The sequence below is a fragment of the Sinohyriopsis cumingii genome, chromosome 12, assembly GCF_028554795.1.
Source record: "Sinohyriopsis cumingii isolate HCF-2022 chromosome 12, ASM2855479v2, whole genome shotgun sequence".
Classification (NCBI taxonomy): domain Eukaryota; kingdom Metazoa; phylum Mollusca; class Bivalvia; order Unionida; family Unionidae; genus Sinohyriopsis; species Sinohyriopsis cumingii.
The window spans coordinates 114,250,785-114,504,546 of NC_142972.1; the positions used below are offsets into that span (position 1 = coordinate 114,250,785).

The following is a 253,762-nucleotide window of genomic DNA, read 5'->3' on the forward strand; positions in this document are numbered from 1 at the left end:
AATGGCATTAAACGCTCAAAACCAAATGTGAGCAAGACCTTTGGAAATAACGACCAACAACCTTAAAAAAACAACCTATCAGTCTCTAAGTCCATTATGTACACCAACAGGCAGGTTGTTATAAATACGGAAATGATAAGGTCAAAGAGTTAATGCAAGTGTCTGTGTGGTCTTCTTTTCCCCCAGTTTATAAAAATATTAAAACAAAAAAGAAAAACAAACCTATAGCAAAACTATAAAAATACCAACACATGTCAGCATCGATATTAGGATCACCGTACGAGCGACACCTGTTGGCCAGATAAAGGGAGATAACTTGTAACTAAACAGTATCTCACAAGAGGCATATTATAGCAAGGTAGTCGCACATAGTTTCATTGTTTTCTCATCGTGTCACGTTCTTGTCTTTTCCGCACACAACTATATAAAAATACTGTTAATAGATGTTAATAGGTCTTAATTTATTAATTCATTTTGTGAAACTGAGGTTCATAGTTTCTGACGTACTCATTTTTACTGTACGGTCTATATTGCAAGGTGTTGTTTGGCAATTTATGTGGGTTTTATTTAATCTCTTTTATTCTCTTGAATGACACACAATTGTCATTCATAAACTTGTCCTTTCGAGTAATGATTTATTTAGCAACCTTAAAATTAAATATTGACAGGCAGAGTAGAGGAAATGTTAGTCCTAAACCCATTGCCCTCTAATACATGACAATCATAAAATCATTGCCCTCTAATACATGACAGTCCTAAAACCATTGCTCTCTAATACATGACAGTCCTAAAACCATTGCCCTCTAATACATGACAGTCCTAGAACCATTGCTCTCTAATACATGACAGTCCTAAAATCATTGCTCTCTGATACATGCCAGCCCTAAATCCATTGCCCTCTAATACATGACAGTCCTAAAACCATTGTCCTCTAATACATGACAGGCGTAAAACCATTGCACTCTAATAATATGACAGGCCTGAAACAATTAGCCTCTTATACATGACAGACCTAAAACCATTGCCCTCTAATACATGACAGTCCTAAAACCATTGCCCTCTAATACATTACAGGCCTGAAACCACTACACTCTAATACATGACAGTTCTAAAACCATTGCCCTCTAATACATGACAGTCCTAAAACCATTGCTCTCTAATACATAACATTCCTAAATCCATTGCCCTCTAATACATGACAGTCCTAAAACCATTGCCCTCTAATACATCACAGTCCTAAAACAATTGCCCTCTAATACATGACAGTCCTAAAACCATTGCCCTCTAAAATACATGACAGTCCTAAAACTATTGCCCTCTAATACATGATAGGCCTGAAACCACTATCCTCTAATACATGGCAGTTCTAAAACCATTGCCCTCTAATACATGACAGTCCTAAATCCATTGCCCTCTAATACATGACATTCCTAAATCCATTGCCCTCTAATACATGACAGTCCTAAAACCATTGCCCTCTAATACATGATAGTCCTAAAACCATTGCCCTCTAATACATCACAGTCCTAAAACCATTGCCCTCTAATACATGACAGTCCTAAAACCATTGCCCTCTAATACATGACAGTCCTAAATCCATTGCCCTGTAATACATGACAGTCCTAAAGCTATTGCCCTCTAATACATGACAGTCCTAAACCCATTGCCCTCTAATACATTACAGTCCTAAAACCATTGCCCTCTAAAACATGACAGGCCTGAAACCACTACTCTAATACATGGCAGTCCTAAAACCACTACCCTCTAATACATGGCAGTCCTTAAACAATTGCCATCTAATACATGACAGTCCTAAATCCATTGCCATCTAATACATGGCAATCCTAAAACCATTGCCCTTTAACACAGGGCAGTTCATTAATTTAACTTTCTGATACTTCCGACAACAACTAATGAAAAAGGACACTCTTTTTATGTAAATAATCATAAATAAGTAGATCGGTACGAAACGTCTGGGGAAACATTTCAATAATTTAGTCCTCATTGATATAGAGATGAGCACGCTGCAATTTATTTTCAAATAAAAAGAAACGTTTACATGTCAGAATCTCAAATAATTTGAAGATAATAAACAATGTCTCGAAGCCTCCCTGTATCTTCCTTCCATTTTATTTATCTCCATCCCACTACAAAAGGATCGATAGTTTACCTCTTCATAAATAAAAACGTTTATCTTCATATCATCTTTTTTCACTCTGCTATTTATCTCTACTCCGATAAAGTCTTAGCTCGTAAATAAAACGTATCTAATTTATCCTGGTAAATAACCACCTATATATACACATATACATAAAGCATGTCTTAATTATCCCTAAAAAATAACGTTATCAAGGTATAGTGAAAATAAATTACGCCGACGAATTGCTGATCTTTATTCCTAAATGACAGAGCTCTCTCTCTCTCTCTCTCTCTCTCTCTCTCTCTCTCTCTCTCTCTCTCTCTCTCTATATATATATATATATATATATATATATATATATATATATATATATATATATATATATATATGTATATGTATATATATATACCTGTATATATATGTATGTGTGTATGTATGCATGTATGTATGTATGTATTTTTGTATGTGTGTGTGTGTTTGTGTGTATGTATGTGTGTGTGTATGTATGTGTATGTGTATGTGTGTGTATGTATATGTGTATGTATGTATGTATATATGTATATGAATATATGTATATATGTACATGTATATATATATATATATATATATATATATATATATATATATATATATATATATATATATATATATATATATATATATATATATATATATATATATATATATATATATATTGATAGATAGATATTGTAATAAATTTAGAGTATGTGCATTTGGTTATAGCGCCCCGTTTTAAGGAATTCTTAGATTTGTATGATTACTCGTGTGATTATTGGAATTCGGCGCAATGAAAATATCCCTAGCCCGAAATAATTAGTCAATTACTAGGAGCAATCGTCACGGAGTGAAGTGTTAGTGAGTTTCCTTGATACCAGTTCACTAGTAGTGAACTCAAGCCAAAACCGAATGAATGTCCCTGTCGTAAGATAGTCCATTTTAAAATCTAGTAGTGTACATTGGTGATGTGACTGCAGTGGCAGTATTTACAGTATATGACATCTATAAAACACTGATTCAGGAGCTCTTCCTAAATTTGGCACCGGAATTACATTCATAACATTAAAAATGATTTAGTTTATGTACCGTGTTACTCCACAGTATGTCATCAAAAGCTACTCTTTTTGCATTTTTTGTCCATACTGCAAAATCACAGTTCTGTGAAAGTAAATGCTGTTACTAACAGCTGTGAGACACAATAAATCACACATATAAGTCGGTATTGAAGCTTAGCTTCTCTATCCATCATCGTTTTACATTCCGAATTAAATTGTATTGTATCTTCGTACATGAATATGATAGTAACTCGTGTTGTGCGTGGTCGGGGAATGTTTGGTCTCATCTATATCGCTGTTCTCTTCCAGTGAAAGTAAATGCAGTGTATGTTGAATGGGGATGCAGTGTATGTTGAATGGGGATGCTGAAGGCGGTAGGATTAGCCACATGTTTAAAATGTTTAATACACAAGAAAGAACTGTGTACTATACCTCATGAAATTAATTATGTTCTTGTCAATACAAATCATAGCATTTTATGCCAGAGTTCGCAAATGAGACCAGGAACCAAATGTGTAATGAATAGGAAGCCTTTGAAAAAAAAGCATTGGAAAATGCAAGCTGATTATCTTTTCGCCAAACAAATGTAACTTGATACAGATTGTCATGAAGACCCCCTTCCCCCCCCCCCCCCTGGGATGCAAGATTCCATCATGCTACAAGGCACCAAGTGCGAAACCATTATTTACACTTTTTTTTCTGTCTAATACATTAGCCTACGGTATGTGCCCATATATATGTATTTATTTTTTCATGCATCTCTGGTGTGCAATTAAATTATAACGTTTTCGTATGATACATGGAACAAGTGTTATTTTGATAGTTTTTAATGTGCTTGCTTATTGTAATTATTAATAGCAGATTCTAATATACTTCTTAATGATTCAATTGTTAATTGTGCGTTCTTGTTTTTCATGTTCTTGGGTAAACCCTCGCACATGATAAAGGTATTTATTATATATAACACGCAGAACATGCTGCTCTACAGGCGTTGGACATAATGAAACAATCGTTTCCAGGCAATTGCCTCCATTCATAATGTATGATTTATCAAAACGACCACAAGCCTTCCTTTCCTTTTTGTATTGTTTTGATGTTCGCCTGAAATTAGCGTTTTGTCACTGTAATTGTTTCTGCACGTGGGTAAACATATCCACTGTATGGCGAAAGGGTATTTCTTTTTCTCTAAGATTACCGTCTTTTGCTAAGACACTCGCACAATGCATTGCCCCACCTACATGCCAAAATTAAAATAATTTCTAGATGGTTTACTGGTTAAACATGTTTCGTGACACATCTTTGAACTTTGGGGATGCGTCGTTTGCAAATTGCATGTAAACGAATCTACTTTTCTCTCTGCATCTAACTGAATACGTATCTATCTGTAAAATGGATAAGCTAAAATTATTAACAGATCAGCGTAGACTTGTGAACAGCGTGATAATAGGTCAATAACTTTGTAAATAACACAAATGTTCGTACTTTACGAGGTCAATAACTCCGTAAAAACATGTTCGTGCGTTACAAGCGATTCTCTTGCTGCAACATAAAAGATCCCCGTTTAATACAGAAAAGTCGACCACAATCACAGACCAAATTATTGGACACTAGTTTATGTTTTTTTTTTTTTTTAAATCTTACCTAAAATTACCTTAATGTGAATGGTGAAAATGGAAAATAATACATATTCAATTTTATTTTTGAATTCAAGTTTGCTTACGTGTGGATAATTGATATAAGTTTAGCATCAATCAATAGTGTTTTAAAGTATCGCTATACTAATTCATTTTTCCACATTTTAAAAATAAATTCCAATGCATTTGTTATTCGTTAAAAACAAGTGGAATATAATCTGGCGGTGAAACAAAATATAGTTGTGTTTGGATGGCGCCAGAGATTTCCTAAACTGGATCGAGCGAAAGGTTTTATTGGTCACGACCAGACACAAGGTAGCTTGACTGCATTTTCAGCTATAAAGAAAAAACAAAAACAAAACGAGATCAACCGCCAGAGAAAGAACCTGCAGAACCTTCCGATAAACCCTCAGAGAATTCGGACGGTGATCCAGATCACCCCGCATCGATTGACATTTAGGAGTACACCGAGTATTTAAAGGACGATGTTTGTGATGATTCCACAGCAATGTCTAATAAAACCCAAAACTTATTTATATCTAGTCGCTCTAAGAAAGATAGAAAAATAGCAAATGCGCATCTTTAAATGTTTGCGCCCTAAAACATAAACTTTTGTACCCTGATTTTCTTGAACTCATTCAAAAATATGATATTTTTGTGTTTGTGAAACAAAACTAGACAATTTTGATACAACTGAATTGCGTGAATATAATTATTGGTTTAGAAATCGAAAGCAAAGATGTCTCCGCAAGAGCGGCGGGTTGGGCGTTTTATGTAAAGTACCGTATCATTCAACCTAACTCCGATTACATACCTTGGTTTAAAGTCGAGAAAACTAGTTTTCAAACTGAGTACGTTTATTTTGGAGTCTTGTATGTTTCTCCATCACATTCAAGGCTTTTTACTAAAGACAATACTTATATGTTCGCATCCGAAATTATTAACAGGAGTACTTAGAACAAATATGTTTTTAATGGGAGACTTTAATGTCATAACACATAACATAAATGAAGTTTTGTAAAAAGAATACCTTCAAAGATATTTGCCGATTATACAAAAGTTTGCAATAGTATCAAGAAAATTTGTGATGATTTCTAATTGCTTAAGTAACCCTGGACCGGGAGATTAATAATACTGGGGAAAATTCTGATATGTATTGAGGAACCTGATTTGATTTTTGAAATTAATAACCGTTCGTTGGAATTGCAGTTTAAAGTATTTGTTTTAACAGACAATGCTGTATATTGGATTTTATTATGAAATTATTTTCTTTAAAAATGAAATTATTTTTACAAATGGATATAATATTGTTTTTGGTTTTACTGTGAAATTTCAAGGACATTTATGAGCCTTAATGTACCTTTAATTAAAGTGAAGGCTTTTGGATTTTAAAACAGTAATTTTTCTGTGGCGTTAGCATTTAAGCACATTACATTTTTGATTCAGAACACCTTTGGAACGTTTCCGGGTTAGCAGGAGTTGACAGAAAATTTTAGAAATTTTAGGAATTAATATCATACTGTGAGTTAATTTTAATTCATTCAATTTATATTTTAGGGAAATAAATATACATTTTAAATTTTAAAATACATGTTGCTTTTGCCTTTTCTTGTTACGTTGTTTAAATCCCCTAGGACCTAATACTAACTAATAGAGAAACTCAAGCTCACCTGATAATTAAAGACCTATCACGATTTTGAGCTGCTTAAATTAAAACCAAGCGGGATTCATGCCAGGCTATTAAACTACAAATCATATATTTTGTCTTCAGGCTGTTAACTGAAATGTCATTAACTTGAAATATAACCTTATTTTATGCTTTCTAATGATTTTAGTAGTGCTTTCGACAATCTTTGAAGGATAGGGCTGTTGATGAAACAACATTGTCAATGTGTAAATATTTTGAGTAATATAAATAATATATCTTTTCTTAAACATTTCATATTAAACGGTAATCAAAAAAAACCCATAGCATTGTTTAATGATTAGTTACCAGGTTTATCTAAGTAGGGAATTTTTGGTACGGGTACGGGTACGGGTTCGGGTTACACTTTGTAATCCATACCATCTGACAGCTGATATACAAACACTAGTACAAGAAGATTAATATCTCTCCCTAGCGGCTTCTTGGTATCTCTAATTGAACTATGACATAAACTAGACCTCTTTATAAGCCATTCCTACACCCTGTTGTGGACCATAAATCACTAACTTAACTAAATGTCGTCCGGCAGGCGTTCTTAATGCTAATACTATTGATTATCGGTTAACAAAATTCACATATTGATTATACAAATGATATAACAAAATTCACTTCATTTCTTAGCTACAATATTTGCTAACTAACAATCCACTGGCATAACATTTCCAGACACAGTAATATCAATTCATAGCCTACATGATTCGTTTAAGACATATAAATTCAGACAATACTCACAAATTAGAATAAACGAGTCATATAACATTCAAGATGAATGAATGCAAATAATTATCTTCCGAACTCATCAAGGGAAATTTGATATACGAATTTAAAATAAATAAATTCATAATAATATTTAAAAACTCATATCATGAACATTGCATGAGACTGAGACAATCACCTAGTGCGTTCCGATACGTTTCCACGTAGCAAAATCTATGTACTTTTAAGTTCTTTTAACTTCCAGACACCCGTACCTTGGACAATTTATAACGAGAAAATACATATTACTTCCACAGAGTCATGAACTTTCCATTCTGCCAAAAAAAAAAAACAACAAAAAAAACGAAACATTGAACTGGCTAATTTTGCGAGGGAAAATACTTAAAACTTTGATTTTCTTCTGGGAAACACACCCTCCCCCTTATCTAGCTTAGCCAGTAAGGATTAAATTTATCTAACCTCCGAAAATTAAAACACGCCCATCGAGGCTGGAACAATTTTTATTCCGCCCCTATTAAATAATCCGATTTCTGGAAAATTTCACTTAATGAAATTTAATGAAACTTATTTCAAATTGTCTCTTGATTGTCTCCACTTGTCGTTTTTCCGATACTTAAACCCAAATTAACCTCGCCTCTCTATTTGTCTAACTGTTATCCCAATCAAAAGTCATTCAGGACCCAAACCAGGGATGCTAAAACCAAAGCAGTTTAGCGATCAATTACGGTACGTTGCCTATTCATCAATTTAGTTTGTGACGTGTCACGCTGACCGCGGCAAGATTGACTCAGTTATGTGTTTCAATAACATCTTACAAAATTCACACTACTACAGTCATGCTTATAGTTGGTTTGTTTATGCGCTTCGGTTTGTTTGTACTCTGGAAGAAGTAGTACTATATATCATTGATTATTTGTTATCATCTATTTTCTGTGTTGTTCGGGCTGTTCTCCTAGCTTAAGGTTTCTTGGTTTGACCGCAGAATAACCGTATGATTCGACTTGGATTGTCGCGAGTGTTCGAGTCACTCTTTTAGAAACACCTTTGGTAGCGACATCATGACTGTTGATCGTGTGGATGCTGATGGAGGCTTTTGAGCTGTCACACCAACATGAGTTTATACATGTGAATAGCAGTGAAACCAGCCATGGTCTCCATCCGACGGGGTGTTCTGGGTACTGTCTTGTTTCGTTGTCGTCATGTTGGAGCGACTTGTGGCTGGTATAGAGGAAAGTAAGAAGTTTATTTTGTGCAACGGTTAAGTTGGAAAACTATTGGGCTGCCAGTAAGAATCGACATATCTTTACGTGCAGCATCGTTGTCGTGGTAGCAGGAGGTGCCTGCATGTTTGACCAGTGGCCTGCTGGTTGTGCGCAAGATATTCGAGGTATAGCTGTTCCACCAGCAGGGAGAAAAGGCGATCTTCTTTTTCTTTTTCCTTTTTGTTCTTGTTAAATGAGGTAGCTTGAAAAGAGCATGATTTATTTGTGTTCAATCGCGGACAAGTGATTTTCGGAGATGGGGTGTTTTTGTATTACTTGGGACAATTTTAAGATATATGGTTATAGCAATTTTATTCGGTTTAGATTCTTTCGTTTATTTTTGTGTGTGTTTGATAAATGACAGTGATTTATTTCTAAGCCGACGTTTGGAATGGTAAAATAGAAGAGCTCCTTTGTTGCAGTTGTTGTTCCTCTTGATCCCCACGCTTTCGTAGGGGAGGTGTGGTATTGTAATACCTATTGTCTGTTCTTCCGTCTGTCTTTGAGCCCATCTCCCCACTACCGGCAGTGTGTGATGGCATAAATCATGTGCACATAGGTTGACCACGTGATGCAAATGTGTGAGAAAAGCATGGGACCCCAAGCTGGGCGGTCAAATGTCGATTAGCTAGCTATACGGTACTTTTTGGACAAAGCTTTGTGCATGATGACGCATGAGATAGATACATAATATATGTAACGGATATGTAATTGTGACTCCTGGGGTGGAGTGTGGGGTGTGGACAGTTGGTACAGGGTTAGGGGTATTGTTACGATCCATGGTCTTAAAACACGTGACAGAAGTAAAGCGAAACCAAATAATCGTAAATATTTTAAATCAATATAGAATGTTCCGAATGAATTCCACTAGTCTGGAATGTCCTAATGTAACACAATGATGCAATCAAAAATGTTTTTGAATGATTCAGAATAATTCCAAACAGTTTTTTTTTAATTTCAAAATCAATAAGCTCTTGGAATTTCAACGAATAATTATATTTTTAAAAAACATCCTCTCGAATTATATTTGAACGCAGCTGTTATGGATTCACAAAGACTGTTCTTAAAACAGGGGGTAATTATGTGTTAACCAACTTCCCATAGGTCCAGATTTTTATCTGACCCCAATAGAATGGGAAGACTTTTCAAATGGAAAATATTTTTAAAAGGACTGACCTTGAACTCTTGTCACGTAAACATGTTGTTTACAATTTACACTGATGGACTAAACTTAGCTATGTTAGCACGTTATTTACAAATGACCATGGTCTTAAAGTACAATCTACATTCAGGATAAAAGTTAAACACTAACATAACATTAAATGCAATAAAAATAAGTTTAGACTTACCATGGATGGCAAGATCCTGAAGTAGTTCTAGTGTTTTACTTTGACTTCTTTTTACAGGTGGGATAGTTGCATTAATTGATTGCTTGTAACGCTGTGCTTCAGCTTTATCATCGTCGTATTATGGTTAAAGAACAAGTCTTTATTTGCTGCATTTCAGACAGGATATGCCTTTCGCGTTTTCAAAGCGCATGTGAGTCACTCGATGGCTGATTGATTCCGAGGTGGAAAAATCGCACTCTGTGAGAGGTTGTTAGATGTTTTGTTAGATGCTTTTGGATTATTTAAAAACAAACATCGAGGCAAATGCTTGATTTTTTTAATGAAGGAAATACATTTTAAAAGTCGGCAAACGAAACTCTATTATGCTTAACATGTTTTTTTTTTCATCAGCCGTACACACACACACACACACACACACACACACACACACACACAAACATGACTGGGTATATCATGTATTGACATGAGTGGGTCTATAATGTATTACCATGACTGAGTCTAAACTGTATTGACATGACATGGTCTACAATGTATTGACATGGCTTGGTCTATAATGTATTGACATGACTGGGTCTATAATGCATTTCAGATCTCGCTGCCCAACTGAAGCTGAGTCTGTCATTCAAGGCGTAGAGAGGTGCATTTCCGACGTGAAGTCATGGAGTCATGGATGACATGTAACAAGCAATATTATAAAAAGCTTAGAGCTTCTAAAGATTAGGCTATATACTAAGTCCACATTATTATTGTTATTATTATTATTATTAGTAGTAGTAGTAGTAGTAGTAGTTGTTGTTGTTGTTGTTGTTATAGTAGTAGTGGTAGTAGTAGTAGCATTATTGTCATGACTGGGCCTGTAATGTATTGACAAGTCTGGGTTTGTAATAACGAGGAGATCACTATTATTTTGGAGGTTTTTTTATATTTCCAAGGACGTCACTGGGACTGTAATAATGTGGAAATCAGCATTATTATGGAGGTTTTTTTAATATTTCCAAGGACGTCACTGGAACTGTAATAATGTGGAAATCAGCATCATTATGGAGGTTGTGATGTATTTCCATTGACGTCATTGGGACTGTAATAATATGGAAATCAGCATTATTATGGAGGTTGTGATGTATTTCCACTGACGTCGTTGGGACTGTAATAATGTGGAAATCAGCATTATTATGGAGGTTGTGATGTATTTCCATTGACGTCATTGGGACTGTAATAATGTGGAAATCAGCATTATTATGGAGGTTGTGATGTATTTCCGTTGACGTCACTGGGACTGTAATAATGTGGAAATCAGCATTATCATGGAGGTTGTGATGTATTTCCATTGACGTCATTGGGACTTTAATAATGTAGAGATCAGTGTAATTTATTGATATTTCTGGGATTGTAATAACGTGGACATCACTGTAATTTATTGATATCTCAGGGATTGTAAAAATGTGGACATCAGCATTAATGTGTAGGTTATCTTGTATTTCCTTTCCTATTTTCAGCTTCATGCAATGACTAAGCAACTGATAGACTTTCAACATAAATTCTCCTATTTCCCTTGACATCTTATATTTTATGATTATGTTATGTCTGATGTACAACTTAGCTTATCAATAAAATATTATCAAGGCAAAACTAACATCAACCAAGGATAGCACAAAGAAAATAAATTATCGTTTTCAGATTAAGTATTAATCGTTTCTATAAATAGAAATGGAAACATACTTATCAGGCTACAAAGTGGGAAAGGATTTTTCTTAACGGTTTTGAAGAGTTTTGGAATTCAAAAGAGAAAATGCAAGTTCCATACGGATTTCGCATCGAGCAGGTGACTTTGAAAATGAGTAAAGTAATTACAGAACTTTCAAGGTTTTTGATTGACACGACAACCACCAGACTCTATTTAGATCTCAGAATGCAGATTGAAAAGAAAATTGGAGGATACACATTTATAAATAATAAGTTTGAGCGAAATTTATGCACATCATATTCTGTTGAACTCTTTTGAGATATTTGTTTATTGATACTGTACAATTTGGCAACACGTGCAAAGCTTGATATTCCACAGATTTTCTTTACATTACAAACATAGATGTAGCCATTATGCTGAGGTGGTCGATTTGTTTTACAAAACTAAAAGAAGATATGTAACCGTTGGTTGATATTTAATGCCTCATAAAATTAAGTCATTCACATGTCTATACATACACAGATACCGACAATCTATGCGTGTATGTGTGTGTATATATATATATATATATATATATATATATATATATATATATATATATATCTGTCAGTTTGTCTATTTGTCCGTCTGCCTATTTAAGAAACGATATAAGCCTTAGAATTTCAGTACAGTTTTACTTACTTATGGAAATAAAGTGTTTATAATGTTAGGTTTATTTAATCTGAGTTGTGTGATTGAGTTTGTTCATAACTGAGGGTAAGAGCTAACCTTTTAAAAACGTATTACATAGCTAATTTTTGACTATCACTGTAGATTAAAAACAAATATATTAATGTTGTTTATATTAGAATTCCTCATTCCATTCATGTCAACTGACTAGTGGAATCAGTCTTTAGTTATATCATTTTTTCTTTATATAACGATTTATTGTTTTAAAAATATTCCTTGAAATTACAATGTGCTAATTAATACTTTCAGACTAAATCACTATTTTGGGATTATTGTGAATTCATTTAGAGAACTTGTGGTTTATATCATTGTGATACATCAAGATTGTTAGCACATCAACACCATTCTAGGCTATTGATACATTATCACATTCAATATTTGAATTCATTCTGATCATTACAGGAATTCATTTGGAATACTCCACACTTTTGGACTTATAATAAAACTTTTAGGATTAATTTGGATTTTATTCACAATACTGTCATTTCATTTCAAATTTTCACTTTGTTTCCTATGGAAATAATATATTTGTTGCAGTTACCAAACCCTTGTTAGTATTCTCCGTTTTCTGCTACAAAGTTCAAGACCACAGAGTCTTAATCGATTATCGGTTGGGGTGTTTGAAGAAATTACACGTCGTATAATACCCAAACAAAGATAACTGATTAGCCGATACTCTGTTGTCTTTGGTATGCACCATCATTTACCTTAATAGTTTGATTAATACAGGATTTAAAGCAAAACCTTCCTTCAATCGAAGCGAAAATCCATCATGGTGTCTTAAAATTCCTGGAATGCATCACTTCCGTTTAACTTAGGTTGTAGGCGGTGCATGGAATGCCAGCCAGTGTTGTAGAATTCATCAAGAATGTATTGTGTTTCGGCTTTTGTATAATGTTGTCAATTTAATTAATTATTGAATTCATTCAGAATTAAGATAAATTGATGACCGTTTGAAATAGTAGTTATATCCTTACCAAGTAGTCATATCCTTACTAAGTAGTCATATCCTTACTAAGTAGTCTTATCCTTACCAAGTAGTCATATCCTTGCTAAGTAGTCATATCCTTACTAAGTAGTCATATCCTTACTAAGTAGTCATATCCTTACTAAGTAGTCATATCCTTACCAAGTAGTCATATCCTTACTAAGTAGTCATGTCCTTACCAAGTTGTCATATCCTTACCAAGTAGTCATATCCTTACTAAGCAGTCATATCCTTACTAAGCAGTCATATCCTTACTAAGTAGTCTTATCCTTACTAAGTAGTCTTATCCTTACCAAGTAGTCATATCTTTACCAAGTAGTCATATCCTTACTAAGCAGTCATATCCTTACTAAGCAGTCATATCCTTACTAAGTAGTCTTATCCTTACTAAGTAGTCTTATCCTTACCAAGTAGTCATATCTTTACCAAGTAGTCATATCCTTACTAAGTAGTCAGATCCTTACTAAGCAGTCGTATCCTTACTAAGTAGTCTTATCCTTACCAAGTAGTCATATCCTTACCAAGTAGTCATATTCTTACTAAGCAGTCATATCCTTACTAAGAAGTCTTATCCTTACAAAGTAGTCATGTCCTTACCAAGTAGTCATATCTTTACCAAGTTGTCATATCCTTACCAAGTAGTCATATCCTTACTAAGCAGTCATATCCTTACTAAGCAGTCATATCCTTACTAAGTAGTCTTATCCTTACTAAGTAGTCTTATCCTTACCAAGTAGTCATATCTTTACCAAGTTGTCATATCCTTACCAAGTAGTCATATCCTTACTAAGCAGACATATCCTTACTAAGTAGTCTTATCCTTACCAAGTAGTCATATCCTTACCAAGTAGTCATATCTTTACTGAGAAGTCATATCCTTACTAAACCAACAGACAAAAAAAAACAAGGAAGACAAATGTACATGATACTTCTGATGTACACATTATGTGTAAATAGGTGTCATAACAATGTCTTTCCTTACGAATCAAAGCAGCTTAATCTCTAATTAGCAATATGGTATTAATTAAAAAATGGAGATTAACTACGTCACCTTTTTGAGAGTCAAGTATCAGTTTGGCCTAGAGCCAGGAGCCTCATTTCGTGCCTTTTTAAGAAATCGGAAAACATTTATTATAAAATGAATCCAATTGACGCTCTAGTATTCCAGACTCTATATGCGTTCTCGCGTATGGCTCCGGGAGAGAACAACTAGAGTGTGAATGTTAAACAAATTTTAAGCTTCTGCCAAAGAAATCTTGGCAGATGTATCATTCTTGAATTCTTAGTTTAAACATATTTTCTTGTCAAAGTAATGGAGGAACTGTGGATGAGCAATAAGTAGACAAACACACAGACAGTGAGTACCATGAGTAAAATACTCGAATGTATGAAACATATAGCATTGTAAGTAATCTTTTACAAACATATGACGAAAATCATGAAGATAGTTCAGATGAAGAAAATCATGAAGATATCTGAGATGAAGAAAAGCCGGTGATTTAGATTCAGAATTAAGATCCGTCGTTGACCTATATAATGGTTCCACTCTAAAATACATGGTTAGTTAATACGTCATTATTTAGAGCTCTACATTTACATAATGATTACTAGTAGTAATTATAAAGGGGATTTCTGAACCACTGTTTTAAAGTTCGTGGAGAGGGCTGACGCAGAGAAAAAATAGGTGTTTTGATACAGAAATAGGGGCTCTGGACCAGGGGTGGAGACTCCAACGTAGAAAATGGGTGTTTCTGGACTATCGAGTACAAAGTGGGGGTTCTAGGCCAGTGGGTAGTCACTTCAGCGCTGGCTCTAGACGACTATAGGTCACATCGGTATTTACTCTGCATTATATAGTGGCTCGGCAGTGTGGCATTCATATATTCGCACACGGACACTACCGAACCACTATATAAACGTTTATCGGTCGTCGTGGTATCCCGCTTGTCCTTGTTCGAGGAACTGTTTTCCGGTGATCCACTGAAAATCTCATACAGGAAGCGATTGTGATATCGTCCATTCATAGAGATTGTTCACGTCAGGGTATAGGATGTACACGGGCAGCTTTGTCGGATTGTTGTTTTTCATGTATTTGTTGCTGGTGTCTGTGTTTTTTTTTTTGCTGCTAACAGATATACCACTTCGTACCATCTGTTCAGTGAATATAAGCATGTCTGGATCTGCCAAGAGTCGCTCCTGAATATTTGTGGTGGGCATCCCAAGAGCGTCCTGGCGAGGGAAAATACCATAGTGGATCGAGTTGGTAATGGTCTATGCACGTGTGTCTGAAATCATCAAGCACCTTTGCAAGTAGGAGCACATGTCTGGATCTGCCAAGAGTCGCTCCTGAATGTTTGTGGTGGGCATCCCAAGAGAGTCCTGGCGAGGGAAAATACCATAGTGGATCGAGTTAGTAATGGTCTATGCACGTGTGTCTGAAATCATCAAGCACCTTTGCAAGTAGGAGCACATCCGTTTTGACAAAGATGTCGTGATAATTTCTGAGCCGTTTTGCAGTCAAATTCGTTCCATATCTTATTCGCGCATTAGTATTCGTCGTATGTGATCCCTGAGGGGCGCAGATGGGAATAAAAGGCGTCTTGTGATGTAGTTTTTGTGGTTGAGGAAAGCATAGTAAGCAACGATAACAGAAATATCCATGATTGTTATATTGCGTGTACTGAGATCGGCATAACAAAATGAAGTCTTTGATGTAACGAAATGGTTTTGGTAATAAAGTACACTGATACTGTGTTGTGAGGCTGTTTTGGAGATCAGCATGGGATAGACCACGAACTGTTTATCGCCCGCTTTCTTTGGATCGAGTCCATAAACGTTGACGGAGAGTCCATCGTTGAACGATTCCAGTTTAGGGACGTCTTTGACCGCCTCCGGAAAGGTGATCCCTGTGGTGCGTACGGTGTTAAAATACGGCTTGTAGTTGGAGACTCGATCAACATGATCTTCAGCGGAATGTTTCGCGGAAACGAATGCCCACACGACTAGTCGTTATTTACATTCACGCATGATTTGGTAGCGATGATTTGCTTTAGAAATGGTGCGTGCTTACCTCCGCGCATCGGTGTAAATTTGGAAGTTTGAACGAGACAGAATTGACTCCGGAAAGGATCCATACTGATCCTGACTCTTGATAATCTTCGATGCGACGTTGGATAAATTTTGATGGCTGTGTGTGCGCGTAGTTATGCATCCACAATAATTTTTCGAATGCATTGTAGGAGTTCTTTATCGTCTCCTTGCTGAAGCACGTGAGAATGATCGTAAATAAACCCTTTGTCGGTGCCTCCGTATGCTTTTTCAGTGCGTCTGGGTGCTGCCGTGCAGACGTTATGGACAACTCTGTTGCCGACCTCGTGATTTTAGTGCGTTTTTGTTGATGAGCTTGTGGATTGATTATGGGTTGTCAGCTCATCGTGATCGACTCATGATCTCATGTTGAAGTCGAAGGCGTTTGAAAGGTCTAGCAGTTTTTTCCTGTGAGTGCTTTGTACTTGTTCAGTAGTTGCTTCATATATTGCTGCGTGGTAATGATTTCAGGTCAACCAGCACTGGTTTCCCGCCATGTCCACGACGAGTTCGTCGACAGTTCTCATTTCGCGAATCAGTAGCGCCATATCAAAGGGAGCCCAATTCAAATACGAGCGTATTTTATCGAGCATTTTTGATACGACAACATGGCTGCTTTGAGCTATTCCTTTTTTGGGCCTCCAGTCGTGGCTGTACGCGTTTCATAGGGATGACTCCGGTGGCCGTCACAGCGAGCGGTGTCAGCGAGATGAATCTCAATACGTGTTTGTATCTTCTGTACGCGCGGTTGTACACGTAGAATTTTCGATGGTAATAGCGATAATATGATTCTAGCTCGTGACGCTCTTCCGCATACAAATTCTTATCGATATGATTGAAGTCGATGATGGGCTTCATCCTATGCTTATACAGCTGTTGGCAGTGTCAACTAAATTTTTCAGCAGCAGTTCAAGCTGTAATAAATGCTCACTTAAAAACTTCACATGTACTTTAATTTTGTCCTTGCTGACCATAATTTCCCTCACCGTTTCTGTAAAAAGACTAAGTGGAAATCTATTTAACTCTTTTGTGATTTTCGTCAGCTGATTTAGTTTTACAAGATCCGACAGCGTATCGAGAGTAGATGCTAGTTCAAGATGGCCCAGATATCACTGTGCTACATGTAACAACCGGAAATCATCAGTATAATAAGCTAATTTTCGATCTTTTTTGTAAACGTAATAATAAGACAGGGCGATTTTGTCCACATTGAGAATTAGTGCCCAGCCTTGGCAATTTCAGAGGTTTATTTTCTAAGGATCAACTTCCTGAACAAATTACACCCGACTAGAGCTGCGTAATTAACCTGCAAAATTATTATAATAGAAATGGCACTCGTTGGGTCGGCTTGGTCAACAATCCACGTTACAGAGACGTCGAGTATTTCGATTCGTTTGGTTTTCCTCCATCAGGTTGTCCGTTACATCCAACAAACGCATAAAGGAGCAGTGTACAACTCGTTACAGCTTCAGGACGTCAATGATTGGACGTGTGGATGGTACTGCATCTATTACATCCAGCGCAGGTACGAAAGAAAATCACCCATCAAATCAATTTTACAACTTTCAAAACAACGTGGTTGCCAAAATTGTGTAAACTATAACATAACACGGCAAACATTAACTCGTGGTACCTTAAGTACAAAACCAGAACGGAGAGTATCGACCCATCCAAGGTGGTCACGAGGAATCATCGCCTCATGAACAAATCGATGCGTGCCGTATGTCGTTTTAAAAAATCCCACATCATCACATGTAAGATCACGCAGTCAGCAGCGGTGGAGACAACTAAATGTGGAAAACAAAACTGTGTGCAATTATGTTGCCGGTGACGTTGATAAGAGAGTTGTGTGCGATAGTGACTTAGTGTCATGGCTCTTTCTAAAAAAATGTATCATTGTAGGCAATATGAACTCGACACGAGTTGCGAAGACCGCGTAGAAAGAAATTTGTGCGTGGGAGACTGTAAATGCTGTGGACAGCGACTAATTCTTGGTGGAGCCGTGGACGTCCATGCGCTGATCGGAAAATTTTCTAGACCTCGTGGAGGATGGACCTTGCCTGGACATAAATTCATCGTACCATCGAATCCTTTAGAACAGCAACTGAACTACAATTATCAGCCGTTACCCAGTCATGAGCCCTACAAAAGTGTATATGCCATCGCGGTGCAACACGATATCTGTTACAGAGATCATCCTGCTGACATAACGAAATGCGATCGAGCCATGCACAGAGACTTAAAAGAACTCAAGCCTAAAAAATTCAGAGACCGCGTTGACTGAGGTCTTGTGCATGGCATCATAGTAACCAAGTATAGGCGTGAAAACATTCAGAGGTAAAATAAAAAGTCAGCAGAAGATCTTTCGAAACCGAACGTTCTGGCAGAAGAATTGCATAAACCAGCACGCAAGCATTTTCCACGAAGCAGAGTCATCGCGTTCGAGGCAGACGATATATAGTCGGCAGATCTCTTCGACATGAGAGATTATAGAGCGTACAACGATTATTTCAAATATCTCATGACGGTTATTGATGTGTTCTGCAACTATGCATGGGTAGTTCATCTGAAAAACAAACAGAGAAATTATATCCCTGGAGTGTTGGATAGCAATGTAGGTACACGAAAGCCCAATAAATTATGGGCAGATCATGGTAGTGAATTTTATAACAAAACCGTCTCAGACTGGCTTGAAAAATAATATTATCTTGTACAGCACACACAATCAAATAAAAGTGGCCGTCTTAGAGCGTTTTAACAGAACTATCAAAACTCGCATGTGGAAGAGATTTACCTGCGATAACACCAATCGATATTTAGATTTTTTGCCAGAAATTGTTGACCGATACAATCACACATGGCACATCAGCATTAAAATGACATCCACGGAAGAATCTTCGGCTGACAAAAAAACAACAGGTCACATTCGTCTTATTTTTTTATCCAAATTCAAAGTAGATGACCACGTCAGAATTAACAGACAAAAAATACATTCGAAAGGGATACATCCCAAACAGTACTGAAGAAGTCTTCGTCGTCGATACCGTTCAAAAAACAATTCCAGTCACCTACACACTTAAAGATTCCTCAGGAGAGCCCATCCAAGTTTCTTTTTACGAGCAGGAATTACAAAATAAAACAGACAGGATGTCTTCAGGGAAGAAAAAGTTATCTCTACCCGAGGCAAAATAAATCTCTCGTCAAGTGGTTTGGTTATCCTGAACAATTCAACTCAGGGATTCCCTCAGCAATAATCATATCATACTCCTCGCTTATGCTCTTCCCGGAGACAGTCTTACATTTTGCTGTATGCTCGTGAAGATCCATCTCCTCCAATATACGCTTGAACACATACTAAAATTTTATAAATTTCACACGACCCAACATATGAACTCGGGTCACCCTATTCAACCAATAATAAAACTGATCTCGCTGCAGCACTGACACATTAAAACGCTTCAATTTATTTTTTATGTGGTGATGCTGATTATACCGATGCACCGGACGCTGATGACTATAGCTACGCCTCACCCACTCCTCGTTCTCACAGTCGTCTTCACTCTCGTCACAATATAGCATCGCAGGAACATAATTCAATATGCTCTTTCACACGCCTCACTATCTCCTCAGACTCAGAATAATCAAACTCAAGTATCGGACTACTGCTGCAAACCTCCTCACTAGAACCCAATCGATCCACACTCTAGGGATAACATGGAAGAGACATCTTCGCTATAATACAATCACATCTCTAATATAACCAAAGGTGAGACAAAACACACTGGTCCTGAACCCCCATTTTGTACCCTTAAGAAGTCCAAAAATGCCCATTTTGTTACGTTGGAGTGACCACCCCTCGTCCGGAAGCCCCCCATTTCTGTATCCAAAATACCCATTTTGCTCAGCATGAGCCATTTCCATGAAACTATGAACAAAAGTAGTCCAGAATCCACATTTTTATATACTACTATTACTGCATTACATATTAGGAAGTACGTCATTATTTAGAGCGCTACAACTATTTGTAATTGTTGCAAGGTGGAGAGAATGTTTTATCTAACCATATGCACATTATAAGTGCAGTTTACTTTGTTTCAGACGTCTCCAAAATTCACTGACGGAAGTGATAAATCTTCCATTATCAGCAAGTTTGCTCATAAAGATAAGGTGGTTTTTTATTATAACTTATTATATTTGCAGTGAGAGGTGATAGAAGCACATAAGATAAAATTAACATTGAATAGATTTAATTTTGGAATAAAGTAGATCATTTAATGACTTTTCGTCGGTCAAATAATTATGACGCACAAGTTTCCCGATGCATGTTTTTAATTCTGGTACTTCCGTTAAGTCCATTAACAATTTGTTCAGCGTCTATTCGTAGTAATTTTATTCTATCTGAATTTCCCTCAGAACATATGCCCCACACACCATCTCAATACTCTAAACGTGGTCGTGTTAATGGCTAGTGTATATTTTCTAAGACTTCTTGGTTAATTGAATTTGTGGTGCCCAAGGTATTCCCAGCATTTTATAGTCAGAATTATATAGATCGTGTATATGTGATGACCATTTTCCATTGCTAATAAGAAGAATTACACCTGTATATGTATGACGTAATGTAAAGCTAAGTATTTTGTTATTAAAGACTAGATCAAGTATGAAATCTGTCGAGTATTTTGCTATCAAAGACTGGATTTGGGAGGGAATCAGACTAGTATTTTGTTATCAGTCTTGGGAAGAAATTTGACAATTCAGTAGAAAACAACATGTGTTTTGTTAGCATTACATTTTATTAAGCATTGATAAAGCCTGCTTTCTGTACGTAACAGTAGACGGTACTACCTGTGACTGTTGACAGGAAGTTGAAATATGCACATAGCTTCCTCTGGAAAGTCTACTCTTGTGGACCAGGCGTATGCTCATCCTCATGGATGTGAATAAAGATGGCAAGATCTGTATGGAGAGTACAGAATATCAGCTCAGGTGCAGTAGAACATGATGGCCATCCACTGCATCTGGATTCGTATTCATACAGGGCTGGATTCGTATTCAGACAGGTCTGGATTCGTATTCAGACAGGTCTGGAAAAGAGAGTGAGGTTGACTCCGTGTAACTTTCCCTCACTTAAATCCAGCTTACGCTCAAGGCATGACAACATTCACCTCCCCCAGCGGATACCTTTATTTCCGTTGCAACAGAACTGCACAATGGCAGTTAAGAGCAAAGGGTCACTTTTCACCCGACCGAATTGGCTGTGGAACTCAACAGCCCCCTGTGCGGCTGAGCATCCCTTTATAGGATCACACTTCTTACTTCAGGAGCACAAGTGAGTAGAAAGAAAAGGTGCCCAATACATTGCCTGCCTCACATTAAACATGGTCAAATTCTCAGGCTGAGAGAGATCCCAAAAGAGCAGACGGAAAAATCTAAAAAGAAGACAAAGGTGAAGCAAATCATTATTGGTGCCTGGAAAGTGCGCATCGTAATGGTTAGTATATTAGCAGTCAGATCGGAGACAAGAAAAGCTCTAGCTGGTAGAGAACTCGTCAGTTTCACCATACAGATAGCAGACCTGAGTACAATTCTCCTAACCGAGGAAGGACAACTCACCAGAATGTATACCTTATTACAGAGTGAACGACGTAAAGATTAGCGACGTCAAGTTGGTGTAAGTTTTGCTATCAAATCACAGCCAGTCAGAAAACTCACAAATGTCCCTCAGTGCGGAATGACAGATTAATCGAGGCAATACTGTCACTGTCTGGAGAAAGACCTCTGCGCTGTGCACCCACCATGACCAACCCAGATGAGATCAAGGACAAAGTTTATGAAGACCTGGATTATCATATCTCAGAAGTCCTCTGCCATGCTTTCCGGTGTCTTCCATGACTATGACACCGGGGTTGCCATGAGAAAACGGATTTATTGTACACCAAAATAAAACGAATTTGCAAGAAGTGACGTTTCGGGATCTCCTGTTTGCTGACGAATCTTCCCTGTATGTCATATCTGAGTCCAACATATAACAGAGTAGGGACCATTTTTCTTCAGCTCGTGACGACTTGATCTCACAATCAGTGTCGGGAATAAAGAGGTGATGCACCGACCTGCCTTACGTTGAGCCTACTGTCTCGAGGTGGTTGAATGATGTGAGAGTTCTCGACTTCTTATGGGTTTCGTTATCGTTATCAAGGAGCAGATCGACAACGGTGTCCTGATCGAGTAATTAATAATATAAAAAATGAATTTAATGGACGGAATAACAAAGATCTGAGCAAAGATATAGAATAGAACAACACGAGCCCCTGTATTAAAAATATAACAATTTAATCAATTACATAAAAAATGAAATTGAACATGACATTTGAATGATACATTTTCTCTTACAAATATAGCTATTAAATTTATGCGAAATTCAAATTAAAATTTCTGTTAGACTAATATAAAAAATTTCTTCACATAACTGAGTGACTGATCCAACTCAACTTGCCAGCATATTATCATCGCCTTGTTGCTTTAGTCTTTTCCCAATTACTTTTGGTGATAGGTCGGCTTAACGTGTAACAAACTCACAATACTCAATTGGATTAAATGCAAATGTAATGAATCCTGTCGTTTCTGTGAAAGTCTGGGAAAGAGTTATATTGCCGTCTGCTTTGTATGTCTCAGAACTCTGGTTTAAGACGTCATATCAGGGCATGGAATCAATGGGGAAAATACAACGATATTTCGCCCGGAGATTACGAGGTTTCCCTCAAAGATCGCCTATTGGATCTATGACGGCATGCTTGGGGATGATTTCAATGGAAGCTCACACAGATAAACAAAAAATCGTATTCCCGGGTCGCATATGTAGAACATCGGCAAACTTAACTGACAAAAAGTTTTATTTCTGGGCTGTTAGAAATTTTATTTTTGACTCCCAACATAGCCTCAATTCTTTTATATATGATATAAATACTGTACTCAAAAATATGATTTAGAAGACTATCTCAACCACTTTATTTTCACTGGAAAATTTCCAAACAAAGTAACATGGAAAACTTAAATGGGACAAGCATACAGGTATTTGAGGAGAGAAAACATGAAATGAGTATCAGAAATCCATCGCAGGGATACGGTGGATTTTTAATAACTAATCCAGGACTAAAACTGCACCGTCTATGGAAAGTCGCTTACACAGACTCAAGCAGATACATGGAATATGGGACATTAATTCGTATTGGAGGAATGCAAGCAAGATCTGGACTGTGTCCTCTATGTGGCAAAATAAGTGATGACCGTATTTTGCACATTTCGATGAATTGTCCCTTAACCTTAGACGATAGAAACCACTTGATGGAAAGTCTATTTTCGTATATGCCTCCAGTGATTTACCGTGATTTCTGTAATCAGATCGATGATGATATAATGATTATGCTACTTGGTGCTTTAAATGACATGATGTCAGAACGTTTGGAACTTGAGGCATGGATTAAAGTGATCAGAATCTCTACCAAGAATTTTATTAAGATAATGGATATTATATATTCGATTCAACAGAGAACTTACACAGAATATAACGAAAGAAATACTTGTACTTGACTGCAAGATGATTAAGATACTATTTTTGTTGTGTAGTACTATTTTCAATGTTGAAACATTTTTTCAGAATTTATATTTTCAAAAGCAGAAACATATTGTAATCTACCTAGTTTAGTACTGGCATTAATTTATTTATTAGTTTGCTATTAGAAGTAGTTCAAAGGACTTCAGTAGTTAAGTGGGATACCCTAGGGACAATGGGACTTAGCATTAAAAAGACCCCTGGGACACTCTAGGGACAATGGAAATTTAACATGGAGAAAAATCGTGGGTCACTCTAGGGACAATGGGAATTTAACATAGAGTTTGGGTCTGTCTAGGGACAAGGGAAATTAACATGGGAATAGAGTTTGGGTTTGTCTAGGGACAAGGGGAATTGAATATGGGATTTTTTTTTATTTTTTTTTAAAAAAAAGTTTTTTTTTAAATTTAAATTTAAATTTAAATTTAGAAAAGGGGTAGGCAATGGAAAGGCTATCTCTTTTCGAGAAATATGGCTGGCCCTGAAAAGGGCCTTTGGGTTTATGTTAATATTAATATTAACATAGATGGCATCTGTCACATCTTCTTCTTCTTCTTCTTAAACTCCTTCTAACTACCGGTCCATACACAAGTACCCTCTTGAGACATCCTTGTCTTTCTATGTAAACTCTCCTCATCCATTGACTAGTATCTGTCCTATCAACAACAGTCCACTTGGACCTGACATACATGAGCATGTCCGTCCTAAACATCATGGAAGACACAAGGGTGGATGACTCAATGAGCGGGTACAAACACAAACACACAAACACAAACACACAAACACAAATACACAAACACATACGCTAAGAAACAATAAACAAATCCATAATCTACTATCCACACAATCGTACGTGAGCGGGTACAAACACAAACACACAAACACAAACACACAAACACATACGCTAAGAAACAATAAACAAATCCATAATCTACTATCCACACAATCTTACGTGAGCGGGTACAAACACAAACACACAAACACAAACACACAAACACAAACACACAAACACATACGCTAAGAAACGATAAACAAATCCATAATCTACTATCCACACAATCGTACGTGAGCGGGTACAAACACAAACACACAAACACAAACACAAACACACAAACACAAATACACAAACACATACGCTAAGAAACAATAAACAAATCCATAATCTACTATCCACACAATCTTACGTGAGCGGGTACAAACACAAACACACAAACACAAACACACAAACACATACGCTAAGAAACGATAAACAAATCCATAATCTACTATCCACACAATCGTACGTGAGCGGGTACAAACACAAACACACAAACACAAACACACAAACACATACGCTAAGAAACAATAAACAAATCCATAATCTACTATCCACACAATCGTACGTGAGCGGTTACAAAACCCAAACTATACTCTCCACATACGCTAAGAAACAATAAACAAAATCCATAATCTACTATCCACACAATCGTACGTGAGCGGTTACAAAACCCAAACTATACTCTCCACATACGCTAAGAAACAATAAAGAAACCCATAATCTACTATTCACACAAACATACCTTAGCTCTTACAAGCACCAACACACAAACACATACCCTCACACTATCTTAGAAAAGAGTTAGTGTTTATATTCACACTACTCTACTTACACATTGGCAAATTGATGGTTATTTCTTTTCTAGAGTATTGGGTAGCCCTGAAAAGGGCTGTTTTTTTGGAACTTCATGGACACCTGGTTAATGGTGGCACCTTCCAGGCCTGGCGCCACATACACATCTTATCCCCCAGTTACTTTTTACTTTTTTGGGGGAGAGAGCAGAGGCAGGATATGTCGCTTCAGAATCCCAATTTTCGCTCTCTGGGATTCTGAAATTTATTCTTCTTCTCTTCTTTTCCTTCTCCTCCTCCTCTTCTTTGTTTCTTCTCTCCTCCTCTTTGTATCTTCTTTCCTCTTCTTCTTCTTCTTTATATCTTCTCTCCTCCTCTTCTTTTTTTCTTCTTTCCTCCTCCTCTCTTATCCTTCACTCCTCCACAATGGCTTCCGCGGCCAGTTCATTCAACAGGCGCCTGGCATATTCCAGATGCACATGAAGTTCCAACAGTTTAGACAGTCTCGTATTCATTTTTGGTGTTGATCAATCAACAAGGGTAGCTAGACTGCCCAGCGAGTTTCAATTTATAGTGAATGCGCGGACGTGAAGGAAAACATCCCCTAAAAAACATAAAATTGATGTTACCTACATCATGACCAAAAACAACAACGCGCGGACCTAAAAGAAACACTCACTCACTTTTTTATGCTACCCATCACTATTTTAAAATTTTTTATAAATCACTTCATTAGACTATCCACATACGCAAAGCAATCCAATCTAACTCCAAATATACACCTCAAACACCAAAAAACATGATTTTAATCTACTATTCATACCAACTTACTTAAGCACTTACTAACACACAAACACATACCCTCACATTTTTTAAAAAAGAGTTAGTGTTTATTTTCACACTACTCTACCTACACACATTGGCAAATCGATCGTTATTTCTTTTCTAGAGTATTGGGGTAGCCCTGAAAAGGGCTGTTTTTTTGTTTGCTATGGCATTCTTTTTTTAGTTTCTAAGAATGCGATGTCCTCTGAGGATAGACTTTCTGGCGATAGGTCTGCTTCTTCGGAAAGAAAAGAAGAACTCTTTGGTGTCGATACGACAATCGACAAAGCCTCTGTCAGCTTCAGGTTGCTGCTGCTGTTGTTGTTGTTGTTGTTGTTGCTGCTGTTGCTGCTGTCTCTGAAGTCTGTACTTCTCTGTCCATTCTTCTTTTTCCCTGTTCATTTCTTCTCTGAAGAGCTCTTCTATCAGGTCTTCAGTGATTTTTAACATTCTCACATTCTCTATTTCTTCTGGCTTCGGTATCAGACTGTGTCTGACCCTATGCAAATTCACGTAGGCTTCGTTGAGTTTAGCTAGTTTGGAGCACATCTTCTTAGGAGGATGAGTCGACAATGGATGGTTAGACTGGAAACAACCCGGTTCTTAAAGTCAAAGCGCGGACGTGAAGGAAAACATCCCCCACACGGTTTTTGAGTCGCAACGTTTAGTGAGTGTCATGAGAGGGATAGTAAGAAATGAAAGAGCATCAATCCAACATTCTTATAGCTAAACAAAAGACAAAGGCATTTTTTTCAAAGCACAACATTTTTTATTCAAAAATCACTTAACACTAAACAACAACTCTAACATTTTTAACAATAATCCAACAATATAGCATCAAACAATTTTTTCAAAACACAACATTTTTTATTCAAAAATCACTTAACACTAAACAACAACAACTCTAACATTTTTTAACAACAATGCAACACTAAAAGTTTCTCCACTAGGTAAAGAGGGATAACAGTCTTCCATGGTTTCTAGTAATCTAGGATGACTTCTCTCAAACTGTTGATTTCTATGGTATTATCGAATTCTGCATACAGGATGACGTTCACCGTTTCATCAGGGTCTCGGTCTTTAAACTGAATTTCCACACGAATCTGGCCGGATTTTATAGGGTGGAAATGTCCCTCGTCGCTCCCTTGGTCTGGAGTGAAATCGAAAGCCCACAAAGCGTAGCCTCCTGCATAATCCTCGTACGTAATACCGTGACTGGTATTGGTTCCTAACTGTCCGGTGGCTTCGTACAGGGACAAGTACGATCTCAAGTAATTCTTCTTGGTGAAGTCAGGTTCGAAAGGTCGGGTACACAAGGTCTTGCCATCGCGACTGACTTCGATTTTGGACACGCCAAAGTGTTGAAAGTAGAAAGGATTTTTTTCGGCAGCTCCGTTGAAGGCTGTATTCTCGACGATACCAACGATCAAACGTTTGGGTAACTGTCCTTGGAACAGATGATCTTCGATCATGGATCGTTGTCCCTTGGGAATGGTGAAGGTTTTCACTTCCACGCATCGTATGGGATACTTGGCGGTCGTTCTGCTCAACGTCTGACTGATGTCGTTTCCCACTTTAGGTAACACTTCCACACGGCGTACGTAGAGTCTGGCTTCTAGGATTTTGGTTTTGTAACCGTCACTATCAGCCATCAAATGGAAAGCGGCACTGCTACGATTCAGTCTCAGACGGACATCCACCCCGTTCAGCAAATACTTTTCTTGCAACCACATGTCCAAATGCAAACGATCCATCAGTTCTAAACTTGTGTCGGCTCCCGTGATTCTCTTTCTTCGTTCTACAAATCCATCATTGTTGTCTTTCTTTTCATCAGTTTCCAATATTTCAAACTTGGTAGGTTCGTCAGCTTCCCATACCACACAGGCATTGAGATGAGTGTTCTTGGCATCTATTCCGTACGTCAAGAGATTTTCCAGGTAGGCACGATAAGGGTAAGTATCCATGCTGCTACTGACCAGTTTGTTATTCAAGTACAAGTCCACTCCACTGAACAAGGAATGCATGAAATTGTTGACGGGAGCTACTGCTTCATCGTCTATAGCACCTCCAGTCTTATCTAGAATTTTGACTTTCAGGTACAAGTAACTGCTATTCAGATCGATGTAATCTTCGGGCTGTCCTTTGATTTCAAACTCGATGGGAGCGGAATCGGTCAGTGAGGAGACGGGGTGAAATTCCACCCACTGGGATTCTTGCATCGTCATCATCGTGGGGGGCATGGCAAACAGGTCCAGTTCCGTCTTGGAACAAGCGCAAGATTCTCGGTGCATCATTTTTTTGTCTCTTTTCTCAATAATCGAAAACGTCTAAGTCTCGAACGGTTCTTCTTTTCTTGGCCTTTCTCGCTTGAAGTCTGGTGAAAGGGTGTTTTCTTCGTCGTCTCTTTCTGCCTTGTCCTTGCTGAATGCCTGACTCGGTAGCGTGCAGGGCATTTATAGGTGTTTCTCGTTGGCCTAAAATGTCTTTGCCCGTTTGCAGCAAGACATTTTTGCCTGCCCTCATGAAGGCTTCTTTAGGGTTTTGTTTGTCGATGATGACATTTTGGAGAAATTCTTTGCCTTGCGTCAGTGCCGCATCTTTCAAGGCGTGCAATCCGCGTGTCACCATCGGTTTCAACACCGGGGCCACCGAACGAAAGGCCGATTTTAACATATCTCCTAAGCCGTGTCCTCGCTGTCGAGCAACCCCTCGGTACACTGGATACATGACTTACTTACGAGTCGTGAGAGAACCGTTTTCGAAAATGGAGTTTCACCGTGACTTTTCCTTTGGTGAATGGAATATTTTGTCCCAGATCTCCTTTTATAGCAATGTTGACCGTGTCCAAATACGACTTACTGACAGGCAAATAGTGAGGATGTACAAATTCGCGATGGACGTGGTAGGTGTTTCCACCTTCCTTGTCAGCGCCCGTGGCAGAATCTACTTTGAAAGGAATGACACGCAGTAACGGTACGGAGGTGTGTCCCACCACGTTATACTCCACCACATCGGAGTACACAAACATCAAATTCAGTCCTTGGTTCAGTTCTACCGGGGCACGAAATAACTTGCTAAAAGACTCGTTGTCGTAAACGATGGGTAATTCGTTTTTCTTGATCATGGTCTTTCTCATGTCCATGTCTCTGCCCAACATGTCAAACAATTCAGGACAAAATAAAATGGACATGATTTTACTCCGTTCAAATTTCATCAAGAAGCGACGAGCTGTTTTGTGGTACTCCAGGGTGACACTTTTATTGACATGCTCCAAAGCTTTCAGAAACACGACATTAAACCTGGAGGTTATGGTGCTGACCAAATGTTGACCACTAAAATAATAGCCTGGGGGAATGAACAAGTGATAGGTGGTGTACTTTTGATTTTGTGTACGGGTTTTCTTGTCATATTTGACATTGCTATCCATCCACTGTTGCATTTGCTCGTCATGAACTTCCACATCAAAAAAATTTTGATTGGGAAGGACATTGAGGACTTGGGTCGGGTGAATCATTTCTACTAAAGCCACTTCCCAATGGGCTTCGTGATCTAACTGGATGGCTTGAGGTAATTTGGCCGTGTAACAGCACAACGTGTTCTTGGGAAACACCTCCATGGAACTGTCACTGGGTAAGGTTAAGTAAAATTGGTTTTGGTGACTCATAATTCCAGAGTTCTGTGGCTGTCCGAGGGGATATTACTGGACGTCAGAGGCGTGTCTCCGTCTAAAATGGGGTTCTGGTTGTGGTTGAAATGGTGACTGGCACTGGCACTGGACACAAGGTTCCCGGGGTTCCCGTTCGAGGTGAATTTTAGGGAGGGATTGGGAAGTAGGTAACCGATGCAACTGCTCAATAAAATGGTCCACAATTGTTTGTCTCCTTGTTGCAAACTCAAATTGGCGATGGCTGCCCCGATGACACAATACACCACGAAGATTTGGCAGAAAAAGACGATTTGCGTTTTAGGCACACGTTCTCCACACCACACCCACAAGGGTTGTTTTTGTAAATCTTGCACAGAAGAACTAGGTGAAGGAGGAGTGGTCGACGTAGCTGCGTCTGCTGTGTGAAAGGGCATGATGGTCACTTCTTTTTATAGTCGATGACTTGCGAAGCGTCGATCCAAGAATCGAAACTGGGTGGATATCCTTTCCAACGTACTTTGACTTCTTTGACACGTCGTTTGCCCACTTTACGGGTTCTGCGTTCGAGAATGCTTTCGATGTCGTACACGTCGTCTTCTTTTTTGGTGACACGTTGTAACTCGGGCAAATAAAACGTTCCTTTGAGCACTTCTCCGTTCATGTCTTCCAATTTATAGACGGCAGGATGACGGCCATGCACTCGTCCAGTGACGCGAAACAATTCGGTCGTCCAGTTAGGTAAGTAACCTTTGTCGAAAGTGCGTTTGGTTTTGCCAATGCGCACCCAATCTCCTACGGCCAACATTCCACTTTTCTCGGGGACATCCCTCGTCGGGGACGTACCAAACAGACGCTCAAACACCAACACTTCGTTGTCGGGAGTCACGTCTTGCGGGGCACTTCCGATGCTTCGATGGTAAGATTGGTTGTACGCTTGCACCAGGTGCGGTAAGATGTCGATGTACTTCAGAGTGTGGTGATGCGTAAAATATTTCCACATGCGTTCTTTCAAAGTGCGTTGAAAACGCTCCACGATGCTGGCTTTGGTTTCGGGATTCTCGGTGGTAAAAAAATGAATGTCACGTTTCTTTAATTCTTTTTGGAAAGCTTGGTTCAGAAATTCGGTGCCTTTGTCCGTTTGCCATCGAAGAGGGTGACGACCGCTTTGTTTCAACACCCGTTGCAGGGCTCGCACTAACTCGCTGCTCGATTTGGAAGTCAAGGGCACGACCCAGGCAAATTTGGAAAAGACGTCGATGACACAAAACAAATATTTGTAGCCACGATTGTAGCTGGCCAAATGAGAGACATCGGCTAAATCGGCTTGCCATTGATGATCGATGCCTTCCACTCGGGTGCGACTTCTGGCAAACTTGCGTCGAATGGGTTTGTGTAAAGTGTAGGTAGCTTGTTCTTGTAACCATCGTTGCACTTGAGGTAAACGGAGACTTTTCAGTCGCGTTTTGGCAGCACGATACAATTTTTGAACCCCTGCGTAACCTGCAGGATGCGAGGGATCGTAGTAAATGCTGGCTAAGACTTTTTCCATTTTTGGTGTGTTGGTTGGTGTGTTAATAAGACACCCACTCTTGGAGGAGGCTACTCTTTTTCTCTTGGGGTATTTTCTTGGATTGCAATGCTTTGCGTGTGCGGCCAGCAATAGGTGTCGAAGAGGAGAAGGATGTCTGAGCGGGGGATATCGGTTCTTGTTTCACTTCTGTCTTCACTTCTGTCTTCACTTTCTTTTTCTCTTGTGAGGAAGAAGGGGTGGCCATCATCTTTTTAATCCATCCAATTCTGGAGGTAGGTGGTGTTGTTAACTTGCGTACTTTTTCTGGTGGAGTTTGAAACCCTTCCTCTTCTTCTCCTTTTTCTGTCTTGGTCACGGGTACTGGTGGTACTGGTACTGGTACTGGTGATGGTGCTGGACTTTTCATCAAGGTCTTAAAATCTTTCAGAGTGGGTAGAGCTGTTTCGTCTAAAGCTTTCTGGTGAAAGAGTTGCAGTCGTTGCAAGAGTTGACCGTACTTTTGCGATTTTTCTGTTTCGGACAAATCTTGGCGATCCATCAAGGACTGCAATTCGTGTTGTAACTGGGACATCTCGCTCAAATGGGGATTGGGAGGTAAATGCGGGGTGTGTTGTTCTTGCCACCGATGGTATTCCATCCATCGTTTGTAAGGTACTAAAGCTAGTTTTCGTCCTTCCATGGGGTTGTCAGGGGTCGATTCTGAGATCTTGGAACTTCCGAGGCCTTTTTATCTTGCTCCCACCAGTCCTCCCAACATGGTTCCCAAGACTCCTTTCAGTATGGGGCCTAACAAGAGAGGTAAAATACCTCCACGTTGCACTAACATCTTCTTTTTTTGACGAATGGGAATTTTCTTTTGAACCATTTGGCGAAGAACGTGACGATGTTTGCCTAAGCATTGTTTCTGGTGTTTGGACAAAGGGATCGTGCCTTTCAAAACGTTCAAACAACATTCGCACACGGTATCGATGACCTCTTTGGAGGCTGTTTGAATGAGTTTTTTTCGTAGGGGTGGAGAAGCTTTGGACAGGACAGATAACATGTCCCCATGTTTGGCTAAACGTGGTGGCAGTCCTTTCCTTTTCTTTCCTTGGGGTTTTCTGGAGGGTGACATCTTTGAGTCTTCAGGAGCACCAAAAAAAAACACTGATACCCGACTTGGTCACAGGCCTTTTTTATACTGGAACGCGCCGCCACTGATTGTCTTGACGTCGTATTAGTTTGAGGACAGGCATGACACGTCGTGCAGGGGTACGTAACGGACTAAATCGAGCCAGTTCTTGCTTGGACAAATCCAGCAAACTTTGTAACATGCCCGATCTTTCTTGAACTTTGATTTTGGGAGAAGGTACTTTGTGAGCAGCAGCCACTGCCACTAAATTGGAAGGTCCTGCCACTGGGGAAGTTCTTTTGGGGGTCATCAACGGAGAAGTTCTTGGTGTGATCAACGTCTCCAAGTACTCTTCAGTTCTGGGTGTCATTAACGGAGAAGTGGACAAACGTGAAGCTGCCGGAGACGCAGTCACCGCCGTGGCAGGTCGTGGTTTGCGAGTGTAAGGTTGCGTCCTGGCCGAAGTGCCTCTCTTGCGACTAGTTTTCTGTGGACTTTTCTTTTTCTGGGGGCTTCTTTTCTTTTTCCGGGGTGGTGTCTGGTCAGAGGAGGGTCCTGCCACTGGAGAAGTTCTCTTTGGGGACCTGGTCTTTTTCTTCTTGGGGCTTCGTTGGACTTTTGTCTTGGGGATAACTTTGGGGGCATTAGGATCCCATCTTAAGAGTGAGCGAATGATGACCCCTCCTAGAGTACCGCTCCCTCCAGGTTTCAAAATGATTTGTTTTTTGGTTTGAGTGTCGATGCGGGGATCGGCCAGTTGGACCAAAGCGACTTTGTTTCGATCGAAAAAGCGTTTGGTTTGATGAGGAATCTGAATGATTCCTTGGAGTAATTGACGTGCTGTCACCGTGAACCATCGTAAGACTTCTTTGAGACTAGCTTCTAAGACACGAGCTCGTGTTTGTGGATCTTTTTCTCGACTGATGCCATACAAGGCACGAATCAATTTGACGGGAAGATGCGACTGAAGGGACGTCATGTTCGCACTGAGAGTGAGACAGACGAAAAAAGGGTCTGAGGTTTTTATAGATTTTTTTATGGGGAGTGAAATGAAGTCGAGGACGGAGACGTGTACAGGACAGGCCCTCCGTCTTGGCACCAGTGGTGAAACAAGTGGGTACGAAATCGCAAATCCTCGGGAGTCGTAGGTTTCAAATCGACGAGTAAATAGGCGTGTGGAGTTTGAGTGGCATCGTCGTACGCCTGAGTCAGCCAAGGCGTTCCTAACTGTTTGGCTAAGACTTGCACTTGCGATTTATCTCGAGGGCTTTTAAACAAGACCGCGTAATGCGCATTGAGACTAATGGTGCGATGGGCTTTACTTTGTTGAAACAAATTTTGGGTGATGTAAACGACACTGGCATTACGGTGATGCCCTTTGCGCGTGAACCACAGTTTAATTTCTTCTTCGTCTTCTCCTAACATGTCGTCGAAAATGACCAAATGGGTTTGACGGGAGTCAGAGACGATGCCGTCGTCTTCTTTAGGAATGCCTTCCACAAACACGATGGAATCGCCTTGACTTTCTCGCAAGAGGCTGTACGCCGATTGCCACTCTTTGTAACACCACACGATCCGTTGAGGTGGCCGATCGATCAAATGATGTTTATGTTCGATCAAACGTTTGACGAATTCGGTTTTGCCTGAACCGCTAGGTCCAGCAATGAGCATGTTAAAGGGATGGCGAAGATACAAAGCCTCCCAACTGGCACGATCTAAGTGTTCGTCGATGACTTTGACAGTAGAGGAATAGGGAGCAGAGACAGCAGAGGTAGCCATTGTGTGAGAAATGTCACTTGTGACACGAAAAACAAACAAGACAAGAGTTTATATACTTTTTCAGAACACGTTTATTGAATGTTTCAAACATGAATACGAAAGACAAAAATGCATAAAAGCCAAAGGCTTAAGTACAAGAATAAAAGGCACATGATAACCATGAACGTGGAATAAACACAAGTGTCTGTACAACATGTTTTGGGTAAAGTTCTAACCAGTTCTATAGTAGGGGTAAGGTCACACAAGTGTCCTCCCGAAAGGGTCTTTCAGGCCTGTCCACGACAGTCCTATCCTGGGTGACGGGTTCTTCTGGCACCGTCACTAACACAGGTTGAAAAGTAACTTTTTTCCTTGAATAACTCTCGTGCATACTGGGCCACCTCTTGTGTCCAAGCCTCAAAACCCTGGTCTCGGTGATGTCCAACATTTGACTCCTAACCAATCTGGTTTCTTCTTCGTCAACGACATGGTAAGTTACTTCAATGAACAATGAACTATCGATCTTGCCTAGGGTTCCTTTTCATATACAGACCAATACCGACGTGACCGTACGGTAAGGTGAAGTGATTGGGAAGTCGCACTCGCTTCTGGTATACAATTTGATAGACTTTTTCCAAGGGTCGACTGACGATGTGGTGAGTGGGTAAACGTACAATCTTGTTCGGTTGATATGTGGTCACTTTAAAGTTTCCATCCTCTCTCGATTGCAAGGCTTCTTTCAATACCCCAAAGTTGACCACTCGACTGGTACGATGATTCAGAGTCAGTCCTTTCACTTTGCACGTCGTGTGCACTTCACCTTGTTTGTCACGGTATTCGTAGCCGTAATTTTTTGGACCACCACTGACGAAACTTAGAATCTTGTCGTCGGGATGCTCGTCTGTCCAGGCTCCTAAACGGTCTCCTTCGATGTCAGGGTGCTGTTGAATCGGGTGATGGATGTAAATGCAACTGTCCGTGTCAAAGTACAGGACGCGTTCTTCTAACAGTTCTAAAGCTTCGTACAATTTTAAGCGAGCATGAGCTGTCACGTAAGCCGCAATGATGACATTTCCAAAAGGGTCGTCTTGTACAAAGTCCAGATCTTCTTCGTAATTGACCAAGATCAAATCCTCTCGAACGACGTCCACGTGTTTCATGTATTTGGTTTTGTCGTGAATCATCTGGAAGTAGCGGGAAGGTTCTGTCAAATATTCCGTCTTGGGTAAACACGGTCGTTGTGCCATTTTACCCCACAAGCAATTTAACATCACTTTGGCAAACGATCGCCTGCCTTCGTTTTTTTCGATGTGGTCTAAAGAGATGCCTTCTTGTGCGTAGTATTTCTCTTTGAATTGTATTTGGTCTTCGGGAGTGTGACACCAGGAAGGATAGCCGCTGGCTTCTTGTTTCAGTTTCAAAAAGGCATCCACGTAGTCGGCGAAAATGCCTTTCTGAGTAGGGTCACCCTTGTGGTACTGTTGTGTCTTGGGAAAGTGGCAAATTTCGTACACTTCTAACAGTTGGTATCCCATGTCCAGAGCTTTGAACAATTCCACGCTGACCCAGGTTCCCGTCAAGGCACGTTCTTCCTGGCTGTGATGGCAAGGTTGGTCCTGGTTGCACGTTTCGGCACAAGTACGGCACAATGGAAACATCAGTTTGCCTTGACAATGGTGAGGTAAGACGGGATGGTATAGGTTCGTGGGAGGCAAAACTTTACACTTGATCAAGCCTTCGTATTGTCGAATGTTTTTCAGGTCGATGTGTTCCGTGAACAATTGCGGGTGCCCTACAGGAAAGCGACAATATTTGCACACGTAGGGATACAGCGAACACACGTCCAAGTATTTGATTTCTTCTCCTTTCTCTTCGTCGGCTTGGTACAGCAAACAGGTGGCATTGGTCCTTCCTCCGTACAAACCATCCCTCGGGTTCAGCGGGTCCATGAACTGGTAACTTTCCACGAGGCGTTTAAACTCGGGATCGGTTTTCAAACGGTGATCGTACTCGTGTTCCCACATTTCCACCACTTGGTATCCTTGCTGTTCTAACTTTAGGCGTCGCTGACAAGTGTCCTGGTACAAGTCTTCCATGGTTCGTTGTAAAAACTGATTTTTAGTGCCACGGTCAGGGTAACAGACGGGACATCCGTGAAATAAGCAACCGTTAAACTCGTACACGATCTTGGGGTTTTCTAAGTCCCAGCCATCGACCGAATACGTGCCGATGGTCTTTTCGCCTCCTCCGTTGCGGGCATGCTGAATCCATTTGTCTTCCTTGTCGCACAAGTAATGTAACCAACGTAGGGCTTTGACCGAGTATTGACGCTTGACATAGTGGGTCGTTTGAGGACTGATGACAGCCACGGTGTTTTCAGGCATGAATCGTTGGCGGTACACTAAGGAACACGCTTTGGCAATGGTGCAAGCTTCTTTCAAAGGATCGACCCCTCCGTGTTCCATGAACAGTTCTCGAAATTTTCCACAGCAACGCCGTAAAATGTCCACGTCGGAACGACAATACTTTAACATTTCTTCCTGAAAGTCGAAAGGGTCCGAGGCGTGAGCTTGGTACCAAGCGTAGAAAGCTTCTCGTTGTTCGGTACGCATGTTGTCGGGGTCGTAATAGTGAGCCTCAGGCAAATGGGGTAGAACAGCATGTTGATTGGCTTCCGTATTGAAAAAGTGTGGAAAGTACCCTTTAGCCATTTCTGTCATTCCAAACGTTTTAGGCATTCGGCTCAAAGGCATGGCCAAGTAACTCATCGAATCTTTAAACTGTACTTGTCCCACTTGCATGAAAATGATTTTGGCTCCGTTCAAAATCACTTTAGGACGTTCGGTGCCATGTTCCGTATAGTACCTCAAAAGAAACTGTCCATCGTATCCGGAGAAATTGTGAGCCATCACCGTGGCATGACGATGACAATCTCCGTAACGTTCGATGTCCTCTTGGCTCCACGTCTTGTCGATGGGGTCTAAGACCCATTGGGCAAAATCGGCTAACGTGTTTGGTCCCCGAAAGATTTTTTCACGCCCTCCAGGAATCTTGCTGCAGTGAGGGCAATGACTGAAGATAGGTTCTTGAATGCACTTCTCGCACGCTCGATGAGCCACGCAGAAATTAGGGATGTGAATGCCAGTCTCTTGCATGCATTCGAAATCGAAAAAGATGAAATTGCCTTTCTTCTTGTGACCGTCCTCTTTCTCTGGTGGGGGTTGGTATTTTTGCACGTAGCATTCGTGTTCCAAGTCCACGATGTGGTGACAAATGTGACATTTTTTCTTTCCTCGACATACGTGTGCCTTGGCATTGTTGGTAAGTATGCCTTGTCCACAGGTTGGGCACAATCTCAAGAGTTGACAAGCACATTTCTGCTGTGAACCTTGCGTCTTCAGATGTTGCTGGTAACAGGCAGGGCTGACAAACGTACGCAGACAAGTTGAACAAGGCACTGGTTCTTCGCTCAGACAGGGTGGAGAGGCCAAACATCCTGGGCATTTCAATCCACAATGCTTGTGTTGCTCTCGATTGTTATAACCATAATCACATTTCTCACAACAATAACCGTATCCCAGGAATCCAGTGATACTGGTAATGGTATCGAAATGGTCATCGTGATGATAGACATGAATGTATTTTCCGTCCTTAAAGTCTTGGCCTCGAAACAACAGAGACCCGCGCATTTCTTGAGGGTGCACTTTCAAGGTGTAGCGTGGAGCTAGGGCATCTTGCAATTTTTGCATCTCAGGAATGCCACAGGGTGTGTCTTTGGACAGGCCAGCTTGTTGCAACAGAAGTTCTGCTTCGTTTCGTTGTTTGGTTCGGTTCGATTTTCGAATGTTCTCCCAGTTTCTTTTCCATTCTACCGTGTCGTTCTTGTTGGCATAGGTTCGTCCCACCACGATGGCACGGGCTAAGCACATCTGGTCTTGAGGGTTGTTAATTCGGACGAGACTTGTTTTAGTGTTGCGAAGGTCGTCCACCAATAACATCTTTTTGCGTCCTGTCCCTTGAGGAAGAGAGACGTGAGCCATTTTCAGTGTGGCTTTACCATCGGTGATGTCAAACTGGTCATTAGATTGTTGTACGTGTTGAATCTTGTCCATGACTTTGGAAGGGGTTAGTTCTGCGGGTCTGCTAAACTCGATCTAAACAGGGGATTTCAAACCGTCGTGATCTATGGATAGTGTCAAGCGATCGTCTTCTTTGGGCTGACATTGTTGCTTTAGTGTGGTGAGCAAAGAATCCCACATCTCGGTGATAAACCCTTCTGCTTTCTCCAAGGGTACGTCGGCCTTGAAATCTTTAAACTTCACCGTGTAGGTGTAAGCCGTGGTTCTAAATTTTCTAGAGGAGCGCTTTTCCGTCTCTCGAATGGAATAGTACTTTTCAGGGTTGACTAAGGGTGGTGAACTTGGTTTAGAGGGTTCGGATTCTGGTTCACTCATGTCCTCTTCAAAATCACTGGCATGAATTTGTGCCAAGATTTCAGCCCTGGTACGAGGCGACAGATCACGTTTCTGCCTCTTACTTTCTTCTTCTTCTTTCTTCTCGAATGAATGGGATCGTTTCATCTTGAGTGCAAAACGTCAAATGACTCAAGTTTAAACACCACAGACTAATTTATAGTCTTGGCAAACCAGCGTATATAAAAAGGGTGTGTGTCTTGTCCTTTCACTATTCATTTCACTCTCAAGCCGAGCACAACGATGGAAGAGACTACCCAGATGGAACGTTTCGTCAGAGCTTTGCGAGGGGTCATTAGAAAATTCTCTTCAGACCAGCCGAGGGACTACTCTCCTTCCTTTCGAGATAAAAGTCAAGATACTTGCTATATCTGTCAGAAGAAAGGGCATTGGTCTTCAGAGTGTCCAGACCGTCAAAAAAGAACAAAAACAGGGACTAAAAGAGACAAAAGTCAAGATACCTGTTATTATTGTAAAGAAAAAGGACATTGGTCTCCAGATTGCCCAAAAAAGAAACAAGAGGAGTCAGAAGAAAAGAAGGATTCTTCAGAAGAAGAGAGGGATTCTTCGGAAGAAGAGAGGGATTCTTCAGAGGAAGAAGAGGAAGAAAGAAGACAGGTGAAGAAAAAGAAACAGGAGAAGAAAAGAAGAAGGGAAGAAAATGAGGTAAAAACGGTGAAGAAATTCAAAAAACAGAGAGACTAAACAAGGAGAAAGAAGAAGTCAATGAACTTTTAATTAAAGTGTTCTGTGGTGAATTGTGAATTGGATTGTAAAAAAATGGATAAAAGAATACATGAATGATATAAGGTAAGTGTCTTTGAGTTTTGATTTTAAAATAAGAAGCTACACTCACGCACTCATACACAGACACATAATATAAGGGTAAAATGGGTGGGGTTTATTTTTGAGTTATTGGCAAATTGAAATTGTATTTCTTTTCGAGAAATGTGGGTGGCCCTGAAAAGGGCCTTTTTATTTTGGTGTAGGGGTGAGTTTAACCAATCAACTTTAACTGCCTTAAGCCTTTGCCACGGCCAAGGCCTACTTCTGATGATTGGGTTGAAATCACTAAGGGTGGTACGACAGGCTTAGTCACAGGGTTGGCGTGTTTAGCTCGGGAAGGTCGTATTCTCTTCGGTCGTGATAAAGAAGTCTGATACATTTGTTTCAGACTTCTTAACTCCGCTAAAATGTCCAACAGTACCGTAGCCGTTTGATTTTCACCCTCTTGTTTCTTTGCTGCTACTTCTTCTTGCTGTTGTTGCTGTTGTTTTTTTCTTACCTCTTCTTGTTGCTGTTGCTGTTGCTGTAGGAGAAAAGCTTGTTCCGCTTCCTTTTGTCGTTGCATAAATTTCTCCAATTCTTCTTTCTGTCTCTGTCTAAAATTCTCCACTTGCGGTAATGAAGAAGGTAACGAAGGTTCTGGAACAAATTCTTGCGAGGTAAGAAAATCCACAAAATCCCAGTGTACCTCTTCTGAAAGTAAGTCCGGGTTCCCTTGGGCAGTCTCCCCTGCTGGTGCACCCCAATGGATCGTTTTCTGAGTTTCCTTCATGTTGAATCACTGTCGCATAGATTGACTGCACACAAGCGCTAACGAATCTATATAGACCACGTGACGTCACAGACTGCTCTCTTCGGATTGGATGCGAGCTGACTGAATTTTGTAACGCGTGTTCGGATTGGTGAATGAATTCAATCCGTTTCAATCCTTCCTGTACCTATAAATAAGCACAGTTCACTGCATTGATTCACCTATTCTCGTCGCTTCAAGATGTGGACCACAGTTGAGTCATCCACCCTTGTGTCTTCCATGATGTTTAGGACGGACATGCTCATGTATGTCAGGTCCAAGTGGACTGTTGTTGATAGGACAGATACTAGTCAATGGATGAGGAGAGTTTACATAGAAAGACAAGGATGTCTCAAGAGGGTACTTGTGTATGGACCGGTAGTTAGAAGGAGTTTAAGAAGAAGAAGAAGAAGATGTGACAGATGCCATCTATGTTAATATTAATATTAACATAAACCCAAAGGCCCTTTTCAGGGCCAGCCATATTTCTCGAAAAGAGATAGCCTTTCCATTGCCTAACCCTTTTCTAAATTTAAATTTAAATTTAAATTTAAAAAAAACTTTTTTTTAAAAAAAATTTTAAAAAAATCCCATATTCAATTCCCCTTGTCCCTAGACAAACCCAAACTCTATTCCCATGTTAATTTCCCTTGTCCCTAGACAGACCCAAACTCTATGTTAAATTCCCATTGTCCCTAGAGTGACCCACGATTTTTCTCCATGTTAAATTTCCATTGTCCCTAGAGTGTCCCAGGGGTCTTTTTAATGCTAAGTCCCATTGTCCCTAGGGTATCCCACTTAACTACTGACTTCATAAGTAATGAATACACTATTTTTTTTTATTCTATGTATTCCAGCGCATTTCTTTAATTTGTCTTAAAATTTTCAGAAAATGGAGGAATAAAAGAATATCAATTAATTAATCTCTTCTATTCGGGATACCAACCAACATGGTTGTAGACTGTGATCTTGTCGCTGTGCATTACAGTATGGATCTTATATATATATATATATATATATATATATATATATATATATATATATATATATATATATATATATATATATATATACCTACCGTAATACTTGTCAACTTGTCAAGATTTTTCCTCTCCTGAGATCAAACAATATTTTCACTCTTATTTACGTCGAATATCGCCTATTGTAATGAAACAGAACTAATCTATGGTTGGTTTGCAACCTAATACACACTCACAGCCCTGTTAACGTGAGTGTTCTAGCGGCTTTTCCCATTCTTACCTGGAACTAATTAGACCATTCAGGTAAGTATCACGCTGACCGCGATAGACTGTACTGAGAAATCATCTCTTTGCACCATTACACCTGCCATCACAACAAATGGCAAACCTCTTACGGTAGTGGTCAAGTTCACTGATCTCAGCAGTACACTGTAATGTGCAGTGACGAAACAAACGCCAGTATTTTTAAAGCAAGTGTGGCCTTTGGCAGACTATGAGCAAATGTGTGGGAGAGTAGAGGCATCAGTATGCAAACAAAAGGTAAGGTCTCCAAAGCCATTGTATTGCCGACCCTGCTATATCATGCGAAACCTGAGTGGTGTAAAGTTGCCATGCCAAGACGCTGAACCATTTTTCGTGGGATGTCTGTCGAAACTCACGAGGACAAGATGGCAGGACAGGGTCCCAGGCGCCGAGGTTCTCACATGGGCTGAATACCACGGATACATCTTCTGCTGCTGAAATCACAGTTGTAATGGGCAGGTCACATCAACAGGGTGTCAGAAGAGTGACTACCAAAGAAAATCTTCTATGGTGAACTGAAGGAAGGAAAGCGATCTCAGAGTTGACAGAAGAAACGCTTCAAGATTCCTTCAGATTACTGTTAAACATTTAAATATTTGCCCTCAGTACAATTTATAGATTCAGCTTGCAGAAGACGTACTCCTTAAAAGTAGTTCAAAGATCAGATAACATGTTTATCAGCATCGCTAAGCCTGGATCACTTTACCGCCTCTGTTCTCCAAGCTACTTATGTTTAGTTTGCTTAAATATCATCTATAGATGGTTCACTTATAACCAACCCAATTACGGCTACATGCTGATCCCATCTTCAAACTCTGTAATGCGATTATGTACAGAATCCTTGCAATGTACGCAAACACTCCGAATACTACAAATCCAACTCTAACATCTCCAGGGATAAAAGGTAACGCTATGTTCAGGAAAATAGGCGTGGAACCAAAATTTGATGACAATGTTCTGTTGTTATTTTATTCTGTGCCGATACAGTTATGAAAGACAGAATTTTAAGGTCTGAATGAATAAATGCCTACGTTTATTTTTTATCATTGAGGAACTATTGATGACAGTTATAAAATATTTACACAGTTTTAAAAGATAATTTAACGCAATTGTTTGAAGCGTAAAATTTATCAAGCAAAATAAACAATTTAGTTTCAAAATTATATTGAAGTCATATGAAATTTTAAAGAAATTTTTTTATATTTAAATGTCAATTTTATGCTTAATCATATTTATCAGATCTGAATTTAATCAGATTGTCCTTTGGAGAAGACAGTGGCGTCGCTAGGGGTGTGCGGGGGGGGGGGGGGTGCGGACCGCACCGGGTGACACCATCTCAGAGGGGTGACACCAAAATGAAAAATTGCAAATTTTACAGAGCACACACTGCTCGGTCTAGTCGGATTTCATAAGCGGATAACCGATCATAGTTAAATACATGACTAGCAGGCACAGCAGTGGCGTCGCTAGGGGGATGCGGGGAGTGCGGACTGCACCGAGTGACACCATCAGAGGGGGTGACACCATAATGACATTACTAAGGATTCTGTATGGTCTGTTACGGAAGGAGGACCATGGGGGTGACACCATGAGCTACCGCACTGGGTGACACCAACCCGAGTGACGCCACTGGGAGAAGATGTCCCATTCGTGATACAAACAGATGACGTAAGAGTTAATTCTATAAACTGCTGTCATCAGATAACATGACATAAAAAATCTTTAGTGAAATATGAATAAAATATTTTCATGACAGCTATTGTCTTGGACTCAAAAGAAACAAAGCAGAAGTCGCGATGTCACTAAACTAATATAAATGAAGTCGGTATGTGTTCAAAGTAGAATAGTTAAATATATGAAACATATTTATATTTTACCTTTTAATTTCTATTATATCATTCTTTTATGCATGGTCCAGTAAATTCATGTGTACGTGAATCTGCATGTCTTAGTGTGCTGTAGTAAACTCATGTGTACGTGTAAAAGTGTCTACAACTGACTTAGTGTGCTGTAGTAAACTCACGTGTACGGGTATATGTATATCCAAGATGTATTCCCAAGTGTCGTAGTGTGATGTAGCAAACTAATGTGTACATATCTATGTATCTCCAAGTGGCTTAGTGTGCTGTAATAAATTCGTGTGTAAATATATTTTTATCCGCATGTGTCTTAGCGTGTTGTAGTAAACTAATGTGTACGTGTATATGTCTCTCCAAGTGTCTTAGAGTGCTGTAGTAAACTCATGTGTAGGTGTATATGTATCTCAAAGTGTCTTAGTGTGCTGTAGAAAACTCTTGTGTACGAGTATATTTATCTGCATGTGTCTTAGTGTGTTGAAGTAAACTCATGTGTACGTGTATATGTATATCCAAGTGTCTTAGTATGATGGAGTAAACTCTTGTGTACGTTTATAAATATACGCATGTGTCTAAGTGTGCTGGAGTAAACTCATGTATACGTGTATGTTTATCTCCAAGTGTCTAAGTGTGCTGTAGTAAACTCATCTGTACATGTATATTTATCTGCATGTGTCTTAGTGTGCTGGAGTAACCTCATGTGTACGTATAAATGTATCTCCAAGTCTCTTAGTGTGCTGTACTAAACTCAGGTGTACGTGTATATTTATATGCATGTGTCTTAGTATCCTGGAGCAGCATGTGTACGTGTATATGTATCTCCAAGCGTCTTGGTGTACTTTAGTGAACTCACGTGTACGTGTATAATTATCTGCATCTGTCACAGTGTACTGGAGTACACTCATGTGTACGTGTATATTTATTTGCATGTGTCTTACTGTGCTATAGTAGACTCATGTATACGTGTATAGTTATACGCATGTGTCTTAGTGTGCTGGAGTAAACATTAGTGTACGTATATAAATATACGCATGTGTCTTAGTGTGCTGGGGTAAACTCATGTATACGTATATAAATGTACGCATGTGTCTTAGTGTGCTGTAGTAAACTCATGTATACGTGTATATTTATCTGCATGTGTCTTACTGTGTAGGAGTAAACTCATATATACGTGTATATTTACCTGCATGTGTGGGGCCCCCAGTAGCCGAGTGGTCTAAAGCGCTCTCCGTTACGGATCACTGCCATCCCACCTCTGTCTGCGTGGGTTCGAGTCTAGGATTCGGCCAATGTGGGTATGTGAGAAAAACTTGCCAGTAGCTTCTCGTGGGTCGGTTGTTCTTTCCGGGTTTTTTCCGGGTTCTTCCTCCACCATTAATACTGGCCGCCATGCATAGCCTATCGTGTGCTGAAAAACGGCGTTAAACCCCACAACAACAACAACAATCTGCTTGTGTTTTAGTGTGCCGGAGTAAACGTATGTGTAAGTGTATATATATGTGCATGTGTACTCGAGAAGATTCACGTGTGCGTGTAGATATGTGTACATGTGTCTTAGTATGCTGGAGTAAGCACATGTTGAAGTGTATATTTAAGTACATATCTTAGTGTGCTTGAATAAGCGTATTTATACGTGTTGATGTATGTCCAAGTGTCTTATTGGAGTCCAGCAAACTCATGAGTACGTGTATATGCATGCCCAAGTGTCTTAGTGTGCTCCAAGTGTCTTAGTGTGCTCCAGCAAAGTCATGTGTCTGTGTGAATGCTTGTCCAAGTGTCTTAGTGTGCTCTAGCAAACTCGACTTTACGTGTATATGCATGTCCAGGTGTCTTAGTGTGCTCCAGCAAACTCATGTACACGTGTATAGAAGATAACAAGAGTCATAAGCTGACATTATTACATACCTTTATCCTTTTCAAGTGTTTTAGTGTGCTCCAGCGAACTCTTGTGTACGTGTAGATGTATATCCAAGTGTACTAATGTACTCTAGTAAACTCGCGTGTACGTGTATATTTATCTGCATGTGTCGTAGTGTGCTGCAGTAAACTCATGTATACGTGTATATTTGTTTACATGTATCTTACTGTGCTGGAGCAAGCCTTAGTGTACGTATATAAATATGCGCATGTGGCTTAGTGTGCTGGAGTAAACTCATGTGTACGTGTATATTTATCTGCATGTATCTTAGTGTGCTATATATAGTAAACTCATGTATAATTGTATAGTTATCTGCATGTGTCTTAGTGTGCTGGAGTCAACTGATCTATATGTGTATAAATATACGCATGCGTCTTAGTGTGCTGGGGGTAAACTCGTGTATACGTGGATGTTTATCTGCATGTGTCTTAGTGTGCTGTAGTAAACTCATGTATGATATATATTTATCTGCATGTGTCTTAGATTATTGGAGTAAACTCATGTATACGTGTATATTTACCTGCATGTGTCTTAGTGTGCTGGAGTAAGCTCATATGTAGAAATATGTGCATGTCCAAGTGTCTTATTGGGCTCCAGCATAATCATTTATACGTTTATATGCATGTCCAAGTGTCTAAGTGTCCTGGAGTAAACTCATGATTACGTGTATATGTATGACCATGTGTCTTAGTGTGCTGTAGTAAACTCATGTGTACGTGTATATTTATCTGCAAGTGTCTTAGTGTGCTTGAGTAAACATCATGTATACTTGTATAAATATCTGCATGTGTCTTAGTGTGCTAGAGTAAACTCATGTGTACGTGTATATTTATCTGTATGTGTCTTAGTATGCTGGAGTAAACCTTAATATTCGTATATAAATATAGGCATGTGTCTTAGTGTGCGGGAGTAAACTCATGTATACGTGTATGTTTATATGCATGTGTCTTAGTGTGCTGTAGTAAACTCATGTATACGTGTATATGTATCTCCAAGTGTCTTAATGTGCTGTAGTAAACTCATGTGTACGTGTATATTTATCTGCATGTCTCTTAGTGTGCTGTGGTAAACTCATGTGTACGTGTATATTTATCTGCAAGTGTCTTAGTGTGCTTGAGTAAACTCATGTGTACGTGTATATTTATCTGTATGTGTCTTAGTATGCTGGAGTAAACCTTAATATTCGTATATAAATATAGGCATGTGCCTTAGTGTGCGGGAATAAACTCATGTATACGTGTATGTTTATATGCATGTGTCTTAGTGTGTTGTAGTAAACTCATGTATACGTGTATATGTATCTCCAAGTGTCTTAATGTGCTGTAGTAAACTCATGTGTACGTGTATATTTATCTGCATGTGTCTTAGTGTGTTGGAGTAAACTCATGTATACTTGTATAAATATACGCATGTGTCTTAGTGTGCTTGGGTAAACTGATGTATACGTGTATGTTTATCTGCATATGTATTAGTGTGTTGGAGTAAACTAATGTATACGTGAATATTTATCTGCATGTGTCTTAGGGTGGTTTAGTAAACTCATGTGTACGTGTATTAATATGTGCATGTGTACTAGTGCGCTCAAGGAAACTCATCTGTACGTGTAGATATGTGTACATATGTCTTAGTATGCTGGAGTAAGCACATGTGGACGTGTATATTTACGTGCATGTCTTAGTGTACTTGAATAAGCGTATTTATACGTGTATATGCATTTCCGATTGTCTTAGTGTGCTTTAGCAAACTCATGTATACGTGTATATGCATGTCCAGGTGTCTTAGTGTGCTGGAGTAAACTGATGTTTACGTGTATATGTATGTCCAAGTGTCTTAGTGTGTTCCAGCACGCTCATGTTTAATTGAATATATATGTCCAAGTGTTTTAGTTTGCTCAAGCAAAATCAAGTTCACGTGTATATGTATGTCCAAGTGTCTTAGTATGCAGGAGTTAACTCATGTGCACTTTAATTAATATATGCATGTGTCTTTGTGCGCTCTATTAAGCTCATGTGTACGTGTAAATTTACGTATATGTTTCTTAGTGCGCTCTATTAAGCTCATGTGTACGTGTAAATTTACGTATATGTGTCTTAGTGCGCTCTATTAAGCTCATGTGTACGTGTAAATTTACGTATATGTTTCTTAGTGCGCTCTATTAAGCTCATGTGTACGTGTAAATTTACGTATATGTTTCTTAGTGCGCTCACGTAGACTCATGTCTACACATGGCCGACAAGAGGGAGACAACCAGTGATATATTCCCGGGGCCCCGGCCCGTAACGGGACCCGGGCCGAACAACACTTTTTAATTTTATAAAAGAAAAACTGTTTTAAAAGAAGAACTAGGAGAGGCCCATGTGTTTCTTACCCCAGGGCCCGTGATCGCTCTCTATGGCCCTGTGTCTAAATGTAGCTTTATGTATATGTATCTTAGTGTACTCGAGTAAACTATACATGGCAGAATATTTAAATCCCAAATGTTATTTTGTCCTTGTACTAAATTTTGAATGTGTTTATTAACTGAACCTACCACAGCCCCACCCACCTGTCCACCACAGTCGGGAACTGACCAATAGTACCATTAGACATTTAGACCGTGCTTGAGTTGAATTGTATTGTAACTGTAAACATTATTATCTGAAGAAATGTGGGGCGAAATTTTATTAAATTTATAGGTTGAAGTATAATAAATGAATCCTTCATTAATATATGTCATAAAATAAAATACTAATGTGCTAATGAAGTAGAAGATAGAGATCCTCTGCGGTAAAATCAGTTGATAGTTTCTTCTTCCCAAAAAGTTTCGGAAATTCGCCGCTTCTTTGTTTTTCTGCTGTATTAGTGCTTGACTAGAACCTATACCACATGAAAAAGGTATCCATCATGCAAAACAAGGATTACAGACCGTTCGACTGACATCAGAAATAATGAAGCGATCATTCCCGGGTAATTTGCTTCAATGAATAATGTCTGCTAGACTTGTTCGGACCACAACAGCTTCCTTTTACTCCTTTTGTTTTATTATGACCTGCAATTAACGTTCCATCGCATTGCATCGCGCTGTAATTGTTTCAGCACATGCTTAAACATATCTACTTGCGTGGTAAAACGGAATTCTTTTTCGTGCCCTGCTTCTTTTTCTAATGAAGACGTAAAATGTATTGACTTCGCTCCATGCTGAAATTACCATGGTTTTCTGATAGTTTGTCTCACAGATTTTATACAAGTCAACATACTAGCCGCATTGGTATCAAACTGCAAGGAACAATTCGGATTTGTCTGCCATACAAACCGTCTGGACACTTTGTTTCAGAGAACATAACTTTATTTCCTGACATGGGTAATCTAAAATAAAATAGCAAAAAGGAAAACAAAACAACCCCCAACTCCAACCCCCAAAACAAAACAACAACAAAACAAGCAAACCCCACAAAAACCAAGTTGACAAGAACATGTATATTTCCTATAAAATACATGAGAAAGTTGGCCAACATCTATAATAGCGCTATACGAGTGACATTCCTGCTGCAAACAGACACGTTATTGAGACCTAAAGATCCTGATCTATTGGACACAATATTTCATGCCAAAATGTGTCTTTTTGTCTATTATAAAATTCCCTGACTATTGGACACAATATTTCACGCCAAAATGTGTCTTTTTGTCTATTATAAAATTCCCTGACTATTGGGCACAATATTTCACGCATGGTGTGTCCGTTTTTGTCTATCATAAAATTTCCTGACTATTGGACACAATATTTCACGCCAAATGTGTCCTTTTCGTCATTATAAAATTCCCTGACTATTGGACACAATATTTCACGCCAAATGTGTCCTTTTTTTATTATAAAATTCCTTGACTATTAGACACAATATTTCACGCATGGTATGTCCGTTTTTGTCTATCATAAAATTCCCTGACTAATGGACACAATATTTCACGCCAAATGTGCCTTTTTGTTCTATTATAAAATTCCCTGACTATTGGACACAATATTTCACGCATTGTGTGTCCTTTTTCCTTTTTCTTCTTCTGGTCTATCATAAAATTCCCTAACTATTGGACACAATATTTCATACCAAATGTGTCCTTTTTGTCATTATGAAATTCCCTGACTTTTCGACACAGTTTTTCACGCTTGATATGTCTTTATTTGTCTATCATAAAATTTCCTGACTATTGAACACAATATTTCACGCCTGATGTGTCCTTTTTGTTTATCACAAAATTGCCTGACTATTGGACACAATATTTCACGCCAAATGTGTCCTTTTTGTCATTATAAAATTCCCTGACTTTTGGACACAATTTTTCACGCCTGATGTGTCCTTTTTTATCTATCATAAAATTCCCTGACTATTGGACACAATATTTCACGCCAAATGTGTCCTTTTTGTTTATCACAAAATTCCCTGACTACTGGACACAATTTTTTCACGCCTGGTGTGTCTTTATTTTTCTATCATAAAATTCCCTGACTATTCAACACAATATTTCATGCCTGGTATGTCCTTTTTTGTCTATCATAAAATTCCCTGACTATTAGACAAAATATTTCACGCCTGATGTGTTCCTTTTTAGTCTATCATAAAATTTCCTGACTATAGAACAAAATTTTTTAAGCCTGATGTGTCCTTTTTGTCTATCATAACATTTCCTGGGGAAGGAAACGGACGGGTGAAAGTGTACATGTATGATGTATATTATTATATTAAAATTTAGATGTGGGAAATTGTTGAAAAGAAATTGTGGCATTCAAGGTGTTTCCAACGGGCACAACTTGTAATTATAGTTGTACTGAACATTTCTAGTGTAAGCTGATATATTGCATGCCATTCCAAACAGACATATGAAGTGATGCGTTGACAGCGCTACTCGTTGCTTCGATGATTTTATTCTAAACAACAGCAGTTCTTTTCTGCGGTATATTCTTGCTTTCGAAATACAAAGACACTTTTTTTCAGGCCTCCCTGGATGTTTAAGTTTCAACAATTAAATATTACATGTCTGCACTTCGTGACCATGCCTATCGAAGAAAAGAATTAAGAAAGCTCGATGTAATTCAGCATAATTGCACCCAAATTCTACAGGGATTTCCTCAAGCAATACGATCAGGAATGAAAGTAAATTTACAGGGGATAAAAATAATTGTTTCGGAAATTGGTAAAAGGAAACTAAACAAACTTTTAAACATCTAAAAGAATATTTTACTTAGATTATACCTATATATTTTCTAGAAAAGATGTTACAGTTCAGAAAGGTTTTATTCCCGATATATGCAACATTGTGCACAAATATAATATTAATGAAATTATTTAAAGTTTTGTTAGAGACAACATTTTCAGAAAAAATAAACAATCGAAACAAATTATAAAGCAACCTACTCATATGTATGAACACGAGTGTTTTTCAAATTTGTGCCACGCTGACAACGCCTACAAAGGATTAAAAAGTATTCATACTTCTTTAAACCTTCAATTTTATGGCAAACTCCGAAAAACAAGAGAATTACAGTTTATTACATCCTTTGCAAACGTTTTTATCACTGTTCCAACTAATATCATAAAAGTTTGTAAGCGCTACAGCCATTCTTACACAGATGGAATAATCCATGCACGTGTTTGCTGTCAAAGCACTGTGCAACACAGGGAAATATTTGGATACATATTATAAATAATTTTGACATTGTCTTCGTGTGTTCCTTCACAACATATCAGGCGAAGAATTTATTTAACATCTCTTGGGTCGGGCCTATACGATCACACAATACTAAGAAATTTTTATAATGTCTGCTTCAGCATTCTCTGAATCTGTAATCGTTTCTTAATAATAATATCGATTTTCAAATTATCAAGGTTTGGAAGGCTTGTGATCGTGGAAAAATGACAGTCGTATCTTCTTGTTCGCTATTTATGACATAACATATTAAATATTAATTATTGTACAAAATTAATGATGATATGTACATTATTTAAGTATTAGGCTTAGCACGATTACTCCTTATTTTGTAGTAAATGTAATGAGAATGGAAATACTCCTATTCATCTATGGTAATTATATATAACTACGGAATTTGTTAATATTGCTTTTTCCTATGTTTGTATCATTATCTCTGAAAAGAGGAAATAAAGAATGATGACGAAACTTACGTGAAGTGATCTCGATACAGGCATTCAGTTTTCCTTTAAATCAGTGTATAATCCATGAAAAAGAAAGCTTCATAGATTTATGTGAAGTGATCTCGATACTCAGCTTTCCTTTAAATCAGCGTATAATCCATGAAAAAGAAAGCTTCATAGATTTATGTGAAGTGATCTCAATACAGGCACTCAGTTTTCCTTTAAATCAGCGTATAATCCATGAAAAAGAAAGCTTCATAGATTTATGTGCTCCACATTTTAGAAAACTGATAAAGGTAAGTAGTAGAAACAGACGCGCAATTCTTTATGAGGCACCGAAAATTTATAATGGAACGTTGCACTATAAAATGCAATTCTGATATTTAAATTATAGAAGGAAACGAACTCACGCTTTTGTCTGTGTGTATGAGAAATCGTTGAATCCAAATCTGAGAGATCGATCGAGATCGTACATACATACATACATGTGTATATATATATATATATATATATATATATATATATATATATATATATATATATATATATATATATATATATATATATACACGCTTGCTTTCTATTACTTTTTGGTGTGGATTCTTTGTGTATCTTGAGTCGAGTTAGACTCCGCTTTATCTGGAAATGTTAAGAGTCTAACGTGCGAATTAGATTAAAGTATAACAGAATAAAAGTCAAACAAGCTTGTGTGGACTGTAAGAATCGTGTATGTTTAAACTGGCCTGGATCATACTATGGATTCCGACTCAAAACCAGAGAATCTGATAATACGCTCAGAGTCAAGGAAATCATGCTATGTTGTAAATGACACGAAAACCACGTTTAGAGGCTATGTCACGGAAACCATGATCAGAGAATGTCGGTGTCACGGAAACCATGATCAGAGACTGTCCGTATCACGAAAACCGTGGTCAGAGACTGTCCATGTCATAAAAACGTATAGGTTGCTAAAATGTTTATAATATTCCTATTTCTTATGCTTCTTGTGGATTTCTAAGTAACTTAGACGAACTATCGATTATTATGGATAGGAGGTTAACAGTTCTGACTTTTGCTGAAGGTTCGAAAAAATTAGACATTTTCAAATTTTAAAAAGTTTGGAACTTTCTCAGAGTTCTTCAAATTTATGTAGGGATATTAATATCCAGTCATTAAGGTAGCACCAAACTGCTTGGACATGAAGTCAAAAGTTTCAATGGAGTGCAAGTGTAAGGACAGTTTAGTCGGATTATGTGGTGGTCGCACATTTTGTAATGATGTCCCTTTTCCTACAGGAGCATGATAAGGGATGAGAAAGGTATGTTGCTTTGGCACTGAATGATTTTTGAAACATCTCAACTTATCGTAATAGTATTAGCAAGCAGCCAAACAGTTATCTATTTGAGATTTAAACTTATACAGTGTTTGGCATTTTGTCTAAGTGCTTAATTACAGACGGAATCACGTCGCCTTGTTAATGTAATCATCATGGCTCAGTTGCACTTAACCAGAAGCGTTCCTCAGTCATCAGTTTGTTATCAGTCATCTTACATAACATTATCCTCCTCAAGTAATTCATAAAATGCACTTCACTCGAAAAAACTATATAAACGGTATTGAGTCCAACATATGCCCCACCTTCTCTGTATCGACGTTTTGCAATTAGACTAATAATTTGTGATAGGGTGGATGAATGATAAGAGATGTGTGATATGATCCACCTCTTGTTATCGTGTTTTAGTTATCGTTATCTACGAGATGATCGGCCACGGTGTTATCGCCCGGATCGAACAAACAATAAAATACAATGTGAAATTAACGGATGAAATAACAGAGTTCTGAGCAAAGATATAGAATAGAACAAACACGAACCCCATATGTAAAATATAACAATTTAATTAATTACACAACGAAATGAAATTGAACACGACATTTGAACGATGTACTTTGTTTTAGAAATAGAAATGCGAAATGCAATTAACCGTTCTGTTATAGCGATAAAACAAATTTCATCATAGAGTCGAGTGAATGATTGATCTCAAGTTGTCGGCATGTCAGCGTAATTTGATGCTTCCGGTTCTTTCCAAATCACTGTTGGTGAGAGGTCATCGTTGCCGTATTTCTTTTCTTTCTCTCTCTTTCAAACCTCGTTGGGTCGTCAACCGTAACTTGGCTGTCTATTTTCTTTTTTCATTATGTAGTACAGTTATGGAACTAGTTTTCATTCAAATAAATAAAAAGCAGCCTAAATATTTGTCAGGTTTTCCTTTTCTGGCTTCGAACAAAAACCACATTCTTGTTATATCAGATTCGTCTTGTCTTAATTCAACAGACTAAGACTATGGTCAGTTCGAACCCTGATACACACACCATCGTATTAACATGAAATTCGTGTCTTTTTCCTAGCTTCTAGCGGCATTCCTAACTGGAACCATGACATAACTATACCGCTTTGATAACTTACATTTCACTACGGGCTGTAAATTACTACCTAAACGATTCAACAAATAATTACAAATTTACATCAATGAACATACCGTATGAGATTTGAGACAATAAACTGTGCTTTTCCGAGACTCGCTCACTTAGAAGCCGATTCTCTCTTTCCCTGTCCCTCAACACTGAAGACCTCGTTCTTTGGACAATTTGAACAAGAGCAGTACTTTTTGCTTATTTTGTAAGGGAAATTACTTAATACGTTCAATTTTATTTGGGGAAACACGCCCGCTCGTTTAGCTTAATCAGGATTAGCTTCTCGAACCGCCAAAATGTTAACACTCCCATCGACGTCAGAATGATTCTCTCTAGACTGAATTTATCAATAACTATTTTGGAAAATATCATTGTATGACACCTATTTCAAATGACCCAAGATTTCCCAAAATTTGTCTCTTGCTTGTCTCTATTTTGTTATTTCCTCTACTTTATCCTACGCTAGCTTATCTGTCTCACCAACATTTTATTAGGTCCTAATTAAAATCCAGTCATGCCTCCAAACAAGAGAGGTTAACCATCGCAAGGTATTACATTATTGCAAGCCTAGCCCATATGTCAATCTTAATATTTACGTGTTACGCTGACCACAACAAAAAGTGCTACGACAAAACATCTACAACAATTTGGACAATTACAATTTGATTGTACAGATTTTTACATTTTGTATCGCAACTCTAGATAGAAACAATTTTGTGTTCTAAATGACAAGAGAGATAACCTCATTTTTGCACTCTGCCACCACTCAACAAAAACAAAATCCTTGGCAAATGAAAAATGGACCCCGACAAATTTACTACAGGTTCTAGGTTAGATAAGTCTATAAAGTACAGTTCGTATACAAATAATTTCAAGCACTAATACTAAACTATTGGTTTATCATTTAGACGGAAATATTAGATTGCTACGAAAGTCATTAGCAGTACTAATTTAGTATTATTTCTAGACTAGAATTTATTTATTTGGTTAGTGTAAAGGCAAGCAATATTATTTTCCAAGGAACATCGTTTAAAATTAGTGGCTAATTGATGAAGTACTGAAATAAACATTTTAAAACACAATATTATTGCAAAAAATATTTGAGAAAAACCCTTGTAATAAGTACATATAATATTCTGCATTGTTGTTGCTATTGTTACTAATCAAAAGCTATTTAAAAATTATTTTCCAGTTGTTGTGCTGAACGTTAGATTTAAAATTAAGTAAAATTTTATCAATTATAACTATTTCCCTCTCTGAAATGAATGTGCATACTGTGTTTTATATCTTTCGAATAAAGTAATAGTTCTTTCAACCTTTCAACAAAAGCAGTTGATCACTTCCTCCGCCAAATTTTAATACAAGGCTACTAAAACCTAATGGGAATAAATCAACAGTATCATCACTTTATTATTTTGGACAATACTACAAGTCAGTCAATATCATTTATTTGCAACAATTCCTTATGAAGTAAGGTCTAAATATGCATGTATGAATTTCTGAAACACAGACATACTGCAAAGCAGAAATGTCGTACTTTTGGTAAGGCGTTGAATAGCACTTATAACGTTCTGTCTGTTGGGAATGTTATGTGATATATTCGTTACATTACTCTTGGATTCCGATTCCAACCCTTCCTGTGATCATTTTTCGCCCAACACTCAGCACATGACAGCATGAAATATTTTGTCAAAAGTACATTAATCAGCTTCGTGTAATCCAAATCTATAACACACAGAACGTTCCGAGCGCTTGTGCTAAATCTTGTCGTGTTCTACGATTATTGTTTGAATCATGTTTAGGATGCATAAAGAGGATGTCATGGCAGGCTCCTTATGTGTCCGATAGTCAGGGTCCATGAATCTGAACAACTTATTTCTTAGATCCGGAATTTTGTCAGTTCGCAGAAGCGAAATCAATCATCGAGCACGGGACATGGATGGTATTCGCATGTCCAACATGGTCGTTAAACTATTTCACATTGTGATGCTCGTATATTTTAAATTATCTATTTTACAACTATTGGCACATTTGTTCTCCTTGGACTCTTAGGTTACGGCTATTGTTATCGGTTTGGACGTTTTCATGACCAGCATTTTTAGACTGTTAGTGTAGTCGAGGCGATATGAATATTTTAATGACTTGTGTTTCATTCATGTTTAGATTTATTTGCTCTGACTCACGTTTCTGGACCTGCCATATATTTATCATCATTAGGACGGTATTAATCTCTATTATATAATCTCAAGACATAATGCACTACAGTTCACTAAAGGTCAGTGTAATATATTAGCGCCATGACAATGCCATGTGTGTTTTATATATAGCATCTCAAGATTACTGACAGGCCTATACTGTGGCATGAGCAGCAGAGGGGGCGAATCGGACATTTTGTCCAATCGTTATTTTGCTTAATTATTACTTTCTGCACTCAACGATCTAGTGTCGTCAGCGCCTGGTAAAAAAAAAACGACGACGACGCTGGGGGATCGTCCAATCGTCATTTGGTTTAATTAACACCTTCTGCGCGTTGATCCCCAGCGTCGTCAGCGTCCGGTAAGCACATCGACGACCGCGTCGATGTCATCGCCCCCTCTGCTGCTATGATCTCACAAACAGAGTGATCACTAACTCCTCCTCTTGCAGATCAATTAGGTTATTTGACTGATCGGTAATTCTAAAATTAATTCTCGTTAAAAACCGATTATGGCATCGCATATAGACCGGATTAATCGGACTCTCAACGATTAAAAATCCCGGAGGGGTTGTTGGTGAAAACGAATAAAGGATATACCCCTGTTGAGCTTGATTTGATTGCTTGGTATTTACCTGGTAACTCCCTTCGATAACATCACACACTAGATTAATCGCTATCACCGATGCGACATTTACGTTGTACGGGGCGATATGCCTACCACCATCTCCGTTATCGTGTTTGAGGATATTAGTTGATGGACCGAGAAAATCATCAAGAGATTTTCTTAGTTCTGGTGTGTTGTATCCTGAAAACTTTAAATCGGGTAAATCGGCTTCTGTGATATTATACTCGGTTAGGAGTTTTTGTTTATTACCATCGCTGTTATCGGATATTGTTTTAACGATTCGTTCATTGATATATTCCATGTCTGATATGAGTTGATTTAACACCTCAACGTGTTTTCGTGCTTTTGTTTGCCGTAGCTGTTCTAGTTGTGAATGGTAAATATAATTAATCTCGGCAAACGCATTAGTGATATCATCTAAATTAACTGTTAATACGACGATCGATTCAGGGGTTTTGTCATACTGAAAATACCACTGCATGGTGTTCATGTCTTGAAATATAAACCTGCTGGGTAATGACGTGTTTTTCATAATAGACAAATTATCTCGATACCCGGGATTAATCTCATGATACGATTTCTCATTCGTGTGCAAGTCCGCGGGTGGATTCTCAGGCCAACCTAGTATGGTTCTTATTGAACTGTTATAAATATCAACCATATACCCCGGTGTGTTTATTTCAATCGTTGACGATAACGTCGGTTCATGAACCGTAATAGCGATTTTTGATTCTTTTCCTGTGATCGATTTTATCCTGCGTTGAAATTCTTTATTGATTTGTTCTATTTGGTATGACCCAGTTGGTATTGTAACCTCATTCCAGTCTGGGGTCCCATCGGGCTTATTTGTCCATGCAAAAACCAGCGAGTTATTAGGTTGTTGTCCGTTAAATGCGTCTGCTCGAATATTAGGCCAACTGTGATATACTCGCAATTTTGCCAGCGCTATTTCCTTTACTGGAACCGGCGATGGGAAGTTCACACTGAATTCGGGTTTCGTTGATGTTATCGATATCATATTTGTTTGTACCGGAGTGGTGTTCTCCGCGATCCGCTGAAGTAATTGAGACCCTTCGGGGTTCAGCGACATTATTATTATTCGTTTTCTTTAGTGTCTAATTTCAACAACCAGGTGGTTTCGGCTTCCAGTTGAAAATCCTCGATTTTTGACATCGCGGAGCTATACAACTGGACCATCGTGGAGAATTCAACATCGGATACGAACAAATTATCAATCGATAACGAGATCAACCCGGATAATTTCGAGTACGCGTCGGATACTATTTGATGTTTTACTGTATACTCGTTGAGTTTTTTCTGAAAACACGATGATATCTTCCTAGTGATTGCGTTGGCGACTCCAGCAATTGTTGTCATTGCGGAGACAGCGATTGGAACAGCGATCGGGGCTATCGTGGTCACCGTGGATAAAATAACACCGGCGCCAGCTACTATACCCGACACCGAGTACACGACCGCGTCGATGGCGGTTATTTTACGACGGTATTTTTTTATTTTTGCACGGTATTGTTCGGAAAGCGTTTTCAAGTTCGCGGAAAATTCTTTTGCGGTATCGAATCGATATTGATGTGACGTCGGTGATACCTCTGATTCAACTTCCTTGGTGGTCATTTTTATTTTAAAAGAGCTAGTGTTTTTAATTACTTAGATTCGCTACAAATTCCACATACCATGTGATGTTTGTCCTAAATAGACTGCTATCAACGGCCTTAATCACAAACCGTTCAATTGTGTCCTTGTCAATGATTGTTGACACTGTATTGTTAAACCCGGATGAACTCGACGATGATATACTAAACTGCATCGCCGAAATCAATGTCAATCGATAAATGCCCTTAACAGTTGCGGTGATATCTACTGTATTCTGTGTAGGAGTCCAATCGAATGATCCATGCTGAATTGTGTATACTGTGTTGATGATGTTCTTATGAGGGGTTTTTATTTTTTCGAGTTGCTCTGTTTTCAATAGTGATTGTCTAAACGCTTCAACAATAATTTTGATTTTTTCTATTTCCTGTCTATACGCAGTGATATCATTTATAGTTATTGTGATTTCATCCGGTTTGATATTTTTTTTACCAAAGAATTTATCAACGGCGCTATCAATCCTGTTAACATTTTTTCGTAACGAGGGTAAATTGGCCGACAGTATCGTAAACTCCAAAATAGCATTTTTTATTGTTTCAAGATTCGGTTCGGTTACCGTCGGGGTCCCGAAAAAACTAGCGGTAGTGAGCTGTATATCGGTGATAGATTTTTTCACCTGCGCGTCAAGTTCGATCACGGATTCATTCAACCTTATAGTACCGTCTCGGATTAATTCTATCATTCTCTCTATCTCCACTATATGTCGACCCGGTCTGAGTCGTCCGTCGCTGGTATACAGCGCGATAGTGTTCTCGGTGGCATCACGCTGTCGTATTAAAACGTCATCCAGCGACACATTACTGGATTTCAATTTACCCTGGCGGTCTTGAAATACAACTATTTCGCCTGGGTCAACACTTGTTAAATTCAACGTATCAGCGATTTCATCCTCGATTAGTTTTTTTATGTCGGCGGCGGCCGTTTCCGTGGATTCTTTCAGCGCCGAAACCGGTCGTCCCCAAATATCAATCATTATTATTGTAAATGTTATTCTCTAAAATCCGTTGAGCTTCTACGACCCCACTAGTGTATTCGTTTACAACCACATGAGGTGGTTTTCGCGATGATGAAATCTCCGCGAGTACGTTCAATACCTCGCGGCCACATATCGGTGGGTCACTTAATTGCTGTGTTGGCAGCGTGGAATAAAACGCCCGGGATGAACACGCCCGGATATACCGCATGAACTCTTTCGGCGGAGCTAACCCGTATGAATCAAAATAGACGATCGCACGCGGATCAATTGCGTATGCAACCCAATGAGTTCCCGCTCCAGAGGACCCATCGAGGTTAATTATACCGGTTTCAATATTCCTTGGTTTTGTCGGTAATTGATCCCTCATAAAAACACCTCTGAAGTTTTTTATCGCTAGCGCGTTTGCGGCGTCTATTAAATCAAAATTAGACATTGGAGTCATAGACTCAGGAGTCATAGACTCCCGAGTCAATAAACGGTTCCCGGTAGTCTTAGACCCTTTCCCGAGTACCATGAATACGGGGTTCCCGGTAGTCTTAGACCCTTTCCGGCCACGGGTCGTTTTTTTTTGTAGCCTTTCCCGGTTGCCTTCTTTAATGCCATTCCCGCCGCGGTACCAACGGCTCCTAACGCCGCCGCCTTAGCCACTGCTGGGGCCGCCGCGGCAATCAATGCCGGAATCGCAGCTAACAGCGGAAATATCCCACCGGTCTTTTCCATGTTTTTAATTGCTGCGGCTGAAAAATCTATTTGAACTCCCTTTTTATTCTTCATCGCATCATTGAAATGTTTTATTTGACGCGCCGTCAACGATATCTTATGATTACCACCTGCCATCTGTGACGGCTTCAGCGTTATTGTGGTCCCGCATTGTTTAGCCGACTTTGATCGTAATTTCTTGACTTGACCATCAGTCAACTCTACACTGACGACACTATACGACATTTTATTGTAAACGCGTTTATGCTTTCAATTACATGTTTTCCACTGGCGCATCAACGATTCTCATTCGTCCACCAACGCCTTCCAACAGCATTGATTTATCGCTGAGAATGACAGCAATAGCTCTATAATTAGCAATAACGCCGCGAGTTACATTAGCTCGGAAGTGTATATCAACGACGGATTGTCTTGTTAAATCAAGATGTTCCAGCGAAAAGTAATAGATCGGATATAGTTCTTTGAAATCATGTTGTGATATTTGCAAACCAGTGTCGACGTTTTGATCACGACTCATATATGACAGCAACCGATGGTACACACGTGCGATATGGTTTTGACCGTAATTAAGTTGTATATCCTCGGATGGTTCCTGCTGGCCGTTTATTCTCAGCGAGACGTCAGTAACGCCTAATCGATCAAATATCATATGGCTGGATAGTTGATTATCAACTCTCGTCATATCCTGCAACGCAACAAATATATGACGCGGAGCCGAAATGCCTTGTTGTGATGCCAGGTTCCATGTGAATATACCATTGATATTTGATTGCTTAGTATCTGTTGTTGTTGTTAACCAACTTAGTAATGATTTTCCTCCCTGCTCCATAAAGGATAGCAATCGTGCCTCTGTGGTAATGGATGGAGTCATTACTGGCATCCACAATAATATTTTGGTTAAAACGACTTTACCAGGGTCATTATTTGGATTCGCAAGATCCGCTGGAATCCTCCAAATTGCATTTCTATCATCACCTTTTCGCACAAGCACCACGGTATGCTTTGCTCCGTAGATAACTTTTCGCACGTTCCTACAAAATCCAAATATATGATGCAGTGGAATCGCGCATGAGAAGGATCTACGCGGTCCTGTTAACATTGATATGCGTGTTGCAGCTCCGATGTTAAAATTAGGATCGCTGTTTATAATCATATTCTCAACATCAGCATCATTGTTATTAGCATTATTTCTTGGTCGTCTTACCACAAATTGCGAGTTTCCAGCAGTGTTTCTAGTATCCTTTGCAAACATCATAGATGGACCCGCTGATCTTGTATAATCGTCGGAATATCTTGCTAGCCCGATTATTGTTGTAGCAACATCAACATCGCGTTCTATAGACTCGATCTCTCGCCCGTCAATGAGATATTTTGCGCTCTCAAATAGCGCCATTACGCCGTTATTGACTAAGCCAACTTTGGTACCATCTGGATACGGTGCTGGTACAGCAGGAGTATCGGCCTCTGTTACAAGTTCTCCTTCGATTTCAATAAACGCTTCACACGGTAAAAAATATTTACTGGTATCATGGACTTGAAGTTCAATTCGCGATCGTATGTCGGGTTGTACTGCATGATAGGAATAAAATTGATAATTACGGACAGAATCATCCTTGTGCACTGGTGCGTCCATATCAAACGCCGGGTCAGCTGTTCGTTTAAACATTTTATTTAATAATACGCTGATGCATCTAAATCATCGTCGTGGTTTTAAACCACTTCCCGCTATTATGTTTGCGATGTCATCTTGATTATTGTTTACCAACGACGCTAGTTTTTCTTCCACGGCGTTATTTATTACTTTACTGACATTTGCAGGCATCACTGTCGTTGATGGCATCACCGGTGGTTTTTGTTTTTTTCTTGAAAATCTTTTGGATTTCACCAACGACATTAGTTTGTCCCGCGCGGCTGAAAGCGCCTTTCCGGCAACATCTCCAATAGCACTAATACCCTTATCACGAATAACATCAATAGCCTTCATTCCTAATTGTTTGGCTAACGGCGCTACTTTTGGAGCCATTCTTGTAAATAACCCCGCAATGGTGCTACCGAGACCATCTCCATAGTACGCGCGGTAAATAGGCAATCGCGAGTTTACCACGTAGACGAGTACTGGTTTATCATGGTTGTAGTGTATGATCATCCTTATTAAAAACACCAGTTTTCCAATTAATCATCCACGAGTTCGTCTATGAGCGTTCGATATGCATTAATGTCCATAATACCGCCTGCAAATAACCGCTTGCAAATATCAGCGGCTTCATTGATTATTTCCGGAGAGTTATTTCCGGCTCGTTTTCCTCCAATTAGTACTTCCAGCCGTGATATATCACTGAGAACACTATTAGGGCAGGTAACGCCGTAGGATTCTTTACCAACAGAGTATCCTTTTCCTTTTTTTGGTGTTATACTCTTAACTTCCTTGTGGAATGCGTCGTAATCGGATTTACTACGATGTGGTAATGCATCTTTATGTTTACTTGCTAAATACACTATTCTTGCCCAGTCCTTTAACGACTTTATATTTTTCTCGTAACCGCTATTGATATGCTTCTTATCTCGTATGCTCTTAGCAAAATTGTTGGCAGTAAAATTAATTAATTCTTCCCTGCTGCTGAAGCCTCTAATTTCATCTATTGTGCTCTTCTTGAGTACAATACGGGGTATATTCCCCTCTTTTTCTTCCGGTATTTCTTCTTCTGGTGTTTCTTCGGGTATTTCTTCTTCTGGTTCTTTCGCAGTAGCGCCTAGTTCTTCCTCGTCGGCCATTGTAACATAAGGTTCTTGTGGTTCGGTTATAGCGAGTGGTGGTGGCCTCCGTGTTGTAGCAGCCGCTATTTTTGCAGGAAGTGTTTCTAAAGACCTTTTTGTTTGTTCGGTCTGAGCCGCTATCTTTTCAAGCGCACCAAGAACGGGTACAGTTGCCGCCGTAACATCTTTGGTCGCTTTAGTTACCGGGGCAAAGAGTTGCTCGCTTCCAACAGTAAAATCGGTTTGTAGTTGCTGCCGCGTTTGAAGTTGTTCTCGGACCCTATCTCGTAACGGTATAAACTTTTTAAGCGCTGCTAGCCGCTCTCTGGCTAGCCGAGTAGTAAGTGATTCGCCTACCATTATTGCAATTGCGAAGCAATTTCTAATTTCTCGCCGGAGTTTTCGTCTATAATCCTTCTAATGTTTTTGATCTTGCTAGAAATCTCCCGGCGTCGTTCATAAACACGTCCGAGTTTTTTTCGTATTATTTCAACGGCAGTAAATAGTCCAATGAATGCATTTGCGTCATTGTGGTACAAGTTTTCATTAATCGTATGTTGTAATCGTTTTATAAAAAAATACTCGCGGGCCAGGGTAAAACGCCCCCGTTTCGACTGTTCGTTAATAATCTCATAATCGGATAATATTTTTTCACTGTCGAGACCATCAGATAATTCAATTCCTTGATTTTTTAATTTTGAAATCTCGGCTAATATATTATTGATGTCTTCGATATTCATTATTCTTATAAAACATCTTGTTTTTAAATAAAAAGAAAAATGAAACCCCGTGTATCAATTCCGAAGGTGTTTAATAATTCGTTAGACGTGACCTCGTCAGCGCCATAGGCGCCGGTGACTTCATCACTCGCTGATTTCTGTTATATATGAAAATCGAATTCTATGCCCGGTCTTTTTTGAGATCGCTGAATTCTGTATTCCTTCTGCAACAAATCGTATTGAGGCGATATAAATGTCAAAATATTTTCCTGCCTCATTCATCGACTGAAATATTTTTTCCTCGTGAGTTGTTGTATCAAATGACTTTACGGGTTTTGCTTTCTTTGGGTATTTACCGGTTTGGCCTTTTTTGGTATTCTGACTTTGCGAGATAGCTTGCAAGTTTGTAAGAGAATTATCAGTCTTATTATTATTAATATGATCAATCACAAGTCCATTCTCGATTAATCCGTTGAATGCTTCAAATACAATCCTGTGAACATAATACTTCTTTTTTCCGGCACCAAACATCAAATACCCCTGATTACTTACGGTACCAACCGGCTTCTTCAGTTTGCGGTTTCTAACAATGCCGTCGCGAGATGCCTCGTAATTGACGACCAGGGGATGCGGCTGAAATTCTTGGTCCATTTGTATAATAATACTATTTGTCTAATTTATTATTTGGTTTAATTATGAATCTTTCAACGTAGTCTTGGGGGGTTTTAATGACGAAATCGGCGGTGGGGTCAATGACGGCGTTTTTAATTCGCTTGTCATAATAGCGTTTTAGTTCCCTGTATCGCTTTCCGCCACAATTAATACACAACTGCGATTTTCCTCTTACACCGACGTGACAAACCAAGCACGGGAGGGGGCCAAGAGAACCATTACGAACGCTTTGTAAATGATACCCGCAGAATTCACCTCTACATGATTTATTGCACGGGGTTGTCGACCCAATCATCAACCATTTGCAGTGATTCATTATACTATATTCTTTCATTTAAATACTTGTTTTAATTATATGGATGAGTTCGAGAGATTAGCAGCAATTAAGCCCTGGAAAAATATTAAGTTCAATCTTGATAGAGTCCTCAAGGACACACCAAAAGCGTTAATAAACGATAAAACCCTGTTGAATAAAATACGCGATTGTATCAATGAATTCAAGCGTGATGGCGCATCTCACAGTTGGTCAACATTTCGAATTGATGGCATTGTTGATGCTACCATGAACGACAACCGCGCAGCAACGATAATATCACAACTTGACGGTAAAAGATATTTCTTCAGAGTAAAATTCATTGTCCGGGTGAAATCAGGCGATTGGATCATACGTGATAAATTTGAACCGGTTCTCAGCGACAAGAAAACAGTCATTGTCAGCCGCGACTCCAAGCCGGGGTTGTTAACCGGAATTGACAGACCATACTATGAACGAGCGTATCCTGAAACAGCAGTTGTTTATGGAATATACCCGTTAAATAAGAAACCTGATATCGGAAAACTGAAACCGATGAAACAGTCAACCGGGATAAATTGTGTAGCAGAACGAATAATAGAGCATTTTACAAATGCGTGTCGAGGAAACAAATTGACTGATTTACGACGTGGCAAAATCAACCAGTGGGAACTAACCGTAAAAGAGCGTGGAGCAGCCATCAGCGACATAGCGAGATTAGAAACATCGCTGAGATTTCCAATAACCGTTACAACGATAACCGGTGAAGTATTATACGAATCGAAGTATAAATCGAAGGGAGCCCCAATCAAAATTATTGATCATAACGAACACGCATGGACGCCCGTGATCACAATATTTCCACGGGATAGAACAGTAAAGTATATACCCGAAGAATTCCTGGGAGAACAATTCTCCAAGGACGGTTTTCTCGCGGAGAGGAAACTATTTGATGCTATTGCCTACTTGTGTAAAAACGACCCTGTATCAATGTGGTTACTTCGCAGCGCTGAAAACGATGCGGATACCTTTGATCAGTTTGTAAGACCAAACGGTGAATTATATCGCACTGAAGCATTTCACAACAGGATGAAAAAAACCGCCATAGAATTTGAGGAGCATGATGAACAACTGCTAACAAATTGTTTTACGATTCCATCGGTTGTAGCTCATGTTGCAGCAAGGAAAAATGCGTGGAGACCAACGCGCAGGGAATTTCTACCGGATGTACAATCCAGTTGTTTGGAATACTATCACGGTGGACTATGGAACACTGAATACAACCGCGACGCTATGATTTCCGTTGATATGGTTGCCTGTTATCCAGCGAGTTTTCTCGGGTATGGATCCGCCGCTGAGTATTTCAAACGATTTGGACACCCCAGACATGAAATGACTCGTGTTGCTATTAATGGACCACTGCCTGATTTTGATTTAACCGGATTCGCTCGCATAGTATCATTTGAGTTCGCGGCAGGACTTCATCGCTGTTGCTATATTTGGATCGGTAGACACATGGCTGAAAAGAAGTGGTTGCCAATAGCGCTGCTACGGTATATGATTGATTGTAGCATGCTAGTTTCGTTGATTGTCAGTGACGCGATTATATCATACCGGGCGCAGACTGAAGTCTGGTTACCAGAACCAGAGCGTCTAGATAGCATAATTGATGAATCCAGAAAACACATTGATGCCGACGAGGAATATATCATCGAATGGTCCAGGAGGATATTCAACCAACGAAACCACGAGGCAAAAGATCTCGGTAGAAGAATAATTGGTAAGTTTACACAAGGTGGAAAAAACTGCGATTACAAACGATATTGCTCACGGCTGATTATAGATGACGCAGAATATGATTTCGTAATCAAGGACGCAGTGGAAAAAAATAGATACGTGAACTGCAAAACAGCTTTCTTGTCCAATGGAACGAGGTTGGGTACAGTTGTTACCTACAGCGATGGAGACAGCCCGGCGTATCCACATTTGAGGGCGTCTATGCTGGGTTATGCCGCTATCAATTTATTCTCGATGATAAATAGATTCCCCGACACCGCGGTTAGAGTAGCCGTTGATTCGTTTTATGTTAACGTAGCGTATAAGGAAAACGTAGCCGGGTTTACTAGTCCGGACGAGAGTTGGGGTACATGGAGAATTAAAAATGAAATACGACGCGATTATTCCCCGTCAGCAGATGTCACCGTTGAAAACAATTACTTACGCGGTGATAAATTATCAGAATGGTCTAATGCACCACCGTGTTCTGATCCAATTTGTAGACACAAGACGGTTTATTTAAGCGGCTGTGGCGGGTCAGGAAAGACGACTCGGGCAATTGAATTATTTCGAACGCGGGCAAGTATAATCGTGCTTACACCGACCCATAGACTAGCGCGAGAGATAAAACAACGAAATGTTGACGCCGTTACTTATCACAGCTTCTTTCGATACAGCGGCGGTGAGTGGACTCCTGATCGAATGGGTGAAAAATTTATTCCTGGGGTTATCATCTGGGATGAGATATGTACTGTTTCGTTAGATGTTTTACAAATGTTTCTTGATTGGTTGCTGCTCGCGAATACAGCGGTGATCATGTGTGGCGACCATGGTCAACCGCCACCATTTGTCGGCGAGGGTCCACATGATTGGTTAAGGGGTTTTGTGGACTATTATGAAGAAACCGATACTGATTACCGAGCACTTGATGAACAACTGCGCGGGGTTAAAAAATTAATCAGATTACAGCCGGATAGAGTTCAATGTGAAATAATCCGCGAGGTGATTCCGGAAACGCCGTTAAATGAATTCTGGGAAACATGGAGACCAAACGATTTGATTGTAGCGAGTAGAAAGATAGTCAGAGACACACTTCAGCGGAAGTTGTTTACGTTGCATAAGGAAAAGTTTCCAACGCGTCCAGTGCCGTTATGTTATAGACCCGCGGACACACGGCGGCAGAACATTGAAGTTGAAATTCCAGGCCGGACAGAAAAACAAATTCTTGTGCTGAATGATATTGTGCTCGTTGATATCAGCGTCGTCGAGGACGCGCTACGTGCTGATAAATCCCCGTGGACGCTAGGATACGCAACAACAATACATTCCTCGCAGGGACTAACCATCACGGACACAATTGTTTGGATAGTTGATAATCGCATCGAATGGTCGAATCTAGTCTATCTTGCAGTGTCCAGAGTACGAAGGATAAATCAGCTTCGAAGAATTGTTATTGACGAAGCCACCGACGAAGCCGGCGACAAAGTCACCATCGATGCAAGCGTCATTGATAGAAAACTCTCGGGTTACCGCCAACAGGATAAAAAAAAACAGCGGCGTTTTGATATTGATGCCGAATTAATAATCTCGCTACGACAACAACAGAATAATCACTGCGCGAGTTGCAATTGTATAATGAGTTGGCGTTATTCGGATAAAGACACTCGCCAATTTACCGTGGATAGGATCGATAACAGTCTCGGTCATGTCAAAAACAATGTGAGGTTGACCTGTCTTGAGTGCAATAGACGCAACGGCGCTAGTTAAGACCACGTGGGGGCAATTGAGTATCGTTAGGTATCACTTGTAGTTGCTCGCGTGTAAATCCGCGCTGAGGAGCAGTTGAATCCAGTCTATAGATCGGTGGTCTACCAGTTGATCGTGTTATCGTTGATATGTTATGTGTGGTAACACTCCAAATAGGATCAGTAGCTCTTTTTTTACCGCCTTCAAGCTCTCCTGGTTCATACAGATATCTAACAGTGACATCGCCGAGAATCGGCTTGGAAACGCTATCTATTTTTGATCTGCCGGGTATATACTTTTCTTTAATCGCGTCGCTGGGCTTCATGTTGATTGCTCGGGTAATCTCGTTATTTAACGCTGCAATTACGCCTGGCAACCTTTTGACCCATTCACGAGATCGTTTTTCTTGGATGAATTCCTTCGCGTATTGATATCCAAATAACCGTTCAGCAAGAGTCCGATTGAATCGTTCAACAATTGCCTGATCACGATGTAGCGCAGTATGACCTCGTCGTATCGCGACGCTATGATGTTTCAGCGTTGATAAAACAGCGCCGCGAAATTCACTACCGGGATCAACTTGTAATAGATTTGGCCAGCGCAGAGGGCCTCTTCGATAAATCCGCTCAAACGCAGCGGCTACTTCAGTTGCTGACTTTGTTTTTAACGGCTCCGCTTGTTTGTATCGACTCGCAACATCAACTACGGTTAGCGCGTATTTGTAACCATTGTCATGAGGCAAAAATAGTATATCAGCCTGATGAACTTCATTAGGTACGCTGACATCAAAGCGCGAGAAGTTGATTTGTTTAGGCGGTGGTAGATAGATTTGCCATATAGCCTGTTTGGATAACCAATTAGCCGCAGTGGTCTTTGTTACCTTTGCAGCGCTTGCAAGCTTACCAATTGCGGCCTTCCCCTTCCAGTATCCTCTCGGGGAATAATAGATGGAATCCATGTTGTTATTATAAACGCTAGCGTTTTCAATTACCAGCGCCAGAAGCTCCGCTTCCAATCATTAATTTACCTTTCATAGCCGATTTTACCAACCATGAAGCCAATTTTTCTTTGACGGATTTATCAGGAATAGCATTTAACGCGTGAATTAATTTTACGTCCGCGATATGACGCTGTTGCAGATCGCTACTTTTGTAAGCAACATCATGAGCATGACACGCCTTATCGATAGCGTTTATTGGATACTCACCGGGTTTGGGCTGATTTTGATCATCGAGTCTAATATCTAATCGTGTTCCGGGGCCACAGTAGTTATATCCTGGGAGGTGTTTTTCTCCTGGATACTTTGCCCACGGGGTTCCGGGGAGTTTTGATAACTTGGCTGCGATGTCACCACCTCGCTTTTTTTTAAAACATCTCCGGGTCTAATAGAAATAAATCTAAATTTCTTTGTACCGCATTGTACACACTTGCCAGTAAGGGCCGATCTGTTATTTCTTGTTGTAGCGGTTGTCATATCATTTGTGCCAGTACGTACTCTACACTTCACACAATATAGATCCATAATTTATGTATAGAGATATGAATATAATTGATTTTTCGGCGACTAAAACAAGAGAACCAGTTAAGCATGTTGCAGCGTTACCAAACTCGATCCGGATGATTATCATCGGACCATCTGGATCCGGCAAGACGCAATTGTTACTCAATTTAATAATGAGATGGATGAAGTGGGATAAGTTGTATTTGGTTGCTCCTAGCGTAGATGATCAACGATGCTACGAGGTGTTGAAAGATTTCAACGAGAATGCATCAGCGATCGCTAAAAAAAATGTTATTGAGTTTATTACGGATATCAATGATGCACCGGGTATTGATGATATTGATGGCGACGTTAACAATCTAGTCGTGTACGATGATGTTATGTTAGACAATCAAAAAAACCCAGCTAGGATATTTTCCAGAGGCAGGCATAAAAACACTGACGTGATATATGTCACTCAACGATACACTCAGATTCCAAAAGTAATCAGAGATAACTGCAATATTCTTGCTGTGTTCAACGGCGTTGATACACACACGCTACGAAATATTTGGCAGACATGGTGCGGCGGTGACATGGACTTTAATGGTTTTCGAAACTTTTTTAGTCATGCTCAGTCGACCCCACATGGATTCGTAACGATAAATTTACATGATCCTCGGACACGATATCGTATCGGACTTGACCAAATATTCGGTTAGTTGTAAATAATTTTCATTGTAAGCAGCAGAGGGGGCAATGACATCGACGCGGTCGTCGATGTGCTTACCGGACGCTGACGACGCTGGGGATCGACGCGCAGAAGGTGTTAATTAAACCAAATGACGTCACCATCGTGTAGGATGGACCGACGTCGTTTTTTTTTTACCAGGCGCTGACGACACTAGATCGTTGAGTGCAGAAAGTAATAATTAAGCAAAATAACGATTGGACAAAATGTCCGATTCGCCCCCTCTGCTGCTGCATGAAACACATGGCTAAGTGGAAAAGATGGGATAGGACTACTTTTGGTGTCAGGAAGGCAACGCAAAGGTATACAAATTATACCCTGATTCATTCCAAGTGAGGCAAAAAGAAAAGGTTACACGGCGTAGGAAAATTCCTAAGAATCATAAGTCCTGTATATCTGATCAATTAGTTTTGGAGACCTTATTACTCATAATTAGCGGTAACATTATCAAGCATTATAAAATAGCATTCACATACAAAAAGAAAGGATCGTTATGAAGCAAGCAAAGTTGAAAAAGACACTGAAAATTTATTTATTCAATTATATTCAAGAAGAGTCCTATATGGAGGTAAGAAATGGATTTTAAAGTCAAATGTATCTCTTTTATTTTCTTTCTGCTCATCTTTCCATTTTGACCCATCAAGTGTGACCACACCGAAGTTTGAATGATAATCTTGAGTTCATTATTGGCATTTTTCATCTCATCTTTGCGCTTTGCTATAAACCTTTTCTTCAATAGATTTTTAAAAATTCGCATAATACACATATTTTAGAATAAGAAAGACAAAATCGACTACAAGAGCTCTGAATTCTGTTTCATGTATTTTTGTTGATCAATGTAACCTAAACCAACCACTATGTGTACGCATAAATTAAAATTGTTAAGTTTTGCTACTGATTGTTATCTAGTGTTCACCTTAGTGTTACTGAATGGGTAATATCTATTCCTAAAATATTTTTATTCAGGACGCTAAATTGTTTTGAATATAGGGGTGTGACCTGTGTGGGACTATTCCTGTCTTTTGAAATGATGCTACTCCAAGCCTAAAAACATATAGCATTATCTGGCCCGATCTTGAACATCAGATACAATTTTAAATGCATACTTCGCATTCAACTCCTAACTGCGTACAGATTTTAGTTATTACTGTTCATGGTAGCTTGCGCTTGAAATACGAACAACTATGGTATTCGAGACTACTACGAATGTTTTTAGAATCAAAGAAGTGTGCGAAAGGGAAAGACTTAGTGAGATAACTTAGCAAGTCTCCCAAGAAAGATCGCCTATGATAGAGTTCTTCTCACATGTTTTTTGCGCCACCCAAATATTTTATACACAAATAAATTTCACGTACACATTTTATTCACAAGTAATTTCTAAAAAATCTTCCAAAATTACCCCTTACATGTGGCGAAAAGCTGTACTTACTAAATATAAGGTGGAATGATATCCTAGAACTCAATTGTTATTGCAATCTTATCCACTTTATGCAAAGTGTTAAGGAATCTCGGTCGCAAAATAAGCAAAGACAAAAATGTTTTTTTAATAGCCCAGAACAAATTGAGAAAAAGAACGTATTCAAAATGAAGGGGATAGATTGCAGCGTAATAAATACAGATAATTGCATGCCAACATTTTGGAGGAGACAGAAATTGCATGCATCATTATATTATATACATCAAGCTGACAATGCTGACATGATTTATTACAGTTATATACTTTACTTATCGATCTCAAATGCTGATCGGGAGCAGTCCAACACAAAAAGGTTTTCTTTTTTTCGTGGAACAAGGCTATCAAGAAAGCCAGTTTCTAAAACAGGTCTCGGAGTATCTGTACGAAATGTGCCATTTAACAGGAATGTAAAATGGAATGTTAAAATGATGACTCGGGGACTATCAAAATGAACCAATGATCATTTCAAACAATTCATACAGTCGTTCTAAACCTGAAAACATGAATGCCAGGAAAACATACATGTTGCTATGCTTATGCAAATTAATAACAGGAACACATAAATGTCACTATACTTATATACATGAATGCCAGAAACAGATACATGTCACTATACTTATCAAATGAATGCCAGGAACACATAAAAGTCACTATACTTATTTACATGAATGCCAGGAACACATACTTGTCACTATACTTATCAAATGAATGCCAGGAACACATACACGTCACAATATTTATATACACGAATGCCAGGAACGCATACATGTCACTATACTTATATACATGAATGCCAGGAACGCATACATGTCACTATACTAACATAAATGAATGCCAAGAACACATACATGTCACTATACTTATCAAATGAATGCCAGGAACACATAAAAGTCACTATACTTATTTACATGAATGCCAGGAACACATACTTGTCACTATACTAACATAAATGAATGTCAAGAACACATACATGTCACTATACTAACATAAATGAATGTCAAGAACACATACATGTCACTATACTAACATAAATGAATGCCAGGAACACATACGTGTCACTATACTTATCAAATGAATGCCAGGAACACATACATGTCACAATACTTATATACACGAATGCCAGGAACGCATACATGTCACTATACTTATATACATGAATGCCAGGAACGCATACATGTCACTATACTAACTTAAATGAATGCCAAGAACACATACATGTCACTATACTTATCAAATGAATGCCAGGAACACATACATGTCACTATACTAATATAAATGAACGCCAGGAACACATACATGTCACTATACTTATCAAATGAATGCCAGGAACACATACATGTCACTATACATATATACATGAATGCCAAGAACACATACATGTCACTATACTTATCAAATGAATGCCATGAACACATACATGTCACAATACTTATACAAACGAATGCCAGGAAGACATACATGCAACTATACGTATATAAGTGAATGACAGGAACATAAACAGGTCACCATACGTATACAAACGAATGTCAGGAACACATACATGTCACTATACTTATCAAATGAGTGCCAGAAACACATACATGTCACTATACTTATATAAATGAATGCCAGGAACACATACATGTCACAATACTTATACAAACGAATGCCAGGAAGACATACATGTAACTATACTTATGTAAGTAAATGATAAGAACATAAACAGGTCACCACACTTATACAAACGAATGCTACGAACACATACATGTCACAGTACATATATACATGAATGCCAGGAACACATACATGTCATCATGCTTATATAAATGAATGACAGGAACACATACATGTCACTATACTTATATAAATGAATGTCAGGAACACATACATGTCACTATACTTATACAAACGAATGCCAGGAAGACATACATATAACCATACGTGAATGACACGAACATAAATAGGTCACCTTACTTACACAAACAGGCTACAATTACTAATACGACCAAGCCTTCACCGCTACTTACGCGCTAGATCATGCATTTTATTAAATACATGCATCTGGAGTTAAGTCCGTGGAAATTGTTAATGTTAATTCAGAGTAACCAAGACCGTAATTATGATTCTACATTTACATCTTTTCAATACAGAGAATGCCCAGTAATGGTTGTCCAATACCATGCATACTGGACTATGTCTGTCTGTCTCTCGTTAAAATGATACAAACAAATCGCATACAATTGGTAAAATTATATCTGTACCAAATTAAACAGATATTTCATACTGACCATATGGACATGACATCGATAGATTGAAATTAAGGGATGAATATATTACAGAATCCTTTCTTCTTTTATTACGTATACTTAAGGGAAAATGTTCTCAAAACGTCTCTCGTTTTTGTTCCTTAAAAAAGCATTGGTAAAATCGTAACTGTAATAAGATTCGAAGATATTTCCCCTTTCTTTCTCTTTTAATAATAATAGCAGGCATAATACTTCAAAATAAGGACTATAATCTTGCCATATGTCTTACAACATCAAAATAGGGACTATAATCTTGTCATATGTCTTACAACATCAAAATAGGGACTATAATCTTGTCATATGTCTTACAACATCAAAATAGGGACTATAATCTTGCCATATGCCTTACATCAAAATAGGGACTATAATCTTGCCATATGCCTTACAACATCAAAATAGGGACTATAATCTTGCCATATGCCTTACAACATCAAAACAGGGACTGAATCATGCCGTATGTCGTTGTACAACATCAAAATAGGGACTGTTTCATGGCATAAGTCGTTGCAGAAAATTTATTCCGCATATTACAGAACAATCGCTTTATCAGACAATTCTTTAAATATCAGGGTCAAGTTTTCGCATCATTTGTAAGTTACTCTAAGATAGCATGGAGGTTGTTTACATTGTACTGATTTTTGACATCATAACAGGTCAGTTTTGAGGTTCAGCAAAGTGGGATCAGCACGTGCTACCAATATGGTCTTATAGGAACCATCTGGAGTGTATATAAACAACACACTTTTATGTAACGTAAACATAAGTAAAGTAATTGCTCGCTATTTGCAAATAAGACAACATAATTTTCGACAGGTTGATAAACATTTGATTATGATCTTGACATTTACTGAAAGGATTAGGCAATCATTGTCCAATTAGAACATGTGTTATAGATTTAAAACGACGATGAAGCATTACGTAATCATTGTCTAATTGGCCCATGTGTTATAGATTTATGTCGACACTGAAGGGTGACCTTATCATTGTAAAATTAGAATATATGTTGTAGATTTAAATCGACAATGAAATAGAAGAAAAAAATTAATGGATTGAAGTTCATCCAAGGCTTAAAAAACAGAAATGAACCGAGGCTATAGCACTGTAGATATAGTGAAATGGCCGACCTACGGCTTTACCCTATTATCATTTGTTATTGAACGGAAAAACTTTCTGGTTTAAATGAGGTACGGAAAAGGTAAATTATGGAAAAGGTGAATTGGTGATAATTTTGTCAATGTTCAGAGAGAAGTATGTTCATAAAGTAACGACCTGGTAGATTTATACTTAACGACATTTTAAAAAAAAAACAAAATAATTCTTGATATTAAAATTTGCCGACAGAAAACATTTACGTACAGAAACAAACTCATAAAGCTGATTATTTACCTCCATTACGCTAACGTTATTTTAGGTTATCAAAGTATCATAAATCTACTTTGAGACTAACAAGTCATTTTGGAAGAAAATGATGTCTCTACGCTATCAGATTCAGGCAAGATCAAAATCTATTTATTAAACTGGTATTTTAACAAACGATGCATTGGTCCGTGTTTACCGAGTGAAGATAAAGAAGAAAAAAAACCAAGATCGCCATAATGCCTTTTAAAAAGACACAGCTATGTCACAGTTAAATGCTGTCCGAGTTCATCCACTTGTACAGTGCCTATTATAAAATTGTCCGAGTTCATCCACTTGTACAGTGCCTATTATAAAACTTTCCGAGTTCATCTACATGTACAGTGTTTATTATAAAATTGTCCGAATTCATCCACATGCAGAGTGCCTATTATAAAATTGTCTGAGTTCATCCACTTGTACAGTGCCTTTCATACAATTGTCCGAGTTCATCCACTTGTACAGTGCCTATCATACAATTGTCCGCGTTCATCCACTTGTACAGTGCCTATTATAAAGTAACCCGCCATTTTACAATGGATTATCACGTTTTTGTGGTGACTTTATGTACTGTTTTTGAAAGAATGTTTTCTGGTAAATTATTACATCTTAATTTTGATTGAGCAGTAACCAACACAAATTGAAATTTATAATAATTATAGGTTCTTAAATTCATGAAACACACACGAGTAGAGCCGATAAATAACTTCAGACTTTGAAATAAAAGGATTACAGTTGTTTGTGACACTTTGCTTGAAATGTTTTGCTCTAGAAGCTTTATCGTTAAAATAATAAAATAATTGTGTAAGCAAAGCTAAAATGAATCTATGTATTTATTGCAATTGCATTCGAATTAAAGTCTTGGTCTTTCTTCTACAAGTTTTATTAATTCAAGCCATAGATCAAAGTCCACTCTACCCAATGAATAGGTTGAGCCAAGATCAGACGTTAGAGCTGGGTACGATGAAAATTTTCTGAACATCCCGCGATACGTGCCACGGTACTCCGCAATTATATTACGGACCAATAATTGACATTTCTTTCTAAAAAAAAATATACAGCTCGCACATTGCTGAGAAATACATTCACGTGATATATAGCAAGTTAACACCATATTATATTCATTGCATTATTTAAAGAAAATATTTATCTAGAGATAAAATAAAATATACCTGCTCGAAAGAAAATCTTATCGCTCACGCCCAACCCCGACCCATTTGCCATGTGCATTTTAATTGTGTATAGGTTGTCTTCAAAAAACAATTACTAAAGTGAGATGATGACAATATAGCGGACACATTGTAAAAACTGTTAGTAAAGTGAGATGATGGTACTATAGCAGACATATTGTAGAAACTGTTATTAAGCTGAGATGATGACAATATAGCGGACACATTGTAAAAGCTGTTACTAGAGTGAGATGATGACACTATAGCGGACACATTGTAAAAACTGTTATTAAAGTGAGATGATGGCACTATAGCGGACACATTGTAAAAACTGCTCCTAAAGTTATATGATGACATCATAGCGGACACACTGCAAAAACTAAGCTGAGATGATGACACTGTAGCGGACACATTGCAAAACCTGTTATTAAAGTGAGATGATGGCACTATAGCGGACACATTGTGAAAACTGTTACTAAAGTGAGAAAAAACTATAGCGGACACATTGTAAAACTGTTACTAAAGTGAGATGACGACACTATAGCAGACACATTGTAAAAACTGTTACTAAAGTGAGATGATGACACTATAGCGGACACATTGTAAAAACTGCTACTAAAGTGAGATGATGACTGTATAGCGGTCACATTGTGTAAACTGTTGTTAAAGTGAGATGATGACACTATAGCCGACACATTGTAAAAACTGTTACTAAAGTGAGATGATGACACTATAGCGGACGCATTGTAAAAACTGTTACTAAAGTGAGATGTTGACACTATATCAGTCACATTGTGAAAACTGTTACTAAAGTGAGATGATGACACTATAGCGGACGCATTGTAGAAACTGTTACTAAAGTGAGATGATGACACTATAGCGGACGCATTGTAAAAACCGTTACTAAAGTGAGATGTTGACACTATATCGGTCACATTGTGAAAACAGTTACTAAAGTGAGATGATGACACTATAGCGGACACATTGTAGAAACTGTTACTAAAGTGAGATGATGACACTATAGCGGACGCATTGTAAAAACTGTTACTAAAGTGAGATGATGACACTATAGCGGACGCATTGTAAAAACTGTTACTAAAGTGAGATGTTGACACTATATCGGTCACATTGTGAAAACTGTTACTAAAGTGAGATGATGACACTATAGCGGACGCATTGTAAAAACTGTTTTTAAAGTGAGATGATGGCACTATAGTAGACACATTGTAAAAACTGTTACTAAAGTGAGATGATGACACTATAGAGGACGCATTGTAGAAACTGTTACTAAAGTGAGATGATGACACTATAGCGGACGCATTGTAAAAACTGTTACTAAAGTGAGATGTTGACACTATATCGGTCACATTGTGAAAACTGTTACTAAAGTGAGATGATGACACTATAGCGGACACATTGTAGAAACTGTTACTAAAGTGAGATGATGACACTATAGCGGACGCATTGTAAAAACTGTTACTAAAGTGAGATGATGACACTATAGCGGACTCATTGTAGAAACTGTTACTAAAGTGAGATGATGACACTATAGCGGACGCATTGTAAAAACTGTTACTAAAGTGAGATGATGACACTATAGCGGACTCATTGTAGAAACTGTTACTAAAGTGAGATGATGACACCATAGCGGACGCATTGTAAAAACTGTTACTAAAGTGAGATGATGACACTATAGCGGACACATTGTAAAAACTGTTTTTAAAGTGAGATGATGACACTATAGCGGACTCATTGTAAAAACTGTTACTAAAGTAAGACGATCACACTATAGTGGACACATTGTAGAAACTGTTACTAAAGTGAGATGATGACACTATAGCGGACACATTGTAAAAACTGTTACTAAAGTGAGATGATGACACTATAGCTGACACTTTGTAAAAACTGTTACTAAAGTGGGATGATGACACTATAGCGGACGCATTGTAAAAACTGTTACTAAAGTGAGATGATGACACTATAGCGGACGCATTGTAAAAACTGTTACTAAAGTGAGATGTTGACACTATATCGGTCACATTGTGAAAACTGTTACTAAAGTGAGATGATGACACTATAGCGGACACATTGTAAACACTGTTTTTAAAGTGAGATGATGGCACTATAGTAGACACATTGTAAAAACTGTTACTAAAGTGAGATGATGACACTATAGAGGACGCATTGTAGAAACTGTTACTAAAGTGAGATGATGAAACTATAGCGGACGCATTGTAAAAACTGTTACTAAAGTGAGATGTTGACACTATATCGGTCACATTGTGAAAACTGTTACTAAAGTGAGATGATGACACTATAGCGGACGCATTGTAGAAACTGTTACTAAAGTGAGATGATGACACTATAGCGGACGCATTGTAAAAACTGTTGCTAAAGTGAGATGATGACACTATAGCGGACTCATTGTAGAAACTGTTACTAAAGTGAGATGATGACACTATAGCGGACGCATTGTAAAAACTGTTACTAAAGTGAGATGATGACACTATAGCGGACGCATTGTAAAAACTGTTTTTAAAGTGAGATGATGACACTATAGCGGACGCATTGTAAAAACTGTTACTAAAGTGAGACGATCACACTATAGCGGACGCATTGTAAAAACTGTTACTAAAGTGAGATGATGACATTATAGCGGACACATTGTAAAAACTGTTACTAAAGTGAGATGATGACACTATAGCTGACACTTTGTAAAAACTGTTACTAAAGTGAGATGATGACACTATAGCGGACACTTTGTAAAAACTGTTACTAAAGTGAGATGATGACACTATAGTGGACACATTGTAGAAACTGTTACTAAAGTGAGATGATGACACTATAGCGAACACATTGTAAAAATTTACTAAAGTGAGATGATGACACTATAGCGGACGCATTGTAAAAACTGTTACTAAAGTGAGATGATGACACTATAGCGGACACATTGTAAAAACTGTTACTAAAGTGAGATGATGATACTATAGCGTACGACCAGTAAAACATTGACATTATAGGGCATGTTGATAAAAATAGAAAGTTTTGACACTGATGCCTATAATTTATGAGCTATACAAATGATATAATAGAAATGGAAACTTCGAGTTGGATGTCAACACTGGGTTAAGACATTTATCAGAGAGAGCCAGTAACACATTGACTCACAAAACGAGGACTAATTAGTGGACTCGATAAATGACATACTATTTAAACATATTTAAAAAAAAACGGTCTCCTGAGAATCGTATGATGAGTCTCGCTTTTACAAAGGGATTACATGTGTTCAACACGTTAAGATGTACTAGCAAATAACGTTAAAAATTATATTTTTCTCTTTGTGCAATCCATACTTTTTCACAAGTTGGATTTGGTCTCAAAATCTTTCACAACATCCATTTCCGGTACACGTGTCATACATGTGATTCAAGGTTTCTAAATATAATTGTACCTGTTAAAGTCCATATTAATTTGTGACAAATACAACTATTTGTAAAAAATAAATAATATTTAGAATTATTTTTCCATGAAAAAAGCATACTTAATATGTCATTAAATTCGTCACAAGAATGATTGGGAAATTCTGTACATTCGTTACTGACATAAAATACCCAAGTACCGGTACAGTGAAAAAGTACTGTCGTATATAACACTGGAAATAAAATGCCGTGGTCAGCCGGTATACCTGTAATATCGCGCAATTCTGCCACATAGAGACATCAAACCCCACTCTTCCCAGTGAATAGGCTGAGCCAATGCCAAATGTAGACATCAAGCCCAACCCTTATAAGTGAATATGTTGCGTCAAGGCCTGATGTAGACATCAAACCCCATTCTTCCCAGTGAATAAGCTGAGCCAAGTCGTAGACAACAAACCCCTGTCTTCCCAGTGAATATGTTAATCAAAGTCCAGATATAGACATCGAAATCTTTCATACTGGTGACCTGTTTGAGATGAGGACAGATGAAAACACCCAAAATTTCGCACTATCCCGGGTTCTAGTACGACTCCGTTATATACAAATTTCAAGGCAAGAAAGGCTGGACAGTAGATAAAATTCGGTGGAACAACCAACCGTCGGCCCGGTCTGAAAGGTGTACATTATCAGTTCACAAATAACTGTTTCTGAAACCCAAATGGTGACAATATATGATATAGCGAATGGATCTGAATAAAACTAATAACTAAGAACTTATATGAACAGAAAGCCTCGTATATTGGTGCCGTGTCACGTAGACAGGCCGAACAAGGGGAAGAAATGACCCCACACTACACATGAGAAAATGGGTACAAAAAGTGCGTATGGAACAAATACCCTCATCCAGAGACAGCAAACCGTTAGCGTTTTCTCCAGTTTGGAGGTAAACGATACCAGGGAGCTGACCCCCAACAACAACAGCAACACAAAGATGCTAAAATGTAGCAATTCGACCACCAGGCACACTGCAATGTCCAAATTTGGTGTCCATGCTTCCCAGAAACTTCTCCATAATGACTCAAAAGAACAGTGCCGGATTACCAAATAGGCAGAGTAGGCACCGGCCTAGAGGCCTCGAGACAACGGATCAAAATAATATTGATAAAACGTATTAGGAGATAATTTGCGAGGGGTGTTTAATCGGCACTGCAAACGAGAGACCAAACTATGCCCACAAAGATCAGCATTATGTGGACGACGGTAGCTAAACACAGTTGCTTTAAAAAACGTAGCTTGTAGTCTTTTTTGAAGTCTGTGCTGAGACTAGAACAACAAATAAAAAGTTGGAGACGCATATCACCTTATTTCCTTTCTCATTCTTCTCTTCCCCCAAAACAGTTTTTTCTTTTCTGGGGGGGGGTAGTCATAAAATAAGCAAACTTTGGAGTGGCCCGTGCGCCCTAGAGACGGAGACATCCTCTATCCCCATAAACTAAAACACATCATGCGGACATATAGTACAAAACAAAAGTAAGAAAACATTAACTTTCCTTTAAGTTTCCGTTAAATTTTTTTGTTTTTTGCCCTCTTCTCTATAACAATATGCATCTCATTAAAAAAATCTAATTCCCTGTCTAGCAGGAAAACAAAAAAATTACGAAAAGGGCGAGATGTATCATTTATTTACTCTTATTTGCAAGCCTTTATCTGTTTGATTTTTTCTTAACAGGTTTATTCATTACATACATACATACATACATACATACGGTTGCAAATTCAATGTTAAGATACTTTATAAAAAGGAATCATGCCAGGAACAGCACAGAACCTGAGTTCAAAAACATCACTTGACTGATCAGGTGTTTCTAATCTTCAAAACTCTGGCAACTCCTGAGATTTCAAATGATCTTATGTCTGCCAAAACGCAGTAGAAACATAAGAATTCTTGAATTAAAGGATATGAAATTGATATTATCAGATTTCAGCGTGAATTACGATTGAAGTTATTCATTTTCATGTGTTGAGCCACTGATCACATTTATACTTTAGACGTGTATTGTTACGACTCTATGGCCACAAACTAAGTCCCAATAAGAAGCAATAAGTTTGTAAAAAAAGTAATAAAGAATTTGATTCACAAAGTCATAACTGAAAACATGAGAGGAACTGACAGTATTACGATTAGAATGCTGAAGATAACTGATACAATTTTATAAAAGAAAAGTTTTGTGTAATTTTCAAAACCAGAAGTGTACTAGCTCATAAAGAATCGTGATATAGTCAAGATGGCGTCGTCCAGAACTCCTTCGAATAATTTACAAGAGTACCAAAATAGTATTATATTCAAATAATGAGCACGTTCTATTTCCACTGAATAGTCGAAGCAAATGTTTTACCTCTCGAATAATATCTAAGTACAACATAAATCACGTCTTCAGACTTACAACAGAAACACAAGAAATGAGAAAGACACAAAAATCGGTATATTGCGCAGTTCTCTCCTTAGATACAGTTAACATTACGACTCTTATTTCACAATATACTCAACGTGACAAATCACACTACTCATTCTGCATAGAACTTTCCTATTCATGTGACCTAGTCCAACTAATGGGAAGTTACTAAATTCTTCTTGAAACGCCAAAACCCCATCGGCCAATGAGAAATGAATCCAAATGTTCCATTATGCCTTATTATTAAGATTGCTATTAATAATTGCCAACACATACGTAAGCATCTATTTATAGACCTTATGTAATATTATGTTCTAACAGATTCATGTCCTGTAGGCAAAACTAGCTAAATATATTCTGTATAGGGCTGCTTACTCGAGAGCACTGATTGATGTATATGGTATTAGGGCTGAGAACTCGCAGCTGTGCTGATTGCTGTATATAGTACAAATGGCTGCAGTAGACAGTACAAGGACTGAGGGCTTGCAATCACTCTAATTGCTGTATATGGTTACAAAGACTGTTGTATTTAGTACAAGTGTTGCGTACTCATGACTAATCTGATTGTTGTATATAGTTCACAAGGACTGCTGTATAAAGTGCAAGGATGTATAGAGTGCAAGGACTGCTGTATATAGTACATGGACTACGTACTCACGATTACTCTGACTGCTGTATATAGTCCAAGGAGTGCTGTATATAGTGCAATGACTACTATATATAGTACATGGACTACATACTCACGATTAGTCTGACTGCTGTACATAGTCCAATGAGTGCTGTATATAGTGCCAGGACTGCTGTATATAGTCCAAGGAGCGCAACATATAGTACAATGGCTGCGTTCTCGAGACCCCTTTGAGAGTTCTATATATTACAAGGACTGCTGAATGTAATACAAGGACTGCGTTCTCGTGACCACTCTGATTATTGTATATAGCACCAGGGCTGAGTGTTCGTGATTACTCTGATTCCTCTATATAAGGGTGCTGTATGTAGAACAAGGACTGCTGTATATAGTACTAGGGCTGATTTATGTAGTACAAGGGGTGATGTGTGTAGTACAGGGGCTGCTGTATATAGACAAAGGACTGCTGTATATTGTTAATAGACTGCTTTATATAGTACATGGGCTTCTGTATATAGTACAAGGGCTTCTGTATGTAGTACAAGGGCTGCTGTATGTAGTACAAGGGCTTCTGTATGTAGTACAAGGGCTGTTGTTTATAGTACAAGGGCTGCTGTATGTAGTACAAGGGCTGTTGTTTGTAGTATAAGGGCTGCTGTATGTAGTATAAGGGCTGCTGTATGTAGTACAAGGGCTGCACTATGTAGCACAAGGGTTGATGTATGTAGCACAAGGTGTGCGTATTCGAGACCACTCTGCTTGTTGTACACTGTACAAGGATGCATGTACATAGTACAAGGACTGTTGTGTGTTGCACAGCTCTGCTAGCTGGCTTTACAAATCTTAAGGTGTTCGATAGTAATGTGTACATGTGTATAGATTAAACAAAGATAAACATAAGATGATTGGTGTTACTGTGGAAATTCCCTTGTATGCTGAGAAATATTTGAACTCGACAAATTTTAGAAATTAAAACAATTGTTATTCTCTAATAGATATATCCTGACCCTATATTTGTTTTCCTCATCACGTCAAACCATAAAAACACACGCTGTTAAGTACATTTTGTTTTCCGAGACGTGCAACGTAACTAGAATCGGAGATTACATACTGCATCATACCAGTGCATGATAAATGTCGCGTACAGTAGATGAATCGATGGTGTACACTGCAAATCTCACACGTTTCCTTAAATTTATCCAGTCCACAACACGAATAGTGAAGGCCAAATATACATTCAGAATAAACATAATAACGAGTACAGAGACATATATAAACAATAATAATAGATTATAACGAGACCATTAAAAATTCAGATGTTTTATTGCAATTCTTAGAAATGCACACAGACAAATACACACATCTGAAACGTAAATAGACGAATATATGGTGATTTGGATTCTTTATTGATTCTTCATAAAGGTTTTCTTAACTAAAGGTTTGTTTAAAATATATCATATCATTTGTTCGAGAGATTAATAGGCCAAATTATGTATACATGTAAACTAGACCTTGGCCACCTGAGAGTATTTCTTGCTCATTTATTATGCTTGTGTATAACTGATGTCTTTGTTCCTATTTTGCGTCCTAATGGCAAAAGTAAACATTCAAAGTCAAGTGCATGAGCAACTAATACCGATTATATTTTACTCATGGAGAAATTATTTTTCTTTTGATTGGACACAGAAGCCATCTGATTAAAATCAAGATCTAGTTAAAATAATTAGAGTTGGCAGATGCTGATTAAGATGTATGTTCTGGTGAACTTTGGAACTCCAGGTCCATTTATCTGAGTAACTTTTCAAATAAAGCGTTGCGTTTCTCTTTAGGGAGAGTTATCGTTACAAAATTACACGTTCCAAATGACGTTTATCCAAGTTCACACATATGAAAGCTGTAATCCGGTTGATGAATCGAAAGACAAGAAAATATGACCTACTCACAGATTTTCGTTATGCTAGAAATTTCTCTTTTAATAAATTTGAATATAAAGGTTATGAAAAGGTGAAGCCGTGAGTAAAATGATCAACCTTTGGTTGGAGACTGCAGAATATCAATGTTCGGTGCTGACTATGAGTTTTGGTACCGATCTTATAAAGTCGGACAGCATTGTCGGGATTTCTTTTCATTACAGAATATACAAAGTTCATTCTTATAATAATCGATACTACCCTGTTGTGTCCCTGGGCAAGGCGCTTGCATTGGCACGATATAAGATTCGTGTTTCAGAGCCTTAAAGCGCAAAACTAAATAAAACCAACCCAAATGTTATAATGGTTGGTGAAAATGAATACAACTGCAAAAACAAAACTGCACGACCACTAATCAAGAGAGGTTTTATTCTTGTTTTAAGTGTTAGGGGAAACGCTTGAATTTAATTGTGGTCCATTCAGTTTATATTAATTCTTGTACAAACATATTGGTTTTCTTCTATTAGGACATAATTTTTTTAGTAAAAGTATTAAGACTGAAATTTTCTCTAAATTTTATTGAAAGTAGTTTTTATTAAATTATTTTGTTTATTTGTGTAATACAACTGTATGCTATTTTATAAAGATCGCGCTTTACGAGCAGGTGCAGAAATCCATAAAATACATTTCTCTTGTATCTAAAGGTCAGCAATTTAGATTTGGAGGGAAGGTGCTGAACAGGCAAATTATTAAATCAATAATGGATGGGTTAGGCGAGATGATTCACACGGTTTCCGTGGGAAAGGTCGAGAGCCGTGTTCTGATCCGGAATGTGCGTTAAAAAAACTGCGTATAAATAGAGAAGCAGACTTGCACAAAATTAGTTCGTTCCTCGAGTCAGAACAGCTTTGTCTTTTCCTTACAAGTAAGAATCGTCTGTGTTCGCAAACGTCTTTAAAGAATGGACACTTTTTAATATTTGAGATTTTAACGGCAAAGTTAATATTTTCCCAACATTTTTGTATGTTCTTTCTATTTTATATTATAATTTAATGGAATGTTTAATTGTATTTGTGGTATGTATTATTGGAAAAGATGAATTCGCTACCAACTTCATGTTTGCATTTAATTTGGAGATTAAAGATTATATAGGTAATAAGGAGTAATGTTTAGTAACCTATTCCAAATTAGTATTCTATTTTAAATTTAGTAAAATCCATTTCCTCAAAATGAATGTTGTATTAATCGCAACTATTGAATTTTATGCTCATTGGTTATCATGAAGTTAATCGAGATTTAAGTATCTGTATTACATTCTAAAAGGCAGAAATTATACAAATGTATGAAGTTGGTAAGCTCGAAGGAAAAGTGTAATCTTATATGTAATCTTATATGCATTTAGTGTATTTTAAATATAAAGGTTTTATAGATGTATCTCTAGAATATATATATATATATATATATATATATATATATATATATATATATATATATATATATATATATATATATATATAATTTAAATAAAAAGTTCGTTCCTCGAGTCAGAACAGCTCTGTCTTTTCATTACAGCGATTTCGTACCTCATTCCCCAAGATGTAGCAGTGTCTATATCGTTATGGGTGACAACTTCGTTAAGAGAGCCTGCACTTCTTCTTCTTGCTCTTCTTCTTCTTCCCTCTCTCTGTCTCTCTCTCTTTGTCTGTCTGTCTGTATCTCTCTGTCTCTGTCTGTCTGTCTGTCTCTCTCTCTCTCTCTCTCTTTCTCTAACCATGGGCAAAGACATTTCTTAACTTATGAGCAATCCCTTCTCATAGCAAGAAATGAGACGAAGGTTATGATACACCTTTATCATAACACTTATTTTAACCTCTATACATAGTTTTTCCTGTTTGCAATTAGGCTGAAGGGTTTCTTTCGAGGTTGTTAAGATTTTATCGTAGTTATAGTATTTCAGATATTCATTCCTAGCAAACATTTAGTTGTGATCACTTGGAGAGGATATATTTATTTATTTATTTAGTTCATTAATTCGATTATTAATTGAAATTATTGTGTTCAGATATTCGGATTTAATATATGTTTCTGAACTACTCTGAATTAGTTTAAAGACGTTTTGGATTATATCATTTTGATACATGAATACAATTGGTACATAAACACAACATAGTGAACTTCATTTGGAGTGCCATTGTAACCCGTTTGGTTCTACTTAGTTTAAGACCATTGAAGCGTAGCGTAAGTTAACAAATTTAGCGGGAATAAACAGCCTTACATTCTAATTATTACAAAATGGTAAGTATTAATCTAAGTACCCGATTATGCTAATTGCATCTTTAGCCATTTTTAATGGAATTGTCACACTTCGTTAACCGCTTAATTGGTTGCTTGCCTGCTACTTCCGCTTAAAATAATTCCATCCTCCCAAAAATCAGACAACAAACGGAATGGCTAAGATTAACATAATTAAGAATGGCATGCTTAAACTTACTCATCCTTTCCCTGGAAACCATGTTCTATAAATCCTGTGCCATGAACTGATTGTCTATTAGTGCTTGGTTGAAATAAAAAATCTCTAAAGACAAAGTCTTAATCTCGTCATACGGACTTAAGAGACATTTAAATTAAACAGTATGCACACAAGCTCTCAGGGATTGTTATAAAAGACAAACAGCATCCAATATCAATAAAGGCTGCATATCAACAGGTAGCGTTTGGACAAAGTCGAAAGCAAATTCAAGCAATTTGCAACCTCTGACAATGAAAAAAAAAACACAGTGTTCATTGAACTTCCTAAAGCTTAGTTTTAGGAACTGTAAAAAGATTATATACTTTTGGGCACCCCGTCTCAAAATACTAAGTTGAGTAAACACCTTTTTAATTGTCATAGTTGTGGAAAGAGTTTTAATATACATCGCGGTTCTTATTTCCATTTGTTTTACTGTCATGTTTAACCAGTCAACGAGTTCATTTAGTTTTGGTAAAATCAAATACTATAACGTGAGTTAATAAAACATTTTATTCACTTTATATAGGGATGCAATATGAGTTTTGTTTTGTTTTTCTTTTACATTAATGATGATGATTGTTTTCTATTATTACAGTGTCTTACCATTATTACTATTATTATTATTATTATTATTATTATTATTGACGATAAGGAAATCCGTTAATATACTGTTTTCTCGTACAAATATTTCAATCCTTAATATGTGCAAAAGTATATAAGTTACAAAAAATAATTTGACAGCATACCCTATATGCTAAAGTAAACAAACACTATACATTTTCTGCTGCTTTGTTCTTCTCATTTGTCAATTCCTCAACAAAAGTTCTTTCATCCTTCAGAACACTCCTTTTCACTTATTTAATCTTCAGCCTATAGTCCTTCTGTGCTTCTTAAATCAACCTTGATTATTTAGCACTCAGCAGTTTGTCTTTGGCCTTGGCCTTTTTCTTTTCATCTATTTTTTTCCAAATCCCTGATGTTAACCATCTTCTTTTCCTTTTTCTTTTGATAACCAATGATTTTTTGCTGCTTCAGAGTATGTAATTTGATGTTAGTCCATGTACTTTCAACTGTTATAGTTTTCCCCATCTTCACTGGCTAATGCATTCAGACGATTTCTAAGCAAGATGGTTCAATTTCTCTTTATCTCTTGTGAGCAAAACTTGCTGATGTCAAACACGTTTCACTGTTACTGTGTGGTATGTGTTGGCCATAGTTTCAGCTTATCTAGGTTATCACAAGGTAATGATCCCTGTTGACAAGGACCGTGACATCTAGGAGAGATATGCGTCACTTGTTTTGATGACAACATGGTCAGTCTGGTTAACAGTGTGCCCATCGGGGAATTTCGAACCTAGTTTGCTGATGTCTTTTTAGCGGGAAAACAGTGCTGCCTTTTACACAGTGGTTGTTGAGGCAGAAGTCCACAAGTCTTTCACCATTGTCATTGGTGGATCCACAGCCATGTTTCCTCATCACGTCCTCATTGTTTGTATTGTCTGTTCCTATCTTGGCAGTCATCTCTTGCAAAATCAAGAGCATGTCATGTTGTAGGACATTGTGACTCCTGGCGAGGGATAATACTCCTTTACATTTTGTGACTCCTGGCGAGGGAAAATACTCCTTTACATTCCAAGCAAAGTTTTCTGCAGAATTCTTCTCCAAAGGATGTACACAGCCATAGATGACAAACTCAGACAGAAACAAGCAAGGTTCTGCAAAGAAGAGGATGCATAAATCAGATATTTACTCTACGCAACATCACTGAACCGTGACGAGAGTGGAATGTCCCCCTTTACATCAAATTCATTGACTTCAAGAACGCATTTGATAGTGTTCATCGCGAGAGTCTATGGAATACCATCCAAGACAGTCAAACTATTTGGGAAGTTTTAGGAACCCTTCAAATGCAGCGCTGCCCTTAAAAGCATTCTAATTAAAATCAGATATTTACTGTCCTGGGTGAAGATCTGGCAGCGACCGCTTAGGCGTCATGTTTTCGTGACTGATTGGTTAGCCAATGTAAATGCAGCTTTCAAAAATGTTAAAGTGAATGAAATCGATGGGCACAAACTGGTGCTCTTCAGATCTACTGCTCAGTCTCCGAAACGCAAAGATATAAGACTTCATCTGATTGGCTGATACAATTAGCGATTATGGTAACAACATAGGTCACCAGATCATGACCCCTAAATGGTCGATGTCAGATCTTCATGTAGGACAGTGGAAATCTGATTTTAATCAGAATGTCCTTAAGAACACTTTTACCGAATAGTTCAAAGTTAAATCTGGTGTTAGGCAAGGTTGCATCCTCTCTCCCATTCTGTTCCTCATCACCATTGACTGGATAATGCTTCATACAACATTTGACCATACCAGATGGATCCAGTGGACACTCTTCTCATACCTTAAAGATCTGGACTTTGCTGATGACCTGGCTGTGACTTGATGAAGGAACTCTCATCTTCAAGCGAAATCTGACAGAGTCATCAAGTACGCTAAACAGACTGGCCTGCATGCCAGTACAAAGAAAATCTAAAAATTCCTCAGCTACTCCTCTTATTACCATTGATGGATAGGCGCTTGAGTCTGTAGAGGACTTTACCTACCTGGCTAGCCTAATTAGCAATGACAATGGTGCCAAAAGGGACATCAATGCTAGGTTAAATAAAGCCAGACATGCTTTCAGCAGACTCCTCCCTATATGGAAATCAAAACAAATGTAGTCTCAAAACAAAGATCAGAGTTTACAACAGCAGCATTAAGTCGTTACTGATGTATGGCTAAGAGTCTTGGAGAGTAGTGAAGACAGATATAAGCTAAGTAAATTCATTTCACAATTGTTGCCTCTGTAAAATCTGCAACATCTGTTGGCCAAACGAGATCTCCAATTTGAACCCATATGAAAAGACGGTATGTAACAACATTTCACTGGAGATCAAGATGCGTAGGATCAAAAGGCTATGGCACGTAATGAGGATGACCCAGGTATGGATATCCACGGTATCCTTCTTGATAGAAACCAGCTGGTAAGCGTAAATTTAGACAGCCAAAGATAATCTGGCAAATGACAGTGACGACCAAACCGGAAGAGGCTAGACTTTCTTGGGGCAATGCTCAAGCCAATGCTCAAGAAGGACCTAGATTGCAGAAGTTAGTTGCAGCATTATATCCCAGATTGGATGAGGAGGACTAACAAAATACAGAATATGCAAAAGTAGATAGATCGTATATCTTGTATGCCAAAGTAAATAGACAGTATACTCTGTATTGCAAAAGTAAATAGTATACCCTATATGCAAAAGTATCTATGGTTATATTCTACCCGTACACAAATTCGGAATGCAAAACAGTGTGTCCTTCATGGGATTATACAGTAAGATGGAAGTGCCAATTTACGAGGTGAATGTGAAAGTACAGTTATGAAGAGAGAATCTGCCATCTTTGAAATCATTATTTTCTGAAGTGTGAAGTGAGAAGACAATACCCAAGCATGACCAGAAACAATAAGTGGAACTGTTTTCCATTTTTGCCTATAATGGAGATTAACTTGGCTCTTGTCCGACCGTTTGCCCAATCAAGGCAATTTTGTCATATAAGTTGACTTGAGTCCAAGTCTAACTCACATTCTGGTCATCATAGTGTATCTTAGGTTTGTATATAAGGTTTAGATCAGCAAGATTGTTAATTCCTATCCTAAGATCATTCTGTTGTGGAATCAGTTTTAGTTATGTTCAGTTATAATTTGAGAGGAATTAGTTGTTTAAATTATTCATTAGAAGTACAAAGTGCTCGTTGACATTTTGGACTAAAATACTAGTTTGTGATTATTTTGAATTCATTCAAAGATATTTTGTATTATAACATGGAGATACATCAGGACTATTAGTATATCGGCACATTCAAGACAACTGGTTCATCAGCACATTCAAGATTGGAATTCATCTGGTACACATGATACTTTTGAACTTTTCATAGAACTTTTAGGATTAATTGGTATTTAATTCATAAAACTGTAAGGCCCTCTTAAATTTTCATTTTGAAACTTAAAGAATTAAATGATTTGTTGAATTTTACTAAACTTGCTAAATATGATTTTTGTTTCTGTTACTTAAAGACCATAGAGTTGTAACAGGATGCATCTGTAAATTTGAATTCAAGCTTCCAAGCCTGGAATAACTAGAACTTTTAACTAAAAAGATCATATATGGTTGAACACAGTAACCATGTATGATTGCAAAAAGTGAGAAGAAAGAAAATAAGACAGCATTTGAGTCAGGCACATATATTTAGAAAGATAATGAATATGAATTAACAAAGCTGCTTGAACCAGTTACAGATGTATACCTTTTGAGCATATTGCAACGCGAACCAGGGATATATGTACATTCTTTAAGCATATTGCATTTAGAACCAGCTACATATGTATATGCTTTAAGCATATTGCAACTCGAACCAGGGGCATATGTACACTTTTTAAGCATATTGCAATTTGAACCATGTACATCCTTTAAGCTATTGTAATTCAAACCAGTTACATATTTAGCTCCTTTAAGCATATAGTAATTTGAACCAGGGACATATGTGCATCCATGAAGCATATTGCAACCCAAACCAGGGACATATGTGCATCCTTGAAGCATATTGTAACCCATACCAGGGACATATGTGCATCCTTGAAGCATACTGCAACCCATACCAGGGACATATGTGCATCCTTGAAGCATACTGCAACCCAAACCAGGGACATATGTGCATCCTTGAAGCATATTGCAACCCAAACCAGGGACATATTTGCATCCTTTAAGCTATTGTAATTCAAACCAGCTACATATGTGGATCCTTTAAGCATATAGTAATTTGAACCAGGGACATATGTGCATCCTTTAAGCATATTGCAACTCAAACCCAGTTAGTTACACATGCACATCCTTTAACCTATTGTAATTCGAACCAAGGGACCATTCTGGTGGCTTAGTGGTCATCGTCCACCTCATTGCAGGAGATCATGGGATGGAACCCTGTACGAGTCATACTAAATACATCTTACTTCTAAAAAATGGTACTGACAGCTGCCCCGCTAGGACTGGTTGGCCTGGTGTCAGGATAATGTGACTGTGGAACATGATGATACATGTCTGCTTCATGATGCTTCAATGCTAGTGTTATGTATATTTAATTGTTTGTCTGTTAGTTTTAAATTTTTTGAAATTTCATTACATGTTATTTTAATGTAACATTGTTTGCTGGACTTGACCTTGCCCAAAAGTTAATTTCTGTTTGACTTGATTTACATTTTTTATTTTTTTTATTTTTATTTCTATTTCATTTATGTAAACTGCTAATAATAGCTTCATTATTCTCTATGTGTATGGGCTTATTATCAGGATTATTATTCAGGTAAACATAGAAGGAGTAAATATGTTGATCAGGGTCAAAATTTTGGAGATTCCTAAGTGAATTTTGTAGGCTATTGTGTCATAAATAAACAAGGCTCATTAGATCATTGTAGAAGGTTATTTTCCATTAGGTAATGGTTACTTTTAGAAAATGCTAATTGTGACCTGAGGTCAAGCAGAGAAATATATTATCTTGTGACTGTGAGGATTTCACCAGTCATGCTTTAACAACTAGCACTTTAAGTTGTTTTATGTTGTGACCAGTTTGGGCTGAATTTTATTTTCTTCAAATTATTGAATTCAATTGATTATTTTCTCTGGAAATACAAAAGTGCTCTGAACAAATTCTTAGATAAAGACATTCATTGGAATTTCTACTGAATGAAAACCTGAAATAATATTTCTGTGATTCAACGAGACTTTTGACACATCACAATTTTGCACGCCATAACAGACACATCATCGCCTTCAATTTTGGATCTCTTCAGGACTTCAACTGAGTTTCATTCAGGACTTTTTATTACTAGGACATGTGTCTTTAATTCTTGGATTATTTTTGGATTTAATTTGCAAGTCTGTAAGTTCTTTTTCATTTTACACTTTGTATTCTAGAAAAATAAATTATTTGTTAAATTTTACAAAGCTTGTTGTCTTCACTTTTTTCTGTTACTTATTTTAAGAGCATAAGCTCATAACACTAGATATCACTATAAACTGCAGACATTGTAGTGATATGACTGAATTTTTTAAAGCAATGTTAAAAATCCAAATTACACACTTACCCACACTCGAACCAGGTACACATGTACAGCCTTTAAGCATATTGTAACTCGAATGAGGGACATATGAATATGTATATTGCAAGATGTTTCAGGTTCATCTGGATATAATTTTTCATTTGACAGTAAATATTGTATAGATTATAAAGTAAAACTATATATATATTGTTGATCAATTTATCAAAGAGGGGGTTCATTGCCAAGGGATGCTAAATATTCTTGACAGGGCCTTCAACTCAATAATGGAATGGAAAATCAGGAGCCACACTTTTTTTAAATGATAATGTGGACGTTAGAAATTAAATCCATTCAAGGTCTCAGCAGTGTAAAGTTACACACCAAATTTGGATGAAATCCAAGAATTCTTGGTGAAACAATACAGCAGATGCTAAAGTCATGGGTATGGGAAATCAGGGGTCATAACTCCTGTAAATTATGTCGTGGGACACAGGACATTAATTTCAATCAAGGTCTTATCAATATGAGGATCCTCAATGTATTCAGTTGAAATCAAACTATGCTGCATGAACCAGCTTGAGGAGGACAGATAAATAAGGAGAATAACTCCTGTAAACTGCCTTGGAATACTGGACATCAGCATCATTCAAGTATTCATCAATATACAGCCACAAACCTTAGCAAAGAGATGCTGCAGAAACCAGTCAGGAGAATAGACAATCAAGATGTGATAACTCCTGCATATAATACTATGGATTGTTAGATGCTCAACATAGTGAATGTCTTGTTGTTATAAAGCTACATAGCTAATCTGGTTGAAATGTAAATGGACAGAGTTTTATTGCATCCTGTTATCACAAGATTTAGTTCAATCACACAGAATTTATTTGCAAATGGATAGAGTTTTAATATGTCCTGTTATCACAAGATTTAGTGCATCACACAGAATTTAACTGCAAATGGATAGAGTTTTATTGTATCCAGTTATCACAAGATTTAGTGCATCGTATAGAAATACAAATGGACAGAGTTTTATTGTATCCTGTTATCACAAGATTTAGTGCACCATACAGAAATGCAAATGGACAGACTTTTATTGTATCCTGTTATCACAAGATTTAGTGCATCATACAGAAATGCAAATGGACAGACTTTTATTGTATCCTGTTATCAAAAGATTTAGTGCATCACACAGAAATGCAAATGGATAGAGGTTTATGGTATCCTGTTATCACAAGATTTAGTGCATCATACAGAAATGCAAATGGACAGACTTTTATTGTATCCAGTTATCACAAGATTTAGTGCATCATATAGAAATGCAAATGGACAGACTTTTATTGTATCCTGTTATCACAAGATTTAGTGCATCATACAGAAATGCAAATGGACAGACTTTTATTGTATCCTGTTATCAAAAGATTTAGTGCATCATACAGAAATGCAAATTGACAGACTTTTATTGTATCCTGTAATCACAAGATTTAGTGCATCACACAGAAATGCAAATGGACAGACTTTTATTGTATCCAGTTATCACAAGATTTAGTGCATCACACAGAAATGCAAATGGATAGAGTTTTATTGTATCCTGTAATCACAAGATTTAGTGCACCATACAGAAATGCAAATGGATAGAGTTTTATTGTATCCTGTAATCACAAGATTTAGTGCACCATACAGAAATGCAAATGGATAGAGGTTTATTGTATCCTGTTATCACAAGATTTAGTGCATCACACAGAAATGCAAATGGATAGAGTTTTATTGTATCCTGTTATCACAAGACTTAGTGCGTCATACAGAAATGCAAATGGATAGACTTTTATTGTATCCAGTTATCACAAGATTTAGTGCATCACACAGAAATGCAAATGGATAGAGTTTTATTGTATCCTGTTATCACAAGACTTAGTGCGTCATACAGAAATGCAAATAGATAGAGTTTTATTGTATCCAGTTATCACAAGATTTAGTGCATCACACAGAAATGCAAATGGATAGAGTTTTATTGTATCCTGTAATCACAAGATTTAATGCATCATACAGAAATGCAAATGGATAGAGGTTTATTGTATCCTGTTATCACAAGATTTGGTGCATCATATAGAAATGCAAATTATTTTCATTGATAAGATAATTTGCATGCAGTAAAACTTACACACCCTTTGCTGATAGTAAAGTAAATCTGAGGCATTGCTGAAAATCTGTGATGATAGTCAAGTAAATCTAATGCATCATAGAAAATCTGTGATGATAGTTAAGTAAATCTAACGTATTGTTGAACATCTCTGCTGACAGTCAAGTAAATCTAATGCATCATGGAAAATCTGTGATGATAGTTACATACATCTAAGGCATCATAGAAAATATGTGATGATAGTTAAGTAAATCTAATGCATCGTAGAAAATCTGTGCTGATAGTCAAGTAAATCTAATGTATCATAGAAAATCTGTGATGATAATTAACTAAATCTAAGGCACTGTTGAACATCTCTGCTGACAGTCAAGTAAATCTAATGCATCATAGAAAATCTGTGATGATAGTTATGTAAATCTAAGGCATCATAGAAAATATGTGATGATAGTTAAGTAAATCCAATGCATCATAGAAAATCTGTGCTAATAGCAAATAAATCTAAGGCATCATAGAAAATGTGAAGATAGTTAAGTAAATCTAAGGCATTGATGAAAATCTGTGCTGACAGTCAAGTAAATCTAATGCATCATAGAAAATCTGTGCTAATAGCAAGTAAATCTAAGGCATCATAGACAATCTGTGATGATAGTAAATAAAATCTAAGGCATTGTTGAAAATCTGTGCTGACTGTGATGATAGTTCAGTAAATTTAAGGCATTGTAGAAAATCTGTGCAGGGACAATATCATTATAAACCAAGCAGTCCAAATCTGTGCAAGAACAACATCATTATTCACCAAGCAGTCCAAATCTGAGCAAGTACAATATTGTTATTCACCAAGCAGTACAAATATGTGCATCAACAACATCATTATTCACCAAGCAGTCCAAATATGTGCAAGGACAACATCCTTATTTATCAGGCAGTCCAAATCTGTGCAAGGACAACATCATTATTCACCAAGCAGTCCAAATCTGTGCACAGACAACATCATTATTCACCAAGCAGTCCAAATCTGTGCAAGGACAAGATCCTTATTTATCAGGCAGTCCAAATCTGTGCAAGGACAACATCATTATTCACCAAGCAGTCCAAATCTGTGCAAGGACAACATCCTTATTCACCAAGCAGTCCAAATCTGTGCAAGGACAACATCCTTATTTATCAGGCAGTCCAAATCTGTGCAAGGACAACATCATTATTCACCAAGCAGTCATAAACTCTCCATCTCTTACCATACATGGATGGTTGTCTGAGTGATATATGTTCAGTGCATTACAAAATAATGAGGGAATTTATTTTTTCTGGGTCAAAATGAACAAAGAAAGTCAGTAAGGTAGTAAAGTATTTATTTGCTACAGCTCTCACAGTTCTAGATTTTAACACTTGAACTATATGACCACCAGGTAGTGACAAACCAACCCTAGATACATTTACATATACCTTGTTATGTGTATTATAATATGCAGTATAATATGATTTGTTATGGATTTCAAGCAAAGGTATGCAATATGAAAATAATCAATATGGACATCAATATAAAAAGATTCTACCGGTACATATATGGATTTCAAGCAGGACAGTTATTGTAACTATTCACACCGTTACTGTTTATAATAAACATTGGTTAATAGCTTTAATGTTCATATTTCCAAACCAAAGTGAGATGCTATACATACAACAATGTAATGAAGTCTCCATTGGAACTAGCCACTCCAAAACACGAGGATCTGGGTCAAAAAAATAATCTTTTTGCAATGGGTAATTTAATATACCTTATTGCAATGGGTAATTTAATATACCTTATTGCACTGGGTAATTTAATATACCTTATTGCAATGGGTAATTTAATATACCTTATTGCAATGATACCTTATTGCAATGGGTAATTTAATGTACCTTATCAAACATGCTACATAGTAAAAATGCACTTTTTCTACATAATTCATTCATTAATTCATGTCAAATTACATAAATCATCTTAATTACAAGCATCTCAATTAATACTTACATTTATGAAATACAAATAAACCATTTCCTCTAGTTACAGTTTGATGACTTGGAATTAACACAGAACTTATATATGAACTTTCTCTAAATGTCTCAACATAGCAGGAAAAGGAGGATAACACATTTGTCCTGGACACATGTTGTTAATGTAAAACTTTCAAAACTCCCATATTACAGTCAACATGCATTTTGCATACTGATGAGAGCATTTTGTACCAGATTACAGTCATCATGTATTTTGAATAATGATGAGAGCATTTTGACCCAGATTACAGTCAACATGCCTTTTGCATACTGATGACAGCATTTTGACCCAGATTACAATTATTATGTATTTTGCATGCTGATGACAGCATTTTGACCCAGATTACAGTCGTGGTGCCTTTTGCATACTGATGACACCATTTTGACCTAGATTACAGTCATCATGTATTTTGCATGCTGAGACAGCATTCTGACCCATATTACAGTCATGGTGCCTTTTGCATACTGATGACACCATTTTGACCCATATTACAGTCATCGTGTATTTTGCATACTGATGACACCATTTTGACCCAGATTACAGTCATGGTGCCTTTTGCATACTGATGACACCATTTTGACCAAGATTACAGTCATCATGTATTTTGCATGCTGAGACAGCATTCTGACCCATATTGCAGTCAACATGTATTTTCCACACTGATAGCAGCATTTTGACCCAGATTACAATCAACATGCCTTTTGCATACTGATGACACCATTTTGACCCAGATTACAGTCATCATGTATTTTGCATACTGATAGCAGCATTTTGACCCAGATTATCATGCAGTAAAATCAATGTAATGTGTCTTTTATTATTTGCTGTTGCTTTTGCCTAGTTACATAGAAGCTCTGGCTATACAATATATTATGGGAGATAACTCTAAGAGTCTTCTTGTGTATAGTACAAAAATCCCTCACTATAAGGCCCTTCTTTCTGGAAGGCAAGTATAGTCATGCATACCATTTAATTAAATGGCAATGAAATTATATGCATCATGTATTTCATTATAAGGTAGAGCTCACTGTAAGGTGGTAGACTCTGTGGCTTCCATGGACAACATTATAATGAGATAGTATGGTTCTTGTAAATAATACATATATAGATAAATACATACCTGGCTTTAATTGTAAATAGTACATATATAGATAAATATATATCTACCCAATCATAGCACCACAAGAAAAGCACAAACTTTTCATCCCAAACCTCCCGACAGCGTTGTGTTTGTAAATGCACAAATTCCAATACTTATAAAAAATGAAATGAGAGAAAGAGAGAGAGAGACCTTTTATGAGGCAGTGAAAACTGCCATGATTCCCATGGCTTCTCACTTAATGCTTATGGAATACTTTAACACCTGGGCAATTTATTAGTTAAGTGTCAAAAAGGCAGTTAAAATGTAAAGGTAGTCAGAGAGAAATAACCACCAATCCACAGATTACTTAACAAATGACAATTGCTAAGGAGATTTAGTGTTTGCTATTCCTTTGAGCACTTCTTTGGAAGATCCCATTAAGCTGATTTGCATAGGTAAAGCACACAAAGGGGAATAACCCAATTCATTTGGAAGATCCCATTAAGTTGATTTGCATTGGTAGAACACACAAAGGAGAATAACCTAATTCATTTGGAGTTTGATAAACTGGACATACTTTTTAAGAAATAAATCTCAAAGACAAGTTTCTACTGACATTCCAATGTCCGAAAGATATTAAATATAAGTTTCTACTGTATTCAATATCCAAAGGATATTAAAGACATGTTTCTACTGTATTCCATTGTCCAAAGGATATTAAGACAGAAACTTTGTGTTTTGTTTGTTTAATGTCAGTGTGGTTGTGATTATTTGAGTGTGTGCACATGTTTGTTTTAATGATATATGACAATGCTTTGTCAACCAGCTAATTTTGGTTTGGAAATATATTATTTATTTTCTTTAGTCAAATGTGAATTTCCAGTCATTTTCTATATACTCATACAAGTAGATAATGCATTCCCAATTGTATGATGTCACTTATTTGCATCATGCACATAGACCCACACTTCGGGACCATAACACACACTTTTTGAGTGTAAAAAAAAAAACAACAGTGTCTGGAAGGTTGGCAGGTATGTAGATGCATGAATTACTTTGATACATAGAGTGAATAACTAAGTGCAATAACTGATTGTCTGCAGCGCTCCTGGATGGTTGCTCCTCTAATTTATGTCAAGAATGAAATGGCCCGTGATGGCACTCACTTGCTTACAATTGAAGTAGACTGTAAACTTGGCTGACTTTCTGGCCTTGGATGGTTTCAGGGAAAATTCAGCAACTACTGTCTGCTTCTGTGTATAATTGCTGTAATTAAAGTTAAAAAATAAGTCAATCACAAAATTCATCTAATTTTATCAATTTAATTCTCTTCTGAATAATAAAGAAATGTAAACCAGAATTATTGGCCTTGTATTTGCTCAGGTGTACAGTGAACTAACTTCTATTAGTGTACATATAAACCCAAATCTGCAAGTGCACTTCAAACAGTGTATACCCAAATTTGCAATCTCACTTCAAACTGTGTATATGCAAAGATGCAACTGCACTTCAAACTGTCTACCCAAATCTGCAATTGCACTTCAAACAGTTTATACCCAAATTTGCAACTGCATTTTGAACAGTTTATAATCAATTGCACTTTGAACTGTGTATACCTAAAGTTGCAACTGCACTTGAAACAGTGTATACCCAAATCAAAACTATGTATACCCAAAGTTGCAATTATACTTCAACCAGTGTATACCGAAATCTGCATTTGCACTTCAAACAGTGTATACCCAAAGATGCAACTGCACTTCAAACAGTGTATACCCAAATCTGCATTTGCACTTCAAACAGTGTATACCCAAAGTTGCAACTGCACTTCAAACAGTGTATAACCAAATCTGCATGTGTACTTCAAACAGTGTATACCCAAGTTGCAACTGCACTATTTAAGCATAGTAGACAATGTCCTGAATCTCTGAGACATTTTGAGCTGTGTGTCAGGCTGAAGGTCACCCCCCAAAAAAAACAAGATATGGTAACTGGAGTACATGTATGTCTCTGAAATCAACTAAGTCAATAAGAGTGACCGAAGTTAAGAAAATCACACAAGTTTGGTAATTCTAACTTACAAATGGTAAAAACTTACAAATGGCAAAACTTCAGACATAGAGCTTAAGATTGGATTTCTTGATCATAAGTTTTGAAAATACACATAGTAGTTCAGTGTAGGACAGAAAGTCATACTTTGATATTTGTAATGTTGCAGTGTTGACGTGAATGACACAACTCAAGTAGTTGCACCTTCTTTGTTGAGATATAAAGATAATAAAATAGTACCAGTAACACGACATATTTAATACTAAAAAAAGTACCAGCCACATGACATTTTTAATATTAAAATAGTACCAGCCACATGACATTTTTAATAATAAAATAGTACCAGCCACATGACATTTTTAATATTAAAATAGTACCAGCCACATGACATTTTTAATATTAAAATAGTACCAACCACATGACATTTTTAATATTAAAATAGTACCAGCCACACGATATTTTTAATATTAAAATAGTACCAGCCACATGACATTTTTAATAATAAAATAGTACCAACCACATGACATTTTTAATATTAAAATAGTACCAGCCACATGACATTTTTAATATTAAAATAGTACCAACCACATGACATTTTTAATAATAAAATAGTACCAGCCACATGACATTTTTAATAATAAAATAGTACCAGCCACATGACATTTTTAATATTAAAATAGTACCAGCCACATGACATTTTTAATATTAAAATAGTACCAGCCACATGACATTTTTAATATTAAAATAGTACCAGCCACATGACATTTTTAATATTAAAATAGTACCAACCACATGACATTTTTAATAATAAAATAGTACCAGCCACATGACATTTTTAATAATAAAATAGTACCAGCCACATGACATTTTTAATATTAAAATAGTACCAGACACATGAAATATTTAACATTTTATAGCAGTTTGTAACCAAATAAGAGTATACATAATACCAATCACATTGTTGTAACAGTCACTGCTAATGCAGTATGAAAGATTTAATTCAAATGGTTAATACAGTCTATGTCTGATATTTTGGATGTACTACTGTATAGCTTATCAGCCAAAAGTAAAACAATTTGGCACAAAAAATATTTCATTTTATTCACATAGATTGAAACCCAAATTTTACCTGTAAACCTTATTAAAGCTACCTTTTACCTGTATATCCTTATCAAAGCTACCTTTTATCTGTATATCCTTATCAAAGCTACCTTGTACCTGCATATCCTTATCAAAGCTACCTTGTACCTGTATATCCTTATCAAAGCTACCTTTTATCTGTATATCCTTATCAAAACTACCTTGTACCTGTATATCCTTATCAGAGCTACCTTTTACAGGTATATCCTTATCAAAGCTACCTTTCACCTGTATATCCTTATCAAAGCTACCTTTTATCTGTATATCCTTATCAAAGCTACCTTGTACCTGTATATCCTTATCAGAGCTACCTTTTACAGATATATCCTTATCAAAGCTACCTTTCACCTGTATATCCTTATAAAAGCTACCTTTTGTTTGCATATCCTTATCAAAGCTACCTTTTACCTGTATATCCATATCAAGGCTACCTTTTGCTTGTATATCCTTATCAAAGCTACCTTTTACCTGTATATCCTTATCAAAGCTACCTTTTGCTTGCATATCCTTATCAAAGCTACCTTTTGCTTGTATATCCTTATCAAAGCTACCTTTTACCTGTATATCCTTATCAAAGTGATCTTTCACCTGTATATCCTTATCAAAGCTACCTTTTGCTTGTATATCCTTATCAAAGTGATCTTTCACCTATATATCCTTATCAAAGCTACATTTTACCTGTATATCCTTATCAAAGCTACCTTTTGCTTGTATATCCCTATCAAAGCTACCTTTTGCTTGCATATCCTTATCAAAGCTACATTGTACCTGTATATCCTTATCAAAGCTACCTTTCACCTGTATATCCTCATCAAAGCTACCTTTTGCTTGTATATCCTTATCAAAGTGATCTTTCACCTGTATATCCTTATCAAAGCTACCTTTTGCTTGTATATCCTTATCAAAGTGATCTTTCACCTATATATCCTTATCAAAGCTACATTTTACCTGTATATCCTTATCAAAGCTACCTTTTGCTTGTATATCCTTATCAAAGCTACCTTTTGCTTGCATATCCTTATCAAAGCTACATTGTACCTGTATATCCTTATCAAAGCTACCTTTCACCTGTATATCCTCATCAAAGCTACCTTTTGCTTGTATATCCTTATCAAAGTGATCTTTCACCTGTATATCCTTATCAAAGCTACCTTTTGCTTGTATATCCTTATCAAAGCTACCTTTTACCTGTATATCCTTATCAAAACTACCTTTTACCTGTATATCCTCATCAAAGCTACCTTTCACCTGTATATCATTATCAAAGCTACCTTTTCTTGTATATCCTTATCAACGCTACCTTTACCTGTATATCCTTATCAAAGCCACCTTTCACCTGTATATCCTTATTAAATCTACCTTTACCTGTACATCCTTATCAAAGTAACCTTTCACCTGTATATCATTATCAAAGCTACCTTTTACCTGTATATCCTTATCAAAGCTACCTTGTACCTGCATATCCTTATCAAAGCTACCTTTTACCTGTATATCCTTATCAAAGTGACCTTTCACCTGTATATCCTTACCAAAGCTACCTTTACCTGTACATCCTTATCAAAGTGACCTTTCACCTATATATCATTATCAAAGCTACCTTTTACCTGTATATCCTTATCAAAGCTACCTTTTACCTTTATATCCTTATCAAAGCTACCTTTTACCTGGATATCCTTATCAAAGTGACCTTTCACCTGTATATCCTTATCAAAGTGACCTTTCACCTGTATATCCTTATCAAAGTGACCATTTACCTGTATATCTTTATCAAAGCTACCTTTCACCTGTATATCCTTATCAAAGCTACCTTTTATCTGTATATCCTTGTCAAGGTGACCTTTTACCTTTATATCCTTATTAAAGCTACCTTTCCTATCTAAGAGTAAGTCTTAATAAATCTCAGTGATCTCAGTATTATATGCCATTAAGTCTTCATTTGCTAATCAGTTACCCCTTTCCTGTGAAGCCATCAATTTACTATAGTCAATAATAATAATAATTACAAATAATAGATGTTAATGATTTTAATACATTTCTTTAAAATTCAAATTCTGACTTTTTGTCCTGCACAGTTCAAGTGTCAAGTAGGTTTCGAAAATGAAATCATTTAGTAATTATAAAGCAATCTTTATTTTTTAAAACTGTAATTACATGAATTATAACTACTTGTTATTTAACCAAGAACCTGCCCATGTTAAGCCTGCACTTGCTTTACATTCCAAATCCAAGAAGAATAGGTTAAATGATACTGATATAAAAGAAAAGTAAAAGACTTTAACAATGAGGTTAATCTTGCTTGTGGAGGTACATTTGGACCAACATTGAGGTTAATCTTGCTTGTGGATGTACATTTGGACCAACATTCAGGTTAATCTTGCTTGTGGATGTACATTTGGACCAACCTTCAGGTTAATCTTGCTTGTGGATGTACATTTGGACCAACCTTCAGGTTAATCTTGCTTGTGGATGTACATTTGGACCAACATTCAGGTTATCTTGCTTGTGGATGTACATTTGGACCAACAATGAGGTTAATCTTGCTTGTGGATGTACATTTGGACCAACATTCAGGTTAATCTTGCTTGTGGATGTACATTTGGACCAACATTCAGGTTAATCTTGCTTGTGGATGTACATTTGGACCAACAATGAGGTTAATCTTGCTTGTGGATGCACATTTGGACCAACATTGAGGTTAATCTATCTTGTGGATGTACATTTGGACCAACATTGAGGTTAATCTTGCTTGTGGAGGTACATTTGGACCAACATTCAGGTGGTTAATCTTGCTTGTGGAGGTACATTTGGACCAACATACAGGTGGTTAATCTTGCTTGTGGAGGTACATTTGGGCCAACATGCAGGTTGTTAATCTTGCTTGTGGATGTACATTTGGAACAACATTCAGGTTAATCTTGCTTGTGGATGGACATTTGGACCAACATTCAGGTGGTTAATCTTGCTTGTGGATGTACATTTGGACCAACATTCAGGTGGTTAATCTTGCTTGTGGATGTACATTTAGACCAACATTCAGGTGGTTAATCTTGCTTGTGGATGTACATTTGGACCAACATTCAGGTTGTTAATCTTGCTTGTGGATGTACATAGGGAGCGCTCACCAGATAATATGTACTTTTGAGAGAGTGACGTATGTAAGGTGAAGTAGTTCGCATTTAAAACATGCACAATGGAGAGAATGTTGGCATACCTCTATGCTACATTAATGTAATGTGGATGATATTTCTTTTGGATATTGTACTTTTGGAAATTTTACATGATTTAAGCACACTGCTAACTAAAATGACTGCTCCCTTGTGTTAAAAAATCAGCATGAATTAGTCTAAAGTACACTATACATAGCAGCTATTAAAATAGGGAAAATGAATTTTGCCAGACTAGACAATACCAGCTTCTGAAAGTGCAATGAATGAAATACCAAATATATAAAATGTAAAAAAAGTTATCGGCTCTTTTTTATACAATTTACCTCTGAAGTTCAGGAAGTGAAAATGACCAAGTAGAGCTAGCACTTTTTTGAAAGGTGCACATCTGAAGTAAGGCCAAGCTGTATACTCTATAACCCATATTACACCTATTAATCATACACCAAAATAAAGGGAATTAAAGGTTCTTTGCATTATACCTAAGATATACAAGGTCTTTTTTAAATAGCCAGTATAACCAGTGAGGAAAGCCGGGGAAATTCTTTTTCTTTAAAATCCTAACCCTACGCAAAATGCGAAACTGTATAGCGCCACCTTAAAGAAAATATAAAAATGTTTGCAATTATTTTTTTTATTTTCATATAATTATGTATGATGTTCTGAATAAAATGGTACATTCATATTGATGTTAAGCATGAAAATATGCTAATTATGATCATTTTTCTCTTGCTTACATAATTTGCCATGCGGTATGTTTGTGTGAGTAGTGACCTTAATTATGGGGAAATTAGAAGTCTTAGAATATAGGAATAGAGTCAATTTAAATTTAAAACTGTTGCAATAAGTGACAGAAATATATGGTGAAAATGTTTCTTTTCATTTATTTGCAATGAAATAAAAAAATAAATGAAGAGAAAGTGAATTTGCTTCTCCCATATTAAACAATAGGCAAATATTTTACACTTTGACCTTTGACCTTTATGAACCTGATGAGTTACCTCCCTTTTCAAATTGTAAAAATTCATTGTTGATATCTCAGAAATAATTCTGGCTAGTTTCATGTTCCTGTCACTCAGCATAACATTGGTTGCTATGTTTACAAAATGTAATGTGCATTCTTAAAATAGCTCACTTTTTATCATGGGGGGGGGAGGCTGGACTTGTTAGAGACTCTGACACTCATAAATACTGTCCTGTGGGGGGAAAGGCAGGAGAATTATTCAAAAGGATTGTTTTGATGCTTGCGACTTAAATGTTTCAGCCATATAAACATAATTAAATCATACAAAAATAATACCTATATCTTCTTTATGGGGGCGCTCACCAGATAATATGTACTTTTGAGAGAGTGACGTATGTAAGGTGAAGTAGTTCGCATTTAAAACATGCACAGTGGAGAGAATGTTGGCATACCTCTATGCTACATTAATGTAATGTGGATGATATTTCTTTTGGATATTGTACTTTTGGAAATTTTACATGATTTAAGCACACTGCTAACTAAAATGACTGCTCCCTTGTGTTAAAAAATCAGCATGAATTAGTCTAAAGTACACTATACATAGCAGCTATTAAAATAGGGAAAATGAATTTTGCCAGACTAGACAATACCAGCTTCTGAAAGTGCAATGAATGAAATACCAAATATATAAAATGTAAAAAAGTTATCGGCTCTTTTTTATACAATTTACCTCTGAAGTTCAGGAAGTGAAAATGACCAAGTAGAGCTAGCACTTTTTGAAAGGTGCACATCTGAAGTAAGGCCAAGCTGTATACTCTATAACCCATATTACACCCATCAATCATACACCAAAATAAAGGGAATTAAAGGTTCTTTGCATTATACCTAAGATATACAAGGTCTTTTTTAAATAGCCAGTATAACCAGTGAGGAAACCCGGGGAAATTCTTTTTCTTTAAAATCCTAAAACGCTATGCAAAATGCGAAACTCTATAGCGCCACCATATGGACCAGCATTCAGGTTAATCTTGCTTGTGGAGGTACATTTGGACCAACATTCAGGTGGTTAATCTTGCTTGTGGAGGTACATTTGGACCAACATGCAGGTTAATCTTGCTTGTGGATGTACATTTGGACCAACATTCAGGTTAATCTTGCTTGTGGAGGTACATTTGGACCAACATTCAGGTGGTTAATCTTGCTTGTGGAGGTACATTTGGACCAACATGCAGGTTAATCTTGCTTGTGGATGTACATTTGGACCAACATTGGGGTTAATCTTGCTTGTGGATGTACATTTGGAATAACATGCAGGTTAATCTTGCTTGTGGATGTACATTTGGACCAACATTGAGGCTAATCTTGCTTGTGGATATACATTTGGACCAACATTGAGGTTAATCTTGCTTGTGGATGTACATTTGGACCAACATTCAGGTTAATCTTGCTTGTGGATGTACATTTGGACCAACATTCAGGTTAATCTTCCTTGTGGATGTACATTTGGACCAACATTCAGGTTAATCTTGCTTGTGGATGTACATTTGGACCAACATACAGGTGGTTAATCTTGCTTGTGGATGTACATTTGGACCAACATACAGGTGGTTAATCTTGCTTGTGGATGTACATTTGGACCAATATACAGGTGGTTAATCTTGCTTGTGGATGTACATTTGGACCAACATTCAGGTGGTTAATCTTGCTTGTGGATGTACATTTGGACCAACATTCAGGTGGATAATCTTGCTTGTGGATGTACATTTGGACCAACATTCAGGTGGTTAATCTTGCTTGTGGATGTACATTTGGACCAACATTCAGGTGGATAATCTTGCTTGTGAATGTACATTTGGACCAATATTGAGGTTAATCTTGCTTGTGGATGTACATTTGGACCAACATTGAGGTTAATCTTGCTTGTGGATGTACATTTGGACCAACATTCAGGTTAATCTTCCTTGTGGATGTACATTTGGACCGACATTGAGGTTAATCTTGCTTGTGGACGTACATTTGGACCAACATACAGGTGGTTAATCTTGCTTGTGGATGTATATTTGGACCAACATGCAGGTGGTTAATCTTGCTTGTGGATGTACATTTGGACCAACATGCAGGTGGTTAATCTTGTTTGTGGATGTACATTTGGACCAACATTCAGGTGGTTAATCTTGCTTGTGGATGTACATTTGGACCAACATTCAGGTTGTTAATCTTGTTTGTGGATGTACATTTGGACCAACATTCAGGTGGTTAATCTTGCTTGTGGATGTACATTTGGACCAACATTCAGATGGATAATCTTGCTTGTGGATGTACATTTGGACCAACATTCACATGGCATCCTTACTGATTGTCATGTTGAATTTTACCAAGGCACAATAATGTCTGATCAACAAATGAGTTGTTATTATTTAAAAGTCAGCAATTACATGATTACAATTACTGACTTTGATTATGCAATATTTGGATGGCAGATAAGTCCTTGCTGTGTGTTTTACTATAGCCCAGGTCTGGATGGCAGATAGGTCCTTGCTGTGTGTTTTACTATAGCCTAGGTCTGGATGGCAGATAGGTCCTTGCTGTGTGTTTTACTATAGCCCAGGTCTGGATGGCAGATAGGTCCTTGCTGTGTGTTTTACTATAGCCCAGGTCTGGATGGCAGATAGGTCCTTGCTGTGTGTTTTACTATAGCCTAGGTCTGGATGGCAGATAGGTCCCTACTGTGTGTTTACTATAGCCCAGGTCTGGATGGCAGATAGGTCCTTGCTGTGTGTTATACTTAATTCCAGGCCTGGATGGCAGATAAGATCTATTATTTGTGTTATATTTCAGCCCATATCTGGATCACAGATAAGTCTTTGCTGTGTGTTATAATTTACCCCAGGTCTGAATGGCAGATAAGTCCTTGCTGTATGATATACTTAATTCCAGGCCTGGATGGCAGATAAGATTTATTCTTTGTGTTATATTTCAGCCCATGTCTGGATGGCAGATAAGTCCTTGCTGTGTGTTTTACTTTAGCCCATATCTAAATCACAGATAAGTCTGTGATGTGTGTTATACTTAATTCCAGGCCTGGATGGCAGATAAGATTCATTCTTTGTGTTATAATTCAGCCCATATCTGGATCGCAGATAAGTCCTTGCTGTGTGTTATACTTTAGCCCATATCTGGATCACAGATAAGTCCTTGCTGTATGATATACTTAATTCCAGGCCTGGATGGCAAATAAGATCTATTCTTTGTGTTATATTTCAGCCCATGTCTGGATGGCAGATAAGTCCTTGCTGTGTATTTTACTTTAGCCCATAGCTGGATGGCAGATAAGTTCTTGCTGTGTGTTTTATTTTAGCCCATATCTGGATCACAGATAAGTCCTTGCTGTGTGTTATACTTTAGCCCAGGTATGGATGGCAAATAATTCCTTGCTGTTTGTTATACCTTAGTCCAGGTCTGGATGGCAGATGCATCTTTGCTGTGTGTTATATTTTAGCCCAGGTCTGGAAGACAGATAAGTTCCTGTTGTTTGTTATACTTTAGCCCAGGTCTGGATGGCAGATACATTCTTGCTGTGTGTTTTATTTTAGCCCAGGTCTGTATGGCATATAAGTCCCTGCTGTGTGTCATACTTACCTCAGATATGGCTGACAGATAAGTCATTGCTGTCTGCTAAACTTAGATTTAAAAGTAAATTTAGATATATGCTGATTTACCAGTGCATATGTGATGGCAAATCTGGATCTATGATGTTCACAGTTGGGTACCCATTACCAGTGTGTATGTCATGGCAAATATGGGTCTACTATGTTCTCAATTGGGTACCCATTACCAGTGTAATTTAGGTAATCTCCCAAAAAGAGAAGGACTCTGGACAGTTTATAATATTCAGTTATTTTATTCATTTAGCAGAATGATGGGAACAATTTATTGGTAGTCATCCAAGGTTTCACTTATTTATATAAAGTTACATAAATCCAATGACACTGTCATCAAAAGTTTCACTAATTTATGTCAGTTTACATAAACCCCATGACACCATCATGGAAGGTCTTATATATTTGTCATGTTGCCTAAATCTGATGACACTATCATCAAAGGTCTTGTGAGATTCCATGGGACCCTCAGCTTCTAATTCTTGGCTCTCATTTCAGCCTTGTTTTTTACATCCTTTACTGCCATGTTTTGCAAAAGTGTGGCCCTGTTGTTTTTCATTATTCAAATGTGGCCCTGTTGTTTTTGAATATTCAAATGTGGCCCAGTTATTTTTCATTCTCCAAATGTGGCCCTGTTATTTTTCATTATTCAAATGTGGCCCTGTTATTTTTCATTCTCCAAATGTGGTCTTGTTTTTTTGTCATTCTTCAAATGTGTCCCTGTTATTTTTCATTCTTCAAACATGTCCCTCTTGTTTTTAATTATTCAACAGCAGTGTTTAATAATCTCACATAACATGCATTAAAAAGTACTTGTGTGCCTAAACATTCCAGGCTATCGTAACAATATTGATTAATGTTTCACTCATATATGTTTTAACAACAACAAAAAAGCAGATCGACAGATTTACACACAAGACAACCAAAGACTAACCTGAGATCTTCTCTCTTTGATGATGCCAGGCAACTGCCCTCAACCATGAGATGACAGCAAGTCAGTGAGACAGGAAGTGGATTTTCAAATGACACCTCCACCTTGAAAGTATCTTCAACTTTGGCTTCCTTGGGAGCCTGAAAACAAGGATATTATGAAAATAAGTCCAATAAATAAATGTAAAGTTTTGTACTTTGCAAAAATATTGTTGTTTTTTAAAAAGAAACAATACATGCCAACCACTGTGTGATACAATTCCTGGGTATAATAGAATTAGAATTCAAACCCCCACATATTGTAATCATTTGAATACGCTGCATATGTATTTTCATTTCACAGGCAATTGTAGCAATTTTTAATAATGTTGATAAATATACACATGAAGGCAATAATTGGCTGCATGCAAGGTCAGCAGAATCATCCCCTGAGATCCCCTGGAACCGTTTTGGTCCATTAATTACAGTACCAATTCAAAATTTGGGTAGTGGGACCATGACACAAAAGTATGGGGTCATGTTCTGCTAGCCATCCTAACTGCTGGAATGATTTCTTTTCCATAAATCAAACAAGAATCTGTCTTTGTCATGTCCTCAAAGCTTTTTGCAGACAAGTCTCCTTGTTTTCCTGATACTCCAATGCCTTTCCACAATCTTATCATGGAATGTGCCACAAAATCATGGCAACCCACTTCAGCCAGTAAGCAATGGCTTTTTGATCAACACTTTATGCATGAGATTATCATATTTTGCAAACATTTATTGATAAGCCTCCTCAATGTCATCTTCCCAGGACACTGTAAGCTGGCATTCAGTCAGTGTTCATCTGGAACTTGAGCAAATTAGGAAGTATGGTTGGAGCTGTGGAAGCATAATCTTTGGAGGGAGCTGCAGCATCCCAGCTAGATTAAACATGGTATTTCCTGCTTAAAAGATTTCATTATGCTTCTGGGTTTGGTTATCTGGCTGTGTACCACCTGGTACAAACTTGGTTAAGTGGCTGTGTACCATTAGGTAAAAAAATCGGTTGACTGGCTGCATACCATCTGGCACAAAGTTGGTTGACTGGCTGTGTACCATCTGGCACAAAAACTTGATGAAGTTTGCACATGCTTTCCTAGACTTGGCTGTGTACCATCTGCTACAAACATGATGAAGTTGTCACATGGTTTTCTGGACTTGGCTGCTTACCATCTCACATAAAACTTCATGACGTTAGCACAAGGTTTCCTGAACTTGGCTATGTTCCATCTAGTACACACTTTAACAAGTTGGAACATGGTTATCTGGATTGATTTTTGGCCCTCAGTCTGCAATTGTTTGAGTACAGTTTATGCCTCCAAGCTTATGTGGCTTGGGAAAGGCATTAACTATTAGAGGTATAGTGATTCATTGATAGATATCAGAACAATGTTATTTTCTGTGATGATATACACTGTACTGCATTGATACCTATACTACTGTTAGAATATCACAATACAAATTGCATTTGGAATGTGACAATGCATAAGTATAGTGTGATGTGTGATATGGATGACAATACATCAATGTAGTACACAATGCATATTGCAATGGGAGTGTGACAATACATCAATGTAGTACACAATAATATTGTAATAGGAGTGTGACAATACATCAATGTAGTACACAATACATATTGCAATGGGAGTGTGTCAATACATCAATGTAGTACACAATAATATTGCAATAAGAGTGTGACAATACATTAATGTAGTAAACAATATTTATTGCAATGGGAGTGTGACAATGCATCAATGTAGTACACAACACATATTGTATTGGGAGTGTGACAATACATCAATGTAGTACACAATACATATTGCAATGGTTGTGTGACAATACATCAATGTAGTACACAATAATATTGTAATAGGAGTGTGACAATACATCAATGTAGTACACAATGCATATTGCAATGGGAGTGTGACAATACATCAATGTAGTACACAATGCATATTGCAATGGGAGTGTGACAATACATCAATGTAGTACACAATAATATTGTAATAGGAGTGTGACAATACATCAATGTAGTACACAATGCATATTGCAATGGGAGTGTGACAATACATCAATGTAGTACACAATGCATATTGCAATGGGAGTGTGACAATACATCAATGTAGTACACAATAATATTGTAATAGGAGTGTGACAATACATCAATGTAGTACACAATGCATATTGCAATGGGAGTGTGACAATACATCAATGTAGTACACAATGCATATTGCAATGGGAGTGTGACAATACATCAATGTAGTACACAATACATATTGCAATGGGAGTGTGACAATACATCAATGTAGTACACAATAATATTGTAATAGGAGTGTGTCAATACATCAATGTAGTACACAATAATATTGCAATAAGAGTGTGACAATACATTAATGTAGTAAACAATATTTATTGCAATGGGAGTGTGACAATGCATCAATGTAGTACACAACACATATTGTATTGGGAGTGTGACAATACATCAATGTAGTACACAATACATATTGCAATGGTTGTGTGACAATACATCAATGTAGTACACAATAATATTGCAATGGTTGTGTGACAATACATCAATGTAGTACACAATACATATTGCATTGGGAGTGTGACAATATATCAATGTGGTACACAATAATATTGCATTGGGAGTGTGACAATACATCAATGTAGTACACCATACATATTGTATTGGAAGTGTGACAATATATCAATGTAGTACACAATAATATTGCATTGGGAGTGTGACAATACATCAATGTAGTACACCATACATATTGTACTGGAAGTGTGACAATATATAAATGTAGTACACAATAATATTGCATTGGGAGTGTGACAATACATCAATGTAGTACACCATAATATTGCATTGGGAGGGTGACAATACATCAATGTAGTACACCATACATATTGTATTGGAAGTCTGACAATACATCAATGTAAAACACAATAATAATGCATTGAGAGTGTGAGAAATACATAAATTTAGTACACAATACAAATTGTATTGGGAATGTGACAATACATCAGTGTAGTACACAGTGCATATTGCAATGGTTGTGTAACAAGACATCAATGTAGTGCACAATACATATTGTATTGGGAGTGAGACAATACATCAATGTAGTACACAATAATGTTGCATTGGGAGTGTGACAATACATCATTGTAGTACACAATAATATTGCATTGGGAGTGTGACAATACATCATTGTAGTACACAAAACACAATGCATTGGGAATGTGACAAATATATCAATTTAGTACACAATAAATATTGTATTGGGAATGTGACAATACATCAGTGTAGCACACAAAACATATTGCAATGGTTGTGTGACAATACATCAATGTAGTAAACAATACATATTGTATTGAGAGTGTGACAATACATTAATCTAGTACACAATAATATTGCATTGGGAGTGTGACAATGCATCAATGTACACAATACATATTGCATTTGGAGTATGACAATACATTAATATAGTACACAATAATATTGCAATATGAGTGTGACAATACATCAGTGTAGTACACACTACATATTGTAATGGGAATGTGACAATACATCAATGTAGTACACAATAATTCCAATAGGAATGTGACAATACATCAATGTAGTTACACAATACATATTGCAATAAGAGTGTGACAATAGATATATGTAGTACACAATACATATTACAATAAGAGTGTGACAATACATCAATATAGTACACAATACATATTGCAATGGGAATGTGACAATACATCAATGTAGTTACACAATAATATTGCAATAGGAGTGTGACAATACATCATTGTAGTACACAATACATATTGCAATAAGAGTGTGACAATAGATATATGTAGTGCACAATACATATTGCAATAAGAGTGTGATAATACATCAATATAGTACACAATAATATTGCAATAAGAGTGTGACAATACATCAATGTAGTTACACAATAATATTGCAATAGGAGTGTGACAATACATCATTGTAGTACACAATAATATTGCATTGGGAGTGTGACAATACATCAATGTAGTACACCATACATATTGTATTGGAAGTGTGACAATACATCAACGTAGTACACAACAATATTGCAATGGGAATGTGACCATACATCAGTATAGTACACAATAATATTGCAATAAGAGTGTGACAATACATCAATGTAGTACACAATACATATTGCAATAGGAGTGAGACAATACATCAATGTAGTACACAATACATATTGCATTGGGAGTGCGACAATACATCAATATAGTACACAATAATATTGCAATAAGAGTGTGACAATACATTAATGTAGTACACAATAATATTGCAATGGGAGTGTGACAATACATCCATGTGGTACACAATAATATTGTAATAGGAGTGTGACAATACATCAATGTAGTACACAATAATATTGCAATAGAAGTGTGAAGTACATCAATTTATTACACAATAATATTGCAATAAGAGTGTGACAATACATTAATGTAGTAAACAATATTTACTGCAATGGGAGTGCAACAATACATCAATGTAGTATACAGTAATATTGCAATAGGAGCGTGTCAATACATCAATCTAGTACTCAATACATATTGCAATGTGAGTGTGACAATACATCAATCTAGTACACAATAACATTGAATTGGGAGTGTGACAATACATCAATATAGTACACAATACATATTGCAATGGGAGAGTGACAATGCATCAATGTAGTACACAATAACATTGAATTGGGAGTGTGACAATACATCAATATAGTACACAATACATATTGCAATGGGAGTGTGACAATACATCAATCTAGTACACAATAACATTGAATTGGGAGTGTGACAATACATCAATATAGTACACAGTAATATTGCAATAGGAGTGTGTCAATACATCAATGTAGTACTCAATACATATTGCAATGTGAGTGTGACAATACATCAATCTAGTACACAATAACATTGAATTGGGAGTGTGACAATACATCAATATAGTACACAATACATATTGCAATGGGAGAGTGACAATGCATCAATTTAGTACACAATAACATTGCAGTAGGAGTGTGACAATACTGCATTGTCTGGAAATAATCTGGTTTTGTGAGTCAGATAATTACAAAAGTGATGCATAGTTAATAACAAGATCATATGCAGAATCTGCAAATCAGTCATGATTTATTTGGGTAATACTAATAAAATTGGTAATACTAGTAACTTTGTAATATTAGTAACTTATAATATAAGTATCACTGTAATACTAGTATTTTTTTAATACTAGTAACTTTGTAATACTAGTAATTTGTAATACTAGTAATTTGTAATACTAGTAACTTTGTAATAGTAGTAATTTGTAATACTAGTAATTTGTAATACTAGTAACTTTGTAATACTAGTAATTTGTAATACTAGTAACTTTGTAATACTAGTAATTTGTAATACTAGTAAATTTGCATTGTAATATTAGTAACTTTGTAATACTAGTAACTTTGTAATACTAGTAAAATTTGTAATACTAGTAATTTTATAATATTATTAAAATTGGTAATACTAGTAACTTTGTAATATTAGTAACTTATAATATAAGTATCACTGTAATACTAGTATTTTTTTAATACTAGTAACTTTGTAATACTACTACCTTTGTAATGCTAGTAATTTGTAATACTAGTAACTTTGTAATAGTAGTAACTTTGTAATACTAGTAAATTTTTATTGTAATATTAGTAACTTTGTAATACTAGTAACTTTGTAATACTAGTAAAATTTGTAATACTAGTAACTTTATAATATTAGTAACTTTGTAATACTAGTAAATTTGTAATACTAGTAAATTTGTAATACTAGTAACTTTGTAATATTAGTATCTTTATAATATTAGTAACTTTGTAATACTAGTAACTTTGTAATACTAGTAAATTTGTAATACTGGTAACTTTATAATATTAGTAACTTCGTAATACTAGTAACTTTGCTGCATTTTTACCATCTCAACATGGCAACAAAGGCATTACATGCAAAGACAAACGGTCTGCATCATAATAATATGTATTGTATCACCAAACCTGTATTACAATATATATATTGTATTGTCTACCAATTGTGTGATACATATCATGAAATGTATTGTATTGTCTGTCAACTGTATGATACATATCATGAAATGTATTGTATTGTCTGTCAACTGTATGATACATATCATGAAATGTATTGTCTGTCAACCGTATGATACATATCATGAAATGTATTGTATTGTCTGTCAACTGTATGATACATATCATGGAATGTATTGTATTGTCTGTCAACTGTATGATACATATCATGGAATGTATTGTATTGTCTGCCAACTGTATGATACATATCATGAAATGTATTGTCTGTCAATTGTATGATACATATCATGAAATGTATTGTATTGTCTGTCAACTGTATGATACATATCATGAAATGTATTGTATTGTCTGTCAACCATATGATACATATCATGAAATGTATTGTATTGTCTGTCAACTGTATGATACATATCATGGAATGTATTTTATTGTCTGCCAACTGTATGATACATATCATGGAATGTATTGCATTGCCACCCAGTTATCATGATACACATTGCATCATGAGCAAAGACCTGATGCACGGTTTTTACACTAAGCATATCCTGCAGTGTTTTAGCATTTATCAACTTTTGCAATGTTGGCTTCAGTTGGAAACCTGTCATACACTAGCCAATGCATGGAGCTGTTCCTTACAGACTCTTCTATCAAACTGTACTGTTCCATGATTAGCTATGAATGAATGATTGGAGTAGGATCACACATGCATGTAATGGTGTAGGTGTTTAAAAACTGCTTCTGGTGATTCTCTGATATGTTTAGCAGAGTAGGATCATTCATTCATGAATGATTGGAGTAAGTTCATTTATGAATACATGTATTGGAATGGGAGCATTCATGCATGTATTGAAGCAGGACTGTCCCTGCATGCATTGGTTTAGGATCATCCATGAATGCATATATTGGAGTAGGATCATCCATGCATGTATTGGAGTGGATCATCCATGAATGTAGGTATTGGAGTGGACCATCCATGAATGTATGTATTTGTGTAATATCATCCATGAATGCATGTATTGGAGTAAATCATCCATGAATTTATGTATTGGTGTAGGATCATCCATGAATGTATTTACTGGTGTAGGAGCATCCATGAATGTATTGGAGTGGATCATCCATGAATGCATGTATTGGAGTAAGATCATCTGTGCATGTATTGGAGTAGGACCAAGCATGAATGCATGTAAGGGGTGGATCATACATGAATGAATGACTGTAGTAGGATTATCCATGATTGAATAATTGGTGTAGAATCATTAATGAATCCATGTAATGGAGTAGGATCATCCATGAATGTATGTAAGGGGTGGACCATCCATGAATGCATGCACTGGACGGACCAGCCACGAATACATGCACTGGAGTGGACCAGCCATGAATTAATGATTGGCACAGGATTATCCTTGAATACATGTATTGGAGTAAGATCATCCATGAATCCATGTATTGGAGTGGATCATCCATGAATGCATGTATTGGAGTAAGATCATCCATGCATGTATTGGAGTAGGACCAAGCATGAATGCATTTAAGGGGTGGATCATACATGAATAAATGATTGTAGTAGGATTATCCATGATTGAATAATTGGTGTAGAATCATTAATGAATCCATGTAATGGAGTAGGATCATCCATGAATGCATGTAAGGGGTGGACCATTCACAAATGCATGCACTGGAGTGGACCAGCCATGAATGCATGTACTGGAGTGGACCAGCCATGAATGAATGATTGGCATAGGATTATCCTTGAATGCATGTATTGGTGTAGGGTCATCCATGGATACAGTACTGGTACAAGCTCCTGACCCTCTGGAGTAGCTATGCTCGTATCTTTGTAGCTACAGTGACTTCCAAGACAAACACTGTGCAATACAGCAGCCCATTTAAATCCCACATTCCAAGTTTTGCCAGTCTCTTGTAAGGACTTTGTTGTGAACTGTATCTTGAAGCCCTCATTGTAAGGACTATGTTGTGTGCTGTATCTTGAAGTCCTCATTGTAAGGACTATGTTGTGTACTGTATCTTGAAACCCTCATTGTAAGGACTATGTTGTGTACTGTATCTTGAAACCCTCATTGTAAGGACTATGTTGTTTGCCATATCTTGAAGCCCTCATTGTAAAGACTATGTTGTGTGCTGTATCTTGAAACCCTCATTGTAAGGACTATGTTGTGTACTGTATCTTGAAACCCTCATTGTAAGGACTATGTTGTTTGCCATATCTTGAAGCCCTCATTGTAAAGACTATGTTGTGTGCTGTATCTTGAAACCCTCATTGTAAAGACTATGTTTTGTCCTGTATCTTGAACATCTCATTGTAAGGACTATGTTGTGTACTGTATCTTGAAGTCCTTATTGTAATGACTTTGTTGTGAACTGTGTCTTGAAGCCCTAATTGTAAGGACTATGGTGTGTACTGTATCTTGAAGCCACCATAGTAAGCAAAGACAATTATCTGGATCTTCACTGGGATGAAGAGGAACTTCATCATATACCAAATGAATCCATGCAGAACTGAGACATACAATCTAGTCACGCCACAATAATGGTAATAAACCTTCACCTCTGCTTCCTAGATCATGTTTCAAATCACTCTGTAATGATGTAGCCAATCCTGGTATGCCTGCCGTATGGACAAATGTGTCGACAAGGTCATTCTCCAGCAGAAACTTTGTCAGCCTGCTGGCAAGGACCCTCAAAATTGATCTCTTCCACAATGAGGACAGAAGTGGAATTGGAGTAACTTGTGGTCTCAGTAATTTGTTTTAGAAGGAAATAACATATGTTGATTACAGTATGTTATTTGTGTCTTTTTCCATGTTAAGCAACTATAAAAGGGCCACATTCTGATGCAGAAAGTTTGAAGGAACAACGTTTCTGGATAACAATTAATAAGAAAACATATTTTAAAACTACAAAATCAATCCAAAGACAAATAGTCAACACTATGTAGTTTTGAAGTTGGACAAACAATTTCAGCAACCCTCTCTGTGCTCCCTTCAGTCTGTGTTAATAAGAGTTTGTATTATGTGTTGTTACAAATTTTATGCAATTAATGTAAAATATAGTTTGCAGAAAAAAATGAATGCAAATATGAAATACCTTAATGACAAGATGAGGTTTACGAAGTCTGAATTCATCTTCATCTATACCAACTTGGTGAGTTTCCTTCACCCGGAGGCCATAAGAAATTCTCATCAGACAATGGTCTTCAAGTTTCTCTAGATAGTCAGTTGGGGTCACCACCATTGTAAGCTTCTCGCCTGAAAACATTAAAGTAGTGAAGTCATAACAAACAAAGAAAAAACAAACTCATAGATTTTGCTTAAAAGAAATTGATTGCTAATTACTTATGCATTAGATACAGAAGGGTTCCCCTCTGTATAACACTTCACAGGGCCATGTTATAAGTAAGGGAGCCTTACATTGGTCATTGTTGCAATGAGTCAGTGTCCTAACAGTGCATTACAACACAAACTCATATTTAATCATTTGACATTGCATTGTATTTGGTTGCAATGGTCAGGAACCAAGCACATTCTAACTGGCTCTCAAAAGTCAATAAAAAATCAAATTATAATTGGTTCTCATAAGCCAAAAACAATCATATTATATTAACTGCATAAAGTACTTCAGTGCAATAATTATGTCAGTGTGATAAATGAGTATTTCAATGTGATAATTATTTCAGTGTGACAAGTAAGAATTTCAGTGTGGTAATTATTTCATTGTGATAAGTAAGTATTTTAGTATGTTAATTATTTCAATGTGATAAGTGAGTATTTCAGTGTGGTCATTATTTCAGTGTGATAAGTAAGTATGGTAATTATTTCAGTGTGATAAATGAGCATTTCAACATGATAATTATTTAAGTGTGATAAGTATTTCAGTGTGGTAATTATTTCATTGTCATAAGTGAGTATTTCAGTGTGGCAATTATTTCAGTGTGGTAAGTGAGTATTTCAATGTGGTAATTATTTCAGTGTGAAAAGTGAGTATTTCAGTGTGGTAATTATTTCAGTGTGATGAGTGAGTATTCAGTGCAATAATTATTTCAGTGTGATAAATGAATATTTCAATGTGATAATTATTTCAGTGTGGTGATTATTTCAGTGTGATAAATAAGTATTTTAATGTTATAATTATTTCAGTGTGATAGTATTTCAGTGTGGTAATTTATAATTTCAGTGTTATAAGTGAGTATTAAAGTGTGGTAATTATTTCAGTGTGATAAGTTTTTCAGTGTGTTAATTATTTCATTGTGATGAGTATTTCAGTGTATTAATTATTTCAGTGTGATAAGTGAGCATTTCAGTGTGATAAGTGATTATTTCATTCACATTTTAGAAATTCTGGCCAGCTGTTTCCAGTTTATACTTTTTACCATGTGACCAAATGTCACTTTAAGAAACAATAGGGCAGATTTGTCTTAGAATAAGATCACTTCTTCTCCCTTTATTCACCAACATTTTTAGGTAGAAATCCAGCCTTTTATATGACAAATCCTGTAACTTACTCTGTCCTGGACTTAGAATAACCTCAACTGGTTGTTTCTTGACCTCTTTACTGGCAACCCCAGTGTAGTACATAGAGCAGCACTGCAGGAATCCGTTCACAGTCCTATTGTCCTTGGAATTGTTGGAGACCTGGACAGTGACATTAAAGTCATGTCCTATTTCCATGTCGTCTATATCCACCAGTTCCATTACCACATCCTACAAAATTTTGGAATTGCATTTTAAAAAATGTTGATCTTGTGGGGACATCTTTAAGCCAGAAAGAAAAACATTTTTACAGTAAATGTTACATGTTCAAAATGTAAAAAAGATAAATCATCAGTAAAATAAAGAATGAATTCTATGAATGGGACAAATAATTTGACCAAGCTTTTAAAGCTGCAAATGACAGACTCCATTCCATAGATAATTTTGTATGTGTGATTGAGACAGTATAAACAATTCTACTATCAATCATAAAATTTTTCAAGTAAAAGATCTCACTTCACACTTGGAAATCTAAATCAACATCAACAGATGCAGCCTTTTGATTCGTCAAAATATTTTGGAGTAGTTTTGGATTTGAGCAATGGAGGGAGCTGTTGTAGCACCTTTTGATGTAACTGCGCCATGGGGAATTAGTCACAAGCAAGAGGGTTTCTTCTTTTCTACATTTAATGGAACTCTGATACCTCTAGTTCTTCATGCTGACTCCCTGCACTTACTTACTTGGATTTAAGTTTCATTGAGCACATCTCTCTGCACTATGTTTGACATGGAATTTTTAAACAATCCTAGCGGACTTCAGAGAGAACATTCCCTGAAGACCTATTCTAAAAGTAAACTTCTGGTCCGATTGTGTTAGGTGCAGACCCTTTATCTAACTCTAATCTACGTATCAAAATGCACAGAATCTAAATTATGTAATCCAAAATAAAGCCATATATCTACTCTCCATACACACTCTTTCTCTTTTCCCACTGATACTGTATGTTAGAATTTCCAAAAATATTATTTTGAGTAGGAAATTACTTGCAACTTAATCCTTTTCGAGCAAATTAATTCAAAATTAAACTATAACTACCCAACTCTATTTTAAGCACTTTATACCTACTAAAAGATATTCAAATTTCCCTTCAAATGGTCACTAATTTTAATGTTTAAGAATTAAGGCAGACTTGCTATAATTGATTTTAATTAGCATTACAAACACATAATCCAACTGTCCAATGTTTCAGTTTCTCAAGACTGTAACTTGACACCGTAGCATTTGAAATGCTGCTGATAAATACTGTATTCCCCCAAATCTCAGACCTCTACATTAACAGTGACTGTAGAGTTACTCCTCTATCCTAGACATACTGTTATTAAATTTATGGAGAGAATTTAGAAAATTTATACACAAATATATCTTCTCTTCTAAAACTTAAATAAATACCATACCACCTGAAATAGCTAAATTTAGCCCTATGATAGAGCACTTGTGTAAGACATTTTGTCCTTGAACTTCAAATGATGTTGGTAAGGTCTCAATATAAAAATATGGTGTAACTTTACTCAGCTGACATTTCATTGCAAAGAACACCTGTCTTACCCAATACCTCTTGTAAAGAACATCTGTTTTAGCTGATACCACCTTGTAAGGAGCATGTCTCAGCTAATACCTCTTGTAAAGAACACCTGTCTTAGCTAATACCTCTTGTAAAGAACATCTGTCTTACCTAATTCCTCTTGTAAAGAACACCTGTCTTAGCTAATACCTTTTGTAAAGAACATCTGTTTTAGCTGATACCACCTTGTAAGGAGCATGTCTCAGCTAATATCTGTCTTAGCAGACACCTCCATGCAAAGAACCTGTCTTAGCTGACATCTCCATGCAAAGAACCTGTCTAACTGACAGCTCCTTTTAAATACCACATGTTTAAGATGTATCTCTTTATCAATATTACATCTCTAAGTACACACTTACTGAAGAACATATTTTTGGGAGAACCTCCTTATAAAGTGGAAACATTACTAGTATAAATATGACAAGCATAGAAGTGGAAATGTTACTAGTAGAAAAACAAGCATAGAAGTGGAAACATACTAGTATAAATACAACATGCATAGAAGTAGAAACATTACTAGTATAAATATAACAAGCATAGAAGTAGAAACATTACTAGTATAAATATAACAAGCATAGAAGTGGAAACATTACTAGTATAAATATAACAAGCATAGAAGTGGAAACATTAAGTAATAGTATAAATAAAACAACTTATTTTTTATTTCTGTCAGTAATGAAGCTTGAAAGTTTATATGTTTCCTAAAAATTCGAAAACTTCTAAATAAAAGAAATCCTACAAAATCTGATTTATCCTTTCTTTGTCTAATTAATAGGTATGCAGCAGGAAGACAAAGGATGGACACCAACAAGTATTTGGCACAAAGGTCCTTGACCAGCTAGGTTGTTTAGTAATTGGCAAAAAGTACCTGGACCAGCTAGGCTGTAAATGCTAAGAGGTAAAAAGGACCTGGACCAGTTAGGCTGTTCAGTAATTGGCATAAAGGACCTTGACCAGCTAGGTTGTAAATAGTAGTTGGCATAAAGGACTTTGACCAACTAGGCTGTAAATAGTAATAGGTAAAAAGGACCTGGACCAGCCAGGTTGTTTAGTAATTGGCATAAAGGATACAGACCAGCTAGATTGTAAATAGTAATTGGCATAAAGGATCTGGACCAGCTAGGCTGTTTAATAAGTGACATCATTACACTTTAAACAAAACTATATTTGACAAAATGTCTATTTGTTTTAAGTGGGACATAAAAAGCTGCTAGTGTAAATACCCAGTAGGTCCTTGTGAAAAAACTATTGTACAAATACTCAGTAGGTTCTCATGGAGAAAAAAATTGTTATAAAAATACCCAGTAGATCAAATGGAAAAAAAACTTATAAAAATACCCAGTAGGTTCTCACCTTTTCTTTGGATTCATGTCCTTGAATATTGACATTCAGATGTTTAAAACTAAGCTTAGCTCTTCTGACTGCACCTCTTTCCTCCACAGACCCTGCATAGAAGACAAGGTCAAAATGTTACAATTACTGTACAGAAGCTGCATGGAAGACAAGTCAAAATGTTACAATTACTGTACAGAACATGCATGGAAGACAAGTCAAAATGTTACAATTACTGTACAGAAGCTGCATGGAAGACAAGTCAAAATGTTACAATTACTGTACAGAAGCTGCATGGAAGACAAGTCAAAATGTTACAATTACTGTACAGAACATGCATGGAAGACAAGTCAAAATGTTACAATTACTGTACAGAAGCTGCATGGAAGACAAGTCAAAATGTTACAATTACTGTACAGAAGCTGCATGGAAGACAAGTCAAAATGTCATAATTACTGTACAGAAGCTGCATGGAAGACAAGTTCAAAATGTTACAATTACTGTACAGAACATGCATGGAAGACAAGGTCAAAATGTTACAATTACTGTGCAGAACATGTATGGAAACAATGTCAAAATGTTACAATTACTGTACAGAGCATGCATGGAAAACAATGTCAAAATGTTACAATTACTGTACAGTAGCTGCATGGAATACAAAGTCATAATACTTTAATTACTGTATACACCCTAGCTAGAAGACAAGGTCAGAATGCTTCAATTACTGTATAGACCTGCAAAGACATGCCATTCTCAATGCACATACATGTGATTACTTTTACAGAAAATTGAAATACTAAACTATGTATCTGTCTTTCTAGCAGATCTTGTGTTCCCATTTTGTGGTAATTCTGATTTTTGAAGGAAGTACAACATTAAACCACTGAATGAATAATAAACAGATTATCGGTTACATCATTACTTGCTATTTCTGTTTGCATGTAGTTTTTCTTGTGTTTTTGTTTCAAATAACGTATCAGTGATTAAATTTCCATTATGGCCTTTGCATTTGAATTAATTTCTGTTCTACATTCAGAATCTAATGTATCCAATCTTATCGTTAGTTAGAAGGCAGTTTGCCAGGGGAAGTAAGTTTGCCAGGGGAAATAAGCCACATTATTCAGTGCTTTGTGTGACATACTTACAGAAAAGAGGAACCCTGACAAAGATATGAACAGTCTCATAATGGACAAGTAACCCTGAAAAAGGCATGAAGATAATGGACAAGTATCCCTGTAAAGGTATGAAGATAATGGACAAGTATTCCTGACAGTGGTATGAAGATAATGGACAAGTATCCCTGACAGAGGTATGAAGATAATGGACAAGTATCTCTGACAAAGGTATGAAGATAATGGACAAGTAACCCTGCAAAGGTATGAGCAATCTCAATATGGAAAAGAAAAGAAAAGCAAATAACAGATCTAACAAGTGAGATGTGGCAATATCTATTCTCATCAAGAGTGTTCCAGACATACTGATGAATTTTTCTACAGGCATGGTTCCAACCTGAGAAAGTCACAGTCAGCATTAATCTTGATTACTATAGAAAAACCTGATTTGAGAGATATCTGTTATGCTAGACCAACTGTTTTAAGAGGCTGGGTCTCCATGTACAGATTTATTGATAATATTGTGTTATAGCTGTCAAGATAGACAAGCTGTCTCCAAGCCAAGTTTTGGCTGTAGGGGTGGTCTTTCAATACAGGTCATACTGTATAAGCAGATATATTGAATTTGTGGACACTTCTTGAATGCTGAAAGATGTAAGCATTATGTACATTTCCTCTGAAAAAATATATTTCATATACTTTGACAAATTCAAACAGACTGAATTGTTTTTCATATGATAAAAATTAATATATTCAGGCATTTTATCCATTCTTTTGAAAAGAATATAATACCATTAAAATGTTAAGTTTAAAAGATATCCTCTTACAAGACTATTTACATGCTGTCATATTAAATAAATCAATATTTTCTTACAAGATGTTTCAAATGCTGCCATTTTGCTAACTGAATCAACACTACCATAATGCTAATTGAATCAACACTACCATAATGCTAATTGAATCAACACTACCATATTGCTAATTGAATCAACACTACCATATTGCTAACTGAATCAACACTACCATATTGCTAATTGAATCAACACTGCCATATTGCTAATTGAATCAACACTACCATAATGCTAACTGAATCAACACTACCATATTGCTAATTGAATCAACACTGCCATATTGCTAATTGAATCAACACTGCCATATTGCTAACTGAATCAACACTACCATTTTGCTAACTGAATCAACACTACCATATTGCTAATTGAATCAACACTACCATAATGCTAATTGAATCAACACTACCATATTGCTAATTGAATCAACACTGCCATATTGCTAACTGAATCAACACTACCATATTGCTAATTGAATCAACACTGCCATATTGCTAATTGAATCAACACTACCATAATGCTAATTGAATCAACACTACCATAATGCTAATTGAATCAACACTACCATAATGCTAACTGAATCAACACTACCATATTGCTAATTGAATCAACACTGCCATATTGCTAATTGAATCAACACTGCCATACTGCTAACTGAATAAACATTTTTCACCGAGAACGTAGTCAATCTGGTTGTTATCTTTTCCATCTGGACTGTGCCAGGTCTATCTTAAAGATGCTTTGTGGGGGCCAAATGTATTGCCTAACACAAGGTCATTATAGGTGGCTCACTTCTGTATTGCAGAAGGGTCCCCAAGTGCTGTGCCAGACTGTCTGTGAGTAAGCTCCCACCTTTACACTTGAGTATCTTTTTTATAAACAGAATGTCCTTCTTAGGTGAGTTGTCCATGACATCTTGCGGTTGATCAAAGAAGTTCTTCAGTTCATTGTCATCATAGACAGATGTGGGTGCACAGGCCTGTGTAATTCTGATGCTGAAGGGAGTTGCCCTGAGGAAGATGGTAGTAAGTCTTACAAGTTTATGCTCTTCAAATAAAAAACAGAAAAGAGTGAAAAGCATCATCATCATCATCATTAATGGCTCAGTCTCAGGAGACCATGCAAGTAGCACCCTTGGAGTGTTGTCTGTCTTGGGGATTTTGGCATTGTCTGCTGTGGCTGTGCAGGCCTATATGCAAGTGACAGTCCCTATTGTAGTTGGTGCAGACATACTGGGGAGTCTGCTGAGTTGCGGCGGTTGCTGCCGCACTCTTCTTTATCTCATGTTTCTCTGCTGCCCGCTGGCCTCTCCTCACATCAGCTACTGCTATGCCCTTGTGAACCATCAGTCTCCAGGTGCCTCAGTCCTCAGCCTGTACTTCCCAGGTGTTGGGTGAAATGTTGCATGCTTTCATGTCCCTCTTGCATACATCCTTGAAATGGAGTAAGGGGTGGCCAAGTCTTCTGGTGCCAGTAGCCAACTATCCATATAGAATGTCCTTTGGCAGCCTCCCATCCTCCATGTGTTGGATGTGTCCCAGGCATTGAAGGCGGCATTTGCTCATCAGAGAGTATGCACTGGGGATACTTGCATGCTGCAGGATCTTGCTGTGTGGGTTGATGTCTTACCAGCTGATTTTCAAGATATGTTTTAGGTATCGTATATGGAAGAAGTTGAGCCAGCACTCTTGCCTCATGTAGGTACTCCAGGTTTCACTTCTAAATAGGAGGGTGCTGTGAATGCAGGCCTGGTAGACTTGGATCTTGGTGTGCCCTGTCAGCGCGTTGTTTTCCCACACCCTCTTCGTTAGTCGGGCCATGATGGTGTTCACCTTTCCAAGCCTTCTGTCCAGCTCCACATCGAGCAAGAGAGTATTGTTGATGGTTGATCCCAGGTAAGTAAAGTTGTTGACTGCTTCCAGGGTGGCACCATTGATTTTGATGATGGGGGCAGTGGTGACATCTTGCTCACTGACATTTGTCTTTTTTAGGCTGATGGTGAGTCCGAACTGCTTGCAGGCATCAGCAAAATGGTCTCCCAGTCTCTGGAGGGAATCCTAGGTGTGGGTCACCAGAGCTGCATAATCAGCAAAAAGCATCTCCCTAATGAGCACCAACCTCACTTTGGTTTTTGAGTGCAGTTGTGCCAGGTTGAACAGCCTCCCATTGAACCTGGTGTGCAGATATATGCCATCAGTGGACAAGTCGAAGGCATAGGACAAGAAGCAGGAAGAAGAAGATCCAGAAAAGGGTCAGCACCAGCACACAGTTCTGCTTCATGCCGCTGTTGATGGGGAAGTAGTCTGAGGAGGATCCATCATACAGGACTGTTCCCATCATGTCAGCATGGAAAGAGATCATCATGCTGTGGAGTTCTGTGGAGCAGCCGATCTTCCTGAGAAGTTCCAATAGGCCCTTCCTACTGACTAGGTCGAAGGCCTTGGTGAGGTCAATGATTATGATGTAGAGTGGCTGACCTTGCTCTCTGCTCTTTTCTTGGAGTTGCCGGAGGGAGAAGATAATGTCTATTGTCCACCTGCCTGCTCTGAAGCTGCACTGGGATTCCAGGTACACAAGGTCCACCAGCAGCTGTAGTCTGTTCAGGAGGATGCAGGCATACACTTTGCAAACGATGCACAGGAGCCAGATCCCTATGTAATTGTCACTGTGGTTGCCCCTGTTTTTGTAAAGGGTCACAATGGTGGCATCGTGCATGTCTTGAGGGACTGCTCCTTCCTCCTAGCAGAGGCAGAGTAGTTCATTCAGTGGCTGAAGCAATGTTGGTTTCCCATGTTTGATAGCTTCAGGCAGGATGCCATCGCTACCTGGTACTTTGTCAATTGGAAGGGAATCAATGGCTTTGCTGAGCTCTTCAAAGGTGTGCACTTTGTCAAGCTCCTCCATGGTGGGCAGTTTCCATATGCTGCTAAGGGCCACATTGGTGACTGACATTTCTCAGGAGTACAGCTCTGAGTAGTGCTCCACCCATCTGGTCATCTGTTGCTCATGATCTGTGATCTTCTCTCCCATCAGAGATTTCAGTGGGAGTGTGAACCCTTTCACTGTAGGGTCTAGGGTCTTCTTTATGTGACTTTACATGCCTTTGATGTTTCCAGACTCAACACTGCACTGAATTCCTTCACACAGTTGCTGTCAGTACTTGTTTGTACACTGTCTGGCAATGCATTGGGTGGTACTTTGGGGACTTCTGAGGGCAGCAAGTATCCATTCATTGGGGCATTTTTTGTAAGCTGTGAAGGCTTTTTGTTTGTCCTTGATTATTGGTTCCATCCTTGAAAGGTGTGCATTGAACCAATCCTGACTGGGCTGTTCCTTCTTGCCAAATGTGGACATGGATGTGCTGTAGATGACACCCTTCATGACATTCCACTTGGCCATGGCATCATGCTCTGGCAGGTCCTGGAGAGCCTGGTCCAGGACAGACACATACTCCTCCACCTTGGAGGAGACTGACATCTGTGCAGAGTTGATGCAAGGGTGACCTTTGGGATTGAAGTGGTGTAGTGTGTGTAACTGTAGGCACACCCTGCTGCTCACAAGGGAGTGGTCGGAGTCACAATCTGCACTATGGTAGCTTCCGGTGGAGAGGACGCTGTTTAGGGCAGAGAGCCAGGTGATGACCAAGTCGAGCTGGTGCCAGTGATGAGACCTGGTGTGTTTCCATGACACTTTGTGTTTTGGCTTACACTTGAAGAAAGTGTTTGTAGTGCACAGGTCATGGTAGGTGCACAGCTCCAGCAGTCTCTGGCCATTTTTGTTGGTCTTTCCAGTGCCATGATGTCTGAGGCAGTTAGGCCATGACTCGTGGTCTGCACCTACTCAGGCATTAAAGTAACAGAGGAGGAATAGTGGCTTGTCTTTATGGCATCCTTTGATCTGTTCATCCAGCTGCCCATAGAACTGATCCTTTTGGTCTTCTGAAGACGTGAGGGTGGGGGCATAGACACTGAGGATGGTGACAGGACCTGCAGCAGTGGCAAGGCGGATGAACAAGAGATGCTTAGTGGCCCCTGAAGGAGACAGCTGAAGCCAGGAAGGTGTTTTGAATGGCTAAGACAACTCCATGCTGGTGGGGCTCCTCAGGTTCTCAATCCTTCCAGAAGAATGTGTAGTTTTCATTTCTGAGGGAGCCGCTGAAGGTGAGCCTGGTTTCCTGGAGGGTAGCTATGCTTACATTTAGTCTGGTGAGCTCTCTGTTGATGATGGTCATCTTCCTGGTGCCATCCACCTCCCAGAGGTCATCAGAGATGCCTGTGCACATGGTGCACATGTACCAGCTTGTAAATCCAAGAAATGGGGTCTTTTTTGTTGGTTTCTTGTTCTTTCTTATTCTTTTTGTCTGGTGCAGAGTTTGCATCTGCTTGTCATGCTGAGCAACATACTGAGCTCTAGACACCCACTAGAACAGGCAGACTTTGGCAGGCCAACACCTTACTGACCAGAAACTGCCTGGCTTGAGACAGGTGGTAGCTGGCCAGTGGAACGCGATGATCCCTTTCACTGTCAAAGCTGACCCATGGCACCCCTTCCCTATGCCAATTGGGTGGGACATAGACTGCCAGCTTCTGTGTTGTTTCCTCACTCAGGAGCAAGACTGGAGTGGCCTCTCCAGGGCTCAAGCCTGGACATAGAGTATGGAGATCCTGGGCTGCCTAGATGTCAGGATTCCCCTCTCATCCTTGCTGGTTGGGTCCAAAGGAATGCTGAGCATGACATTTGGCACCAGTTCGGATGCAGGATCTGTTGGAAGGAAGTCATAGTTGACACCCATCTGCTTTAAGGGCTCCACTCCGGATTTTCTGTCAAGGTTTACTCCCATGGTCTTTTCTTCTCCCGAAGATATCCACAAGGCAGAGAGCCATCATCCTTGGCACTTTGTGGGTTTGAATTCAGAGTTTCCTTCTCCTAGACAAACTGCCTGACAAGGCTAATGAGCTTCATCTGCCCGGATTTGGAGTCAGAGTTTTCCTTCTCTTAGACTGGCTGCCTGCCAAGGCTAATGAGCCCAGTCTGCCCACCCAGTTATACCATTAGGCACTTGGTAACACTCCACAGCAAGCTCTGTTAAAACAGGGGGCCCCACATGAAGGTGCTGCTTTGGACACAATAGTGTAAGAGAGGTCATATGCAAGTAACCTCCTGCCCAGCAGAGCCAGACAGTGGTCCCACGGTAATCACTACTATACCTGGAAAGGAGAGGCTGTGAGAGATGCTTCACTTTCTTTTGACATAGACCACGAATGTTCCAGTTATACCTCCCCAACTTATGTGTGAGTTCTTTCTACTTTCCCATAGCCCTAAGTTTTCTAAAATTCCATGTACCAATGAAGATGTTGTATCTTCCATGGATCTTGATAGTGGGGGCAACAGTAACATATTTGTCACCTCCATCCTGGTGTGCATTGTTGACCTGGGCTGCAACCAATCTGTTATGGAAAGATTGCTAAATGTCTTCATGTGGTGTGTCAAGGGCAAAATACAGCCTGGCAGAACCCATCCCTCTCCAGAATGGATGACCACAGCCAAAGTCCACCAAAGTAATGTGGAACACCATGGTCTGGACCATGTGGTGATTGAGCTCATCTTCAAGCCCTTCCACCATGGCCATGGCAGTTGACATCACAAAGGAAGATGTTCATCCAGTGATGCTGTGCTAACATTACACTATTTTAAGCTGGGAGAGAAGCATCTTATTCCATCCTGTACCATCCAATGGTTGCAACATTGTGCACATTCTGTGTTTTGCAACATTGTGCACATTCTGTGTTTTGCAACATTGTGCACATTCTGTGTTTTGCAACATTGTGCACATTCTGTGCCAAGAGGATTAACTAACAGATCCAGTGGTTCTGGCATTATGTACTACTCCATGCCTGAGGATTTCCAAACTAACAGATCCAGTGGACCTGTACCACTGCCCAGGCCAGTCCATGCTGGATACCTCAATGTGTCATAAAAATAGCTCCTTTCATTTGAGTCTAAAACTAAAAAAAGGGCACTAATGTGTTTTTGGAAGATCAATCTGGACTCTTAGTAAATAAGAAAGACATAGAGAACATTCTGATCAGGTTTTATAAAGCAGCCGTGATCAGAAAAACTTATTGCCTGGTTAGCTTGGGGATGTGAAAGATTTAATCCAATTGTTAATGCACCTTAAGAGCTAATTTCTCCATCACTGAAGTTAGCTACTGATGTTCTTTCACTCTAACTTACCTGTATTTTATTTTTATTGATGTGGTGACATCTCTTACTTGCCTGTATTTTATTTTTATTGATGTGGTAACATCTCTTACTTGCCTCTATTTTATTTTTATTGATGTGGTGACATCTCTTACTTGCCTGTATTTTATTTTTATTGATGTGGTAACATCTCTAACTTACCTGTATTTTATTTTTATTGATGTGGTAACATCTCTAACTTACCTGTATTTTATTTTTATTGATGTGGTGACATCTTTTACTTACCTGTATTTTATTTTTATTGATGTGGTGACATCTTTTACTTGCCTGTATTTTATTTTTATTGATGTGGTAACATCTCTAACTTACCTGTATTTTATTTTTATTGATGTGGTGACATCTCTTACTTGCCTGTATTTTATTTTTATTGATGTGGTGACATCTCTTACTTGCCTGTATTTTATTTTTATTGATGTGGTGACATCTTTTACTTGCCCGTATTTTAATATTATTAATGTTGCTTATTCTCTGATTTACCTGTATTTCATTCTTATTGATGTGGCTTCATTTCTAACTTACCTGTAATTTAGTTTTATTGATGTGGTATCATCTCTAACTTATCTGTATATTATTATTGATGTGAAACAGAATCAAACACAATGGAAGCTGTGAATGTCAAATTTTAACTGTATAAATTGGAATACATGATGTGTTTGCACAACTGCAGTCCTGTATCTACGACACTTTGGTTAGTGATATGTAGGTCAAAGGACATTATGTCTATGGATGCTAAATCTATAAGTACCACTGCTCACCTTCTTTGTATTTGTATTGACTGGTGATGTCCTCGCAATCAGGATCTGGATTTCTTAGATTTGATCTATCCCGCATGTGGTTGGGCACTTTGGTCAGAATCTTTTTGCCTACACTGAAAATCAGGTAAAAGGAGATACACAGTTTTCTGTAACTGAATACAAGTTGAAAAATTATATGATTATTTTCAGAGAAATATATTTTTAAATTAAATAAAATCATATACATGTATCTACATACAGGACCTTACATAAATACTCATTTGATATGAAAATCTTGAAATAAATCAAACCAATTTATTAGGTAGTGCATTTGATAAATTTGAAACAGAGCTGACATTTTAAAAGGCAGACAAGGAAATAACACTGAGTATAAACTTCACCATGATGAAATCACCCTAACTATAGTGAGCATAAACACTGAATGTAAACTTGGCCATGAAGAATGATCCAAACTATAGTGAGCATGAATACTGAGTATGAACTTGGCCATGAAGAATGATCCAAACTGTAGTGAGCATGAATGCTGAGTATGAACTTGGCCATGAAGAATGATCAAAACTATAGTGAGCATGAACACTGAGTATGAACTTGGCCATGAAGAATGATCAAAACTATAGTGAGCATGAGCACTGAGTATGAACTTGGCCATGAAGAATGATCGAAACTATAGTGAGCATGAGCACTGAGTATGAACTTGGCCATGAAGAATGATCGAAACTATAGTGAGCATGAATGCTGAGTATGAACTTGGCCATGAAGAATGATCCAAACTATAGTGAGCATGAATACTGAATACAAACTTGGCCATGATGACCCTACATATAGTGAGCAAGAACACTGAGCATGAAAATGGACATGAAGAATGGCTCTAACTATAGTGAGCATGAACACTGAGTATGAAAATGACTATGAAGAATGATCCAAACTATAGTGAGCATGAGCACTGAGTATGAACTTGGCCATGAAGAATGATCCAAACTATAGTGAGCATGAATACTGAATACAAACTTGGCCATGATGACCCTACATATAGTGAGCAAGAACACTGAGCATGAAAATGGACATGAAGAATGGCTCTAACTATAGTGAGCATGAACACTGAGTATGAAAATGACTATGAAGAATGATCCAAACTATAGTGAGCATGAACACTGAGTATGAACTTGGCCATGAAGAATGATCCAAACTATAGTGAGCATGAACACTGAATATGAACTTGGTCATGAAGAATGATCCTAACTATAGTGAGCATGAACAGTGATCTGTGACCTTGTTTATAGATAAAACAGTGACCTTGTTTAAAGATAAAACTCTTGCCTTGATAAGCAACATGTACTATGCGTGTAGTTGTCTTTTATGGTACATCAGTACAGATGCCACTATATGATGCATACTAAAGGTTAAGTTTTAAATTAGTGAACATAAAGAAAATAGTAACTTTAGCAAGATAAATTCTTCCAAATAAATGAAGTACAAGATAAAATATAAAAGCAGAAATGTCAAGATTGTGTGAAAGGTATATAAAATAAAAGATAAAGGAAACACATGTCAAATATTTAAAACATATGCTTGGGAATGTTGCATCAGTAATGAAAGTTTCAGGGAAGAGTTTTGCTCAAATGCTATGCTGGTGCCATCTATCATAACCCAATGAGCAAAGATGTGTGAAAAGTTTCTCTGATCTTGGATTAATTGCTTGTAAGCTGAATGAATAAGCCAACTGTTCCAGGTTGAAAGAGCCTTAATGAAAGCATCCCTTTGAACAATAAGAACAAGTGTGGTTTGTGGGTGGTTTATTTTTATTTTCAACATAGCTTTTTCAGTTTGAGCCACATTGCTATCATGTGTGCAGTGTGGCAGTTTATAGTGATGTCTAGCACCAGAGCATCATGCCACAGACATGTAGCATTATGTCCCACCCAGTCACATTACCTTGACACCATGTTGATTTTGTCCTAACACTAACCTCTTAATGATGAGTGCCATGTGAGGCAGAATACCATTTTTATAAGTCTTTGGTATGAATTGGCTGGGGCTTGAACCTGAAACCTCCATCATCCAATGCAGATGCTCTAACCACTATGGCCATCAGGGATCAGTAAGAGCAAGGGATCTCATTATACTGTACAACTTCAATGCAGTTAACAGAGTCCTGAAAGTGATTTTGGAAGAAAGGTCCAAGGAAGACAATGGGGTAAAGATAGAATACTGATTTGCAAAGAGTAAAGACTGTGGTGTTAAGATAAAAGACTGATTTGCCAGGATGAGAGAACATGATGATCAAGCATGAGTTGTAGTAATAATTAATAAAGGGAAACCACTCTTATCTGACTTCTACTTAAGGTGGCGCTATACAGTTTCACATTTTGCATAGGGTTGGGAATTTAAAGAAAAAGAATGTCCCCGGCTTTCCTCACTGGTTATACTGGCTATTTAAAAAAGACCTTGTATATCTTAGGTATAATGCAAAGAACCTTTAATTCCCTTTATTTTGGTGTATGATTGATGGGTGTACTATGGGTTATAGAGTATACAGCTTGGCCTTACTTCAAATGTGCACCTTTCAAAAAAGTGCCTATTGTTTAATATGGGAGAAGCAAATTCACTTTCTCTTCATTTATTTTTTTATTTCATTGCAAATAAATGAAAAGAAACATTTTCACCATATATTTCTGTCACTTATTGCAACAGTTTTAAATTTAAGTTGACTCTATTCCTATATTCTAAGACTTCTAATTTCCCCATAATTAAGGTCACTACTCACACAAACATACCGCATGGCAAATTATGTAAGCAAGAGAAAAATGATCATAATTAGCTTATTTTCATGCTTAACATCAATATGAATGTACCATTTTATTCAGAACATCATACATAATTATATGAAAATAAAAAAAATAATTGCAAACATTTTTATATTTTCTTTAAGGTGGCGCTATACAGTTTCGCATTTTGCGTAGGGTTAGGATTTTAAAGAAAAAGAATTTCCCCGGCTTTCCTCACTGGTTATACTGGCTATTTAAAAAAGACCTTGTATATCTTAGGTATAATGCAAAGAACCTTTAATTCCCTTTATTTTGGTGTATGATTAATAGGTGTAATATGGGTTATAGAGTATACAGCTTGGCCTTACTTCAGATGTGCACCTTTCAAAAAAGTGCTAGCTCTACTTGGTCATTTTCACTTCCTGAACTTCAGAGGTCAATTGTATAGAAAAGAGCCAATAACATTTTTTACATTTTATATATTTGGTAATTCATTCATTGCACTTTCAGAAGCTGGTATTGTCTAGTCTGGCAAAATTCATTTTCCCTATTTTAATAGCTGCTATGTATAGTGTACTTTAGACTAATTCAGACTGATTTTTCAACACAAGGGAGCAGTCATTTTAGTTAGCAATGTGCTTAAATCATGTAAAATTTCCAAAAGTACAATATCCAAAAGAAATATCATCCACATTACATTAATGTAGCATAGAGGTATGCAAACATTCTCTCCACTGTGCATGTTTTAAATGCGAACTACTTCACCTTACATACGTCACTCTCTCAAAAGTACATATTATCTGGTGAGCGCCACCTATGCAAACAAAAGATGTTTTAGTACTTTTCGTGCTAAAACAAGACAAAAGACCAGGTTGCCATTTCCTTTTTGCTTGGGTGCGCAAGGCAGTGTAAGATTTTCTAATGTATTATGATCCAATAATGTTTTTGAGAAAGAAACATAAGTACACCAAGTTTCAGCCTCTACTGGTATTTCCAAGGGCTTTGGAGTTAACGAGCTAAAATGAAAAATGTTTACACTGCATTAATCTCTGACCTTGGTTTTGTCTAATACTCATAGGTGTCAATTTGTAGGGTTTACCCATAATTTGTATGTTTTTTCCATTTTCATCAGTGTACAGCCGTACAACTGTTTTGTACTGTTTTATCATACACAATTTTTGTTCTTCATTTTGTGTGCATATGGAACTCTGGACATAATTTTTTTAGACCGAGAATTCAATGATATCAGGGTGGCCCAAAACAACCACTCAAATCATACTCAAAACCATGCTTTTCCTTTGATAATGAAACCAGTTTCATTTCATGGTTCAACTCCTGTGTGTGAAGATTTTATCATTTATCGCTCTGATATTTGACGCTCATTTGGATTTCTAATATTGACTAAATACCTGTGTAATAAGTATGTTTGTTTTATTGTATACATTATTATTTTATTATTTCTACTTATTACTATCAAATGCATAAAGTTTACATCAATTTTCATACTTGACATAGTGTGGCAGTCATGTTCATGATGTTGTTGTAACCGTAATTTGTCTGACTTTTCTGTGTGGAGATAAAGTTAATTATTTAAAAATTTTAACAATATACTAATTAAAAATAAACAGTCTGCTGAATTTATCACCAGCATTTTATTGTGCTGTCATAGTTTTGAGTTAAGTTTGTCAGATAAATAATGCAAACAGGAAGATGCATTGCCATAATGACGGATATTGTACATATACTGAGTGATTTCATTCTCATGGCTCGAAAATATGTAACACTGCCAATTTATATCAAGTTTTTGACCAAAATCAGCACACCATATAGCAAATTCATAAGTTTTCAAACACCAGATATGCAATTTTAATAGAAATGATCAACAGCTTACATGGTATAAACTTCTGGACTGCTACTTTGTCAATTTTTTTATTTTTAGATTTCAATTTGTGGATAGCTCCTGGCGTAATATCTTGGGGTTTATGGGGAAAAATATAAATTCATAACACATTTGTAATCGGGAGATCTTCCTCTATCACATGTCAAATCTAAATTTGTTACAAAATTTTTTTTTATTTCTCTCATCTAGTTGAAATATTCCATTCATCAAATGGCTGAGCCTAACTCAAAGAAATGCAAGCCTGAAGACACTGACCGAGGTCATGGCATGTTTCAGGCTGACTGGATTCAAGTCTTCTCTGGCATTGTAGATGCATCAAAGTTAGGATCTTCCCATAATTTTTGTAAAATATGCTGTAAAGACATTAAAGTGATGGCATCGGGCATATGTGATCTGGAGGAACACTTCAGGACAAAACTGCATGAAAGAAAGTTTGAAATGAAGAAGGGAGCATCCATCAAAATCTTCTTTGCTCAGCCAAAGCAGGAAGATGATAGTGTTATAAGTAAAAAGAATGAAATAAAGTTTCAGAAATGGAAATAATTATGTAAATAGGTGTAAAAATACTTTGTGTATAGCATTTGTTGTTTTAAAACTGTTGATCTTATATAATGTATGAATACAATTTTTCATGTAAGGTTTTTTTGGTCTTTATAAGGTTTCTATTGGTCTGACATACAGGTTTTCATCTCAAGGGGTTGACTCCTATGAATACTCAAAATGTGAAACAGGTTTATACTGAAAAATGTGAAACAGGTTTATGTTGAAAATGTGAAACAGGTTTATGTTGAAAATGTGAAAGGGTTTTTATGCTGAAAACATGATACAGTTTTGTGAAATACTGAAAACACTGATATAAAAATTCTTGTATGATATGTAAAATCTGTAAACTCTACATTACAAATGTTAAAATCCATATTTACACATTTTCCCTGACTGCATAGATCTCCAGACTACCATCTTCCTTGACCATCCAAATAACTTTGTCGGCATTGACCTCTCCGAAGCAGAATGGTCCATCATAGGGAAGATACAGCTCACCATTTTTAATTGCCTTGACTGATACGGGACCCATGCAAAACACTCCTGTAAAATACAAATACTGTATCCATGCAAAACACTCCTGTAAAATACAAATACTGTATCCATGCAAAACACTCCTGTAATCTCATCCACTATAACAATTATCAATCTTGTATCAAGAAAATTCTAAACAATATCTTGAAACACAAAATATTTTTCTTTTGTATATAGCTACTTGTTTAGGCTCTTATAAAACATAACAAGAAAAAAGTAAAGTCATCAAGCATTGTAAAATTTAACAAATAATTTATTTCCCTTGAAAAACAAGGTAAAAATGAGAAAAAGAACTTATGGTTCTATGAATCAAATCCCAGAATAATCCAAGAATTAAAAAATAGAAGTCCTAGTAATAAAAAGTCCTAATGAAACTGAGTTCAAATCCCAATGAAATCCAAAATGGAAGGTGATGACACATGCTGTGGTCAGCATTGTACTGATGTGTCAACAGTTCTTTGTTGAATCACAGAATATAATATTCCAGTGTTTGAATTCTGTGTAAATTTTGATAACTGTCCTTGTCCAAGAATTAATTTAGAGCACTAGTATTTCCAGGGAAAACAAACTTGTAATCCAAATAAATTAAATTAAGCAAAATTATTAGCCTGAAAACTGGTCACAACATAAAAACACTTTAACTTCTCAAGTGTTAAGGCACTAATGACTATTATTTCTCAAAACATCAATAATAAATCTAGCTACGATGCAAAACAGATGCCCGGATGTGGGTCAATCCTCTGGAAAAAAAACAGAGTTTGTAACAATTGCTACATGTTATTTGTCGTGTACTCCAAGTATGGCCTAAATTCCAATTTATGAATCTTACTCTGAGAAAGAATAAAAAAAATAAAACAAAGTTGTTTACTTCAGCTCTTACTGGTTCTGAATCAAGGTCAAGAACTAGGTCAGCATTAGATACAAAGTTTCTGTTATTAGTTGTTTACATCAAAAACAGTCAGAACTGAACAATATCAAATCCAGTAAATAAAGTTACATTACAATAACATCTAATGGAATTTTAAAAAATCAAACTTACAAACAAACAATTAAGTAAAATCAAATATAAATTAAATCAAATATACATAACAATATTATATTAATATAATTTTCTGTAAGTTTATGCCAATCTTATATTATTCATCTATATACTTTACTCACACAGGAACCCAATTTCATCTCATATTAAAATGTTATTTGCTCATTAAGTCATTTGTATTGATAACCATTTTATATATCTACTGTTAAGTTCAAATAATGTATTACTTCATACATTACTTAGATACATGACTGACTTCTATATCTATCTTCAAGTTCAATTAATGTATTACTTCATATATGACTGACTTCTATATCTATCTTTAAGTTCAAAAAATGTATTACTTCATACATGACTGACTTCTATATCTATCTTTAAGTTCAAATAATGTATTGCTTCATACTTGACTGACTTCTATATCTACTGTTAAGTTCAAATAATGTATTACTTCATAATTGACTGACTTCTATATATATATCTTTGAGTTCAAATAATGTATTACTTCATACATGACTGACTTCTATATTTATCTTTAAGTTCAAAAAATGTATTACTTCATACATGACTGACTTCTATATATATCTTTAAGTTCAAATAATGTATTACTTCATACATGACTGACTTCTATATATCTATCTTTAAGTTCAAATAATGTATTACTTCATACATGACTGACTTCTATATCTATCTTTAAGTTCAAATAATGCATTACTTCATACATGACTGACTTCTATATCTATCTTTAAGTTCAAATAATGTATTACTTCATACATGACTGACTTCTATATATATCTTTAAGTTCAAATAATGTATTACTTCATACATGACTGACTTCTATATATATCTTTAAGTTCAAATAATGTATTACTTCATACATGACTGACTTCTATATATATATCTTTGAGTTCAAATAATGTATTACTTCATACATGACTGACTTCTATATCTACTGTTAAGTTCAAATAATGTATTACTTCATACATGACTGACTTCTATATATATCTTTAAGTTCAAATAATGTATTACTTCATACATGACTGACTTCTATATATATCTTTAAGTTCAAATAATGTATTACTTCATACATGACTGACTTCTATATATCTATCTTTAAGTTCAAATAATGTATTACTTCATACATGACTGACTTCTATATCTATCTTTAAGTTCAAATAATGTATTACTTCATACATGACTGACTTCTATATCTATCTTTAAGTTCAAATAATGTATTACTTCATACATGACTGACTTCTATATCTATCTTTAAGTTCAAATAATGCATTACTTTGTACATGACTAACTTGAAATGACCAACATTAAAAATAGTGTCTAAATTTTATTAACAATTTTGCTTTACCTTCACTGGTCTCTTGGGGAGTTGCATCAATAGCTTGCCAGCCTCCATAGCCATCTGGCAGATCTGGTCTAGCCATCCACACATCATTCCACACATGGAAATTCCTGACATACATAAATTCTTTAATCACACAAATGTATCGAACTGGCTTTCCACCTAGCATATGAATGCAAAAATCTTTCTGATTGGTTACAAATTTATATTTAAGGCAGTAAAATGTATAACAAACTAATGAAAACACAGATGACAACATGATTTCCTAATGACAAAGAAAGAATGACATTAAAATTGTAAAGAATTTTGTACACAATACAAAAAATGTGTCAGGATGGAATTCAGCATATGTATAGGCATTGCATATGCATGGGATGGCATCATAAAGTACAAAAAAATGAGAACAAAAACAAAAATTAAAATTATTAATGTACATAAAATATTCATACTTTTCATTTTAATTTAATCTTATTTTCAAGATTATCAAACAGTTACATTTATAGAAATAAAGATATCCTTCAGAAACTTGAAATGTTGTTTGATTTTTTGATTCCGTATGTCTGTATCTGATTGGACAAAATGGCTGATCATTAAAAAGAAATGCGATGCCTCATATTCATAAATACCCCAGTCTGTGTTTATTCCTGATCAAGTTCTTAGATACTAACTCAGAAATAATCATTTTGTCCATCATATTCCTTCCAACAAGTATACAAGTGAGAGTCACATGTGTACTCAAACTGGGCAAGATCTGGCTAGGATTTCAATAAGGAAAAATTACACTACTGTATGAGATCTGACTAGGATATCAATAATGGAAAAATGATGCTATTGTGTGAGATCTGGCTAGGATTTCAATAATGAAAATGATGATATTGTGGTGAGATCTGGCTGGGATTTCAATAATGGAAAATTATACTACTGTGTGGGATCTGGCTAGGATTTCAATAATGGAACATGACACTACTGTATGAGATCTGACTAGGATATCAGTAATGGAAAAATGATGCTATTGTGTGAGATCTGGCTCAGATTTCAATTATGGGAAATGACATCACTGTATGAGATCTCACCGAGACTTCAATCATGGAAAATGATACTGCTGTATGAGATCTGGCTGGGATGTCAATCATGGAAAATTGTGTACTCAAACTGGGCAAGATCTGGCTAGGATTTTAATGAGGAAAAATTACACTACTGTATGAGATCTGGATGGATAGATGAAAGTTTGTGTGACAGAATGAGAGACAAATGGATGGATAGATGAAAGGTTGTGTGACAGACTGAAATACAAATGGGTGGATAGATGAAAGGTTGTCTGATAGACTGAGAGACAAATGGATGGATAGAGGAAAAGGTGTGTGACCAACTGAAGGACAAATTGAGTAATGAATAAAAAGACATAAAAATACTGGACATGAGATATTTTATATAATGGAGTTGAGGGATTATCATGAAGTATTATCAGGGTCATGATAATTAGACAAATTTTATATTTATCATTTATGTCATACTACAATGTCCATTCCATGCAGTGCAAATAGACTATTGTGATAAATTGTGTCCTCTGTCCATAGTAAATCTGTGTCCTTAATTTTAAAAAAAGTACATGAATTTATCATCTTGCCTGTGATGATGTTGCTGTTTCCTTTGTAACTCTGAACATTTTAGTTACCCATTTCCTCTGCTGACATGTGATAAACCTGATAACACCGCATGTATGGAAACAGAAGATAAAGCCACTTCATGCTAGTTTTAACCATATACCTCAAAATACACTGTGACCTTGAACTTTAACAAACAGATCTATCATCATCAATAATGCATTATGTTCACTGGTGAATCTGGTTGGATGTCCATTGTCTATCCACAGACACATGATACACGTTTTTTTCTAACATAAATTCATATAATCCAACCACAATGTCCTTGACCTTTTGACTTTCATACCAGTAGCTTATATTCAATCGTAAACATCTGTACATTGTCTGATAAAAATTCATCCTAATTAATTGTTGCAATAATAGACATAAAAATGCTAGATCCAAAATCTTAACCATTTACCACCCACCAAAACTTAAACAATTGCTTCTTGTCACCTTGATCTTCAATCTCCTTGGCCATCAGTTTCTAAGGATACTCCTTTCTTCCTGATACATTTGTGAGCAAAGTATGGTACTCATCCACTGATGAAAACAGGAGATATTAAAAAACAAATTAAAACCAAAAGTTGACGCCAGCTACATTGTCACAAGTGATACAAAAAGAGACTGATATAATACTTTCATGGAGGTTTTTAATCGTAACTTTTTGAACATGCATCCTATATTTGTCATCAGATCTATATATACCTGTAGTAAAAGGCAACATTTAACAGTCCCTTTTTAAAGAAATATTTTTAAAATTATTTTCAAACCTCTTTATGAACACCACCTGCCAATAAAGGGCATTTTTGTGGTCCGATGAATGAGTGTCCTTTACAGACAAGTTAATTATTTTTGTACCAGATAGAATCACTGCTCATGTGATCCAAGGTTTCCATGTCCTTGTTTATGTAGACATCTATAGAAACGCTACCATCTGAGTCATGAGCTGATGAAAAGTTGGTCACGCTTCTGGCAGGTATTCCCAGAGTCCGACACACTGGAATGCAAAAGAAGGTGCTTGGTTTGACCTTTATACAGAACTACGAAGATATTTCTCTCTTTTCTATACACTTTCTGTGACCATGCAAGGCAAAGTTTCTATTGTTAGCTTTTCTAGACATAATTTCTGTGACCATTAACCACAACGTTTCAATTGTTAGCTTATCTAGACATACTTTCTGTGACATTCAAGACAACAAATCTATTGTAGGATTATTTAGACATACTTTCTGTGACCATTCAAGACAACATTTCTATTGTATTATTATTTAGACATACTTTCTGTGACCTTTCAAGACAAAGATTCTATTGTTAGCTTAACTAGACATACTTTCTGTGACCATGCAAGACAACATTTTTGTTATATGTTTATCATGACAGACTTTATGTGACCATTCAAGACAACATTTCAATTGTTAGCTTATCTAGACATACTTTCTGTGACCATTCAAGACAACATTTCTATTGTAGGATTATCTACACATACCTTCTGTAACCATTTAAGACAACATTTCTATTGTAGGATTATCTGCACGTACTTTCTGTACCCATTTAAGACAACATTTCTATTGTAGGCTTAAAATAATATCATTAAGCATTCTTTTTTAAAAGGATGCTGATGAAGGAGACAGGAGATGTGTCTCAGTATCTCAATCAACCAATGAAACTGTCAATGTTTTTGCAAAACATAACATCATCTCATCGTCACAATGACATACTACACCACCCCATCCCATCAACCAATCAAATCACTTTCCAAATATTGAGAGAGCCTCATTCTGGTGTTACAAGAAAAGATTTTTTACCAGACCATCATATCGCAAAGATTTCAAGGAGTCATGCTTATAGTCTAGCTGATCAAGGCTTTTTTATAATTTAGAACAAAACTGAATGACCTTGGGTCATCAGTTGGTGCTTAATGGCAGATCAGGATGACCATTGATCTTCATTTGGTGTTTAATGCAATGGCAGATCTAGATGACCATTGATCTTCATTTGGTGTTTAATGCAATGGCAGATCTAGATGACCATTGGTCTTCATTTGGTGTTTTATGCAATGGCAGATGTAGGTCTAGACTTTTTTAAGTTGGATAAATGTGGTATTTTATCCAGGCAAAGAGAATTGAAAGCATTTATGTATCTGAGATGCAAATAAGCACCCTCTACTAATTTCATGCATGTATCCCTTACATGAAAGATAAATACATGTATCCTTTACATGTAGTATAAATACATGTATCATTTACATGGAGTGCAAACAAAGGTATCCTTTACATGAAATATAAATACAGGTATCCTTTATATGAAGTATAAATAGATGTATCCTTTATATGAAGTATAAAAATATGTATCCTTTACATGAAATATAAATACATGTATCATATACATGAAGTATAAATACATGTATCCTTTACATGAAGAATAAATACATGTATCCTTTATATGAAGTATAAAAACATGTATCCTATATGAAGTATAAATACATGTATCATTTATATGCAATATAAATACATGTATCCTTTACATGAAGAATAAATACATGTATCCTTTATATGAAGTATAAAAACATGTATCCTTTATATGAAGTATAAATACATGTATCATTTATATGCAGTATAAATACATGTATCATTTACATGGAGTACAAACAAAGGTATCCTTTACATGAAATATAAATACATGTATCCTTTATATGAAGTATAAATAGATGTATCCTTTATATGAAGTATAAAAACATGTATCCTTTATATGAAGTATAAATACATGTATCATTTACATGTAGTATAAATACATGTATCATATTCATGGAGTTTAAACAAAGGTATCCTTTACATGACATATACATACATGTATCCTTTATATGAAGTATAAATAGATGTATCCTTTATATGAAGTATAAAAACATGTATCCTTTATATGAAGTATAAAAACATGTATCCTTTATATGAAGTATAAATACATGTATACTTTACATGAAGAATAAATTGTATCTTTTACATGAATTATAAATACATGTATCCTTTACATGAAGTATAAATACATGTATCATTTACATGCAGTATAAAACATGTATCCTTTACATGAAGTATAAAACATGTATCCTTTACATGAAGTATAAATACATGTATCCTTTACATGAAGTATAAATACATGTATCATATACATGAAGTATAAATACAGTTTGACCTCACTTTAACACAGTTATTGGGGTCCATCGGTCCTGACCATTTTATAGACTGAACCGTATTATAACCAACCAAGTCAGCTGAAGAAAATGCATTTACCTAAATGATGGTGGGTGGAGAAGATTAATAAAAGTGGGCACAAAAATGCATGTTTTTGATTAAATGAAGATAAACTAGTCTAAAATACACTTATACATTGACAACTTATGTTTGTGTAGTACAATCTATAATTGTGCAAGGAGATTGGAATGCCAAGATAGGTGAGGATGCTTGCATGAACTAGAAAGGAACATGTGGGCACTGCTGCAATGCACAGATGAATGAGAGAGGACTGAGGCTCCTGGAATTTGCTAGTTATAATGACCTTATGCTGGCAAACACCTTCGGCCAACACAAAGTATCCAGAAGACTGACATGGCACAGCCCAAGCAGAGACCATCACAGTCAGATCGACTACATCATGGTGAAGAGGCACATACAGTCAAGTGTAAACATTGCCAAGACTAGAAGCTTTCCCAGAGCGGACATAGGAAGTGACCATGATCTGGTGATGATGACCTTCAGGCTACATCTAAAGAAGGTCAAGAAAGAGAGCCACACAAAAATAAAATTTGATCTCAAGAAATTAAAGGATCCCAAAGTAGCAAAGGCCTTCTGGGCAATGATTGGTGGGAAATTTGCACCGCTCACCATCCTCGATGCTGACAATACTGACATGAACAAGTTGATCACCAACTTCAATACAGCAATGACTGAAACAGCCAGCGAGATCCTTGGTAGACATCACCCAGTCAAGAACCTCTGGGTCACAGCTGAGGTCCTGAACTTATGTGACAAGAAGAAGGAACTGAAGAAGAAAAAGAACAATACAGAAGAGGCAGAGCAGGTGGGAAGTCAAGAAAAGCATGAATAAAGCAAAAGAGAATTGGACAGAAGAACAGTCCAACGACACTGAGGGAAACTTGTAAAGGAACAACAGCAGGAAAGCATACCAACTGGTCCAAGTTCTAAAAGCACAAAACAGCAGCAGGTTACCTCCTTACAGGACAAAGCTGGAAACTAACTCACAGAAGAAAAAGATATTCTGGAAAAATGGACAGAGTACTGCACAGAACTTTACAAACACTTAGCCACAATAGATCCAGAGGTACTGAACATCCCTCCAGCAACTAACAACAACACCCACTCTATCCTACATGAAGAAGTAGAAGGTGCAGTGAGATCACTGAAAAAGAGGAAGTCAGCAAGAGTGGACAACATCCCAGCAGAACTAATCCAAGCTGGGGGAGAAGCAATGATTAGCACTCTCACAAACATCTGCAACAAGATCTGGCAAACAGGAGTATGGCCATCGCCATGGACCCAATCAATCATCACCACCTTCCCCAAGAAAAGCAACTTGCAACGGTGTCAAAACCACTGTACAATCAGTCTTATAAGCAATCCAAGTAAAATCATGTTAAGGATACTGCTGAATAGACTAAAGCCACAGGCTGAAAAGATCATTGCTGAGGAGCAGGCGTGGTTCAGAGCAGGGCGCAGCACAACAGAGCAGATCTTCAACCTCAAAATATTGTATGAGAAGTACCTCCAACACCTGCCAGATCTGTACCACGTCTTCATGGATTTCAAGAAGGCATTTGACAGGGTAGGGCATATAGCCTTGTGGGTGACCATGAGACTGTACAACATCAATACCAACCTCATCACAGTAATAGAGCACCTCTAAGACAAGGCCACCAGTGCAGTATAATTCAACAGCAGCATAGGGGACTGGTTCAGAACAACAGTCGGAGTCAGAAAAGGCTGTCTGCTCTCTCACACACTATTCAACATCTTCCTGCAGAGAATCATGGCAGATGTGCTTGAAAAGCATGAAGGGGTGGTCAGCATTGGAGGCAGAACATTCACCAACTTATGTTTTGCTAACGACATTGATGGACTAACAGCAAATGAGCAAGAATTAACTAGCTTAGTAGAGAGCCTCAACAAAACCTCTGCAGCCTATGGCATGGAAATCAGTGCAGAGAAGACCAAAATGATGACCAACAACATCAAGGGCAACAGCGTTGACATCAGGGTCCAAGGTACGAAGCTATAAACAGTCCACAGCTTCAAGTATTTGGGGGCAACTGTAACAAATGAAGGATTGAAGCCTGAAGTAACTCTAAGATTGCACAGACAACAGCAGCGCTGACAAAACTGAAGCCCATCTGGAACGACAAGAACATCACACTAAGTTCAAAGGTCAGACTGATACACTCACCTGATACACTCACTGGTGATCTCCATATTTCTCTACACCTGCGAATCATGGACCGTAACAGCTGACTTTTAGAAAAAAGGATACAGGCCACAGAGATGAGATGTTTCCAAAAGATCCTCAGTGTCACATACAAAAACCATGTCACCAATGAAGAAATACAGCAAAGGATAAGACAAGCCATTAGGCCTCATGATGACCACCTGATCACAGTGAAAAAACATAAACTGCAGTGGTATGGGCATGTCTCATGATCATCAGGAATTGCAAAGACAATCCTGCAAGGCACTGTACAAGGAAAAAGAAAGAGATGCAGGCAAATAAAAAAGTAGGGAGATAACATTCTAGAGTGGACAGGCTTGACATTGAGTGACTCACTGAGAAAGATGGAAAATGGAGAGGAATGGAGGAAGCTGGTTGTTTGGTCTTGTATGGTGCCCTAATGGTCTGCCAAAAAACAGGACTGATGATGATGATGATGATGACAATGATGACAATCTATAATCCGATAAGTACTCTACATGTATATAAAAAAATACATGAATTTTAATATAGATCACATTATAAAATTCATGACTCAGTCACATCCCATTAGAAAACACAAATAAAATATATCTAAAAAATGGAAGTCTTCATTTGATCTATATTCCATTGCCACTAACAAGTTACTATGATCTTGTCTCAAGTAGCACATTGCTAGAGTTTTACATGCTGTACTGAAATTGGGCTATATTTTGGTCAGCTGGAGACAGATATGATCTTCAGATGAAGATAAACAAACTCATTAACAAAAGATTGAATTTAGTGAACTGAAACTGCAAATGATTTCAAAATATGGTTTACATACATTACCTCAGTTAAGGGATCAAATGAAAAAGCAGTCTTATGTATATTTCGTTTGGATTATTTGTTGTCTTTTCTTAATGATTATATGTTATATACATTTGTGTTTTGTACTTGACTTTGTCCAAACTCAAGGTCATGGTGCACCTGACCCATAACATTTATTTTGTAAACAACATAAAATATAGATAATATTTTTCTATGAGTGTGGATTAAATATTCAGATCATTATTAATGATAAACATATTTATTGTCTAGATTCTTTACTTAGAAACTTTTTGAATGGAAAATTCCATTAAGTGACAGAGTATTTTCAGAAAATGGTAATTGCAACTTAGGTCAAGTAGAGGGGTTGTTGTGTTCAGTTTTTCATTTGGATGGATTTGTTTATTTAAATTATTAATCACTGGAATTTACAAAGTGCTCAAAAATATTCTTGGATTAGAACATTAATTTGGAATTATAGTGAATTCTGACAAGAACATTTTGGATTATATCATTGTGATATGCCAAAACACTCTTAGCACATTACCACACTCCAGGCCACTGGCACATTAGCAGATTGGAGACAACAGGCACATCAACACATTCAATATCAGAATTTATTTGGAATACCACAGGAATTCAATTGGAACTTCAAACATTTGGACATGTGATAGAACTTTTAGGATTATTTGGGATTTTAATTCACATTTCTGTAAGTTCTTTTTAAGTTTTCACTTTGTGTTCTTTGGAAACAAGTTTACTGAATTTTGCAAAATGTGTTGGTTTTCACTCTTTTCTGTTATTTAGTTGAAGACCATAGAGTTGTAACAGCATTTTCATTCAGAGTTTTGTGATTTTGAAAATTTTAATTGTTATAGTTTAGAAAAACAATTACAATTTTCTTATGGGTTTCATGAATGGTATTTGCAAAGTTGATGTTGTAGAGCCAGAGGCCTCGGTTTCAGGTTCTAAAACTTCAAAGCAGTAAAAATAACCACCTCCAAAAATGGTTATGATAATTACTATAATATACAGTGCATACATAAAACTCTTTCTGTTACCAGTAGTTACAAGTCCAGAGAAGACCCAGCACTGCCCAAACTTGACAGGGCATTTAGTTTTGTAAAACTCCTCCAATATGGCCACACTGCCTGCCCAGTCTAGTGGTGATGTGCCTCCAGTGTAGTTGCCTGACCAATTTCCAGCCAAAACACCTGAATCATCAGGGGAGTTCACCTGAAATGGTAAATATTTTCAGGACTAGTTATCTATGGAATTCTGGAAACACTGAATTGGTATTAATACATGTATCACTCAGATACAGAACTATTCTATGCAAAGATATTCAAATTATACATTTCAAGACACATATCAAGGATTTGGTGACAGAAGGTTGTTAAGTGCATTCAGAGTTAGAAGGTTGTAATACTTTAAAATTAGTTTTTAACATCACAGGCAATTTAGATTGTTTCTTTTGTTAACATTTTCAAGGTTTCATCCCTCTTCAACCAATATACCATTACTGACCTTTGTTCAGGTGAATAATCCATTTTTGCAAACCAGTAAACCTCATATTGACTGATGCAAAGAGGATGACAAAATAATGAGCTGAATGGTTCTTTTGTCAAGAATAATCCTGATGTTACGAAGTCTCAAGTATTCTTAATACTCTCTGGCACTATAAGGCCTTGAGGTTAGGAAGCCTGATGTGTTCTTAATACCATCTGGTACTGTAAGGCCTTGAGGTTAGGAAGCCTGATGTGTTCATAATACTCTCTGGCACTAGAAGGCCTCTGAGAGATGATAAATCTTGACTAAATACAGGCCTCTCAGTCATGATAATGTTTGACTAAATACAGGCCTCTGAGTGATGATAATGTTGACTAAATACAGGTCTCTGAGTGATGATAAATCTTGACTAAATACAGGCCTCTCAGTCATCATCAAGCTTGACTAAATACAGACCTCTCAGTAAAAAATTGTTTTGGGCTAAAACATTCAGCCATTAAAAGGCTTGACTAAATACAGGTTTCTCAGTCATTAAAAAACTTGACTAAATACAGGCTTCTCAGTCATTAAAAAGCTTGACTAAATACAGGCTTCTCAGTCATTAAAAAGCTTGACTAAACATTTAGAGTAATAGATGTTATTCCAGCTTTTGAATCATACTCAACATGTAAAATTTCACCTTCTGATTAGTAAGAATTTTTGGGTAAAGTTTGAAGTCAAGCAAAGTTTTATGCCAGATGAAGTCAGATCCTGAACCCTCCATCATATAACTTTACTCAGCTCCAAATGTTTAACTCAAACATATGCTCATCAATAAAAATGCAACATTCTTCAATTTCAAGTAGTGGTTATTGATTTTTGTATTAATAACTAACTATAGGTAAATAGTATATCAAGATCCTTGATGTACAATTGGATAATACCTTGCTGTGGAATGATCATATCTAGATACTCGGTGTACAAGTGAATAATAGCTTACTGTGGAATGATCATATCTAGATACTTTGTGCACAAGTGGATAATACCATAATGTAGAATGATCATATCTAGATCCTTGGTGTACAAGTGGATAATACCTTGCTGTGGAATGATCATATCTAGATACTTGGTGTACAAGTGGATAATAGCTTACTGTGGAATAATCATATCTAGATACTTGGTGTACAATTGGATAATACCTTGCTGTGGAATGATCATATCTAGATACTTGGTGTACAAGTGGATAATAGCTTACTGTCGAATGATCATATCTAGATCCTTGGTGTACAAGTGGATAATAGCTTACTGTCGAATGATCGTATAAAGATCCTTGGTGTACAAGTGGATACTAGCTTACTGTGGAATGATCGTATAAAGATCATTGGTGTACAAGTGGATACTAGCTTACTGTGGAATGATCGTATAAAGATCCTTGGTGTACAAGTGGATACTAGCTTACTGTGGAATGATTGTATAAAGATCCTTGGTGTACAAGTGGATAATAGCTTACTGTCGAATGATCGTATAGAGATCCTTGGTGTACAAGTGGATACTAGCTTACTGTGGAATGATCGTATAAAGATCCTTGGTGTACAAGTGGATACTAGCTTACTGTGGAATGATCGTATAATGATCATTGGTGTACAAGTGGATACTAGCTTACTGTGGAATGATCGTATAAAGATCCTTGGTGTACAAGTGGATACTAGCTTACTGTGGAATGATTGTATAAAGATCCTTGGTGTACAAGTGGATACTAGCTTACTGTGGAATGATCGTATAAAGATCCTTGGTGTACAAGTGGATACTAGCTTACTGTGGAATGATTGTATAAAGATCATTGGTGTACAAGTGGATACTAGCTTACTGTGGAATGATTGTATAAAGATCCTTGGTGTACAAGTAGATAATAGCATATTGTGGAATGATCACATAATTAAAAAAAGTTAAATCATACCTTTGGTTACTTAAGAAAAGTAGAAATAGCATTCCTTTTGAAACATCAAATTATGTTGTACAAAAGTAGGGAAATAATTTTATAGTGCCAAAATACAAAATAAGATATATAAAATAGCTAGCAAATTAGCTCATGAGTTTCTACTTTATCTTTTTAATCAACCAGAGCTGGGCAGTACATGTACTCATAATCTGAGGTCCTCTCTTTCAAATTACTACAAACTGCTGTTACAGACACAGGTATTATATATTAATTTATAATACAGTTTCATTTAAGTCATTTGGGTTTATGACATTTTTATTTTTATTCTTTAAATTCAGTGGCTGGCTTGTTTCATAGTTAAAGTACATTTACAATGCATGTAAAATTTCATTCATAAATTGAGGTCAATTGCCAAAGTCATGTCAACAACTATTTCAGTCAAAGTAAGCCATGCATTAGTTTGAATGGAGGTCACAAAAGCATCATGTGATCCTAGAAGTATGTTTGTCATGCACAACCTAGGTGTTGACTGGCTCAATAATTACAGAAGGTTAGAACATAACTGTTATTTCAAAATATAATGAATAAAATGTTCAAGTACACATAGAGACAATAGAAGAGAGTTAAAGCACACACAGAGACTATAGAAGATAGTTAAAGCACACACAGAGACTACAGAAGAGAGTTGAAGCATACATAGAGACTATAGAAGTGAGTCAAAGCACACATAGAGACTACAGAAGAGAGTTAAAGTACACATAGAGACTATAGAAGAGAGTTAAAGCACACATAGAGACTATAGAAGAGAGTTAAAGCACACATATAGACTACAGAAGAGAGTTAAAGCACACATAGAGACTATAGAAGAGAGTTAAAGTACACACAGAGACTATAGAAGAGAGTTAAAGCACACATAGAGACTATAGAAGAGAGTTAAAGCACACACAGAGACTATAGAAGCGAGTTAAAGCACGATGTCATGATTCTTCATTTTATAGCCAGCTTTGTAAGGGAGAGAGGAGATTGTGATTTATTCATAATTTGTTTGTTGGATTAGCAGAGTGGAAAAACATTTATTCTAAAACAGACATTACCCGTCGGATTATGTGGAATTATTCAAGGACTTGACCATTTGAATAATTCTGTTGGACTATGTAAAACTTCAAGGACTTTAGTGATATTCAACTTTCATGGGATTACCTTGAGGTAGAACCTTTTGGATAATAGAACTGTTTCTTCAGAGGTGCTAGCACATAAGCACATTAGAACTTCTATTTAAATACCTTTGGATAGTTTCCAGATTAATATGAAATTGATTGTACAATTTAGTATAATATTCTAGGAATTCATACACTGTTAAGTTTTTTAAAATTCTTTCCATTTGATTGATTTTATATTTAAGGGAAATAAATGTATATTTTGGAAAATTTAATGCTTGTTGGGTTTTACCTCATCTTGTTACTTAGTTTAAGCCCCCAGTTGTAACACTGCCGAAAATGGGGAAAAAACAACATATTTATAAGAAGCTTTCAGTATCTAGGTAGACATGTCCAAGGTCTTTGACAATCTTCCACATCATCCAAACAATGAAAGCTTATAACTTTATTTAGAACTGGATCAAACTAATTGAAAACTATTTATATAGGTGAAAACAAAATGTGTTAAATTGGGAACCTCAAATAGTAACTGGGATATAGCCTCCAAAGGAGTACCACATGCAGAGGCATAGCTATGATATTTTGCGCCCGGGGACGAACTATAAAATTGGTGCCCCAGCCCCCTCCCCGTTTAATCACATTTTTGAATATTACCCTTGTTTACTTATTATAATGTAACGTTGTAAGCCTCATTTTGGCACCCCTGTACCTTGGCGCCCGGGGACATATGTACCCCCCTGCCCCCCCCAGCTACGCCTCTGACCACATGACTCAATACTAGGACTTCTCGTATTGAATATCTTGATAATCAACAATTTCTACTCAACAAAACAAACAACACTAATAAATACATTGATGACAACATCATATCTTACATTAATAAAGATTCAAATAACTTAATCATTTAATATCTGTTCTGCAAAAAGAGTGCAAGACATTGATTTTCAACCAATGGGATGCAAGCAGACCCCCAGAAATTGCAAGCCATTTTTATTGGCAAAATGTTTTTAAACATGTGTCCACTTTCACTATAGAAGATGAGGAAATACCATTTGAGGACTCTGTGAAACTCTTTGGAGTAGGACTGTGTGAAACTCTCTGGAGTAGGACTGTGTGAAACTCTTTTGAATAAATGTGAGGACTGTGTGAAACTCTTTGGAGTAGGACTGCATGAAACTCTTTTGAATAGATGTGAGAACTGTGTGAAACTCTTTGGAGTAGGACTGTGTGAAACTCTTTGGAGTAGATGTGAGGTCTGTGTGAAACTCTTTGGAGTAGATGTGAGGTCTGTGTGAAACTCTTTGAAGTAGGACTCTGTGAAACTCTTTGTAGTAGGACTGTGTGAAACTCTTTGGAGCAGATGTGAGGACTGAAACTCTTTGGAGTAGATGTTAGGACTGTGTGAAACTCTTTGGAGTATGACTGTGTGAAACTCTTTGAAGTAGATATCAATTTCAACTAAATTTTAGCAACCATATGTTTATTAATATATAAGCTACTGATCTACAATTAAATGGTTCATTAGATCAAGGTTCAGTTACTGCCCCTTATTTGGCATTTATGTAACAAAGCTACTGATCTACAAATGTCTTATCAGATCAAGGCTCAGTTACTGCCCCTTATTTGGCATTTATGTAACAAAGCTACCGATCTACAAATGCCTTATTAGATCAAGGCTCAGTTACTGCCCCTTATTTGGCATTTATGTAACAAAGCAACTGATCTACAAATGCATCATTAGGTCATGCTTCAGTTACTGCCCCTTATTTGGCATTTATGTAACAAACGTAACTCAGAAATAATACAATAAAGGTACTAACATTTATGTTTGATGATTTTACTAGCTTATGTGATTCTCTGCGAAGGAAAACAAACCTTCCTACTCTGCACCTCACTACATTAAGATATACGGCAAGTGAATTGTAAAAAACACTTCAGAAGAAAACACCTAACTACCTGAGTAATCTGTCACATTAAAAAACTGCAACAACAATCATACCAAGTGTACAGACTACATAGTATGGTTATCTCTTTCTCAAATTTGATGCCCCAAGAGCTTTGAATAACTTGCCCTATGAACTGAAGACAAACACTGATTTCAAAGAATTCAGCAAGCTTTGTTCATAAATGGTTTGAGCCTTGCTGTAAATGTGTTAGTGGTTGTTGTTGTTGTGGTAGGGTTTAACGCCATTTTTCATAACAAGATAGGCTATACATGGTGGCCAGTATAAATGGTGGAGGAAGAACCCGGGAAAACCCCGGAAAGAACCACCGACCCATGAGAAGCTACTGGCAAGTATTCTCACATACCCACATTGACCAAACCCAAGGCTTGAATCCATGCAGACAGAGGTGAGATGGCAGTGATCCGTAATGGTGTGTGCTTTAGGCCACTTGGCCATTCGGGGTCCCCCACTTAGTCACTCGGGGTCCCTTGTATATAACCCTTACCCCTATTTAGTGGTCAATTCAGCTTATGATTACAAACTTCACTGAGATACTCAGGTTAAAATCCTGAACCCATAATGCTTATTTCTATTACTCCCCTTAATTAATACCCATCATACCTATTTTAATTAATCAGCTTAGATTAATACCCATCATGCCTATATTAACTCATCACCTTAGATTAATGCTGATAACATGTTTTTAATTACTGACCTTATATTAATACCCATCATGCCTATTTTAATTCCTCACCTTAGATTAATACCTTCAATGCCTATTTTAATTCTACCTTAGATTAATACCCATCATGCCTATTTTAATTCCTCACCTTAGATTAATACCCATAATGCCTATTTTAATTACTCAAATAAGATTAATACTTTCAATGCCTACTTTAATTCCTCAGCTCCAGTTAATACCCATCATTCCTATTTTGATTCCTCACCTTAGATTAATACCCATCATGCCTATTTTAATTCCTCACCTTAGATTAATATCCATCATGTCTATTTTAATTCACCTTAGATTAATACCAATCATACCTATTTTAATTCCTCACCTTAGATTAATACCCATCATGCCTATTTTAATTCCTCACCTTCGATTAATACCCATAATACCTATTTTAATTCCTCACCTCCAGTTAATACCCATCATGCCTATTTTAATTCCTCACCTTAGATTAATACCCATCATGCCTATTTTAATTCCTCACCTTAGATTAATACCCATCATGCCCATTTTAATTCCTCACCTTAGATTAATACCCATCATGCCCATTTTAATTCCTCACCTTAGATTAATACCCATCATGCCCATTTTAATTCCTCACCTTTGATTAATACCCATCATGCCTATTTTAATTCCTCACCTTAGATTAATACCCATCATGCCTATTTTAATTCCTCACCTTAGATTAATACCCATCATGCCTATTTTAATTCCTCACCTTAGATTAATACCCATCATGCCTATTTTAATTCCTCACCTTAGATTAATACCCATCATGCCCATTTTAATTCCTCACCTTTGATTAATACCAATCATGCCTATGTTAATTCCTCACCTTAGATTAATACCCTTCATGCCTCTTCGAATTACTCACTCTAGATTAATACCCATAAAATACCCATTTCAATTACTCAACTTCAAATAATATTATTTTTAGACATCAATTTTAAATTTTAGCACCCTCATACTCCTGATGTCATATTTCTTATCCAGTGTATGCCCTTCTGTGATGTGAAATATATGCTGACAGTATTTGTGTGATGTATTACATATGTCATTTACACATGATGTGTTACATGTCATTTACACATGATATGTTACATGTGTTACATGTCTATTTATACTTCATGTGTTTCATGTCATTTACACATGATGTGTTACATACATTATTTACACTTGATGTGTTACATATGTCATTTTTGTGATGTGTTATACATGTTAAAATGCTAAACAGGTTTTAAAAAGTGATATATTACTGTCTTGCCTTTTAACAGTGGCATCACTCGGGTTGGTGTCACCCAGTGCGGTAGCTCATGGTGTCACCCCCATGGTCCTCCTTCCGTAACAGACCATACAGAATCCTTAGTAATGTCATTTTGGTGTCACCCCCTCTGATGGTGTCACCCGGTGCAGTCCGCATCCCCCTAGCAACACCACTGCTGTGCCTGCTAGTCATGTGTTTAACTATGATCGGTTATCCGCTTATGAAATCCGACTAGACCAAGCAGTGTGTGCTCTGTAAAATTTGCAATTTTTCATTTTGGTGTCACTCCTCTGAGATGGTGCCACCCGGTGCAGTCCGTACCCCATAGTGATGCCACTGCCTTTTAATCTGCTGTTATCATTGCTATTGTGTGTTTTTAATGATAAATCTGTTGTTATTATTGGCATTGTGCACGTTTTAATTATAAATCTGATGTCACAGGCATTGTGCATGTTTTAATTATAAATCTGTTATCATTGGCATTGTGCATGTTTTAATTATAAATCTGATGTCATAGGCATTGTGCATGTTTTAATTATAAATCTGTTATCATTGGCATTGTGCATGTTTTAATTATAAATCTGATGTCATAGTCATTGTGCATGTTTTAATTATAAATCTGATGTCATAGTCATTGTGCATGTTTTAATTATAAATCTGATGTCATAGTCATTGTGCATGTTTTAATTATAAATCTGATGTCATAGGCATTGTGCATGATTTTAATGGTAAATCTGCCATGTTTTCTGTGATACATTAGATATGTTGATGCAAACAGAAATATGTATACTTGCATGTTATACCATGTTGTATTGGCTTGTAATCTGCTGTTACAATTAGCAAGACAATGTTTAGATGTGTATTGTTTCATATGTATGATTATGTGATGGCAGATCAGGGTTTAGGTGTATATTGTTTCATATGTACAATTATGTGATGGCAGATCAGGGTTTAGATGTGTATTGTTTCATATGTACGATTATGTGATAGCAGATCAGGGTTTAGGCGTGTATTGTTTCATATGTACAATTATGTGATGGCAGATCAGGGTTTAGATGTGTATTGTTTCATATATACAATAATGTGATAGCAGATCAGGGTTTAGATGTGTATTGTTTCATATCTACAATAATGTGATAGCAGATCAGGGTTTAGATGTGTATTGTTTCATATCTACAATTATGTGATGGCTGATCAGGGTTTAGGTGTGTATTGTTTCATATGTACAATTATGTGATGGCAGATCAGGGTTTAGATGTGTATTGTTTCATATGTACGATTATGTGACAGCAGGTCAGTGTTTATATGTGCATTGTTTCATATGTACGATTATGTGATGCCAGATCAGGGTTTAGGTGTGTATTGTTTCATATGTACAATTATGTGATGGCAGATCAGGGTTTAGATGTGTATTGTTTCATATGTACAATTATGTGATGGCAGATCAGGGTTTAGATGTGTATTGTTACATATGTACAATTATGTGATGGCAGATCAGGGTTTAGATGTGTATTGTTTCATATGTACAATTATGTGATAGTAGATCAGATCAGGGTTTAGATGTGTATTGTTTCATATGTACAATTATGTGATGGCAGATCAGGGTTAAGACATGTATTGTTTCATAAGTACAATTATGTGATGGCAGATCAGGGTTTAGATGTGTATTGTTTCATATGTATGATTATGTGATAGCAGGTCAGTGTTTAGATGTGTATTGTTTCATATGTACGATTATGTGACAGCAGGTCAGTGTTTAGATGTGTATTGTTTCATATGTACTATTCTGTGATAGCAGATCAGGGTTTAGATGTGTATTGTTTCATATGTACAATCATGTGATGGCAGATCAGGGTTTAGATGTGTATTGTTTCATATGTACGATTATGTGATAGCAGTTCAGTGTTTAGATGTGTATTGTTTCATATGTACAATTATGTGATGGCAGATCAGGGTTTAGATGTGTATTGTTTCATATGTACAATTCTGTGATGGCTGATCAGGGTTTAGATGTGTATTGTTTCACATGTACGATTATGTGACAGCAGGTCAGTGTTTAGATGTGTATTGTTTCACATGTACAATTATGTGATGGCTGATCAGGGTTTAGATGTGTATTGTTTCATATGTACAATCATGTGATGGCTGATCAGGGTTTAGATGTGTATTGTTTCATATGTACGATTATGTGACAGCAGGTTAGTGTTTAGATGTGTATTGTTTCATATGTACAATTATGTGATAGCAGGTCAGGGTTTAGATGTGTATTGTTTCATATGTACAATTATGTGATAGCAGGTCAGTGTTTAGATGTGTATTGTTTCATATGTACAATTATGTGATGGCTGATCAGGGTTTAGATGTGTATTGTTTCATATGTACAATTATGTGATGGCTGATCAGGGTTTAGATGTGTATTTTTTCATATGTTCGATTATGTGACAGCAGGTCAGTGTTTAGATGTGTATTGTTTCATATGTACAATTATGTGATGGCTGATCAGGGTTTAGATGTGTATTGTTTCATATGCATGATTATGTTACAGCAGGTCAGGGTTTAGATGTGTATTTTTTCATATGTACGATTATGTGATGGCAGGTCAGGGTTTATGTTATCTGCAGTTGACTTATGAGTTAGTATATATGGCCATTCTTTACTCATTATAACTGGTTACCCTCTTAAAATAAAGACCATTTCTGACTTTCTGAGTGCTGATTGCCATTGTTGATGACAATTTAACAAGCAAATACTGCACTTTCACTTATAAGTTTCGATGATGATTATTTTAAGTTAAGCAATCACAAGCCAATTCCTGGCATTTTAATGTGAGTAAAATGGGATCCATACTTGACTCTGCCTTAAAAGTGGTTTAAGAATTTATCTGGGTAGACTAAAATGAATGACTTATAGAATACTTTTAAAGTACTCACACATAATACCAATTTAAAACTATATGTCGTACAGTAAATAGCTTTAGTCAGAATGGGAGGTGTGAAATTTTTTAGTGAATGATACAAAATAAAAATGAACTTAATATTGATATAAAATGCCATATCATATTTTTGTGAATTATAAAAAAGAAAAATGAAATGATTATTTGTATAAAGTGCCTTATAAAAAATGCATGATGAAATGGGTAAGTGATTATAAATTATACTCATTTATATCAATGTATTCAACAGAACTGTGAATAAATGGAAATAATATAAACCTGTGTAAAATGTGTATGCATATAATATACATATAAATTTAGGATGATAAGCGAGCTTATCTTTTTAAATAATTCTTTACATTTGTTTAGTATTTTACCATTCTAGAGACAGTTCGTGACACAGCCACTGGATTTCCTCTGGCTGTGATTCCCATCCCAGACTTGTCCAGAAGGTACAGTGCACAGTCTAGAACTATGCTGTTGAACTGAAATAAGACAAAGAAGGTACAATACACAGTCTAGAACTATGCTGTTGAACTGAAATCTACACTGTTGAACTGAAATAAGACAAAGAAGGTACAGTACACAGTCTAGAACTATGCTGTTTAACTGAAATTAGTCAAAGAAGGTACAGTACCAGTCTAGAACTATGCTGTTGAACTGAACTTAGACAAAGAAGGTACAGTGTACAGCCTAGAACTATGTTCTTGAACTTAAATTAGACAAAGAAGGTACAGTACACAGTCTAGAACTATGCTGTTGAACTGAAATTAGACAAAGAAGGTACAGTACACAGTCTAGAACTATGCTGTTGAACTGAAATTAGACAAAGAAGATACAGTTGTACAGCCTAGAACTATGCTCTTGAACTGAAATTAGACAAAGAAGGTACTTTAAATAATAACATTCTAAAGTTTTGATATCTTATTTTAAATAACACTATTCTAAAGTTTAGGTATTTTTTAAAAATAACTATTTTATTTTCATGGATGCAATCATTTTTCACATACATGAATAAGATATCAATACCTTGAAACTTGAATCTCAATGACATACCTTTCAAAAAAACAACAGAAATACAATTTTTATATTCAAAATTTGTTCCTTTCATCACTGTTTTTGTTTTCTCTATAGTTAAATCTGATGGAAATTCATGTCTGATGATTTTTTAAAAATGTCCAGTCCATTGAATGTTTTCGGAGAGTCATAACAGACTGTGCAATGTTTGATGTAAATATCACATTTGCATGTAATATTTTAACGGTGAGACATCATTTTTCCTGCAAACTGAGGCATAGGTATACATTACTAGCATGGGTTTGTGCAACTGTGCAATTTTATTAGATAACCCAAGAATGTTATTTTGAGGTATTGTGAAACTGGTTTATTACTACAATTTATAGTCATGAATAATTTACAACAATAATAGATATACATTACATATGACTCCCTCAAGACAGTTCATGGGAGTCATAACAGTAGACTGTCACTTTATAATGTGGTATATTACACACAGTATTACTGTTAGGTCACATTATAAAAGGTACATTACACACAGTATTACTGTTAGGCCACATTATAACAAGGTACATTACACACAGTATTACTGTTAGGCCACTTTATAATGTGGTACATTACACACAGTATTACTGTTAGATCATATTATAACCAGGTATGTTACACACATTATTACTGTTAGGCCACATTATCATGGGGTACATTACACACAGCATTACTGTTAGGCCACATTATAACAAGGTACATTACACACAGTATTACTGTTAGGCCACATTATAATAGGGTACATTACACATAGTAGTATTGTTCAATCACATAACAATAGGGGTTTTACTGTTTTATATATACACCCACCTGTCCAAAGAACCATGGTTTGGCTGTTGGTGATCTGTCATTCCCAGCATATATTTTCCCTGTGTCATTCAATATATACTCCTCTAGTAACTTGCTATCAGGCTGGTATACATCGTCATCTGCAGTGTATAGATTAAAAATTTACTGACTTTCACATCCAAATAGCTTTCAAATCTCCACAGTAGAAAATTAGCATTTACTGTAAGAAAAATTACATTGCTATACAAATTTAGGAAAAAATACAAAGGTCTCTTTGTGAAGATTTTGTTTTTAAAAAAATAACATTAAGGAGTATTGACACTATATACAATATATGCTAAAACAGGCTACTCACCACTAGGGCACACATTTTGGGATTCCCTAGACTAATCACCAATGGGGCACAAATACTTAGCTTCCCTAGACTGGTCACCAATAAGATGCAAATGTTTGACTTCCCTAGACTGGTCACCAATAAGGCACAAATGTTTGGCTTCCCTAGGCTGGTCACCACAGAAATATTTGGCTTCCCTAGATTGGTCACCACTAAGGCACAAATGTTTGGCTACCTAAAACTACTTTTAGACTACCATCAAAGTATGAGCAAGAGATAATATCAACATTGGAATGTGGAATGTCAGGACATTAAGACAAGCAGGGAAACTTGAGGAGCTGACCCATGAGCTGGGAAGACACCAATGGCACATCCTTAAACTGCAAGATCCATTGGAAGAATTTCAGAGAGAGATCAACAGATGAAGGACACAAGATCTGCTTTAGGGGACATGAAGACAAGCATGAGCATGGAGTTGGATTTATGATATATAAAAAACATTGTGAGTGCAGTCATGGGTTGTTGACCAGTGTCTAACGCGATGATTACTATCTGATTGAGGGCACCTCCCATCATCACGATCATAAAGGTTTATGCCCCAACATCTAACCATGATGATAAGAAAGTGGACGAATTCTACAACCAGTTTCAAACTCTCATTGAACAGACACCCAAGAAGGATATTACAATTATTCAAGGACACTGGAATGTCAAGGTAGAAGACACACAGGCAGACTGCCAAGAAGTCTGTGACACATACTGTAAAGAACAGACCACTGGGAGCAGACTCAAGCTCCTGGACATTGCCACCTACAATAACCTAGTGTTACCAAACACCCTTGACCCCCACAAACTATCTAGAAGATGGACAAGACACAATCCAGATGGAAAACATCACAACCAGACTGATTACATCTCAGTGAGAAAGCGCTTCTGGTCTAGCATTATCATTGACATGTAGCTTCTCTAGAAAGTGACCATGACTTACTGATGACAACTTTCAAATTTCATCAGAGGAAAGTCATGAAGCCAAAACAGGTTAGGACAGGAACTTGAAAACCTTAAAGATCCAAGTGTAAAACAAGCTTTGAAAAATTTCAGTTGGTGGCAAATTTACACCATTCACAATTCTGTGTGCTGTAGAAACTAAGACTCCTTGATCACCATCGTCAACAGTAATAGGAACAGTTGGCAAGATCCTTGGCAAGCTGTATAGGATAAAGAGGCAGTGGGTCACAGCAGATATCATCAACCTCTGTGATTTGAAGAGAAAACTGAGGAGGAAGCAAGGAGACCTTGAAGGAGCAGAAAAATGCAGGGAGATTAACAACAGGATTAAGAAGAGTTAGAAGAAAGCAGAGGTAAGCTGGACAGAGGACCAATATAAGAATGTCAAGAAAAGCCTGAACCAGAATAACAGCAAAACTAGTTGGTGAAAGACCTGACAACAAAAAAACAGGGAAAAGCCACCACAATTCAGGCAAGGCTGCTAACAGATTCACAGAAGATCAAGAGATTCTTAACAGATGGTTGGAATACTGTTCAGAGCTTTACAACCAGGAGACTTCTGGAGACCAAGCTGTACTTCCCACTGACCACAACAGAGGTTGAAAGAGAAAGAGAAGTCTGTTTAGGTAGACAATATACCAGCAGAACTTGTTCAAGCAAGATGAACTGCCATGATAGATGTCATCAAAACAATCTGAAACAAAATCTGGCAAAAAGGAGAATGGTCCACCCCATGGTCCCAGTCTCTGATCATCACTCTTCTTACGAAAGGGAATCTGCAGCTATGCCAGAACTGCCAAACAATCAGCCTCATCAGTCACCCAGGCCACATAATCAGCCTCATTAGTCACTCAGGCCACATAATCAGCCTCATCAGTCACCCAGGCCACATAATCAGCCTCATCAGTCACCCAGGCCACATAATCAGCCTCACCAGTCACCCAGGCCACATAATCAGCCTCATCAGTCACCCAGGCCACATAATCAGCCTCATCAGTCACCGAGGCCACATAATCAGCCTCATCAGTCACTCAGGCCACATAATCAGACTCATCAGTCACCCAGGCATGGTTATGCTTAAGATCATCCTCAACAGAACTAAACCCTAAGCACAGCACATCATTGGTGAAGAACAGGCAGGTTTGAGAGCAGGACCTAGCACTATAGAACAGATCTTCAATCTTAGAATCTTCTGTGAAAAGTATTTGCAGCATCAACAGGACCTCTATCATGTCTTTACTGACGTCAAGAAGGCTTTCAACAAGGTATGGCAGGCCACCCTGTGGGCCACCATGCAGATATACAACATAAATAATCAGCACCATATAAAAACTACATGACAAGGCAATTAGCACAGTTCAGTCCAAATGGCAACACAAGAGATCAGTTTAGAACCATACTTGGAGTTAGATGAAAGAGGTACCTTCTTTCACCCACTCTCTTCAGCATCTACCTGAAAGAGATGTCTGGTGCCTTGAAAGACCATGAGGGCAGTGTCAGTGTTGGAGGCATAACAATCACCAACCTGAGCTTCACTAATAATATAGATGGTTTAGCAGGTGATGAACAAAAAATGGAAACCTCAGTGAACTATCTCAAACAAGCATCATAAGGTAAGGGATGGAGATCAGCACAGAAAAGACCAAGGTAATGACAAACAACCCTAGTGGCATCCAAGAAGAAATAAGAGAATGGACAGAAGCTGGGCACAGTGACAATCTAAAAATATTTAGGTGTTATAACCTCTGATGAAAGTTCAAAGCCTGATGTTCTATCCAGATCTTCACAGACAACAACAGCACTGGCAAGGCTGAAGCCTATTTGGAAAGACAGCAAGATTATGCTTGGGTCCTAGATCAAACTTATGCACTCCCTCATCATGCCCATATTCCTCTATGTATGTGAGACATGGACCCTGACAGCAGAACTAGAGAGAAGAATCCATGTCTTAGAGATGAGATGTTATTGAAGGATCCTGAAAATCTCATACTTAGACCACTTCTCTAATGAAGAGGTGCACATGAGAATCCAAGGTACAATTGGACCATATGAAGATCTGCTCATAAAGAAATGCAAACTAAGATGGTATGGTCATGTCTCACACTTATCCATCCTGTCAAAGACAATCCTACAGGGCACAGTGAGAGGGAAGATAAAACTAGGCAGATGGAAGAAGAGAAAGTTAAGATCAACAAGTGGACAGGCATGGACTTTGCAATGTCACAATTATCAATGGAAAAAGAGTGAAATGGATGAGTGACACTGTTGCAAAGTCATCAGTGGCACCCTATGACCAGCCAGGGTACATGATAAATGAAAAAAATGAATGAGAACCTAGAATGACAAGCAATAGGGAACACATTTTTGGAATCCCAAGACTAGCTACCACTAAAGCATAAATGTTTGGCTTCTCTAGACTAGATAACACTAAAGCATAAATGTTTGGCTTCCCTAGACTAGATAACACTAAAGCATAAATGTTTGGCTTCTCTAGACTAGATAACACTAAAGCATAAATGTTTGGCTTCCCTAGACTATATAACAATAAAGCATAAATGTTTGGCTTCCCTAGACTAGATAACACTAAAGCATAAATGTTTGGCTTCCCTAGACTAGATAACACTAAAGCATAAATGTTTGGCTTCCCTAGACTATATAACACTAAAGCATAAATGTTTGGCTTCCCTAGACTAGATAACACTAAAGCATAAATGTTTAGCTTCCCTAAACTGGTCACAACAAGGGCACAAATATATGGCTTCCCTAAACTGGTCATAACTAGGGCACAATTGTTTGGCTTCCATAGACTTGCTACCATTAAAGCATTAATGTTTGCCTTCCCTAAATTGGTCACAAGCATGGCACAAATGTTTGGCTTCCCTAAATTGATCACCAGTATGGAACAAATGTTTGGTTTCCTTAGACTGACCACCACTAAGGTAAAAAATAGTTGGTTTCCCTTGACTATTCACCACTAGGGCACAATGTTTGACTTCCCTATACTGGCCACCACTAGGACACATTGTTTGACTTCCCTAGACTGGCCACAACAAATGTTTAGCTGTTTAATAAGGTTGGCAATTTAATAGGGGTTTAATTACTGTCACATTGGCTCCAAGTGACAAAAATATTTGGAAAATCTGCATTGGAGGCTGGATTATAGAGGGATTGTTTAAGATAAGAGGCCTAGGTCACATACAGGATGTATTACAGAGGAAGCAAGGTAACAAAGAGGCTGGTTTAGAGAGGAAGTTTGGTTACAGGGGGAAATGGTCACAGTGAAGACAAGGGGATAGTTTATAGACCAGGCCAAGTTACAGATGCCAGGTTACATAGGAGGTCAAACAAGAGAGGAGGCTGGTTACAGAGGAGCCATGTAGAGGAGGTTACATTACTAAAAAGGCTGGGTTATGAAAGGTTTGTTTCAGGAAGTTTCAGTGTATATAACCCTTAACATATGTATATAACTCTTAACATATGTATATAACCCATACCCTTAACATATGAACCAAAGCCTGGTCATTTCTGGTATCACCTAATAATGGAGTAATCTTAGTACTTATTTACATCAAGATGGACAACTAAAATTATTGTATAGTAACCAAATTGGTAATAGACACTTAGATGGAGGCACAATATTGTAACATAATATTCTCTGTTTTATGGTGGTAATAGAAAGAGCAATGATTTCAGGATTTGTATTTATCACTGAATTTACAAGAACTATAGGAATAAATAGCAAGCAGATTTATTCCCTGGGGGATCATGGTTGTAGAATAGGCCTGATGCACTCTGCTGCATTTCATAACATGCTGGACTGATGACCAAAAGGGTGCAAGTTTGAATCCTCACTCAGTCAGTCAGGTTAGTCTACCATATGGAGTCCTTGGGTAAGGCACTTTATTCCATTTCCCACAGCAGTAAATAACCTACTTATCTTGCTCTGCAATCAAACACCAAACCTAATGAAGTAAATTTCCTCTTCACACTGACAAATGTCAAATTCCAATGACATGAATATGAGTTCTCTGTGTATTTTATGCCTTGCGAGTTCTCTGTGTGTCTTATGCTTTGTGAGTTCTCTGTCTTATGATTTGTGGGTTCTCTGTGTATTTTATGCCTTGTGAGTTCTCTGTGTATTTTATGCCTTGTGAGTTCTCTGTGTGTCTTATGCCTTGTGAGTTCTCTGTCTTATGATTTGTGGGTTCTCTGTGCATTTTATGCCTTGTGAGTTCTCTGTTTGTCTTATGCCTTATGAGTTCTCTGCATGTCTTATGCCTTGTGAGTTCTCTATGTATCTTGTACCTTGTGAGTTCTCTGTGTCTTATTCCTTGTGAATTCTCTGCATGTCTTATGCCTTGTGAGTTCTCTGCATGTCTTATGCCTTATGAGTTCTCTGTGTGTCTTATGCTTTCTGAGTTTTCTATGTCTTTTATACATTGTGAGTTCACTGTGTGTCTTATTCCTTGTGAGTTTTCTACATATCTTATGCCTTGTGAGTTCACTGTATGTCTTATGCTTTGTGAGTTCTCTGCATTACTTATGCCTTGTGGGTTCTCTGTGTTTCTTATGCCTTGTGAGTTCTCTTTGTATCTTATACCTTGTGAGTTCTCTGTATGTCTTATGCTTTGTGAGTTCTCTGCATTACTTATGCCTTGTGAATTCTCTATGTATCTTATGCCTTGTGAGTTCTCTGTCTTATGCCTTGTGAGTTCTCTGCATGTCTTATGCCTTATGAGTTCTCTGTGTATGTTATGCCTTGTGAGTTCTCTGCATGTCTTATGCCTTATGAGTTCTCTGTGTATGTTATGCCTTGTGAGTTCTCTGCATGTCTTATGCCTTGTGAGTTCTCTTTGTATCTTATGCCTAGTGAGTTCTAAATGTGTATTATGCCTTGTGAGTTTTCTGCATGTCTTATGCCTCATGAGTTCTCTATGTATCTTATACCTTGTGAGTTCTCTGTGTATGTTATGCCTTGTGAGTTCTCTGTGTTCTTATGCCTTGAGTTATCTGCATGTCTTATGCTTTGTGAGTTTTCTACATATCTTATGCCTTATGAGTTCTCTTTGTATCTTATGCCTTGTTAGTTCGCTATGTATCATATCCATTGTGTGTTCTTGGTGTATCTTAAGTGTTGTGAGTTCTCTATGTATCTCATGCCTTGTGAGTTCTTGGTGTATCTTAAGTGTTGTGAGTTCTCTATGTATCTTATGCCTTGTGAGTTCTTGGTGTATCTTAAGTGTTGTGAGTTCTCTATGTATCTTATGCCTTGTGAGTTCTCTATGTATCTTATGCTCTGTGAGTGTTCTGTTTACCTCACTCGTTATGAGTCCAAAACTGCTATTTCAAAGCAAATATCAATGAAATTTAACTTTTTTGCTCTGTGCAGGAACAAAAAGGATGCTAAGGATGATACAATTAAATTACTCAGTCATAGTACAAAAAGGGTGGTACAATTCAATTACTCAATCAAAGTACAAAAGGATGATAAAATAAACAGAAAATCTAAAATGCTGCAAAACTTCTGTTACATAACCTGACCTTGACTCCAGGGATTGAAGAGGATGTAGATGTAATCATTGTTATCATATCTAAAGACTGTGGTTCCTTCCTCCTTCTTTTTCACGGCATCCAGTTTGAAAGCCCACTTGCCCACATACAGTGTTGAAGGCGTATGAATCTCAATGGTAATCTGTTTTTCCATTTTACTCTTGATCTGGGCACCCCACTGTCCAAACCGATCCTCCCCTGATAATTCAAACTCAACATGGGTCTGCTTGCTAGGTAATGGGTCAGCACCTGGCAGTAAAAAGAAGTAACCTGGCAGTCAAAAGAAGTAACCTGGCAGTCAAAAGAAGAAATTATTTATACACAATGTACACAAAGCTTAAACTGAACAGTATAGATACCCAAATATGTTGTCACATACTGCTTTGTCCAATCAGGGTCAATGCTTTTCAATCTACTCAATATTGGAACCAAAAGATCATTGACCCCAATCAGACATTACATTGTGTGTGGCAGATCTAGGTCTGTATTGTTCCAAGATTGGTATTTGTTGTAAAAATACACAAAGATTCCATGATGGGCATGTTTATACACATACATGAAAATTCTAAGATGTTTATGAGTTATACAAATATATGAAATTTCCAAGAAGAGCATGTGTTATACAAATGCAGGAAAATTCCAAGATGGGCATGTGTTATACAAATATAGGAAAATTCCAAGATGGGCATGTGTTATATAAATCCTGGAAAATTCCATAATGGATACGTGTTATACACATAGAAATATTCCAAGATAGGCATGTTTATATTATTTAAATTCCAAAATTGGGTTCAGTAGAACAGCTGGAGTTTAGAGAGTGATGTGGTAACATCTTTTATTTTCTACCTCTGCTGTCTTGAGTTCAAATCTCATTTCCAATATGAACAAAGAAATCAGGTTGTTCAGTCAAGGTCAGTTGTCTCCTATGATTTCTATGGTTTCCTTTACCTTAAGTGCAACATAACAGCAACATATAAACTGTATAGAGAGAGCATGTTGTGCAAGTTGTTTGTGCAATTAGTACTAAATAAATAAAGACTGAACAAAATATTGAACATAAAACTTATACAGAGCATTTTAGGACTATTGCCTCTGCCACTTTTGCTATCAGAAACTTTGTCCTATGTTTTACTGTGGACACAATCAAGTGTTCATTTTCAAGAGTTATCATACACTGGTATGTAAAATAAAATATACTTCAATTAATAGACATTTAATAAAGTTAGAAAAATTAATAGTGGTGGATTTGCAAAATTAAATTACTACTAAATGATTTGACATTTGGAAATAAATTAAATTAATAAACACCTAGATATTAAATAAAAACCACAGAAATGCAGGCTTGTAATATCTCATAAAATTACTGGCCGTCATCATGTCATATATTTTATGTTAACCACTACCAGTTGTTAGACTGGTTTAATTTTAAATGACCCAAATAAAATGTTCCATGTTAAAGACCTGTACTGAGAAGGTTACAGTACTCCTGTAGGTGGGACAAACAAGACATAATTATTTTTGACCAAAATATTAAAACATTAAACTTTCCCTACAAACAAAAAATTTTGTTCATTATAGCTGCCATACCAAACTGGAAGACAAGGCGAAGGTCATCATGTGACTCATCATAGTCTCTGTCAAACTCTAAAGTAATGGTAAAAGATTGGCCACGTCGTACAACCAGCTGGCGTTTCTGGCCTGGTAGGTCCTCTGTTATATCATATTCATTCGTATGGTGGTTCTTCGTGTTATCAGTGATATTGAAATTTACTGAGGCAACCTTGATTATCTCTGTGTCTTCTTTATCTGGACCTGTGTGGGAAAAGTACCAGATGAAATAATTAGCACCAAAATTTATTGGAAATTTGTGAACATTTTAATTGCTGTCTCTGCTTCTTCTTGAAGCCTCTTTTATTCTTAAAGGTTGGAGTTGATGACATGGTAAATGTTAAATGATGACTGTAGAAGTAACTCTAGTGTGGTGACCTAACAGTTTGATAAGATGGCATATTGACCAATCGGCAATCCTGTTATATCAACTAAGAATACAATCCTTTTGAAACATGCTGAATTTCAGTATTAACATTCTTATTAGCTTTCTAATGAAAGCTTACATAATGTGTATCCATGTAAATTGTGTCTACAGATTATCAGATTGCTAGATATGACAGACAGATTTATTTTCCTATGGTCATTTTATGCATATTAATGTGAAATACAAACAAAAACTTTTCTTTGTATTCACTTGTACCATATATTAAATTCTGTTCACTTGTACCATATATTGTATTCACTTGTACCATATATTGCATTCACTTGTACCACACATTGTATTCACTTATACCATACATTGTATTCACTTGTACCATACATTATATTCACTTGTACCATACATTGTATTTACTTGTACCATACATTATACTCACTTGTACCATGCATTGTATTCACATGTACCATACTGTAAAGTATATTTAATTTAATTGTTTGTCTGTTAGTTTAAAAATTTGTTTATTTCATTACATGTTACTGTAATGTAACATTATTTGCTGGACTTTTTTTTCACAAATTTTTATTTCAGTGATGTAAACAACTAATAATAGCTTCATTGTTCTCTATGTGTATGAGCTTATTAACCGAATTATTATTCAGGTAAACAAGTTGATTTGGTTACGAGTTTTGGAGATTCTAAAGTGAATTTTATAGGCTATTGTGTTGTAAGTAAACAAGGCTCATTAGATCATACTAGAAGGTTATTTTCCATTAGGTAATGGTTGTTTTTAGAAAATGCTAATTTGTGACCTGGGGTCAAGCAGAGAACTATATTATCTTGTGACTGTGAGGATTTTACCAGTTGTGCTTTAACATCTAGTACCTTAAGTTGTATTATGGGGATGCTATACAGCTATTATGAACTTCTGAGAAAGTGGTGGGTGTAAGGCGAAGTTGTTTACATTTGCAACATGCACAATTGAGGAAATTTCACTGGATATTGAACTTGAAAAGATTGTAAATGATCTAAGCACACAGCTAACTAAAATGACTGCTCCCTTGTGCTAAAACAAATCAGCCTGAATTGGTCTAAAGTACACTATCTTTAGCAGTTATTAAAATAGGGAATTTTGCCAGACTAGACAATAACAGCTCCTGAAAGTGTAATGAATCACTTACAAAATATATAAAATATAAAAAAAAAGTTATTAGCTCTTTTTTAACAATTTACCTCTGAAGTGCAGGAATAGAAAATGACCAAGCAGAGCTAGCAGTTATTTGAGAGGTGCACATTTGAAGTAAGGCCAAGATGTATACTCTATGACCCACATTACACCCATCAATCATATACCAAAATAAAGAGAATTAAAGGTTTTTTGAATAATACCTAAGATATACAAGGTCCTTTTTAAATAGCCAGTATAACCAGTGAGGACACAGGGGAAATTCTTTTACTTTAAAATTCTAACCCAATGCAAAAAATGAAACTGTAGAGTGCCACCATTATGTTTTGACCAGTTTGGGCTGAATTTTATTATCTTCAGATTATTGAATTCAAGTAATCATTTTCTCTGGAAATACAAACGTGCTCTGACAAAATTCTTGGATAAAGACATTCATTGGAATTTATAATGGATTCAAACCTGAAATAATATTTGTGTGATTCAACAAGAGACTGTTGACACATCAGCACTTCATAGGCTACAACAGAACGTCATCACCTTCAATTTTGGATATCTTTAGGGCTTGAACTGAGTTTCATTCAGGACTTTTCATTACTAGGACTTGTGTCTTTATTTCTTGGATTAGTTTTGGATTTAATTCACAATACCATAAGTTCTTTTTTCTCATTTTTCACTTTGTATTCTAGGGAAATAAATTATTTGTTAAATTTTACAAAGCTTGTTGTCTTAAATTTTTTCTCTTACTTATTTTAACAGCATAGACTCATAACATATATCTTGTGCTCACTTGTACCATACATTGTATTCACTTGTACCATCTATGGTATTCATTTGAACCTACATTATATTTACTTGTCCCATACAATGTATTCACTTATACCATACATTGCATTCACTTGTACCATATATTTTATTAACTTGTACCATAGATTGTATTTACTTGTACCATACATTACACTGTATTCACTTGTACCATACATTGTATTCACTTGTACCATTTATTATATTGTATTCACTTGTACCATACATTGTATTCACTTGTACCATACATTGTATTCACTTGTACCATACATTGTATTCACTTGTACCATACGTTACATTGTATTCACTTGTACCATACATTACATTGTATTCACTTGTACCATACATTACATTGTATTCACTTGTACCGTACATTGTGCTTACTTGTAACATACATTGTATTTACTTGTACCATACATTTTATTAACTTGTACCATACATTGTATTCACTTGTATCATACATTACATTGTATTCACTTGAACCATACATTGTGCTCACTTGTACCATATATTGTATTCACTTGTACTCTACATTGTATTCATTTGTACCACACATTGTCATCAGTTTTACCATACATTACATTGTATTAATTTGTACCATACAATGTATTCACTTGTACCATACATCAAATTGTATTCATTTGTACCATACATTTTATTCACTTGTACCATACATTGTATTCACTTGTAACATACATTATATTCACTTGTACCATACATTAAATTGTATTCACTTGCACCATACATTGTGTTCACTTGTGCCAAACATTAAGGTGTACTCACTTGTACCATAAATTAAAGTGTATTCACTGGTACCATATATTGCATTCAGTGTGCCAAATATTATTAAGTGGTGTACCATATATTAAGTTGTGTTCACTTGTACCATAAATTGTATTAAGTGTATCAAATATTATTAAGTTGTACTCACTTGTACCATACATTAAATTATAATCAATTCTACCACACATTGAACTGTATTCATTTGTACCATACATTGTATTCACTTTGTACCATACATTGTATTCACTTGTACCATACATTGCATTCACTTGTACCATGACTGCTCCAGTGGCCTAGTGATTAGACCATCCACCTCGGATGTGGAAGGTTGAAGGTTTGAAGCCCAGTTGAGTCATACCAGGGACTTATACAAATGATACTAACAGCTGCCTCGCAAGCTAGGCACTCAGCATTAAGAGTTTTGTGTTAGAACTGGTTGGCCTGGTGTCAGGATAACGTGACTGGGTGGGACATGATGCTATATGTCTATGGCATGATGCCCCAGTGCTAGACATCACTATAGACTAACACACTGCATATATTGTACCAATATGACTGCAAAATTGTTAAAGCTATGTTAAAAATTCAAATCTCACACATACTTGTACCATACATTGTGCTCACTTGTACCATATACATTGTATTCACTTGTACAATACATTGTGTTTACTTGTACCATACAGTGTGTTCATTTGAAACATGTGTTCACTTGTACCTTACATTGTGTTCACTTGTAACATACATTGTGTTCATGTGTACCATGCATTATATTCACTTGTACCATACATTGTAATTACTTATACCATACATTGTGTTTGCTTCTACCTTACATTGTGTTCACATGTACCATACAGTGAATTCATTAGTACCATATAGTATGTTCATGTGTACCATACATTATGTTCACTTGTACCATACATTATGTTCAATTGCACCACACATTGTGCTCACTTGTACCAGACACTGTGTTCACTGAAATATACACTATGTGGTGTTCACTTATGCCATGCATTGTGTTCACTTGTACCATGCATTATGCTACTTGTACCATGCATTGTGCTCACTTGTACCATATAATGTGCTCATTTGTACCATATACGTTGTGTTCACTTGTACCATATACATTGTGTTCACTTGTGCCATACATTGTGCTCACTTGTACCATATACATTGTGCTCACTTGTACCATATACATTGTACTCACTTGTACCATATACATTGTGTTCACTTGTACCATATACATTGTGCTCACTTGTACCATACATCATGCTCACTTGTACCATACATTGTGCTCACTTGTACCATACATTGTGTTCACTAAATAATATACAATATGTTGTATTCACTTGTACCATGGGGCCCTGAGTGGCCGAGTGGTCTAAAGCGCTCTACGTTATGGATCAATGCCATCTCACCTCTGTCTGCATGGGTTCGAGTCTAGGATTCAGCCAATGTTGGTATGTGAGAAAGCTTGCTAGTAGCTTCTCATGGGTCGGTGGTTCTTTCCAGGGGTTTCCCGGGTTCTTCCTCCACCATTAATACTGGCCACCATGTATAGCCTATCGTGCGTTGCAAAATGGCATTAAACCCCACAACAACAACAACACTTGTACCATACATTGTGCTCACTTGTACCATACATTGTGCTCACTTGTACCATATACATTGTGCTCACTTGTACATTGCATTGTGCTCACTTGTACCATACATTGTGCTGACTTGTACCATATACATTGTACTCACATGTACATTGCATTGTGCTCACTTGTACCATACATTGAACTCACTTGTACCATATAAACTGTACTCACTTGTACCACATACATTGTGCTCACTTGTACATTGCATTGTGCTCACTTGTACCATACATTGTGCTCACTTGTAACACATACATTGTACTCACTTGTACCATACAATGTGCTGACTTGTACCATATACATTGTACTCACTTGTACCATATACATTGTGCTCACTTGTACATTGCATTGTGCTCACTTGTACCACACATTGTGTTTACTAAAAAATATGCACTATGTTGTGTTCACTTGTATCATACATTGTGTTCACTCATACCATATATTAAGTTGAGTTCACTCATACCATATATTAATTTGTATTTATTTGTACCATGTATTAAGTTGCATTAGGAATAAATCTTATGACTGAAATGTTTCTGATTTTATTCCGTCTACATGTTTACATGAAAACTCATAATTAAACATCACCTGGAGAAAAGAAAACTTCCAACATATACTGAGATATTTAGCTAAATATATCACCTGCATATAAATCTTAGCAAAAGATTTTTCCTTCCAATTAAATACAACAGGTATATACAAGTTTCTTGTGTAGTGTAAATGTGACAGGTATGTGTTTTTGTGTAGTGTAAATGTGACAGGTATATGTTTATAGTGTAGTGTAAATGTGACAAGTATGCGTGTCTTGTGTAAATGTTGCAGGTATATGTTTATATTGTAGTGTAAATGTGACAAGTATGTGTGTCTTGTGTAAATGTTGCAGGTATGTGTTTCTTGTGTAAATATGACAGGTATGTGTTTCTTGTGTAAATATGACAGGTATGTGTTTCTTGTGTAAATATGACAGGTATGTGTTTATATTGTAGTGTAAATGTGACAGGTACCATATCTGTTTATTGTGCAGTGTAATTGTGACATTTATATGTTTATTGTTTAGTGTAAATGTAACAAGCATGTCTGTCTTGTGTAGTCTAAATGTGACAGGTATGCATTTCTTGTGTAGTATAAATCTGACTGGTATGTGTTTCTTGTGTAGTCTGAATATAGCATTATTAAAGTCTATAATAATATTATTTTAAACCATCTTAAACATTGTTTTAAAATAATAATAATAATAATAATAATAATAATAATTATAAAGACTATATTTAGAGAATGTAACTCAATTAGTTATAATCCACCTTGAGGCCTTCTATCTGATATGTACAATATATGCAGCATATAAAACATGGTGTGAAAAATCTGGTTTGACACCAAATAAATAAGTGATTTTAAAAATCAAAGTATCAAGCCTGGAATGTATGCACAGGCATCTGTGCAACACATAAACATAAATAAAATATCATCCTGCATTGAAATATTCAACTGTGAAAAATGAAAAGAGCACACATTGTAGTAATTATCTTCTTTGATATTTCATAATCTTTCCTAGAAATAGTGCTCAGAGTTATACAGTATGTCCCTATTGACTAACACAATCTTTCCTAGAAATAGTGCTCAGAGTTATACTGTATGTCCCTATTGACTAACACAATCTTTCCTATAAATAGTGTTCGGATTTATACAGTATGTCCCTATTGACTAACACAATCTTTCCCAGAGACAGTGTCCAGATTTATACTGTATGTCCCTATTGACTAACACAATCTTTCCTATAAATAGTGTTCAGATTTATACAGTATGTCCCTATTGACTAACACAATCTTTCCTATAAATAGTGTTCAGATTTATACAGTATGTCCCTATTGACTAACACAATCTTTCCTATAAATAGTGTTCAGATTTATACAGTATGTCCCTATTGACTAACACAATCTTTCCTAGAAATAGTGTTCAGATTTATACTGTATGTCCCTATTGACTAACACAATCTTTCCTAGAAATAGTGTTCAGATTTATACAGTATGTCCCTATTGACTAACACAATCTTTCCTATAAATAGTGTTCAGATTTATACAGTATGTCCCTATTGACTAACACAATCTTTCCTATAAATAGTGTTCAGAGTTATACAGTATGTCCCTATTGACTAACACAATCTTTCCTAGAGACAGTGTTCAGATTTATACTGTATGTCCCTATTGACTAACACAATCTTTCCTATAAATAGTGTTCAGATTTATACTGTATGTCCCTATTGACTAACACAATCTTTCCCAGAGACAGTGTCCAGATTTATATTGTATGTCCCTATTGACTAACACAATCTTTCCCAGAGACAGTGTCCAGATTTATATTGTATGTCCCTATTGACTAACACAATCTTTCCCAGAGACAGTGTCCAGATTTATACTGTATGTCCCTATTGACTAACACAATCTTTCCCAGAGACAGTGTCCAGATTTAAACTGTATGTCCCTATTGACTAACACAATCTTTCCCAGAGACAGTGTCCAGATTTAAACTGTATGTCCCTATTGACTAACACAATCTTTCCCAGAGACAGTGTCCAGATTTAAACTGGATGTCCCTATTGACTAACACAATCTTTCCCAGAGACAGTGTCCAGATTTAAACTGTATGTCCCTATTGACTAACACAATCTTTCCCAGAGACAGTGTCCAGATTTATATTGTATGTCCCTATTGACTAACACAATCTTTCCCAGAGACAGTGTCCAGATTTATACTGTATGTCCCTATTGACTAACACAATCTTTCCTATAAATAGTGTTCAGATTTATACAGTATGTCCCTATTGACTAACACAATCTTTCCTAGAGACTGTTCAGATTTATACTGTATGTCCCTATTGACTAACACAATCTTTCCCAGAGACAGTGTCCAGATTTAAACTGTATGTCCCTATTGACTAACACAATCTTTCCCAGAGACAGTGTCCAGATTTAAACTGTATGTCCCTATTGACTAACACAATCTTTCCCAGAGACAGTGTCCCGATTTATACTGTATGTCCCTATTGACTAACACAATCTTTCCTATAAATAGTGTTCAGATTTATACTGTATGTCCCTATTGACTAACACAATCTTTCCTAGAGACAGTGTTCAGATTTATACTGTATGTCCCTATTGACTAACACAATCTTTCCTAGAGACAGTGTCCAGATTTATACTGTATGTCCCTATTGACTAACACAATCTTTCCTAGAGACAGTGTCCAGATTTAAACTGGATGTCCCTATTGACTAACACAATCTTTCCCAGAGACAGTGTTCAGATTTATACTGTATGTCCCTATTGACTAACACAATCTTTCCCAGAGACAGTTTTAGATTTACTCCTTACTGACTAAACAATCTTTCTCTGTGACAGTGTTCATATTTACTCCTTGTATACCCCTAGTGACTAGTATAATTTTTCCTAATTTTTCCCCTGAGACACTGTTCAGATTTACACTTTGTATGTCCTTGATGCTAACACTTTTTCTAAGGGACAGTGTTCATATCTACTCCTCGTATGTCTCTATATACTAACATAATTTTTTGCAGAGATGGTATTCAAATTTCCACTGTGTGTCCCTATTGACTAACACATTTTTTTGCAGGGATAGTGTTCACCATTACACTGCATGTTCCTATTGACTAATACAATTTTCAAAAAGTTGTTTTTCAGAGTTTCAGTGCATGTCAATACTGAATAACAAAATGCAATTTTTCATTAGTAGTTGTATAAAATATTTAATAGGTCAGCAGTATAATAAATCATATTAATTTTCTTCATATTTTTAAACAAGAACTACTTCTATAGTCACATGGCAATTTCCCATACATTTTATATTTTGATTCCCCTCCCCCCATGCCCCAATTCAGATAAACATATTATGTGTCCTCCTCCTTTAAAACCATGTACAAAATTTGTTAAACCAAAATATTCAAAAGTGTCATTGTAATTGCAGTGTTTGCATATTTGCACCACCCACCTGCAAAAGACTCAGAGGAAAGGTCTCAAAATCATAGCCTCTCTCTCTCTCTCTCTCTCACACACACACACACACACACACACACCTGGAAAAGACACGAAGGAAAGTCTGAAAAATCATAGCCATCCACAACCCACAAAAGACTCAGAGGAAAGGCTGAAAAAATAATAACCCCCACCCCCACATCTGCAAAAGACCCAGAGGAGAGGCCCAAAAGCCCTTTCACAGATGGACATCACATAGGCATCCTATGTACCAAGTATGGTCAATTTCAATACAGCAACTAAGGATCTGAGGTCATAGAGACAGCAAGACAGATGGAGGTATCACAGTATCCCCCCTCTCTCTCTCCCCCCAGCTGAGATAAGTGTACTGCTAATGTATGTGTATTACAGTAGATACTCACTTATGAGTCCAACTGCAAAACAGATAAGTGTACTGCTGATGTATGTGTATTACATGCAGTAGATACTCACTTATGAGTCCAACTGCAGACAGCATTGATCTAGATGTGCTACTGTATAATACTCCAGTAGATCTGACTTGATGCAGTTTTTAGGAGTAATCAGTCAAACAAAGAACACAGACCCTGATCTGCTGAAACATTATGTGATGTTAGATCATGGTCTATGTTACTTGCAGTTGGACTTGACTTATAAAGAAATGCACAAGGCAAAGAAATAAAAATACACTAACATGACAGGAAAGGAAAGGACCATATTTCTTCCTATAAAATACACATACAACTGTTAATTATGTAGGCCCAGATGTGCAGTCTTTATTACACCAGTCTGCTTGCTTGAAATAACATATAAGCCAAACAAAATAAACCATGATCTACAACCAAGCCCTGTGAAAGTAGATCATGGTAATGCTATTTACAGATGGATGCATGTTACAGTAAGTAACCTAGCAAAACACTGATATCCTATATGACATGCCTTCTGCACTTGGACAGTCTAGAATAAGGTAAAAATATGGTTACTCAATGATATGCATGATGCTAAACTTGCACAGTATATAGAATAAGATAAAAACATGATTACTAAATGATATGCATGATGCTGCACTTGTACAGTATATATATAGAATAAGGTAAAAACATGATTTCTCAAGGACACACATGATGCTGCACTTGCACAGTATAGAATAAGGTAAAAACATGGTTACTCAATGATACGCATGATGATGCATTTGCAAAGTATGTAGAATAAGGCAAAAACATGCTCAGAAAAAAAGATGAATTAACCATACAACAATGAAATGCCCTTAACCTGATAACTTGAACTTCATGTTAGGACATTCTAAAGGATGAGTTATCAGAGGACCCGTTGGGGTAGGTTATTAAGGGATCACATGAGAAGGGTTATTGGAGAATTCCATTGGGTAGGTTATTCAGGAATCCTATGGGTTAGGTTATTAGTGGATCCCATGAGAAGGGTTATTAGGGAATTCCATGGTATAGGTTATTAGTGGATCCCATGAGAAGGGTTATTAGAAAATTCCATGGTATAGGTTATCAGGGGAACACATGAGAAGGGTTATTAGGGAATCCCATGGTAGGTATAGGTTACTAGGGAATCCAATGGGGTAGGTTATTAGGGGATCCCATGAGAAGGGTTATAAGGGGATCCCATGGGAAGGGTTTTTAGGGAATCCCATGATGTGGGCTATTAGGGGATCACACAAGAAGGGTTATTAGGGAATCCCATGGTGTAGGTTGTTAAGGGATCACATGAGAAGTGTTATTAGGGAATCCCATGGTGTATGTTATTAGAGAATTCCATGGAATGGGTTATTAGGGGATTCCATGAGAAGGGTTATTAGGGAATTCCATGGGGTAGGTTATTAGGGGATCCCATGGGAAGTGTTATTAGGGAATCCCATGGTGTATGTTATTAGAGAATTCCATGGGGTAGGTTATTAGGGGATTCCATGAGAAGGGTTATTAGGGAATTCCATGGGGTAGGTTATTAAGGGATCCCATAGAAAGGGTTATTAGGGAATCCCATGGTGTAGGTTATAAGGGCATCTTATGAGAAGGGTTATTAGGGAATTCTATAGTGTAGGTTATTAAGGGATCCCATGAGAAGTGTTATTAGGGAATCCAATGGTGGATGTTATTAGTGGATTCCATGAGAAGAGTTATTAGGGAATCCTATGGCATAGGTTATTAGGGGATCCCATGAGAAGGGTTATTAGTGAATCCCTTAGTGTAGGTTTATTAGGGGATCCCATAGGATGGATTATAAATACTTCATGTTAAGCAATCACATGGGATGAGCTATTACTGGTAATTTTGTAAGAAATGTGGAACATATACACTTTCTATTCCATTTTTTTTATTGATATGTAAATTAAAGAAATATAGTTAGTATTCAGTTTCTTCATGTAAATTACCACCACCTCTCCTGCATCACAGCCTGCCACTCCATAATGAATATGAGTCTACACCCCATAATGGATATGAGTCTACACCCCATAATGGAGATGAGTGTATACCCCATAATGGATGTGAGTCTTCACCCCAATAGTGGATAAGAGTCTACATTCCATAGTGGATATGAGTCTATGAGGCTACACCCCATAATGGATACAAGTCTACACCCCATAATGGATATGAGTCTACACCCCCTAATGGATATGACTCTATACCCCATAATGGATATGAGTTTATACCCCATAATGGATATGAATCTACACCCCATAATGGATACGAGTCTACACCCCATAATTGATATGAGTCTACACCCCCTAATGGATATGAGACTATACCCCATAATGGATATGAGTCTACACCCCATAATGAATATGAGTTACACCCCATAATGGATATGAGTCTATACACCAAAATGGATATGAATCTACACCCATAATGGATATGAATCTACATTCTGATGATGACCATTATTGTGTAACCCACTGAAACTAGTAGTGTACGCTGTGTTCATGAAACTGATATGTTCTGCCCAGCTGTGATGCGACAAGGGAAATAAACTCTTAAAAAAATCATGGAAGCACAAAGATTCATCAGTAGTTATCTTTATATGATGACCTTAACAAGTACCAAGTTACACTGTAAATCCATAAAAATATTAGAAGACAAGTTGCATTCACAAGATTTTGTCTTGCATTACATTTAGCTTTAGGTCATAAAGGGTAATAACTCTAAAATGTGTGAGTGCACAGTAGTTTCTTTACATGTAAATGATCATAAGACATACTAAGTTTCGTGACAATCCACTGAAAACTGAGATGTAGTTGAATTCACAATATTCTGTCGTACAAATAGATCCAGCTCCAAGGAAATCAAGATCAATAAATAAAATGACTGGAGTATAGGGATCTTTGACTAGATTCAGATGATGACCATATTTCCTAAGATTCATGGTAATCTGCCAAAATCTGTGATACTAGTTGCATTTCTAAGATTCTATATTCCAATACATCTAGCTACTAATAAAAAAGGGCAATAACTCTAAAACAAATAGCAGGAGTAGAGTGATTTCTCAATATGCACAGCTTCTGAAGACAGTTCTGATATTCACTTACTGCTCCACTGGCCTAAGTGGTCAGAGTGTCCACCTTGGATGTGGGATGTTGTGGGTTCAAACCATTGCCAAGTCATACCAAAGACATAAAAATGTTACTAGCAGCTGCCTCACTTGGCACTCAGCATTAAGAGGCTAGTGCTAGGACTGGTCGTCCTGGTGACAGAATAATGTGACTGGGTGGGACATCATGCTCTAGTGCTAGATATCACTATAAACTGCCACACTACAGACATCATTACAATATGACTAAAATTGTTAAAGCAAGGTTAGAAATCTAAATCACACTCACACATGATATGTACCAAATGCCACCATGATTCATCAAAAACTCTAAGACATTCACCAGATTCTGTCGTACACTGCATTCAGCTGACAGACTAAAGGGGCAATAACTCTAACTACAAAGGAATATTTTTCCATAGGTCCTGTAAAAGACAAATGCATTTGCAAGATGCACACCCTTTGAAGACTGAGGGTCCAGGACTGAAAATATACAAACTAAATTACAAGATATTTGTTGGTTTGTTTAAGGAATGATTGTTTTTTAATGTTTGGAACTCCTTCATGCAGAAAAGTTGCTCACAATAAGTATACATTATAGACTATAGAATGATATGTGTACATGCAAGACAAAAATATACCTATCATGTGGCCTGAAAAAGAATAAAACATCATAGTTATTTGCAATAGTGATGACATCATAATGAATTTTAAGTAAATAAAATAGCCAATTAAATATAAATTGATTGTAAAGGTGATTGGCATATGACATAAATTGTAACCACTATGCGCAATAACAAATTCAGTCCCTGATACATTTAACATGGGGTTTCTTACAAAATTTGCCCAAAAGCACATGAATGAATTCTATCAATTTGTTTATCATTTAAAATGATACCCATCTTGTGAGGCTCCAAAAGAGTGTCCACTTAATCAGTGAACATCTAACCTTAAATTAAAATATCATGATACTATTTTTACCCCCTTATGAAAGGTCTCCCCTCTTTTAAAGACACCTTTCGTTGCATAAAGGTTTGCCAGACCTCACACCAATGTGTTAAGATGAGTCCTATCATAGTTAGCCATGTTAAAACAAAATATAAAGGACACTTAGACAGCATTTTCATCACAAATAATTTCATCTCCTGAAAGGTTATACGTCTTTCACTTTTTTGCTTGAGGTCACAGAATATTTACTTCATCAGTAGCAATACATGTATTGCTTTAAATGAAAACAAAGTTTATATTTACATATGAGCAAAATGTACATAATTTTCACATATGAAAAAATATACAAGAAAAAATGTCTATATCTATTGTATATACTCACTTAAAAGTCCAACTGCAAACCTTATTGGCAGATCAGGGTATATGTTGTTCAAACTGATTACTCCTAGCATTACACAGACTCAGATCTTCCAGTACACATGCAATGGCAAATCTGGTGCATTGAAGTTTGCAGTTGGACTGGACTTGTAAGCAAGACTCAATGGTAATCACTTCTCAAGTAAATATCTTTCAACACTCAACTCGCCTGTGTCTAACTTAACCAACACTCACCTGGCCTGTGTCTAACTTAAACAACACTCACCTGGCCTGCGTCTAACTTAAACAATGCTCACCGGGCCTGTATCTAACTTAAACAACACTCACCAGGCCTGTGTCTAACTTAAAAAACACTCACCTGACCTGTGTCTAACTTAAAACAACACTCACCAGGCCTGTGTCTAACTTAAACAACACTCACCTGGCCTGCGTCTAACTTAAACAACACTCACCAGGCCTGTGTCTAACTTAAACAACACTCACCAGGCCTGTGTCTAACATAAACAACACTCACCTGGCCTGTGTCTAACTTAAACAACACTCACTTGGCCTGTGTCTAACATAAACAACACTCATCTGGCCTGTGTCCAACTTAAACAACACTCACCTGGCCTGTGTCTAACTTAAACAACACTCACCTGGCCTGTGTCTAACTTAAACAACACTCACCAGGCCTGTGTCTAACTTAAATAACACTCACCTGTCCTGCGTCTAACTTAAATAACACTCACCGGGCCTGTGTCTAACTTAAACAACACTCACCAGGCCTGTGTCTAACTTAAACAACACTCACCAGGCCTGTGTCTAACTTAAACAACACTCACCAGGCCTGTGTCTAACTTAAAAAACACTCACCTGACCTGTGTCTAACTTAAACAACACTAACACTCACCAGGCCTGTGTCTAACTTAAACAACACTCACCTGACCTGTGTCTAACTTAAACAAACAAAATGAAAACCATTTATTAATAAGATGGAAAGTATGTTCCCTCTTACATAAAAATTGGAGGATTCCATGGAAACAGTTTCCCAATGTAAAATGTGCAATGTAGTTAAAATATTCAGCTTTGTTATTGTAAAGTACATACAGGATCACAAAACCTATTCACAGTCAATTGTTTTTAAACATTTTATCTGTTCAAATGTGTCCTATGCTGGTTTGCACCTGAACATAATTTTTAAAGTAAAAATCTAAATTTTAGTGTCAGAATTAACTGGGAGAAGAGGAAGTGAAAAAGGGGCATAACTCCTTAGTAAAGACAACAAAAAAAAATCATTAAATTTACTTGTGAGTGAAAGCTTTAGATTTGGTGGAAGTTAGCAGTGAATAATAATAAGTATTAAATTAATGATAACTGGATTTAACGCAATATAGACAATATCAGTATTGTATATCCTGGAGAACATTTATTATTATACATTTTAAACATTTTGTACATTGGTGATTCATGGTATAAGGGAGTTAATCCAGTGTACAATGAACAATATAAACCTCTGCAGTTGCAGCCCTTCTATGTCTAAAATTAAGCTGAGCCAGGCCAATTTTCCAGTGAGAATTGCACACGAAAGGCATGTACAAATGTTTCAATATATATTGCCAAAATCAGAAATTTTACTGCAGAAATAGAGGGTTTGCCATTATTAGAACATGGCAGAAATAATGTACCTGAATATTATATGAACAATTCCAAGCAAATCCCAATAGTTTAATTCATGGGACATATTCCAGATGTTTTGCACTTAAAGTTTTTCCTCTTGTAGTTATACTGTAATTACAATACATCGTGCCCAGATTTAAAAAGCATACAGTATTATGGTCAACTGTTTAACTAGCAGAAATCAAGTCTATTTAACAGAACAGAAGGAGGAAACATGATTTTATTTTACTATAACTCTTTCAATTATTAAAGCTCTGCCCATCTGATAGAAACAATTGATTTGTTGCTTCATTGGTAAATTAAACACAGTATCAGATTTGCTGCTGGTCAATTCTGTGACAACTCCTCTTCCATTCCACTCCAAACACCCAAAGTGCTGGTCAGTTATGTTACAACTTAGCTCTTTTCCACTTAACTCCAAACAACCCAATTATGTGACAACTAAGCTTCTTTTCACTCCCCTCCAGACACTGCAACAGCTGGTCAATTCTGTTAAAACTAAGTTCCTTCTCCACTCCACTCCAAACACCCCAATTATGTGACAACTTATCTATTTTTCCACTCCACTCCAAACACCCCAATTCTCTGACAACTAATATTTCCTTGTCCACTCCACTCCAAACATCCCAATTCTGTGACAACTTAGCTTCTTTATTCATTATAATGGTGACTTTGAAACTGATGGCAAATTGTGTGTGTGTGTTAATAAATGTTGCTTTGTAATAATGATTGCAAATGATGAATTTCCAAGTGTAGATTTAAAAATTGGTTTGTTTAGTACATTGGTTGGTAATGTATGAATATGTGTCAAGCTTCACACTTCCCTGATTATTTGGTGATGAGTGGGTTACAGACCAACTCATATGGCAGATGTTGCAGGGTGTAAACCCACTTTATAGGATTGATCCAGGGTGACAACTATGGATCATGGAACCCAACTGGCTTGTGCCTGCATACAACCCTACCAACTGTGTATTAGAAAGGAAGAAGTGATGTAGAAAAATGGGTCAACTCCTGTCACCAGAGGGGCCAACTGTACCTGCGCTATAAGAAGGGAGTTTGCCTACCTTATTATATAATGTAAGTCTAAAAAAAAGAACAACTGTGGAGGTAGGTGTATGGAGTATGGCATATGTAATCATTTGCACAACCTATTTCTGATCCTCTCCAAGCTGACAGACTGGTCACCTGTGATACCTAAGGAACCATGATATGTCTGGTTACCCTGGGGGTATGCTGTCAGTTTTTTTCCTGGAATCAACATTATGAACCTACTGGGGCCAGATTACCACACTATTTGCATTTGTGTTGGGTTTTTTCTTCAGAATTAATACTAGTAGTGGACGTGTACCAGGCCTACCATACATTATAATTTATGCCACTCGAGGGCTGTAATTCTATGCAAGACAAAAGCAAGTTCATTAACCAACTCCAAGATTTCCATGAGATCAGACATATGCCAACATACAGTTTGTGCACAAAGTGATCTCCATGAAATAAGACTGATAACTATACACTATGTGTGCACACAGAGATCAAACAGCTGTCTATATACAGTGTGTGTACACAGAGATCAGACAGCTGTCTATATACAGTGTGCACACACAGAGATCAGACAGCTGTCTATATACAGTGTGTGTACACAGAGATGAGACAGCTGTCTATATACAGTGTGTGCAGACAGAGATCAGACAGCTGTCTATATACAGTGTGCACACACAGATGAGACAGCTGTCTATATACAGTGTGTGCAGACAGAGATCAGACAGCTGTCTATATACAGTGTGTGCACATGGTGAATAATGATCTTCAGTTAAAGTACCAAACAATAATTACCTGTAGAAAAGAATTAACAATATCTATTAATTAATTAATTCATCATCATCTGAGGGTTTTGTAATGACAGGCTCCAATTAAACTGGCTCCTATTACCACCTGGATGCTTAAGTGTTAAAAGCACAAACTGTGAGGCTTGATCAAGGTCTATAACTCTGTAAGGAGGGAGTAATCTGTGACTGTGAGGCTTGATCAAGGTCTATAACTCTGTAAGGAGGAAGTAATCTGTTCATCATCAAATTTATCCAAGATCTTGTTCAGATTTTATAAACCTAATCAGTGCCAAATTATCAAATAGGCAGAGTAGGCACTGGCCTAGGGTCCCCGTGACAACAGATCAAAATAATATTGATAAAATGTATTAGGAGATAATTTGCGAGGGGGGCCACAAGATTTTGACTGCCTAAGGGTGTCCATAGGGTTTAATCTGGCACTGAACTTAATAAGTGTAACATACAGAGTATATCAAACAATCTGATGTAATTTGCCATTACTTTTTGTATACTGTTTATCTGGCAAGTTTCAAAATACAGACGCAAATTCCGAAAGTGAACATGGATTGGCAACTAATATGTGGACTATTGGATACAAACTCAGGGCCAGAGAGAATCTGAGGCAATCAAGTTTCATAATGCATTAAAATAATTGGTGATGCTTGCTTTCACTTCAAGTATATTAAATTTTTCATCATTACATTAAACATTGGCAAAGCACTGTGGGTAGATATGTTTTGTAAGTGTATTATGGGCTTGTGGTCATGTGACACTACTTAATGCTATCACATTTTAACCCAGAAATCTTGATGTGCCTTATTTTGTCTTGAAAGCAAGCCATCTACAAAGTTTAGTCCATTCATATTGTATAGAAGTTAAGTAGTGGACATCATTTTTGTCTTTCAGTCTCTCTTACCTGTAACTTTTCATCTTTTGACCCCAAATAGATCTGTCATCTATGTCTCAGATGCAAGTCATTCACAAATTTTAGTCAAACATGGTGACAAAAAACTCAAGATATGATGCAGAAACCATTTTACTTCTACGAGTTGTAGTGACCGTGACCTTTGAACCTCAAATCAATAGGTGTATTTCTTATCTCAAATGCAAGCCATACCAAGTTTAGTCAATGTATGTGGAATACAAATTGTTATTTTGTGGGGAAAAAACATTTTTTCCTTCAGTTCTTGTGACCATGACATTAAACTTCTGAGTCTACAACTGATGAGCTTTCTTTCTTGCCCCAGCTGCAAGCTACTAAAAAAAATTTAATATTGGAAGAAGGTTGAAAACTCAAGTTATTCTGCAGAAATTAAATAGGCAACAGATGGCTGCATGGATATCAAGACATAACTCTCCTTCTGGCAGGCATATATATATGATGTCATGTCCCAAATCTATAAGTGCTTATATAAATGATGTCATGTCCCAATCTGTGAGTGCATATATAAATGATGTCATGTCCCAAATCTGTAAGTACATATATAAATGATGTCATGTACCAAATCTGTAAGTGCATATATAAATGATGTCATGTCCCAATCTGTGAGTGCATGTATAAATGATGTCATGTCCCAAATCTGTAAGTGCATATATAAATGATGTCATGTTCCAATCTGTAAGTGCATATATAAATGATGTCATGTTCCAATCTGTGAGTGCTTATATAAATGATGGCATGTCCCAATCTGTGAGTGCATATATAAATGATGTCATGTCCCAATCTGTGAGAGCATATATAAATGATGAGTACACATTTTAGCCCTGGTCCAGATACACATTCCAATCTGTGATTGCATTTAGGAAACAACATTCCTAGGTACATGGAATGTATTTTATATTACCTACTGGAGATGAGAAAAAAATAAGTCATTATAAGAATGAAATATAAATGTTAGTCCTAGAACTAGGTCTGCATTCAATCTGCCAGCTAGTTATCAGAACTCTATTTAGGGAAAGAGCTTAGACACTGAATGATAAGGTATTTGCCTCCAATTATTTATTTAAAAAATTTTCTCAACTTGAGAACACACTTGAGCTCTTGATAGCATCAAGCCAATATACTTTTCACATGCCATGCTTGAAGGTTGCAATTTATTTAGATAAAAAAAATCATATTACAAGTGGAAACCATATAACAGTTACAGCAAGCTTGTAAGTTTAGTAAATTTGGTGAGGAAGTAATATTAACAAAAATGTCTTTATCACAAATATTATTTTAGAAAAAAGTACTTAAATGTGGATTTACTTGGTATAATTGGATATCATTAACATGCTGAACTATGATATTTAATTATCTTGAAATAATTTTATTTACTTATTTACAAGGATATTATTTTAAACAATGAAAACAAAGATAGTGTAGAAATATCAGTTTTCACATAAACTCGTTCACAGCTTCATGAATATGGGACATCTTGGTGTTCCCCTTGCACAGTCAGCCAATATTTTAATTGTCTCTTTCTGACATTAGACAAGACAGCCTGTAACCATTAATCTGTTTCCTCAAATTTGGAGTCTGCTACAAAATTCTATCCAAGCCTAAATTATGAAGAAACCGCTTGATAATGTTCTTAATGATAATTAACATGGGCATTAAGCTTCCATCATTGATGGCACTCACTGTAATGGCAATACCATGCATTCCACACTTGTATTAAAGAAATCTGCTCCTAATACCAGTACTGACACTGTCTTCCTGCTTGAAGAGTGTTGCAGAAGGCAAAGGCAGCTGATGCTACTGTGTAAAGCATTTCTTCAAGAAATCACTTAAATGAAAGAAACACAGTTTGCTAAACTAATATATCTTTGCTAGCCAAGGTTCTGATATGTAAATCCTATCTACAGCTTGGCGGATCAAGCAGATATTTTTGTCCTTTGTCCTAGCAACATCTATTGGATTTCATGAGTTGCATCCCTTAATATGCCAACTAACCAACAGCATGTAACAGCAGAGCATTGTACATCTACCAAAAATGGTGGAGGCAACTGAATTCAAAAGGATACTTTTGTAAGTTTAACATTGAAAGTATGAATGTACACCAGAGAGAAGCCATTACAGATGTATTTGAGTGAAAGGTATTTGCACAAACACAGACCAGCAGTGGAAAATTGCTTATTGTGTGCTCCCTTTGTGTCAATCATGTAGGAACAGTGTCCAAATTTTAACAACTTAATTTTGACTGGACACAGTGGCTTTTGCTGCCACATCCAATAAAATTCATAAACCTGAAGCACAGAAATATCTGCTCAATCCACCAAGGTGTAGATAAGGTTAACATATCTTAACCTTGGCTAGCAAAGATGAACCAAATAATCTTTCTTCAATTTGACTTTTCCAAATAAACGTATGCTCAGTATTTATCCAATAGGTATGACTATTTAATTTATTTATGACTATGACTATTTAATTTATTTATGACTATGACTATTTAATTTATTTATGACTATTTAATTTATTTATGATCATTTAATTAATTTATGACTATTTAATTAACTTATTTATGATTTATGACTATTTAATGAATTTATTTGTGGCTATTTAATTTATTTATGACTAAATTAATTTATTTATTACAATTTAATTTATTTATGGCTATTTTAATTTATTTATATCTATTTTATTTATTTAAATCTATTTTATTTATTTATGACTATTTAATTTATGACTTTTTAAGTTATTTATGACTTTTTAATTTCAAACTGCAATTGATAACCATTTACTTTAAAAAAGATTTCTAGTATGTTTCAGAAATGCTGTGGGTTGTAACATTTTATCGGCTTTTCAAAGTGATCAGTGAAAAAATAGAAGTTTCATTACAACTGGAAATCATGAAACTCAAAAGCTCTAGCAGCTATTTTGAAATAACTTTTTAGTTGAATGTGCATGAAGTGTGAAATATTGCTTACAACAACATAATTCAGTAAGGTGTGTAGTAAGGTGTGTTATGACTCTTAAAGTTGTAACAGAAAAGTGTGAAAACCAGCAAGTTTTGTACAATTCTGTGAGAACCAACATGTACAGTAATAACTGAATAACATGGAATATGAACCATAGATGTACAGTAATAACTGAATATCATGGAATATGAACCATAGATGTACAGTAATAACTGAATATCATATCAAAGATAAACTGTATTTTACCATTGTCAATCCAAAATGACATGATGAAGAACTTTCAAAGATTGACAGTTATGGTGCACACATGGACTTTCAAAGATTGACATTTATAGTGTATGCATGGACTTTCGAAGCTTGACAGCTATGGTATATGCATGGACTTTTGAAGCTTGACAGCTATGGTGTATGCATGGACTTTCGAAGCTTGACAGCTATGGTGTATGCATGGACTTTCGAAGCTTGACAGCTATGGTATATGCATGGACTTTCGAAGCTTGACAGCTATGGTGTAAACATGGCAGGGAAAGCATAAACAGCAGTTTTAATTCATCTGGCAGTTTCATAAAAAGTATATTCGACTAATAATTTATTCTCATTGGTTCAAGTCTAATCTAAAAAATTCATAATTTAATTCAACATCACCTTTCCCAAATAGAGTGTTCATACAGTGAAGCCTGAAGAAACAATGATATATATATACATCAGTTAAAAGTCAAACTCAGTTGTGTTACTTGCAGGTTTATCCCATGTTTCAGATGACAACAATTTATGTTAAGTTTAACAATTAAGGCTGGATTTTATTTAGATGTCATTATTTAGTACTTGTTGCAAGAATGGGAGTGACCAAAGAAATAGCATGATGTAATATATTTCTCTCCTTTATGTGTGTCAGCACATGCTGTGTTATTCCCCTCAGGATACAACCTAGCTTACCTCTTACTTAGTAAAAAAAGAACACTTTTAACTCAAGATTTATTTTCTCAATTTTTTTAAACTTGTAATCAAGTTTACATATGGTTTCTCAGTGATATAAATATAATTTGTTTACATATGGTTTCTCAATGAAAAAAATATGATTTTAAATGAAGGCCTGGCCTCTTTTCGAGAAAAGGTTGTTATTACAATATTCTCTTGCCACAGTTCCCTTACATATACAGCCACATGGGAAATAAAATTATTACTGTGGTCCCTCACTATCATTCCCCTAAGTATATTGCCACATAGTAAATAACGTTATGACAGTGTTCCCTCACTATAATTCCCCTAAGTATTCTGCCACATGGTAAACAAAGTTATTTGTCTTCCCTCGCTATAATTACCCCCTAAGTATACAAATACCTATCTTGTAATGTTTATATTCAGTTCATGGATTCCATTAAATTGATTAAATACTGTTCTATTTCTGTTTTTTAAATTTTGTTTTCATTTGACTTTAGTTTGTGGCTTTTGTCTCTGAACAAAACATAATATAGTTTTACATATTAAAATATTCTATTTTTGTATTTTGTGCACTATTATGACACAAACATTTTTGAATTTGTCCTAGGATAAGACATTAGTTTTAACACTGTGTGTTTGTATGTCTCTATATATTCGGAACAAGGATGAAATGAGGAACAACTGTCATAGCTGAATATTGTAGCTAAAGGTATGTCTTATTCACGTATTTTAAAAGATATTCTGAGATATTCCTTTGATCTGATACTTTCCAGCAATACGGACAATGGTGTTGTACAGACAGCTATGCTGTTAAGCAGGTTGACATAAAAACTAACGGACCTTCTGAAATTAGTTCTCAGTCCCTCACACTCATTTACATAGGAAAATCTTTCGTAATGCATACAAAATATTAAATGTTTAAAACTTTTATTATATGAAATAAAAGAAAGAAATGTTCAAACTTTTATTAAAATCAAACTAATATTATCTGAGATGTTTTAGTTCAAAGTTACAAGATAAGTCTGCATTGTGGGAATAATTCTCAACAGTAATAAACAATATGTATTTTGCTACAACTGTTCAACTGCCAATATCAAAAATATTCTCCCAACAAACCTATTTGGAGGAGATCTGAAATCCTTCTGCTAACATTGAAAATGTATCTCCCAACAAACCTGTTTGGAAGAGATATGAAATCCTTCTGTTAACATTGAAAATGTACCTCCCAATATACCTATTTGGAAGAGATCTGAAACCATTCTGCTAGCATTGAAATTGTATCTTCCAACAAACCTGTTTGGAAGAGATCTGAAATCCCTCTGCTAACATTGAAAATGTATCTCCCAACAAACCTGTTTGGAAGAGATCTGAAACCCTTCTGTCAATAATGAAAACTGATCTTCCATCACTGGATTCTCAAAAGCACTCATCCCATTAAATAGCACTGTGGAATGCTTATGTTGACAATAAAGAAAGTATTCCTCCAGTGAAATTTCATGTATTAGCCTTTGATGCTTAGCAAAGACAAAGGGGGCTTTTTATGTAAATGTAAAAGATTGGCCACTACATCTGTAATTTTGTCACTAGGAAGTGACATTTATATTTTATTTTCAAGAGAAAGCAAATGGGGTCAGTGAGGCATATTGTAAGGGTCTTAGTGAACTTCTTTCTTTATAATAATATAGAATATAGAGACATCCTATCTCAAAGTTTCAATGGCACAAGCATGAACAGTGCCTAAGAAATAAACTCCTACTGCAACGTTTCAATGGCACAAGCATGGACAGTGCTAAGAAATGAACTCCTATTGCAGTGTTTCAACAGCACAAGCATGAAGAGTGACTAAGAAATGAACTCCTACTGCAGTGTTTCAACAGCACTTGCATGAAGAGTGCCTGAGAAATGAACTCCTATTGCAGTGTTTCAATGGCACAAGCATGAACAGTGCGAACAAATGAACTCCTATTGCAGTGTTTCAATGGCACAAGCATGAATAGTGCTAACAAATGAACTCCTATTGCAGTGTTTCAACAGCACAAGCATGAAGAGTGACTAAGAAATGAACTCCTGTTGCAGTGTTTCAATGGCATGAGCATGAAGAGTGCCTGAGAAATTAACTCCTATTGCAGTGTTTCAATGGCACAAGCATGAAGAGTGCCTAAGAAATGAACTCCTATTGCAGTGTTTCAATGGCACAAGCATGAAGAGTGCCTAAGAAATGAACTCCTATTGCAGTGTTTCAATGGCACAAGCATGAAGAGTGACTGAGAAATTAACTCCTATTGCAGTGTTTCAACAACACAAGCATGAAGAGTGCCTGAGAAATGAACTCTTATTGCAATGTTTCAGTGGCAGTGCCTGAGAAATGAACTTATCAAAATTAATCAGTGAACTACTATTGTATGAAGGGTGCATTATGGAATTACATCTAGCTACAAAATTTTGTCACTCTTACATAAAAAGTACCTGAGAAAAGAACTTTATCAAAGAAATTAAGTTGTTTATGAATTGTGAAATGTAGGCCACTGTGACCGACTCATGTAGGTCTTGTAGAACTCACACAAATGCATCCAATGGCCAAGTCTCATGACTTTACAATAAGCAGTGCCAGATAAATTACCTGAAACATGAACAAATCAAAGTCTGCAAAGCCTGAAATATTGATCACAGCAATTTATGCTTTTATAAAGGGTGCAGTACTGAGACAGAGGTGCAAGAAAATACATGTATTAAGTGTCATGATTCACAGTGTCTTTAATACATGTATTAATTAAGTGTCATCATGATTCACAGTGTCTTTAATACATGTATTAAGTGTCATGATTCACAGTGTCTTTAATACATGTATTAATTAAGTGTCATCATGATTCACAGTGTCTTTAATACATGTATTAAGTGTCATGATTCACAGTGTCTTTAATACATGTATTAAGTGTCATGATTCACAGTATCTTTAATACATGTATTAAGTGTCATGATTCACAGTATCTTTAATACATGTATTAAGTATCATGATTCACAGTGTCTTTAATACATGTATTAAGTGTCATGATTCACAGTATCTTTAATACATGTATTAAGTGTCATGATTCACAGTATCTTTAATACATGTATTAAGTGTCATGATTCACAGTGTCTTTAATACATGTATTAAGTATCATGATTCACAGTGTCTTTAATACATGTATTAAGTGTCATGATTCACAGTGTCTAAAAAGAACTTGGACACAAAAAAGAAGCGAAGTTGGTAAAGTCTCATACATTACAGTTACTTTATTTTTAAATACACCTCCTCCACATGGTTTCTGTAGGATAGCAGGCATATATGGTGTGAAGAAATCATAAGTTATGGTCATGAGCTCATAATACAAAATTAACCAAAGTCAGTACAGGATAAAATATAGGTTGTAGCAACCTACTTGTGTCACAAGGCTTTGGTGCTGAATTTTAGCATAAAATCTGGGTGAGAAATATGAACTGATAACACACAAAGAAAACCAATGCACAGTCATAGAAGAGGTAGATATTGTTCACAGTCACCTACTTCTGTGGTAAAGGTGCAGTACTTATAGAGATGGTATAACTGTAATCTTAATTTCATGATTCTGGAAAGAATGATAATATGTAAAAGTCAAATATATTTGGTAAAGGGCTATAAGCAAAGACAGTACAGATTCATGCATAAATAATTACAAATTTCACTTACTTTACCCCTCCCTTGAGTGCCATGAGTTTAGAACTGGACAAGTACTGTGGTCAAAATTTGATGAGAAAGTACTTAAAAATTTTATATGAGTTAAAGCCAATGTCAAGGCTACATAAAGCCAATGTCAAGGCTGAAGTAGCTTATATAACAACTTTGCTTAACCGTCAGGTGAAATAAAAATTATGAGAATGGATTTAAAGTCCCTGAAATTTACTTACATGTACACACATGCACAATTACACATATACATGCTTTGAATTATATTATATATACCACTCCAGTGGCCTCAGTGGTTAGAGCATCCACTTTGGATGCAGGAGGTCACAGGTTCAAACCTGGCTAGGTCATACCAAAGCATACCAACAACTTATAAAAATGGTACCAGGCTTGCTTGGTGCTCAGCATTAAGACATTAGTGACAGGACTGATTGGCCTGATGTCAAGACAATGTGACTCGGTGGGACATAATGCTGCATGTCCATAGCATGATGCCCCATTACTAGACATCACTATAAACAGCCACACTACAGACATCTTAGTGATATGACTCAAAAAAATTTAAAGCTACTTTGTGTGTGTGTGTGTGTGTGTGTGATATTTGGATGTATGTAACTAAGCCCTACCTCTAAGATTATGTGCCACTTCAGACACAGCCCTGACAGATCCCCTGGGGTTATGCAGTCCAGGGTGGTTCCTGTAGTATTCATCCCTCTCCAACACAGATCTAGGTGTGACTGATGTAGCAACTCTGCTGTAACCACAACCCATTTTTCCTTTGTTATTCTTCCCAAAATGCTAATTTTGATTTTAACTCAAATTCTCAGTTTTGATTACATAGCTTGATTATTCCACATTGCAAGAGTATCTCATTTAACCTATTCTTCAAAAGAGACCAGCTGTCAATCATTTGAGTCAGGTATAACTCACTGCCTCTCACATGTAATGGTACTCTGCTGAATTATGCATAACTCACTGCCTCTCCCATCCCATCCCATGTAATGGCAGATGCATCTATCAAAAAATAGTTACAGCAGAAAAGTTGATTTCAGCAGCAGCAGTAAACTCAAGAGGTAATCAGCTGTAGGGATCTTGTTGAATGCCAGTCATACTCTGGGCAGCCTCCACTTTAGCATTGTCAGCAAACTGTACTGTATGGTATGAATACAACTAATAGAATGTAAACTCTCAGTCAGTAAAGTAACAACTAATAGAATGAAAAGTAATCTCTCAATCGATTTTCAGTAAAGTGACAACTAATCGAGTGAAGAGTAACCTCTTAATCAGTAAAGTGACACCTAATCGAGTAAAATGAAATCTCTCAATCAGTTAATCCTGTAAATATGAATATTTCATTACAGATTTGCTACTGTGTTCAACTAGGTATGTTCATAGGTACTGGTATGTATGTGCATACTGACTAACCCCACCACCAGTCAAGATATGAAGTATAAAATAGTTTTCACAAAGTGGAGAGATAATAGTGTAAGTACTAATCTGACCAATCCAAATCTTACATTGGACACAACTCTTGTCATGATACAAATGCATGGGACACAACTCTTCTCATGATACAACTGCATGGGACACAACTCTTCTCATGATACAACTGCATACCAAGTTTCATGAAAATATCTTAGATGCTTTCTGGAGATGTTAACCTAACAAGAAAGTGGTAGATGGACAAAGGGGGACAATTTGTAATAAAATAATTTGAAAGCTGCTGATTGGACAGACTCCATTTTTTGCTGGACACAATGTATATAACAGCATTACACATTTGCTGAAGATAACTCAAAGGGTTCGGCAGATACTAGGTCAACAAAGAGAAATGGATAGATGAACAAGCTGGCTCCAGTATACCCCCCAAACCTCACTGTGGGAGGTAAAACAATAGATATCTGCTTAAACCATTAGACCAATACTGTGTCACAGCCTTAACCCATTATGTTAATATTAATTGGTTGCTATAATCAAAGAAAAGACCTGAGTACTTTTCAAGTAGCAAATAACACCGATTCTGTATCTCTATAAAAAGAACAGGACTCTGAAGAAAAATGAAGAAAAAACACATTCACTTTTGGACTATTATCTAAGCTAATAGGGTGTTTGATGGGAAACAGCAAACAGTTCTTGCCACTTGCACTAATTAGAATATGATGCACATCATTACTGACTAATGAGTCAGGTTAGTATATCAACTATTTGTAATAAATACATTCACAGGAAGACAAACTGGTACATCCACTATTTGTACTAAATACATCTACATTCACTAGAAGTCGACAGACTAGTACACACTTTATAATAAACACACTGACTAGAATACAACTTCACTTTAGACAATTTAGACTGTAACCTGTCAATGTGAATTGGGCATCTGATCCTTAGATTCAAATCACTTAGATTCAAATCAGCTGTATGAACCAGTTTGACCTGCATGTCTATTTGAATACACTACACTGCCTCACAAATCAATCTTGGTATGTTACATTGCATGGCAAATCTATTTCAGTATGCTACATTGCATGGCAAATCTATCTGAGCACACTACACTGCTTCACAAATCAGTCTTGGCATGCTACATTGCATGGCAAATCTGAGTACACTACACTGTCTTGCAAATCTATCTCAGTATGCTACATTGCATGGCAAATCAATCTGAGTACACTACACTGCCTCACAAATCTATATCAATATGCTACATTGCATGGCAAATCTATCTGAGTAAACTATACTGCCTCACAAATCTATCTCAGTATGCTACATTGCATGGCAAATCTGAGTACACTACACTGCCTCACAAATCTATCTCAGTATGCAACATTGCATGGCAAATCTATCTGAGTACACTACACTGCCTCACAAATCTATCTCAGTATGCTACATTGCATGGCAAAACTACCTGAATGCACTACAATGACTCACAAATCAATCTCTGTATGCTACATTGCATGGCAAATATATCTAAGTACACTACACTGACTCACAAATCTATCTCAGTATGCTTCATTGCATGGCAAATATATCTAAGTACACTACACTGCCTCACAAATCTATCTCAGTATGCTACATTGCATGGCAAATATATCTAAGTACACTACACTGACTCACAAATCTATCTCAGTATCCTACATTGCATGGAAAATCTGAGTACAATACATTGCCCCACAAAGCAATCTCGGTATGTTACAATGCATTGCAAATCTATCTGAGTACACTACGCTGCCTTACAAATCAATCTTGGTATGCTACATTGCATGGCAAATCTATGAGTACACTACACTGCCTCAAAAATCTATCTCAGTTTGCTACATTGCATGGCAAATTTGAGTACACTACACTGCCTCACAAATCAATCTTGGTATGCTACATTGCATGGCAAATCTGAGTACATTACCCTGCCTCACAAATCTATCTCAGCATATTACACTGCATGGTAAATCTATCTGAATACACTACACTGCCTCACAAATCTATTTCAGTATGCTACATTGCATGGATTTCTATCTTGGTATGCAAGATTGCATGGCAAATCTATAGGGTAAAATACACTGCATGGCAAATCTATCTGGGTACACTACACTTCAGGTTACAGCTGTAACATGTATTCCAGGGGAAGTTTTCATTGGAAGTTTGTGCAGAAAGTTGACAACACACATAGTATGAAATCATATGATGACATAAGAAATGTGAAAAACAATGTTTAAATCTTTTAATCTCAAAGACAAAGTCACATTTCAAGGTCATATGTAATACTCCAACATTAATATAAAACTACATGTATCTTCATACATGTCTATTCTATGAATTTCCATCCTGATCTACCTGGTTTTTCTGTCAGAACGTTTCATTTGATGTTTTAAGGCTGAAAGGTGAATATAGGTCAAGATCAGTATTTTGGCTGAGTAAATAATGGTCCATATAGTACACTTATAACTTTGTGTTGGTCATCATGGAAGCTCCTATGATAACTGAAGTCAGATTCTACTTGCAGATGACAAAATTAAAACATTTCAAAATGTGTGGAGATGTTATTTTTGATGATGATGATCACTTTGTATTTCCAGTGGATAAATGATCTGAATAAATAAATTCCACCCAAATGATATACTGGTCATAACAATAATACAACTGATTCTGCCTCAAGATCTTGTAGCATGAATGAATAATTTCTAGGAAAACAAAATTATATAGTCCTCTACCTAACCTCAGGTTACAATTAACATTTTCTAAACATATTACCTAATAGAAAATTTCATCCTAGAAGGTTCCCAATGTTTTCAAAATAAAATCTTAGTTATAATTAGAGTTACTGAAATTATGATACAGAATTTGGAATACATCATGTAGGCCAGGTATATTTATTGGGGAATTCCAATAACGTAAACCCCGACCCAAAATAAATATGTTTACTTCTATTAATAATAATCCTAATACTAAACCCATACTCACAGAGAAAATATTGGCTATGTATTAGTTGTTTACAGAATAAAAACATCTGATAAACATGATATCTTCTGTCTCGCAATCACAAGGAAATGATTCAAAGGTGGACACATAGAAAGGTGGACATATAGAAAGGGTGTTATTTATATATTGATATAGAAGAGTACTCATTCTTGAATAGTAGAGCTTATCATCAGAAAAATTGTACTTACATGTCTGAGAAATTTGCATATATTATTTGCCCCATCTTAGATGGCTCTTTTAAATAACAAGTGTCATCGTGATTTAGGAACTCAATAATGACTTGATTTTATGTAACACATTCATGCTTTAATTGCATAATCTATTAATTATAACACTTTTACCAGTATTTGTACCTGAATTGCTATGCTTCTGAACTGGCTCTGCACAATTGTTTCATTTTCCACAAAGACATCAACCATTCATGGAGTGATTCATATCAGCCTTACCATGACCATGATCTCAGACCTTGTTAACCCAAATCTATAGGTTTCTTTATCACCTAAATGTGAGTCATCCACAAAGCTTGATCAAAGAACTTATTCTACACCTACCCTGACCTTTTGACCCCAACATAAATAAGCGTGGACTTATTCTGTAAAACATCAATAGGCCCAATCCATTCCATAAGTGCAAATCCTCCACAAATTTGGTCAAGGTAAGTAGTCCATATTTAAAGTTGGTATGAAAAAAAAAAAATTTTTCTAGTCACAGTGACATTGACCTTTGAACCCCAAATCAATAGGCTTCATTCTTATAAAAACTGTAGATCATCCAAAAACTTTGGTGAATGAGCAACATTGAGAACAGAAATTATTGTGAAAAAAAACATTTTTCATTCAGTCAGTAACTTTGTTGATCTTTTGACTCCAAAATCAATAGGTCTATTCCTTGCCTTTACTTCAAACCATTCAAAATGTCTGATCTGCATCTGTATATAAAACCAATATTGTTGTGAGGAATCACTTTCATGTTTTTCTGTTACAGTGAACATGAACTTTTGGTCAAGAAGAATGCACCTGCAATGTTTACCAAAGACAGGTGTTGTAGAACCTAAGTTATTGTGCAGAAAGAGAAAGGATAATGACACAGCCAGACAGATGGGCAGATGGAAAAACATGCTGTATTTAAGTGCATGATATGCCTCACATAGAGACAGGCATATGGAGATTTAGAAATGACAATTTTATTGTTAATAATTTAAGTATCATACTGTATGGAATAAGACTGTCATGGTCCTGGCATACATGGTCAGGGCATACATGGCCATGACATACATGGTCCTGGCATACATGGTCAGGGCATACATGGCCATGACATACATGGTCCTGGCATACATGGTCAGGGCATACATGGCCATGACATACATGGTCCTGGCATACATGGCCATGACATACATGGTCCTGGCATACATGGCCATGCATATACTAGATTTTTGTCATGGTTTAGAAAACTAGTAAAGATGAGCAGAAATATAGAATGGACTACCTGGAATCTTTCTGAATCTCAGGGCATGTAATAGATTATTGTCATGGCAGAGAAAACTTGAAAATGAGAACATACATTTTTGATGGACTATCAGCAATATTTTTGAATCTCCAAGCATGGACTAGATCATTTTGTCCCCCAGTTGCCTGGGTCAGCAGGATTTTTTCATCACCTATTTGCCTTGGTTAGGGTTAGGGTCACCTGCATCTGTATGATTTTATTGTCTCATCTCTTGCCTGGGATAGGGCTAGGGTCACCTGCATCTGTATGATTTTATTGTCTCATCTCTTGCCTGGGATAGGGCTAGGGTCACCTGCATCTGTATGGTTTTATTGTCTCATCTCTTGCCTGGGATAGGGTTAGGGTCACCTGCATCTGTATGTTTTTATTGTCTCATCTCTTGCCTGGGCTAGGGTTAGGGTCACCTGCATCTGTATGATTTTTTTTTGTCCCCCTTTGGCCTGGGTTAGGGTTAGGGCTGCCTGCATCTGTATGATTTTTGTTTGTGCCCCTCTTGCCTGGGCTAGGGTTAGGGCTGCCTGCATCTGTATGATTTTTTGTCCCCCTTCTTGCCTGGGTTAGGGTTAGTGTTGCCTGGATTTGGGTTATGGTTAGGGTTACCATGGTTATGGTGGCCTGAGTCAGCCAGATCTAAAAGACCCTTTCAGAAGATGCTCATATGTTACCTAGAATTTTGGTGTTGAAAAGGTCAAGGTTACAACCTGTACTTAAAAGCTGGAAGTAAACTGAAAGAAATTGAAAGTTCTTATCGAAACAAAATGGGTTTGTATGTAATCATGTAAAAAATACAGCAAAAATATTCATGGCTGTTGTCAGTCTCCCCATGAACATGAATAAAACTAGCCTGAATAATACTAGTCCTTACATCATGTCCTTTGGCTTTTTGGTCTCCAGTTAAAAAAGAAAATCTGGAAACTTGGAGAAATGCTCCAGAAACCTTCAAACATCACAGCTCATCTATTTAAAATGGAACCATGCTCTATCCCAGTAAATGTATGTATAAAAAAATGGACCATGCTCTATCCCAGTAAATGTATGTATAAAAAATTGGACCATGCTCTATCCCAATAAATGTTTGTACAAAAATTGGACCATGCTCTTTCTATCCCGTTAAATGTTTGTATAAAAAATGAATCATACTCTATCCCAGTAAATGTCTGTATGAAAATGGGTCATGCTTAATCCCAATAAATGTCTATTTAAAATGAGACCATGCTCTATCTCAGTAAATGTCTGTATAAAAATGGACCATGCTCAATCTCAGTAAATGTCTGTATGAAAATGTGTCATGCTTGATCCCAATAAATGTCTATTTAAAATGAGACCATGCTTTATCCCAGTAAATGTCTGTATAAAAATGGACCATGCCCTATCCCATTAAATGTCTGCTTAAGATGGGACTATGCTCTATCCTAGTAAATGTCTTTATAAAAAGGGCCCATGCTCTATGACAGTAAATGTCTGTAATTAAGATAAGCTGAATGATTTGTAGGCATTCATAAAAGCTAGATCCTCCTCTGACTGATGTAGCTTGAAAATTTGTTATCAAAAGTATGAGATTTTGTACTAGTGGTGCCAGATAAGCCCTAAAATGAGATCTAACTGGTTAGTGGTGCCACATCAGTACTGAAATGAGATCTATTTGGCTAGTGGTGCCACATAAGTACTGTAATGAGATATATTTGACTAGTGGTGCCACATCAGCACAAAAATGAGATTTATTTGAATATTGGTGCCACATCAGGACAGAAATGAGATTTATTTGAATATTGGTGCCACATCAGGACAGAAATGAGATCTATTTGAATATTGGTGCCACATAAGTGCAATATTAAAGTCTCATAAATATCTTTGTAATTTTTATCACATACACACACACACATTCCATATTGCAGCAAGCTTAAATTTTCAATACATCATCTGTCAGTTGTACTTTAAAATAGATTTAGTACTTTTTTGACATTGTGAAATCTTAACTCACAGATTGTGCAAATGAATAACTTCAGCATGTTCATATCTTTTGTAACAAGTTAGTACTTTTTAAACCATTCTGTGTAATGAGTTGGTAATTTTTAAAACCAGTCTGTATAATGAATTGGTACTTGTGAAAACCAGTCTGTATTATGAGTTTGTACTTTTTAAAACCAATCACAGAATTAACAAAGTAGCTCTGAATGTCAAATTTCACCTGTCCTTACAAACAACTTGGCAGTTATCTTCTAATGGGGATAATGTACCCCAAAACTTCAACAAGTTTCTTTTGTCATATCTTGACAATTTCAAAAGATCTATTCATCAAATTTTGTTTATTATAAATGGAAATCCAATTTTGTTTATTAGTAGGAAATCCAAATTGTGTGCATTATCAGGACAGAGCTTATGCTTTTGAAATACTGGTAAAATTGTTTCATATGTTTTTAAAGATATTGGTTTCCTTTTTACTTTTCCTCTAAGGAATTTGTTAATGTTTTTTAAACAATGACTGTGCAATGTTATTTAAGAATATTAATTTAAAAGTATTCACCTCATATAAAGCCAGCAATATATTTGTTGAGATTAATATGCTAAAAATTGAAAATACCTCTAACTATATCTTCTGTATTAAATCATAATACACTGTCCCATATAAATTTGACTTAGTCAACACAAAGTCCATAAAAAAAACGTGCCTTTAACTTTAAACAGGGTATACACAGCATCAGTCAGCATACCACAACCCAGTGCAGTGATATCAGTCCATGGATTTTGGCACAACTATGCAGAAAAAATGCAGGGACTGGCAAACTAGGCTTTCAGCAAGTAATGTTGAGTGGATTAGGCAGCCACATGTACATGCCCTAAGTAAGTGCAGATGTAAAGAAACAAACAAACAAAAAACATGAAGCCATGGCCTTATATATCTGAATGTTAGTGTAATCAACAAACAAACAAACATTGTAAGTGCTCAAAAATAAAATTATTTGAATTAGATACAAGGATAGATAGTGAAATACAAATAAAGATATATTCTTGGATTGTATTATCATGATGCAACCAAAGACTGTTGGTACATCACTATGGCACAAGCCATCAAACGTACATCAACACTTCCATTCTGTCACTGGCTTTATTTTGGAATACCACTAAAGTGTATTCTTAACTTTAATCATTATGACTCGTGTTAGAAATTCTAAGATCAATTGGAATTTAACTCATTATACCACAATTTTTTGGAATTTTCACTTTATATTCTACAGGAATACATTATATTTTTGAATTTTACAAAACTTGTTGATATTTGCTCTTTTCTATTACTTAGTTTAAGACGATAAACCATAAACAATATATATATATATATATATATATATATATATATATATATATATATATATATATATATATATATATATATATATATATATATATATATATATATATATATATATATATATATATATATATATATTCATGGCCCTATATATCTAGATTAAGCCATGGCCATGTATATCTGCATCAAGCCATGGCCATATATATCTGCATCAAGCCATGGCCATGTATATCTGCATCAAGCCATGGCCATTTATATCTGCATCAAGCCATGGCCATTTATATCTGCATCAGGCAATGGCCATATATATCTGCATCAGGCAATGGCCATATATATCTGCATCAGGCCATGGCCATATGTAGCTGCATCAGGCTATGACCCTGTATATCTGCATCAAGCCATGGCCCTGTATATCTACATCAAGTCATGGCCCTATATATCTACATCAAGTCATGGCCCTGCATATCTACATCAAGCCATGGCCCTGTATCTGCATCAGGCCATGGGACTATATATCTGCATCAAACCATGGCCCTATATATCTGCATCAGGCATGGCCATATATATCTGCATCAAGCCATGGCCATGTATATCTGCATCAAGCCATGGCCATATATATCTGCATCAGGCCATGGGACTATATATCTGCATCAAGCCATGGCCATATATATCTGCATCAAGCCATGGCCATATGTATCTGCATCAGGCCATGGCCCTGTATATCTGCATCAGGCCATGGCCCTGTACATCTGCATCAGGCCATGGGACTATATATCTGCATCAAGCCATGGCCATATATATCTGCATCAAACCATGGCTATGTATATCTGAATCAAACCATGTCCATATATATCTGCATCAGGCCATGGGACTATATATCTGATACAGGCCATGGCCATATATATCTGCATCAAGCCATGGCTATGTATATCTGAATCAAACCATGGCTATATATATCTGCATCAGGCCACGGGAATATATATCTGCATCAAACCATGGCCCTGTATATCTGCATCAGCCCATGGGACTATATATCTGCATCAAGCCCTGGCCCTGTATATCTGCATCAAGCCCTGGCCATATATATCTGCATCAAGCCATGGCCATGTATATCTGCATCAAGCCATGGCCATATATATCTGCATCAGGCCATTGGACTATATATCCAGGGATGGCACCAGACCCGGCCAGACTATCTGGCACCCTAGGCAAGGTTAGATTCTGGCACCCACCCGCCCCCGAAATATCAATTTCAAAATTTATAAACAATCCCTTTTTTTTAAAAATGCGCCCCGTTGAAATCAGTGACCTAAGTGGCTGCCTAGTTTGCCTATATGGTAGCACTGGCCCTGTATATATCTGCATCAAATCATGGCCCTGTATATCTGCATCAGCTCATGGGACTATATATCTGCATCAAGCCATGGCCCTGTATATCTGCATCAAGCCATGGCCATATATATCTACATCAAGCCATGGCCCTGTATATCTGCATCAGACCATGGCCCTGTATATCTGCATCAGCCCATGGGACTATATATCTGCATCAAGCCATGGCCCTGTATATCTGCATCAAGCCATGGCCATATATATTTGCATCAGGCCATGGCCATATATATCTGCATCAAGCCATAGCCCTGTATATCTACATCAAGCCATGGCCCTGTATATCTGCATCAGGCCATGGGACTATATATTTGCATCAAGCCATGGCCATATGTATCTGCATCAAGCCATGGCCCTGTATATCTGCATCAGGCCATGGGACCATATATCTGCATCAGGCCATGGGACTATATATCTGCATCAAGCCATGGCCCTGTATATCTGCATCAGGCCATGGCCATATATATCTGCATCAAGCCATGGCCATGTATATCTGCATCAAGCCATGGCCATATATATCTGCATCAGGCCATCAGACTATATATCCAGGGACGGCACCAGACCCGGCCAGACTATCTGGCGCCCTAGGCAAGGTTAGATTCTGGCACCCACCCACCCCTGAAATATCAATTTCAAAATTTGTAAACAATACACTTTTTTTAAAAAATGCGCCCCGTTGAAATCAGTGCCCTAGGCGGCTGCCTAGTTTGCCTATATGGTAGCACCGGCCCTGTATATATCTGCATCAAACCATGGCCCTGTATATCTGCATCAGCCCATGGGACTATATATCTGCATCAAGCCATGGCCCTGTATATCTGCATCAAGCCATGGCCATATATATCTGCATCAAGCCATGGCCCTGTATATCTGCATCAAGCCATGGCCCTGTATATCTGCATCAGACCATGGCCCTGCCCTGTATATCTGCATCAGCCCATGGGACTCTATATCTGCATCAAGCCATGGCCCTGTATATCTGCATCAAGCCATGGCCATATATATCTGCATCAGGCCATGGCCATATATATCTGCATCAAGCCATGGCCCTGTATATCTACATCAAGCCATGGCCCTGTACATCTGCATCAGGCCATGGGACTATATATCTGCATCAAGCCATTGCCATATGTATCTGCATCAAGCCATGGCCCTGTATATCCGCATCAGGCCATGGGACTATATATCTGCATCAGGCCATGGGACTATATATCTGCATCAAGCCATGGACCTGTATATCTGCATCAAGTCATGGCCCTGTATAACTGCATCAGGCCATGGGACTATATATCTGGATCAGGCCATGGGACTATATATCTGCATCAGGCCATGGGACTACATATCTGGATCAGGCCATGGGACTATATATCTGCATCAGGCCATGGGACTACATATCTGGATCAGACCATGGGACTATATATCTGCATCAGGCCATGGGACTATATATCTGCATCAGGCCATGGGACTATATATCTGCATCAAGCCATGGGACTATATATCTGCATCAGGCCATGGGACTATATATCTGCATCAAGCCATGGCCTGGTATATATAAATATCTTCATTAAGACATAGCTGTACATACATGTATCTATATTAAGCCAATGCCCTATACATCTGAAAATTAGTGTAATAAACAACATAGACATTGGTATGTACAATTCATTCTGGAAATTTGGAGTTATCGCTGTCAGATGCAGTTAGGGTGTAATGCCCAGTTTCACAAACTATCGTATCATCTTTTATCACTGCATGATTTTTTTTCTTCTATGCATAAGTGCAGGATCTTGACTCATCAAACAAAACAAAAACAAGTTCCCCAAAAGCCAAAGGGAAAAGAGCTTTTCTAGTATTTAATCTATTATGAATACAGCCACCAACTAGTGAACAAGCAAATCATGGTCCACACCCATACAGAGTTCTTTGCATATAAGATTTCAAATGAACAGTGTAGACCCTAATTTACAAATGGCAGATCTTGCCAGTATTTTCAAGACTCTGCTTAAGCACGAAACTTCAGCTCAACCCCTTCCCACACACCAAAGCCCTTCCCATATACCAAACACCTTCCCCACCCAGCCAAAAGATCTAATATATTTAGTACACCAATGTCATTGAAATTTGATTCTAGCATTTATTCTAGTTAGGTGGCACTCTACAGTTTCACATTTTGTGATTTAAAAATGACCTTGTATATCTTAGGTATAATTCAAAGAACCTTTAATTCCCTTTATTTTGGTGTATGATTGATGGGTGTAATATGGGTTATAGAGTATACAGCTTGGCCTTACTCCAGATGTGCACCTTTCAAAAAAGCACTTAGTTCCTCTTGGTCATTTTCACTTCCTGAACTTCAGAGGTAAATTGTATAAAAAAGAGCCAATAACTTTTTTTACATTTTATATATTTGGTAATTCATTCATTGCACTTTCAGAAGCTGGTATTGTCTAGTCTGGCAAAATTCATTTTCCCTATTTGAATAGCTGCTATGGATAGTGTACTTTAGACTAATTCAGGCTGATTGTTAAGCACAAGGGAGCAGTCATTTTAGTTAGCAGTGTGCTTAGATCATGTACAATTTCCAAAAGTACAATATCCAAAGAAATATCATCCACATTACATTAATGTAGCATAGAGGTATGCCAACATTCTCTCCCTTGTGCATGTTTTAAAGCAAACAACTTCACCTTACATACGTCACTTTCTCAAAAGTACATATTAACTGGTGAGCGCCATCTTAACCCTCCCCACCCACCCAAATGATTTGATAATTAGATCACATATGTCATGGTAACCAAATGATATGTTATTTAGTACACCTCTGTCATGATACACAAACTGTATGTTATTTACTACACCAGTATGTCATGATACACAAAGATATGTTATTTAATACCTGTTATAGAAATTTCATTCTAGATTTATTATAGCTAAACCTAATATTCAGTACACCTATGTCATAATACCAAAAGGGTATTATATTAGAACACATATGTCATGATACCCAAAGGATATGATATTTAGAACACCTATGTCATAACAACCAAAGGATATGATATTTAAAACACTTATGTCATGATACCCAAAGGATATCATATTTAGAACACCTATGTCATGATACCCAAAGGATATGATATTTAAAACACTTATGTCATGATACTAGAAGGATATGATATTTAAAACACTTATGTCATGATAACCAAAGGATATAATATTTAGAACACCTATGTCATGATACCCAAAGGATATGATATTTAGAACACTTATGTCATGATACCCAAAGGATATAATATTTAGAACACCTATTTTATGATACCCAAAGGATATGATATTTAAAACACTTATGTCATGATACCAGAAGGATATGATATCTAAAACACTTATGTCATGATAATCAAAGGATATGATATTTAGAACACTTATGTCATGATACCCAAAGGATATATTTAGAACACCTATGTCATGATACCGAAGGTTATGATATTTAGAACACCTATGTCATGATACCCAAAGGATATGATATCTAAAACACTTATGTCATGATGATCAAAGGATATGATATTTAGAACACCTATGTCATGATACCCAAAGGATAAGATATTTAGAACACTTATGTCATGATACCCAAAATATATATTTAGAACACCTATGTCATGATACCAAAGGATATGATATTTAGAACACCTATGTCATGATACCCAAAGGATATGATATTTAGAACACCAATGTCATGATACCCAAAGGATATGATATTTAGAACACCTATGTCATGATACCAAAGGATATGATATTTAGAACACCTATGTCATGATACCCAAAGGATATGATATTTAGAACACCTTTGTCATGATACCCAAAGGATATGATATTTGGAACATCTATGTCATGATACCCAAAAGATATGTTATTTATGTACACCTATGTTATGATACCTAACAGATGTTATTTAGTACACTTTTGCCATGATACCCAAAAGATATATTATTTTGTATACCTATGCCATGATATGCAAATACATGATATTCAGTACACCTATGGCACGATACCCAAAAGATATGATAATCAGGATATCTACATCATGGAAATTTGATTGTAGCTTAATTCTATAGTTTATTCTCCACAGCACTGTGAAATATATCTGCATATGTGTCTCATTGAATTTTCTTGTCATTCTTGAAATGTAGCTAAAATTACCAAATTCATCTCATGCATTAAGGATTTAAATATAATTAATATTAATCTACAGTGTAACACCATTCATTGAAAACATGATGATAAAGATTGTTGTGTGTGCATATAAATCTGCCATGTTCAACCTGATTTATTGAAGAGTCCATATTTGATACTGCCAAAAAATCAAAGGGAGGCAGCTACATTGTGGCTGAAAATAGCTGAGTATGACTACTGATAATTCCTTAATCAACAAAGTTACTTTTCCACAGATCATGGTGGCATAAACAAATTTAATGCAAATAATCCACAGTGTTTCAGCATGTATTTACATTTAATATGATGTGTTACACTCTATGTCTATTTGAACAGTGTTGAAATACTTTGTGCACAAAATGAATTAGTTACCGTTAGCTACATATAATGACGCTAACCTGAAAATTCACTGAGTTACAGATGTGGATATCATTTGGGATGCTGTGTGGAATGAACTATAGCTAACCCTAAACCTCCCTCCCCATCCAGGGCCCCCGAGTGGCCAAGTGGTCTACTGCGCTCACCGTTGTGGATCAATGCCATCTCACTTGGGTCTATGTGGATTCGAGTCTCAGGTTCAGCCAGTGTGGGTATGTGAGAAAGCTGGCTAGTAGCTTCTCATGAGTCGGTGGTTCTTTCTAGGGTTTTCACGGGTTCTTCCTCCACAATTTATACTGGCTGCCATGTATAGCCTATCTTGTGCTGAAAAATGGCGTTAAACCCTACAACAACAACAACCATCACCATCTGCCTAAAAGATACAGTGTACCTAAGTCATGGAAATTTTGGCCAGGTCTGTGATATGGAACTAAAGTTATTATGGAGAAATCATTTTTTCTTCTTTAAGTCAGTGACCTTGAAATTTGTCAGCAAAATCAATAGTCTTCTTTCTTACCACAAGTGCAAGCCATCCCAAAAAAGTTTGGCTGATATATGTCATCTAATGCAAAATGTTACTGTGCAGACATTTTCTTATTCTTTCAGTCAGAGTGACCTTAACCTTTGACCATTTGACTCAAAATCAGCAAAATTCTTCCTTACACCAAGTGCAAGAGAGCCACAAAATTTGGAAGCTGTAGATTATGGAGAACCTAAGTTTTTGAATAAGGACCATTTTCTTCTTTCAAACTGACTTTGACTTTTGACCTTTTGAGACCAAAATCTTCCTTATCCAAAATGCAGGCTATCCACAATGTCTGGTCTGTAGATGATGGAGAACTCAAGTTCTTGTGCAGAAACCATTTTTCTTCTTTCAGTCACTTACCATGATCTTTGAGCTTTTCAGTCTGAAATCAGTAGAGCTCTTCCTTATCTCAAAGCAAGTCATCTACAAAATTTTGGTAACCGTAGATGGTACACAACTAAAGGTATTGCACAGAAACCTAACTAGTAACAGATGGATGGATGGATGGGTAGTCAAGATAACATAATGTAACAGATGGATGGATGGGCAGTCAAGACAACATAATGTAACAGATGGATGGATGGGCAGTCAAGACAACATAATGTAACAGATGGATGGATGGGCAGTCAAGATAACATAATGTACTCCACCTTATTATGGGTATATAAAAAGGACCACCAAGAACATGCTTAAAGCATGTTCTATCAAAATGGGTTCCCAGGACATTCCCACACTATAAGGCTCTTCATTACAGCAAGGTTCCTGTTATAAAGCAATACTGGTCATGAATCTCACTTCAGTAAGTGGCAGTAATATTATATGCATCATGTACTTCATTATAAGGCAGTCTCATTGTAAGGTTAGATTTCTTATATGGCTCCTATATACAGTGTTACAATGAGACAGGACTGTATATGTTATCATGTACTTCATTATATTAGGCAGTCTCATTGTAAGGTTAGATTTATTATATGGCTCCTATATACAGTGTTACAATGAGACAGGACTGTATATGTATCATGTACTTCATTATATGGCAGTCTCAGTGTAAGGTTAGATTTATTATATGGCTCCTATATACAGTGTTACAATGAGACAGGACTGTATATGTATCATGTACTTCATTATATTAGGCAGTCTCATTGTAAGGTTAGATTTATTATATGGCTCCTATATACAGTGTTACAATGAGACAGGACTGTATATGTATCATGTACTTCATTATAAGGCAGTCTCAGTGTAAGGTTAAATTTATTATATGGCTCCTATATAGTGTTACAATGAGACAGGACTGTATATGTATCATGTACTTCATTATAAGGCAGTCTCAGTGTAAGGTTAGATTTATTATATGGCTCCTATATACAGTGTTACAAAGAGACAGGACTGTATATGTTATCATGTACTTCATTATATTAGGCAGTCTCATTGTAAGGTTAAATTTATTATATGGCTCCTATATACAGTGTTACAATGAGACAGGACTGTATATGTATCATGTACTTCATTATAAGGCAGTCTCATTGTAGGTTAGATTTATTATATGGCTCCTATATACAGTGTTACAATGAGACAGGACTGTATATGTATCATGTACTTCATTATATTAGGCGGTCTCATTGTCGGTTAGATTTATTATATGGCTCCTATATACAGTGTTACAATGAGACAGGACTGTATAGGTATCATGTACTTCATTATATTAGGCAGTCTCACTGTAGGTGAGATTTATTATATGGCTCCTATATACAGTGTTACACTGAGACAGGACTGTATATGTATCATGTACTTCATTATATTAGGCAGTCTCATTGTAAGGTTAGATTTCTTATATGGCTCCTATATACAGTGTTACAATGAGACAGGACTGTATATGTATCATGTACTTCATTATAAGGCAGTCTCAGTGTAAGGTTAGATTTATTATATGGCTCCTATATACAGTGTTACAATGAGACCGGACTGTATATGTATCATGTACTTCATTATATTAGGCAGTCTCATTGTAGGTTAGATTTATTATATGGCTCCTATATACAGTGTTACAATGAGACAGGACTGTATATGTATCATGTACTTCATTATATGGCAGTCTCATTGTAAGGTTAGATTTATTATATGGCTCCTATATACAGTGTTACAATGAGACAGGACTGTATATGTATCATGTACTTCATTATATAAGGCAGTCTTAGTGTAAGGTTAGATTTATTATATGGCTCCTATATACAGTGTTACAATGAGACAGGACTGGATAAGTATCATGTACTTCATTATAAGACAGTATCACTATGAGGCAGTATACTCCATGGCTTCTATGGACAACATTACAATGCGGAAATACTGTAAGAATAATGTACTTCATAATAAGACATTCTCAGTATAAGATTGTATATGATATTTTTCCCATTGACTGTGATATAATGAGGGAGTATTTATATGATCATGTACTTCATTATAAGGCAGTCTCACTATCAGGCAGCAAACTCCATCACTCCCATGGATAGCATTATAATAAGGAGATACTCTATGTATCATGTACTTAATTATAAGGTGATCTTACAAATAAAGTGGTATATTCTATGGCTCCTATGAACAATATCATAATGAGTACTGTACATGTAGAATTACTTCATTTTAAGGTGGTCTCATTATAAGGTGGTATACCCTGGTTCCTATGGTCTGTGTTATATTGAGGGAGTACTGCGTATATATCATTACCTCATTTTAAGGTGATATACCCTGGCTCCCATGGATAGTGTTATAATAGTACTGTATGTATCAGTACCTCATTATACGATAGTCTGATTATAAGGTGGTATACAATATGGCTTATATGGATAGCATTATATTGACAGCATTGTATATCATTACCTCATTATAAGGTGATATACCCTGGCTCCCATGGATAGTTATAATAGTACTGCATGTATCATTACCTTATTATAAAGTGTATACAATACGGCTTGTATGGATAGTATTTTGTTGAGAGTATTGTATATCATTACCTCATTATAAGATGGTATACAATATGGCTTGTATGGATAGTATTGTATTGAGAGTATTGTATATCATTACCTCATTATAAGGTGGTATACAATGTGGCTTGTGTGGATAGTATTATATTGAGAGTATTGTATGTCATTACCTCATTATAAGATAGTATCAATATAAAGTTATTTACTATGGTTCCCATGGACAGTGTGTATTATAATGAGGTAGTGCAGTACTTATCCAATTTTCAATCAGAAGTTTTTATAGCTTAATGTGCCATAAGAAATGGCAGGTCAAACATAATTACATAATTTTAATATTAATGATGAAACAGAATGACACATTGTAACTTTTCAAAGCCTAGGACAAATTAAAATTAATTGTGAGTAAACATCAGAATGGTCTAATGCAAAGGCTACTGTTGTACTTGTTATTTATATTTATATCGTGTGCTTGACCTTTGCATGTATTTGAGGGTAGTAGTTTAGGCCTACCTAACTAATGTCATTTTTCAAAATTATGTTTACTTGGATTTTAGTCCAGCACATTGGTTGTTTTCCTTGGAAATTCAATGGTCTACCTGATTTTTGTCAAGTTGTTTTCTGAAATTTAGTTAAACTCACCTGACCTTGTTTACAAATTTGATGGGAAAATTACCTATGTCCTGGTCAACTTTTTATGTCTTAGGTTTTTATATAAGGTTCTGAATTAAACGAAATTCTTTATTCCCATCTAAACTTCAGTCCTTGTGGAAGCATTTTTAGTAGTGCCCAGATATAATATTAGAGGAATTATTTATTCAAATTTACAAAGCTCTCATGGACATTTTGGACTAAAACACTATTTGGGGATTATTATGAATTTATTTGAAGATAATCTGGAAAATACCATTGTGATACATCAAGTCTGTTAGCACATCAGCACATTCAATGTTACTAGTACAGCAGCACATTCAAGATTGGAATTTGTTGGAACATTCTATACTTTTGGAATCATGATAGAACATTTAGGATTAGTTGGTATTTAATTCACAATACTGTAAGTTCCTCTTAAATTTTCATTTTGAAACTTAGAAAATAAAATTATTTGTTGAAATTTATTAAACTTATTGGTTTTACTTTTATCTAAGTTTAAGACCATAGCATCATAACACACTATAAAATAATAGGACTGAAGAATCCAATATTAATAATATCACATTATTTTACATGCATTTTAATGACTTCATAACTACTTGTAGTCTGCAAATATTGTGAATTATACCTGTCTGTGGACAAGGATATGGGCACATAAAGCAAACTCCCTATCAGGTAGAATACTTCAGTCTATTAAAATACAACCTGGAAATCTGCTAGCTCAAGATTGTTGTATCATCCAGCACACAAGCCAAAGATCAACTTAATTTATCTGCAAAACAGTTTATCTGATGAGTACAAAGTGCTTACCATAGTCACTCCTAAATAATATCCAATCTGTTTTTTATTTTGCATACCATAAATATTAAAGTCTACACTAACAACCTGTGTGTAATATACAACCAACTTTAACCACTGTACACACAGATGTACTACCTACTGATCCAGCATACACCCAGATTGGCTACATACTGTTCCAGCATACACCCAGATTCACTGCCTACTGATTCATCATACACCCAGATTGGCTACGTACTAATCCAGCATACACCCAGATTGGCTACATACTGATCCAGCATACACCCAGATTAGCTACCTACTGATCCAGCATACACCCAGATTGGCTACATACTGATCCAGCATAAACCCAGATTCACTGCCTACTGATTCATCATACGATCAGATTGGCTACCTACTAATCCAGCATACACCTAGATTGGCTACATACTAATCCAGCATACACCCAGATTCTCTGCCTACTGATTCAGCATACACCCAGATTGGCTACCTACTGACCCAGCATACACCCAGACCTGCTACCTACTGATCCAACATATATCATGATTAGCTACCTACTAATCCAGCATGCACCCAGATCTGCTATCTACTGATCCAGCATACACCCAGACTGACCACATACTCTGATCCAGCATACACCCAGATTGGCTAACTACTGAACCAATAAATAATAAATCAGGCTTTGCTGTTGGCAGGAAATCATAATATAATAGTGCAGACACTAATCTTTAGGTACATGATACCACATTCTAAAATAGTGCAGACACTGATCTTTAGGTACATGATACCACATTCTAAAATAGTGCAGACACTGATCTTTATGTACATTACATAATATAATAGTGCTGACACTGACCTTTAGGCATATTACATCACATAATAGAATAGTGTAGACACTGATCTTTAGGTATATTACACAATAGAATAGTGTAGACACTGATTTTTTAGGTACATTACACCACAAAAAAATTGAAGACTGATCTTTAGGTACATTACACCACAATAGAATGGTATATACACTGATTTTTAGGTACATTACATCATATAATAGAATGGTGTAGACACTGCTCTTTAGGTACATTACATCATATAATAGAATAGCATAGACACTGATCTTTAGGTACATTATATCACATTCTAGAATAGTGTAAACCATGATCTTTAGGTACATTACACTGCATTCTAGAAGAGTGTAGACACTAATCTTTGGATACATAATACCACATAATAGAATAGTGTAGACACTGATCTTTAAGTACCTTACACCACAATAGAATGGTGTAGACACTGATCTTTAGGTACATTACATCATATAATAGAATAGTGAGACACTGATCATTAGGCACATTACACCACATAATATAATAGTGTAGACACTGATCTTCAGGTACATTACATGACATAATAGAATAGTGTAGACACTGACCTTCAGGTACATTACATGACATAATAGAATAGTGTAGACACTGACCTTCAGGTACATTACATGACATAATAGAATAGCGCAGACACTGATTTTCAGGTACATTATACCACATTCTAAAATAGTGTAGACACTGATTGTTAGATACATTATATGACATAATAGAATAGTGTAGACACTGATCTTTAGGTATATTATACCACATTCTAAAATAGAGTAGACACTGATTGTTATATACATTATATGACATTCTAGAATAGTGTAGACACTGATCTTTAGGTATATTATACCACATTCTAAAATAGTGTAGACACTGATTGTTAGATACATTATATGACATAATAGAATAGTGTAGACACTGATCTTTAGGTATATAATACTGCATTATTGCGTGATTAAGTTGCTTCAGCTGGTTTGATGTGTTTTTTGTAATATTGGCTGTACTCTGACATAATTAGAATTTCATTTGGTGCTTGAGTTCTTCTATTTAAAATCTTTTTCTCTGCATGCAATTGGAGTATAATTTTGTATCCAGGAAATAATAATAATAATAATAATAATAATAATAATAATAATAATAATAATAATAATAATAATAATAAATAATAATAATGACCTAATGAGGACAACAAATTTTACATATAATAAACACTTGTCTCCCCAGTGGCCCCCCCTGCTCAAGTATGAAGAACAATAATAAATGGTTTGTTGTGTGCAAATATTGGTTGGAGCAATAAGAAAAGAGTTAAATTCTCAAAATCTTTCCTTATGTACATGTTTGCATACAGTAAAGCATGTACTATTGTTAGAGCAGATCTAGAACTACCCTGTTTACAAGTGGGTACACATTTTATCTTTATTATTATTGCACACCTGAATCAATGCCGTTTACAGGTGGGTGCACATTTTAATTTAACAAACAATGTATTTTTATTATATCAACATTGGAAATATATTGTTTACAAGTGGGAACACATTAGATTTGATCAAATAATCAAGCAATCCAAATCACTAAAAATGTATAGTTCGGTGTGCATTTTCTTGTATTACTCGGAATGATTATATATCCGAAGAAAGGGGAATTATATAGAAAAGTATGGGAAAAAGGTTTACCTGCATGTGTAAAACAAAACTTGTAATCTGGGGTTTACCTGTCTAAAACAAAACTTGTATACTAGAGTTTGCCTGCCTGTATAAAACAAATTTTGTATATTGGGGTTTACCTGCTTGTCAGGTATAAAAAAAAGCTTGTATACTGGGGTTTACCTGCCTGTATAAAACAAAACTTGTATATTGGGGTTAATGTGCCTGTATAAAACAAAATTTGTATACTGGGGTTTACCTGCCTATATAAAACAAAACTTGTATAATGAGGTTTACCTGCCTGTATAAAACAAAACTTATATAATGGGGTATAAATGCCTGTATAAAACAAAGCTTGTATACTGGAGTTTACCTGCCTGTATAAAACAAATTTTGTTTATTGGGGTTTACCTGCCCGTCAGGTATAAAAAAAAGCTTGTATACTGGGGTTTACCTGCCTGTATAAAACAAAACTTGTATACTGGGGTTTATTTCCCTGTATAAAACTAAATTTGTGTAATGGGGTTTACCTGTCTGTGGATGATAGTGACACTGCAAGGGATGTGTGTCAAAAGATCTTCTGCACTTTGTTGATACAAGCATACACTTTTGATTACTAAAAAGAATAAAGAAGTACATGGATTTCTGGAAATGGGAACTTACTTATGGCCATTTACTATATTCAGCACACAGTAATTTGACATCAGTTTTGGATAACATCAGTCGCATTAAGATAAACTCAAAGTGAATGCTTTATTTAGTACTACCATTTCTGGCCTCAATTAAATCTCATATTAAACTAGTACTACCTGTGCCAGGCCTCTATTAAATCTCATATTAATCTAGTACTACCTGTGCCAGGCCTCTATTAAATCTCATATTAATCTAGTACTACCCATGCCAGGCCTCTATTAAATCTCATATTAATCTAGTATTACCTGTGCCAGGCCTCATTTCAATCTCAAATATGTCCACCCAAGAATTTTAAAGCAATTCCTAACATTTGTAAATTATTTCATACAAAGTAATAGACTGGATTGCCAACACAAAGTAATAGACTGGATTGTCAAAACAAAGTAATAGACTAGATTTCAACACAAAGTAATAGACTGGATTGTCAATACAATGTAATAGACTGGATTGTCAACACAAAGTAATATAATGGTTTGTCAACACAAAATAAAATATTGGATTTTCAAGAAATAGACTGGATTGTCAACACATAAACTGGATTGTCAAAACAAAGTAAAAGACTGGATTGTCAACACATAGACTGTATTGTCAAAACAAAGTAATGGACTGAATTGTCAACATAGACTAGATTGTCAACACATAGACTGGATTGTCAAAACAAAGTACTGGACTGAATTGTCAACACATAGACTGGATTGTTAACACATAGACTGCATTGTCAAAACAAAGTAATAACTGGATTGTCAACACATAGACTTGATTGTCAACACATAGACTGGATTGTCAACACATAGACCTGATTGTCAACACATAGACTTGATTGTCAACACATAGACTGGATTGTCAACACATAGACTGGATTGTCAACACATAGACTGGGTTATCATCACATATACTAGATTGTCAACACATAGACTACATTGTCAAAACAAAGATTCTATAACAAGCAAAGAAAGTGAATTATATGCAGTAAAAATGATAATTTTGTAGATGCCTTATAACATTTTTATCCAGAGAACCCTTCCCTAACATTTAAATACAAGCTTAAGATATATTTTCATTTTGTTCCTTGATCCAAAAACTAGAAACTTTAAAAAGATTAATCAACTATTTTTGAAAACCATGATTCCATAAAAAACATAAAAGCAAAAATAATTGTTGTTGTTGTTGCTGTAGGGTTTAATGTCACTTTTCAGCACAAGATAGGCTATACATGGTGGCCAGCATAAATGGTTGAGGAAGAACCCAGGAAAACCCGGGAAAGAACCACTGACCCACAAGAAGCTACTGGCAAGATTTCTCACGTACCCACATTGGCCGAGCCTGAGAGATGAACCCACACAGACAGAGGTGAGATGGCAGTGATCCATTATGGTAAGTGCTTTAGACCACTCAGCCTCAAAAATAATAAATGCCCATTTGGTATTATGGTCTATTTTCTATCTTGAAACTTCTATCTATCCAATTTGTACATTTATATGACACAATGATAGTATAAATTTATGACTCACCTAATCTCAACCCAGGGCTGTTGTATAGGGTGGGTGATATGTGCAACTGCCCTGTGCACCATTTCATGAAGTTTGCTGTGTTTTATTTCAAAGTTGGAGATACTGAATGGGATGCTCACCCAGGGTATCATTTTGTCCAGTACAAACTTTTGACAACCCTGGCTCCACTTGCCTAGCTATCAGTTAAGTGCTTTGTTCTACTATTAAAGGTTCTAATAAACTAAAGGCTACTCTGCTTTCATTACATAGTAACAGCTGGGTTGCTAATCTTGTATGACCACATAGGGATGCCCTCTTTCAAGTCAGTTTCTGTTTCATTCATTACATAATAACAGTTTGTTGCTAATCTTGTCTGACCATAAAGTGACATAGTAAACTGATGGTTTCATATCTTGGTCAATTTCTCATGAATAACAAGGCAAATGTTTCAGAAGAAAATATTTGATTTTAAAGACAACACATCAGTAATTAATTGGATTCAGCAATTATTCAGTTTATTGCTGGTCACTGAAAACCATATATACCTGCTTATATGAAAGTTGGATCAAGGTGACTGTCAGTGGGAATGGTGTACATGATCCAGTCAAGTTAAAAGGGTTATATAAGATCCACCGGAAATATGAATGACTCGAGTTTGCCAGAGAGAATTATTCTACATACTTTTACATTAATGTGGATGTATTTCACATTATTGGGGATATATTTCACATTACTGGGGATATTTTTCACATTATTGGGGATATATTTCACATTATTGGGGAAATTTTTCACATTATTGGGGATATATTTCAGATTATTGGGGATATTTTTCACATCATTGGGGATATATTTCACATTATTGGGGATATTTTTCACATTATTGGGGATATATTTCACATTATTGGGGATATTTTTCACATTATTGGGGATATTTTTCACATTATTGGGGATATATTTCACATTATTGGGGATATTTTTCACATTATTGGGGATATATTTCACATTATTGGGGATATTTTTTACATTATTGGGGATATATTTCACATTAATGTGGATGTATTTCACATTATTGGGGATATATTTCAAATTAATGAGGATATTTTTTTGCACATAATGCCAAAAAAGAATAATCAATAGGTTGTACATTTGATACTTGTAACAATTTACAAAGTTTGTAGTTTTTAAAATCCTAGATTCATTTTAATTTGCACTTTTGAAATTATTTTAGCGATTTTGTTTACTAAACACTGATATCTCCTCTTTGATAATGCATTCTCTAAAAAGATGTTTTCACCTACTTGTTTTTACACTTTGTCATTTTCATATTACATGATTATATATTAAGCTGGAGACAACTCTCTCTGTCTCTGAATGTAGTTTAGACTAAATCTTAAACTACTTTCAGAGACAAGAGAGAGTTGTCTCCACCTTAATATATTATCATGTAATGTAAAAACGAGAAAGTGTAACTGCAAGTGTTGCTGATATGTTGCTTGTCTGACATCATATTAAAATTTCCTCCAGTTGTGAGTTATTATCATGTACAAAACAGTAAACTACATTGTTGGGAATATCTTTTGAGTTTTTATAATTGTAATTTTATATGAAAAAATAGTTATTTTCTTTTGCTTCAAGCTGTCTGACTTGATTGGAAGCAGGTATACATTATGAAGTGAAAGATGGTACCAAAAAGCCTGGCTATAGTTAAATCTCCTACTCAGACAAGGAATTCACTTCAGATTGCAATGCTTAATGGCATTATTGAGATCCTAGATATAATGTTCCCCTTATCCCAGTCAAATTAAAACATTAAATGCCTAAATGGCATTACTGAGGTCCTAGATATATAATTTCACATATCCCAGTCAAATTAAATAATAAGCTGACCCCATGTTGTTTGATAATGAGCCTACTATGATATTGTCTGGTAATAAGCCCATCCTGTGTTGTCTGTTAATGATGCCAACCCCATGTTATCAAATAATAAGCTAACCTCTGATAATAAGCCTATTCCATGTTGTCTGATAATAAGCCCCCTCCATATTTTCTGATAATAAGCCCCCTCCATATTGTCTGATAATAAGCCAACTCCATGTTGTCTAATAATAAGCCCACACCATGTTGTCTAAAAATAAGCCCACATCATGTTGTCAAGTAATAAGCCCACATCATGTTGTCAAGTAATAAGCCCACACCATGTTGTCTGATAATAAACCCCCTCCATATTTTTTGATAATAAGCCCCCTCCATATTATCTGATAATAAGCCAACTCCATGTCGTCTAATAATAAGCCCACACCATGTTGTCTAAAAATAAGCCCACATCATGTTGTCTAGTAATAAGCCCACGCCATGTTGTCTGAAAATAAGCCCACTCCATGTTGTCTGATAATAAGCTCCCTCCAAATTTTCTGATAACAAGCCCCCTCCATATTGTCTGATAATAAGCCCATTCCATGTTGTCTAATAATAAGCCCACAACATGTTGTCTGATAATAAGCCCACTCCATGTTGTCTGATAATAAGCCTATACCATGTTGTCTAATAATAAGCCCACTCCATGTCATCTGATAAGAAGCCCACTCCATGTTGTCTGATAATAAGCCCACACCATGTTGTCTGATGAAAACCCCACTCCATGTTGTCTTATAATAAGCCCACATCATGTTGTCTAATAAAAAGCCCACTCCATGTTGTCTGATAATAAGCCCCCTCCATACTGTCTGATAATAAGCCACTCCATGTTATCTGATAAGAAGCCCACCACAACAGTCAACCAGTAGTCCAAAGAAGATGACACAACAGTCAACCAGTAGTCCATATAAGATGACACAATAGTCAACCAGTAGTCTATAGAAGATGATAAAACAGTCAACCAGTAGTCCATAGAAGATGACACAACAGTCAACCAGTAGTCTATACAAGATGGCACAACATTCAATCAGTAGTCCATAGAAGATGGCACACAGTCAACCAGTAGTCCATAGAAGATGACACAACAGTCAACCAGTAAGTATAACATATAAATTTGTATTCTTTTGGGAATATATACATTATTGGCATCATTTGCATAAATGATTTTTAAATGTAATGCTACACTGGCATTCTTCTCATAAATGATTATTACATTTATTTCCAGCATGCTCTCAGTTGAAGCTGACCAAATTATGTTCCTCATTTTGCCAAAAAGTCATTTTAAGTTTTCTTAAAAATCTTATCATGAGTAGACAAAGTGGATAAATATAGCTTGTGCAAAACTAAAGAGCCTCATTGCCGGTGTGCTGTAAAATTTACCAAAGCTTTGTCTATTAATTCTTGTAAGAAGATATTGAAGGTTTTTCAACATTTTTTATAAATGCATCCATGTATTTAACACCAGATTAGCATTAATTGTAAAAACATTAGAGTCCTTTATGACAAAGTGCTCTCTATCTTATTACATTGGAGGCCTTTATGCCAAGATGCTTTTGATCTAACTATATTATAGGCCTCTATGCCAAGGTGCTTTCTATCCTATTACACTATAGGTCTTTATGCCAAGATGCTTTCTATCTTATCAAATTATAGGCCTTTATGCCAAGATGCTTTTGATCTTATTACATTATATGCCTTTATAACAAGATGCTTTCTATCTTGTTAAATTAGAGGCCTTTATAACAAGATGCTTTCCATCTTATCACATTATAGGCCTTTATGCCAAGATGCTTTCTATCTTATTCAGTCACATTTCGTTGAGATGGCTTAGGAAAAAAGTGTAAGAAGCTTCTGTTTTTACAGACATCATGTTTGATGGAATATCAGCATCATTTCTGCAAGACTGAAAACTTTACTGCATCACTGACACTATTTGTCCTACATTGGATTTCAAACATAGACCCTGATCTATATCATCAAATAGTGCACCAGTAGATCATGGGTCTATACCATTGGTTCCACATTGGATTTCAAACACAGACCCTGTTCTATATCATCATATAGTGTACTAGTAGTTTCGTGAGTCTGTATTATTTGTTCTACATTGGATTTCAAACATGGACCCTGATCTATATCATCACATGGTGAACTAGGAGTTCCTGGGTCAATAATATTTGTCTTACATTAGATTTCAAACACAGACCCTGATCTATGCCATCAAATTGTGTACCAGTAGATTCATGGGTCTATACTATTTGTCCCACACTGGAATTCAAATGAAGAGCAAAGACCCTGATCTATGCCATCACATGGTGTACCAAAGATATGCCATCACATGGTGTACCAAAGACCCTGATCTATGCCATCACATGGTGTACTAATGACCCTGATCTATGCCATCACATGGTGTACCAAAGACCCTGATCTATGCCATCACATGGTGTACCAATGACCCTGATCTATGCCATCACATGGTGTACCAATGACCCTGATCTATGCCATTACATGGTGTACCAAAGACCCTGATCTATGCCATTACATGGTGTACCAAAGACCCTGATCTATGCCAACACATGGTGTACTAATGACCCTGATCTATGCCATCACATGGTGTACCAATGACCCTGATCTATGCCATCACATGGTGTACCAATGACCCTGATCTATGTCATTACATGGTGTACCAAAGACCCTGATCTATGCCATTACATGATGTACCAAAGACCCTGATCTATGCCATCACATGGTGTACCAATGACCCTGATCTATGCCATCACATGGTGTACCAATGACCCTGATCTATGCCATCACATGGTGTACCAAAGACCCTGATCTATGCCATTACATGGTGTACCAAAGACCCTGATCTATGCCATCACATGGTGTACCAAAGACCCTGATCTGTGCCATCACATGGTGTACCAAAGACCCTGATCTATGCCATTACATGGTGTACCAAAGACCCTGATCTATGCCATTACATGGTGTACCAAAGACCCTGATCTATGCCATTACATGGTGTACCAAAGACCCTGATCTATGCCATCACATGATGTACCAAAGACCCTGATCTATGCCATCACATGGTGTACCAATGACCCTGATCTATGCCATCACATGGTGTACCAATGACCCTGATCTATGCCATCACATGGTGTACCAAAGACCCTGATCTATGCCATTACATGGTGTACCAAAGACCCTGATCTATGCCATTACATGGTGTACCAAAGACCCTGATCTGTGCCATCACATGGTGTACCAAAGACCCTGATCTATGCCATTACATGGTGTACCAAAGACCCTGATCTATGCCATTACATGGTGTACCAAAGACCCTGATCTATGCCATTACATGGTGTACCAAAGACCCTGATGTATGCCATCACATGGTGTACCAAAGACCCTGATCTATGCCATTACATGGTGTACCAAAGACCCTGATCTCCACTGGAATTTAAACACAGACCTTGATCTGCACTGGAATTCAAAGATAGACCCTGAACTGCAAGAATTCGTCCACATATTGGAGGCTTAGCTTTCCAAATCTTTTGAGCATTTAACTTGATCTGAATAGATATAAAACACTTTGAGCACAATATTCAAATTCATACTCAAAATGAAAGAATTGTGATTGCTAATAAATTTGAAGCAACCAGGGTAGAATTTCCAAATTCAGAATTAGCTGAACATGGTTTGCTCTATATAACTGCCTAATTACATGGTTGTCACTATATAACTGTGTTAATTACATGGTTGTCACTATATAACTGCCTAATTACATGGTTGTCACTATATAACTGTGTAATTACATGGTTGTCACTATATAATTGTATAATTACATGGTTGTCAAGTTCCTTTATGGTTTGTTATTTGAGTTGTCTTGAGTTCAATTTCAATTGTTGTGCTCAATGAGCTTCCTGACTACCAGGCTACTGGCACTATATTCTCAAAATATTTTGTGAAGAAACACAATCTCTAACTCAAAACCTTAAATATTATAGTTGGCGTGCACATATGTAATTAAAAGTTGGCACATTAGCACTCAAGTTCAGAAACTTCTTAAAGTTCTAAAATATTAATTTTATTTATTTAAAGTTTTAGACTGTCAAACTTTTGTTAATTTTAAACTTAAACCTGAGATTTTCCTCCAAAACGTTTGGAGAATATTGTGACCAGGTCCCATAGTTATGAAGCTTTCTGAGCACAAAAACTGAATTCAGATGGTCATGAGAGAGTTTTATGACTCCGAAGTTAGGTGGCCATCAAACTTCTGAGCTTGAGTTTGACATTGAATTTTCACTCTCAGCCAATTAAAAGTGGTGTTTCATAAGTAAAGTTCTTTATTGTTGGTTGACACAAAATCTCATTCTCAAAGTCATATTTAGAGTTTTAACATCTCCAGGTAAGGAAGAATGTGTTAACAGTTGATGGATGAGGTGTTATCCACAGGTAAATACAATAAACAGGCTGGGTTGATGTGTGTTATATGCAGGTAAATATAGTGAACAGGCTTGATGAGGAAGTGTTACACACAGGCAAATATAGCAGAAAAGCTGGGGTAAGGGGTGTTAGACAAAGGTAAATATAGTACATAGGCTGGGAGAGGAGTGTTATACATGGATAAATACAGCAAACAGGCTGAGGGAAAGGAGTGCTATACATGGGTAAATATAGCAAACAGGCTAAGGGAGGGTGTTTTATATACATATGAATATAGTAAAAAGGCTGAGGGATGGGGTGTTATACACAGGCAAAAACAGTAAACAGGCTGGGGAGGGGGAGTTATACACAGGTAGATACAGTAAACATGCCAGGGGAGGGTGTGTTATACACAGGTAAAAACAGTAAACAGGTTGGGGAGGGGGAGTTATACACAGATAGATACAGTAAACATGCCAGGGAAGGGGTGTTATATACAGGTAAAAACAGTAAACAGGCTGGGGAGGGGGAGTTATACACAGGTAGATAGAGTAAACATGCCAGGGGAGGGGTTGTTATACACAGGTAAAAACAGTAAACAGGTTGGGGAGGGGGAGTTATACACAGATAGAGACAGTAAACATGCCAGGTGAGGGGTTGTTATACACAGGTAAAAACAGCAAACAGGTTGGGGAAGGGGTATTATTATATACAGGTAAATACAGCAAACAGACTGAGGGAGGTGGTGTTATACACAGGTATATACAATAAACAGGCTGGGATGAGGGTGTATTATACATAGGCAAATACAGTAAACAGGCTGATGGTGGGGATTTTGTACACAGGTAAATAAACAGGCTAAGGGAGGTGGTGTTATACACAGGTAAATACAGCAAACAGGCAGGGGGAGAAGTGTTTTATACACATAGATACAATACACATGCTAGGGACAGGGTGTGATATATACAGGTAAATACAACAAACCAGCTGGGGAAAGAATTTTATGCTAGGATTCTACACCTATCACATTCGGTCTGATACAGCCAAAATGCAAATGGTGATAATGCTAGCTAGGACTTGACATTTTTGGTCTGGTACGGTAAGGAAGTTTTGGTTAAAAGGTTATTCCATGATAGTTGTTAACAAAATGTTGGTAACAATAGCCAAACTTGATGGCAGATCTGTATCATTGTAGATTTTTCAACTCGTTGCAATGGAACCCATGCTATTTCTAAGAGAGACATCCCAACACAATTCTGGCACAGTATATACTAAGAAACATTCCATCTAGTCTTGTTCAGTGTTGGCAGAGCCATGCAGGGGACAAATGGCTAGAGAAGAAGTCATATACGCATGGACCACTAACTCCATGTCAGCTTATTGACCCCATTTCTGGGTATAAGGATGGCAGGAAATGCATGTTTCATTGATGCATTGATAATCTTTACAGATAAAGCTTAACTTGGATGTTTTATCATAAGGAAGTATACTGTGATAATTGGTGTTTGCTATGGGTGTTGTGGTTAAGTCTACCTTTATGGTTATATGGCTGCAGAAATACAATCTGAATGACCTAATTCTGTCAATATATTGCCTTACACCATATTTTACTGGTACTGTTAGCTGCAATTAAAATTGTTTATGGTGACATTGTTAAATGTTGCTGTGTTGGTTGAATTTCATATTACACACTAAGGTGAAGTTAGTGTAAAATATAAACTTTACAGAGATAAAAAGGAAGAAGAAACAACAGATTTTTTGAAAGGCAGTTGCCTTAAAGAAGCCTGTGTTCCTTTTGTAACCAAAATCAATTAGTCCCTGCCCTTCTAAATATAGTGCAAATAACAATTAGTCCCACACCCACAAATATAGATGAAATAAAAATTTGTCACACACACACCAAATGTAATGCAAATAACAATTAGTACTACATCCATCAAATATATCATAAATAACAATTAGTCCCACACCAACCAAATATATGATAAATAACAATAAGTCCCGCACCCACCAAATATATCATAAATAACAATTAGTCCCACACCTACCAAATTCAGTGCAAATGAAAAGGTGATGCCTACAATGTCATTATGGTATACTATGTACAATATGACCCAGATCTGTCAGTCCGTTATGAACCAGCACATCAAGGCTTATGTTGTTTACTTGAAACCAAACACTTGGTTTACACAATCTCCCTTATAACAGTGTCCTCACTTTAAAATACCTCCATATAACACGATTTTGCTTATAACACTGTCCTCCTTATAAAGTGCCTTGGTCTAACACAATCTCTGATGTAATAGTGTCCTCACAATAAAGTGTCTTAGTATAACATATATAACATTGTACTTACTATAAAATGTCTTTGTTTAACACAATCTCTGAAATAACATTGTCCTCACTATAAAGTGCCTTGGTCTAATACAATCTCTGATTGCCAAGAATGTAATTATAATGACTGAATTAAGGTCAAATGAGCAGATATATATATCAGCACCTTTAATGAGGTCAAGAAAGATAAGTTTATCAATTTGCTTAAACAATTATGCTTCAGAAACATGGATTCTGTTCTAAAACTTATTTTCCATAATATTTATCAATTTTCCTCAATGAACGAGCACGTATCTGCAATTATAATGGTTGCTTCTTTGCACTCACTTTACACTTCTTTTACACCAGGAGCCATGCTTTTGCACTCATTTGACACTTCTTTCATACCTAGAGTTATGGTTTTTGCACTGATCTGATGCTTCTTTCACACCAAGAGTTATGATTTTGCACTCATCTGCCACTTCTTTCATACTATCAGTCATAGTTTTTGCACTCATTTGACACTTTTTACACACAAAGAGTTATGGTTTTTGCACTTATTTGAATATGTTTCACACCAAAAGCCATTGTTTTTGCATTCATTTGACACTTCTTTCACACCATGAGTTATGGTCTTTGTTCTCATTTGACACTTCTTTCCCACCAACAGCCAAGGTTTTGCACTCATTTGACACACGTCTTTCGTACCAAAAGCCATGGCTTTTGCACTTGTTTGACACTTGTTTGACACTTCTTTCACACCGAGAATCATGGTTTTTGCACTCATTTGACATTTCTTTCATACCTTCAATCATGGATTTTGCACTCATTTGACACTTATTTCACACCATGAGTCATGCTTTTCACACTCATTTCAACCCTTCTTTCACAACCTTTTCATGTTTTTTTGGCATTCATATGACATTTCTTTCACACCTTCAGTCATGGTTTTTTCATTCATATGACACCTCTTTCATACTAGTAGTCATAGTTTTTGCATTCATTTGACATATTTTACAACCTTTTCATGGTTTTTGCATTCATTTAATACTTCTTTCACACCACAAACCATGTTTTTGCACTCATTTGACATTTCTTTCACACCATGTGTCATGGATTTGCTTTCATTTGACAATTTTTCACACAATAAATCATAGTTTATGCACTTGTTTGACGCTTCTTTCACACCATCAGTCATGTGTTTTGCACTCGATTGACACTTCTTTCACATCACAAGCCATGGTTTTTGTACTCATTTGACTTTTCATTCATGCCATGAACCATGATATTTTTGCAATCATTTGATGCTTTTTTCACAACATGAGCTATGGTTTTTACATTCATTTGTTACTTCTTTCACACCATCAGTTATAGTTTCTGTACTCAAGTGCAAATTGTTTCACTCCACGAGCCATTTTTGTTGCACTCATTTAACACTTTAACCAAAAGCTATGGTTTTTGCACTCATTTATCACTTTAACCAAAAGCTATGGTTTTTGCACTCATTTAACACTTTAACCAAAAGCTATGGTCTTTGGACTCATTTAACACTTTAACCAAAAGCTATGGTTTTTGCACTCATTTAACACTTTAACCAAAAGCTATGGTTTTTGCACTCATTTAACACTTTAACCAAAAACTATGGTTTTTGGACTCATTTATCACTTTAACCAAAAGCTATGGTTTTTGCACTCATTTGATAGTTTTTTTGCAACATGAGCCACAGTTTTTACAGAAATAGGAAAGAAAGGAAAGAAAACATACATACATTGTCATACAGTGACTAAAATTTCCACCAAGAATCTTTAGCCTGTTTCTATGTTAGTATGATGCTTATGTGACAAGTCAGAAGGTCATGGAAACCTATTTTCTGTAACTTGTTAATGTTTTGTCATGATGATGCCATCCTAGGTTTTGAAATAATTTCTGTAACTTGTATATGTTTTGTTGTGATGACATCATCCAAGGTGTTGAAATATATTTGTAACTTGTATATATGTTGTTGTGATGATCCAAGGTGTTGAAATATATCTGGCTACTGCAGAGGAGTTGCAGTGGTTCCATGATGAACATGCTGGACTCTTGACCAAACAAGAGTGGGTACAGGTCCTACCATTGTATCAGCCCAAGCTGACTTACCATGTTGTATTCTGGAGCAAGACACTCTACTCCAATTGACTCCCTCACTTAATAACCTGTTGCTGTGTCTTGAAACAATAAACCAAGCCACATTCCACTAGCAGATCCTGAAATACTGTTACAGGGAAGGGGCCATAAACAAGGCCATCTTTATGTCCATTCTTCTTTAGGACTCACGGTACTTGAATACAGTTCTCATAGTAAACCTATGCAAACACCATGATATTAAAAATTCAATAACTTAAAATTTTTGAGTGCTTATGATCAAACCTATATTTATCAGTATAGATGAAACCTGGATGTCAGCTTTTGTGTTGAGAAAAGGATATGAGCCATGGAATTTTCTGGATCTGCATGTGTTTGAAACAGGTGATAATTTTAGTAATGAGTGTTCCAAACTCAAGACTGTTAAAGATCTAAAATCTCATCAATAAAACAATGTCTCTATTTTATTTCACTTACAACTCGGATAAGCTCTCAAAAGATTGTTTTTCCTACAACATAACTTACATTATTAACCAATCCTGGCCAGCCTAACCCATATATACTCTATTTTATGTTCACCTATTTCCAGGCTTGTTCCCATTTTTCCATACCATTAGTACCATGTGCCCTTTAGGCTTTGACCCCCCACTACTGAAGCTCATGTATTTTAAGCACTTCCAGGGCAAATTCACTCCTGCTTACTCCTTATTTTTCCATATAATGTAGCTCAGGATACGGTGACCTCACATACATCACGGTACACTATCATTACATCATAATACACTATCAATGCATCATAGTACACTGTCATTACATCATAATACATTGTCATTACATCATATTACACTATCATTACATCACAGTACACTGACATTACATCATAGTACACTATCATTACATCACAGTAAACTGTTGTTACATCATAGAACACTGACATTACATCATAGTAAACTGTTGTTACATCATAGTACGCTATCATTACATCATAGTATACTATCATTACATCATAGTACACTGTTGTTACATCATATTACACTATCATTACATCATATTACACTGTCATTACATCATACTACACTATCATTACATCATAGTACACTATGATTAAATCATAGTACAGTCATTACATCATACTACACTATCATTACATCATAGTACACTATCATTAAATCATAGTACAGTCATTACATCATACTACACTATCATTACATCATAGTACACTATCATTAAATCATAGTACACTGTTGTTACATCATATTACACTATCATTAAATCATAGTACACTGTTGTTACATCATATTACACTATCATTACATCATATTACACTATCATTACATCATATTACACTATCATTACATCATAGTACACTGTCATTACATCATACTACACTATCATTACATCATAGTACACTATCATTAAATCATAGTACAGTCATTACATCATACTACACTATCATTACATCATAGTACACTATCATTAAATCATAGTACACTGTTGTTACATCATATTACACTATCATTAAATCATAGTACACTGTTGTTACATCATATTACACTATCATTACATCATATTACACTATCATTACATCATAGTACACTGTCATTACATCACAGTACACTGTCATTACATCATAGTACACTGTTGTTACATCATATTACACTGTTGTTAAATCATAGTACACTATCATTACATCATAGTACACTGTCATTACATCATATTACACTATGATTACATCATAGTATACTGTCATTGATAGACTGCTGCATGGTAATTATGTAGTGAACCATGAACAATGATACAGTGACAGACTACTTTATAGTAATTTTGTAGTGAACCATGAGCAGCGAAAGACTGTTGTATGGTAATTATGTAAGGAACTATGAACAGTGGTACAGTGACAGACAGCTGTATGGTAATTATGCAGTGAACTGTGAATAATACTACAGTGACAGACTACTGTATAGTAATTTTGTAGTGAACCATGAACACTGTAAAAGTGACAGAAAGCTGTATGGTAATTATGTAGTGAACCATGAACAGTGTTACAGCAACAGACATCTGTATGGTAATTATGTAGTGAACCATGAACACTGTAAAAGTGGCAGACATCTGTATGGTAATTATGTAGTGAACCATGAACAGTGTTACAGTGATAGACTGCTGTATCGTAATCATGTGGGGAATCATGAACAGTGTTACAGCAACAGTATGGTAATTATGTAGTGAATCAACAGGAATATGTAACAAACAGCCCAAGAACTATCAAGATATTTATTATAATCTTTGTTCTCGTTTGAATAGTCCTGTTGTAATTCATTGTGGAATACCTATTTTGTTCTCATTTGAATAGTCCTGTTGTAATTCATTGTGGAATACCTATTTTGTTCTCATTTGAATAGTTCTGCTGTAATTCATTGTGGAATGCCTATTTTGTTCTCATTTGAATAGTGCTGCTGTAATTCATTGTGGAATGCCTATTTTGTTCTCATTTGAATAGTCCTGCTGTAATTCATTGTAGAGTGCCTTTTTGTTCTCATTTGAATAGTCCTGCTGCATTTTATTTTAAAGTACCAATTTTATTCTTATTTGGATAGTCCTGAAATAATTCATAGTTGAATGCCTATTTTGTTAAAATTCATTTAAATATACTGCTGTCTTTATATTAAGGTTTTCCACCCCATGATGTAATTATTTGATTTTTCACACCATGTAGTAATTGACTAATTTTTCACACCATGATGAAATTGATTGATTTTTCAAACCATGATGTAGTTGATTGATTTTTCACAACATGGTGTAATTAATTGATTTTTCACAACATGTAGTAATTGACTAATTTTTCACACCATGTAGTAATTGACTAATTTTTCACACCATGATGTAATTGATTAATTTTTCACACCATGATGTAATTGATTGATTTTTCACACCATGATGAAATTTATTGATTTTTCACACCATGATGTAATTGATTGATTTTTCACACCATGATGTAGTTGATTGATTTTTCACACCATGGTGTAATTAATTGATTTTTTAAATCATAATGTAATTGATTACATTTTCACCCCATGATATAATTCATTGACGTTTCACACCATGATGTAATTGATTGATTTTTCACACCATCATGAAATTGATTGATTTTTCACACCATGATGTAATTGATTTGGTTTTACACCCCATGATGTAATTGGTTTAATTTTACACACCATGATGAAATTGATTTTTCAACCCATGATGTAATTCATTGATTTTTCAACCCATGATATAATTGATTGATTTTTCACTCCATGATTTATTTGATTTTTCAACCCATGATGAAATTGATTGATTTTTCTAATTGATTGATTTTTCACCCCATTATGTAATTGATCGATTTTTCACCCCATGATATAATTTATTGATTTTTCACTCCATGATTTAATTGATTTTTCAACCCATTAGCCATTGGATCTAAATACAAACTACACAGACCAACATTAGCCACTGGATCTAAATACCAAATACACAGACCAACATCAGCCACTGGATCTAACTGTTGTTGTTGTTGTTATTGTTTTAGGGTTTAATGCCATTTTTCAACACATGATAGGCTATACATGGTGGCCAGTATTAATGGTGGAGGAAGAACCCAGAAAAACCCCAGAAAGAACCACCGACCCACGAGAAGCTACTGGCAAGCTTTCTCACATACCTGCATTACTGGATCTAACTGCAAATTGCACAGACCAACATTAGCCACTTGATCTAAATACAAACTACACAGACCAACATTAGCCACTGCATCAAAGTGCAAATTGCATAGACCAAGATGGGTGATTGGTTCACCCTGCAAACTGCACAGGCTAAGATCAACCAATGGATTTAACCACAAAATGCACAGACCAACATCAGCCACTGGATCTAACTACAAACTGCCCAGACAAACATCAACCACTGTATCAAACTGTAAATTGCATAGACCAAGATGGGTGATTGGATCTCCCTGCAAATTGTACAGGCCAAGATCAACCATTGGATTTAACCACAAAATGTGCAGACCAACATCAGCCATTGGATCTAACCATAGAGACCAAGAAAAGCCAAAGGATATAACTCCGAACAGCACAGACCAAGATCAGCCACTGGATCTAACCAGAGAGACCAAGAAAAGCCAAAGGATATAACTCTGAACAGCACAGATTAAGATCAGACACTGGATCTAACTTCAAACTGCACAGACCAAGATCAGCCATTGCACAATGTGCCAGCAAATTTGGTTGTTTTCATTTAGTTAGAAGTAATCAGTAGAACAAAGAATAGAGATCTAGATATGCTGACATATGATAAAATTGCAGTCCTGAGTTATTGTTGATTGCAGTGGGATCTGACTTACAATTGTCTTCTAAATATCAAATAGATCCTAAGGATGACTATTTATTTCAATATATATATATATATATATATATATATATATATATATATATATATATATATTGTCATTTTTTCTTGACTGTAAATTGTAGTGATTATCTATATAAAAAATATTACATATCCAACTTTGTACATGGGTATAGATTCTATTTTAAGATAATAAGAGTACCTCTAGATGGTATAGGATCTATAAATAGACATCAAGTTTCTAATAATAAACCTGTCTACAAGTTTGGGGTTATTTTCGTTTTGATAGGCTGGTGATGTGGGTTCTTAAAAGAATTAAGTTATTTATCATTGGATGGGTCAGTCAGTTGGATTCTTTTGTGATGTGGGGTATTTGCTAAATATCATGCAGTGAATAAGAGAAAAATGTGTTTTAGTACCAAATTAATTGTATATAAGGAGAGAACTGATCTGAAACTGAATTCATTCCTATTTCAAATTCCTATTTCCTATGTTCTTGCTGCACCATCAGTCTGCAGATGTATTTAATGTTGTGTTTAGGTATTATTTGAGAGGAAACATTTGTTTAGATTATTAACTGGAATTATATAATGCTCACTGGACTAAAATATTTTTCTGCAACTATTGTGAATTTATTCAAAAGAGTTCGGGACAATGCCATTTTGATACATCAGGACTGTTGGCAGACCAGTACATTCCAGGATCTGGAACTTATTCCGAACATTCCTTAGCTTTTGCAATATTGTCTATAGTGTACTGGAATTAACAAATATGTCTATTTAACAAGATCTTTTTCATAGAAATAAAAAAAAGTTGCCACTGCATAAAGTGGTCAAAACACTCAGAATTAAATCAATTGGGGACAAAGAGCTTACAGCAAATCTCTTTTCTAAAGCTTAAGCAATGGGGGAGGAGTGGGCTACTTGTGATTATTATCACTGAAGAATCATTTTTAAACAAAAATAAACAAAACACTTATGTTGTTTAAAAAATTTAAGTTATAAATGACAAATTAAAGAGCTGAATACACTTTAGACCAATGTATATATGATTGACAGCATCTATGAAAATGTGTGTGCATGTGTGTTTATAACCATGTATGTGTGTGCTTGTGACAGAGATTAAGTGAGAGAGATTGCAAGGCTGCACACAATAAAATTGGATGACATACTGCTTTTTAAACATTTGAACTAAAACTCATCAGTTTGATTCACCCAGAATATGTTTTACATCCTTGCTGTATCAATCCATAATAAATTCCACTGAAAAACAAGCTTACCATCTCTATAAAATCCTTTGAGAAATGCACTTAACATCTCTATAAAATCCTTTGAGAAACACACTTACCACCTGTATAAAATCCTTTGAGAAACATGCTTACCATCTTTATAAAACCCTTTGAGAAACAAACTTACCATCTCTATACAATCCTTCGAGAAACACACTTACCATCTTTGGGAAAATACTTACCATCTCTATAAAATCTTTTGAGAAACATGCTTGACATCTTTATAAAATATTTTGGGAAACATGCTTACCATCTTTATAAAATCCTTTGAGAAACATGCTTACCATCTCTATAAAGGACTATGAGAAACACACTTACCATCTCTATACATCTTTTAAGAAATGCACTTAGGATCTTTATAAAATTCTATGAGAAACATACTTACCATTTCTATCAAATCCTTTATGAAACACACTTACCATCTCTATCAAATCCTTTATGAAACACACTTACCATCTGTATAAAACATCTAAACATGATTACCATCTCAATAAAATCTTTTGGGAAACATGATTACCATCTCTATAATTCCTATCAGAACATGCTTACTGTCTCTGTAAAATCTGTTGAGAACACACTTACCATCTTTATAAAATCTTTTGAGAACAAGCTTACCATCTGTATAAAAGCCTTTGAGAAGCACACTTACCATCTTTATAAAATCCTATGAGAACACTCTTACCATCACTATAAACCCTTTGAGAACATGCTTACCATCTCTACAAAATCCTGAGAAACATGCTGACTATCTCTATAAAATCCTATGAAAAACACTTACCATTTCTGTAAAATCCTTTGAGAAACATGCTTATCATCTCTATAAAATTGCATCACTAGATTCAGTGCTAAAGTCCTAATGATTAAAATGTACAAATTATTTATTTAAATTGGAATTACAACCAAAGAGAATGTTAACATCTTCCATTTTTCTTCCATCTCTAATTTCATTTAAAACATGAAAATGCTACTATAGGTCTCATCCAGACAGCTAGAGCATGTCTGTTTGTCCAATCAAGAGAAGAATTATTAAGTTATTCAGTCCCACCCAAATGATCAAATGATCTTTGTCTTACATGAAACAATGCTACAAATTACATATCAAAATGTAATGAATGAACATTTGGAATGTCAGAGATAATTTCTCTCTCTCCACCAAGTATCCATATATTTCATTGCTCCTACTTTCAGCTTTTGCTTTTTAGTCTTAAGAAGTCAAATCTGTTCTTTTTTTTCTTCTCATTCACAGCATTGTTTTCTATACATGATTGGATCACACTGCCCCTGTTGTTGATGTAACCAACATTACGTCAATGCGACTTGCAAATATTTTACACAGTTTTTAATTTCAATTTTTTATCTTCATTTCATACCGGCATGAGCCCAAAAAATTCAAAAGGGCCTGACCAATGACATTGCTGGAAATTGCAATGAAGAAAGTAAAATTGGACAATGTAAGGCTAGCATGTTTTACAAAATCATAAATAGTTCCTTTAAATAAAGTCACCCAGGTATGAAATACAGGTCACAGTGATCCTTTTTAAGGGGGTGTTGTACCAGTAATTACCTGAGCATGAAATATAGGTCATAGTGGTCCTTGTTAAGGTGGTTTGGTAATTACCTGAGCATGAAATATATAATTCATTGTGGTCATTTTCAAGGTGGGGTTGTAATTACCCATGAATGAAATACTGGTCATAGTGGTCCTTTATACAGTGGTTTTGTAATTACCCAAGCATGAAATACAGGTCATAGTGATTCATTTTTAACATAGTTTTTTAATTACCAATACTCTGCAGCCAAATAAACAAGAGGAACAAACCTGTAATTATCAAGTCTAATAAGGTGTGACAAACACAAGGATGGACAATGTTAACATAATGACCCACATTCAACTCATGATAGAAAATAAAAAGTTGTTTTCCTTCTTATGCCTTTTGGAACCTGAGTCACTAGAGACCTACCTTGAAGTTCTTCCTCGTCCAAGTCCATTTGCTGTGGTGGAGCTGATTCTCTCCCTCCATAGTGAATTGTCCGTCTGTTAACTCGTAGCCACCCTTCAAATGTGGGATTACTGTCACGACCAAAGAATGTAGTATGTTTTCTTCGGATTGGCCTTACTGATCTTCCATCAGAGAAATGAGGACGTCTCCACATATCTTTAACTTGGTTCAAATGCTGCTGTCATTTAAAATTAATATCTGTTGTGCTTATATGCAAACCATTACAGATTTAAGACTTCAAAAGTTATTACAGAATCAATTCAAACATATTAAATATCATTAACTCTAAATATTTTATATTTCAGCACAGTCTCCAAACTGACAAACTTTAAAGTCATTAATCATAAACAGTTATTCAGGAGACAACTGACCAAACTTTGATGTGTGTTTGTAATAAATGAAAGGTGTCAAATATTCTATTCCTATCTAGCTCCATTAGAGTCCAAACAGATATTCTATTCCCATCTAGTTCTAGAGTCCAAACAGATTTTCTATTCCACTCTGGTTACATTAGACTCCCTACAGATTTTCTATTCCACTCTGGTTCCGTTAGATTCCCTAAAGACACTATTTATGGACAACAGATCTTCTGTTATCATATATGAGTAGTGATCTATTACTAAAACTAAGTAAATCAAATCTATCATTGCATAGGTAATACATGTAGTAGGTTTTACCAATTCAAATCTATCTGTGCATAGGTAATAGATATAGCAGATTTTACCACTTCAAATCTATCTATGCATAGGTAATACATGAAGTAGGTTTTACCAGTTTAAATCTATCTGTGCATAGGTAATACATACAGTAGATTTTACCACTTCAAATCTATCTATGCATAGGTAATACATGAAGTAGGTTTTACCAATTCAAATCTATGCATAGGTAATACGTGTAGTAGGTTTTGCCAGTTCAAATCTATCTATGCATAGGTAATATATGTAACAGGTTTTACCAATTCAAATCTATCTACGTATAGGTAATACATGAAGTAGGTTTTACCAATTCAAATCCATCTATGCATAGGTAATACATGTAGTAAGTTTTGCTAATTCAAATCTATCTATGCATAGGTAATACATGAAGTAGGTTTTACCCATTCAAATCTATCTATGCATAGGTAATACATGAAGTAGGTTTTGCCAGTTCAAATCTATCTATGCATAGGTAATACATGAAGTAGGTTTTGCCAGTTCAAAATCTATCTATGCATAAGTGATACATTTAGTAGGTTTTACCAGTTCAAATCTATGCATAGGTAATACATGAAGTAGGTTTTGCCAATTCAAATCTATCCATGCACAGGTAATACATGAAGTAGGTTTTACCCATTCAAATCTATCTATGCATAGGTAATACATGTAGTAGGTTTTACCCATTCAAATCTATCTATGCATAGGTAATACATGAAGCAGACTTTAACAATCCAAATCAATCTATGCATAGGTAATACACGAAGCAGACTTTAACAATCCAAATCAATCTATGCATAAGTAACATATGTAGTAGGTTTTGCCAATTCAAATCTATCCATGCATAGGTAATACATATAGCAGATTTTACCACTTCAAATCCATCTATGCATAGGTAATACATGTAACAGGTTTTACCAATTCAAATCTATCTATGCATAGGTAATACACGAAGTAGGTTTTACCAATTCAAATCTATGCATAGGTAATACATGTAGTAGGTTTTACCAATTCAAATCTATGCATAGGTAATACATGTGGCAGATTTTACCACTTCAAATCCATCTATGCATAGGTAATACATGAAGTAGGTTTTGACAATTCAAATCTATCTATGCATATGTAATACATGAAGTAGGTTTTACCAATTCAAATCTATCTATGCATAGGTAATACATGAAGTAGGTTTTACCCATTCAAATCTATCTATGCATAGGTAATACATGTAACAGGTTTTACCAATTCAAATCTATGTATAGGTAATACATGAAGTAGATTTTACCAATTCAAATCTATGCATAGGTAATACATGTAGTAGGTTTTGACAATTCAAATCTATCTATGCATATGTAATACATTAAGTAGGTTTTACCCATTCAAATCTATCTATGCACAGGTAATACATGTAACAGGTTTTACCAATTCAAATCTATCTATGTATAGGTAATACATGAAGTAGGTTTTACCAATTCAAATCTATCTATGCATAGGTAATACATGTAGCAGATTTTACCAATTCAAATCTATGCATAGGAAATTCATGTAGCAGATTTTACCAATTCAAATCTATCCATGCATAGGTAATACATGAAGCAGATTTTACCACTTCAAATCTATCTATGCATGGGTAATACACGAGGCAGATTTTTACCAATTCAAATCTATCTACGCATAGGTAATACATGTGGCAGATTTTATCAATTCAAATCTATCTATGCATAAGTAATACATGTAACAGATTTTACCACTTCAAATCTATGCATAGGAAATTCATGTAGTAGGTTCTACCCATTCAAATCTATCTATGCATAGGTAATACATGTGGCAGATTTTATCAATTCAAATCTATCTATGCATAAGTAATACATGTAGCAGATTTTACCACTTCAAATCTACGCATAGGAAATTCATGTAGTAGGTTTTACCCATTCAAATCTATCTATGCATAGGTAATACATGTGGCAGATTTTATCAATTCAAATCTATCTATGCATAAGTAATACATGTAGCAGATTTTACCACTTCAAATCTATCCATGCATAGGTAATACATGAAGCAAATTTTACCACTTCAAAACAGACCAAAACAATGATACACTCAAAAACATGACCATAAAGTACTTAGACATACTTACATGTATCTGTGCACAAGCTGTGATGAAGACCGAATGAACAATCCCTTAGTAATGGGATAATATTTCAAGTTATACACTTCTTTTGCTGTTGTATGTAATCATAAAAGGGTCCTTTATTGACATTAGTCTGTTACGGTAAATCAAGGTCAAGGAGAGGTATCAAATATACAGTATGATTGTTCAGCAGAGCATTTGTTCTATCTACACATTCTGCAGGGTCTGTACAGTTCTCACTTTTGTCACTTCCTATGTAGTTTGGCCATATCAATTCAAATAAGCACAAAAACCTACAGGTTGTATATAATTCTAACTGACAGTAGTACCTCAATTATATTATGGGATTTGATTACAGGAAAAAATATTCATAAATCTGTCACTAGAAAAATCAAGATTTAACTTTTTGTTAGTTTTTATAAACATCACCCAAAATTAACAAAATACAATACTTTTTAAAAAGCTAGTTTAAAGCAGCCCAATTAAATGTTCAGGTGATCACATATAAAAGTGTTGTTGTTGTAGTTGTTGTTGTGGAGTTTAATGCCATTTTTCTAGCACACGATAGGCTATACATGGCAGCCAGTATTAATGGTGGAGGAAGAACCCGGGAAAACCCCGGAAAGAACCACCAACCCACAAGAAGCTACTGACAAGCTTTCTCACATACCCACATTGGCTGAACATATAAAAGTGTATTTACACCATAGTTGTCACTTATTGAAACCATAGTAGTAACTGATTTTACAGGTGAGAAACTTCCACTTAACAATGGTCTCAGTGGCATCACAAGTGGGGTACAGGGGTGTGTGTGGACTGCACTGGGTGACACCATCAGAGGGGGTGACACAAAAATTACTGTCTATAAAATTTTAGAACTTTTGTGCAGGAACGGTTTCCATGGAGGGGGGGAGACACCATGAGGTACAGCACATAACTGCCTATAATTTTTTTGAATTTTTGTGCACAAAGGAGTTCCATGGGGGTGACACCATGAGTTACCGCACTGGGTGACATCAACCCTAGTGATGCCACTGAATGGTCTGGACATCTGCTACGCATGGTCAGACCTGAATAATAAATCATATGACCATGTTATGTAGTGTATGAAAAGCTCATTATGGCTTTTTCATTTCAAGGCAAGGTTTAATTGTGATACTTAAGACTCAGTATGGCTTTTTCGTTTCAATGCAAGGTTTAATTGTGATACTTAAGGCTCAATATGGCTTTTTCATTTCAATGCAAGGTTTAATTGTGATACTTAAGGCTCAGTATGGCTTTTTCCTTTCAAGGCAAGGTTTAATTGTGAAACTTGAGAGCACTATGTTGCCTCCACATTTGCCTTTGTCCACATCTGGGTATGTACATTAATTTGCCACACCTGGTTATGTGCATTAATTTGCCACACCTGGCTATGTGCATTAATTTGCCACACCTGGCTATGTGCATTAATTAGCCACATCTGGCTATGTGAATTAATTTGCAACACCTGGGTATGTGCAATAATTTGCAACACCTGCCACACCTGGGTATGTGCATTAATTTGCCACACCTGCCACACCTGGGTAAGTGCATTAATTTGCCACACCTGGGTATGTGCATTAATTTGCCACATCTGCCACAGCTGGGTATGTGCATTAATTTGCCCAACTTGGGTATGTGCATTAATTTGTCACACCTGGGTATGTGCATTAATTTGCCCAACTTGGGCATGTGCATTAATTTGCCATACCAGGGTATTTCATTGATTTCTCATATGTGGTGTTATGTATATTTAATTTGTTTGTTTGTTAGTTCTAAAAACAAGTTTTATTTTATTACATGCTATTGTAATGTAATGTTGTATGCTTGTCTTGTCATTGTCCAAAATTGAGTTCATTTCTGCTTGATGTGATTGACTTTTTATTTTATTTTATTCATTGTAAACAACTAATATATAGCTAAATTATTATCTCTGTATATGGGCTTAATATCAGGATATCAGGATCATCATTAATAGAAGAGGTAAATATGTTTATTTGGGTTAAAGTTTTAGAGTTTCCTAAGTGAATTATACATAATCCAGGTTATTGTTTTGTAAAATTCAGGATCATTCTAAAAGTTTATTTTCCATTAGGTAATGTTTTTTTTTACAAAATGCTAATTGTGACCTGTGGTCAACTACATAATCTTGTGATTGTGAGGACTTGGTCATTGTGATTTAACATCTAGCACTTTCAAGTTGTATATTATATGCTGTGACCAGTAGTTTTGGGCTGGAATTTGTTTGGTTAAAATTATTGAATTTAAGTGATTATTTTCTCTGGAAACATAAAAGTGCTCTGACAAAATTCTTGCATAAAGACATTTACTGGAATTTATACTGAATTCAAACCTGTAATTGCATTACTGTGATTGAAAAAAAGACTGTTGATAAAATCAACACTCTATAAGCTATAACAGACATGTCATCACCTTCAGTTTTTGGATTTCTTTGGGACTTTAACTGAGTTTTATTCAGGACTTTAAATTACTAGGATTTGTGTCTGTAATTCTTGGAATATATTATTTAATTCACAATACCATAAGTTCTTTTTTCTCATTTTCGCTTGTATTCAAAGGAAATAAATTATTTGTCAAATTTGACAAAGCTTGTTGCCTATCACTCTTTTCTGTTACTTATTTTAACAGCATATACTTCTAACAGAAAATTGGAGACTTGTCCAGGATACGAATTTTGCAAAAATATTTCAGAAAATTTTGTTCTGATATTTTGATTCACTTTGTTTTGGAATTTTCTAAATTCCAGGTGTAAGTTCACATTTTATGAATCTTTAGTGAAATCAACAAGCTTTTAACAATGTCATCCAAAGTGGAGATCTTTATTTCAAATCCTATCCAGTTACAGTTAGACTCCTTGTAAAAAGATGATTTGCTTTTGCTTGCAAGAAAATATTGTTTCTGAGGCAAAAGCAGGAAAAAAATATTTTGGTCCAATATTTGTTGCAAAAGAGTGTTTTGGATAAAAGAGCTTTGGATTTGATGAGCAAGTCTGAATCAGACTAACATAAAAGTACTCTAAATGTATAGTAACTATGAATGACAATGGACACAAAACCACACCCCCTTGCACATGATGACACTCTAATTGTATAGTAACTATGACAATGGACACAAAATACCATCCCCTTGCACATGTTACCACTCAAATTGTATAGTAACTATGACAATGGACACAAAACAACATCCCTTACACATGATGACACTCTAAATGTATAGTAACTATGACAATGGACACAAAACCACATCACCTTACACATGTCAGCACTCTAATTGTATACTATGACAATGAACACAAAGCACATCCCCAAGCACATGTTAGCACTCTAATTGTATAGTAGCTATGACAATGGACAAAAACCGCATACCCTTGCATATGTTAGCACTGTAATTGTAAAGCAGCTATGACAATGGACACAACACCACATGCCCTTACACATGAAGACACTCTAATTGCATAGTAACCATGACAATAAACACAACACCACGTCACCTTGCACATGATGATACTCTGTGTAGTAACTATGACAATGGACACAAAACCACATCCCCTTGCATATGTCAACACTCTAATTGTATAGTAACTATGACAATAGACACAAAACAACATCCCCTTGCATATGTTAGCACCAAATGTATAGTAACTATGACAATGGACACAAAAGCACATCCCCTTGCACTTGTTACCACTCTAATTATATAGTAACTTTGACAATGGACACAAAACCACATCCCCTTGCATATGTCAACACTCTAATTGTATAGTAACTATGACAATAGACACAAAACAACATCCCCTTGCACTTGTTACCACTCTAATTATATAGTAACTTTGACAATGGACACAAAACCACACCCTCATACACATGTTAGCACTATGATTGTATAGTAACTATGATAATGGATGCAAAACCAAATCTCCTTGCACATGATGACACTATTTGTATAGTAACTATGACAATGGACACAAAATTACATCCCTTTGCACATGTTAGCACTCTAATTGTATAGTGACTATGACAATGGACACAAAACCACATCCCATTTCACATGTTAGCTCTCTAATTGTATAGCAACTATGACAATGGACGCAAAAGCACATCCCCTTGCACATGTCAGCACTCTAATTGCATAGTAACTATGACACTGGACACAAAACCACATTCCCCTTGCACATGTTAGCACTATAATTATATAGCAACTATGGCAATGATAGAAAACCACTTCCCCTTGCACATGCTACCACTATAATTGAATAGTTACTATGAAAATGGATACATAAGTGTATCATAATAATATTCACTACAATCCAATTGTATCTGAAATATGCAATAATCATTAGAAAAATAAACATATCAGTGAAGACGAAAACTTACAAAATGCTGATTAATGCTATAACAAAAATTACATAATGGAATCACAGAGACATGTTAAATTAAAACTTGTAGAATTTTGTTTTTCTGTTTCAAATAAGCAATGGCAAGAAAACCTGTGTGATACAAATATATGCAGTCTATAACAAAGGTAAACTTGTGTAGTGTTGAAAATAGAACCAGTACATATGATGCATGATTCAGTAAGGTTGGGCAGACTTCAAATGCTTATCAGTAACTTGAAACAACTATTTCAGGTGTGGGTTAGGTTGGGGTGGGAATTTTCTCAACAGTTGGAACATCTGAATTCTTATGTGCCTGGAACTCCACTCAGTCCCTCCTAAAAATCAAAATGATCAATCTCTTATAACAAAATTAGGTTGAAAATTGTGGCCATCAAATGCAAGGTAACTTGCTAATTGAAATTCTGCTCATAACGTTGTGGTTGATTGTCTTCCTATGGGAAAGTTCTGAGTGGAACAAAATATATGGCTGTATCATTAAACACTATCCAGATAAATGTCAGTGAAGAGTAGTTGAACTTCCTGATATTCAATCTGATAACAAGTGTTTACTCAAGTTGAATCAGGACAGCTTTGACTTACTACTTAAAACCAGCCATAATAAAAATGTGTATCTGTGAAAAGATCATAACAATGCAAAACAATAAAGCATTTGAAAATTTAAACCAGTCTACACTGCTTTTTTTAGCCCTGCTATATTCAAGGCTATTCTATTGAATTAAATACAACACAGAAATTCATAAGACTTTTTGTCCCCCCAGAATAGCTTAAACATGAAAATGCAAAATTTGCAGCACACTATATTTTGGGGAATGAGTTTGAAATGAAAGTAGTAATACAATGCAAAGCCATTGAACTCAGTCCTGTCTATAAATACAAGTTGAGTTTTTATTGGATATTCAAACCAGCCATAGTAAGTCTGTGCAGGGGCAATGAGTTTTATTTTCTTCTGATATTCACAACAGCCAGAGTAAATCTAAGCATGTGCAATAGGTTTTTTTCTTCTGATATTCAAACCAGCCATAGGATGTCCGTGCCATAGTAAATAGTAAATCTGTGCCATAGTAAGCCTGTGTCTTTGCCATAGTATGTGCTATAGCAAGTCTGTGTATGTGCCATAGTAAGTCTGTGTCTCAGTAAGTCTGTGCCATAATAAGAAAGTCATGGAATAGTAAAATTTTGCCATAGTAAGTCTGTGCCTCAGTAGGTCTGTGTCTATGCCATAGTAAGTCTGTGTCTGTGCAATAGTAAGTCTGTGCCATAGTAAGCCTATGCTGTAGTAAGTCTATGCCATATTAAGTCTGTGTCTGTACCATATTAGGTAGTCTATGCCTCAGTTTGTACCTCAGTAAGAGGTACAATCTGTGTCTGTGCCTCATTAAGTCAGTATATGTGCCATAGTAAGTATGTGTCTGTGCCATAGTAAGTCTGTGTCTGTGCCAATTAGTAAGTCTGTGCCACAGCAAAGCTTGTGTCTCAATAAGTATGTGCCTGTGTGATAGTAAGTCTGTGCCATAGTAAGTATGTGAATGTGCCATAGTAAGTCTGTGCCTCAGTAGGTCTATGCCATAGTGTGTGCCATAGTAAGCATGTGTATGTGCCATAGTAAGTCTATGTATGTGACATAGTAAGTCTGTGCCTCAGTATTTGCCATAATAAGTATGTGTATGTGCCATAGTAAGTCTATGCTGTAGTATGTCTATGCCATAGTAAGTCTGTGTCATAGTGAGTCTGTGCGATAGTAAGTCTGTGCATGTGCCATAATAAGTCTATGCTGTAGTAAGTCTATGCCATAGTAAGTCTGTGTATGTGTCATAGCAAGTCTGTGCCTCAGTATGTGCCATAGTAAGCCTGTGGCATAGTAAGTCTGTGTATGTGCCATAGTAAGTCTATGTATATGTCATAGTAAGTTTATGTATGTGCAATAGTAAGTCTGTATATATGCCATAGTAAGTCTATGCATGTGCCATAGTAAGTCTGTGTATGTGCTATAGTAATTATGTGTATGTGCCATAGTAAGTCTGTATATGTGCCATAGTAAGCCTGTGTATGTGCCATAGTATGTCAGTGTAAGTGCCATAGTAAGTTGGTGTATGTAGCATAGTACATCTGTGTATGCATCATAGTAAGTCTATGCATGTGCCATAGTAAGTCTGTGTATATGCCATAGTAAGTCTATGTATGTGCCATAGTAAGTCTGTGCCTCTGTATGTGCCATAGTTAGTTTGTGCTTTAGTAAGTCTATGCCATAGTAAGTCTGTGCTGTAGTAAGTCTGTGACATAGCAAGTCTGTGCCATAGTAAGTCTGTGCTGTAGTAAGTCTATGCCATAGTAAGTCTATGTATGTGCCATAGTAAGTCTGTGTCATAGTCTGTTCCACAGTAAGTCTGTGCTGTAGTAAGTCTAAGCCATAGTAAGTCTGTGTCATAGTAAATCTGTGTCTGTGCAAAACAAGGAGAAAGCAAACGTATGGCAAACTGCACATGCCAATCTCATTAATTTCCTCTAACTACTGACCTCGACATATGAGCTAGAAAATTGTATACTGTATGAAAAGGTTTGAATCTTGGTAAAGTTTCATCAAAATATATGTAGGAGTTAAAAGTGACTGCTGGACAATGATGGCCAATGGTTTATATTATCCCTTTTGACCTTGACCTTGAGGCAGGGTATATTATTATGAGTATACAAGACACTTTCAAGATATACAGTAGTCCTTTGACTAATGATCCACTTGCAAAAAGAATTTCCAGGAGTCTAGAATCCCTCAACTAATGCTCAACAGGAGTCTAGGATCCCTCAACTGATGCTCAACAGGAGTCTAGAATCCCTCATCTAATGCTCAATAGGAGTCTAGGATCCCTCAACTAATGCTCAACAGGAGTCTATAATCCCTCAACTAATGCTCAACAGGAGTCTAGGATAAGACCATTCTTCCATTGTTTTAACTGCTGAGTACTGAAACTATCTATTATCATGAGAAATTCTAATTTGGCCACAAAATTATTTTCATACTTGTCAGACTTCACATGCACATAAGATGCATGTAAGGACAGCACAAAATCAGTGAACTTGTCCAGGGCAATGTCAGTGTATACTCACATGCGAAGTCTGACTTAATCTTTAATCAATACTTTTTTGGGGAAAAAAGTTATTTAACTGGCATCATGAAAGGCACTGATCAGATATCTGCATACACTTGGTTTGATGAAAATCAATTCTTACTTTTTTGTGTCATCATGCTCACAATCCAATATAGTTGATGACAAGTTAAGACCATAGATCTTACAATTTCACTACAACTTAAGACCAGTCAAGACCATAGAACTTATAATCAATGTCAGTACAACTTAAGACCAGTCAAGACCACAGACATTACAATGTAAGTACAACTTAAAAGCAATCAAGACAATAGACCTTACAATCAATGTACAACTTAAGACCAGTCAAGACCACAGACCTTACAATGTCAGTACAACTTAAGAGCAATCAAGACAATAGACCTTACAATCAATGTAAAACTTAAGACCAGTCAAAACCACAGACCTTATAATCAATGTAATTACAGATTAAGACCAGTCAAGACAATAAACCTTACCATCAATGTCAGTACAGCTTAAGACTAGTCAAGACCATAGACCATAACTTTAGCAGAAGGAGTGATATTTCAAGACAGGTTCTAATGTATGCCCAGTGTAAAACAGATGCATCAAAAGCATGTTGAACACGAATCAATGGATTTTTAATGCTTCCAAGCAGCTCTGTTTGCTTTATAGCTTTTTTAATGCCTACAGAAGACATAAGGAAATTGCAACATTCTATTGTGTTATGAATGCCTTACACTACCACCTTCTTTCTCTATTTAATTACAAAATGTGAAAGTAGAGAAATTGGGGAAAAATAGTTTGACCACAATCTCAGATAGGTTTGGTTTTCTAAATCCCTTCAAAAAAGTGTGGATATACAAGAAGTGTTTTAGTGAAAACCCAATGTCAATAAAACCATTCATGCAAGATTCTCAGAATGGTCATCAAAGCAGTTATTTTGGAGGTTATACCACCACAATTTTGCTGAAACAATTATATGTCTTATATGTCATAAAAAAAGTATTTATTTTAAAACAAAAAGGAATCACAGTGGCTCAGTATTCAAGTTAGAATTAAATTAGATGCTGAAAAAGCCAAGCTTATATCCCACCAATGGATCAGTATGCTAGACTTGCAACTGAAAGTTTCAAATTTAAATCCTACGATTGATCAGCCTCGGTAGGCTTTAATGGTGTGTCCTTGGTTAAGAAGCTGCTTTGTCACTTATGTAAATTAAAATATCCAACTTATATTAATGTGCCATAGAAAAGGCCTCTGTTCTGGAGAAGTAGCTGCAACATGATTTATCAAATTTAGGGAGGTCACAATTATCTCATTTAGAAACAGCTCCATTTAGCAACAAGTATTTTATAGAAAACCATATGTCAATATGATCATCCCTTAAACAGGACCAACGATAACAAGATTTCAGAATGGTAACCAAGGCTATCAAATTGGAGGTCTGATCTGCATCATTTTCATTTAGGACCAGTTAGATATGATTAGGAATTTTCTAGTGAAGCTCCAAGTTAATATGGCCACCTGTTAAGCATAAAGCTAGCAATGTCAGAGCCACACTGGACATCCAATGGGCACCATTAAGGATCAAGTAGATAGCCACAATGGACATCCAATGGGCACCATTAAGGATCAAGTAGATAGCCACACTGGACATCCAATGGGCACCATTTAGGATCAAGTAGATAGTCACACTGGACATCCAATGGGCACCATTAAGGATCAAGTAGATAGTCACACTGGACATCCAATGGGTACCATTAAGGATCAAGTAGATATTCACTATTCACACTGGACATCTGATTGGCACCATTTAGGATCAAGTAGATAGCCACACTGGACATCCAATAGGCACCGTTAAGGATCAAGTAGATAGTCACACTGGACATCCAATGGGCACCATTAAGGATCAAGTAGATATTCACACTGGACATATGATTGGCACCATTTAGGATCAAGTTGATAGTCACAATGGACATCTGATGGGCACCATTAAGGATCAAGTAGATAGTCACACTGGACAGCTGATTGGCACCATTTAGGATCAAGTAGATAGTCACACTTGACAACCGACTGACACCATTTAGGATCAAGTAGATAGCCACACTGTACATTTGATTGGTACTATTTAGGATCAAGTAGATAGCCACACTGGACATCTGACTGGTACCATTTAGGATCAAGTAGATAGTCACACTGGACATCCGATTGACACCTTTTAGGATCAAGTAGATAGCCTCACTGGACATCCAACTGACACCATTTAGGATCAAGTAGATAGCCACACTGGATATCGATTGACATCATTTACGATCAAGTAGATAGCCACACTGGACATCTGATTGTGACACCATTTAGGATCAAGAAGATAGCCACACTGGACATCTGATTGGCACAATTTAGGATCAAGTAGATGTCATTAGAAGTCTTTTATTGAAAACTCAATATCACAGAAGAAGTAGCTATAACAAGGCTTTTAAGATGGCCCATATGGTGGTGATACTGAACATCAGATTGGCACATTTTACACTTAGGACAAACCAGACATCACAAGAAGTCTCCTAGTGAAAACCGCATATCAATATGGCCAGTCATTTAGGGAAATGGTCAGCACTGCCATCCATCTTGTGTATTAAATTATTTTCATTTTGGACCAACCAGACAAGATAAAAAGTCGGTTGCTAAAATCCATACATAGCTATTGCCATACATTTAAGAGAAGAAGCAAGAACAATATTTGTTATCCATTGGAAGTCAGATTGGCACCATTTTCATTTAGTACCAAGCTGACATCACAAGTCTTGTGAAAATACCATGCAGATTTGACCATCAGTTTAAATGTAGTTGTAATGAAATTTTCAAGTTGGTCACTATGATGACACTATGACAATGTCAT

The 253,762-nt window shown here is 36.4% G+C and overlaps 1 protein-coding gene across 7 annotated transcripts; it reads right to left on the reverse strand.

Moving 5' to 3' along the window:
- Positions 1 to 97,363: 97,363 nt before the first annotated feature.
- On the reverse strand, positions 97,364 to 243,479 carry LOC149787281 (hemocyte protein-glutamine gamma-glutamyltransferase-like). Of its 7 annotated transcripts, none has more exons than XR_016425145.1 (18): positions 243,334 to 243,479; positions 240,469 to 240,685; positions 184,448 to 184,459; positions 171,445 to 171,669; positions 169,849 to 170,106; positions 162,987 to 163,105; positions 161,492 to 161,599; positions 150,717 to 150,891; positions 144,238 to 144,376; positions 141,740 to 141,843; positions 139,187 to 139,349; positions 133,599 to 133,711; positions 124,644 to 124,735; positions 121,701 to 121,899; positions 120,287 to 120,447; positions 111,055 to 111,191; positions 97,904 to 100,413; positions 97,364 to 97,833 (listed from the first exon to the last, which is right to left on the reverse strand). XR_016425145.1 is itself a non-coding variant. In XM_089977810.1 (17 exons), the coding sequence occupies exons 2-17, from the start codon at positions 240,659 to 240,661 to the stop codon at positions 100,272 to 100,274; spliced, it is 2,340 nt and encodes a 779-aa protein (XP_089833936.1). In that variant the 5' UTR covers positions 240,662 to 240,685; positions 243,334 to 243,479; the 3' UTR covers positions 97,364 to 100,271. The 7 variants fall into 7 exon arrangements, 5 of the variants coding, with proteins under 5 accessions (XP_089833936.1, XP_089833937.1, XP_089833938.1 ...); XR_016425144.1 differs by having other exon boundaries at positions 97,364 to 97,860; XM_089977810.1 differs by having other exon boundaries at positions 97,364 to 100,413.
- Positions 243,480 to 253,762: the final 10,283 nt, after the last annotated feature.

What these genes read in the sequence shown, in the direction of transcription:
- LOC149787281 (XM_089977810.1), bottom strand. Translation starts at nt 240,661, where the DNA reads ATGTGGAGACGTCCTCATTTCTCTGATGGAAGATCAGTAAGGCCAATC. An exon ending in TATTCTAAGTCCAGGACAGA is followed by an intron (nt 120,448 to 121,700) that starts GTAAGTTACAGG and finishes TAATGTTTTCAG; the next exon opens with GCGAGAAGCTTACAATGGTG. An exon ending in TCAAAGAGAGAAGATCTCAG is followed by an intron (nt 100,414 to 111,054) that starts GTTAGTCTTTGG and finishes CTTTAATTACAG; the next exon opens with CAATTATACACAGAAGCAGA.